The 288358-nt window shown below is 38.4% G+C and overlaps 1 protein-coding gene and 1 long non-coding RNA gene across 5 annotated transcripts; one reads left to right on the forward strand and one right to left on the reverse strand.

Moving 5' to 3' along the window:
* Positions 1 to 62004: 62004 nt before the first annotated feature.
* On the reverse strand, positions 62005 to 212539 carry LOC131480759 (uncharacterized). Its single transcript, XR_009245788.1, has 3 exons — positions 212421 to 212539; positions 195167 to 195295; positions 62005 to 62178 (listed from the first exon to the last, which is right to left on the reverse strand). It is a non-coding gene; the product is annotated as an uncharacterized LOC131480759 (long non-coding RNA).
* Positions 212540 to 212667: 128 nt separating this feature from the next.
* MAD2L1 (mitotic arrest deficient 2 like 1) lies at positions 212668 to 224052 on the forward strand. Of its 4 annotated transcripts, none has more exons than XM_058666687.1 (6): positions 212668 to 212869; positions 214038 to 214184; positions 215912 to 216032; positions 216119 to 216222; positions 216621 to 216751; positions 223718 to 224052. In XM_058666687.1, the coding sequence occupies exons 1-6, from the start codon at positions 212797 to 212799 to the stop codon at positions 223778 to 223780; spliced, it is 639 nt and encodes a 212-aa protein (XP_058522670.1). In that variant the 5' UTR covers positions 212668 to 212796; the 3' UTR covers positions 223781 to 224052. The 4 variants fall into 4 exon arrangements, with proteins under 4 accessions (XP_058522670.1, XP_058522672.1, XP_058522669.1 ...); XM_058666689.1 differs by having other exon boundaries at positions 216621 to 216814; positions 223718 to 223738; XM_058666686.1 differs by lacking the exon at positions 223718 to 224052 and adding an exon at positions 223122 to 223202.
* The last annotated feature ends 64306 nt before the right edge of the window (positions 224053 to 288358 follow it).

Consider the following 288358-nt stretch of genomic DNA (forward strand, 5'->3'; position numbering starts at 1 on the left):
CAGGTAAGTAACCTTGTGGTTCTTATTCATAGTATTTTTAGAAAGTCACTTGTAATCACCAGGGGAATTTTTCCTGTTTGCCCTCATGTTAAACATATGTGTGTTTAAGATTTTCAGATTTTTCACCCTTAGGTATCTGAAACCAGCCCTATCATTTCACGTTTCTCCATTTCCTAATTCCATTTTGTGCTTCCTTTGCTTGCTATGTGTCTTATGGTTTTGAGTTATTTCTAGCTTAAATGTTTCTAGCATTTCAAAACTTTAAACAAACTGATAAAATCTGAACGAGCCTAATACAAATGAAGAACATTTCATGCTATAAGGAATCTGTATAATTGTGGATTCTGACACCTTACACGTTGCTTTGTTAGTGGATGGCCATCAAGATACAGATCTCCATCAATCTATTAGAATTTAGAATAGAACTGGGTTTCACTCACTCCAGTTTGAAGGAAAATGCTGCTCCCTCCAGTGATGTTTCAGGAAGTGAAGTGTTAATGAGAGGGCTGCCTTTGGGAAAGATACTGCCTGCTTCACATTAGGGTAAAGCTATACCAAAATAAGGAGACAGTGCCACAATGGGAAGATCTGTTTGTTTTAAAACAGTGTTTGGCAAATCTGAAGGACTTAATACCTTTCCGGTGGCAATCCCAGCTGCTCTCCTGGGGCAGAAGCAGGAAACTTAGTCACAAAGACCTGGTATTACTAAGAAAAAAAAGATGATAGCCCCACACAGACGGGAGGATGACAGAAGAAATTAAATAGACCAAGAGGAGAAAGAAGACACTGCAAGGAATGGGATTTTCAGGTGCCCATATGAGTTTCTATCTGTAAGGACAGAAATTTGAATCAAAAACAAATGGGAAGCAGGGAGGCAATAGACATTTAAATGTTTATGTAAATATTTCTACATTGTTTTTCCCAATGCATATATAATCATTAGATTATTTTTCTTTTTGGTCATTGAAGGAATAAAATTAAGAACACATCAGTGACTATATGATTGATTTTATGTTTATTATTGTATAACAGAAGCATCTTTTCTTCTATGGAAAACCAACAAAAATTAATTTGGTTTTCAAGATTTATAACGCATGGCCAGTGCTGTGGGCTTGCAGATAAAGCTATTGCCAGCTGTGCCTGCTTCCCGTATGACTGTGGATCCAAGTTCTGGAAATCCCACTCTCAATCCAGCTTCCTGCAAATGTGCCTGGGAAAGAAGTAGAAGATGGCCTAACTGCTTGGACCCCTGAACTCGTGTGGGTTATTTGGAGGAAGCTCCTGCTCCCCCATCCCAACTTGGGATGGTCCAAGCTCCAAGCATTAAGGACATTCAGGGAGTGAACCAAGGTATGAAGATCTCTCACTCCTTATCTCTGTCTTTCAAATAAATAACTTGGTCTTTTAAAAAGATAAATAGCAATGCTAGAGTAACTCTGTGTTGCTTAGAAACTCAAACAGAATAGATTGTCTATATTAAATGTGTGCCAGTTAGGTTATGGTATTCCCAATATGTCATGAAGTCATAATAATTATAGAAACTTTTTCTAATACTATATTGTCCATTTGTAGTTATTTGTTATACATTTTAAAAAGCCCTCACTAAAAAGGTATTTGTTTTTCATATTAAGTATTTAGAATTTATTTTATGAAAGTTTTGAACCAAAATCATCAGTAATATTATTTTCCTCTGTGTAAGTGAAGAAAGTCAAAAGGAATACTTTAAGTTATTATAGGGAAAACAATTACATTTACCCACTCTGTGTTTTCCACTCAGTTTTGAAATTTCTTCAAGGTTGATTTTTTCACAGATATTCTGAAATAACTGGTCATCTTATTATGTTTTAGAGGAACATGAAAAACAAGATGAGGTAGAGGAGAGCAAAGCTAGTAGGACAAGGAGAAGGAAGGAGGGTGAGAAGGCAAGTAAAAACAAGAAAAACGACTAGTGTACATTGAATTCTTTGACTAAGGCATGGTATCAAACACTATGCATGTGTTGTGTCATTTAATCTTCACAGCCTGGTAAGATCACTAGGGTTATTATCTCAATTTAAATGTTGAAAAACAAGACACAGAGAGGTAACTTTTCCAAGATCACAGTGAATAGGTTAGCTAAAATTTCATCCTAATCTATCCCAATCCAGAGTTTCCGCTCTGAACTACTACGGTACACTAGAAAGTAAGAACAAAAACAAAACAAACAAACAAAACCTTTAACTGAGTTTGCAGTGTTTGAGATGTCATTTTACTATTTCATTAATTTCATTATTTGACATATTCTTTGCCTAATTTATTAGCCAAAACTATTGAAAGCATTGAGAAATAATTCATAATCTGCTTCCACTTGCCAGTTTTACTGCAGAGTGCACTCATTTGGAACAAAAACACATCACAATGACTGGTCAGAGTAACTGAAGTTCTCTATGGCCCAGTGAATCATATGATTACTGTGCACAGGACATAAACTTCTTGTAATTAACAACTAACTTTATGATACACCTGTGCTCCTGAGCTACCACTAATTGAGTTACATGCTAACCAAAATCACTTTCAATCTTGTTCATGTACTTTTCCTAATATAATTATTAAATTTAATTGGATAGTATGCAAAAATATTTACAAGAAAAATATGACTTTTTTCTGTGAAACTTAGGTTAAGCAGATTGGAAAGAATCAACATGAATCCTAAAAAAAGAAAACTATCAAATTTAGTTTGAGTACTATTGCTAAAAAGTCATGCTAAAAATAATTTTAAAAGAGAAAAATCATGACTTAAATTGTTGCAAATCTTCCTTCCTCTAATTTTTAAGCTATGTTTTTAGAGAAAAAGCAATTCTAGCTCTTTTACCTGGCCTACATGTTTTACTAATGAAAAAGATAACCTTTATAAGTATGATTTTAAACAGTAATTTATTAATTATTCACCTCTCCTAAGTGCCTACAAATTAATAGAGCCTGAATTTTCAGCTTACAATACAGTTTTTTTTAAACTCTTTTTTTTTATTATTGCAAAGTCAGATATACAGAGAGGAGAGAGACAGAGAGGAAGATCTTCTGTCCGATGATTCATTCCCCAAGTGAGCGCAATGGTCGGTGCTGCGCCGATCCAAAGCCAGGAACCAGGAACCTCTTCCGGGTCTCCCACATGGGTGCAGGGTCTCAAGGCTTTGGGCCATCCTCGACTGCTTTCCCAGGCCACAAGCAGGGAGCTGGATGGGAAGTGGAGCTGCCGGGACCAGAACCGGCGTCCATAGGGATCCTGGCACGTTCAAGGCGAGGACTTTGGCCGCTAGGCCATTGGGCCGGGCCCTACAATATAGTTTTCAGCCAAAGTTAATGTAACACAATGTGATTTATACACTCTTAATGTGTTTCTTAAATAAAACATTTTTAAAGCTTTATTAATTTCTTTTGGAAAGGCAGATTAGGTTTACAGACAGAAGGAGATATATAGAGAAAAGTATTCTAACCACTCAATTACTCCCCATGTGGCTGCAATGCCTAAGCTGAGCTGATCTGAAGCCAGAATCCAGGAGATTTTTCTGGGTCTCCCATGTGAGTACAGGGACCTAAAGCTTTGGGCCATTCTCTACTGCTTTGCTAGGCCACAAGCAGAACTCCTTGTCTAGTTGAGTTTTCTTCACAGCTTTAACTCCTTATAAATAATAGCAGTGGTTTGCTCATTTGGCTATAATAACTAAAACCTCCTCTGATGAATCAGTAAATGTTATCAGTGTTTTATATACACAAAACATTTAATTCTAAAATAACCTTGTGACAAGCACAAGTATTCCATTTTACTGAAGTTAAAATGGTTACTCATAGACAGCTCGGCTCACTCCAACAAATCTGAATCCAAGCCCTGCTCCACACTGGAGAGTTACCCAAAATAAGTGTTTCCTTCACCAAAAATTGTATCAGCAGCAAGAATTCACAGTATCTGTAGAACAGATGGATGATTCAGGAGGTGAACGTGTGGTATGCAGGAATTAAAATATATAAAGTATTAAAACTGCATCAGCAGCATGCCAGAAAATCCAAACGAGCAAAACTTTCCAGACCGGGATAAGGGTAATTAGTTAAAAGCAACAAGGGGATAAACTTTGTTCTGAACTTTTAAAATCATTTTAATTATCCTGATCTATAAGAAGTTTCATGTAATAACTTCTTCCACTATCAGTTAATATCTCTAATCCTTTATGATCCTTTTTGATAAAATGAGCATTCCAAGGTCTTGAGTAGAAAGTTTTGGCAGCACTGCCTTCGTTTATTTTGTATTATAAAAGGGAGCAAAGCCGACCTGAAAATCCTGACAGGCATAGAGGGTAATCTTGTGACTGTGTCAGAGACCTGTGTGAATGATGAAAATGCCAGCAGAGATGCTGCTGGTAAGCAGAGCTAAGCCACAGCATGCTCTGTTCGGGGATGCTGTTCTTCGGAGGAGGTATATGCTTTCTGTTCAGAATTACTGGGCCTGGCTTACGAGCCCAATTTGGAGGACAAAATAAAGGACAAAAAAAAAGTGTTGGAATAAAGTGAAGCTGTAAACTTTGAAGTTATGGAAATGGTTTTAAAAAAAACCCAAAGACGCGTTTTCTTTTTGAAGATTTATTTGCAAGGTGAAGTTACAGAGAGAGAAGGACAGATGGTGACAGTGAGAGAGAGAGATTTTCTATGTGCTGGTTCACTCTCCAAAAAGCCTCAACACCTGGGGTTGGACCAAGCTGAAGCAAGGAGCCTGGAGCTTCATTCAGGTTGCTCATGTGAGTGCAAAGCTATTTCACAGTGCTTGCAAAGAGCTGGATTGGAAGTGGAGCAGCAGAACTCCAACAGATATCCTTGTAGAATGTTGGCATTGCAGGCAGAAGTTAATGCACTGTACCACTGCATGGGATCCTAAGTGTGACATCTTTTGAACTGTGATTCTTAAACCACGGGATCTCAAATTTCTTGAAAAGTCCTAAATTGTTTTGGGGAGTCATTATCTTTGGAGAATTGATAGAAGTTAGGGTTTATATCAATTTGGGGTTATGTTAGCATTATTTTTATTAGAAAACTATAAAATTATAGTCTATATGGGACAGAAATTGATCAACTTTTGAAAATCAGAGTTTCAAAGACAAAAGTCAGAGGGGGAATTAAAAATTCTCTCTCATGTGGCCTCGGCAGAAGTCCAAAGGGTCAAATTCAGACACCACTATATTAGTAGGCAACACTCAGCAATCATTTTTCAATATTAAAAAGCTTATGAGGCACAAAGATTACCACTTATTTAATGTTCCATGTACTTTTCAATTTTTATCTGTACTTTGAATACAAAAGTTAAATTTTGCATAACATATATAAAATATAATTATCTGTAGCATTGACAGCCAAAACTAGCATTATAAGTTCTTCAAACTTTTCTTATCACCTGAATTTAATTAGACAAAATTGACCAAGGAAAAACTGTGCTTATCTAAAACACACAGGGTGGCTTGATACGTGTATAGATTGAAATGATTACCAAAATCAAACTTATTAACATGTCTGTCACCTCAAGTGTCTACTGTGTATGTTAAAAATCCTTAAGATTTTCTTTCTCAGCATATTTAAATTTAGATTAATAACTAGAGTCACAAGGATGTATTTAAGGATCGCATAAATAATTCTAAGACATTTATTTCTTTGAAAGGCAGTTGCAAAAATAGAGACGAGTGAGCGAGAGAGAGAGAATGGGTCCTGGACTGGGCCACATCAAATCCGGGAGTCAAGAGCTACCATGGGGGAGCAGGGTCCCATACTTAGGCTGTCTTCTGGTAATATTCTAGGTCCTTTAGAAGGGAACTGGATCCCAAGTGGAATAGCAAGGACAGATACCCTTAAGGGATGTCAAAATTGCAGATGATGGCTTTACCTGATACGCCACAAAACCCGCCCTGAATTATCGTTGTAGCTGGAAGTATTTAGCTTTTGTCGAAATTCTGTACGTTTTCTCCACCCTCTCACTCCCTATAAACCCCCATTTTCCTCTCTGTGTCTTTAAGTTGGAGTTCTTTTTAGATTTCATCTATAAGTGAGGTCATGTATAATCTGCCTTTCCATGTCTGACTTATGTAGCACAATATCCACCAGATTCATTAGGTTGTCACAAATGGCAAGATTTTTTTCATTTTTAAAGATGGTAACAGGGCCCGGCCCAATGGCCTAGCGGCTAGGATCCCCCACTTGGACGCGCCAGGATCCCCTATGGGCTGCTGTTCTAATCCCGGCAGCTCCACTTCCCATCCAGCTCCCTGCTTGTGGCCTGGGAAAGCAGTTGAGGACGGCCCAAAGCCTTGGGACCCTGCACCCATGTGGGAGACCTGGTGAAAGTTCCTGGCTCCTGGCTTTAAATCGGCACAGCACCGGCCATTGTGCTCACTTGGGGAGTGAACCATAGGATGGAAGATCTTTCTTTCTGTCTCTCCTCCTCTTTATATATCTAACTTTGCAATAAAAATAAATAAATCTTTTTTAAAAAAAAGATGGATAACAGTACACTGTTTAATGTGTTGTTTCCTTATCTTGAGAATTGGGAAGGATGCTACAATGAACATGAGTGTGTAGGCATTTCAGGACGATATTCATTAAGGTGGGATTTATTTATCCTTTATAAGTTCCAGTTTCCCTATAAAAAGCTACAGTGTTTTTCAAATTTGATGTAAAATAGCCACATATGTTTCTCATTTTATAATGGCATTTTCTAATTCTGAAATAAATTATTTAGCTGTTATAAATAGAATCCATCATATTTTAAACTGAACATATCATTATCTATAAAGTAAAGCTTGCTTATACATTAGATATCAGAGATTTAACTGTTAACTCCCAATTGTTCACTTGCTCATTATAGGAATACACTGATATAGACTTAAGTCAGTTTTGTGGGGGGCCAAGTATTGTCCTCAGCACTTTGTCTGGCTTGGCCAGAGGTTTGGGTCTGAACTATTATACCTTTGCCATTCATTGGAGAGAACTTGCTTTGAGTATCCCACTGGTTTATCAGCGAAAAAGCAGGGCAAACAGGAATCCAACAAAATCAAGTTAAGCCAAAACAGTCCGGAATTAGCAGCACTTAGGACCGTTTTCAGCCCTGTGAGTGAAAAATAAATACATACTGCATTTAATTGCCAATGCTTTGTTATCCAGTTTCATTTTGGCAATAGCTTGCAGATATAGTACAGCTCTTTCCTGCAAAACAACTTTCTGGAGAATCAGGCACTTTTCTGCAGATCCAATTCTTTCTGGATGTAATATGTTTAGACATACCTTACTGTTACTTTATTGAATCAGGAAACCACAAAAATTTGGAAAATGTATTTGTAATATCTTCTAATGATGAGTAAAAAAAATGAGTTAACATCATCCATGAACTCTGCAGTCTATAGTTTAGTAGTATGTTACTTAACAAATAAACAAATCTCAAACAAATTAACTGTATTTTTTTCCAGCAAATTTCAGGCCTATCCCCACATGAAAGCCAAAAATAATTTTTCTTTTCTGCCCTCACTTCCTCTTTTATGCTCTGAAAATAAGAAGGGAATGAGTCAATGGCTCCAAATCACATACTCTTCAGGTTAAAGAAATAATTTAAGAGCCAAAATAAGATCTGTCATTTGGTATCAAACTAAGTCTTGATTGGTATTCCACCAAAACTTTAGGATTCATTGCTCCATAAAGTTAGGTTAGAATTCTAAAACAGTCATTTGTGGTGAGACTGGCATTCTCCAACATGCCGTCACTTTTCATTTTTGAAATTCAGCCCTTTTGCTTTATGAGCCTCAGAAATATGAAAGAGCCTTGTTTGGAGTAGCATCAGTGAATAAATGGGAGAGGAAAACAATCAGTATATAGGATGCATTACAGAAATTAAATTTTTCAAAGAGGACACATAAAATAAATAAATTTTTCACTCCTGTGAAATCAAATTCATAGATCCTAAATTCAAATGTTGCAGTAGTCTCTTAAACAAAAAAGATTCATTTTATTTATTTGAAAATCAAAGCTACATAAAGGGAGGGGTGGAGAGAGTAACAGAAATCTTCCATCTACTGGGTCACTCCCTAAATGGCTAGAATGGCAAGAACTGGGCTAAGCCAAAGCCAAGAGCCTGGAGCTTCTTCCAGGCCTGCTCTGTGAGTAGAGAAACCAAGTGTTATTGCCATCCTCTGCTACTAACCCAGGAGCATTAGCAGGGAGCGGGATTAGAAACAGAACAGACACTGGGCTGGCATGATGACTCAAAAGGCTAATCTTGCTGGCATCCCTAACAGGTGTCAGTTTGTGTCCTGGCTGCTCCAATTTTGATTCAGCTCCCTGCTTGTGGCCCAGGAAACCAGAGGAGGATGATCCAGGTTCTTGGGACCCTGCACCTGTGTGAAAGACCTGGAGCAGTCTCCTGGCTCCTAACTTCAGATCAGCTCAGCTCTGGTCATGGCTGCCATTTGGGGAACGAACCAGTGAATGGAAGATCTTTCTCTCTGTGTCTCTTTCTCTCTCTCCATTTCAAGTGAAAATAAGTAAATCTTTAAAAATAATAATAAAAGAGGCAGAGCAGATGGGACTCAGCCAAGCACCAATATTGGGATACCAGTTCTACAGATGGTAGCTTAACCTCACATGCTGCAATTCCTGCCCCCCACTAGTCATTGCATACATAAGCTCAGTAAAATTCTCCAGCAAGTATTATGTATTTTTATATTTGTAGAAAGTTAAATCTCATCGTGAATAATTTTAATCATTGTCTCATTTTAAAACCTTAAGAACCCATTTCAGACTCTGAGGATACTTGCAAGACAGTTTGCCAAATGGAGTAAACACTTTTTACTAACAAAGATGGAAAAATGAAGACTTAATCACTACAAGCTACATGCTTCTTTTCTGTAAACACCTGTATTTTAAAAACAGGTTAGCAATTTTTCATGTTCCCTATCAGCGTAGTGCTTTCCTGTGATTTGATAGGTTAAACAATACTAGGAGCTATTGTGACAGCATTAAAAAAACTTTCCCCCAAAATATTCTATGTACATAGCTAGAATTCTTCCAAGAATTCCTTGCAAGAGGGGATATCCTATTGAAGAAACTTTAGGCTTTAACGGATTTCATGTATATTTATCTCGATTCAGATATTGGAATCATTACAAAACTGCTTCAAACTGAGTTTCCTTCTGCAGAAAGAAACAAATGAAAATATTTTGTCTCAGTTACTTCTATTTAAATAAAGGGAAAAGTGAGAGTGAGAGCGAAAATGTGAGTGAGAAAGCAAGAGTGCATGCGCACCAGAGATCTTATATTCCAGTTAGGGTTTCCAGCCCCAACTTGCTGCAATAACCAGTGCTGAGCCAGGTGAAAGTGAAGAGCCAAGAACTCTCATCAGGTCTGCCATGTTGTGGCAGAGACGCAACTCCACGAACCACTACTGCTGCCTCCCAAGGTGCACATTACCGGGGGTTGGAATTGACCCTCTTTCCCAGGCTGTAGTAATCCCATGTGGCATCCTCACTGAGAGGGCAGTCAACAAGGTTTGCGGAGCACCCTCTAAACTGAACATACTGTCCTAGGCTCTAGGCACAGAGTAGGTAGGGCTCAGAGCAAACATATACAGCCCTGGCTGTCCTGAGAACACATCATCTGGTAATGAAGGTAGCCAATGAAAAACTCAAAAGATATCACACTGGTTATCACAAAGAATGCATGGATCCCTTAAGGAAACAGCAAGGACAACCGTGGGAACAAATCCTAGCTTTGCCCAGATTCAGTGTGCCCAAGCCCTAAATAGTTAAATTGAATATTGGTGGCTTTCCCATTCTTGAAATAATTGTTAAGGTATGCTTTGTCTTTTTCTTTGTAGTTGTTAATTAGTTTATCTATATACAAGGTTAATCCATTAAGTCCCAAGTGTTCAATACTGCAAATATGTCAGACATATTTATTTCTCAGACATATTTATTACTCAATTTAAGCTTATATAGGTCTGTTTACATACAGGACAGTGGGACATGATGGGTTAAAGTTGAAAGCACTAAGACTTGTTGCCTTGGAGAAATCATTCCAGGGAATGATTTCTTTCCCAGGATGCTTGATGTCTCTTTCATTAGAAGTCTACAGATGTTGTCCAGGTTAAAATTGATTTCACCCTCTTTGAAAACAGAATATTCATGCTTTTGGTGACTGGCCAAAAGTATGTTATTTATTTGAAATAGCATATGCATAAAAGTGTGTTAACTTTATCCCATGATGCTAATAACTGAAGCACCAACTTTTATAAAAATAGTGCATTGTAGTTTTTCAAACAACTTAATTATTTTTCCTAGTCATAGAGTTGATGAGGGTTGGCTTTATTTTCTCACACCTTTTGAAGCTCACCCAAGGAAGGACAATACTTTGAAATGTTATCTCATGATTGTTTATTCCTGGTAATTCTTGCTGCCCTAAAGTTCTCAATCTACTAATATGAGGCATCCTTAGCTGCGGAAGAAGCCAAAGGCCAGCTAACAGCAAACATGATGAAGTTCAGGTTTTGACTTTTAAGGCTCTCTGTCTGCAAAGATCACACTTAGAAGAATCCAGTCTTTTTTCCAAAACGACAGAAACTTCTAAATTAAAATTACATACAGTCTTTTAAATAGAAACAAGCATAGATTGCCATCTAAGGAACACATTTTTTTAATCCCACAGGAAAGAAGAACAATATGTGACCCAGGAACACTTCACAGATGACAGAAAGGACAGTACTCTATCAGATGGACAGAAGATTCCCAGTAACATTGTATGTGTGCAAAGAAACACACACACACACACACACACACACACACACACACACACACACCCCTTACTGCACTCAGATTCCCAAATCCCAAGATACAGTCAGCAGGGGTGCTTGTTAGAAGCCCCAGGTTGACAGCTCAGAGCAAGGTCAGGCGGCAAATGCAGCTGAGTCTTACAAGTTCAGTCAACACCAGCAGTGGCCAGAGGGGACCACCACCAGCTGAGTGACACAGTCAGGCTTCCCTAGGGCCATCACTGGGAACCAAACTATCCCAGAAGAAAGAACATGAGTTACACCAGACATGAACTTTGCAGTGGGGATTGCTGAAAACATGCACTTGCCCCAGGAACACATTAGGATCATCTCTTAGGATAAGTATCTTTTCCGAACTAAAAAAAAAAAAAAATGTTAGCCCAGCCTGTTAGTGTTAACTGCAGTTAAGTCCTTACGTGCAACTAATTTTCCGCAGCCAAGTCCTCCTTTCATGATTAGCTTACCACAAGCCAAAATACCAGATGCAACAAGGTACTTAGGAGGTCCTTTATTCCAGCAGGGCAGGAACAGGAGTCGGGGTGGAGGGGGAGAGAACGAGAAGGGAAAACATCTCCTGCCAGGATGGCAGGATGGGGGCTGCCAGGGAAGGGGAAGGGGCAAGATGGAGGCGAAGCAGAGAAGAGCCAGCTGAACCTGGAAGGTGTGTGGGATGTGGGGAATTGGTTGGGAGGGGCTGTGGGTGGGCACCAAGGGATTGGTGACTGAGATTATCAGAGCCACAGATGATTGGTAAGTGGGCGGGGACTGGTGGAGAAGCCTCGAGAGATTAGTGGGTGGGGTTCTCAGGTATGATACCATGAAGTTCCATCTCATTGGTGAACAATCCGAACCATGTGAATTTCACAAGCTGCGGGAAAGAGGAAGCAGGTATCTAAAACAGTGCAGCGCCCAGAATGGCTGAGGCCTCCAGGGCTGATGTTTGAGTCACTCCTCACACAGTAAGATCAGGCCTCAAGAACAGGGCAGGTGAATTGGGGCAGGAAGATTAGATTAGACTAAATGTTTTCGCCTAAACAACAACAACAAAAAAACTGGCTAGAAATTAGCAGAGACTTGGATGCAAGATGTGGCCCTCTCCTATTGTTTGAAGAAGACTGAACTCATATACCAAAACACATTGAACTTCTGTTTGTGCAAGTTGCAGGGCATACACCTATACCTACTACCAGTAAGGCACTGACTGCTTGTTGCTGTGCTTAATCAAGATGAAGCATGCTTGCGATAACATGGAAATGTCTGTTGGAAAAGAGCACCAATTCACCTACACTTGTTTCCAGCAGTCAATGCTGGCTCTGTAAAGAGGTTTTTCCCTCTGCTATTCATGAATACATCCTGGTTATCCAGAACACTGCTCAAAGCACAATGTGGTGCTCAACATTATCTAATAAAGAAGCAAAATGTAAAATTATTTCTCATGGTTCTCTGTCAGAGACTCCTTGAAGGATTTCAAGGATTCTAGTTTTTAAACTTTTTATACTGGTTCCCTTGATGCTTTCTGAATATAATCTGAATAAGCAGTTGGATCCAAAAAAAAAAAAGGCTAAATTGGGAAGAGATTGTTTTCAATTCCAAAAAATTATCATTGTGATTCATCCAAAATTAAACATTAACTAGCAAACTTTTTTGGTACATTAAAAATGTATTGCTTTTCACATAAATTTCTAAGACTGTATTTGTTACTCCATAAAAGCTGAGCTAAGAAGCCTCACCAGAAGCTCAACTTATATTCAATCTCTGAACTGAAAAAATGAAAATATTACCATAATATCCTGGTAGCTGAAATACTTAAAATTAACATTTTAGAACTCAGAAAGACGCTTGAAGGTCAAACATGTGTAATTCTATGAGTAAACAAGTCTAATTTTCAGAGGCATAAAATTTCTAACTGAAATCCTCATCTATGCTCTGTCTTACAATTACATGAAGTTTTATTTCCATTACAATGCCAGTTTCCTACCTTCTCTTGCTACTCCCACAGAGAGTTCCTTAAGCCTTTTCAAGTATCACGAATAAATTCAATGTAGTTGTCTGGGACTTTTTCCAGTTAAAGAACAATGAAACATTAGCTTTTAATTTTTATATTAGAAAGTTGATTTTGGAAGGGGCCTGTTTGAGAAACACTGGTAGTAATTGCCTGCTATGTGAAGTTGTGAAGGATCAGTACCCACAATTGCAATTCACTTAAAAGCAAAGCTCCAGGAGCCCACAAAATGCTTTCTGTCTATTGCCAAACATAAACTCTGCCATCTGGAAAGAACTGTTCCTTCCACTGGAAAAGACAGATACTAAAACTGAGTGGCCTCTTCTGTGTTTGTTTTGGGGATGGTTTAGTCATTGGGCCGTAAGTGGAATCATTCCCCTTTTCAACTTAGTGGTGTAGAGATACAGCTATCTTAATCTATACAACTGAAACATCTTGCAAGTGCTCTCAAAAAATCGCAATTGCTACAAAAAGGACTTATCTCTTGCTCCTAAAAAATTGTTGCAGATTAACTGCATTTTTTTCCCTTCTTCATTCCACAAATCATGTTGAAGAAGGAGATACTATGTAGTTTTCCAATTATCATGATGCAGGGAAAAGAAGAGGCAAATGTGTCACATTAACTCTTTTTTTTTATTATTATTTTTTAAGATTTATTTATTTTATTACAAAGTCAGATATACAGAGAGGAGGAGAGACAGAGAGGAAGATCTTCCGTCCGATGATTCACTCCCCAAGTGAGCCACAACGGGCCGGTGCTGCGCCGATCCGAAGCCAGGAACCTGGAACCTCTTCCGGGTCTCCCACAGAGGTGCAGGGTCCCAAAGCTTTGGGCCGTCCTCGACTGCTTTCCCAGGCCACAAGCAGGGAGCTGGATGGGAAGTGGAGCTGCTGGGATTAGAACTGGCGCCCATATGAGATCCCAGGGCTTTCAAGGCGAGGGCTTATGGTCGAAAGTGAGGCACAGAACTTCATTATGTTTTTGTTGGCCAAGAGAAGAACCATGGCCAAATTTGATGTCAGTCAGATGATACTCTCCTCCTGACAGGATTACCAAGTATCAGGGAGTAACACTGCAACTTACCTTAAAAATTTCCTGTACAAGTGTTACTAAAATAATGGTCTAATTTTTAACAAATAAAGATACCATTTTATTTCATACTCAACTGTAATGATGATAATATATCTATCGTGCGTGCTTATAGTCTGAAAAGATTAATAATGGCCATTCGAAATGAGTCATTTCATATAAATTCAAGAGCTTTGTATATGATTATCTGTTTTTAAGATGAGTACAGAGACATTTGATGAAGCTAATGTAAGTAAAATCGTAAGCTGGCCTAGTGGCTAATTCCTTGCTTTGCATGTACTAGCACCCCATATAGGCATCAGTTCATGTTCCAGCTGCTCCATTTGCCTTCCAGTTCACTGCTTGTGCTATGAGAAAATGTGGGGGATGGCCTAAAGCCTTGAGACCCTGCACCTGCATGGGAGACCTGGAGGAAGCTCTTGGCTCCTGGAATAAGAGTGGCTCATTTCTGGGCACTGCAGCCACTTGGAGAGTGAACCAACAAATGGAAGATTTTTGTTTCTGTATCTCCTTCTCTCTATGAATTTGCCTTGTCAATAGAAACAAATAAGTCTTTATATCAAAAATGAAAATTAAATAAATAAATTTTTTAAAAAAATTCTGTGTTATAGAGATAATAAGTGATGGGGTAGAGTTGATTCAAATCCTTTTTAAATTGTCTTATGCACAGAGTAACACCTTCTTGGTTTATAGATGAACTTGAACCTATGCTTAAAATTCCTTTATTATTTGTTTCTTTTTCTCTATGTAGTTTGGACCATCTCAACCTACTGCTGCAGAAGTCCCTTGAGTAAAACATCTATCTAAAATCCACAAACAAGCAGCACACTTGAGAAAAAGATGAAAAGGACAAAGCAAAAGCCTGCATTGAGGTCAGTAAGAATGGTATTTTGTGAGGGAAGAGCCACCCACACACATCCCAAAGGGGTCTGGAGCAATGAGTTATTTAGCTTTGAACAATGGAAACTCAGTTTTGAAATGCAAGGTCTGAACCCTCAAAACTTAGTAGAGCAAATTTTATTATTGCAAGAATTTTTAGTATGATCAATTGAGCAAGAGATGGGAGGTGGCATGTCTTGGTACTATTCTGACTTACCAAACTAATTTTATTCTAACTATAGAAAGCCTATTGACAACTACTAATGCCACCATACCAATAAGCTAAATTCTCTTTGTCACCTTGAAGAGCCCCCAAGAGGTATGTGACTAGAGCCATCATCTGTGTTCTCACAGTGACGGTTCTTCCCAGGTCACCAAAATCCTATGTTGTTGCCTTATATTTGTTCTAAATTCAGCTGTGGTTTATTGCAGTTAAGTAATTGATCTGTATTTATTGTACACAATGACAGATTAGCTGACCAAAGATGAACAAGAGAAAGTCTCCTTCTTAAAAAGTATTTTGATCATGGAATCTGAGCAAGATTAGTAAAGGACATTCTTACAGAACTTGGGAAGGTGTAGGAACCGAAGAACCAAGAGAATAGCATTTCTAGAAAATGTAGTTTCATACACTGTTTGCAAGAGAAGTTTAGCACACTGTTTCAAATATCCTTGATCTTGGGCCCAGCAGCGTGGCCTAGCGGCTAAAGACCTCGCCTTGAAAGCCCCGGGATCCCATATGGGCGCCGGTTCTAATCCCGGCAGCTCCACTTCCCATCCAGCTCCCTGCTTGTGGCCTGGGAAAGCAGTTGAGGACGGCCCAAAGCTTTGGGACTCTGCACCCGCATGGGAGACTCGGAAGAGGTTCCAGGTTCCCTGCTTCGGATCGGCGCGGCTCACTTGGGGAGTGAAACATCGGATGGAAGATCTTCCTCCCTGTCTCTCCTCCTCTCTGTATATCCGGCTTTCCAATAATAATAATAAAATCTTTAAAAAAACAAAAATAAAAAAAAACCAAATATCTTTGATCCATGGGTCCATATCTTGCAACTATTAGACTATTAGCTAATGGCTCAGAGTATAAAATATACCTTGTCTCTTAGAAAACTCCCTCTTAAGGAGTTGTCTAACAGATAGAAAAATAACTCATTCTGATAAGGTCAAGCTTTCTAGGTGATGTAGGACATCATTAGACCAACAAAGCTTATGGATTTAAGTCCATCGCATCACTTCTTTTTCTGTAAAATAAGCTCCATTTTCCATTGTAATGTATCATATATCAACACAGAACAAGATATCAGAAAATGCAAATAATTCAATGCTGGGAGAATCATCACAGAGGAAAGTCTGTGTTAAAATGTGTCTGTACCAATGAAGATAGTTGTCTATACTCTCCAGACAGGAATGAAAAAAAGACATTATCAAAATTTTACAGGAATTTGCCTGAGCAGGGCAAGATACTTCACCTTCAGGATTTCTGCATTGATTATCAAGGGCAGTGTGTGCCCTCATCTGAGAAGGTGACCTTCATTGTAGCAGGGAAGTTTAAGTTATTGAACTCATATATTCTTCCCCATGACAATTGCCTCATTTTCTGGGAACCCATCAATCACACACTGAGGTAGTTAGGGACAGAAGCAGACTATGTCTAAATGTCAGTCATCCTTTAGCCCTGTTCTTCGTAGCCTCTCCTACAGTGGTTTCCTTGAAGAGTGCTCCCATGCAAATACTCTCATTCTCTGCCTACCTTAACTTGTCATCCATACATCTCTTTTGCAGACTCATCTGTGAATCTCTTATTTATTCCAGTGGCATTAAGTTCCAATCAGCTAGTGATCAGCCTTGAATACACGTAGATGTCTATCTGTAGTTAGAGCAGAGAAGTACTATCCAAAGTACTTCTCTTTGGGGAGATTTACCTTTCCCCATGGGTTTTTTTTTTTTTTTTTCAGAGCCAAAAAGCAATCTGTGTTAAGCTTGTAACAACATGTACTGAATCATCTGCAAAAGGGCTCTCTTCTTCCATCTTTGCTTAACTGATCATAATGAATTATGAGGAGTCCTTAGCTGTAGATTGAAGAAAATGTGGTACTGTCTTAGATGCAGGCACGATGGAGGTCTGAATTATCTAGATTATACACAACACCTGCACAAACCATATTATTTCTCCATAAACTTTATTACATTCAATCCATGATAGGTAATACGTATTTGAGTTTCATTATCACTGGTCCCCATGATTAATTATTTATTCTCTACAAGAATCCAGTAGCAAAATAAGAGTCATTTTTTCAGCAGAAATTTGACACCAAGTAGATTTCCTCCACAGTCCTGTGATTGTCATTTGGGCTCACTGGAAACCTCTAACAGCCCGTTGATCTATTGCAGACACCCATGCATCATTCTGTGACCTCAGTGGCAAAGCGGCTTTCCCTCCAGCAGAGCTGCCTCTTGCCCTGGGCCTCAGTCAAAATGTGCAGCTTTATGCATCACTGTGTCAATGGATTTAAATAGCATTTTCAAATATGGCATGTGGCGTCTCGAAAATGTAAAGAGGTCAACATTGTACTTCTTTCATACAGATGAGTGTTTCCAGGTACACACCAGCTTGTCTTTCACATTGAAGAGGCTGCCTTAACATGCTGCAGACCAGAGGCTCTAGAGGTTTTAAGATTGTTTTTCTTACATATCCATTCTAGACACACACACACACACACACACAAAGTGAGAAAGAGAGAGATTTCATATCCTGATCCCTTTCCCATATTCCTTCTAGCCAGGAGCAGAAAATTCATCCCAACTTTCCCTATAGGATGGCAGGGGACCCAGCTACTTCAGTCATCACCAGTGCATTTCCAATATCCACATTAGCAGGATCCTTGAATTGGAAACTTGAGTGAGAAATTTCTTCCAGGCACTACATATAGGACACGGATTTTTCCACTAGTGGCTTAACTGCTGAATTAAACTCTGGTCTCACCCTCAGAGCTTTCATTCTGCAGAGACTGAATAAACATATTAAGCAGAGGTTTGATGGGAATCCACAACTTTCAGCTGCCACTCACCTTGTCCATTCATCCACAAGTGTAATATTGCTTTTTATTTGTAATTTTGTTTATGTGAAATAGATTAATGAGATTAAACTTTCATATACTATAATCTTCACTCCTGGGACCACTGGGTGAGCAGTTACCACTCTATTACATTACACTTGAACTGTATATTCTCTCCACTGGATCTCCTGCAAAATGAGTGGTAGTCACTCTCAGTGATTTTTAGTAGCCTAAGTCTCTACTCTGATTGTTGAGCTACAATGGCATTTTGAGTCCAGAGATTTGAGTAAATTCAATATCTTAATATGCTGAGTATATCTCTTTTGCCTAGTATAAAAAGAGTATGTAAATGGTCACAAATGTCATTTGGAAAAAATAAAGAGGGAGATCCAGGGTAAGTTTTGTTAAATTTATTGGAGAGAGAGAGAAATATGTGGGGATGGAGATTTTAGAAATCAAGCACACGTGCCCTTTGGTCCGCTTCCCAGATTCCCACATTATCTGGGACCAGGTCAAGCTAGGAGCTGGAAACTCAATCCATATCTCCAATAGGAGTGATGGGGACCATTACTTGAGCTACCACCACTTCTCCCAATGGTCTGTTAATAGTAAAAAGTGAGAATTTGGAGCCATAACTTGGTATTGAACCAAAATACTCCTACATGGTATTTAGGCACTGTAGCACCTTAACTGCCCAGCCAAGTACCCACACCAGAAGGAATATTCAAAGTACAAACTTGTAATTGCATTGAAGCTAACCCATCATTGTTAATATTTTTTTAATTTATTTATTATTTTTAATTCATTAATTACATTGTATTATGTAACACAGTTACATAGGTACTTGGATTCTCCCCACACCTCCCCAAACCCTCCCACCATGGTGGATTCCTCCACCTTGTTGCATAACCACAGTTCAAGTTCAGTTGAGGTTCCCCCATTGCAAGCATATACCAAACATAGAGTCCAGCATCTTATTGTTCAGTCAAGTTCAAACGCTTCTTAGGTATACCCTCTCTGGTCTGAAGACAGAGCCAGCAGAGTATCATCCCGATCAATTAAAAGCTCCAGCATACCATCAGCAAAAATTTACATCATTATGGAATTAATTGACATAGTAATGAGTAACCGATATGGTAAAAGTAAATGTGAGGAATTTTAAATCTGTGAACAAACTCAGGTCAGGAGATAAGATGAAAAACTATGTACTTCATTATTGTACTTACGTCAGGTCTCTGTTACCAGCAGCTAGGGTTTCCTTTTAGAATAGACCTATCAAGCAATATTCAGTGGATTGCTTATATATATGAATTCTAGGGAGTTGATACTAACCTCTCCAAACAGTCACACAAGGAAATTTCTCAATGATACTGGAACAATTTTTAGCTGTTTGTAACAAGAATCAACCCAAGTTTGGGCAATTGCTTCATAATGTACCTTGAATTTCAGATCTTTAAACAATTCTGAATGAAATTAAAAGTCAGTAAAAGTTGTGTAGGTAAACGGCTTCCATGATGGAGCTTCCAAAGAGGAAAATCTACCCTGTCGCTCAATTGATAAAGACTTGTCCTGCCAGATATCATTATTTGCCCATGGGAACCTTTGTTTCCCTTCGGGTAGGAGGGAGGGGTAGAAATAGACATCTTCTAGCTAAAATTCTAGTAAAATCTATACCCATTTCTGAGAATTATCTTCAGATAATGTTGTGGGAAAACTTAACAATTTTTGTTTAAAGTGATATATTCTTCATCAAGATTCTAACATTGAATCTTAGTGCGACTCCTTTGAAATCAAAATCAAAATTAGTAAAATAAAATATCCTGAAGGAGGAGGAGGCGGCTTCTCACAAAATGAAAAGGAAGTGTAAAGATTGTACGTGAGAGCGAAATTGTAAGTGCTCATGGAATTACTGGGAGTAGGTGAGGCATACTTATTTAGAGAATGAATAGGCATTGGCTTATAACAATATGAATTTAGGGATAAAACATGAATGATTGACACATTTTCCTTGGTGAAATGACCTTACAAAACTTAATAAACAAAGTAAAAACAACTCTTTTCTGTTTTGCTTTGCTTGAACTTTTGATCTGTAAATTCTTTGAAACTGAGATCAAACCCTAATTTTTTCTGCTTTATACTGATGCGCCCTGCACTCCTTCCACATTTCCACCCATCTCCCACTATTTCTCAACATGAGTCCTCCACTCCTGCAACCAGGTCTACCTCTTATTTGCCAAACACATCAGATTCATTTCCATCCCCAATCCTTTGTTCTTACTGTTTCTCTGAACTGGAACATCCTTCCTCTCCCCAGCTCTGCTTATTATCACAATTACACCCACACTTCAGCTTTCTTCAGTCCCTGTGGACTGCATCCAGAGTCTCCACACTCTTAGTTCCTGGAACTCTACAATGTTTTCCCTTCAGCCTACTTCTAAACACATTTACTGCTATCACTGTCCCATTTCAAGTTAACACATTTTTGGTAACTAATTTTGTGTTTCAAATGTACAAAAACCATAAAAGGCAACTAAAAGAAACACAAATTTCTTCCTCTGTTAAATTGTTGTCTTGCAAAATAATATACAAGTTTATACTGAAATTTTTTTAGAGAGCATGAAAAATATTCTATTCTGTTAATGCAGATTCATCTCTGTAATCACTCACAGTTGGAAATGGTTCCACACTCCTTGCCCGTCATGACATTGAGAGATTCAGTGAGCCTCAGTTTTTCCTTCAGAAGTTTGTGCTTCACCTGTGTCCATCTTTCTCATCACACAGGAACACCACAGAAGAAGGATGCTGTACTCATCTCAGGGTATCATAACAGGAGACACACTGTTAAGCTCATGCCTGTTTTCAAGACCAGAAAATCATCATTCTTCCATTTGCAAGTTACATGCTATTAGAAGATAAATTCATCAAAAGCATTAACAATTTATATATTTATATACACCATATGTACAAACTATTTTAATGTGAAGTCACCATAAAAGTTACTAATGAATGAGTTTATTTTCTACTAAGTCTTCAAAATCTGGTGTGAATTTTATACTTACATCACATCTCAAATGAGCTAACCAGATTTCATGTCAGTAGTCATATGTGACTAGCAGTTACCATATTTTTCTCTAAAACATAAACAAATATTCTTTAGAGAAACTCTTTTTAAAAAAGTTTTATTTATTTTTCTTCAAAAAGCTTTGAACAATACTCTGTTGTGTCCCCAGGCCACAAACAGGAAGCTGGATGGGAAGTGGAGCAGCTGGGACACAAACAGTTTCCCGTATGGCATCCCAGCACCTAAAAGTGGAGGATTAGCCAATTGACTTATCATGGTCGAAAATTTCTAAGCTTTTAGTGTTTGATGAATAAATTTTGTAAAACCCTTCAGGATTCGTAAATATGCCATAACTCATTCAGCAAACCATGAAATTGAAGTTGATCAAAAAAGTGAAACCTTTGACAAAATATTTGTGTGTGTGCGCGCACTGCATCATGAAATCAAATAGAGGATCAATGATGACTGTATAAAGTTCCTATTATTCTTTGTCAATACCTTCATTATTTCTGTACCATCTCCTAACTAATCCCATCTCTATTTTAAAAATTCTACTTATTTATTTGAAAAACAGAAAAACAGATTGAAAGAAAAAACAATCTTACATCTGCTGTTTCACTGTCCCAAATGGTTGTAACAGCTGGGACTGGGCCAGGCAGATCCAAGGGCATCATCTAGGTCCCTCCCATTACAAGCCTTCCCAGGCATATCAGTAAGGAGCTGGATCTGGGTTAGAGCAGCAGCAGGAACTTGAACCAGTGCCTGGATGTTGAAGACAATGATTTAATCAGAAGTGCCTCAATTCTGTAACCCTATTTCTGTTTTAAGAAAGCAAAAAGATTCAATATTATATACATTTATTTAAATTCATTGTTCAGAAACCAGTGGTTTTAACTTCCTGGAGGTTTATGTACTAGTAATTATGTAGATGATTAATTCGCATAGTGGAGTAGATATTCAGCCTAGTGTTAGGATGCACACACATGCTAACTGGAGTTTTTTACTTTGATTCCAATCCCTGGCTCCTCAGCTCAGCTTCCTGACAATGTCAACCCTGAAGATAGAAGGTGATGGTTAAAGCACATGGAGTACTCGCACTGAGTTTTCAGACTGTGCATATAGTCACTGAAAATTTACTTGAATGAATCCCAACTTGGAAGCAATCCGCACTAGCATCAATAGGTCAAAGGATAAATTACTGCCAATCCATAAAGAATGCTACCCAATAACTAAAAATAGTGACCTACTTGCAGTATGACTGAATTTCTGAAGAATTATGCTGAATGAAAAATGCCAGGCCCCTCTAACAAGGGTTCATACTACACTTAATTAATATAACTGTCTAGACAGTCCAATCCAATCCAATCTATGGTGGTTATCTTGGATCAGGGATTGTCAGGGAGAATGGAAAAGTTGGGAGGCACAGAAGGGTAGGATTACAAAAGGGCAAGAGAGCACGTTTGAGAAGGCTGGGAATGATCAGAATTTTTATTTTGGTGATGACTTCTCAAAGGATTTATACAACATAACATTCATACGATGAGAAAAAAATGTTTCATTTCATTCTTAAATAAACACAACTACTATGTATAGTTGTCAGGGACCACAAATATTTTAAACTTTGAAATCAAAGTAGGTCTCAAACACTGTTATTTCCCATTGCACAATCACACTGATATTAGTACACTACTTGCTTTTATTAAATGCCAAAAATCCAAATATCAAAAAAATGTAGCTCAGACAATCTCAAATTTGCAGTTGGCATGATCTCCAAGAAATGTCTCTACACTTTTTTTCAAGCATATGAACAATCCCAAGGTACCCTTGGCCAGTTCAGCACACCACCCTGGGTTGCTTAGCTACAACAGGAGGGCTATGATCCTGACTACTAAATTAAAAGACAAAACTGGGGCCAGTGTTGCAGTACAGTGTGTAAAGCCACCGCTCAAAAAACGGACATCCATTATCGGAGTGACAGTTCAGGTTAAGTTAGGACACTCTTCCAATCAAGCTACTTGCTAATGCATCTGAGAAGGCAAAGGAATATAGAACAAATACTTGGGCCCTTGCCAGCTGACTTTGTCCTGGACAAGTCTTGGCTACTGCAGCCATTTGGCAAACAAACCAATGAATAGAAGAGCTCTCTCCTCTCTGTGTGTGTGTGTCTGTCTCTCTCTGTCTCTCTCTCTCTTTTTCTTCAACCCTGCTCCCTCATATTAGTCTGTCTTTCAAGTAAAAAAGAAAAGCTTTGGCTGAGTTAAAAAAAGAAAAAAAACCCCACAGTTTGGGGCTTTCCCCTTAGTTTCACAAGGAAGTTGGATAAAAAAAATCTAGAAGTAACAAAGTGCAGAGGAACTGACGCTCATTGGCTAAACCAGCTTTGCTGGATGATATTTAACTCAGTGGTCCCCTTTCTGTCTCCAGTGATGCTGCACATGCCAGAGCTAATCTGTTTTCTTGGGAACTCATGGCAGGTGCAGGAAAGAGAGGTCTTGCATCTGCGCTCTCTTCTTTCTGAATGTTGTACTTCTGGGTATACCATAGGAGATAGTGAAGAACACATTTTACAGTCCTGAGAAGAGATTGTATCCAGTGTAAGCATTCATTTCCAGCTTTCAGCAACCTTATTTTTCTAGATAATAGATCCAGAAGCAAAAAAACTATGAGTGAAAGTTTTATTGGAGGTTTACTATGAGAGAAACAAAAGTGAAGGGCTGCTCACTCTATCTAGACTCCCCCCCTTCAAATATGGCTCACTTCCTCATTTATTTTGGTTCTTTATTCAAATATCCCAGGTCTTCTGAGATACCCTGTGAGCAACAGCCCTCCACTATCATTCCTTCATCAAACTATCATTGTTTTATATAAATTTTGTGTGCCTTTTTGGTAACACAGATATAGAGATTTACATACAGAAATAAAAAATATGGCGCCTTGTTATTTGTGTTCCTGTGCCTTAAGATAAACATAGTTCATTCTTATCCTGTCCTACTCAGTCTCCCATCTTCAGTTATTAGAACAGGGTGTAGAACACAATAGGGACTCAGCAAATTAAAAGCCTGACCAAAAAACAAACTGCCACTAAAAGCTGAAAGAATAATGCATTTATTTTCAGACAGCCAACATCCAAGCAACAGCATTTCACATGCACATTGTCTATGGACACCCTTTTGAAAAATGTAGGCAGTGCTATAATGTACGTTATTCGGCTTCCCAACTGACGCAGAGATTTAAACCTCAAAGTCTGATGTTAACAGTTAATAGATTGTTAATGTTCATGGGTTAAAGGCAGATGCTTGTTCCAAATATGGTGTCTGAGAGGTGAGCCCAGTGAGAGGACTTTAGGTCATTGGAAGCATGTCCATGGGAAGTCCTCCTTGTTAGAAAATTGGTTATATGAAGTTGAGTTCACCGGGCCCGGCAGCGTGGCCTAGCGGCTAAAGTCCTTCCCTTGAAAGTCCCAGGATCCCATATGGGCGCCGGTTCTAATCCCGGCAGCTCCACTTCCCATCCAGCTCCCTGCTGGTGGCCTGGGAAAGCAGTCAAGGATGGCCCAATGCCTTGGGACCCTGCACCCGCATGGGAGACCCGGAAGAGGTTCCTGGTTCCCGGCTTCGGATCAGCGCGCATAGGCCCGTTGCAGCTCACTTGGGGAGTGAATCATCGGACGGAAGATCTTCCTCTCTGTCTCTCCTCCTCTGTGTATATCTGGCTGTAATAAAATGAATAAATCTTTAAAAAAAAAAATAAAGTTGAATTCACCTAGCCATTTCCTCTCTGGTTCCTGATGGGACCCTCCCTCCACTATCAATCATCATCCACCATATTCATCAGACACCAGGCATAGTGGCCTGATCTTGGTCCTTGGACTTTGAACCTTTGAAGTCATGAACAAAACTAAACCTTCTCCTTTAAAGGTTAACTGCTCACAGTTATTTCAGGTGCAGTAGGGAAGGCTGAGAGAGAGTAGAATGAGAAATAGGAGACAGACCAAAGAAACAGTGTACTTGATCTGAAAGGTAAAAAGAGGAAGTCCACGGCAGCAGCTCCACTCTGGCAGGCAGTAGCCAGCTGAGAGGGGAAGAGGGCAGGCTGCAGGAGAACCCTCGCCAGGGGGGAAGAAACTGTAACCAAAAGACAAAACTTGACAAATGTCTGGGAAAACTACTTGGGGCAACAGGAAAATAAGTGGTAGTAGCTGAGCAAAACGCAGCAACAGACACAAAAGAAACTGAAACAATATTAAGTGAGAGAAATATTTAACTCCAGCAATGAAGTAGCAAAAAAGACTAACAAAATAATAGTCTGGTTCCATAGTGAATGACATTTAGCCCGTCAAATCCCAGTAGTTACAGTGGAAGTCCATGGGAATACTGAAGAGGTGGGAGAAGAGCAGGTGATGGGAAAGTGGTTCCCAAGTACCTATCAGTATCCAAAGGCAATTTCTACAACGTTTCAATCAGGAATTGTGGCATATGATTCCTAATAAAATAGCGGAAGAAGGAAATAAAAATGGAAAGTGCCGGCATCAGGGGACCTGGTTAAACTTTGAAGTATCCATTTTTAATACCTTGATAAAAAGGATCATTTTCAAAGCATATAATATTAAGAAAGATCAATTTATGGGGAATCTCTCAGAAGGTAGCTGTGAAAACTTAGTATCAAGTTTATCAGAATCGCTGAGATAAATGCTAAGAACAAAATCCTATTAGAATGTAGGGTTTGAATGCTTCTCCATTCAAAGAAATGCTAAATGTTTAATGTATTTACACCAGGTAAGTATATATCAAAACATCACACAATGTCTCATAAACATATAGTTTGAAAATGGTGCCAAGATAAATAAAATATTTCCAATGAAGCCTGCTTGTAAATAAACAGTAAAAAGAAATACTGGAAATACGGCTTGCACAATTACTGAGAGGGCTGATAATTTAAAGCAGAGAGTAGAAAGAGAACCTTGCCTTGTTTGTAGTTCTACCAGTTCACAGTTCTAAAAAGGAGAGCTAAGGGAGCATTTTATCATGCTGAAATAGGAAATTTCTAATCCATTTATCCTAAATATGCCTACTTAGCATGATGCTCTATTTTTCCACACTGTATTAAAGCCTATATTCTACAAATATTTTTTTCTGGACATATTTTACTGTATATTGCATGAACATACTAAAAGATGACAAAAATCATTTGTCGAATTTTATAGAATTTGGATATCTACCAAATTTTAGCCTCTAAAAAAATCTACTTAGAAATTTCAGGGGTCAGCATTGTGGCAGAACTGGTTAAATACCACCTGTGGTATTTGCCTCCCATGTGGGTGCCTGCTGCTCCATTTCTGATCCATCTCCATGCTAATGTCCCTGGGAAGAGAGCAGAGCACAGCTCAAGCACTTGGATCGCTTCCACTTATATGAGAAACTTGGATGAAGTTCTTTGCTTTGATCTGACCCAGATCAGTCCTGATCGTTGCTCACATCTGGGGAAAGTTCTCTCTCTTTCTATCTATCTACCTATCTATCTATCTTTGTTATATAAGTATGTGTGTGCATGTAAGTGTGTTCCTTCCTCTCTGTAACTCTTGTCATTAAAACAAACAATAGGTTAAATACCACATGTTTGCCTTAATTTAAGATGATATGATGTTATGTATAAAATGTTATGTTTTGAATGTTATATGTTGTGTATAAACTAAAATTGAAGTATAGGTGAGGTGGTCACAGAAGGTGGCTGGGAACCCGCATTTACTTTTAACATATTGGTTACTCATTACTATGTCAATTAATTCCATAATGATGTAAATTTTTGCTGATGGTATGTTGGAGCTTTCAATTGACTGGGATGATACTCTGCTGGCTCTGTCTTCAGACCAGAGAGGGTATACCTAAGAAGCCGTTGAACTTGACGGGACAATAAGATGCTGGACTCTATGTTTGGTATACGCTTGCAATGGGGAAATCTCAACTGAACTTGAGCTGTGGTTATGCAACAAGGTGGAGGAATCCACCATGGTGGGAGGGTTTGGGGAGGGGTGGGGAGAACCCAAGTATCTATGTAACTGTGTCACATAATACAATGTAATTACTGAAGTTAAATAATAAATAATTAAAAAAAATAATAAAAAAAAATAAAACAAACAATAAATCACTTAAAAAGATTCTTCAATATGCCCTGATGAATAGATAATCCCAGTATATATTGCAAAACATATGATACAGAATCCTCACTCTGGTTTCTCTTTAGAGCGCATATCTTTTGCCTGATTCAGAATCCTCAACTCCTAGGTAAATTAAACTAAAATTATCAAATCTAAATTTCCCGGTTTTTCATTTTCCTTAAAAATATAACAGCTGTGCACACGACAGACAGACACACACACACACACACACACACACACTGATCTGATCGGTTGATAAATGCCTCAGACACAACTCAAACATCAAGTTCTTTTGAAAAGTTTTTCAATTCTTTGTGGTATAGTCATTTTGAATATCCTAATTCTGTAACTATTTTGCACTTGGTCTTTAACATTTAAATGAAATGTAGCACACAGTATACTATTGTACTCATCAATGATTATTCTGGAAATTATTCTGGCTCTTATTTGCTATATCTATTTTGAAATCCTCCAGTGCATACAATATAGAAATAGAAATATTCTAATGAGTAGGAGGAATAGTATTGCCTTCCTGATAATTATCTTCACTTTCATTGTTATTTAGTAACTAACAATTGGAGATTATAGCTCCTACATCTGAAAAAGTAAGTAATTTCAATTATTCATTTTAGAGTATTGTCAACACAGCCTAATTCAAACTTGTGATACAAGCTTTTACAGGCCTTCGTTAACACTTCCCAGTCTTCAGGAAGACTTCGATAAATTTACAAGTTTAACATCATAGAAAGAATTTTCCTCATTAGGCTTTTGCCTAAACTTGTCTGGCCTTCAGCAGGGTTCAAATCCAGTTAAACTCTTATTTCACATAAGCAGCTGTTATCTACTTTTTTGCACATATTTGCCTCAACTATAATAACACAGCAATCAAAATTTGCATAACAATAGATTCCTTTCCCAGAACTAGAAGTGTTTTCTAGCCAAATGCAGATTAAATTGGCTAAGTAATAAAGCTTTTCAAATTGCTGTACCCTTCTCCAATAATGAAGTACAATTCCCAGAAACAACTAAAAACCAAGTTGTTCTTCAACTTATATGTGCTTTATGTTTTATTGAAACACAGTATGAGGCCTTGAAAACATCTGCAGAGTGAAAGCGGAATCAACAATGATCCAGCTGTGACCTCACTACTCAGTAATTGTACTTTGAGCAGACTCCTCTGCTTGTCTCCTAACTGCATTTTTGTCATGCAGAGCATTAATCTTTGATCAAATCTACCTGTTAAAACATGAAGATGGGGATGTGGTCTGGGGCGTTTTTCACCAATGATCATTGCCAGAAACTTCAGCTCTATAGTCACTGGCTGGAAATAGCTTTGTAGGATGCAAGTGCTCAGAATTAATATTGTGGTACCGCTGAATTGAAAAGAAATCACAAAATCCCAGGTAATGCAGAGGAGACAGAGAAGGAGTTCTGAGTTACCACAACGTGCTGCTTTGCTTCAGTGACTTGATTACATGGGAGAAGGTAAAGTATGCCCCTTTGTCATTTCCATTGCAAAACTGAAAAGGGTAACGCTCTTGCAGGTTGAAACCATCAGGCTGGGTCAGACCCTTCCACAACAGGTCAAAGTGCAGTAAAGTGGCCTATGATGTTAAACACCCTATAAGTCTCGGCTCATTTCTGGCTATTACCAAGTCCGAAGCTCTCTTGGGATATGTCACTTGTGAAGCTTCACAGGATGAGAAAGTCTACCCCAGAGTATTCTGTTTATAAAATGTTATTCACATCTAATCATCTTAGGAGATGAAACCACAGCAGTGTTGAAAATTACCTATTAATTGTTAGTCCTTGGAGAAAATATGAGACAATTGTTTTTGAAAGCTTGAACAGCTTCATAAAATAAAAAATTATACTCCCCCATGTGAGTCAGCATCTAGTTATTAATTATGCAGTTAGAAATTACTAATTTGCAAGCAGTAAAAAAATAAATAAGTCCTTTATCAAGAAATAGTACCATTTTTACAATATTTAATCGAGCTGATTCTATTGACTTTGGATTTTTTTTCAAATCAAAATCTGTTTTCCCAAAGTATATAAGCAGTTGAGCAACCTGCTTTGCTCTCCCTGTTCAACTTAAGGGTTGATTTCTTTTATACATACAGTAGTTGAGACTGCAATTAACATTTAAAACTTCCGCATTAATAGTTCATTAAGTTTTTCTAACAACTCCACTTCAGTTGTAGAGATATGATTCTGTATAAATAAGTTTTCAAATAGGCAGCAAGGAGTAATTTTGGAAGCAACTATTAAAAAGAATCAGATGACTAAATTCTAGTATGTCTATAGTTAAGCCAACAGTCTGGCACCCAAGAAATGAAGGGGGGGAAAGGGTTCCTATCTACCTAAAGTAACTATATATTCACTTTAATAGGTGCCCCTTGTAAACTTACACATCATCACAAGGTAGTTATTTAACTTTTCCTAGAGCTTAGATCTCCTTAGTGAATTAAGTCAAGCAAACTGTAGTAATTAAAGAGCAGCTTGATTGCTACTGACACAAAGCATTAAAAGCATAAAATCAAGAAACCTAAATGTGTCACACCAGTGTTAGTCTCTTATCAGCTAACAATCATAGCATAACAACTGGTGGTAGTTAGTATTTTTCACTCTTCTTGATGATCTGAGTCTCTATTTATAGGACTTTCCATAGGGACCTTCACTTTGCTACTTTCCCATTGGGAACCCTGCAGGGTTTCTTTAATCCCCTCTGCTATGGACAACACAGCGTGGCATCCCTGCAGGCTGTAATCTGATCCAGGTTGCACTCTGCACTCCTTACTATCTACCCCACCATGTTAACCTGAAGATATCTTCATTGCCAGTTCTATGTGTTGAGAAACCCTGTTCGTCATTGTCCTTCATTCCTCGGCATTTGTCAAACAAAAGAGAAAGTTTAAGTTTTTGCTCTTTTCTCCACATGCCCATCAATCCATTCTGAAGAGTCAAGTTACTTACCTAACTGGAAAACCCAGAATCTAGAGAGCGGCCAACGTTTGCATCTTCTGTCCTTTCCTGTTGCTATTGAATTAATGGAGCTTGCTCTGCTTCCTCAGACCAGAAAGGCTGTGATTTGATTATGAAAAATTCAGTTCTTACATGTGTCTTAGAATGTCTCATTAGTTCTCTTCCCTAAGCCATACAGCCTTTGTAGGAATAATGTAAAGTCTTTTTTTATGTCTGACTTCTCTGTTTGGTAATAAACTTGTACTTTTTAGTAAAGTGAGAGATATATTTAAATGTCATTTTAAGTTCAAACGTTAGGTTTTATCAACATCATATGCTGGCTAATCTGTTTACTCACTAATCATTATAGTCACCATTGCTTAGCTGTTCCTGTCTCATTCATTCCTCAAATAATGTCCTTACCATGCCTATCTGACAAAACTAAGTGGTGCAAGTGATTGGCGTTAATGTTCAACCAGCTATCAAAACTAGAGGTCACAGTACTGGCCTTGGCCCCACTCCAACCTTCCCCCACTTAAGCACCCTTCACCAGTCCTGCCAGTATCAACCAGCTCCATCTTAATCAGATCCATCACCCCCATCATTGGACCACTGAAGTAGGATCTCTTACTACTTCCCTAACAGATCTCCCTACTTTCACACTTACATGTTGCCTGCAAACACTCTCAAATTTTCATCCAAAATAACCTTCCAAAGTGTAAATTTGATAGCAGCCAGAATCAAGATATACTTTCTTTAAAAGACAAAGACCCATTTCCTTGTACAGGCAGTGACTGCTACTGTGTCTCCTTTGGCTTTCTGCAGGACAATTGAGCTTTGATTCTTACAAAGTTGCTGAGATGGGATATGTTCTGTATTCACAAGGTTTTTAATCTGCTTTACTCAAGACCTAGGAAAATATTTTTTCCTTTTATGTATTTAGTTGAGTATATCTCAGCTATGATTTGATATTTCCCTTAATGATTACTGTGAATTATCTGTATCCCAAAACATAACCCCCACAAGGACAGAAGGTGACACTGATTTTGTTCATGCAATGGAGTCCTGATAGATAACAGTTGCTCAACAAATATTTTTCATGTGATGCAAAAAGGCAGAGATGGATGGATAATTGCCTAGAGTAGTTGCAGGTTTGAATTCAAGTTTCCCCTGGCCTGTTGGCTGATTTTCAAAACAATTCAAATGACTAAGGCCTGTCTTCTTCAACACTGAGGATGGTGTGGTCACAGCATCTCTTGCAAACACATTTCCTAGACAGATCAAGAAAGGAGCAGTTGTTGGTGAAAACAAATGAAGCTATGGGAAATAAAATGATGTTCTAAGAAAAGCAGATGAATTCATTTAGCTACAGTCTTCTTTTCAAGTTAATACGTTTCTTAAGAGTCAATATACAATGCTTTGTTTAGTTAAAAATGGACAGGAATAAAATAAAGATCTTTGTCTTCACAGGGACTCCAATGTACAGTTGGAAAAATAAAATGAGAGAGTAAGCAATCTCTCATCCATTGCTGGTGGGTTAAATTGGCACAAAACTTTCAGAAAAAAGTCCTGACAATATCTACTTAAGCGGAAGACTTTTGTACCCTTTCATTATGCTGTGGCTTGATATCTACAAAATCGTACAAATTTTCTCTTAGAAAAACATGTATAAGAATGTTCATAGAAGCATTTAAAAATCCAGAAAACCACCAGATTGCCTGTGAAGGGTTGAATAAATAAATTGTGCTATATTTATATGATCAAACATTTTAGAGCAATGAACATGAGAAAATTAAGTAAGTCAAATGTAAGAAGTTATTGAGTTTTATATATAAACTTCAAAAAGAGCAAAGTTTATACATGGTATGAACAGTAAGGATTATTAAATATTCTTGGTGGATTGGTGACTGAAAGGCACATATAAAGAGAAGAGATTCCTGGTTATTCCAGCTCTTTAGACTTTGGGTGTTGGATTCACAGGTTGGATTCATTTTGTAAAAAAAAAATGAATTAATCTTGGATAATTTATGACTTGTGAATGTTGTTAAGTATAATTGAAAACTCAGTATTTTTTCTATTCATCTCCTGTGTTTCTTCCTCAATTTCTATCACTTGTGCTTTTCTGGAAAATAGTCAATTTTGTATAGATTTTCAAATGTAATGGCATAAAACTGCTTGCATCATTATTATGTTTAAATCTTGGCGTATATAAATATTCTTTTTCACTTTCACTAGTGCTTAGTTCTTATTGTTTTCTTGCAGTTGAAAGGACTTAGTCTACTTCATCTTTTCAAAGAGTGGTGAGGATTTCATAAGCCATGTTATAATCTCCAGTTAACAAGACATCACAGACAGGTTGAGTGACTTGCCAGAGGTTATACGGGTAATCTGAGCCTGCTCTCTTCACCATGGAACACACTGCCACACACAATGAGCATACATGCTGTAACACCACTAACGACACATGAAATTATATACACACAGATTTATGTAGAGATAAACTCTGAAGTTATACAGGATTCACATGCAGTAAGAGCATGGGATTGATGGGAGATAAAAGACCACATGCAGATTAACATTCCCAGGAATATGTTTTCTAATTATGAACAAAACATAAAGGATCTTCACAAAGTTCACAGAATCTGTGTATTATTAAATAAGTCACGTGTGTCAATTTCATGTTTTGTCCCTAAAACTTTCTTGGTTTTCTTTCCATGAGTTTTTGAAGTAGCTTCATATTTTCCAATCCATAGGATTGAATTCCTTCAAAAACATGAAAATACATGAAATACAAAAAGGCCAAACCATTCTCTGGTGATGCTGCTCTTGGTTTCTTGTTAGCACATTGCTCCAAGAGCAACTGAGTTCACAGACCTAGACTTTCTCAAGCTGGAAACTTCTTCACGTTCTTCCCCAGAAACCATTTTAGAATGGCAAAACCACATCTCTGCTACTAGAGAACGGCTTTGCTTTGCATTCTTGTATATAGAAAGTGTATTTGGCTGGCTTCTGAATGTTTTCCCTTCCATGCTTAAGAACAAAGACTTTGGAGTCAGGCAGCCAGACACAGTTAGGTTGGGTGAGGGTAAGAGCAGAAACTTGTAATCAACAGGTGGCATCATTCATTCCAGCAGCATCTTTCCTCTTAACTAAATAGAAACTTTCTTAAGGGTTTGGGTTTATGTGTTTCGCATTGAAATATCTAATAACCCCTTTCCTTGTACATACCACAAAGTTTATTACAGTTTAAGAAAATAATATATCAGAAAATGTTCTGAGCAAAATACATTATCTTTGTGGAACATGATAGAACCTCATGAAAAGCAATATCTGAATAAATGTTTATTGAGGATTGCCAGCATAATGATTTCAAGTGGTTATTAAGTGCCTTTGAATTTTTAGCATGATTTTAGATATATATTTTTTTAATCCTAAAGTTGTGGAATTCTAAGGGCTACACATCTCCCTGAGGCTAAAGAATCATATACAAGGCTTTCTCTTGATTGATCGCAGGTGATAAAGAAAAAGCATTAAAATAATGAGGAAATAAAATCTTGCAAAGTTGTCACTGTGATATATAAATTTATTTAATATGTTTTTAATTTATATGAACCACCGACACTGAAGTTGTTCAAATAATTTCCCCAAGTTTTAGCATATCCAGGAAACAAAGAGGAGCAAAAGTAAATTATCTCTGGAGGAAGTCTAATTTATCCTGGACTTTGCAAAACACACAAAGATTTCTTTAGAAGTTCACAAATAACTTCATTAAAACAAAGATACTAGAAGGAAAAATAGCACCAACATGTGTAAATACATCAGCTATTAAACATCATTGCTTCTAGGCCTTTTGGCTAAGATCAAGTGTATTTAAAACATCAGACAAAATATTAAAAACAATTATGCTAACATAGTGGAGTGCGTAACAAATAAAACTATCCAAAGAGAATGAGAAACTATGCAACAGCTTGAAAAATCATTAAATCAATTGTAGAATGAATATTATAAGAAGTAAGACTTGGAACCTGTCACTCACATTTGAGTACATAAGACAAAATTGGTAAAGATCATGAATTACTACAAAGGCAACAAATGTTAGTCTTACAAGATCTCACTGCTAAGCCTTCAGTGCAGGCCTTCCGGAGAACAGAACTGGTAAAATGCTACACATTTCAATTCTTGAAGATAAATACAAAACCCTTGGCAGAGACAAGCTGAGAAAGGAACAACTGGAGAAGATCATTCGCAAGCATTTGTGTTAAGCTTCTAAGTCAACTACTGAAAAACTGAATCCTGCTAAACACAAGATTATCAAAACACCTAGAAGCATATTTCAGCACTGCTAGAAGTATTGAACACTGTAAAATCCGACCATACAGGGACTTGGAAGAGGAACTGAGACTGCAAATACAAAACAAACTGGAAATAAAAGCCAACATCCTAGATATCCAAGTTATCTAATAATAAACTACATCAAATTCATTTGGTTTACTATTTAAAGCTTTCCTTTGATACCAGGAACATAATGGGGACACTACTGTCGCCATTTTCAGTCATCATTGTGCTGGTAGTCCTACCCAAAAAGGTAAAATGAGAAAGTATGTAATGATGGTACCAACAGAGTGCTAACTGTTGAGAATTAGTACTTGAACAATTCATTCTACGTAAGTAAATTGGATATCTATACAGCTACACACACAGAAATCTCCTTTCCACAGATCAGCTTTGTTTTATAATTTTAGGAGAAAGTAACTTTTGGGGTAAAGAAAACTTCTTAAATATAACACAATGCAAACATTATACAAGGGAGTCATTTGTGGTTTAGCAAATGAAATGCGGCTTGGGATGTCCACATATTATATCTGATCCAGTGTTTGAGTACTGGTTCTGCTTTCACTCTAGTTTCTCACTGATTTGCACCCTGAAAGACAGATGATGGCTTACATAGTTAAGTCCCTACCACAACATGGGAGACATCAGTGGAGTTCTAGGCCTCTTGAAACAACCAGCATGGTATAAACAGGGTTGGAGCAGGAGGTGATGTGCCATTGAGAAAATAAGAAATGAGACAGACACGAGATAAAGACTACAACAGAGGGTTATCAGACCTTCTCTAATGAAGGTCAACCTAGAAGGCTAGCTGTCGCAGTATTTTATTGAGATGTTCGGAGAATGAAATTACAGAAATTGATATGGCGCAAATTTCGATAGCTCCATCCACATTGAGATTAACCAGCCAATGCTTGATATTCAGGAAGCAAGAGTGCGGCCCAAGAAATCAGTCTGTGACTGTCTCAAGAGTGTCTTGGGACCCTTTGCAGCAGGCCTCAACCATGATCTTGGACTTTTGTCCACGCATGGACTGTAGCCTACAGAGTGTGAGCTTGGCTCTGCAGCAAGCAGTCAGTGAATTCCAGGCTACAGACACAGTCTTCCCTGCTCTGCATGTCAAGTCACACTGTTACTTATTTTTTTATGATTTATTTATTTTTATTGAAAGCCAGATTTACAGAGAGAAGGAGAGACAGAGAGGAAGATCTTCCCAAGTAGCTGTAATGCCCAGAGCTGCACTGATCCAAAACCAGGAGTCAGGAGCCTCTTCCGGGTCTCCCACTCAGATGCAGGGTCCTAACTCTGGGCTGACCTTGACTGCTATCCCAGGCCAGGTAGGAAGCTGGATGGGAAGTGGAGCAATTAGGGTATGGACCAGTGCCCATATCGGATCCCAGAGCATGCAAGGTGAGAACTTCAGCCACTAGGCTACCGCGCTGGGCCCCATGTGGTTATTTTTCACAAACTGCCTACAGCACTTCCAGCTTTGGCATGGCCCAGTCTAGACATATGGTAGACATCTGAAGAATAAACCAAGGGATGAAAGGGCTTGCTCTCTCTATGTCTCATAATTTTATTGGAAAGTCAAACTTACAAAGAGAAGGAGAGACAGAGAAAGATCTCCCAGCCACTGGTTCCCTTTCCACAAGCAACTGCAATGGCCAGAGCTGAGCTGATCCAAAGCCAGGAACAAGGAGCTTCCTCCATGTCTCCCATGCAGACGTAGGATTCCAAGGATTTGAGCCACTCTCTACTGCTCTCCCAGGCCATAAGCAGAGAGCAGCCAGGACATGAATCGGCACCCATATGGACTAAGCAGTTGCAAAGGATTTAGCCGCTGAGCCATCATGCCGGGCCTCCCTACATATCTCTTGCCCTTTCTGTTGCTCTTTGAAATCAATCAATCAATCAATGTATAATAATGTAGATATATTAGAGTATATCAATTTTTAAAGCTTTCAGCTATTAAGAGCTTCTGGAAACTTACGTTTCCTTCAACACCATGAAAAGGCAAACAATAACTTAGAGAAAATATTGAGAAAACACATATTTTAAAAAACTAGTAATACAGAATTGTAGTAATCAACAAGTATATGAACATTAAAAATAAAATTTTAGTTAATTGTAGATGACAATTCATACATAAAAAATGAACAGTAAATTTATAAAAAATGTTAACTTCATTAGCAACTAAGAAAATTTGAAACTACAATGTGATGCCTCTCTCTTTTAAAAATATTTATTTACTTATTTTTATTGGAAAGTCCGATTTACAGAGAGGAGACACAGAGAGAAATATCTGTCCGCTGGTTCATTCCCTAAGTGGCCTCAATAGCTGAGCTGAGCTGATCTGAAACCAGGAGCCAGGAACTTCTTCCAGGCCTCCTATACGGTTGCAAGGTTCCAAGGCTTTGGGCCATTTTTGACTGATTCCAGCCCACAAGCAGAAAGCTAGATGGGAAGTGGAGCAGTCAGAAAACAAATTTCTGCCCAAATGGGATCCTGGCACATGTAAGGTGAGGATCTAGCCACTACGCTATCGCACCAGGTACATATCTCTAATTCATTATTTTGGCAAATAATTCTAAATCAACAATTCCCAGTGCTGGTAAAGGTGCAGGACACTTTGAAATTATTCACCTACAAGAGCAATGATTAATCAATTACACATTTTCAATTGGTGTCTGCATCTATGCAAAGCAAAATAGAATACATTATGAATTTTAATAGCATTCACAGAAGTAAATTTATGATAGCAAGTACATCCAAGCAAAAATCAGGCAACAATGAAAAGCATATTCAATAGAAATATAATTGTGTGGGTGAGGGGTAACATGATGAAGTCTAGTTAGTGACCAATTTGGCGTAGGAAGTCAAAAGGAGTTTTAGGAGTTACCCACTTCGTAAGAGTTGTGTGAGGATTATGCAATCAGAATCAAGATTTCATGAGAACTGGGTCAGTTAATTTCCATTCTCTATATTATTTCTTGAATCTGTAAGAATATAAGATGCTTTTTGTGTGCTTAACAAATATGTATTGGTTAGCTGAATAAATATATGCCTTTTGTTAACTATAATGCAATACACATCAGGGCACTTGTGTTATCACTGACTTTAGCTTATATGATTATGTGGAAGATAATAAACTGCAGGATTCATGAGACAGGATTGAAATTTTAAAGTTAACCTGGCATTTTTACCAAAAGAAATCCAAATTTTTGTTCTGAAATTTGTGATGATTTCAATGATATTTAAATTGCTACATGAGGATAAACCATGATATCTAACTTCAGTTGAGCATCAGTGAGGGGCAAAGGCAAAAAACAACAGGTTGAAAATTGGATTTGGTCAAATCTGCAAGCTCTAATATGTAAGGGTTTTTTTTTTAATTTGCTGTTGTTTGTTTTGTTTTGTTTTTAATTGGTTCACAAGTTGGAAGTTTGTGAAATGTGGTTAACATGGAAGTAATTGAGAGTGTTTGTGAACTCAGATGCCCCTCTGCCCATATGTCTCCAGTTAGGAAAAGGCATCAGATGAATTAAATGTTCATTGTATTTGAAGTGTGGGATGAGGCTGTAGTACAGTTGCCAGTTTTCTGACTCTTTGGCTACATTATCCAATTGTCCTGCAGAGATGTTTGTCTATTGTATGTGAAAAATATGGATTTGCATGTCCATTACAGCAAAGTCATATAATCCACACTATATATTGCTCCCGGCTGTGTTTAATGGACTCTATCCAATGAGTAAAGTCTCGAAGTTACAAACAATATTCAAAGAACACTTTTATCTCAATCAGATACTATGCTTTGTTCATGTTACCCAGATATTTCTGTGTGTGTGTGTGTATAATATGTTCCAGATCTCCAATAAGAAAGATTTGTTTAGAGGAGGAATTACATGTTTTGAAGGCCAAGGTTATTATTTTATTTTATTACCTATTTACTTGTCACATCTGTGAAATTATGTACAAATGAAATGTTGGATACACCTCAAAATTCCCTGAAAGAAACTTGTGGAGAAAACATGTTTTATTCTGGCTTGGGCAGTAAACGCCAATATTTCACTGAATTCCCCTCATGTTCATCTGACCAACTAAAGTGTGAATTAATTTGGCCTCCTTGAAATGTTTAAGTGACAATGTGATGAAAGACCAGCGATTCCTTTTATCTTCAGAGGACTGCTTTAACTAAGAAACTGACAGTCGAAGTATCATGCCACAGTTGCGTTCTAACTGATTTTTTTAAAAAATATGTACTTATTTATTTGAAAGACATGGTTACAGAGAGAGAGAGAGAGAGAAGAGAAGAGAAGAGAAGAGAAGAGAAGAGAAGAGAAGAGAAGAGAAGAGAAGAGAAGAGAAGAGAAGAGAAGAGAAGAGAAGAGAAGAGAAGAGAGCCAGGGAAAGAGAAAGAGATTTTTCTATCTGCCGGTTCACTCCCCAGATGGCTGCATCGGCTGGAGCTGAGCCAAGCTGAAGCCAAGAGCCAGGGTCATCATGTGTTTTCCTCTTGGGTGAAAGGACCCAAGAACTTGGATTATTTTCTGGCTTTCGGATGACATTACCAGTCAGCTGGTTTGCAAGTGGAGCACAAGGGGCACAATCCAGTGCCCATATGGTATGCTGCCATCATGGGTAGTGGTTTTACGCACTTTGGCACTTCATTGAAATATGTTTTTGAGCTTCGTATGTTCAACATAGTACAAAAGAAAACCCTATTAGTTTCATGTAACCAAAAACTGATGTACATAAATGCATTTTACAAATTTCAATAGTGTTAGTAAGTTACGATATATGGCATATTACCATCTCTGCTTTTTCGATATTCTGTTAGCTTCTCAGAAAATTATGCTTTCCTTTAAAAAAAATTACCAAAAATTCAGGTTCATTTTTGTTACAAAGCAAATAAGTGAGTAAACTTCCATGCCGTGTGAATGGTGACACTAATTAAAATGTTCAATATTTCATCAAAAATTTAAATGACACATTTACAAATATTTCATATTCAGTTAAATTTAATTTATTAGGAATATGTATGAGATCAAATATTTATTAAATTTATTAAATTTATTAAATGTCTAACATTTTTATCAATAATTTAGTGTTCTAAATGCCTGCAACTTTATTCTATTCAGATCAAGCTTGGGAGTGGTTGAACCAATTTTATTTTCTTTTTGGCAAGTTGTTCTCAAAATCTCCAATCCATCCTAGTATTTATTAGATGCACGAGCAATTCAATTTTTTTAAATAGCAGAGATATGCCAAACTGCTGAGATTGTTTTTAAAACCAGAGTTTCTGAGGCTGACTTTGTGGAGCAGCAAGTTAATTCACTTCTTGCCATGCTGCCATCTCAGGTTGGAGTTCTGGTTCAAGTTTTGGCTGCTTCACTTACAATTCAGCTTCATTATAACATGCCTAGGTAGCCAGATGATGTTGGACCCCTGCCACAAATGTGTGAGAATATGATGGAGTTTTAGGTTCCTGGCTTCAGTCTGGTCCAGCTCTGGCTGTTGTACCTATTTGGATAATGAATTAGCACACAAATGATCTTTCTCTCTCTTTTTTTCTCTGTCCATCTCTTCCTCTCTGTGCTACTCTGCCTTTTAAATAAATAAATCCTTATAAAGTAAGAACAAGATTTTCTAGCTGCAGACTATTTCTAGACTTAGGTCTGGTGTAACATATTCAACCTGTTAGTCAACACTAGACACCAGCTTGCCCTCCATCCTCAATATGCCTGTGCAGCTTTCTTTTCCATATTTTTTGAGTTAACAGTTCTATGACTTATTTGAATCTTATTTAATATAGTCCATTCATTTCAAATGAAACCACCAGGTAAAATGGGTTCTGGGTTAGTGTCAAGAAGCTGTAACTGAATTAGTGTCATAGCTACAGACAGATGTGGCTCAACAATAGCAATTTGGACAAAAGAAATAAGGAGTTAAACTGACAAATACTACCTTGATTCAGCCCCTGAAGAGTCTGAATAAATCCAGACTTCATTACATTTACCAGACTTCTTTCTGTAAATCTAAGTTGCAGTATATCAAGAATTTCCATGCCACTGTTTGGGAAGACACATTTTTCTGTTGTTTAAGAAATCAACTGGAGGACTTTTTTTGTTATAACATACAAGAAAAAAACGAACCGTTTGATATTAGTAAGTGGAACCATATTATTTGGAAGAGAATGACATAAAATATTATTTTCAATATGTTTGAGTATTTGAATTTTTGGTAAAAAATCAGTAGCTATCTACTATTATGAAACAGTAAAATAAAAACCAAAACATCAACCAAAAACCATAACCTACATACCTCCAGCATCCATCAATGTGTGTATATTTCGGGAGAGTGAGCAGCAAAGTATTTTGGTGAACTTGATACTGTGATTATGTCCAAGGGCACATGCTGATAAATCAGTAAGGGTTCGTTTGATGGAAACATCATAAAAGCCTTTCTTTAGACTACCAGTGGAAGATGTAAAGAACATCTTGATTTTTAACCCAACACAGATGGCATCTTATCCCTTGGGGTTGCCCAGACTGAGAACTCAGTAAGTCCTGAGGCAATGGAAACACGAGGAATGGAGGAAGAGAGTCAACTCCATTTCTCAGAGTCCTGGGGTCCCTGATATGATAGTGCCAAAGACTAATGAAGATGTCATTGCTAAAGGTTACTTGATAACAATAAACATGATAATGAAAAGATCCAAAGTCAAAAGAATTATACCAAAAGACATGAGTCAAAATGATGTAAATTTGGAAATTCAGAGGAATATTTACAAGCACATTATTATCTATTGTGAATCTCATTAACAACATACTTTTTTATTGTCAGCTTCCCCAAGAGTACAAGGCATACTTTTTAGTATGCAATTAACTCTTACAAATTATTTCATTTATTGTACAGGTAGAGTGACAGAGCAAGATGTTCTATATGTTGATTCATTTCTCAGTGGCTGATGCTGTGCCAAACCCAAGCCAAGATCCAGGAATTCCATCTGGGTCTGCTATATGGGTTTCAGGGCCCCAAGGACTGGGGCCATATTCTACTACTTTTCCATGTGCATTAGTCAGGCACTGAATTTGAAGGAAAGCAGTTGGGATTTGTCCCTCATCACAGGATACCCAGCATCAAATGCGGCAGAGGCTTAATTTCCTGTGCTACATGCTGGCCTGGCAATTAGTTCTTACATTTAAAAATTTGGAATGATTTCACAGGAAAGAAATGAAACCAGGCTGCCTCAAACGGTTCATAAATGCTACACAGGGAAAAGGAACCCAAACACTAGAAGAAAAAAAAAGATAATTTTTAAAATTTAAAATTCAACCTAATTTCAGCAGTAGTAGGCAAACTCACAGCAAAAATTAGTAAAGTTGCATCACAGAACTTCTGAATCTATTATTCCAAAGACAATAATAAAATTCTCCTTTGGTGAATTTTAAGAAAGGACAAATATTTTAGCATGACAAAATATACCTACAAAATCATATTAAGAGATACTTGAAGTATGAATATTTTTCTTATTCACAAATATTATTCAGATATATTTAGGCAAAGAATTTTGCATGAAAAAATAAGCACAATGTATAAATCAGGAGAGAAAATTTTATATTTTATTAATAGCAGCGGCCGATGCACCAGCAGAAATTATTTCTCCTAGATACATAGCTAATGATCCAAATCAAGTTCATATGTTTTTCTGATTAAAATCACGCTTTTCCCACTGCAGACAACATTGAAGTAACAGTTGAGTCTTGTCTCATTGTGAGTGTTTGTGTATAAATCAAAAGAATAGGGATTCTTTCTTTTATGTTCTTCATCACCAATATTTTCTCCTCTGACACATCAATATTCACATTATAAACAAAGCAAGTAAGTGTTTAAATCAACTGTGAAACACTGTTAACTTAGGAATTAATACAGTCTCCATATTATCACATCATATTTTAAATTTCTCAAATCTCAACCTCATGTTATGTATTGCATGGATTAAAATACTTTGAAAAACAGAATACATAGCCTCAAATCCATCTATCAAAAGAACATGTTTTATCCATAGCCAAAATTATTTGTATTTCTTGTTGGTTCTGTATATTTTTGGTATATCAGACTTTCCCAGACAAAATAAAAGCCAAGGCAATTTTTCCCCAAGATTCAAGGGAGTTAGCCTTACTAAAAAACAGAAGCTGATACGAGAACAAATGCAAACATCTTTCCATCAGTAACACTGCAATCATTTCATACCTAAGAATCTAAACACTGAGGACTCTGGCTGGTGTTGAGTGCAGATTCAAGTCAGCAAGGCGAAAATGCTCCTCAGAGTCTATGCAATGACAGTGGGAGCAACTGAACACTTAAGAAAACCACTCTGAGTGCTTGCCCAACACAAAGGTCTTATAGAATCAGGCACTAATATTGTAAATTGTTTGTGCTGCCTAACTTTGGTGTTTATCCTCAATCCTAAAACCACTACAAACTCACATATCCAAACTAGGAAATATCACCTCCTCTTGTTGGAAGGAAACTTTCCCTCTTTGATTTCATGGCATCTGCTCTGCAGAGCAATGATGCTGCTTTTTAAGCACCCTTCTTCACCAGCAGATTACATGCCGGGGAATTTGAACAAACACTAGAGCAGATCAGGGCACCACACTCACTTGAATTGTCCCTTAGCTTTTCAGGCCGTTCGAGTGCCTTTGAAAGGAGTAGGAATAAAGTTTCTGCTGATTAAGCAGAGGTTTTGACATGGGAATAGGTTTGTCAATTGTTTGGGAGTCCCGCTGCCTAGACTATACCTTTTAACATGTAAATGTGTGCCACAAATACTGCCCAACACAACAGGATAAAAATGATTGAGACAGTCACAAATAATAAGCAATGCTTATATATATATATATGTTTATATACGAACATATATGTGTGTGTGCATGTATATGTTATTTATAATGTGCTCGTTCTAGTCTTCTCTCTTTCTCTCTCTCTCTCTGTCTCTCAACTTCAAACCAATAAAAAAGCTTTCAAAATGGGGACTGGGAAATGCTGTTATTTTTTTTAACCCATCAAGTTACAAACATTTACAAGCAGACTTTTCATTTCACAATCAATTGCAAATTATGACTGCAAGCATTATACCCATTATACCCCAGCATTTAAAAGATGTTTGTACGAATAACTAAAGCTCAAGTCTAGGGAGACATCTAAAGGAAAACAGACTCATATCTAAAGGAAAATAACATATATGAGGGTGCTGGAAATACTTCTTGGAACAATAAAATTTAAAAATTAGTTGATTTGTGAACATAAATTTTTAATATTTATACCCAGTGCTGTAGCCTAGTGGCCAGGATCCCTTATGGGCACCGGTTTGTGTCCCAGAGGCCCCACTTCTACTTCCAATCCAGCTCCCTGCTTGTGGTCTGGGAAAGCAGTCAAGAATGGGCCAAAGCCTTGGGACCCTGTAACAAAATGGGAGACCCCGAAGAGGCTCCTGGCTCCTGGTTTTTGATCAGCTCAGCTCCAGCCATTGTGGCCACTTGGGGAGTGAATCAACAGGTGGAAGGTGGAAGATCATTCTCTCTGTTCCTCCTCTTCTCTGTATATCTGACTTTCCATTAAAAATAAAATAAATCTTTTACAAATTTGTAATATTCATCTATCAATAATCTTGTAGAAGTTGATGGAAATGCATATTATGGGGAAAAAAAGTATGGATTTCAAAAATTTTCACACCAAAATAAATATACCTTTTTAATTTCATTTCCATAAACTCTTCTGAATATCTGTATTCAAGTATATTGTTCTCTTCATTGCTTCATCTTATCAAGGAATTACATCATATTGCATGGAAATCAAACTGATAGAATAATATGTTCACTAAAGCAATGCTGGATCCTTTAAGTAGTAAACTCTGAGGTCTCAGAAGCTTCCTAAAAGGATGCGTTTCTTGGTCATGTCACCCCCACCGTCTAGGTTTTTCTGACCAATAAGAATTTATGATGATCTTTCAGGCATTAAATCTTCATTCATCATCTGGCTATGTCCTTCTATCTCTTCAGACACTGAATGGCAAAAGACACAGAGAAGACACATTTGCTTCTTGTCCACAGATCACTTCCACTCACCATTCTATAGACAATAGAGTATTCCTCTGGACAACTGCTCTGCAGCAACAAATGTACACAAGTGGTATAGAAATGTGAATCTGTAGGTGGAAAACTTGCAGCTCCCCAGTAAAATTAACATATGCATAAAAATGCATTAGTTATGAGATTAAAGATTTCATTTCTCAATATCCATTGAGTTCAAGGCATGACTAAAAATTATCATACAGTAAAAAAGATAATTCAAACAGGAATGTGATGAATAGTTTTTTTTTTTTTTTTTTTTGTCGGGGTGGCTGGGTGCCAGTGACATCATACCACACATGTATAAGGTTTATTAAGGAGTCTTAATTAACCAAGCTTGGTAATAACAGGGCCCACAACAAATAACAAACACAAGTCCATATAGCAATCCAGTCAATCGTAACCCCAAGAGGAACAAATGGTCATTATCTTAAAGTCCAAACTGAAGATCTATGTTCCAACTTCTCCAGAAATATAAGTTATCCTAAGAGACATGCAATGAATAACCTGGACACACTAATAAAGCCGCAGATATTCACCTCTCCCTGGATTCTCTGCCCATATTTCACCTCTACTAGACCTCACCTCTCCTAGAACTCCCGATAGTACACAAATTAGAGATACAAAACATCTTAGCATTGATATTTTCCCTGTTGTGCCCAAGCAGTGAACACAGGGTGAGAAACACAGACACAGGGGCCATGCTCAGGGGATATCTGTCCTCAGAGTCGGCCCCAGAATCAAGATGGCAGAATAGGGTAAGGACATGGTTAAACAGACAGAAAAACATGTAATCAGGACGAAGCAGAGAGGACATATTCTAGCAAATAGAAAAGGACAGAACAACAGTAGAGGGGTCCCTGGAGACTGACAGACACAGGAAAGCAACAGACACAACGGTGTGGTGTTGCAGTGACTGATACTCCAGTGGCATTCAGCTAACAGCGATATGAACTCCACCAGCAGCCTCAACTCCACCAGCCACCAGGTGGGAAGGGACTTTGACTGGGAGCTTGGGAGATGAGCCCAGACAAAGAACTGTCCATCCTGCTGGTCCATTTGATTTGACCAAGAAGAGACAGAACAGCAGATCCCAGAAGGACAGTGCGAGAACAGGGCAGATTTCACAGCTCAGTCAGACCCCTAGAGCTGAATTGGGTGCCATTTTGCATAAGGAGGCAAAGGTAAGGGAAAGGGCTGAGCATACGCTGAGCTGGGAGAGAACTCATTTTTGACTCAGTGAGCTGCATCAACGTGGCATTCTACAACTTCCACCCAAGACAGGTCTGGGTAGCCCTGAGACCTGACGGCCAGCAGATCAAGAACTCTAGGGCCCCGCGGCGTGGCCTAGCGGCTAAAGTCCTCGCCTTGAACGTGCCAGGATCCCATATGGGCGCCGGTTCTAATCCCAGCAGCTCCACTTCCCATCCAGCTCCCTGCTTGCGTCCTGGGAAAGCAGTCGAGGACGGCCCAAAGCCTTGGGACCCTGCACCTGCGTGCAAGACCCAGAAGAGGTTCCTGGTCCCTGCTTCAGATTGGCGCGTACCGGCCCGTTGCGGCTCACTTGGGGAGTGAAACATCGGATGGAAGATCTTCCTCTCTGTCTCTCCTCCTCTCTATATATCCGGCTTTCCAATAATAATAAAATCTTTTAAAAAAAGAAAAAAGAACTCTAGTAGTGGTACGTCATGTGCCATTTTGTACACTGTGGCAAAAGCTTTAGGACTGCAGGGGATAATAGTGAATTGTGCATGTGCTGAGCTCGTGAGAAGCCTGGAGGTCCTTGGATTGCACTGGTCCCACAGGAAAATAATACTGACTGTGGCATCATTAGGGTCAAAATAGGTCTGGTGTGGCACCCAGACCTAACATCCAGCAGGTTCCGAGAAGATCAGTGCCACCAACAACCTAGTTAGATAGGACGCCTGGTGTCTCTCTAATCCTGGGATCTGCTCCACCTGGAAGTAGGAGAAAGGTTGCAGAGACAATGGTGCAACCTCAGCACAGTATCACAGGAGGTGGAGAGTGGTGAGCCAGGAGCTGGAGCTGTGGAGATCATGGCGGGAATCTCATATAAGAACCCAGACCTGGAACTCACTGGAAGTTGTGGCACAATTGGCTGCAAGCAAAGAGTTCTGTACCGCTGCATTAAGTAAAATTGCATTGTAGACCTGTGGGTGACACAGCTTAGAAACCTGTCCCAAAGAGAAGACTCTGCTAACCAGAAGTACAATGACCAAGAACAAAAGAAGAGACAAAAGCACAATGAATATTAATGAAAACTCCCCTGCAAAAGAGCAAAACCCTGTGCCAACCTCAGAATTAACTGAGGAAGACATCGAGAAAATGGGAGACACAGAATTCAGAAAACTCATTTTAAAGCTTCTGACCAACAATGAGAAGCACATACAAGAGTTAAAAGAATTTAAGGAAGCAATAAAGCAAATCAAGGCTGATACATCAGAAATGAAGAACACAGTAGAGCAAATTAAAAGTACAATGTAGAGTCTCCAAAATAGAATGAAGCAAGCAGAAGAAAGAATCTCAGAACTGGAAGATATTTCCTGTCATCAGGGGGAAGCAAACAAAAAGCTGGAAGCAGAGCTGGATCAGGCCAAAAAACGTATTCAAGAATTAAAAGACACTATTAAGAGGCCTAATATAAGAGCTATGGGAGTCCCAGAAGGTGCAGAAAGAGAAGCTGAGTTTGCAAATGTATTTAATGAAATAATAAAGGAAAATTTCCCTAATCTGGAGAAAGAATTGGAAACAAGATCCAGGAGGGGCATAGAACTCCCTACAGGTTTGATCAAAAGCAATCTTCACCAAGACACATGATCAACAAGCTCTCTTCAGTTGAACATAAGGAAAAGATCCTGAAATGTGCACGTGAAAAAAATCAATTGACATATAATGGAATGCCAATTAAACTCACAGGAGATCTCTCACAGGAAACTCTCCAGCCAAGAAGAGAATGGAGTGACATATTCCAGATTCTAAAAGAAAAAATTGTCAGCCTAGGATAACATATCCAGCAAAGCTTTCTTTTGTCTTTGAAAATGGAATAAAATTCTTCCACAGTAAAGAAAAGTCAAAAGAATTTGCCTCTGCCAAACCTGCCCTACAAATGATACTTTAAGATATTCTCTTGACAGAGAAGAGGAATAGCACCCAACAAAACCAAAGGCAAATGGGAAGAACATCTCAGGAAAATGACAACAGAAGACTAAACCAATGAACAACCCATTCCTAAAATGACAGGACCAAAGTACCATCCATACATATTAAACTCTGAATGTAAATGGCTTATGCTAAATCAAACATCATAGATTACTAGACTGGATTAAAAAACAAAACCCGTCTATTGTTTGTCTAGAAGAGACACACTTCACCAACAAAAAGCAGCGGAAATTATATCACATGGGTTTTGTTGTTTTCGGTTAGTTTCATCTCTTCAAAACATTTTCTTCTGATTAAAACATTCAATGACTAGTAGATCATAGAGTAGCATCATTTTCTTCAAGAAGGCTCTTGATTTTCATTTCTTCAGCTCCACGTTAGTCATTTAGTAGCATGTTACTTAACTTCATGGTGTTTTTAATTTCTTTTTTCTCCCTGATGTTGATTTTATTTTGTGGTTTTTCATTTAAGGGGATGTATAGTAGCTGTGTAATGGAGACTGTCATATCTAGTAACATGTCATTTAACTTTACGGCATGGTAAATTTCTATTTTTCTTTCTATTTTTCTATTTTTCTTTCTATCACTCCATTTCTGTGAAATGGAGACTAACATCCAGATGTGAGGATACAATGTAGTATGCATTTCTACTTCCAGACAAACATGGACTTGCAATGAAACTGTTCACTATATCTTGACAATAGGATGCTGGACTCTCTGCCATTGTCCATGCCTGCAATGATGGACATATGACTGTGTATGAAGAACTATATTTTAGTAATGATATGGAGGAACTAGGTTGGGGGGGAGGGAATTGGAGAGGGGATAAGGGAAATGCCAGGAGCCTATGGAATGGTATCATAAAATGATAACAATAATAATAAAATGTAAAAAAAAAAAAAAACAGAGTCTGCCCATGGGAAGCCAGATAGCAAGCAGGTACTGGGGAGGCCAAGAGTCAGAGTGTTGGATCCAGAGAAGCACACAACCAAGAGAGCAAATCCTTCCCTATTATGAGCCTTTATAGGGACTTGTAAGGGGAGTGGCTACACAATGCAATACCGCCCCCTCCCAGGTTCCAGGTGGGCATCACAGGTGGGCAGGAGGGAACACTGAGGTGGTGGTGGGAAGCAGCTTCTAAACTCATGACCCTGAACTAGTTGCCTACCTCGCTACAGTCAATAGCAGTAAGTATAAGACCTCATATTAACAGCTGTATTTATTCCAATACAACATTGGATATCACTATTCTTTAAAATTCATGAGTCAAATTAATATTTAGTTAATATCATCCCCTTCGCTGTTTCAATGGCTTCTCTATTTCATACGCAAGTAAAACAGGCCACATGTTGTTTGTAAATTAATTGGTGATGTTGTTACTTTAATGATGATTATAGGAAGTACTTGTTTGGGTAGGGTTCATCATGTGCCAAACTGTACTTTTAATCCTCACTACAATTCCTGAATACAGAAATCATTATGTTCTTTCATTTAGTAAATTAAATCTGATTTACCAACATAATATAATCAGTAAAGGCCAGAGTTGGGACTTAAATTCAAGTTTGGCTCCAGAGCCCAAGTATTTAACCACTGCACTTACTCTGTACTTTAAATACAACAACACTTCTTTTAATTGATTAATAGGTTCCATCACAAAATCTTGTTGTGTGTGGTATAGACAGCTAGGAAGTATGATAAGATATAATTTACAGGTACAATTTTTAGATTTGACATCGTATTATCTTATATTAAGGTAAACATGATATCTGACCTTTTGAGATTGGCCCATTTCCCCTAGTATAATGGTTTCTAATTTAAATACACCAAAACTTTAAAACTACTCCTTTCCTAGAAGAGCCCAATCCAATGAAAATAGTGAAGATAAGATTTTTACACTTCAGGTATCTGCACCTTCCTAATATTTCCTACATGTCAAAAGTTTTCTACCTCTCTCTTTTAATAAAACCCCATTCTTCCATCCCAAATCTTATAATTAACTGAGGAGTGCATGCCACTATAAAAGATGTTATTACAGGTTTGTATCAAGGACAGAAATGAATGTGGAAATGATATGAGTGATATTCTATGGATATAAAGAAGATACCTATTTTCTGGAACTTAAAATGAAAATGGAAATACTTTCAAGACTGTTCCATTAACAACTTCTTCTTTTTACAGATTTTAAAAATCATAATTGTTGGCTACAGTTTGCCAACATCCACCACAGTACATTTTACCTCAATGTAGGAATAAAAGGAAGATCCATTCAATCTGTTACCATTCTCTCCAATACTGAATTGAGCATATGGTGAATGATATAAGACAAGAAAAGGAAATAACACAAATGTAGATGAAGAGAGAAGTTAATGCCATTATAATTTAATTATTTCTATATGATTTTCTATGTAGAAATTGCAAAAGTACTCTGGAAACCATAATTAACAACACATTTAGCAAGATTTTTAACAATGTCAACAAATTAAAATCAGTTTCATCTATGCATATGTGTAACTAAAATGGGAAATATATTATTTAACAGATAAACTCTGACATGAATTAAAAAAAAACACAGCTAGTGAAATATAACCAGAATTTCGCTTTGAATATCAGAAATGTTAAGATAGCAAAGACGATTTAATTAAATAGAAAGATATATACTCTTGGACTAAAATTTTCAATAAGATAGAATGTCAGTTACACTCCAAATGAGATATAAGTTCAGGTTAATCACAAAAAAATCCAGCTTCATGTAAAATTGACAAATTGATGCTCCAATGCAAAATCATAAACCTGTTTAAGAAAAATTCTTAAAGGATTTATTTTATCAGTTTCAAGTGCTATTATAAGCCACTTTAGTTTTTTTTACATGGTTTGTGTGAAAGAGAAAGAAAGAAAGAAAAAAAGAAAGAGAAAGGAGGAAAGAGAGAGAAAGAAGGAAAGAGAGAGGAACAGAGAGTTCAGAAAGGACCCTACCAATAGGAAATGGTAGGTCTGCCTTGTGTCAACAAACAAAATGGAATGTTGTCTCTTAGCTTTCCTTTCCTGCATATTTTCAGGCCACAGTGAGCCACAAGAGATATTCTGTGTGAGATTTGCCATCCAGAGATGAACCTGCAGACACAGTCTCAAGGCACTAGCACAACTCCAGGCACTGCTACTCATTGGATAGCTCCTGTGTTGGTATGGTGCAACAGCAGGCCATTTGCTCCAGCACTTCGTTTGACTTCTCTGTCCGAAGGGCCAGAAACAGGTTAGCCGCACTGGAAGAGTATTCTTGTCCTCTGCACATCACCTACCACTGAAGGTACGATCTGAATGGCAGTAAGAGCCCAGTCTGCACCTGAATTCCTGCCATGGGCTCTAGCTGTTCCCAACAGGATCCAAGCTCCTTTTCTATTCCTTTCTTCTTGGCCACGTTTTCTCCCAGTGTGACTGCCTGGGATCAGAAGCAACAGTCTCATATAAACTGTTCAGCTGTTCCCCACCATGGAGCAAGGGCATGTTCAAAGAATAAACCTCCAAACTAATGTTTATCTTCTAGTGACTGAACTTATTGGATTCAATCCTCAATGATGTTCCATGATCTATGAAAATATGTATACACAAGACTTTAACTTAATAATAGTAATAATGCATACAAATGAAACTAATATCTTACGATTTCACTATTGTTTCCAGTCCTTTTCTATATTCATATGGAAAACAGTTGTCTTTCTACTTTTTGCTTGTTGATCATGGTGGTGTGTTAAGCCTTTAACTATAATGCACAGAATTAAAACTATGGCATGTTGTCGCAAAAATAAAGGAAAAGGAAAAGAAAGAAAGGAAGGGATGGATGAAACACTGGAGAGGAAGAAAAGAAGTAAGAAAGAAGAGAAAAGGGAGAATGGAGAGGAAGAGAGAGAAATACAGTTACTTTCTCAGAATTACACCTATGATAATACAAGAAATCTGCTTTCTTTACACTAATTTTAAGAAAGAAGAAGAAAATGCAGTACACATACACACTGAAATATTGGCCATAAGACAATGAAATTTGAAATCTTCGATAATGTCAATGGAACTGAATCCATTATGTCACAGGAAATAAAGCAAGCACAGGAAGCCAAATATCACATCAATTAATTTAAATGTGAAATATAAAAACAGGGGAAGAATCAAGATAGGGTAAGCAGAATAGGGCAAGGACACATTTAAACAGACAGAGAATCATTACCCAGAGTGAAGTAGAGAGGACACATTCCAAGAAATAGGAGAAGACAGTGATGTCAGAGGGGCACCTGGAGTCTAAGGTACACGGGAAAGCAGTGGAGACAAAGGTGTGGCCTTGCAGTGTCCAGATACCTCAGTGGCACCCAGCGAGTGCCAAACTGAGCTCCACCAGTGGCTGGAGCTCCACCAGCAGCCAAGTAGGAATGGGAGTTCACTGGAACTCAAGAGGTAAACACAGGCAAATAACTGCCCATCCTGGTGATTTATTTGATTTCATCAGGAACAGAGATACAACAGCGGACCCCAAACAGGTGATGCAAGAAATGGGTGGATTTTACACTCCAGACCCCCCACCAGAGCAGCACTGGGTGCCATTCTGTACAGGGAATCAAAGGCTGTGGGACGAGACTGCACATGCGCTAAGCTGGGAACAAACTCATTTCTGACTCAGTGCATTGCTACAATGTGGCATTCTACAGATTCCACCCAAAATAGGTCCAGGTAGCCCCCAGGCCAAGGGAACATCAGATCCACAACTCCATCAGTGGCATACTAGGCACCATTTTGTACATTGTTGCAAAAACTGGGACTGGAGGGACAACAGTGACCTGCACGTGTGCTGATCTGGGAGTGAATTCACTTCCAGCTCAGTACATTACACTATTTCCACAGGGAAAACAATAATGACTTTGGCATCCTACAGGCCAAAATAGGTCCAGCTGACCTCAGAACCCTCAGCAGGTTCTCGCAAGATCAACAGTCCAACAATCTAGTTACTTAGAGCACCTGGTGTCTCCCAATTCCAGGAAACTGCTTGAAGAGTCCAGACCTGAAACTTATTGGAAGGAGTGGCACAAGTGACTGCAAATAAAGAACCTGGTACCAAACGCAACAACTAAAACTGAACTGTAGACCTGTGGGTGACAAAGATTAGAAACCTATAGAAGGAGAAGAATCTGCTAACCAAAGGAACAATGACCAAGAACAAAGAGACAGAGGCACAATGAATAATACTGAAGACTCCCTTGCAAAGGTTCAAAAGCCTTTGGCAACCTAAGAATTAACTAAGGAATACATGAAGGAAATGGGGGGTAAAGAAATTTAAAAACTTGTTTTAAGCTTCTTATCAGCAAAAAGAAGCACATGCAGGAATTTAAGGATATATCACACAGGAAACAGCAACAGTGAAATAAATCAAGCAGAATCATTAGAAACAAAAGACACAATGGAGCAAATTAAAATTCAGTGGAAAGACTCAATAATATAATAAATGAGACAGAAGAAAGAATCTCAGAATCGGAAAATATTTCTTGCCACAATGGTGAAACAATCAAAAAGCTGGAAGAGGAACTGAGTTAAAAGGACAAATATAAGAGTTATGGGAGTTCCATAAGGTGTAGAAAGAACAGCTTATTTTAAAAAATGTATTTAATGAAATAATAAAGGAAAAGCTCTCTAATCTGAAGAACTGGGAAGCAGAGTATAGGGTTGACCAAAAATGATCTTCACCAAAACATAGAATAATCATGCTCCCTTCAGTTGAACATAAGGGAAAGATTCTTAAATGTGCACGTGAAAAAGTTAATTGACATACAGAAGAATGGCAATCCAACTCACAGCTGATTTCTCACAGGAAACTCTACAGACCAGAAGAGAATGCAGCAACATATTTCAGATTCTAAAAGCAAAAAAAAATTGTCGGCCCAGAATAACATATACAGTACAGCTTTCCTTTGTTTTCGAAAATGAAATAAAATTCTTCCAGAGTCAAAACAACAAACAAACAAACTCAAAGAATATGCCTCTTCCAGACCTGCCCTACAAATGATACTTACAGATATTTTTTTGACAGAGAAAAGGAATAGCACCCATCAAAACAAACAGCAAATGTGAAAAACATTCCAGTAAAACAACAGAAGACTGAATCAATGAACAAAATGAACAACCCATTGCTAAAATGAAAAGACCAAATTACCACCTATTCATATCAACCCTGAATATAAATGGCTTAAATTCATTAACCAAACATCATAGATGAGTGGACTGGCTCAAAAAAAAACCCTATAAAAATCTATATGTTGTCTACAGGAGACACAATCATCAACAAAGATCAGCAGAAATGATATCTCATGGATTTTGGTGTTTTGCTTTTTATTCAATTTTTTAAGTTTTTTTTTTCTCATATTAAATTCTTCCCTGATAATAGCATCATTTTCTTCAAGAAGGTTCTTGATTTTCTTTTGCATTTCTTCAATAACACATTAGTCATTGAGTGGCATGTTATTTAACTTCATGACATTTTAATTTTCTATTTTTCTTCCTGTTGTGCTTTTTGCATTGTGGCTTTTCACTTAGGGGACTTACAGTATTTGTATAATCAGACTGTCATATCCAGATGTTAGGATATTATGCAATATGCATCTCTACTTTCAGATCAAAGATGAACTCCCAATGAAACTGTTTACTATATCTTTTTTTAAATTTCTTTTATTTTTAAAAATCATTATTACATGGTTGATCAGGGTGGGTAAGATCAACATTTAGGGAAAACTGGGTGAATTCGTTGCTTTCAAATTTGGCATTTATTCTTCTTGTTCCTGGGGGAAGAGGAGAAACAAAGCGGAAAGCCACTCATGACTTTCACACATATGTACACATTGAGACTCTGGGTTGATATGAGGTGGTGGTTCCTTATCCTTGGGTGCTGGGATGTTTACTATATCTTGACAATAGGATGCTGGACTCTCTGCCATTGTCCATGTCCACAATGATGGACATATGACTGTTTATGAAGAATTAAACTATTGTAATTATATAGGGAAAATCTGTGTGAGGGATTGGGTAAGGGAAATTTCAGAATCTATGGAACTGTATCCTAAAATAGTAATAATAATTTTAAAATGGAATAAGCAAATATTTTTAAAAATTAAAAAAGAAAGAAATATAAAAACAGGTATTCTCAAATAGCTAAAAACATCATTGTGGTCATCAGAAATTTGGTGGAGATGTAGGGAGCTTGATGAACACTAGTCTCATTGAAAAATATTACAATTATAGCTAGAAATGAATAGAAAGTTTTGTTTCTTTTGCACAAGGTGAAGATAGATAATATTCATTTACTGCATTTTTCTCTACAAAGAAACTAAAAGATAGGGTTTAGGTATGCCTCCATAAAAAAAACTAAAAATGCTTGAAAAACATAAATTAAAAATGTAAATAAAAGAATAAATGAACATGTTGACCCTAACTGGACAATTCCATGCATGTAATGAAATGTCACAGAATACCCTAACAATATGCACAACTTTATAAGTCTTAATTTTTATTAAAAATAAAAAGCATGAATTTGAGGGAGACACACTGAGACCAAATTATCTTTCAAATTCTCATGTGTTTTAATAAAAGATCTTTTCACTATATTCATTTTAAGGTATGACATTTCTGGCTCTCTATACCATCTTTCACAAAATCAATATAAAATAGAACAAGAATATTTACATTAAAATCAATGCTAGGGCCCAGTGGCATGGCCTAACAGCTAAAGTCCTTGTCTTTACCGCGCCTCGGGATCCCATATAGGCACCGGTTCTAGTCCCGGCAGCTCCACTTCCCATCCGGCTCCCTGCCTGTGGCCTGGGAAAGCAGTCCAAGACGGCCCAAGCTTTGGGACCTTGCATCTGCGTGGGAGACCCGGAAGAGGTTCCTGGTTCCTGGCTTCGGATCGACGCAGCACCGGCCGTTGTGGCTCACTTGGGGAGTGAATCATCGGACGGAAGATTTTCCTCTCTGTCTCTCCTCCTCTCTGTATATCTGACTTTGTAATAAAAATAAATAAATCTTTTAAAAAATGCTAAATTTGGAATCCCTGGCTTCAATATTCAGTACAGGTAAACACAGTATTACTGTTTAAAACAATATCGTAGTAATCACAGCAAATACTTAAAATAAAAAAAAGCAACAACAAAAAACCACTTTTTACCAAAAAAAATGGTGACATCTAGTACATTTTCACAGTTGTTTAATTTTTTGTTAATCTTTGAGAGTTATCCAAGAAACAAATATATATTACATATCTCATGATGAAAAATTGTTGGAACTCAATTCAAAGTAGCTGGATCAGCTTGAGCTAAATCATCGCACAGCACATCAGCCCTCTAAGAAACTTTGGAAATTAATGAAAACTAAGAATGGCAACAATATTTTAGATTCAAGGATTTGAAAAGTTCATTTGAAGTTTTAAGAAAGTTTTGAGCCAAGTTTCTTTAAAAATGTGTTCAAACATTTTCATTCCTGAACTGTACTGAATCTTTTAAAAGTACAGCCATCATTCAAATGAAAAGTAAATTTCCCCTAAAAAGTCCTGTTTCCTTCATCTGTCTTTGCACTTATTTAGCCACATATTGGTCTCCTTTCAAAATGTAAGATACTGTGTTTAAAAATAGACAGAAAGAGATAAAGAAAGCATAAAACTCTCCTTAAAGTAGCTCACTGTGTAAGAAGACTGACACTATACCAAAGAGTAATTAGTTGAAAATAAAAATATAATTCATTGCATGGCATGACCTACGTTATATTTTCTTGTGAGTAAAATTACTATACTAGCTAAAATTCATTGGGTGCTTAATGTACGTCAGACAATGAAACTGAGATTCTATTAGATTAAACAAAATATCCAGGTCTTCTAGTCTTCCAAAACAGTTTGTGCACGTCCAGAGTTGTCATTCTAGATTTTCACCCTGAACTCACCTCAAGAAACACAGAAAAAAGGAATGTGATGGCTGAAAATAATCCTTTTAGAATATATCTCAGGATGAGAATCACAGTGTCATGTTTACTATATAAAACTAAGATGCGGGTATTTACCCTTCATATTTCCATTTAGCTGTTAGAAGATTATTTCATCTGTATTATCACTGCTGAGATTTATGTACCAGTTCTAAGCATTAAATGACCAACTTATTTCAACTTATTCCTTTGAAAGGAAAAGAAAAAAGTTCATTGTGTCTTGGCTTGTGCAATGAGACTGTCTTCTGTTTAAGGCACTCAGAACTGTGGGTGTGCACAATGGTCTCCTGGCAGCTCGAGGTCACGCATGTGGGTAAGTGGGATTGTTCCCGTTCAACTTTAGCCCACCCACTTCCATTCTGGGTCCTCGGGTGCTTCCATTTACAAGGTTGAATACCCACCAACAGAGCCTCATTATCGAAGATGCAGACCTTCACAAGGGGGCATGGGTCACATTAGCTCCATTGTTCCGCCCGTTTTCTAAAACACTCAGTCTCTTTCAATTTTCCTGTCTTTCTCCTTGGCATGCCCTCCTTTTCCTTCTGCAAACCCACCCCTTTCTCCCTTGATGTGCTTTCCCTATTATACTACTTTCCCTGCAATACGAAACTTCACAAATAGGCAGAGTAAAATTTCAGCAGTTGTTTGAGATGGATATGAGGCAGTGCCAATCATATGGGAAATTAGCCACTGCAACCTGCTCAGAGAAATACAGCCGTCCATGCCTGTCCCTTGGCCAGTTTGAACAACCTTGTTCAAATGCCCAGGTCAAGGAGAGACAACTACTGAGGAACACCCATAGGACTTCTCACCAGCTCGTGGGAGATCTTCATAGACAAGTGTGGTACATGAAGTTGGTACTGTATGAAGATGCTATTATAATAGCACCTAACGTATCCATATTCTACACATGGCTTCCTGCTGGTACATGGAGGGAACTGGCAGTTAAGCTAATTTGAAGATAGTGTTGTCAATGACAATAATCCACACACAGTTTATTCCCTATCCAGAATGTTCCCACTTCACTTTGACTCAAATGTGAATATGTATTTATCATAATCTTTTATGACAGTAACAACGGTATTGCCGCTCTCTAGGTATGGCAGTCTGTGTTTCTTGTCCTACAACTGAACATCAGGAACAGTGGTTATCACCAGGAAAATCAGCAAGTCACCTTTGAGAAAAAGTCTCCAGTAGTAGAGACATGCGATAAACATGCTTTAAGAAAATTCATGGTTCCAGCGCAATGGCCTAGTGACTAAATCGCTGCCTTGCATGCTCCATATGGGTGCTAGTTCATGTGCTAGCTATTTCACTTCCCATCTAGCTCCCTGCATGTGGCCTGGGAAAGTGATAGAGAATGGCCCAAAGTGTTGGGATCCTGTGCCCATGTGGGAGACAAGAGGAAGCTCCTGGCTCCTGGCTTCAGGTCAGCTGGGGCTGTGGCAGGCACTTATTGAGTGAACCAGCAGACATAAGATCTTTCTTTCTCTCCTTCTCTTTGTGAATCTGCCTTTCTAATGAAATAATTAAAAAAAAAGATTACATTCAAGCATGACCATGATGTCATCTATGTTCCTTTGTGCCAGCATGCCCACACTAAAGTCGAAAATCCTGAAAGAGCAGGACACTGCATGGGTAAGAAAATAGATCCAGATATCACAGCCAGTGACGTACATCTGAGATGTAGAAAAGAACTAGACACACATTCTAGTACAATTACTTCTGTGTACTCAGTCACCATCTACTCCTGCATTACTGTTGAGTACTCCTTATGACTTGAATTTAAAGAGCAGAGAATAAAAAGAAATTATTGAAGATGAATAAAAAGTATACTTATAATTTTCATATGTAGTTTTATTGGCTCCTTTACATTGTTAATTGCTGTTCAGTGATTTTCCTAAAGAATAGGATTATATTAATACAAATCATCCAAATCCTCTGCTAATTCTTTCAAAGAAAAGGAGATAAAACATTTTTGAATATTCTTTAAAATACAGAATGAAATGCAAATGAAGATCTCCCTGTGTAATTTTCTCCCATTCCTCAGTTTATAGTCTAAGTGTCCAATATAATTTGGCATGTTTATATTCAAAATAAATATTTTTTTTAAAGATTTATTTATTTTATTACAAAGTCAGATATACAGAGAGGAGAGACAGAGAGGAAGATCTTCCGTCCGATGATTCACTCCCCAAGTGAGCCGCAACGGCTGATGCGCGCCAATCCAAAGCCGGGAACCTGGAACCTCTTCCAGGTCTCCCACGCGGGTGCAGGGTCCCAAAGCCTTGGGCTGTCCTCGACTGCTTTCCCAGGCCACAAGCAGGGAGCTGGATGGGAAGTGGAGCTGCTGGGATTAGAACCGGCGCCCATATGGGATCCCGGTGCATTCAAGGCGAGGTCTTTAGCCGCTAGGCCACGCTGCCAGGCCCTCAAAATAAATATTTGAAATGACTTTCAAAAGTGCTAATTAGCATCAGCAAATAGTCTTTATTAAGAAATCATTTGAAAAACAATATCACAATGTTCTCTTCATGTAACACTTTTTGAGTTGGTACTGAATAACTGAAAGCAAAATCAGAATATACTGATCCAGAGAGAGCCCCTAGGCCATCACAGTGCTTGGGGTGATTGCAGCATTTATAATTAGACATTGAGCTCAAGAGTGAGTTGTTTTCTTTTCTCTTCTTTTCTTTCATCAGTTAGTGTCCATCAAATGGCAAACTTGATAACATTAATGCTTTCTGCTTCTCACTAAAACCAAGTAATAATTTCTTCTATTCTTCTATGCACATTTACTATATCAGCAAAGTTTATACATTTTGATATGATTTTTTTTCCTAAATCAGAATCTCCCCATTTTTGATATTGCATCGCCATGCTTGAGTACAGTAATAATAATAATAATAATAATAATAATAATAATGTGCTGTCACTCTGTTTTCTTTTCAGGTCTTTTCTACTCCTTTTGAAATTAGTTACAGCGTGCTTTGCATAGCCTGGTAGCCAGCCTGACCTAATTTAATTACCATGACTTGTGAGGTTTGAAGATAAATGCTTTTATTCAGTTTGTCTACTTTGTGTATGTTTTCTTCCCTTTCATACCACTCTATATTTTCACATTGAAAACTCTTGTTATTTCTTTCCTTGCTGGGCTGGCTAACAGAGTAGGATTCTTAGTGGTGTCTATATTCACAAGTTTTCTTTGATGCCACATTTGCTTTTTCCCTCTTTTGCCGTATCTGTTTGTGTGCTGGGAATTGTGGGCTTTTGTGGGACCCAGACTAAACATTCTTTGACTTGAACCACATGGCATCACTGCTGTATGTTTCTCTGTGTGGGCCCAACTGCTCTAATGTAGAAACAGAAGAGGAAATAAAGGAGCTTGAAAGAAGCAAGGCAGAGACTTGGGGCTTAGAAAACACTGCATTTAGAAATTCCAGTTCACAGAATGTGCTAGCAGGCCCAGGAAAAGATTAGACATTCACTTAAGCTATTTAAAATGAAAACTCTATTTCTGGCATTCCAGATTCACTGCAAGCCTTGTAAAGGAAATGCATACCATTTTACTGGGGCTTTCAGAAGGAGGCAGGCAGAAGAATTTTTCCCAGTGAAAAAGATTGTGCTCTCTGGCTACTGAGCTATGTGCTCTAAGAAAATGAACATCATCGTTAACAGGGGCAGTGGTCTTGCAAGGGACTATTTGGATTGATTGGAGTTAGTCTATTGGCCTCCTCAAGCTCACTTAATATGGACCATCAGAGGGGGCCCTTTTATTCTTTGTAGAAAGGAACATATGATGAATACTTACAGGAAGTAAAACAAAGTGTAAAATAAGATCTGAGTATTGAACAGACCCGGCCTTGATACAGGTGTTGTGTAGCCCTTTGCCTGCTCCTGCGGAACCCCGTCTTTAAATAGTTTCCCACAGCATGGTTCCTTTGCAAATTGTCCCACAGTAAATCTGAATGGGGCCCATTCTGCCACATGAACTACCATCTGAAATGGTACAAAAACTGCTGTTCCACAAAACAGACCATTCTATTAGAATAGAAAAAAAATAGAAAATTCAAGAACGCTGTTTTCTTTCACGAACTTTGGTTTGTTTCAGCACATGAAAAGAGATTTTTATCTTGCAAATGAAGCAAAAAAAGAAAGTTGCGAAGATATCATTTAGAAAAAAAGTTGTTTGAACTGTACGTATAATAATGTACCTTAAACAAACAGAGGGAGGCTTTTTATGAACGTCAAAAGCCAAAACTCCGCAGATTAGCAGCGAAACAGTGCTATGCCTTGGATTCTCACAAGGCATGAAAATTGCCAAGAAAACCATTTCCTGCCACACCTATTCTACCAAATTAATTACTATGCTTAGGATACAAACATTTCATTTGGGGAGGAGCTTTCTAGAATCCTAAGTAGTCAGTGGTTAATGCTGAGCACTTTCACTCTCTGCCTGCTATGAGCTATACTTTCTTTGTTCACTGTCTTCAAGGAAAGCATTTGAGAACTTAATTTCCAAGTTAATAATGTTGATGTCAATAACAGGAAATGGAAGTCAATAATGTTCCCAGCAAAGGCACAGCCAGCTAGTGTTGCTTCAAACACTGGAATACTCAAGGAAGAAGAACGATACAGATTCTAATCATCACCGAAACAAGTTCATATTTTGATTATGGCTATATAAATTTCAAGCTGTATATAGTTTGAAATGAAAATATGTGATTTTCCTTTTTTAATGCTCTGTTCATGGTAACATAGTTTTTTTTTAAATTTAGGATTTATTTATTTGAAAAGTAGGATGACTGAAATTGGGGGAGGGATAGAGAGATTTTTCACACACTGGTTCATTCCTCAAATGGCTACAACATCCAGAATTGGGCCAGGATGAAGCCAGGAACGTAGAACTCAATTTGAATCTCCCACAGGACTGGCACAGACCCAAGGACTTGAGCCATCATTTACTGTCTTTCCTGTACATAAGCAGGGAGCTGGAAAGGAATCAGAGCACCGAGATTTGAACTAGCACTCTGATATGGGATGCTGGAAGTGACAGCTTAACCCATTGAGTCACAACACCAGCCCCAAACATGTATGATTTTTTTCAATGATGATTACTAATCAGTTCCAATTCAACATATAATTTGTGCAAACCTTAAATACTAGTAGATAGTATTTCATTAATTCCTCCAGTTTACAACCAGCCCCAGAATGTTCACTTGCAAGCATATTTTATGAAAATATATCAAGACATATTTGGCCAAGCAATTAAGGCACATAGCCTTGGAATGCCTGCATTCTATTCCTGGCTCTAATTCCTAACTCCACTTTCCTACTAAGAAGATCCTGGGAAGCAGCAGTGATGATTTGGGTTGTTGGATTCCTGCTTCCCTCATGGATACCAGGAGTGAATCCCACGTTGCCAGCTTTAGCCTCAAATATTGCAGCCACACTGGAAGGGAGTAAGCATGTGGCAGTTTCTCTGTCTCTCTCTGTCTCTCTCTCTCTCTTGCTCTGAAACAAATAAGTAAAAATTTGGAAAAATATAAAATGGGTAAAACGATAAAAAAGATAAAATGGAAAAAAATGTGTACCCTGTTATCACTAACAGTGCAAGGAAGAAAAATAAACAGAATAACACTAGGAGATACCTGAATATTACCAAAACATATAAAAAGGAAACTGCAGCTATCTCAAACCTCTGCTGAAATTTATATGAAATACCACATATTGAAAATTAAGATAATTAGTGAACAAAGATATTAAAGGAATTTTTAGCTATTGCATACTAAAATATAATTGAAAGGCAATGCAGTTAAATATGCAATAATAATTTGGAGATAAATAGCCCAAATAGTGGAATAAAATTTTAAAGAAACCCCCAAATAGAGTTAGCACTCTACAAAATTCAGTTTGTAAGCATGGGGTAAAATTTTAAATAGCAGAAAAATAGATCACCAAATAAATGATGTTGGGATAGCGGATCTTTGAGGTAAAGGGGTGGTGAGTGGAATCCTACTCACTCTCAGAAAAAAGCAATTGCAGGTGAATAAAGAACTGAAAGTTTAAGGAAAGTAGCTCATGAAGTACAAGAAATATGTACATTTACAAAAATAATACTGTCACAGGAAATACTTTACAAACAAGACTAAAAACTGCAATAATGACCAATATTGCTACATTTCATCATGTAATAAGGAAATACTTAAAATGTACACACTTGAACCAATAAACTAAAAACACATTTTTAAATCCTTTATTATACAGTAGGTAGCTATAGTTACTATCATTGCATTGCATATTTCTCTCTGAAATAGGAAATTTAGAAGATTACATTTTGGGTGTTTTGATGTGTTTGAGAAGATAAGTACCTTTGATTGACATCACACTGCATGCACATCCTACCTCATAAATATGTATAATTAATATGTATGTCAAAATTTTCTAAACAAAAAAATTCATGAACAAAATGTTAGCAAAAAATGACAAATTAATAGATGATTTGATATTTGAGCTACGTAAGAGCACTGATATAGAAAAATATATGGATTCTAAAAAAATTGAAGGAAAAATATATAGTCGATTCTATTTATGTAAATAACAATAATAATAATAACAAATGATAACCTCAAGCTTTGAGCTAACGAATTACTGGCACCACATTATTGAATCATCACAAGAAATGCAGTGAATGATCATACGCTATTACCTCCATCTTGCAGGTAAGATACTGAGGCTCAAACTAATACAGTTCAAGAGCAACAGAGCTGTATCATGATTTGTCTGACTCCTAAATCTGTACTCTTAGTTGCTATTCTGTAACATTTTCCATAAATAAATATCATATCTGATACACTTTTCCTCAATGTGAGCTCTAAAATCAACATCACAGGCGTGTCACTGGAATTTAGAAGAAATGCAAAATCTATGCGCTGACCCCAACCCAAACCAATCAGAATTTATTTTTCAATAAGATTCTCAGGAGTTCTTACACTCATTAAAAAAGAATAAGCACTATTCTAACACATGCTTGCAAACATACGTAACTCTATAACAAACATTTAAGACAATCAAAACAAAATATGAAAACACTTTTCACTGGTGTAGATGAGCAGATTGCTGAGAGGCAACAACGCCACGGGTAATACTGGAAGAAGGAGCAACAGAAGAGCCACTTGTGCATATGCAATTTGAACTATTTATAGAGATCTTGAGAACTGATGATAACAAAATTTAAGATGTATTTGAGCTTTTTTTTCTGAGTTTATATTAATTGGACAGTCTGAAAAGCTGTGTTCCTGCTCTGACAAGCTACCACAAAATCAGAGCTTAACACTGCAGTTTTATTTTTTAAAACTTCTCAAGTTGGAAGAACTAAAATGATTTTAAAGAACTGAAATCAAGGCTTCCTTTCCTTTGACCTTCCAGAAAATAGAAATTTTTTTGTGTGACTCGTGACTGACTCTCCTACTCTCTGGCTCTCTCTTCCTTCCTCCCCCTTCTCACATATCTTAAATCCCACTGCTCATGCACACTCTTGTGATTACCCTGGCCCAAAAGGATAATCCACACAATCTCCTCATATCAAGATCATTAACTTTATCACATCTGCAAAGTGTCTTCTGCCATATTAAGTAACGCTTATAGCTTCTAGAGATTACAAAGTGGAACTCTTTGGAGGCCCATTTTTCTGTCCACTACACACTGAGTTAAAAATCAAAGTGTTGTTTAAACAGTAAACAACTGAAAATGACACAAATGTCTATTCATGTAGGATATTGTGGTATTTCCTTGAAATTTAATTCTATGTGGCTCATAAACAACCATGATAAATATCTCTACCAAGGAAAACAGTCTATGCTTTGATGTTTGCGGAAGGGAGCTATGTTGGTTACAAAACAGTTCACACAGAGAGATATGGGGCTAGAGGAGCTAACAAGGAGACAAAAAGAAACAAGAAAATAAAACTGGAAGTTTAACCAATATCCATTCCCTAATAGAGGAATATGTAATGGTTTTTATTTTCCTTTTGTACATGATTACATTACTGATTTGTTTCAATAATGCCATCAACTAAAATTGACAAATTTTCACTTATCATACACAATTCATTAAACATGGAAATATTCAGGTTAGTTTTTTTTTTTCAAGACTCATCCTTGCCTTTTAAAGTGTTCAGTATGACCTTTAAGTGGTCAAGGGGTGACTGAGGAGGCCCTGTGTTTAGCTTTCATTTCAGGATCAGATTACATCTGTGTCTTCTGCCTGGGAACTCATATGCAATATAAATAATTTTAAGAGGTATAAAATACACTGAAAGAATTAGATTAATATGTAAAAGACTCAGAATGAGATACGAATGTCCCAAATCCCAAATTGAGTTTTTACTGAACTGACTCAGTTTCTTTAATAATTTCATTCATTGGAGGCCAAAAGAAAGGTTTTGAGGCTCAGTTGTTGAAGACATCACAAAGCACGTTACTGAGATGTGCTGTGCAGAACTCTTTTGGGTATTGGCCCAGAAACAGGAACAGCAAGGGAAGCAGTATGGAGGCACGGTTCATCCTAAAGCTCTGGAGTCTAATTTTCTAGGTTTGAATCTTTCCTGTGATGGATAATAGCTGTGTGAATTTCAGCAATCCCATAACCACTATTGTTCCTGATTTCCTCATTTGTAAAATTCAGCTGCTATTAGTATGCATCTCATGGGATTCATTTATATATCAAGTGAGATATTGTGAAGTGCTGAGCCAGGAGGTTGGCCTACAGAAAGGTACACCTTTCTAATATTATGAAGTGCAAGTGGGAGTCACGTCTTCCTTTATCATTTGTCATGCCTACACCACATCTTGAAAACAGTGGTGCCATCCCTGAGCGTTACTAAAATGTGTAATTGAACAGGCTTTTGATTTCATTGAAATCCCCAAGTTGTTTATATGCAATAAATTCTCTACCTAAAATTGATATTCTCCTGCTCTATCAAAACCCTCTTGTGGTAAAGAAGTCGTATTCATAAGGGAGAGGCAAAGTATTTTTGTTTTAGGCCAATGAGAGCAATATCTCAACTCCCAATACCATCTACCCAGAGACTTCTTGAGGCGCAAATGCCAGCAGGCAAAGAATAGCTAACTTTTGGCTTGAAGAAATAAAAGTATTAATATAATTTGCCAATTTAGTTATAGACTTCTCATAGTCTTTAGGCACAAATGCCTTTATAAGATGTATTTGAAAAGTTTAAGGGGAAATGAATATTATGAAAAACTATACATGGATTTCAAAAAATTTCCATTTTGATTACTTTTATTTTAATCTCATCCTCAAAACTCCATGATTCAATCACCAAATATATATTAAACGTGTCAAGCAAACATTTAACAATGTTCTATTATTTGAGTTCAGTGTTTTAACTATGAAAGAAGCAAAGAATGGGCCCGGCGGCGTGGCCTAGCGGCTAAAGTCCTCGCCTTGAACGCGCCGGGATCCCATATGGGCGCCGGTTCTAATCCCGGCTGCTCCACTTCCCATCCAGCTCCCTGCTTGTGGCCTGGGGAAAGCAGTCGAGGACGGCCCAATGCATTGGGACCCTGCACCCGTGCGGGAGACCCGGAGGAGGTTCCAGGTTCCTGGCTTTGGATTGGCGCGCACCGGTCTGTTGCGGCACACTTGGGGAGTGAATCATCAGATGGAAGATCTTCCTCTCTGTCTCTCCTCCTCTCTGTATATCTGACTTTGTAATAAAAATAATTAAATCTTTAAAAAAAAAAAAAAGAAAGAAGCAAAGAAGCAAAGAAACTTTATTCATAAATTCTAGGCATATGTGTCCAAATGCTTAACCTCAGAAACAAAATCATCATGTGAGACGCTGGAGCATGTGAGGCAATTCAGAGAGACGTAGATGCGCTCACTGCTGTCTTCAAAGTCCTTTTATGCATCTTCATTTTGGATGTCTTCAAATACTAAACAATTTCAAACATGAATAATAAAATCTGTAACTTCCTATGATAACTATAATCATGACAGCGTTATATGTCTTTCAGACAATAAAATTCGATTTTTCATCATCTTATGTGTAAAATATTTAAGCGATGGATAGATATAGCAACAAATAGTGAAAAGTAATTTTATTTTGTCCTACATGGTTTATTAAAGTAATTATATATCAATGAGTATAGAATCTTCAAGTAGATTCCTTTGTCAATAATACTGAGCCAACTTTGGGTGGCATTAATATTAGCTACTAAGGATGAAACTCCTCTTTTTTACTTTTGATATTTGAGATGACATTTTTAAAATTTGTATTGTAGTCAATGGTGTCATGCCCACTAGAGAAAGAGTCCAGAAATAAAAAATAAAAAGACGGACCCAATGAGGTAACACAGCAGCTATTTGCCCACACTAATATCCCATACGGGCACCCGTTCTTGTCCTAGCTGCTCCACTCCCCATCCTGCTTCCTATTTGTGGCCTGGAAAAGAATAGAGGGTGGCCCAAACACTTGGGATCTGCACCTACATGGGAGACCCAGAAGAGGCTCCGGGCTCCTGGCTTCAGTATAGCTCAGTTCCAGCCATTGCAGCCACTTGGTGAGTGAATTAGTGGACAGAGGATCTTTTTTTTTTTTTTAAGATTTATTTATTTTTTTAACTGCAAAATCAGATATACAGAAAGGAGGAGAGACAGGAAGCTCTGCCGACCACTGATCTAAATGGCTGCAATGGCTAGAGCTGAGCCCATCCAAAGCCAGGAGCCCTGAGTCTCTTCCGGGTTTCCCACTCAGGTGCAGGATCCCAAAGCTATGGGCCTTCCTTGACTACTTTTCCAGGCAACAAGCAGGGAGTTGGATGGGAAGCAGGGCCGCTGGGATTAAAACTGGCACCCATATGGGATCCCAGCATTTGCAAGGACTTCAGCTGCTATGCTATTACACTGGGCCTGGAGTCTCTCCTTCTCTCTAAATCTGCCTTTACAAGAAAAATAAATAAATCTTTAAAATAAAAATATAAAGACCATATTTCAAGAGAAATATAGATAAAATCTATACACAACCAATGTTGAACTTCCTCATAAAAGCAAATGTCAAAATATTGGCAGATCATTAAAATTAAGTTGCTTTGATTTGCAATTCCCTACTGGCTAGTGATGTTGAACACTTTTTTCATACATTTGCTGCCTCTTTGTATTTCTTCCTCTGAGAACCGTCTGTTGAAGTCTTTTGCCCATTTTTCAAATGGAATTCTTGCGTTTTGGTAATTGAGTCTTTTAAGTTGCCTATGTATTTTGGAGATTATCAGAAAGACGATTTGCAAGTCATTTCCCATTTTACTGGAACTTTCTTCTCACTACTGATTGCTTCATTTGCTGTACGAAAGCTTTTGAGTTTTATATAGCCCCATTTGTTCAGTTTTGCTTTTGTTGCCTGTATTTTAGGGGTTGCATTCAAGAAGTCATCCCATACACAGTTTTTAGAATATTTGCCCTGTGTTTTCTTTCAGGAATTGCATAATCTTGGTTCTTAAATTTAGGTCTGTGATCCATCCTGAGTTGATTATTGTATATGGTGAGAGGTATGGATATAACTTTATGTTTTTACATGTACTCATTTGGTTTTACCAGCACCATTTGTGAAAGAGACTGTCCTTACTGCACTGTATAGTCTGAGCACTTTTGTAAAAAATGAGTTTGCTATATGTATGGGAGTTAATTTCTGGGCTCTCTATTCCATTCATTGATCTATGTGTGATTTTTATATTAGTACCATGCTGTTTTAATTATTATCACCTTACAATATGTTTTGAATGTAGGTATTGTGAGACCTCTAGATTAAATGTTCTTAGTAAGAATCATTTTTTATGCAACTTCTAAGATTTCAATGAATTTTTAGATTGATGTTTGAAAAAATTAAATCAAAACCACAATGAGCCATCACCATCACCTCACTCCTGTCAGAATCGGTAAAATTCAAAATACAGAGCATAACAAACACTGCCAGGATGTGGACAAATGGGAACATTTATGCACTATTGGCAGGGATATTAATTAGTTTAGCCACTAAGGATAAAGGGTAAAGATTTCTTTAAAAAAAATTACAACTATACTTGCCAAATGGTTCAGCAACTCTTCTACCGGGTATACCCAAAATACTTGGACACAAAGAATTAAAGAAATGCTTGCACTCCTTTGTTTATAACAGCACTATTCACAACAGCCAAAATTTGTAATCAAGCAAGTTGTCCAAATCAGATGGATAAACATACTATACACATACACACAGCATGAAAAAGAATGAAGTTCTACCAACTGAACCAAAATGGATGCAACTGGAGGATGTTATGATGAGTGAAGTAAGCTGGGCCCAGAAAGACAAACACCACACGTTCTCTCATATGTATGAACTAAATTTTAACAAACAAACAAAAAGAAATGTCTATTTATATTACTATTGCTACATGTACAGTTTTATAAAACTTTGTTTTATATCTTTTTCAAATAAATGGTTAAGAATGCAAAAATACTACAGTTTCATGATGTATGATTACTTTAAAGTTTACTGCAAGTGAAGGATATGGTCATTTTATTCACATTGTTTATAGCCATTGTTTATATTCCCGCTAAACTGTGGCTTTTTGCTTTTTCACTAACAGAACCTCTTATTCAATAAAGTATTAAACCTTTTTAATGTCACGTAGATTTTTTTTATAGATTATCTCAAGAAAACTGGAAAAAGAGACAAAGGGAGAAGGAAGAAGAGTGGGAGTGAGAAAGAAAGGACATGTCAGTGTGTTCTTAGAACTGTATCTACAAACGGCATTGAATCTTTCAAAAACTCACTTAAATATTTTGAAAAATAGTGCCTGCCCCACAGCCTAGTGGCTAAAGTCCTTGCTTTACAAGCACTGAGTTTCATAGTGGCGCTGGTTTGTGTCCGAGCATCCCCATTTCCCATCCTGCTTCCTGCTTGTGGCCTGGGAAAGCAGTAGAGGATGACTCAAAGCCTTGGGAGCCTGCAACCACATGGGAGACCTGGAAGAGGCTCCGGGCTTCTGGCTTCAGATGGGCTCAATTCTGGCCATTGCAGCTGCTTTGGGAGTGAATCAGCAGATGGAAGCTCTTCTTCTCTGTCTCTCCTCCTCTCTGTATATGTAACTTTCCAATTAAAAAAAAAAACTTTACGGCCCGGCAGCGTGGCCTAGCGAGTAAGGTCCTAGCCTCGAAAGCCCCGGGATCCCATATGGGCGCAGGTTCTAAACCTGGCAGCTCCACTTCCCATCCAGCTCCCTGCTTGTGGCCTGGGAAAGCAGTCGAGGATGGTCCAAAGCTTTGGGACTCTGCACCCGCGTGGGAGACCCGGAAGAGGTTCCTGGTCCCAGCATCGGATTGGCGCGTACTGGCCCGTTGTTGCGGCTCACTTGGGGAGTGAAACATCGGATGGAAGATCTTCCTCTCTGTCTCTCCTCCTCTCTGTATATCCGGCTTTCCAATAATAATAATAAAATCTTAAAAAAAACACAAAACTTTACAAAATTAAAAAATAAAAAGCTATACCCATACATAATCCTTAATTTATTTTCACATTTAGTGAAAACCTGAGAAATACTGTATTTGCAGAAAATCTGATTTACATAGGCATTTCTTTCTCTTTTATCATTTTAAAATTTTAGTTCTTTTACATCATGGAAAACACACATTTGTCTGTCTCCAGCTTATTTCACTAACACAATGTCCTCCAGTTGCAACCCTTATGTAAATTATTACAGCTGAATAATATTCTGCTGTGTGTATATACATATGCATATGTTTGTATGTATGTTGCATTATCTTTATCCACTCATCTTTTCTTGTTTGTTTTGTTTTAATTCTTTATTTTTCATGATCCTTAGGCTCTGGGATTTCCCATTCATCTTACAATGGGTACCTTGATTGATTCCATAATTTAGTTTATGTGAACAGTACTGCTATACAACTAGTACAGCAGGTATATCTGATGCAGTGGGTGCAGGTCTTATGGGTATTTCCCAGTTGTAGGACTGTCGAATTATACAGCAATTCTGTAACTAGGTTTTTAAGAAATCACCGTTCTGTTTGCACAATAGCTGCATTAATTCACATTCTAGCCAGGTTCAGCAGGCCCCCCTCTCTCTACATCCTGTCTACCAGTTGCTGTTCTCCGTCTTTTGAATAATACCACATTGAAAGGGTTGAGGTTTGACCTCACTGTGGTTTCAATTTGCATTTTCCTGAGGTTAGTGATGTGTAATACTGTTTCATATATTCACTAACCACTCACTGCTCTTCTTTTGAGAACTATTTATTAATCTCCATTTCTAAGTTGGACAGTTTTGTTGTTGATGTTAAATTTTGACTAGTTGGGCCCGGCGGCGTGACCTAGTGAGTAAGGTCCTCGCCTCGAAAGCCCCGGGATCCCATATGGGCGCCGGTTCTAAACCCGGCAGCTCCACTTCCCATCCAGTTCCCTGCTTGTGGCCTGGGAAAGCAGTTGAGGACAGCCCAATGCATTGGGACCCTGCACCCGTGTGGGAGACCTGGAAGAGGTTCCAGGTTCCTGGCTTTGGATCGGCGCGTACTGGCCCTTTGCGGCTCACTTGGGGAGTGAAACATCGGATGGAAGATCTTCCTCTCTGTCTCTCCTCTGTGTATATCTGGCTGTAATAAAATGAATAAATCTTAAAAAAATTTTTTTGACTAGTTAATATATTCTGGATATTAACCCTTGTAAATATTTTTTCCCCTTTCTGTTGGATGTCTCTTCACTCTACTGATTGTTTCCTTTAACGTGCATACATGTCTCGATTATATAATCTAATTTGTGAATTTCCTTTTAAATTAACACATTATATGCAGTAAATAGAAAATTTTCAACTTCCAAAAATATGAGATTTTTTCTTGTGTGACAATTTTTGCAAATGTGTAAATTATATACAAAACTTAAGTATTGTTGCAAACTGCTTTAATCACATTCATTAAAATTTATATCCCTTAAAACAAATTGATATGATTTATGTTGCACAAATTCCGAAAAATATAAATAGTAATGAGAGTTAGGTTTCCACCACAGCCTTTAATTGAAGAAAGGAGTAAGAACTTTTAAAAACATCCTAAGTAAAAAGTTGTGCATTTTGAAATCATTAAAAAAGGAAAGTATCCTGTTAAATCCAGTACAGCATTTTTTTATTAGCAAAGAGGAGTAGAGACAAAGAGAAAGGGAGCCGATCTGAAGCCAGGAGCCCTGAGCCTCTTCAGGGTCTCCCACTCATGTTCAGGGTCCCAGGCTTTGGGCCGCCCTTGGCTACTTTCACAGACCGCCTGCAGGGAGCAGGGTGGGAAGTGGGGCAGCCAGGATTGGAACCGTCTCTCATAATCGATTCTAGCACATGCAAGGCAAGGACTTTAGCCGCTAGGCTACAGTGCCGGGCACACAGGATGTATTTTTAAAAAGAGAAAAACAAATTGAAACTTTAATTAAGCATTTTGTGATGCCATATGAAATATTTGGGTAGTTTACAAATTAAAAAAAAAAAGAAGAAGGGAAGGCTGCCAGAGGGACTGAATTTGATCTCTGGTGACTTATTTCTCCAAAAGATCTGTAAGATACTGTCCCCTGCGTCACATATTCTCTTCCTACCAACTTGTCCTTGGTCCATACACTCTCCCCAACTACTCAAGCGCCAAGTGTTTGCAACAACTTTGCAATGGAAGCAAATGTCAAAATATTTTTAATTAAAATTATATAATTTGGCTGAATTTAGAGTTCTAACTAAAATCGCCTTAAGAGGTGAATTCAAATTATTGCTAACCAAAAAGTGCATGTTTATTGTTGTAGTTACTGTTTGAATTTAAAAACATATGAATAAAAATTATATGCATTTAGGTGCCTGGAGTGGTAGCTTGGCGGCTAAAGTCCTCGCCTTGGAAGTGCCGAGATCCCATTTGGGCACTGGTTCTAATCCCAGTGGCCCCACTTCCCATCCAGCTCCCTGCTTGTGGACTGGGAAAGCAGTCGAGGATGGCCCAAAGCCTTGGTATCCTGCACCCACATGGGAGACCTGGAGGAGGCTCCTGGCTCCTGGCTTCAGATCAGCGAGCTCTGGCTGTTGTGGTCATTTGGGGAGTGAATCATCGGACAGAAGATCTTCATCTTTGTCTATCCTCCTCTCTGTATATGTGACTTTGTGATAAAAATAAAATAAATTTTTCAAAAAAATACGCATTTATCATTACTTATGAAAATCAGCTACCATTTGGACTTGCGTTATAGCACAACACTTTAACCACTACTTATGACAATGGCATCCAGTAACTGAAATTCTTGTGACTGGAATCCTGGCTGTTCTACTTGTGATCCACCCTCCTGCTGACAGATCAGGGAGGCAGCAGACAATGGCCCAAGCACTTAGTCCCCTGTCACCCATGTGGGAGATTCAGATGAGGTTGTTAAGCCCAGGCTTCAAACTGATCCACTGTGACCATTTGAGAGTGAAACTGTTATCTCTCTCTCTCTCTCTGTGTGTGTGTGTGTGTCTATTGTGTAAAAATTCCTCTCCATCTCTCTCTGAATCTCTCTTTCAAATAAATGAATTTTCTTTAAAAATCTACCACTGAAAATAACACTAAACATTGTCATGGCTTAATCTGATCCCCTACAATGCCTCGCCTAACATCACATTTTAATTAAAACATCCATTAATCTCATTAATTGCATAACACAACTTTCCTCTAAAGTATAAGCTAGAGAAACAATATTTTCACTTATATTGTCACTGTGAACATAAATTTCACATACAGGTAACATTTCTGACAAAAAAAACTATGTCAATGAAAAACAGATGTTATCTTGAATCCTCTTAAGTATTATAATGAGTTTGCCATTTAATTGTGTGAGAGGATATTTAGGTAGGTTTAATACCTGAAGTGTTCCTAAGTGCTTTTAAATGTGGATCACAGATTCACAAAGGGCTTTCAGTGAAGCAGGTGCATTCCAGATTGTTTTCTTGTTTTATTTTTTGAAGATGGTCTGTTGTTCTTTGATCTTGCTCTGACACCTGCAACAACCTACTTGTCTCTTCTAAAGGGGTCCCTGTAGGATCTGAGGCCATGTGGATAAAACTAAAATGAAAATCATGCAATTGAAACTATTCTTCACAACTTCTCCCAAGATATACAGATACTCACATAAACATTTGGACTTGATTTTCAAAGGGTTTAATTTGGCTTTCTAATCTCACATCACTCTTAGCACGGATTTTCTCAAACTGATCACAAAATGAAAGATGCCTAAACGCGGCAATTTTGTGCTGTAAAATTAGCAGTTTGGCGGCACATGATTATTTCCCATTCACTACAGTCTAATATTTCCCTACTTCTTTGACAAATTTCCAGCAAATAACTTTTTATTCTTTCTAAGCTGCTTTTCTGAAGGATTATATGGCTCACAAATATGAATGATCAGGTGATGTTACATTTGTTCAATATTTCCTTGCTAAAGGTATGCAGGCAGGGTCAGGGTGTATTCTTCAAGGATCTAGCTAAAAATCATGGAATTAGTTTTCCTCTGTTTCTAAGTAATAAGTGTTCTGTTAGCAGTAATGCAGGAAAAGGTGGTCTTGCACTGAAGGCAATGAATCCAGCAAAGGAAAAAAACATTACATTCTATTTCTGACAGTTTTTAAAAATGATAATAATTTGTCCAATCCATACAACTAATTCCATAGATATGAATAAAAAGCAAAAATGGATCCATGTTTCATGCAAAATGTAACTTCAATTTATACTTTTATAGAAGAAGCAAAGATTTTTTTTCTACATGAATGCACCATAAAACAACTTTACAAATTTTTAAAAAGTAAAAATTTTCAGCATTATTTTCCTTTAAAAATAATTTGAGGGATAAAACAAAATTTCCAAAATAATGTGTCTCTGCTTTTTCGGCTATAATTCTATATACATACTGATGGCAATCAACACATTGCAACAGTAATTTATAAATAAGTTATAAATAAACCCTAAATAGAAGGAACCCCTAAGAAAAAAAATAGTTTGTCCTTATCCCCCCACATGATCCTCTTTGCTCCCAAATCAGGTTAGCATCTTTTGAACCATTTCCAAAAAACACTCAAAACAATTCTGTTATCTGTGGTTGTGGTTATTTTTTATCAGGACACTATCTCTGATACAGCTAGGACCAGTAGGATATTTAGGGTTAAATTAGAATATCTCCTGCTTTCTTGCAATTTGATGGAATGATAGAGGTCAAAAGCTGGCTTCACCAGGGGGACAGAAGTCATGAGATCGAAATAAACAAAGGAAGTTTATTTGCAAGTAGGACTATTTAAAACACATGTCAATAATATGTTCAAAGGATTTCTACAGGGCTCCAAAGATAAACACACAAGTTTTTGTCTTGAAAAGCTTCACTTACCTGAAGTTTTACAGGCAAATACATAACATAGCTCCGTAGGGGAAAAAAAAAGAAATAGAGAGAAAATAATTATGGTATTTTATTCATTTACTGCTTTTAAAACTTTTTATGCATTTAATCACAAGGACAGCTGTTGTCTCTATAACCCCAGGCACTACTCCAACCAGGAGTGGGAGATAGGCTGTACAGGAAATGGTGTGGCCATAGCAGGGGGTCACAGGAAGTGGAGAAAGGTGAGCCAGAAGCTGGGGCCATGGAGACCAAGGCGGAAGACTAGCACAAGAACCTGGGACTGAAACTCACTAGAGGCAGTGGCACAAGGGACTGCAAACAAATGGGTCTAAACACAATCCATAAAATTGACCTGTAGACCTGTGGGCCACACAGCTTAGAAATCTGCCCTAGGGAGAATAATCTGTGAACCAGAAATGCATTGACCAAGAGAAAAAGAGACAGAGGCACAATGAATATTAATAAAGAGTTCCCTGTGAAGGAGTAAAAGCCTCTGCCAATCTCAGAGTTAACTGAGAAAGACACCGAGAAAATGGGGGACAAAGAATTTTTAAAAGCTTGTTATAAATTTTTTTTTAATCAACAAAGAAAAACACATACAGGATTTCAAGGAACGTAAGGAATATGGCACACAAGAAATGACCTGAGGAAGCAGTAGTGGATGGCGGAAGTTCTTGGGTTTCTACACCCACATGGGAGATCAGGACAAGCTCCAGAGTCCTGGCTTTGAACTGGCCCAGCACTGGGATGCCTTGACCATTTTGGCAATGAACCAGCAGATGGAAGACCTCTCCCTCTGTCTCTTCTTTTCCCTCTGTAACTGCCTTTCAAATGAAAATTTAAAAAATCAAAAGAGGCTACTCAATGTGAATATCTATTAACAGAGTTAAAAAAAAAAAAACCATTAACAGAACCTTTATACAATAAGGGGTATAGCATTTATGCCTTAAGCAACAAAACACAATCACAAAGGCTATGTCACTCGAAATCTCATCAAGTAATGCCTGCAAATTTTGCAAATTTGCCTTAAAGGTAAAGGTGTGATTATACACACAGGAGTTTTCAGGAGATCACTGAGCTGTAAGAAGTCTAATTCTAAGCATACAGTATTCAAATTCTGGAAATTTAATTATAGTGTAAGAATCTTAATGGTAACCAAGAAAAAATGATCTGTAATTTATAGGGAGCAATAACTCAAATAATTTTGTGTTTGTCTATGGAAATTATGGAGGCAAGGAAAAAGTGGGGCAAAATTTTAGGGTGCTGGAAAAAAGAGAATGTTCAACCAAAATTCTGTAATCCACAAAATCATCCTTAAGGAGCATCCTTCAAAAGTTTGTAATAACCAGAGCTGGACTAGGCCCATGAAAAAAATAAATAAATAAAATAAGGCACCCAGCTGAGGCATGGAATACAGTATTACTGACAGACCATAGGATGTGGAGCTTAAAGAGTATCTCTGACTTGGTGAAATTATACCAACTTGTTACATACAGTGCTGTAATTAGCAAAGACAGAACACAAGCAGATTTTGGAGGTAGGCCATAGTCCTGAAAATGTGGTTTTATAGGAGAAGGAAATACAGTTATAAATTTGAAAATTACTCCTACTTGGTCCATGTATTTTTACATTAAAAGTCCTCTGTAATTCATGTTTTCAAGCTTTTAAATTTAAGGTGCATATTAATGTTGGGATTCTATATATGCTTTTTTTCCTGATTTGTCTTACAATGAAAAGTTTTTTTATATAATCTACTGTGAGGGTAGATTTGTAGCTATAGGGAGCCGAAAGAGAAAAACAATAAAGGATTGGATCTTGGATCTCAGATTGTGAGAGAAGGCTCAGGACTAACAGGAAGTCATGGAGGAGTGCAAGTGCCCAACTACTCCTGGTTCCACCTTTCTAAACTCATTTCTTTCTGAACCACTATTCATCAACCAGCATGGAAAATCCCAAACCAGGTACCAACTCACTCATGTTCCCCCAACACCTTTTTTTTTTAACAGTAAAAGTTCAAAGTAAGTTGCAAGGTAAAAGTTTATGAAATAGTTGTGCTATAATGCTCCTTTTTCCACCTCCACTTGATTCCCTGGCACACTACCTTGGACTTGATGCTACTTTACAGTGTAGGACAAGATGAGTTGTGGTATCATTGCTCCAAGGGGACATCACACCTGAGTCAATCCCCAATACATACTTAGTTCTCCTCAAAGAATTATGATTTCCGCATTTATACATTCTGCCTTTCCATGTCTGTTGAATTATTTACTGGGCTTTACATTTCTTTATATTTGCTCGTTTTAAGGCTCACTCCCTACCGATTACTGGGTTATCCTTATTTCCTTAGGTAAATACCTTGAAATACGAGTTAGTTAAGGTTCAGTGGTTAATCGCCCAATGTATAACTTTCAGTCATCTTTGCAAAAAAAAAAAAAAAAGTAAAAATTCCTATGGATTTTTGTGCCACTCAGCCAAGAACAAAAGTGATGCACATGAGACGGTGTGTTCTGTGACACGTGTGCAGCAGGATTCTATATAAAACCAAAGGGCAAAGAAAGAGTCCAAAGTGGAGGGCAAGCAAAAGATGGGAGATATAGGGCCCGGCGGCATGGCCTAGTGGCTAAAGTCCTCGCCTTGAAAGCCCCGGGATCCCATATGGGCGCCGGTTCTAATCCCAGCAGCTCCACTTCCCATCCAGCTCCCTGCTTGTGGTCTGGGAAAGCAGTTGAGGACGGCCCAATGCATTGGGACCCTGCACCCGTGTGGGGGGCCCGGAAGAGGTTCCAGGTTCCCAGCATCAGATCGGCGCGCACCGGCCCGTTGCGGCTCACTTGGGGAGTGAATCATTGGACGGAAGATCTTCCTCTCTGTCTCTCCTCCTCTGTGTATATCTGGCTGTAATAAAATGAATAAATCTTTGAAAAAAAAAGATGGGAGATATAGCAAGCTGTGGTTATCCTTGAGATATTTAAGAAGGAAACTAATACTTGAGGTGAAAAATCATATGCAGTGTGGCTGAATTCAAGAAATTCTCCTATGGTTAAAGAATTTCAGAAGATGAATTAAATCTTTATAATAATGTCTAAAAATAGTTGGCTTTAAACTACCAAGGATTATTTTTCAAAGTTCATAATGTAGGCTAAACTTAGCCATCCAGAATTGAGTTTTTGCCTGATGGCATAATTAAAATGTCAACCAAAAATGGATATAATTCAATTATAGTCATGTCCTATGCAATTAAAATGCTTCACAGCAAAATGAACAACTTCTTCTTCTCCTCTCTTCTCTTTCTCCTCTTCCTTTATTATTATAAATATTGGAAAATGTTTTATTAGTTAAGGGATACGATATCAGATTTGACTGAGGTGTAATCATGTCACCTTAATTCTCATAAATCAAATAAAGAACTTAGAAAGTAAAGGTTTGAAAACATTTTAGAATTTTCAGCCTGGAGGAAAATAGATAAATGTATATTCTACAGTTTTAGCAATCAGGATAGCAATTATCCTCCTCCCCTTAGTGAGTGAGTAGGAACATTTGGGAGACTCCAGGAGTCTAATGTCTATAAAATGGCCTTTTAAGTTTAATAGCAGATGTGTAGTGTTGCTCAGCTCATTTTCATTTTCACTAAGTAGAGAACATGGCAATGTCACACAATAGCAAACCTGTCTCTCCTTTTAATTAGCACATATATTTATATTATTGGCCAAAGAGGCATATGAGTTAAAAATATGTATATCAGAGTTTCATCTCTGAGATAATGGAGAAAATAAACCCTTCATTTCCATCGTATTTTCCACAGAGGCAGGGCGTTTACATCAGATAACTTCAGCCGTGCAGGAAACCATAATAGAGTGCAGAGCTGGAGTTCTAAACCAGGTACTCTGATATGAGATGTGGAAATCTTAAAACACTGTATCAAACAAATATGTGGTTTTCTTGCTTTAAAAGCCCAGCGCGGTAGCCAAGTGGCTAAAGTACTTCCTTTGCATGTGCCAGGATCCCATATCAGTGCCAGTTCCTACCCCGGCTGCTCTACTTCCCATCCAGCTCCTTGCTCCTGAGTGACCAGAGTAAGCAGTACAGGATGGCCCAGAGCTTTGGGATCCTGCATCCACATGGGAGACCTGAAAGAAGCGCCTGGCTTTGGAACGGCTCAGCTCCAGCTATTGTAATCACTTGGGGAGTAAATCAGCAGATGGAAAAATCTTTCCCTCTATTTCTCTTTCTCTCTGAATATCTGCTTTTCAATAAAAATAAAATTTTAAAGAAAAAAGTGAATTTGAATTTCAGTTGGATACATAATCATTCAATGAGAACCATCAATACTTGTCTGCAGCCAGATATGACCATATCAATAATTTCTGCTCAATACAATATGAGCCAATGTTGTACATATCCTTTTCAGGTCCAGCCCTTAAAAAGAATGGATATGCGCTGCACTCACTTTTTATAACATACACACAAAAGTTAATAAAAGATTGGGAGCATTCACATGTGTGTATTGAGACGGGAGTTGTACACAGAAAATGAAAGAGTTAACGTACCAATCTGTGAAGTTTAGCTGTTTTCTGAAACAGTAAACATCTTTGTCATACTGAATTTTTTGTTTGAATTTTTTTTACTAGAGCCACAGACTTATCCAATATTGTGAGAGATGACAGATAAAATCTTTCAAGTGTTCATTCAATTGTTCTGTGCTGAAAAGATGACACGGTTGGTTTTCACCTAATCCTAGGATTAGAGGAATTACGAAAACATTGCTTAATTATTTTTTGGAATCTAATGCAATACCTTATAATTTCTACAAGGTAATTAGAATTTTTAAAAATTTCTGGAACTTTTGTTTTTCACTGCTTTTTAATTTATTGCCCCAGGTGCTAGATACATTTTTTTTAAGCTAAAGGCATTTCATGTTTCTCAGTTCTGGAAATTGTCCTTTCATTCTTTTTCAAAAAGATTTTATTTTTATTCAAAAGGAAAACTTACAGACAGAAGCAGAGACATAAACAAGTTCTCTGTCTGCTGGTTCACTCCCCAAGTGGGTGTAACAGTTGGAGCTGAGCCCATCCGAAGCCAGGTGCCAGGAGCTTCTTCCATGCCTCCCACATGGATCCAGGTTTCCACAGCTTTGGGCTGTCTTTACTGCTTTCCCAAGCCACAAGCAGGGAGCTTCATGGGAAGTGGAAGCAACCAGGATGTGAATTAGCACCAATATGGGATCCTGGGGCATGCAAGGTGAGGAATTAACAACTGGGCCACTGCACTGGGCCACTCAACGTTTCTTTTAGTAAACCCTACTTTTTCCCTATCTTTGTTCTTTGTTTCTGAGTCTTCAGAATGAGTCCTTTTTGCTTCCTGCAGTTTCTCTCACAGTTCTATTTATCTTTCCCTACACTTCTGAGCTTAGTCAGCAGTAAACATTTTGAAAAACAGCATATAAGAACTATAAAAGGAATACAATTAATTTTACTTTCTTTTTGTTTAGTGAGTTTATTTTACAACGAATACCAGTATTTTCCAGATTTATTGCTTTTAGTTTCTGATAGGTTAGGATATTTCATATCAAGAGACCGATCTTTAAATTGGTAGATTGTAAGTAAAGCAGATTGCCCTCCATTACGTGAGAGAGTTTCATCCAATCAGTTGACAGACTGAATAGATCAAAAACTGACCTGACCTCACCAGCGCAATAGGGGGAATTCTTCCAAAGATAACTTCTGCACTTAAACTGCAATCACATCTCTTTCCTGAGCCTGTGGCTTCCCAAGCTTCAGACTTCAATGTCAGATACTGGATTTTCCATTACTATATGAACCAACTCCTCAACATAAATCTTTCTGTATGAATATACACCTATCTTTCTCTATAACTACATATTGTGATGATTTAGTTACTCCGGAGTTCTCTAATATAACCTTAAACTCATCAACATCAATAAAATGATGAAATTATCATAAATTGACAATACTGATAGCATTTAGTGAGCATATATGGTGTAATTAGCACCGTTATTAACTGTGTGTGTTAATTCACTTATCACTTACATAAGAGCTTATAATTGTTTTCCTTACACAAATATGGTAAGCAGAATGAAAATGTTAAAGATATTCTCCAGGACCACTGTCTACTTTTTGTGATCCCCTGCTATGGCCACATCACTGTTTGTACAGCCTATTTCCCATTCCTGATTTGAGCAGTGCCTGGGATTATGGAGACTCCAGCTGTCCTAAATCACCAGATTCCAGTGGTGCTGGTCTTGCCAAAACCTGCTGGATGTTTTGTCTGAGGGCCACCTGGATCTATTTTGGGTGGAATCCATAGGATGTCAAGTCAATACTGTTTTCCCTGTAGGAAAAGGCAATGCGCTGAGCCAGAAGTGCATTCACTCCAGGCTTAATGCTTACATAGCTCACTTTTCCCCTCCAGTCCCACAGGTTTTGCCCCAGTACACAAACTGGTACTTGACATGGTGGCACTGGTACGGTTCTGGGTCTGCTGGACGCTAGGTCTGGGAGGCACTTGGACCTATTTTGGGTTGAACCTGTAGGATGCTAGGCCAGCACTGTTTTCCCTGTGGGATGAGTGCAATGCATTGAGCTGTGAGTTCACTCCTGGCTTAGCAAAGGCATAGCTCGCTGTTGTCCCAGTCCCACAGCCTGTGTCCCAATATAAAAAAATAGTGTCCAATGAAGCACTGGTGAGGGTCTGGACCATGAAATCCACTGTTTTCTTGCAATGTCCACCTGGGGTCTGCTGCTCTGAATCTGCTCATGTTCAGATCAAAAAATAAAAACCAAAATACACACACACACACACACACACACACACAAATAAGGGCCTGGTGCAGTAGCCTAGCAGCTGAAGTTCTTGCCTTGCATGCACCAAGATCCCATATGGGTGCCAGTTCTAATCCCGGTAGCTCCACTATCCATCCAGCTCCCTGCTTCTATCCTGAACCAGTCGGTGATGGCCCAAAGCCTTGACACCCTGAACCTGCATGGGAGACCTGGAAGAAGCTCCTGGCTCCTGGCTTCAGATTGGCTCAGCTCAGGCCATTGAGGGCCTTTGCAAGAAAATCTTTTTTGCTGTCTCTCCTTCTCTATGTAGATCTGACTTTCCAATAAAAACAAATAAATCTTTTTTAAAAAAGCTCATCCTGCTCATTTTATTTATTTATTTATTTATTCATTCATTCATTTATTTATTTTATTGGAAAGTCAGATATACAGAGAGGAGGAGAAAAAGAGAGGAAGATCTTCCATCTGTTGATTCACTATACAAGCGGCCACAAGGGCGGAGCTGCATGAACCAAAGCCAGGAACCAAGAGCTTCCTTCCAGTCTCCCACGTGAGTGCAGGGTCCAAAGGCTTTGCGCCATCTTTGAGTGATCTCCCAGGACACAAGCAGGATACTGAATGGGAAGTAGAGCAGCCGGGTCATGAACTAGGACCCATATGGAATGCCAGCTGATGCAAGGCAAGCCTTTTAGCCACTAAGCTTCTGTGCCGTGCCCAGAGTGGGCAAGTCTTTGCCTGGGCCTACCTCTTGAACTTCCGGGAAACTCTTCCTTCCCACCTGGCTGCCAGTGGAGCCCTAACCACTGGAGGAGCCCCAAACACCACTCACTGACCATTGCTGGGGTATCTGGTCACTGCAGTACTCCTCCATGGTCTCTACCACTTCCCCATAGCCATGGGTCTGTCCTCTCTTATGTCCTGGAATCAACTCTGTGTACTCCACCCTGGCTAATGATTCTCCATCAGTTTAAACCTGTCCTCACCCTATGCTGTCATCTTGCCCTATTCTGGCATGTTGATAAGAAATTGCATCTTAAAGTCATGGATAAAATTCTATTTCTAAAGTTCTTTACAATCATTTCATTTGTTCACATCAGGAACAACACAAAATTACATCTGTTTCATATTTTAAACTTATTATCTATTTGTTTACTTTAATTTTTATATACTCAGATTCTTCAGTCTTTCATTACCTACGAATTTTAACTCCATGATTAACAAAATTTTTATTAACATCTAACAGAAGAATCAAACAATATTTTCCTTTTAGGTTTGAATTGATTTTAATGATTACTCTTTCGGCAATCCATCTTCAGTTTATCCCATATGTGAAGCCAGGGATGGATCCAATTATAAATCTTTAATCAACCCAATTTTTCCAATGTCACTTAAGTAGTATGTATTTCCTTCTGAGTTGAAATATTACACTCATAAAAAAACTGAATTTCTATACAAACTTCAAAAGACTTTGGAAGTTTCTGTTGTGCACTATTAATTTAGCTGTTTATTTCTGTGACAGTATTATAGTGAACTTAACAACATGCAAGCTTTTAAATTACATCAGGCATGGGTAAAACCCATCTCGCTCATTCCACTTTTCTAAGATTTCTTTGGAAAACTTTTTTTTTTGGTAATTTTCTTGCAAAATGGATTGAAATTGAATTAGTAATAACCAGGAGTAAGGTTGTACCATGTGCAAGCTAGTTTTGGAGTAGAATTGTGCATTAATTTATGTTTTATCCTTCTTGTGTTTTCTAGTTAAGATTTTCTTAAGTCTGTAATTAGCCAGAACTCAAAGCAATATGTTCTTAAAGTAAGGAAAAAGCTGAAAGCATTTTCCTTCAGATCTGGAACAAGAGAACATTTTAGACACTCCTATTCAAAATAGCAATGAGGGTTTAGGCAAGAACAATTAGGCAGGAGAAAGAAAGAAGGGGCATCACAATTGGAACAGAGGAAGTAAACTTATGCACATTGGTAAATGGCATGTGTTGAACATGGAAAAACCTAAACACTTCACCAAACAATTGTTAGAAGTGACAAACCAATGTAGTAAAGTTGCAAGACATACAAAAGCAAGCAATAGATTTTAAATGCTAATGGTGAACTCACTGACAGATACATTATGTGTAAAAAATATATTCAAGACAGCCACAAAGAAGCCACACAAATATTTAGGAATAAATTTAGCCAAAAAGTGGAAGATTTCTACAATAAAAATTATCAAACATTGATGAAAGAAGTCAGCAAAGAAACAGAGAGAAAATGGAAATACATTCTTTGTTCATGGTTTGGAAGAATCAATATCATTAAAATGTCTGAACCACCTAAAGCCATCTACATATTCAATGCATTCCCAATCAAACTACTACTACATTTCTTACAAAATTGGAAAACACAATACTAAAAATCATACTGAATCATAACATACCTGTAATAGTGTCAAAGTAATTCTAAATAAGAAAATTCGAGCTGGGGGTATCACAATGCCTGACTTTAAAGCATACAATAAAGCTACAGAATTAAAACAGTAAGGATACTAATCTCTTCAACAAATGGTGCTGGCATGAATATATATATATATATATATATATATATATATATATATATATATATGTATATATATATATACACACACACACTTCATAATTGTATATTTGCATTAAATGATATACACACTTCTCATAATCAAAAATCAACTTAAGATGGATCAAAGACCTAAATTTAAGACCTGAGACAAGAAGCTGCTGGAAGAAAATGTAGGGGAAACACTCCAAGACTTTGGCATAGAGAATGACTTCTTGGGTAAAACTCCCAAAGCACAGGCAACAAAAACAAAATTAATGAGATGTGCCTGCATCAAACTTAGAGGCTTTTGCATAGCAAAACAATAAATGTAGTGAAGAGACATCCAATTTAATGGGAAAAATATTCACAAGCTACCTATCAAAGGAATATAATATCTTGACTATATCAGCCACTTAAAAACACTCAACAACAAAATCAAGTCAGTTAAGATGCAGGGAAAGGATCTCAAAAGAGAGTTTTCAAAAGAATGAATAAAAATATCCATCAAAGGAAAGGAAAAAAATGGTCAGCATCATTAGCCATCAGAGACTACAAGAAAAAATCCACACCTTTCAGAAAGGTTAAAATCCATTCTGAGAGAGTAACAAACCCTCACAAGGATGGGAAGTAAGGAGAAAACTATACAGTGTTGGTGAGAACGTAAATTTATGCAACCACTTTGGAAAACAGTGTGAAGATTTCTCTAAAAACTCTAAATAGACTCACCATTTGATCCAGCAACCCCACTACCCAGAAGACATGAACACAGTGTATCAGAGATACCTGCAGCACCATGCTTATAGCAGCACTGTTCAAAATAACCAAAATTTGAAATCAATCAAGGTGTTCATCATCAGATGAATGGATAAAGAATTTGTGGTAAATATATACATGATGGAATATTGCATCCATGAAAAACAATGAACAACATATGCAACTAAAGGGCATCATGTTTAGTGAAATAAGCCAGACCCAGAAAGACAAATACCACATGGGTTCTCCCTGTTCTCCCTTATATGTGAAAGCTAAAATTTTAAAAACAAACAAAAAATAAGAAATGCTTGTATAGATCAGTATTGCTGCAAAGATAGTTTTGTAAAATCTTGTTTTGTACCTTTGTAAACCAGTAGTTAAGAATGTTATACTACTATAGATTTTATGATCTATGATTACTTTAAACTTTACTGTACATGGGCAAAACAGTCATTTTTCTATTCAGTTATTATTTATAACTGGTTTTTGTTTTCCCATTAAGTGAAGATGTATTTGTTTTGTAATTTTTAAACTTATTTGGCGAAGCAGTCAGATTTTTCATTATTGTAATGTGAATTTAAATTGTTATCTCAAAAACTAAAAGAAAGGGAAAGAGGGAGATAGGAAGGAGAAAGTTGGAAGGAAGAAAGGATGAAAGGAATATCCATATGTTCTTCAAATTTTATTTATAAAATTATAGTAGAATCTACTAAACACCAAATAAAATTTTTTAAATCATTAACAAAAAAATAAGAGATTCTTTCTCACAAACTAAGAATGCTAGATTCCAGAACTATCACAATCACACGGAAGAAACTCTCGGGGTATGCTCCACATTGGGACCATGGTTTGATACAAGAAGGCTGTTCCCCATCCCCAGGTACAGAACGGTTGGGAGGCTGGGTATAGCTTCTCCCCTGATCCCCTCTCTCCTCCCAGAAACAGTTTGAAAAAATAGAAAATTTGGAAACAATGATCACACCCACTTTACCCTAATTCTAGATCCTTCCCACCATGATCAACTTTGTAGACATCATCTAAAATAAAATAGTTTTTAAAAAAGAATTTCAGAAATTTCCACCTGCTATTTTTAGTTCCAAAATATTAAAAATATTCCTTAATTCTCTGACATTCTCTTTGTTGTCTCCAAAAAAACCCCAATCATTAAGACTTCAAACTACATCTGAGAAATGAGCACAGAATTCCAACAAACTTGCTAATGCACTATGTTACAATCAAACTCTTTCCTCTGCTCCCAGCACCCTGACCGTTATTTCTCTGTTATTTATCTGGAAACACTAGACCCTAGAGAAAACAAATTTCTTTGTTTCCAGGGCTGTGTACTGAACCCCTAATTGCATATGAAGAGAAACAACCAACCATGATGGCATTTGTATTTCAAACCTCAACTTCTCTTGTAAGCTATGTGACACAGGCTATGTGACATCTGTAGCTGGATTACAATAGACATCTCAATGCAACATGTGTACAACTAAGCTCCATGCAGTTCTCCCCACATGCTATACTCTCATTAGCTCACGTTTAAATTAGTTTGTTTTTTTTTATTTTATCCTTGTGTATTTTAAATGCCCCCAATAAATTTGCTGGTTCTCTGGCATACCCTGCTTTAAATGTGTTGGCAGAGCTGTTGTGTAAAGCGATTGGATCATTTCATGACCTGAAATCTTGGCATCATTTTCTGCTGAGGCTTGCTGTCTCCTTATGTGCTTGAGCATATTTGTATACCACTCATTACCTTAAGCCAGAGTTACACAGGAAGGCAAACCAGCTGGATATCATGGGATACTGGCCGATCTTGTCTTGTTAGTGGTTTCTAATCTTTCATCTTTAGAAAATTATAATGTATCCATTGCATCTCTCTATCTACTCCAATTAATTCATCTGTAATTAGATTAACAATTTATTCTTCTTGTGGTATTTATATGGGGGAGAGATGGTGTGTGGGGTAAATGCAGAGAGCAGAGGGAGAGGTGGAGGAGCAAGCCTTTTACCTACAATGTTGTATAATGGAAAATAATAATAACAACAAAAATACAAGAATAAAAAGAAAGCAACAAATACAACCTCACATAATAATCATGTGTTATAAATCATATGGCAACTGAGCCTTTGAGCATGGTAGAAAAATACAAGAGCAAATGTTTATACGATCTTAGGGAGAACTTCCCAAAAGCAAGATTGTCAAGGGAAAATATGGTATTACTACATAAAATTTTAACATTAGGTAGTCAAAAAATACAAAATAAATGTTACAGATGGATACCAAAATGAAAAAAGTGTTTTAATTTATTTATTGTATAAAATATTTATACAGGATTCAAAAGCTGCTTTATAAAAAAAAGTCCTCAAGTAAGAAACAATAGACATTCTCCCAGTAGTAAATAAGTAAATCATAAGGAAGAATAAATTTAAAAATTAATAAATGTAATAGCAAAATTTAACATAAGCAATAAGGCTCATTTTAATGAATAAATGCTGATTAGTATTCTTATACTATCATACCATTTGTGAGCGGAATATTTCTTTGTTAACACTAATATCGGTAACTAGGATAAAAAGGTGATTTTTTAGTATTATTGAGTAAATTGCATTAATATTATTAAAAACTTGTAAAATGCTGTTTTGTTTTTAATCCGCCAATTTTATATTTACAAATTTATTCAGGGAAAATAAAGAAAAATTATCTATATTCATTTTATCATAAATTTTTAAACTTGACATAAAATAAATAATTGTCAAATTAAATTTACTAGACTCATGCATCAATGTAGTAATGTTGGTTGGAAATGAACTTTTATTACTACTGGATGTTTTTATTAGCTGTTATGATTTAGAAATGTCTAGGATACAGAGCAATACTGACAATTTATTTTCATATGTACTCATACATGATTGGTTTTAATGGTAGGATACAGTTGGGTAGTGGGGAACTGAACAGAGATTTAATAGCAAATCAAAATGAGCCATGACTACCTGCATGGATCTACTCCATCACCTTGACCTTTCACCTCTCCATGATATTGCAGACTGTGTTTCTAGATCCGTGCACAAGAGAGTTCACAGCAATGTAGTTCCTCAGCCCCACTGGAATGTAAGGGATTTTTAAAGAGTGATGCACAGGGACACTGCAGTGGAAGTACACAAAGTGTGAATAGGACACAGTCCTGCACCATGAAGTCCTGCACAGTCCGTTCAAGCAGTAATTACCAGTGTGAGCTGCATTCCACATAACCTTGAGCCGGGGACACATGATGATGATGTATACTTGCTTTATGCTTCTTACAGCATATAAAACAAAACCACATTATTTAGCTGAACAAACTTGTGTGACAAAACTCTGAAGAAAAACAAGGAAACAATTATCACATAAGAAAGGTGGTTCTGGAAAGAGAAGGGCTGCAGCTTTCAGAGTACTAGTAATACTCTGTCCTGACCTGGCTAAGGAGGTTAGCTTGTGCATTCCTGTCTTCATCCTTCATTAACTCATGCATTCACACTTTCATTCTCTATTTTTGCCACAAAACAAGTTTTAGTGCTTATTTATATAATGGGAACAGTTTCCAAGTATTTTGTATATACAGTTTCTACAGTGTAATATATCCTACCTGCCCCTCGCCTTCCCTTGCTTCCTCCTCCTCCTTCCTTTCTTGCTTTTAACTTTTATAATGACTTACCTTCTATGTACTTGACAGTCACAAGCTTAGCTCCCATTCCCTCACTAAATAAAGAATTCAGCAAGTATTAACTAGAAAAATTGCTATTCCTCAGGAGAGTATAGATAAGACCTATAAACACTAAACAAATCTCCACATACCAACCTCATTCAAGTACATTGCATTTTTTGGTACTCTATAAAATAGTTATAACAAACATAGGATAATATATACTTGTCTTTTGGGGATTGGATTATTTCACTAAAAACGATGATCTCATGTGTACAAGACTGAGGTTGGCTCAGATACAGCCAATACATTGCTGTTCATTGTATGTTACCCAATGTCAGACATTCATTCTGTTATAGAGACCCAGCACAAACAGGACAGGTGAAGAAGGTACAGTTTGATCCCCAACACATGCCATTCCACTCTGAGCCACTGTTTATCTGCCCCATTTGTCTCATGTTGTAGAGAATATACCAGAGTTTTCCCAACCATGAGATACATTTTGCCATGCTATCACTCCTCTTCACCCTCTTGATATTGGGACTAAGTTGAAGCATTCACAAAGCACTTGGCCAAGCCTACACAGCATCATATTTGCCCATATGTGGTTTCACTATGAAATTAGTGGTACCGATAGAAAATGATTGAAGTAACTAACCCAAGCGAGTCTTAAAGGAATAGTAAGCAGATAACAAAATAAAATGAAATCAGGAATGTTCTTTAAAGCAGTGTGTTAAAACTTCTATGAGTTTTAGATAAAGCAATAAGTGAAGAGACAGATCATTGTGTCAGAATAGACAATTTCTTTATTGGATTAGGCACAAAAAATGAGAGGTATCAATTTGAGAATAAAGAAAACAAACAAACAAAAAAACAGGGCCCAGTGGGATACCCTAGAAGCTAAAGTCCTCATCTGGAATACACCAGGATTCCATATGGGCGCAGGTTCTAACCCAGGCCGTCCTGCTTCCCATCCAGCTCCCTGCTTGTGGCCTGGGAAAGCAGTTGAGGATGGCCCAAAACCTTCAAAACCTTGGGACCCTGAACCCATGAGGGAGACCCAGAAGAGGCTCCTGGCTCCAGATTGGCTCTGCTCCAGCCTTTGTGGCCATGTGGGGAGTGAACCATTGGATGGAAGATCTTCCTCTCTGTATATCTGCCTTTCCAATAAAAAGAAATAAAACTTTTAATAAAAGATTAAGCACCATCTTTACATGTAAAGTATTTTTTACAATTGCTCTATATTAAACGTGCTTATGAATACAACAAACAATATTTTAAAATTGTTTTCTAACCTCTAGATATGCAAGAAATAGCAAAGGGATACTGATAACCATGAGACAGTCTGAAATGATAATTATTGATAAAACAGATTCTAGACTATCTAAATACTGTAAGCAATAGTTCACAATTAAGTAGAAAAAGTGGTTTTTTTTAAAAGATTTATTTATTTTTTATTACAAAGTCAGATATACAGAGAGGAGGAGAGACAGAGGGAAAGATCTTCCGTCCGATGATTCACTCCCCAAGTGACCTCAATGGCCAATGCTGCGCCGATCCAAAGCCGGGAACCAGGAACCTCTTCCAGGTCTCCCATGCGGGTGCAGTGTCCCAATGCATTGGGCCATCCTCGACTGCTTTCCCAGGCCACAAGCAGGGAGCTGGATGGGAAGTGGAGCTGCCGGGATAAGAACCAGCGCCCATATGGGATCCCGGGGCATTCAAGGTGAGGACTTTAGCCACTAGGCCATGTCGCCAGGCCCAGTAGAAAATATATGAAAAGAATAAATAACATATTATTTTGCATCACAAATTTTGCCGTAATTTAAATTGAGAATAAGCAGTATTACTGCTCCAATAAATGAAGAATTAAATTAAGCTATGTCTGGAAATTATGCTTATGCGTGTGTTCGAATTTTTATTTTTGGATTTATTAAATAAACCTTACTGAATACTTTGAAGAATTTTTTAAATGGAAAATACTAAAAACTTGAAATTACTGCTTTTTGTACGTATGTGTCCTACTTCTTTCTCTGTTGTCCATTACTTAGTGAGCAATTGTGTATCTGATTTTATTATCTTTTCTAATTTCAAAATGCTTAGTCTCTTTTATACGTATACATTGTTATGAAAAGATAAAATTGTCCAATCTTAAAATTAGGCAGACATGCTTTCCTTAGTGTTAGCCTTGCTTTGGTCTTGAGGTTAGCCCACCCTCTTGGATAGAGCGATCATGAAAGGTAGAAGGAGTAGTGAGGGGTGCAATGCTGAGAAGTCTGAGCTATTCAGGATCAGACAATGTTCCTTTTCAAGGCAATGACCCTTCCTGATTTATTAGCTTTTCCTTGTGGATGTATCCATGTGGGAAAACACTGCCAAAGCTCATTTGTCTTTTTCTGCCTATACCCATATGTCATGGCATTGAGGCACTTTGTTCTGCAAAAGTATTTTTAAAAGGTGACAAGCCTTTCCCTATGGAACATTTAAATAATAATAAAAACCATTTCTAATTAGCATCTGGAGCAACTCATAAAAATATGTGGGAATGTAACACTGCACTGCATAGCCCCTAAAATACAGTGGATTTATGTTTCTTGGTTACATACATCTCCATTTGACCTTAGCTCTGGTATATTTAGGTTATTTTTCCTTAAGAATATCCTACTCTTTCTTTGCCAGGCTAGATATTCTGTTACGAAAAACTCTGAAGGACCATATTTTATACTTTTCAGTACTACAAGTGTTAACCAATATAATATATAATTAAAGACATGCTAATTTTAGTTCTCAAAATACACAATTCAGAACATAGGAAAAAAGAATAGTTAGGTTTTTATTATTATTATTACTACCCAAAGATTTAAGGTAATGTATGACTACATCTATAGATAACATTCAGAATATTTTAATTGAGCAAAATAAAACAAGAGTAAATGATCTACTCCATTCATTTGAGAAACATGAAAGATTCAAGAAGCACACAGCAGAAAATTCAGTATGGACAATGCTAGATCTTCTTGGTTTTCCCACCATGATAGTCTTCTAAATGGGTAAATCTGAAGCTGTTTATCAAGTTGAGAATGACCAAATTCAGAAAAAATAATCTTCAATATGATGATCTCATAAAAAGCTTACTCAAGGGCCCGGCGGCGTGGCCTAGCGGCTAAAGTCCTCACCTTGAACGACCTGGGATCCCATATGGGCGGGCGCTGCTTCTAATCCCGGCTGCTCCACTTCCCATCCAGCTCCCTGCCTGTGGCCTGGGAAGGCAGTCGTGACGGCCCAAGGCTTTGGGACCCTGCACCTGTGTGGGAGACCTGGAAGAGGTTCCTGGTTCCTGGCTTCGGATCGGCGCAGCACCGGCCCATTGCGACTCACTTGAGGAGTGAATGATCGGAGGGAAGATCTTCCTCACTGTCTCTCCTCCTCTCTGTATATCTGACTTTGTAATAAAAATAAATCTTTAAAAAAAAAGCTTACTCAAATATTTGCTTTGTCTTTGTACATGAGATTTCTTATTTTTTAATTCATTTATTTTATTATTTGATGCTACAATCCCATAGGCTATCATTTTCCTTTATTTTCTCCCCGAATCTCCCTCCCATACAGATTTCTCCCATATCATGACAATATTATCATTCTTTATAAACAGTCCTAAGTCCATTATTCTGCTATTTAAGTGCATCTTGAGATTGTAGGTAAGGAGAATGGCAGAGAGTCCAGCATCCTATTGTCAAGATATACTTAACAGTTTCATTCAGATCCCATCTTTGATTTGGAAGTAGAGATGCATACTGCATTGTATTGTCTCTTCTCAAAATGCTAGTCTCTAGTATACAGTTACTATACATCCTATTAAATATCCAAAATCAACAACATGAGAGACATACAAAATTTACAATGTGAAGCTAAATAACATGTTAATGAATAACCAATGTGTCACTGAAGAAATAAAAAAATCAAAACCTTCTTGAAGAAAATGATGCTACTGTGTGATCTATGAGTCAGTGAGGAAATTAATAAGAGGAAAAAAACTGTTTTGAATGAGTAAATATAAAACAAAATCCATGCAATGTTGTGCAAACAGTACTGAAAGGGCTATTGATCTTAGATTTTGCATGAAAGTTGTCATATATATCAGAAAGAACATACGATATTTGTACTTTTGGGATTGACTTATTTCACTGAGCATAATGGTTTCTAGTTGGGGCCATTTGGTTCCAAATGATAGAATTTCATTCTTTTTAATAGCTGAGTAGTAGTAGTCCATGGAGTGGATGTACCACAGTTTCTTTATCTACTCCTCTTTTTTTTAATGTTAGGCAGTGTTTCATTGTACTACGGTCACACCTATTTATCTATGGTGGCTTCATCACAAAATTGAATAGTCAGGGCAGAAACACTGTGTTCTCTTTCTCTGGTTCCTATTACTCCCAGGCCCCAGTTCATCACTAGCTTGCCTGGGCCTTATCCAGGAGTAACTTCCACCATAACTTACTCAAGTAAACTATTGGTGACAGTATCAGTCCAGGTTTCAGATTGACAGGATCCCCACTTTTCACCTTGAGCAGTCATGAAAAAAATAAAGAACCATTCTCAAAGAAAGATTTCGAGATTACAATAGAAGATAAGTTAATGAAATATTGACTAAAGCATTTTCTTTTGATACACCACCAAAAAGTAGGGTGGGAAAGGTAATGGTATTAAGAAAGTTGGTTCAGAAATTTAATGCCTTCTGACATTTATGCTTCCTCCACATGTAACATTTCCTTTAAAGCATAATCAAACTTTTAATATTCTTTATTTGTGTATGAGAATGAAAGAATAATGAAAAGGTTGATTCACTCCAAGGGGAGGGTCTTATCACTTCAACAGCAACTTTAAACACCTAAACAACCTGATGAAGTCTCATAAAAGATAACACAATATTATTTGAAGTCTTTCTTGTCCTAATGTGCAAAAATTGCTCTTCAAAAACAACTCACTCAAAGTCTAAGTGTGGTTTGCTGTCAGTTAGGAATGCACTCAGCTCCTGAAAGGCTAGCTGTCTGAAAGGCTGATATTCAGCTGTGGAGCTATTTCTCCCAGGCTGTTCTTCAGCCTTACTGCTACTTATAATCACTCACTAAAAGATGTCTTTTCTAGCAAAATATCATAGCATTAACTCAAATGCATGTCAGTATAATTAAGTTTCAGATTTTCTATCATATCACAGATAAAGTTTGAGTAAATTTTCATTAAATTTGGAATCTAAGCAATTTGGAGGACTGGTGGGGTGGTGGTCACTGCGGGAGAAAGAGAGCAGTCATTCTCCAGAGCAGCTACGGCTGAGTTGAGCAAAAAAGCTTAGAAACTTCTTGGACAGAGTCTTCACCCGATTCTCACAGTGAAACTCCAGGGGAGACATTTTGCTTTCCAGCGAGACTGCATCTCACCTCAGCTACTATGTGGGAGTGCACTGGCAGGCAAACCCAGCAGACATTTATTTAACAAAAATTAAGAATTTTCATAATATTGTCAAGGCCAGTAAGACTTCAATATGCTCAAAAGATATTCTGTATCAATATTCAGGTACACGTATCTGTCATGATTGTTACCTAATTTACCTCTTTTAACAGGTATCTGGGTTGTTTCCATGTCTTTGCTATTGTAGATTATGCTTCTGTAAATATAGGATTACTGATCCCTTTCTCACATGCAGACTTCAATTCCTTTGGATATATTCCCAGAAGTGGGATAGCTGGTCATATGGCAGGTCTATTTTCAGTTCTCTTAGCACTCGCTATATTGACTTCAATAGTGGTTGTACTAGCCTACACTTCCACCAACAATGAAGAAGGGTACCTTTATCCCCACATTCATGCCAGCAGGTGTTGTTAGTAGAGTTCTAAATGTAGGCCAATCTCACTGGAGTTAGGTGGAACCTCAATGTGGTTTTAATTTGTATTTCCCTGATGGCCAAGAGGACTGAGAATTTTTTCATAGGTCTACCAGCCATTTGAATTTGTTATTTTGAAAGACATCTGTTCATTTCCTTTGTCCCACCTGTCACAGGGTTGTTTGTTCTGCAGCTGTTGAGTTTCTGAAGCTCTTTATAAATCCTGGATGTTAGTCCCCTATTGGTTGTGTAATGTGCATAGATTTTCTCCTGTTCCACTGGTTGCTTCTTCATATGCTCTCATAAAAACTAACTCAAATGTTTGCAAGGAAGGAAGGGAGGGAGGGAGGGAGGGAGGAAGGAAGGAAGGAAAAGTAAGAGAAAGAAAGAAAGAAAGAAAGAAAGAAAGAAAGAAAGAAAGAAAGAAAGAAAGAAAGAAAGAAAGAAAGAAAGAAAGAAAGACAAAAGAAAGACAAAAGAGTCGGAGACAGCCAATATCATGGCATAGTAGGCAAAACTTCCATCTGCAGCATGGACATTCCATATGACCTGCTTGTGTTTGGCCTGCTCCACTTCTGATCTAGCTCCTTGTGTTTAGTCTGGGAAACAAGTACACTCAAGTTTTTGGACCCATTCACCCACGTTAGAGACCCAAACCAAGCTCCTGGCTTCTGGCTTCAGTTCAGCTCCACCCTAGCCATTGTGGCCATTTGGGAAGTGAACCAGACAATGGAAAACCTTTGTCTCTCCAACTCTCTGTAAATTTGCCTATCAAATAAAAAGGTTTTTTAAAAGTCTTAAAATAAAGAACGTTCTTTGTTCCATATTTTTCCCCACTGGCAAACATCTTACAGCCCAAACATAGACAAGGGTCCTGTTATATATCGCCTAATGAGGCTTTACTTATTCTTCTCAAGAGAATACAGATAATGACCCCTTTAGGAAGTCTTCCCAAGCTCCACAATTAACTACCTTCATACAATCCAGACTTCTACCTACTCAAATTGTGCTGTAATTTGGATTTCATATTTCAGGCTTTACTATATTACAATATGAGCTTCCAACTACATAAGAAATATGCCATTTATTTTTCTTTTGATCGTGCCAGCATTATGATACTCACTATACCAAGTAAATTATAATATATATACATATATATATATATGCTTATTGGTAATTTCTTTGAAGGATTACTGTGCTTTTTTCACATGGCATTTTTTCTTCTACAAAATGTTCAATATAAATGAATCTATCTCCATCTTCCAGGTTTTAGAAAATAAGCTCTCTATTCTTTTGTGCTGCAAATACTCATAATTTTAGCCACCTAGGAGGATTATTTTAATACCTTCACTTGGTAATTATACATTAGTGATCCAGGCAATTTCAAGCAGAGATATATTTAAGTTTATTGCTCCCTTTATTATGTTGTCAAATTATTTCCAGTGTTTCAAAATGAAATAAAATACATTTTTGATATTCTAAAGGCTTCAAAAAATTAAATAATCTTTAGAATGTTAATACCGTTCTTGAGATATACAGATACATAGCTAAATTATCTTTGTGTTGATCCTATAACTTGCTTTCCTGTTTATTTTGATTCTTAGTTCTATAATGATGTGTGTATGTGTATGTGTGTGTGTGTGTGTGTGTGTGTGTGCGTCCATATGCCTTAGAAACTTTTGCATTGATGATCTCATCTGCAAATAAATGCAATTTAACTTGTTTGTTTTCTAAAGGATAAAGAATCAGGGTTAACAAAACCTCAGCAAAATATTTCATACAACTCGGGTTTTATAATTTAAAGACTGAAAGACTTTAGGAAAGACTTTTGTAACTTAGGAAAGTTACAAAAGAGAACCACAATAATAGTAGACAACAAACATTAAAACTGATATAAAGATGGGAATTGTACAATATTTGCTTTTTCCAATGAATATAGGACTCAGAACTCAAGGAAAATTATTTTAGATGTCCATAAACCGCCAAGAAGGTTATGGAGGTTCAGGTGTTCAGCATTTTGCTCATTATCATACCTTTAAAAATATCAAAGAGTATTTCTTACATTTATAATTATATGAAAATAAATACTTAACTAGAGAAACTGCTTGTCACTAAGACATTTTACTGAAAGAGGGTCTCAAATACCTGTCCCAAGAGAGCATTAGAAACAAGGTAGCAACAGCTCAGCTTGGAACAGGTCAGGTAAACTCCCGATTTAGTGGTGACCTCTACATCTGCCTTCCGTTCCACAGTGCCTAAGATTAATTCAAACTGTTGTCTAAAACAAAAATATTGCTGCTAAAAGGAAGCAAGATCTAGCAAGCAACAGGGTTGATTTTTACTTTGGGAACTAGTAAAGCCCATAAATACACACCTTGTTACATTATCTCATCCATTAGTTCTCTTATGACATTTTTCCTGATTCTAAATCATCTTTCCTTTTCTCCTTTTTAATAAGTATCTCCTTTGAGAAAATGCAAGAAAAATTAAAGTATCATAACATGAATTCCCATAAAATGCTATAATCTAATGATGATATAATTCAGAATAGATGGAATATCTTAACCACACATTGGCCTAAGTTCACAGATACTGTTCCTGGAAAATATCATTATTAGCCAAAGAACTCAAAAGTTTCACCAAATTTGAAACTGCAACTCAGTGGCAATTCAGTGCAGAACAATGACGCTTACTGTTGAATAAGCTTCATTGAATATTTTGAAATTGTTGATACTTGTTTTGAATTAAATAAGTCAGCTCACGTAATTCAGTTGACAAGCTGATTATTTCAAGCACTAATCATTATACAAGATCATTCAACAAAATAAATATGTTAAGATAAATACTACTCAGGTGTGAAATGGAAAATTTCTGTTGGACTACCTACAGCTTTTTCATTTAGAAATCTTATCTGGTCTTTCCTATAAGCATTAAACAATAAGCTATTTCTTGATAAATCATTTAAAAAGAAGTAAAATAAAGAGAAAATAAATAATGTTATGAGGACTAGATATAAGTATGAAAATATTATCTAAAAATTAAATCAACTGGGAAAAAATAGTTTTCATAAATATATAACTTATGCTCATTATGATATTAGTTTTCAAATTTCAAATGACCAGGTGTTACTTTTACTTTTCTCATTTCCAGATGCCTAATAATACGAGCAGAGACACATATTTATCGAAACAGTAATAAACACACCTATCAATGTTATCTGTATATTTTTACTTTATATGTAGAATGGATTGAGTTTTTAACTTTAGCTGAAAAAAATCCTTCGAGAAAGCACTGTAGGTTTTCCCATCAGGATGAATAAAGCCAAGTGTAAAAACATTAGGCAGTGAATACAGTTTAAGATATTTTCTCAGTAAAATATACAAAGTTAAATGAAACTTAAAAATTAAGATATTCTGAATTAAAATTCTGAGAAAGCAATATTAAAATGTACTAAGTTCACTAAATATTTAACATTTTTAAAATATAAATCACAGTATTATAATCTTCCCCATAAGACAAATAATCTTGAGAGATAATGTTATTTACCTTCTGTTTATAAAAAATATATATTCTGTGTTTTACTCTGCACATAAAAGTCCTCTGCCAGAGTAAGAGGCTGGATGATAATCTCTCACTTCTTGTAAATTCATATATTGATGGGGCTCTTTCTTATTTATAGAGAATATTTGTACTTCTTCTATCCAAATGGAATCAGATTTCTATTACACTTGATCAAGAGCTGCTCACAAATGCTTTCTGTGAGGACAGGAGTACCTCAGAGTATATTTGCAAAGTATATACCCCACATCTGCCCTTGCCAGCACCTCTCAAACTCAACTCACAAAGTTATTTGTTAATATTTAAATCTCCAAAACCTCGGCGATGAATGGGACACTAAATGAAACCAGAGAAAGGCAATGTTGAATACATCTCCATATGTTTTAGCCACTCACTTTTATGCTAAAGTTTGGGCACTCTGTTCAACAGTCTTTTTAACTTCTAATCTTTGTTACATATATTTTGTATCATATGTTCAAGAAAAATTCTCTTCTGTCTGTTCTAAATCACTGTACCATATTTCATGCATTCTTTTGCACCATTTTTACTCCCAATACCTTAATAAATCCACCTTCATTCTCCTATAGAAATACTTCAATCAGTATTTTTTTTACAGCAGAGGAGGACATGATACCCAGTCTTCACTAAGCCAGAAATAAGCAAAACCCATATTCAAACATGGCTCAAATGCACAGCCAAACCAGAGGGAGAAAGAGAGCTAGAAGACTTTGGGATGGGAGGACAGAGGAAGGAGAAAGAGTGACGAAGAGAGAAAATTAGGAAAGTTGGAAGGAGGGGAAGGGAGGTAGGAAGGAAGGAGTCGGGAAGGAGGAAAGGAAGAAAGAAAGAAAGAAGTTGGGAAAGGGAAGGAAGGAAAGGAGAGAAAGAAGGAAATAAAAGGATAGAAGGAAGGAAGGAGGAAAGGAAAAAAGAAGGAAGAATGGAAGGGAGGAAAGAAGGAAGGAAGGGATGAGGAAACAACAGAAGAAAGAAAAGGAGAGAAGGAAAGAAGGAATAAAAGGAGAAAAATAAGTAAGTTGGGAAGGAGAGAAGAAAAGGAGAGAAAGAAGGATGGGAGGAAGGAAAGAAGTGACTGGGGAGGTAAGGAAGGAAAGCAGGGAGAGGAAAAATGAAGGAAGACAAATAAGGAAGTTAGGAAGGAGGGAACAAAGGAAAAAAGAGAAGGAGAGAAGGAAGGAAGTTAAGAAGGAAACAAGGAAGGAACAAACTGAGGATGGAAGGAAGGGAAGAGCAAAGTGAGAAAAAGGATGAAGTTAGTAAAAAGGTGGTTAAGAAGGAGGGAGGGAATCAAGGAGGGAAGAATGGAAGAAGGGATGGATTAAAGCAAAAGAGAGGGAGGGAAAGAGGGAAGAACGCTAGGAAGAAGCAGCTGGGATGAAAGGAGGAGAGAAGGAAGGAAAGCACATTTGTGTTTAAAATGTTCTCATTTTATTTGATATTGTATGTGCAAAGGCTGCCATTAAATCAAAGATTTAAGGATAAAATTCCTTTATAAAATTAAGCAAAGAGATATTATATAAAACTATACCAAGCTACTTAATAAATAGCAACAATGAAACCTACCATTAAACTCGTTGGACACTTTATAAGAAGCCACAAGACTGGATATAATTCTATACAGAACTCTTATGTATTTCCTGTCTAGTTGAATACTGCACACCCAATTTGTGTAAAATTACAAGTTCTTCCCAGTTTCCTCAAATCCCAGCTTTCTGCAAATTTTTCAAACATTGTAGCCCCCAGGGATGCAAAAGCCTCCTTGTTCTTTGACTTTCTCCTGACCTTCCAGTCTCAACTTACACATGCAGGCCTGCAACAGGCAGGGAACAAATGTCATTCACAATAAGCTGTTCCCTCAACTGGCATTTGCAAATTGAGCCTTCTGATTTACTCGTAGAAAGGAAGAATTTGTTCTTGATTTTGCTTTCATTGTTTGCTTTTTTTGACAGATTTCTGGTCCTCATCTTTCATTAAACATTTTTTCTAACCTTAGGCTAAGAAAGCAAGGATAAACATAATTAGGATAAGGAGCATAAAAACAAGATTCCTAAAATTCAGAATAGTGTTTTTCAAACTATAGATAACTTCAATAAGGATTACCTGGAATCTTCATGAGAATCCAGATTCCTGGGTCAGTTTTCATACCTACTGAATTCTTTCTTACAAAGATGAGATGGATATCACTCTCACTGGACAGTGCAAACTACCTCCTGAGAATGACTACCAAATTAATATTTACATAAGATAGGCATGTCCCACTAATTCCTTTCCTAAAGGAAAGATTTGTTTTTATTGGCAAGGCAGATTTACAGAGAGGAAGAGGAAAGATCTTCCATCTGCTAATTCACTCCGTGAGTGGACACAAGCTGAGGCTGGAGCCAATACGAAACCAGAAGACCTCTGGGTCTCCCACGTGAGTGCAGGGTCCCAAGGCTTTGGGTCGTCCTCAACTGCTTTCCCACGCCACAAGCAGGGAGGTGGATGGGAAGTAGAGCAGCCAGGACATGAAACAGCATCCATATGGAATCCCGCTGATGCAAGGTGAAGATTTAGTCACTGGGCTGTCATGCCGGGGCGGGGGGGGGGGGGGAGTCACTTTTGACTAAAGAATGGTATCATTGACATCTCTCAGCACCTCTGATCTCAACCTGTAAATAGAAATTACAATAATGACAACAAAGGCTATCAAAGCATTATACATGATTTCTTGTCCCTTAAACAGCATTCTGAAAAATGCCTCTCTGGTTACAACCCCATGTTCTTTTCTTTAAAATAATAACTTTCAAAATAACTTCAATTAAAAATACACACACACACACACACACACACACACACACACACACACACAGTTGGCTAATCCTCCACCTTCAAGTGCTGGCATTCCATACGGGCACTGGTTTGTGCCCTGGTTGTCCTATTCCCAATCCAACTTCCTGCTTATAGCTTGCAATAGCAGTGTGAGATGACATAAGTCCTTGGGAGCCTGCACACTTGTGAGAGATCTAGTGCAGATTTCTGGCTCCTGTCTTTGGATCTGCTCAACTCTAGCCATTATAGCCATTTGGGGAGTGAATCAGTAGATGGAAGATCTATGTCTCTCTTTTTCTTTCTAAATCTGCCTTACAAATAAAAATAAATAAAACTTTAAAATACATACATACCTACATACATACATATATTGAGTCCTTTATCATTTAAACTACAATAGATTGTTTCAAAGAACTTCTCTTTTTTTAAACAAAGTTACAATCTTTTTTATTGTATCATCTGTTGTACCATCTGTTAGAGGCTGGTACAATTGTTCAATTGGCTAACACTACAGTTAAAAGTGCTAGCAACCCATTTGAGATTCAGTTTGGGTCCAGTTTGCTCCACTCTCAATCTAGCTGCCTGCCTATGACCTGAGAAAGCAGTGAAGGATGGCCCATGTCCATGACTTCCTGTAGCCATGTTAAGAGACCTGGTGGAAGCTCCTGGCTCTTGGCTTCAGATTGGCTCAGATATGGCCATTATGGCCATTATGGCCATTTGATGACTAAACCAGCAGATTAAAGATCTCTGCCTCTTCTCTCTGTCAACCTGCCTTTCCAATAAAAATAGTCTTAGAAAAAACAATGTAGGAGGATTTGTTGAATTGTTTGACTTCCTGCTATAATAGTCTTTTAAAAAGACTAAAACAGATGAATTTAGATGAATCTCTTAATTTAAGGGAAGAAAGGATTGAAAACTTCAGACAAATTAAGCTTAACAGAGTTTTTTTCAGCAAGGAACTATTAATGAATTGGATGGCATCTAGAACCAGAAAAAATTAGGAAGGTTATTTTCAGCAATTTGTGTAGGTGCTTTATACTTCTAGATAAGAGTGATTACAGGACAGGCATGTTAACATTTGCCTTATTTGGACATGGTGAGTTGCAGCACTTGTTTTATATGTACATGATCTATTTGGCTAAAACTTGGTTGTTGTGGCAGACTGAGACAGATATTTCTTAAAAGAATATCCCATTAGTCATGTTGCAGGGTTTTTTTTTTAAGTATGCAAGCTGTTTTGTTGTTTACTACCCAGGAACCCAAATCACAAAGGCAATATCGGGTACAATTTAACACACCTGGACAGAAATAGGAGGAATATATTTGGATTGGATAGCTTGCACAATAATGTTCCCAACTGCAAAAGGGTTTTCTTTTTTTCCCTCTGTTATCAAAACCTAATTAACAGAAGATTTAATTTAGATATACATAAAAGATATACCTAGTCTGATTTTTAATTTTTTTATATTTACTTTTCTACTTGCATTTTCTACTTCTCTTTCTTTTTCCCTTATTTTTAAGGGAGAAAATGAGACATAGTTTTCCAAAATTTCTAACTCTTGTATTTGGAATTTCCAAAAGTTTTACTTCCTGTTTCATTGGTCATGATTTAATTTCATCTATTCAGAACTAGATTTATGAATAAAAGATCTTTTTATGCATCTGAAGATAATCACATATTTTAAAAGGGGGATATTTTACTTTGCTACATGCCTGTTCTGTGTTTATTCTACTTAGTCGTCTGCACTAATTGTACAAAAAGTTCAAAAAGTCAAACTTAACTGTAAGTTTGCTTTGGTGTATAAAAATTCTAAAGTCGTGTATGGTTTCTTCAGGAAATTCAGTTTCACAAAAACACAAATGATTCCTCTCTGTTTTGATTGAAATTTTCTTTGAATGTGTGATTATTTTTGGCTGCCTAATTATACTAAAAAATAAGGCATTAAAAGTATATACCTAGGGCCCCGCATGATAGCTTAACGGTTACAATCCTCGCCTTGAACATGTCGGGGTCCAATATGGGTGCCAGTTCTAATCCCGGCAGCTCCACTTCCCATCCAGCTCCCTGCTTGTGGCCTGGGAAAGCAATTGAGGACAGCCCAAAGTCTTGCGACCTTGCACCCACATGGGAGACCTGGAAGAGGCTCATGGTTTCGGATTGGCTCAGCTCCAGCCATTGCGACCACTTGGGGAGTGAACCATCATATGGAAGATCTTCCTCTCTGTCTCTCCTCCTCTGTATATCTGCCTTCCCAATTAAAATAAATAAATATTAAAAGAAAAAAAGTGTATACCTAGCCCAGTGAGTAAGGTAGCTGCAATCCACATCAATTAGACCTGAGATTTACTACCTGCCTTTGCTCCTGACTCCAGCTTCCTGCCAATGCAGAACATGGAAGCAGCTGTGATTGACGGGATAATTGGAATCCTTCCACCTATGTTGGGGGAAGACTTTTACTCACTCTTAGCTCTAGCTATAGCCATATTTCTCTTTCTCTCTTTTTCTTAACAGCCACATAAAAAAATATTTATTTACAGAGTATTGTATGATCTTTTGCTACATGTATACGTTGTATAATGTCCAATCATTATAAATGGATCTATCTCTTTCAACACTAACATTTATTTTACTTTACACTCTCACATATTTTTTACATTTATTTGAAAGGCAGAGTTACAGATAGTGAGAAAGAGATAGAAATCTCCTGTCGGCTGCCTCACTCCCCAAGTGGCCACACAGCTGAAGACAGGAATCAGGAACTCTGAGAGGTCTTCCTATGGGAGGCAGGGCCCAAACACTGGAACCATCTTATGCTGCCTGCTACAGCATGGTAGAAGGGATCCTGATTGGAGGTAGAGCAGTCTGCATTCCCACCAGAGCTGATAAGGAACTCAGGAACTTACCTAACCTGCTTTACAGTCAATGCCAACCCCTGTGATTAAGTTCTGATTTTGTAATTATTTAATTGCAACCAATATAAGAAACGTTCATTCTCAGTACGACAAAAATACCCACATATGCCTAGACGAATATTTCACATAATGCAGGTTCTCTGTAAATATTTGCCCATATGAATAATGCAATCAAGTAGATAGATGGCAAGCCCAAAACAATGCAATCATGCCCTATCAATATTTACAAGATTTCATACATTGCTCTATGGATCTATGTACAATGTTAGCACTGTTAACTTTTCTTGCTATAAATCCTCCTTAGATTTAGTTTAGAACAACTATTGGGTTTTAAACTCTATTACTAGATTTGTTCTTTCCTAAAAATCAACCACCAGAGAAAATTAGCCCTAAGTCGTCTGAATTGCTCAATTCAATTTTTCCACTTTTATGTGCCCTTGAGCTTTTTATCTACAACTCCCCAAAGAACCTTATTTTAATGATCTCTAAGAAGTCAAAAACAGGCTATGATGACCATTTCAAGTATTTTAGTATGATTATTTCAGGTATTTTATAATGGTGAATTAATTCTCATCTTAAAAAAATATACAAAAGCTATGTTATCTTTTTCTTTTTGTTTTTGTCTCATTCTCACTCTCTCTTTTTTAATTATTCCAGATGATTTACATAGTCGATCAGGGTGGGAAGGATCTGAGGTTAGGGAGAAATGGGTATGATCCTTGTTTCCAGACTTTCTATTACTTCTTCCCATTTTTGGCAGGGGACGGAGCTGATAAGGGGATAGTCAATATCCAGCCTCACAACCATCCCAATACCTGAGGATGGGGAAAGGCCACCCGATATCAACCCAGGGACACAATGTGGCACATGCTTTGAAGGTTCTGCCCAAGTGGATGTGATAGTTCCAAAATGTTGCCGACTCGCTGATCTGTGAATAAAGAATCCCTTTCAGAATCCATTGGCTGACACAGTCCACCTTATTGTCTCCATTTACCCAGATATTTGCTGTCATTGTTTTCCTGGGGTAGTAGTTCATATGTTCCGTTCTCCATTCTCTGCTATGGTACCAGATACCTGCTGTAGGCCACAACAGGCTACCATCTCCTCCATGTGCACCTTGGTCTGTGATCCAGCACTCCATCCTCTACACTGAGGGGGACCAGTTCTCCTACTGACCCATGCCCCTGAGTCAAGCAACCTGGGCCAAGCCAAACTCCCCCCTCACTCCCGAGGCTCATGGACCAAGAACCCACCATACAGGTGGGCTCAACGACCTGGGTGGGAGACTCAGGAACCTCTGGGCCGCCCACCCCGGGGGCTCATGGATCCAGCACCCAAAGGCTGGCCCAAGGACTTGGGCCAGGAGACCCAGACCCCGCTAAAATCCCCACTCCTAGGGCTCATGGATCTGACAGCTACGATGAAGGCCAGGAGACCCAGGCCCCATCAGACCCTCACCGGTGGGGCTCATGGATCTGATACCCAACACACTTCATGGGCCCTAAGACATGGGCCAGAAAACTCAGGGCCCTTCAGACCCCTTACTCCTGGGGCTCACAAATCCAGCACCTACAAACAGGCGAGCCCTGCAAAAATCTATGTTTTCCATAATTGGGAAGGGAAACCAAGTTTGCTCCAGTATGAATTAGGAATTCATATCAACACATCAGACAATTAACAACCTCCCATTTTTTCTATCAGATTTGGTAAAATGTAAGAGAGAATAAATCATTAGTTTTGAAATTACCTCACTAAAGAAAGCAATTTTCCTACAGTGAGGCTTTTGAATGACCAGATGTTTGCTACTTTATGAAATGAGTATATAAAACAGATCTATAAAAGAAATATATGATCTTGTGTGTTGGCCAAAGCTATTTTTCACTTGATTTCTATTTATTATCATTTACTAAAGAGGGAAAGGATGAACAAGAAATAAATTTGGTCAAAGAAGTCTCTATAAGCCACTTACCTTGTGTTGAATTGCAGAACTATTTTTTAGCTAAGGGAAATATATCTATGGTGATTATTTTCCGAAATTTTCTTGAATTATACAGTAACATTTCTTAGATTTTTTATCTGAACACATCTTTGCATAACTTCAATATAATTCTGAAGTTCATACTTGGCCCATTTTATTAGCACATGATAATACTATTCTTTTGTGGGACAGAAATCAGGAATCTATTATAAGACAAACACTTCATAAATATAAATACATAGTAGGCTCCCTTAGGATACATACTTCATTGAAACTTCATATTATAATAATGTAAATCATATCTTGGTAAGCTTGTAGGTAAGCAGCCTTTAATCAGATAAAAAAGAGCAAATACTTCATTTGAGGGTTGTTCTTGTGCTATGGACATATCTACATAACACTCATGGCTTGGTGTATGAATACATACCCATGAAGCAACAAAAGATCACTGAAGTAGATTTCTTTGCTTAGCCTTGAAATTTTGCACAACATATAACTAACCATCATAACCAAAAAAAAGAGAGAGAAACTGCATGTGATTTGTGAATTTTATGCTATATTTTAATAGAAACACGTTCTGGAGTTCACTGAAGACTTGCAAGCCACTTCCTCACTTTTCCTTGCCATCTGACATTACAAAGGAAAGATAAAGTGGAGATAAAAGAAATTACATGAACTGAGAGCTCAAAGAACAGTTTCAAATGATGTCGACTTTCAAGGAAGAAGAAATATTATGTTTATGTAGATTTTCTTGACAAAGTACTAAAATTCCAAGAACATAACACTTGGGCAAGTGTTCTGTCATTGTACACTTGCAATGTACAGAAATTGCAATTTACAGAAATGTAGTGCATGTTGAAAAACTAATTAATTTAACATCACTGCATCTATCCCCCAGAAAACTCAGGTCTCTCGCTGTTTGAATAGAATAATTAAAGGAAAAAATGTCCCCCAGGAGAAATTTTGCTTTTGTTTCTATAAAACATTTAAATGAAATAATTTGTAACCTGGGAAAAAAATGAAGTGCAAACTCTTTCCATCTGTTTATACAGTAAGGAAAGCAGGTGACCTCATCCTCACTCCAATAGTGACTAGCTCTTTTGTTCTGGCTTCTTCAGTCTGAAGGTTTACTCATCTATCAATAGCTTCACACATCAGGCCTCACTAAGGCTTGTTCCACAAGGTAAGCAAGTCATGGATGTTGCCCAAAGTTGTGGACAATTAGGCAGCTTGGTGGTATGTTCAGCTGCAGCTCAAAGAAGAAAGAGAATTTACTTCCAAAGAAAAACTCTATCTCCAAATCTATACTTCCAAGGTTGGCATGTCACTCCTAATCAATCAGTTGTTAAGGATAATGGAATATTTTCTTAGCCTTTATTCTATAAGAGGCTAGAAACTGTATATCACTTGAGGAAGCCAGAAATTATCACACATCTTCAACCTCACTTCTGCATGTAAAATCACCCATCACAGGTGGCTAGAGTCTTTTTAATTACATAACTCACATGTTGGGAAGAAGGTAATTCATCCCTTTAAGTTAGAAATTGTTTCAATAAATTAAAGATAACTTCATAAAAACTCTGACATGTTCAAATCCTTTTTCTCCAGGTTCCATGAATTGCAGAACTTTTTGAAGCAGTGCCTTTAACAAAATTGTAATGGCTTATGACCTTGAAACCTTTGATTTACTTTTTAGATTGTATTGTAAGTAAAATTTACACAAAAGAAACCCACCATCCACATTGGGAATGACTGGGCAGAGAAAATTAAAAAAGGTTTCAACAGGATTTTAAAAATTTACTCTGTATGTTTCAAAACATGAAATGCATTTTTAAATTGAAAAACATTCCTATTCGACACTATCAATCACTGCAGATGAATGGTATTGACTTTTCAAAAGATAACACTAGGTTGGCAATATTTTGGTCTTTTCAAAAATTTTGCTGTTCATGTAGAAAGATGTGAGACCTCTGACCGATAACTCAATGCTGCAGTTTTGTTCAAAGCATAATTTCTGAGAAAAAAAAATGTGGTGTTTTTTGATGCTGCTCCTTCCTCATGGCTGAATTATAAGAAAAGCTACCTTGAAACTCCATAATCTATACGCTGCTCTTTCATCATGGTTTGGACATGAAATAAGTTTTGAGATCTTCGAAGAACTGTACAAAAAACATCATATGTCTGACATTTCATGCTCAGTAGACCATGTCTTCTATTTTTCTGTTAAATTTGGTAACATTTTTATCTATGGGGCATCTTACTCAGGAAATCACATGGTTTTGCTGTGGGTCAGAGAAGAAAGGCTCCAATTAATGAAAGTAGGAAACAAAATACAAGTCAATGCTGACCAAATGTAATTATTTTTCCTGATAGTTTAAGAATAGTTGTAAGACATGTTCACCTCTGAAGATAAATCTGAAAAGTCTTGAGAACTTAAAACTTTCAGCTCTTCTTGGGAGACATCGCAGAGAAGCTAGCATATTCCAAGTATTACTATTTCACTGGATGACTTAATTTTAAATTCTAGTCTCCCAGGTAGCATTTTTCCAAGGGGTTTTCCTATGGACTCTGGAGTCGTGCCCTCCCACCATGTGCTCAGTGCACAACCATTTCAGAAGGGTGCCTGCTATGGTAGGCACAGCTCTGCTAGGCAGACAATGCAATATACTAGCTGAAGGAACACTTGGGATTCCAGTCTCTTTTCATTCATTCACAGGGAGAAGAGAGTGCAGTTGTGATTCACTGCCTTCAGGATAGCTGTGATAACGATACCCCCCCCCCAAAAAAAAAAACATACTGCCCAATTTCAACTTGCAAGTTTTAAACATAAATTTTGAAAGCACAGAATGGAGCAGTTATTTTAATGAAAAGTTTGTGAATCTCAAAAGGCCAGATGTGGAAGCCATCAAAGCATAAAAGTTAATGGCAAAAGTATTAGAGCATGTTTGGAAGACTTTACAAAAGGTTCATGAGAGTGTAACGGGTGGAAACATGAATGGATGCCACCAGGGGTAGACACTACACATGACATTTTGCCTTGATGAGATGGAATCCTCTAGGATTTACATACCAACTGGTAGAAAGGGAAGAGGGAAAATCCTGAACATCTCAACACTGAACATCAAGTCCTACAGAAGGAAGTTTTAGATTTTAGAAGACCTACTTATGGAGACTATTGGTTGCCTGAAATTGAAAGTTTTATACATTTGAGGCCTAAAACTCCATGAATGCTTCATATACAAACGATTAAGGAAGATCCACTAGTGTGAAACTAGATATAGGAAGCAGTTCTATAAGCACCAAGAAAATAGAGGTAAGAAAGAGAAATAAAATCATGGTTTTGATTTTTGTAAACCCTTTCTCTATTTAACACATCAATATTTACACATGTCCTCAATTTCTGTTTTAATCAACAAATGTCCATGTTTTAAGGAAAGGCAAATTTACAAAGAGAAGAAGAGACTGAGAGAATGAATCTTCAATCTACTTGACCACTCTCCAAATGGCTGCAATGGCTGGAGCTGAGCTGATCAGAAGCCAGGAGCCTCTTCCTGGTCTTACATGAGGCTTTAGTGTACCAAGGTCTTTGGCCATCCTCACTGCTTTCCCAGGCCACAAGCAGGGAGTTAGATGGGAAATGGAGCATCAAGGACAGAAACCAATGTCCATACAAGATACAAGTGCTTGCAGGTAGAAAATTAGTCAACTTAGCCATGGCACCTTCCCAAAACGTCCATTTTATGAGCTGGAAAAGGAGAGTTGATTGATAATCTGAAGGAAATTGTTTATTCTGTGAGTTAGACAGCCTTGCTCTTTCCAAAACCATCTCTAACAATCGCCTGCAAGGGGCAGTATCCACAGTGTGCACTGCCCACTGACTTGCTGCAATAATGACATGGAGTGTGGTACACACTTATTAAATGTTTTTTGTGAAGTCCAAACAAACTTTTTTGACCTTTGCCTGCACAGTGCTGTCCCAGCTGTTTTTCCTGCCAAAAAGATAGTTTGAGAAGTTGGTCATGGCACTAATGTTGTGGAATTGCTAGTCAACCCATCACCAGCAACTCTGGCATCCCATATGGTGGATGGTTCATGTCGTCATGGTTTTACTTCTAATTCAGTTCCCTGCCAGTGTACCTGGGAAAGTAGCAGAAGTTAACCCAAGTTCCTGCTGCCTGCACCAATTTGGAAGATTTGTAAGCTCCTGATTCCTGGATTTAGCCTAGTATAGCCCTGGCTGTTGCAACTCTTACGGAGTAGACCAGCAAGTGTTAAGATACTCTCTCTGTATTTCAAATAAGTCAATTAACTTTTTAAGTGAAAAGATTAATTATTGGTGAGTGTGGATACCCTTTGTCTTTAAGTGGGTAATCTGTCTTCTCTTTGAAGGACATCTTGATTGGTATGACTCATCTCCTTGTTCCTCAGTCAGTATATTCCACCCATCACAGGTCATGAACTCTCTTTAAATATCAATGCCTAAAAACTGAAGAGGACTGAATAGATCAACCTACTTTTGCAAACCAACAAATACAGTAGCCCACCTGAAAGTACGTTCAACTGATAACTATTTTCTTTCTCACTCTTACCTTCCCAAAATAAACCTGCTAGTCTCTGGTGTCGCATTTGAGACCCTCCATTGTACCAAACTGGCCTCCTAAAACGTGTTAATTAATAGCCACCTCCATGTTTGTTATCACACTTCATGTATTACTGATGATTTTTGGCATTTAGATAAACAATTTCATTCAACTCAGAATTAAGTTTAACAATGAGCAGTTAGCATATGCAAAGAAGGTACAAAATAAGGAGATGTCATCCCTGTTCCAGAGAGGTTTCACCGCTCAGGAAGGGTAGCAGGTTTGTGAAGAAAAATTGCTCCATGCTTGCCCTAAGTATTTTAAGTATTGTAAGTGAAATTTTGCCCCTTCCCCCACAAAAATACTTCCTGAAGACAGAGAAACAGCTAAAGTTCTAGCCTGTCATCCCTACAAATATGACGTCATTTGGAAATAGTGTCTTTAGCAATGCAATTAAATTAGGACGAAATCATTAAGTAGAACCCTCATCCAACACAGCCAACATGGCTAATAACCTCAAAAAGAGGGAAGTTTGAACACAGGCACCTTAAGGGGAATGCCAAAGCAGAGACCCATGAAGATGAGAGAACCAAGTGGAGACAGAGGTTGCAATTAACAATCACAAGTCAAGGAACATTTGCTAATACCAGAAGCTGGAAGAGCCTAGAGTGGACCTTCCCTATAAACAAAATAACCCTGGTAGCACATTGATACTAGGTTTCTAGACTACAGAACAGTGAGGGAAAAAAAAATAAGGTACTCAGTGAGTGATGCTTTGTATGGCAGCCCAAGGAACAGTACTGTAGTTGTGTCCAGCATTTTGACATTGTACGTTAGCCCTAACCTCCAACACCAGCATTCCATATGGGTGCCAGTTTGAGTCCTGGCTGCTCCACTTCTGATCCAACTCCCTAGCAATGCACCTGGGAGAGCAGTGGAAGATAGCCCAAGCCCCTTGCTCCCTGCATCCATGTGGGAAACCCAGAAGAAATTCCTGGCCCCTGGCTTATGGCTCCTGACTTTGACCTGGCCTATCCCTGGCTATTGCAATCATTTGAGAAATGAATCAACAGATTATCTCTCTTTGTATGTAATTTTTCTTTCAAAAAATAATTCTTTTTTAAAAATAGAGAAAGAGTAATTTTATTTATTTTTAAAGTAAATTTCATATTTAATTTTGTTGATAAGATGTGTTAATTTTTTCCCATGATACAGTTGAATATAGGGATTTTCCCATCCCCCTTCTTTTCCTTCTTCCATAGTTTCTCCCATATTATCTCAGTTGCATAGGCCTTTAATAAAAGTTACGAGATTAACATTTTGCTATTTAAGTGTATCATGGCACTGCAGTTAAGAAGAATAATTTTATACCATGGGTTATACATTTTTGTAGGTCTTAGACCTACAAAATGGAGAATTCTCTGGGTTCTAGAAGTGATATAAAAACTGTGAGAAAGTCTTATAATCAGAAAGTTTAAAATGCTTGCTGGATCAGACACAAAGCATGGACCAGCAAGAACTATACAATTTACATGTCTGGAAATGATTAGGTAAAAAGCATTCTAGATTAAAGAAAGAGCGTGTGTCACTGTATGGATGCTTGGCTCCACAGAGGTGAGTATACAGTGATAACAGAAAAAGACAATTGTGCAGGGAAGCAAAAAGAAAGTTTGGGATTATATGGTGGCTTAAGAGGAATAGAACACTAGGTTGCAGATTAATAAATCATTGAAGGCTCTGAAAATTAAGTGATTACACCAGGCTTCTGTTTTAGAAAAAAAAAACCTATTTCCTTTGTGATAAAAGTGATTGAAAAGGAGAGAGATTTGAGACAAAGAAACCAGTTAGTAAGCTATTACAATAGTCAAGGATATGGGTAATAGGAATTTAATAAATAATTATAATAATAGTTGAAATGGAATTAAATATGAGGGGGGAATAATATCATAAAGGTAAAATGGATGTCATTGGGTCTCTAAGACTTCAACGTTAAGTTATATAGAGAAGGGCCCGGTGTGATAGTGTAGAGGTTAAAGTCCCCACCTTGCACGCCCGGGATCCCATATGGGTTCTGGTTTTAATCCCAGCGGCCCTCCTTCCCATCCAGCTCCCTGCTTGTGGCCTGGGAAAGCAGTCGAGGACGGCCCAAGGACTGGGGACCCTGCACCTGTGTGGGAGACCCGGAAGAGGCTCCTGGCTTCGGACTGGCTCAGCCCTAGCAGTTGTGGCCACTTGGGGAGTGAACCATCCAATGTAAGATCTTCCTCTCTGTCTCTCCTCCTCTCTGTATATCTGCCTTTCCAATAAAAAAATGAATAAATCTTTTTAAAAAGTTACATAGAGAGTTTACACATTTCATCTCTTGTCATACCAATGTGTAAGAAAAGAAATCATAAAATATCTGGGACACACAACAATAAGTTTGTGCGTTAACTCACAGTTGTGCTGTGAGTCAGCTGGACTAGTCAGCTACCTGGGCTGAACCAGAGGAGAAGAAAATTCATTCAGGAATTTGCTGATCGTGGCTGGGTTCTAAAATATGTGTGTAGTACCATTTGGGGAAAGTTTGTTGCCTAGATTCTTCATATCCTCTCATTGTCTAGTGGATTGGTACATTCTTACAGTAGAGGCAAGCAAGCAGGAGCACGATCAGAACAGCACAGAATGTTTCAAGATCTATGTCGCATTATATTTGATCTTACTGCTCAAAGAAAATCATGGAACAAAGATCAGGGGTAGAGTGGCAGACAACTGCAAATCTCAGAGCAGGGACTAGGTTAAACCATCAGTCTGGATGTCCACATCACATATCAGACTGCGGGTTGAAATTTTAGCTGTTCTGCTTCCAATCCAGCTCCCTGCTGATGTGTCTGAGAAGTGGCAGATTACTGCTCAAGTACTTGATTCATTGTCGCACTCTAGGGAGATGCAAAAGAAGTTCCTAGTTCCTGATGCAGACCTTACGCTGCCTTGATTCTTTTGCCTCTTGGAAAATGAACCAAGAAATGGAACATCGGCCTTAATGTCTCTCTCTCTCTGTCATTCTGCCTTTGAAATGAATCAATCAATAAACTAATCAATACATCTTTTAAAAATATCACAAGGCAAGAACTGGAAATATAGGAGAGACATTATTTAAGGTAGGTGATTCAATCTGTTGAACATAGGCATGAAAGAAAAGAAAAAAAGAAAGAAAGAAAGAGAGAGGGGGGAGGGAAGAGGAGGGAAGGGAAGGGATATTTGATGAGCACTAAATGCTGGAAAGACTTAGGATTCAATGAATGAAGAAAAAGGTTGGCCTTGACATGAGATATTTTGACAGCATGAACAGATGGATTGCAAAACTGTCTTAGAAAATCAAACATGTTAATTAGTTAGAATTATACTTTTGATCCTTGGTTTGCTTTTTGCTGTTTCAATGTATTTAAGATACAGAATACACATCAAATGAGACTTTCACCAGAATGATGAAGATTGAAAAAGAACTATATAACACATCCTGACAGCATATTGTTGTTTTTGTTGTTGTTTGGTTTGTTTGTTTTTTAATTTTTTTAAAGATTTATTTATTTTTATTAGAAAGGTGGATTTAGAGAGAGAAGGAAGACAGAGAGAAAGGTCTTCCATCTGCTAGTTCACTCTCCAAGTGGCCACAACAGCCAGACTGAGCTGATCTGAAGCCAAGAGCCAGGAGCTTCTCTGGGTGTTACATTTAGGTGCAGGGTCCCCAGATTTCCAGATTTTGGGCCATCCTTGACTGCTTTCCCAGGTCACAAGCAGGAAGTTGAATGAGAAGTGGAGCAGTCTGGATACGAACAGGCACTCTTATGGGATTCTGGTGTGTGCAAAGCGAGGACTTTAGCCACTGGACTACCACTGGATCCTGTTTTAAATTTTTAAAGGAAGGATTGCAATTAAAGGAAGAAGTGGTGAATTTTGGTCTAAGAATATTATATGCATCATCAAGTACAGTTCCTTAACACAAAACAAAGCAGCTGGATGTTAAACACTAAATTCTGTATTATTTCAGTGATATGAGTAATATTTTGTAATTTCACACAAATCTATCTATAATAGCACACAATTCTCCTTATACAGTAATATTTTAAATAGGGAATTATTTAAATTATGGAATGGCAGTTTGTACAGAAGCTGTCAAGATGTTCAGTTTGTACACTGGTTGTCAAGATGTTGCCTTGGATGTCTGCATCCCATATTTGTTTTATCCTCCAAATTTAATAGCCAGTGGAAGATATTTATAAAATACATCAAGTTTTCTAAGTAAATATACATAGTCTAAAGTAAATAGAAGAAAATTCCAGCCTTTTAGAGCTCTATACCAAATTTCATGAAGTACAAGTCAGTAATTTCTTTGCTTGACATATTTGAACAGTTATTTCTTGACGTGACATTTGGAACATAAGTATATCCATGTTCCGTGTATTGAACATTGCTGATAACTACTTGAAATAGCCTGTCTTGAACAATAAAATTGATTTAGCACATGAACTGTCAAGATGTCAGATTTATGTGTTTAAAAAAAAACCATATATAAGGGAAAAAGATAAATTCAATTACCACCATCAAGGAAAAGAGTACCAGGTGAATGGGACATTGTACTTTCACTGCTTCTGTATGTTAGAATAGAGTTCCTATTAGTATTAAGAGTGTGCTGTCCGAGGGCCACAGAATAAGAGAAAGTTGAATAGAAACTGAAATTGTCTTTAAGCTTTTTTATATTTGCCCAACAATGTAAACAGGCAGACAGGCTTGCGCTGGCTCACTATTGAAAGGCACCTAGCACTAACTGGTGCTTGTCAAGTACCAACTAGGAGGAAAATCAGATCAATAAATGAATACAAAACCCCATATACTCTGACCTAAACATTATGTTATTGTTTTCTACTGAAAGATTGGAGAATTATGAAGAATAAGTAAATTGCAGAAAGTAGAGGCTTATTTTTGTCTAATATTTATCCTAGTGATATTCTACAAAAGAAGCTAAAACAAAAAATTTGCAAAGATAATTAGTCCTATAGAAAGAACAAAAAACATAATTTTAAGTGAAACTACCAATGGAAATGGAAAACTTAATAATATATAGGGAAAAGTGATCCATGAACCTTTAGTTTTCAAAATTAAAGCAACTAATTATGACAATAAGCTGTTTTAGTTAATATTCTTACAGTTTATGCTACCATTAAAAATTATGCAACAATTATTAGAACAAATCAAGAATGAATGAAGTGGTCATGCACATATGAAAGAAATTTTTCATAAGGAAATTGAACAGTACATTCTTTCATTCAAGCTTTAATTTTATAGATTAATTCCCTAGATGCAGAGGTTCATTTTGTTTTTCAGACTGCTCTCTTAGTCTTACAATTCAAAAATCAGTGCCTTTTCAAACCCATCACACTAACATTACATTGCTTTTCTTCTCTATATTTTCATTCTCTCATATTATACTGTGGAGAAATTTAGGCAGTTTTACCAGGTTACTTCATAAACTTTGAATTTTTATATTTTCACTTTTTAATCAAACCAAATAGATTGGTGGATATCAGAAGCATCTCACCACCTTCAAGGCACTTTATAAAGATAAAGGTGTTGAATTTATGAAAATTAATCAATTAATTTGAAAGACAGAGAGATAAAGAGAGAGAGAATTTTCCATCTGTTGGTTCACAACCCAAACACCAGAGCAGGGTCAAACTAAAGCCAGAAATTTAGAATCAGTCTGAGTCTCCCACATGGGTGCTAAGGGCCCAAGTAACTGGGTCATCACCTGCTGCTTTCCAGGGTAAGCACTAGCAGAAACGTAGAATTGAAAGCTGAGCTGGAACTTGAACTAGCCACTCAAACCTAGGCACTCAAATATGCGATGCGGGATCCACGTGCTGCCTTAACCTCTGTGCCAAATGCCCACCACAGCAGGATGCTGATTGATGCCACTGCTCTAACAAAAGAAGAAATATTTGAATTTTATGGTATTCAGTAACTAATGGAAATCTTTGTATTTTGATTATTCAGGTATCTCAACACAGCATAATGATTTATCTTCAGAAGACCAGTACAATAGATGGCTGAACCTGTTTTGAGTATTTATTTAGGATGGAAATTGGTTCCACTGAATGAAGTACTGTGTTCCAAATAGTACAAATGAAACTTTTCTGAGAAATATTATTTTTTAAGTCATCTAGAAAATCCTGTCTGCTTCCAACAGCCTCACTCCAACATACAACTCTAAGTTCTATTACCCAATTATACCTTAGACTCTAGATTCACCTATTCAGTTAGTCTTCTATGAAAAGCCTCCTTTTTTCCAATTAGAATACGTTTAGAAGCCAGGAAAACAAAAATGAGTTAAACAAAAATGATATTTCTCCATTGGACTCTGAAAATAAAACCTTTCCTACCAATCTTCAGTACTGCTTCTTTTCCTGAAGATTTGAAAGTGAACTGATAAATACATGTTCATTGACACTATGTTTTGGGGACAAATAAAAGTCAATATATATATATTTCTGCTGACTATGCAAAATTATATGCATCAACTTCCTCCTCTCTACCATAGTTTTAAAATGGCAGATTAACTGTTAAAAGTTAGGAATTTACACCCTTCACATATCTAAAGCGACCTTCTATTATTTACATGCTTATATATCATGCCTTAATTCATAATATCCACAACAAATATAGTTTGTAAGATGACTGAAATAACATTTCCCCTTCCTCATGTAACTTACCTGTTAAGGTAACATACAGAGAAAGACTATGTTAGAAAGACTCCAGTTTGTTATTTATTTAAACTATATGAACTGTAATCCTGGCAGCCAGGATGTAGCTGTGTGATAATTCTATTTTTAGAAAGGGAAGAAAAACTTCAGTATTAGTGTTGCAGGGCAGAATGGCCAAAATAATGAAATTGACAAAAATTGCAAATTTTTAGAGACAAGTCTCAGAAATGTGTTTGAGGTTTTGTGATTTCATTCATTTCGGCAACTAAATTGGCTCTCTCTGAGAACTTCATTTTTTTTAAAATATTCACCTTTAATAAAAACATGTGTTGATAAAGTACATGAAACTAAGTAAGATGTCTGAATTGATACTGAATCCAAGATTTACAGAGTATTTGTCTTAAAGCCAATAATTTTTAAAAGGTGGTTTTATTTCTGTCACTTATGGTAGCCAGGAATAAAAAAAAAATGTAATAAAAGACATTATTTCAAACCAAAGACAAATAAAACATTGAGATGTCATCTATCTTACTTAGTGATTCTAGTTACAGAAGACTAAGAAAATTCTAGGGAGAGCTATTCTTCAGAAAAAGAGAACTACAAATGATGACATTTTTCTGGAAAAGAAAGAATGACATGCCATTATTTCTTATGTTTGAAATATAGCTAGAAGTAAATTTTAAACTGCCATACATTTGATGCCCTTGAAACATAAAAGTTTAGCCATCACTTTTCCAGTCTTGCATCTAACAAGAAAATATGTTCTTTATTTTGAAGTTTTGTAGAACTTCATCGCTGTCTAGAAAATAAGAAGTCTAGGGAGACAGAATGAGCTAATGTGGCACAGTAAAATGGGGTTTAAGATATGAGGTCTGGTGCAAATTTGTCAATGATCAATATTTTAACCTTGGCAAGGTCATTTAATCTTTCTATATTTGACTAAAACTGATATTTTTTCAAAAATCTCATTTAGCCAAGTCATCACTTAATTGGAATACTAAGTACAAATCAAACCAACAATAATTTTGTAAGCACATAGTATTGAAAAGATCATCTATAAGTGTAATTATCCATCCATCACCACCCTACATGATGGTATCAATTAGCACATTTGAAAATGAACTGTCAGTAACCTAGGAAAAAATAAAAAAGAGTACACTCCTTTGGGTTTTTCAGCATCCAAAAGTGTTCAGGAACAATTTTAATTAAGAAATACCAGAAATGAGTTGCCCCAAAGCAAACAATGTCATATCAGCAGAGAGATCAAAGCAAAGCACACGCTTGTATTTCTTCCTAAATCTATATTGAATCTTCACCATTAGACAGAACTTCCAAGCTCAGACTCCTATTTCCTTCTCCACCTTACCCAAGAGGGGCTTATGTCTCGGGGATACGGGCTGTGAGAGATTTTGTTTCTTAAAATGGGGGAGGGCATCAGAACTACATTTTCAATATTAAGAAGACAAGAGGTAGGAACAAGAAGCAATTCTGAATTTCTGATTCAGGTGTCCTAAATAAGACAAGACACAGAAATAAAAAGACAGAATTCCAAGAATTTAAAAATAATCTTCCATGCCCTATGTCTGGTTTCTCTTCCCCAAATTCTGTAACATTTGGAGCAGTCTTAGAATTTTATTTTTCTACTCTCAAACAATATTGCTATTTTGAGTTACAGCAGATGATTCATATGATGACAAGAGACCACTGCTGAATGTTTATATATGCTGAAAGGAAAAACATTAGGTCTCCAGACAACAACGGATCAACTACTTCTGATGATCAGCACATATTTATTGAACATCTGTCAGATGCCCAAGTTAAGTTTTGACTCTACTAAGGAAAGATATGATATATTTAACTCTCTTCCTTAAAATGCTTCACCAAATTCAAGAAAAATGTTGAAAATATAATACACACAGAGGCAATGGGCTGGCAGCACTCGCGTCACCTAAGGCTTGCTGGAAATTAAGACAGCTAGATAACCCTCTGCCTGCGATGTTGGCATCTCATAAGGGTACCTATTAAAGTCCAGGATGTCCCACTTTTGATCCAGCTCCCTGCTGTAATACACCTGAGGAACCAGCACCCAAAGACTGGTGCTTGGGCTCCCATCAGCCTTGTGGGAGATCCAGGTGACATTCCAGGCTCCTGGCTTCAGCCTGGCCCAGCCCTGAACATTGCAACCATTTGGGGAGTGAATTAACAAATGGAAGATTGATATCTCTCTCTCTCTCACTCTGCCTTTCAAAAAATTGAATGAGTCTTTTTCAAAAAGTGAAGAATACTAGGATCCATCCTAGGCCTACTGAATTGGATTCTGATTCTTAAGTGGACCCCTGAGCAATTCAAATGCACATAAGTCATAAGAAGCATTGTCAGATCTCTGTCACACAGTTATAAATGGCCACTGGCCCATCTTCATGCCTCAACTATGACTGTGCAAGTTCATGAGAGACAAGAATTCATTTAAATGGGTCGTGTCTAAAAAGCTAAAAACACATTAGGCAATCTTAGCAAAAGAGGTTTTCCATTTTTAAATGTCACTGCAGTACAAAAAAGGGGTTTAGTTAGTTTACTATTTGTAAGCTTCCAAATGATTAAAAAAAAAAGCTCTGTTACAGAGGGAAAAAAACATATAAAGTATAAAACATGTTTTCATAACTTACGAGCCTAAGGCAGCAACTCCAGACAACTCAACTCTATTTAGTAAGCGTTTTCTGATTTGATTATTAAGATTCTTATATCTTTATTCTGTGGATGGCATATCTCTAGCACATATCAACTGAAAGAGACACATTAGTGGAGGGGGGGGATTATACCTCAAGAACATTTCAATATCTATGTTAGTACAAAAACATATCAAGCTAAATTTCACAAGACTAACAATGAAATTTAAGTACAAAACAAATCTTAGAAGTCATTTTGGTATAAGAATTATTTGAGGCCAATGGCAGAATTTTGTCCTCAATAAACTTAAACGTTAAAATGGTGACTGACATTGGTATAAAATGTACTACACTCACTTTGTATCACTGGACCATGAGGGAAATACCTAAAAACTCTTAATGACACTGAATTGCTCCTCACGGTACTGATTATAGTCTGTACTATAGAGCACAGTTAGGTCAAAGTGTAATTATTACCCATTATCATCATATTTCTCTTCTTACATATCCATTCTTTATTGGTTTGGATCCCTTAAAGAATCAGTGACATTCCTTGAAGCTAAAATAGATTAATTTACATTAATGTATTAGACTTTGGTTAGCTAATGGAAAATGATTCTATACAGGTTCCTGAATTGTATTACCCTTTACAACTTTTTCACATGACCCTTTACTCTTATTTTGATTTTACCATGAGTGGTGTGAAACACAGTTCGACAGAACAAAAGTATGCTTGCTTTCTTCTTTCCGACCTTCTTAAACTGAAATTAGAATTTCACAAAGGAACAAACCCAAATGGCAAATAAACATATGAAAAAATGCTCAAGTTCCCTGGCAATAAGGGAAATCCAAATTAAAACATCAATGAGGTACCACCTGACGCCAGTAAGAGTGGCCCACATGAAAAACACCAACAAAGCTTGTTGGCGAGGTTGCGGGGAAAAGGGAACCCTATTACACTGCTGGTGGGGCTGCAGATTGGTACAGCCTCTATGGAAATCAGTATGGAGAACACTCAAACAACTCAAAATCAACATACCGTATGATCCAGCAATAGCACTCCTAGGAATATATCCAGAACACCTGTTCTATGAGAAACCAACACGCATCCCTATGTTCATAGCAGCACAATCAGTAATTGCCAAAACATGGAAGCAACCAAAATGCCCATCAACAGAGGATTGGATAAGAAATCTATGGTTCATCTACTCCATGGAATACTACTCAGCTATTAAAAAAAGCAAAATGCAGTTCTTTGTGGCCAAATGGGCCAAACTGGAAACCATAATGCTAAGGGAAATGAGCCAATCCCAGAAGGCTAGATACCACATGTTTGCCTTAATTTAAGAGGATATGATGTTATGTAAAACTTGTTATTTTATGAATATTATGTTATATGTTATGCATAAACTAAAATTGAAATGTCAATGAGGTGGTCTCAGAATGTGGTTGAGAACCCGCATTTATTTTTAACATATTGGTTACTCATTGCTATGTCAATTAATTCCATAACGATGTAAATTTTTGCTGATGGTATATTGGAAGGGTCTCCCTAAGAAACCGTTGAACTAGGCTGGACAGTAAGATGCTGGACTCTATGTTTGGTATATGCTTGCAGTGAGGGAATCTCAACTGAACTTAACCTGTGGTCATGTAACAAAGTGGAACAATCCACCATGGAGGGAGGTTGTGGTGAGAGGTGGGGGAAATCCTAGTACCTATGAAACTAATACAATGTAATTAATGAGTAAAAAAAATACAATGTAAAAAATAAAATAAAATAAAATAATAATAAACTCAAATTAGAATTTAAGAAAATCACATTTTCTTTATGACATTCTTTAGAACTTTAATTTCCAATTCCCAATAGCAATTAAATCTTACCAGTCATTGTGACAAGGAAAATACAACAATAATCCTAGGTGCAACCTAAAATACACACTATTCCCATTAGATCTGCATTAACAGGAATATAAACTTTGCAAGAACACTGCAAAGGGGGCCCGGCAGCGTGGCCCAGCGGCTAAAGTCCTCGCCTTGAATGTGCCAGGATCCCATATGGGCACTGGTTCTAATCCCGGCAGCCCCACTTCCCATCCAGCTCCCTGCTTGTGGCCTGGGAAAGCAGTTGATGACGGCCCAAGCTTTGGGACTCTGCACCCATGTGGGAGACCCATAAGAGGTTCCTGGTTCCCGGATTTGGATCCGCACAGCACCAGACATTGCGCGCACTTGGGGAGTGAATCATCGGATGGAAGATCTTCCTCTCTGTCTCTTTCCCTCTCTGTATTACTGACTTTGTAATAAAAATAAATAAATCTTTAAAAAAAAAAAACACTGCAAAGGCATTCGCTCCTGTCTGAAGGATTTTTCTTATTTAATGTGATGCTGTAAGCACAACATCAGAAACTGAAAAAGGAAGGACATAAATAACAAATGCCTTCCCAGACCTGAACTTTTTTGATGCTGTTATTATTCCATGTGGATTTCTTGGTTGATTGTTTTTATCTTAAAGATGAGAGATAGAGATCTTCCACTGCTGACTTATTCTCATATGGCTGTAACAATTGAGTCAAGGTCAGATCAAGCCAAGAGTCAGAAACTCCATTCTCATCTCAGACACGGGAGCTGGAGGTCCCAGTTGCTGGGACATCATGAGCTGCCTTCCCTGGGACATTAAGAGGTAGCTATCAGAATCAGAGCCACTGAAACTCCAACGACAATATGGGATGCCATTGTCACAAGTAAGTGCTTGCTTAGACCCTGTTTTTTTAATGACCACTACCTCTAAAGATTAGGTGTTTCTAAAATGCAAATACTATACAAAAAGTAGAAATATGTAAGCATATATATAGGGAGAAATATGAAATACATAAAAAGAATTTATATGAAGGTACTTTAAGAAGTTCATGGAAAGTGTTTATCATTAAAAAAGAGGCACTGAGGGAGAATCAAGATGGCGGAATAGGGTAAGGACACGTTTAAACGGACGGAGAAACATCAGCCAGTGTGAAGCAAAGAGGACACATTCCAGGAAACAGGAGAGGACAAAACAACAGCAGAGGGGTACTGGAGACTGACAGACACAGGAAAACAGCAGACAGAACGGTGTGGTGTTGCAGTGACTGACACTCCAGTGGCATTCACCTAACGGCCATCTGAACTGCAACAGCAGCTGGAACTTTACTAGTCACCAGGTGGGAAGGGACTATCACTGGGAGCTTGGGAGGTGAACCCAAAGAACTGTCCATTCTGCTGGTCCGTTTGATTTGACCAGGAAGAGACAGAGGAGCAGGTCCCAGAAGGACAGTGCGAGAACAGGGTAGATTTCACAGCTCAGTCAGACCCCTGGAGCTAAATAAGGCGCCATTTTGCATAAGGAGGCAAAGGCAAGGGAAAGGACTGAGCATACGCTGAGCTGGGAGTGAACTCATTCTTGAATCAGTGAGCTGCATCAACATGGCATTTTACAACTTCCACCCAAGACAGGTCTGGGTAGCTCTCAGACCTGACAACCAGCAGATCAAGAACTCTAGTAGTGGTACGTCAGGTGCCATTTTGTACACTGTGGCAAAAGTTTTAGGACTGCAGGGGACAACAGTGAACTGCACATGCACTGAGCTCATGAGAACTCACTGAAGTCCATGAATTGCACTGGTCCCACAGGAAAATAATACTGACTGTGGCATCATTAGGGTCAAAATAGGTCTGTGTTCCACCCACACCTAACATCCAACAGGTTCTGAGAAGATCAGCACCACCAACAACCTAGCTAGATAGGATGCCTGGTGTCTCTCTAATCCTGGGATCTGCTCCACCTGGAAGTAGGAGAAAGGTTGCAGAGACAATGGTGCAACCTCAGCACAGTATCACAGGAGGTGGAGAGTGGTGAGCCAGGAGCTGGGGCTCTGGAGACCATGGTGAAAATCTAACATAAGAACCCAGATCTGGAACTCGCTGGAGGTTGTGGCACAATTGGCTGCAAACAAAGAGTTCTGTACCAACTGCAATAAGTAAAATTGCATTGTAGACCTGTGGGTGACACAGCTTAGAAACCTGTCCCAAAGAGAAGACTCTGCTAACCAGAAGTACAATGACCAAGAGCAAAAGAAGAGACAAAGGAACAATGAATATTACCAAAAACTCCCCTGCAAAGAAGTAAAACCCTGTGCCAACCTCAGGGTTAACTGAGGAAGACATCGAGATAATGGGAGACACAGAATTCATAACACTCATTTTAAAGCTTCTGATCAACAATGAGAAGCACATACAAGAGTTCAAAGAATTTAAGGAATACTTTACACAAGCAATAGCAGCAATAAAGCAAATCAAGGCTGACATATCAGAAATGAAGAACACAGTAGAGCAAATTAAAAGTACAGTGGAGAGTCTCCAAAATAGAATGTAGCAAGCAGAAGAGGAATAGCACCCAGCAAAACCAAAGGCAACTTTGAAGAAGATCCCAATAAAATGACAACAGAAGACTAAACCAATGAACAATCCATTCCTAAAATGACAGCACCAAAGTGCCACCCATACATATTTTTTTAAAGATTTATTTATTTTTATTACAAAGTCAGTAATACAGAGAGGAGGAGAGACAGAGAGGAAGATCTTCCGTCCGATGATTCACTCCCCAAGTGAGCCGCAACGGGCCGGTACGCGCCGATCCAAAGCCGGGAACCAGGAACCTCTTCCAGGTCTCCCACACAGGTGCAGGGTCCCAAAGCTTGGGCTGTCTTCAACTGCTATCCCAGGCCACAAGCAGGGAGCTGGATGGGAAGTGGAGCTGCCAAGATAAGAACCGGCGCCCATATGGGATCCTGGCACATTCAAGGCGAGGACTTTAGCCGCTAGGCCACGCTGCCGGGCCCAGTACCACCCATACATATTAAGCCAGAATGTGAATGGCTTAAGCTAAATCAAACTTCATAGATCAGTAGACTGGATTTAAAAACAAACTCATCTATTTTTTGTCTAGAAGACACATTTCACCAACAAAAATCAGTGGAAACTATATCGCATGGGTTTTGATGTTTTCTGTTAGTTTCATCTCCTCAAAACACTTTCTTCTGATTAAATTCTTCAATGATTCATAGATCATACAGTAGCATCATTTTTTGCAAGAAGGTTCTTGATTTTCATTTGTTCAGCTACACGTAGTCATTTAGTAGCATGTTATTTAACTTCTTGGTGTTGTTAATTTCTTTTTTCTTCCTAATGTTGATAAGGGGATGTATAGTAGCTGTGTAATGGAGACTGTCATATCTAGTAACATGTTATTTAACTTCATGGCATTTAAATTTTCTATTTTTCTTTCTATTGTTGATTTTGTATTATGACTTCATTTGAGGGGAAGTACAGCAGCTATGAAATTGAGACTAACATATCCAGATGTGAGGATACAATGTAATATGCATTTCAACTTCCAGACAAAGATGGACTTACAATGAAACTGTTTACTTTATCTTGACAATAGGATGCTGGACTCTCTGCCATTGTCCATGCCCACAATGACTGACATATGACTGTGTATGAAGAACTATGCTTTAGTAATGATATAGAGGAACTAGGTGGGGGGGTGGAGATTGGGGCTGGGATAAGAGAAATGCCAGGACCTTTGGAACAGCATCATAAAATGATAATAATAATAATGATAAAATATAACATGTGAAAAAAAAGGATGCACCTTTTTCAATTGGTTAAACCAAAATAAACACATCTACTAATTTCACTTTCCCACACATTTCTGAAGTATCTTCATTAATATTTCAATCACTGAGCTAAGCCACAGAGGTCAATGTTGTGGCATAATGCAATGGGCAAAGCTATCACCTACATTGTCAGCATCCCAATATTGGTGCCAATTCATGTCCCAACTGCTCCACTTCCTATGCAGCTCCCTGCCAATGATCTGAGAAAAGCAGAAAATAAGATCCAGATGCTGGGATTCCTGATACTCATATTGGAAACCTAGAGAAGCTCCTGGCTTTTGGCCCAGTCCCAACCATTGCAACCAACTGGTGGACTGCAGCTCTGAATTTCTAATATAGATAGATAGATAGATAGATAGATAGATAGATAGATAGATAAAATTTTTTTCATAAAAAAAGATTTAAGTTCAGAATTTGAAGTTCTGATTTGTCATAAAATTTAATTAGATACAAAGATATTCCTCCTAAAAATAATATATTTAATATAAAAATGTAACTTGGATTTTACAGCTTTTGTACAGATCTTATAACTGGAGAAACAAACAAAAAAAAAGAATTGAAAAATGAATGAAGCAGGCCCAGCAGTTTGGCCTAGCGGTTAAAGTTTTCTCCTTGCATGTGCCAGGAACTCATATAGGAGCCAGTTTATGTCCCAACAGATCCACTTCCCATACAGCTCCCTGTTAGAGACCTAGGAAAGCTGTCCACGACAGTCCAAAAGCTTAGGACCTGCACCCATGTGGAAGACCAAAAGAAGCTCCTGGCTCCTAGCTTGGTATCACCTTAGCTCGGGCCATTATGGCCACTTGGGGAGTGAATCAAGTACTCTCTACCCTCAAATACTTACAACATAATCCTAACTCCATATGCATAGTTGTGTTTAATTGCAAAATAAACTGTTTCAGTATTTTGCTGTATGCATGAAAGAATTGACACCTAAGGTTTTCAGTATGAACTGGCCAGATTTGTGGGACAAGCTTATGTGACTTAAGGAAGTGTTAAGACCTAGGCAAGGAAAATTTAAGTCAATAATTCAGTGATTTTTCTAAGTTTAATACTCAAGTGAATAAACTGTGAATGTCAATATGAGGATGACGGAATTTTAAAAATCAGAAAAGTATGCCGGGAACTAGTGTAAAAGCCCTCTAGAATGAGTCTAAAGTCAGGAAAAGAACTAGGACTGTAGATTCTATATTATCATTTTTCTGTTGTCTAGTGTCTATTCAGAAATCATAGCCAAGGATTGTTCAAATGCAAGTTTTTGTGAGTAAAAATGTGAATCATCATGTAATGCCTACATATTTGCTGAAGTAGAGCCATGCCACTGAAGATTTCTATCATGATGGATAAGGAGAATGGCATCCTGAAGACGGTGAACCTCTTTCTGGAACCCCAAGTCTGACTTATTTTTAAAGAATTCACAGTAAATTCTCTGCAAAATTATCACTTGGGAGCAAACAAAATTTTAGTAATATTATTCATTTGGTTAACTGTCATGTGTGCATACAATTCTGATATGTGAGAAAGAAGCAATGGGTATAATACCACATTGCTTTACAGCGTGGGATGTGAGGAAATCTTCACTAGAAAACAAACTAGAAGGTATTATGTCCTTTACAACTCAGTCAATTTCACTGAACACTGAGTTTATGCTCAGAGAACTGAACTTGTGAGAAGTACTAGGCATTATGTTAAGGCCTGTAAGAAATAGAGATATAACAAGACAAATAGGACACAATCTAATATTCAAGAATGAATGTCATCAATTCCACCCCACACAAAAAGTGCCATGAGTAAGATTTCTTACTTAAAAATCATAAAGCATGAGAGAGATTCACAGACCCAAACTTCACCTCTCCCTTCTACTGCTCCACTCCCTAAATGTCCCCAGAAGCCAGGGCTGGACCATGTCAAAGCCAGGAAACAGAAGCTCCATCTGGATCTGCCATGAGGCCGTCAGGACCCAAATACTTCTCCCTCCAATATGCACATCAGCAGGAAGATGGGACTCTGAAACAGAGGCAGGACTTGAATCTAAATATCCCTATACAGGATGTGAGCCACTAAGAGTGTATCAGAACCACTGCTCCCATCACCTGCTTTGTGATGTGAGAAAGATTTAAGTAGGGAGTAGATAATTAATGTAAAGAACAAGAGGATATATATTGAATGTTAGCACTAAGCAGTAAATACCTAAATATTTGGGGTTTTACTTTATTTTATTATTCTCCATGATATGATTTTGTAGGTATACTGATTCCTCCTTCCACTTCCCCTTCCTCCTTCCTCATCCCCCTCCAGCACATGCACTAATATTACACTGTTACTACCCCATATTATTACAATAGTATAGTACTTCAGCAACAGTCAAAATCCAACATTCTGCTATTTAAGTTTATTAGGACACTGCATGTATAGACAATGGCAGAAAATCTAGTACCACATTGTCAAGGTAGATTTAACAGTTTAATTGATATTTATAAGAAAAGTTAAAAGGAAGTTTATAAAGCCCTGGCAATTTTGCTTATATGTTATCTATTTCATTTCAATCATACCTACCTCACGAAGAAATTATACTAAGAATTTTTCACCCTCCGTAAGAGCAAAAAAAAAAATAGCGGTCATTGATATCATTGACTTTGAATCTTACAAAGTATAAGGTTAAGGGGGTGATATGAGGGTTCCACTGACTAATCCTTCACCTGCAAGCATCTGCACTCAATATGGGTGCTGAGTTGTGTCCCAGCTGCTCCACTCCCTATTTAGTTTCATACTTATGGGCTTGAAAAGCAGAAGAGGATGGCCCAAAACCTTAGGACCCTGCACCCATATGGGAGACCTGGAAGAAGCTCCAGGCTCCTGGCTTCAGATGAATTCATCTCCAGTTGTTACAGACATTAGGGAAGTGAACCAGTGGATGGAAGACCTCTCTCTCTCTCTCTGATTCTCCTTTCTCTCTCTGTAAAATCTGTCTTTAGAATGAAAATAAGTAAATCTTTTTTTAAAAAAAAGAAATGTTTCCCAATATCATTTTTTTTTTCATGACCAATAAAGAAAAGTCACAAGTGCAAATGAAATTTCATGAAGCTATTAAAAGTGAATTTTCTTTTCCTGCGTTAAAATTTATCCTATGCATGTGTAATTTTTCTTTGGCCAAGTTCTTTGACCAATAATAATGGTTACACTTATTAAGTCCTGACCATATGCTAAAAAGATTCAATATATTTAATTATCACACTCCTTCATGTGCAGCATGTTTCTACCCTTCATTTTATGGATATGAAGATTTAAGCATATAAATTTCAGCAACCTACCCATAGCAAAATCAGACAAGTAAAATTAAACATGCATACTCTATCTTTTTGTTAAATATTTATCTTTGGGATCATCTCAGATGAAGTTTCTTTGGAGATCCCTCCAACTGAACTGCTGATCTCAGAACCCCAACCATGAAGAGACTATGTCAGCCTGTGGATTCTGAATAGGTTTCTTCGCAATTGGAACGGCGAGATTGGCAGCAATTCGAACTGTTGAACTATCAAAACTGCTTGAGGAGGAATCTTGGAGCATGCCTCACATCGGGGACCTGGGATGGGTGGGAGGCTGTGTGGGGCTTCTCCCTTTGTTTCTCCCCTGATCCCAGATATGGGGAAAAAATAATATTAGTGTGGAAACAATGGTATTACCCACTTTCCTGTAGCCCTTGGCCCTTTGTACCCTATCAACTAAGTAAGATTCTTTAAAAAAATAAATTTAAAAATATTTATCTTATTTTATTGGAAAGACAGATGTACAGAGAAAAGGAGATACAGAGAGAAAGATCCTCCATCCACTAGTTCATTCCCCAAAAAACTGCAACAGCCAGAGCTGAGCTGAGCTGAAGCCAGGAGCCAGGAGCCTCTTCCAGGTCTCCCACGCGGGTGCAGGGTCCCAAGGCTTTGGGCCGTCCCCTATTGCCTTTCCAGGCCACAAGCAGGGAGCTGGATGGGAAGTGGAGCCACTAGAATACAAACCAGCGTCCACATGGGATCCTGGTGGATGCAAAGCGAGGCATTAGCCACTAAGCCTACATGCTGGGCCCCAAAATTACATACTCTTAAAACTAAGCCTAATATCTTTACTCCTATAGCCCAAAGACTATTTTAAAGGTTAGACTTGTCAAAGCCTCATATTTCTCTTTCATATGTTTAGCATTCATTTATAATACAGCCAGAGTGCCATGTAATGGCTGGGGCAAGGGAAATCTGTCTTCTGTTCTTTACCTTGAGCACTTCAAACCTTTGAATGTCTCTGAAATAAGCGCAATAAATCACTGCCTCTCCTGTCCTAATTCATTGCATTTTTACGAAAAAATGTAAAAATGACAGGAAAGGTTTTGCATGTTACAAAGGTCACAGAAATATAAATGGTGCTTTATCTAATGCTCAATTTTTATTATACTTCTCTGTCATATCCAGGGACAAAGTTATGGACAGTTCACAAATGAGGAAAACTGGTTCAATAATACCAAAGGGATTCTTCAATGACCAAAGAATGAATCAAAGCAGGCAGCTCAGCTGGACCCTGATAATATGATTCCCTCCCAGGGCCACCATCCTGATTTTGTGCAGTTGGAAATTTGGGTGGAATTTTACATTCACAATATTTACATCTGAAATAGAACTGAGGCCTGAAAACCCATGACCTAATTTACAAGTCTACATTTTGGATGAATAACTTGATAAAAATGACAGTCTACACTATTGAATCATGGGTGCTGTTTATCCATTAAACAAGGTGCCACCAGTCACCACCCTGCAAGTTTTCACATGCTACCAGGATGACCTGTTTTTTCAGGTCACTCTACCAAGTGGGAATGGATTTGAAGCTTCATGTTAATTCAATAATTTTCTTCTCTACTGAAACTAACAACAAGGGCACCACTTGGCATGCTTTTGACTTAGCATCTAGAACAGCTCTTATGAATAGTAAAAAGATCATTTTCTCATCACTTTTTAGAAATAGTTTCTTTGATGGATACTGTTCCAGCCGCAGTGATTTACACATTGGGTCCACAGCACAGAGAACTGGACCACTTGTGAAATCTGATTAGTTAGATGAAGGAATAGAGTGTGTTCCTCTAGCATGTCCTTGGACTACATGAGAAATAAGGACAAGAACATTATGTGCAGTAAAGTTAAACATATCTGTATTTTAATTCTGTCACATTTTAAATTTTTCATGCAAGAATTTAATAAGAAATAATGAAAATATTTGTTAAATATGCTTGTCATATTCCTTGAAAAGCTTCATTTCTGAGGGCGGGGGGGGGGGAGATTCCCAGTTCCAACGAAACTGTATCACATAATACAATGTAATCAATGAATAAAAAAAAAAGAAGAAAAAAAGAAAAGCTTCATTTCTATTTCTTCTTGGCAATATCAATTTTCTTCACTGTACATAAAATCTAATTAATGTTTCTCTCAGCGGACTTTGGGTTCCATCACAAAATATTACTAAACATAACATTGGGTAGTAGCAGTGAGGGTTATAGGTTTATTTCCTTTACTTGTAGCAAAGTCATGGAGAGACTAGCCAAGAAGCTGGACATGCCCAGCTCTTTAGTAACTTGCAGAACCATTTTGAAGAGTCTTTTAAGCCTGATGAATCTGATTCTGGGAGCTTGAATATGGGAGGATAGGCTGACAACTTAGACTTATTCCACTTCAGTGTCTTCTGTGAACCTGACATACTGAAGAATCTAAAATGTAAACAGCACACATTGGGGACATAGTGATAGGCTTATTTTTCTCAGGGAAATACGGTAAACATGCAGAATAGATGGAATAAGCAAAGAATAGAGACCTTGGGAATGAGAATGGATAACCTTCATATTAGTTGTCAGGGTTGCTATGACAAAATGCCATAGACCAATTTGCTTGCACAGTTGAAATTTATTTATCCAAAGATCTAGATATTAGAATCCAAGATCAAGGTATCATTAAAAATGGTTTCGGGTAAGACTTCACGACCAGACTTGAAGATGGCCAACCCATTACTGTGTCTTCACGTGACTGGTTCTCCAGGCATGAGGAAAGAGAAAGATGACAGAGAATGTGTCTCAGAGTCTCTTCCTGTTCTTGAAGGACAACAGCGGTATCACATTATGGCATCCACTTCATGACCTCTTTTAAATTGAACTAACTCCCTAACGATCCTGTACCCAAATGCCCGCATATTGAGGGGATAGAGCTTTAACATCTGGATTTTGAGACATAATCCACTCATATCAGCTCTCTATCAGCTCCATCATGCAAAGCTAAATGACTCAAATGAAATATTCAACCTGTGTATCTCATTTTCCTGAAGGAGCAAATGATAATCATATATTCTTCAGAAAGAGCTTGAGAGCACTGAATAACACAAAAAATTAACTAGGAGTGCTGAGAACATTAAGTCAATGAAGTTGAAAAAGTTATCAGTATCTCTATACTGGAATTGTCAAAAACAAAAGCCAATGAAGCTGAAATAGGGACACAGAATATTAGTTAGAAATATTGCTTTGTTTTATTGCAAAGACCTGAGTTCAAATCTTATTTTTTATTCACTTCTTACTCGAATTTATGCAAGTTTTAAAAGCCCTTATAAAAATCAACTTTCTCACTTTACAAGTGAAAATAATAACATGATTTCCCCTGGTACAGGTAGTATATTAGCTTAGTGGATAATTGGTAACTTAAAAAATATTATTTACCATTGACAAAACCTTAAATGACTTATAGAAACTTAGATCACCAGGAATGGATGAGTGTTTTTCAGGGTAGGGTGAAGGGAGAAATGAAACAGAAAGGATATCACGGTATTACGTTGCGCAGGAAAAACAATGCAGTTGAAAAGATACCCAGATATTATCGCAAAATAAGTCACTGTCACTGATATAACACAATGATATTTTCGTCACTGCATTTGCTGATTTTTGACTAACATAATCCCAAAACAATCAAATAGCTCTAAGTCAATCCGTGGGTCTTCCTGGGATTGACTCCTCACCTGGGGGGGACCTGCCTGTGCTCCACATCTTTCATATTTCTTGGGCCAGCATTCTAACTAGACCATATACTTCTCAAAAGAATGACAGCGTACACTTAAACAAGTTCAGCAACCTAAGTGCATCTCAGATTTCACCTCTGTCATTTCGGCTAAAATTCTATCAGCAAAGTAAGTCACTTAGACAAACAGAATATCAAAGGGTAGAAAAGGAGTGGGAAGGAGTGTTTTGCTTTTTTTTTTAATCTAATATAGCACAATAGCAAATGCAAAGTTTTATCTTGAGAGAAAATGAGAAAATTCTGAAGTATTCCTGAACCTAGGAAAAGAATGGCATCATGTGCTTCAAAGACATTATCTTGGGCATGTTTACTGGAAAGACAGAAAGAAGAAAGGCAAAAGACTGCTTAAAAGGCTGAAAATTTCAGCCAATTTGGAGTGTTCAGAATGAGCTAAATGTGTGGAAATACAGTAATCATATTTCAAAGAGACACACAATTCCTTTTAAGCCATGAAATCACAAAACTAGAAAATTCCACATAAATTGGGGGAAAATAAGCTGTTCACAGAGTAATAGATAGGCTATCTGTGGCCGTATTATCATCCTAATACTTTGTGGCATAAAATAATACTTAGTATCCCATACAGTGTCTGCAAAATAGAAACTCAACAACAATTCAACACAGTGCGTCTGGTCAAAATTCCTAAATTCCTGTGTGATGCCAGCAAGATGCCCACTGGGGCTGTCATCTGAAGAATTAGCTAAAGCCAGAAGATACTCTCAGGCTCACTCATGCACATGGCCTGCAAGCTGATTGGGACTATGACTCGGAAGTCTTAGCTCTTCTCCACGCGGGTGTCTACAGGACTGTTTAGCCTCACAATATTAGACTCATTTTCTTCCAGAGAGAGAGAGACACACACACAAAAGTAAAACAAGTTAGAAGCGGTAGCATCCTTTATGACCTAACTGCAGAAGTCACCTCTAGTCACTTCTGCCTCACTTCATCCCTGAAAAGAGGAGAGTCAAATATCTACTGGAAGTCTTTGAAAGCCAAAACAGGAAAATCATCTACAGTGTAATAGATTTAAATGAACAAGTTTGCAGTAAATATGGAAACAAATGGAAGTAGCACTAAGCTGAGTGATTAAAAGAGAACAAGGATAAAATCTTCATTTTTGGCATTACTTTCAAAGAGAAAGTAGGTGAATATTTAAAGGTGTGGAAAAATATTAAAGGAATTTAGAAAGAAAACAACAGCATTATTTGTACTATTTGAGTGGAGGTGGAAGTAAGGGGAGATATCGAAAAGAAAATAAGAAAGCCTAAAAGAGTTCTACAATAGATCATAGTGCGGTGGGAAAATAAGTTTAAGAAAAAAGTGACAAAAACAAATTTTGAAGAAAAATACTACTAAAACTGACATTTGTCATTATGGTATTGTCACATGATGCTTTTAAATGTCCAATAGTGGGTTAAAGTAGTCACAAGAAAACATATACTTCTCTAAAGTTGTATAATTAACTAACAATGTTTGAGTAAGTATTCAGCTTTGCAGTTGAGATGTCCAAAATCCACACAGGAAAACCAGGGTCCAATTCCTGCCGCATTTCCAGCTAATTCAGATTCCGGGAGACAGCAATGAAGACCTGACTTACGGAGATTCTTGTTACCAACATGAGAGACCTAGAAGGAGTTCCTGGTTCATGCCTTTCTCTGTTTTCCATTCCCAGCTGTTCTAGGCATTCGGGGCATGAACCAGGGTTGGGAACTCTGTTTGACTCCTTTCCTCTCAAGTGAATAAATATAAATCACAAGGCTAGCAATACCGATGAAATGTTCTCTAATAATTTTCCTCAGGAAGAAACATTATTGAACAAAAAAAAAAAATTCAGATTCTTTTCTCCACATAAAATTTCAATAAGATCCTGAAAGATTTCCTCTGACAAAGGCCCCATTTCAAACATAAGGAGTCACAGCCCACACAGGACCTAGTGAGGTAGGAAATGACATCATCACGTACAATTCTCCATCTCCGTGGCCAGTTCCCAAATCACTCTTACCTATTTAGTCTAGGGTATCCTTAAGTAAAAGAATATTTTATATCTTTTTTTTTTTCTCCAGGCAAAGGGTTCTAAAAATGTTACATAAGGGTTTTATTTTCCTTTGGATCTTCAAATGGGGGAAGCAAGAGGACCAGCCCAAACCCATGAAACCCAGGATGACATGCACCAATATTCTAAAAACGCTGCTTCTCCACAAAGTGGCCTTGTGGTGTGTCTGTCTGGGTTCTGCACAGGTTCAAACACTTCATTTAAAACATAATAAAACTATGGCGAATGGAACTCAGTGACCCCATTTCACAGTTTTCCAAAGCACACACACACACAAAAAGAATGGAGGGCATTGAAAAGTGAGTCCCAACTTTTATGGGTTTTCTTTCCCCAGACCTCAGACAACAGCATTGTCATGAAGCAGTAGTATTCCTAAAGGGGCGCCTGGGCATTGATATGCAAATGTGGGCGACAAACATCCCATTTGGCCTTAGAATTCCTATGTCTAGCACTGTCACACAAATAGTTTTTGAATCTGAGCAGTTTATTCAGGACCAGAAATATGTGTTTCACCCTGTGAACAAATTCCGTTTGCTCACAGAGTTCACAAGCAGTAAAAATGTAAGGTGGAGTGAGAAAGAGCCCCTGTTTGATGTGATGCTCCTCGAAGCAAAGATGCTTTTAAACAGGACAGATTTATAAGCACAGCCCAAGATCTTAATGCACATGGAGCCCCCCAGATGCTAGAGACTTATTTGTTATTGTCTGGTTTTAATCTAAACTAGGTTACCTCTGTTGAGATCATTTGCTTTTAAACAGAGAAAGGTAAAAGCAATTTTAGTTCACATACTTATCACATAAAAAGCAGAATAATGCATGCTAATAGATTAGTGATGAAGGAAGAATATTAGTTTTTCAGATGTCTCGGGGGAAATGGAATTAAGGGTAGGTGTTTTCCAGTCCCCAACCCCATCCCCCATCTCTTGCTGTCTAGTTGAAAATGATATAAAAATTTACCTTTGGAAACAAAATCAGCTAATTTTAAAACAGTTTGAATGAAAGTATTCCAGCCACCAGAAATCTGTTCAGACTGCACAAACTGGGTATGTTAAACCCCTCCTTCCCAAAGCTATTTCCGGTGCCTCTCAACCTTTGCTACATCTTTCTGGCTGCCTCAATTCTATGTAACTGCTTTTCTGTAACCGACACCTACACTAAGCTCTCACCATGTCTTAGCATTAAACGTATGCAGAAGAGAATAGGGCAGATTTTAGGAAGTTTTTTAATTATTACTATTATGAGTTCATTCCTGATTCTTTAAAACGCTCGATCCATGATCATGTGTCCATGTTTATATAAAAAAAATCAAAGATGAAAAACTTACATTCCTAAGGAAAATGTAAAAAGCAGTATTCCTGCATGGATGAGTATGACAGAGTATATCAAAGCAGAGTAGAGATTAAACTTCATGAAACTGCCTATTACCAATACATTCTTCTTTGAATGACTCTGAAATAATGAAGAAAATCTGAAGTCTATAACTACTTGATGCACCCTGGTGACCATGCAGACCCACGATGTATTTTAAGCTTAATTTTCAATAAGAGACTGCGTGGTTCCTGGTCCTACCCTGAAGCACTCTCTCCTGTTTTCATTTCTTCTCTCCTTTATTTGCTCCGGAGAGGAGCACCCGACAGAGTAATGGAAACAGATGACTCAGTCAGGGTGGATCAAGAGTGGATCAAGACTCTTAGCTCTTAAAAAGTCTTGCTAGGCCACTCAGTTAAGATCAGGTGTTTCTATTTCTTTCTTAAAACATAATTATTACATTAATGAATTAGAAAGTCAACACAGTCCTGCAGTTCTGCTTAAGACTTTACTTATCTAGGGCCCGGCGGTGTGGCCTAGTGGCTAAAGTCCTCACCTTGAAAGCCCCAGGATCCCATATGGGTGCCGGTTCTAATCCCGGCAGCTCCACTTCCCATCCAGCTCCCTGCTTGTGGCCTGGGAAAGCAGTCGAGGACGGCCCAAGGCTTTGGGACACACTGCACCCTCGTGGGAGACCTGGAAGAGGTTCCAGGTTCCCGGCTTTGGATCGGCGCGTACCGGCCCGTTGCGGCTCACTTGGGGAGTGAATCATCGGATGGAAGATCTTCCTCTCTGTCTCTCCTCTCTGTATATCCGGCTTTCCAATAATAATAATAAAATCTTTAAAAAAAAAAAAAAGACTTTACTTATCTAGTCTTCATTACATCACTTAATCAAAAGCATGATTGCATGGGGGGGGTGGAAGAAATGCACATTTCTTTTTGTCCAAATAGAAGCTTCTTCGAGAATTTGTTGAATCTCTTAAGTAGAGGTGCTATAATTAATTTAAGCACAGATAAATCCTGTTCATGTGCTTCCTCAAATCATTGCCTTGATCCTACTGAATAAAGGGAGAAGAGTTGCTATACTACACTAACATAATACTAACATTTCTGCTGATATAGTAGGAAATCCAGTTCCCTTTTATATATGATATTAATTTTAATCAGCTTATAATATTCATTTAGTTTGGAAAAGAGAGAAAAAGAAAGAATAAGCATATCATATTTAATAGCTACAAATAGCTAATAGCTAGGGCATTACTCTTAAAACAGTAAAAATAAATGATAGTACAGGGACTAGAAAAACATGAAAGAAAAACAAAGGATACCTACAGAAATTGTGAGTAAACATTTATTCCTTTTGGATTCTGAGAGAAAAAACTGTTGATCACTCCTTTGGTAAAAGAAATATAGCAATATTCAAGAAAGAGGAAGTTGTGATGATGAATCAAAATTTAATTTGCGAAGAAAAGTTTTTGAATGTTAGTTTTCTTTCAAGTTAAATTCCAGAAGAATTGATTGTCCTTGCTAGTTTTCCTTCATTTTCAACAACATGGAGGCCATGTTTCCTTTCGAAGCTGTTGCAAGCTGGTGAACCATTAACATTTAACAAAGACAAGGCACATCTTAGAGGGAAAAAAGAAGAAATTGAATGACCTTTATTGTTTTTTGTGATTATTTTTAATGAAACTTCAGGGAAGACATATCCAAAAAGCTTTCTAGGGCATGACCTGAACTTAGATGACCATTGTTTTGTGCTGAAATAATTTTCCTGGATTGCTTTTATTCATAGATGGCTTGTCACTTTCTAGCGCCACTGCATTGAGTTACAAACTCAGAAATGGCAAAACTGTTCAAAGTATACATATTTTTCTTCATTTTGTATTTAACTATATGTATCAGAATATTTGCATCATTTCTCTTGGACGTTCAAGACCATCTGCCTAGTTTTAAATGTCTAGTATGCATTATCTTTCTTCTTCAAATCCTGGTTTTGTTTGAGACATTGGTGCCATCTGGCGGACACACAAAAAGTAAAGATTTGTAACTACTGTTCCTTACCTGAGAGGTCCAATTAAATGTAGCACTTGTTCCTTAAAATTTAACATCTGGACTCATCATTTTCAATATATCCAGAAATAACCAAAGCCCTGCCTTAATTGCATATCCCAGGAAACCCAGTGAAAAGTCTTTGGGGGAATATTCACTGTTACAAATACAGTTTGCAATTATATTGAGCATTCATCAAAACTTATACTGAATATATGTGTAAGTCAAAAGGATATATGACCAGCTGTCAAAATGCTTGGAGTCCTAAGGGTTGACAGGTTGAAATAAATCATCACAATGAAATTTAAATGTTGCAAAAGAATTATTTGGGGGGCCTAGCTCAGTAATCTAAACTCAGTAAGGCTAAACTCCTTGCCTTGCATGCACCAAGATCCCATATGGGTGCCAGTTCTAATCCCAGCCAAGCCACTTCCCACCTAGCTCCTTGCTGTGGTCTAGGAAAACAGTAACGGACGGCCCAAAGCCTTGGGACCTGCACCTGTTTGGGAGACCTGAAAGAACTGGTTCCTGGCTTCAGAGCAGCTTAGCCCTGGCCATTCTGGCTGTTTGGGGAGTGAACCAGCAGAAGGAAGAGCTTTCTCTTTCCAATACAAAATAAATGAACCTTTTTCTTTAAAAAATGGTAATTTCCTCATTCAAACATGTGAAAATTGCTATAAGGACATACTTTCTTTAAGAATAAAATGTAAGGACATCTTTTCTTTAAGAATAACATGTAGAATATTAGTTCAGGGGGAGGTTTAAGACAACTGCCTGTATTGTAATCAAACAAAAACTGACTAAAAATTGAATCTCTTATTGAAAGCATGTTAGCTAGTACCAAAGATGAAACAAGAACCCAAATCAACCAATGCTTTTTTCATGGTTTCCTTTCTACACAATGACTTATTACTATACATGTAAGTGAAGGTAAAATGTTAAAATAAATGAAAGCGTATGTCATGAAGATAATATACAAAGATAAACAGTAACTGGAAAGTATTTCAGTATCTTCTCAATTTTTTAACTCTTACACTTATTTTGTATTCCTGGGTTTGATGTGTGTCCTCAACCACCACACCGAGACTGCATCTCAAGGTTTCACAGAACATATGCTGAGTGGATGTACAAATGAATGAATGAGTACATGCATGAAATAATGAATTCTGGACTTATTTAATTTCTCCTGAGAAGGGGCCTATTAAGTACAGCTAATTTCTGAAGAAAAGGCTGATGTATGTGAACAAAATTTCATAGATTGATCAAATATTTAAAACTTGCTGTTATTTTTCATGTACACATGCAATCTGGATAATTTGGTTATAATTAACATGAATTTCAATTATACTTCTAATACATCTAAAATATTGAAGGTTAACACTGCCTTAATAGACTTTATGAAAAGTATTCTTCCCATTTTTGTCTACAACAAGAATAAATATTAATTTGATGCAAACAAAAGGGAAAGAAATTTTAAGAAAAGTGTCATAAATTAATTGTTTCCAACGGTAGGCATTGTTGTCATTGCAAAGCATACATTAACTCATTCAATCTAAAAGATATTGCTATTTCTATTTTAGAGAAGAACACGCTGAAATGAGAGAAATTTAATTGTCCAGGATTACAAAGCTGGCACAGAATCAGTGGGTGTTCAGAATCCGAGGTCCTACCCACTGCGTGAGTCTTAAGCTTTCCCAACAACACCTTCAGGAGTTCCTGAGACTCCCTCATGGATTCGCCAACAAACATAATACTTTCACAAGATGCACGAACTGTTTACCGTTCTTTAACTCTTATTCTCTCACAGGTGTATAGCAGAATTTTCCTAAGGCATTCAAAAATACAATACAGAAATAAATACGGTCAGCTGCAGTCTATTAAGCAAAACATTAGAGATTTGCAAAAAAAGTAACAGTATTAATTTCTTGAAGAGAACTTTTCAAAATGCATGTGTTATTAAAAAAGCAATGCATGAATTTCAGAATTTCACTGCATCAAAATAGCCTTATCATTTAATTCTGCTTTTCATGAGGCTTTTGAAGTACTCTTGTGGGATAGATTTATTATTGCTATCTGTAAAAGTTCAAGTGAATACAACAAAGTAGTTTGAATAAATTAATAGGTGTCAATTTTATTCTCTAGGTGAGTACCTAATTCACAGAAACAAAAGACTTTGTTGAGCCCTTCAAAAATTTCTAAAAATGCAAAAGCGTCTAGAAATGAAAACGTTTGAATGCTCCTATACTACATACATGTAGAATGGATACAAGTGCTTTACAAGCTGAGTGTTGTAGTCACATTCATACCAGCTTACAATAAAATGTGTGCCTCCGAAATTACAAATCACGGATGCCATGAATTTTCAGGAGTATTTCTGCAATAGTCAACATTCAAAATGATAAGAATTACAATTTCATAGGTCCATCCTCATCCAGATTAAAACTCAGTCATGCAAAAGCCATCAATGGGACCAAAGGAAAACAGGATTCCAATGACAAGATGTATTCATTAATTTCAGGTCATGAATGCCCAACCAAGGTTATATGCTGTAGAAAATCAAGAAACATTTTGAACACCAAATAGTGCTAAACAGAATGAATAAACTGAACAGCAATAATTGGACGTACAAATATTTATGACAGGGTAGAATATAGAAGAAAGATAGCTAACCAAGTGGAATAAAAAGTATTACGAGACAGTAGGGCACATTGCACTAAATAAAATAATAAAGAAAAGTGAACAAGAAAACACCAGAAATTATTTTTAAATTCTTTAGGGTAAAAAAGATCATTGTGGAGAACATGGAATTAATTTTCTGCCAAAATGCATGAGACTTACTATGGTGAAATTGACTACATTTCAGTTAAGTAATCTGGCTAAATTGCAAATTAAATTATTATTGATTTAGACCTTAAAATACTTACAGATTTTCATCTGCTTTTAAGGCAGCAAGACACCAGAGAAAAATAGAAATGGAGAGAGAGATCTGTTGGTTCATTCCTGAAATGCCTGTGAGAGTCAAGACGGGTCCAGGACAAAGCCAGGAACTGGGAACCCAATTCAGTTCTGTCATGTGAGTGGCAGGAACCCAAGTCCTTCCAGCCATTACATTCATTCTGGGGTATGTATTAGTAGGTAGCTGGAATCAGAAGTGGAACTAGAACTCAAACTCAGGCATTCCAAGCATCATCTAATCTACTATATCAAATCTCTTCCCCTAGAGTAAAATTATTGATCAATGAGAATGATGAGAATGAACACACAATGGAATAAGCCAGAAATAGAATTACATCACATCTCTCTGACGATAATGTAAAGGACTGTGCTCCACAGAAGTACTGGGTGGAACAGATATCCAATGGAAGGTGGAGATGCTCCTTGATTTACAATGCTATTACATTCAGTAAATTTATTACAAATTGGAAACACTGTAAACTGAAGATGTATTTTGATACATCTAACCCAACATCATAATTCAGCAATGGTTTGTATTTCCCGCCTGTGAGTGTCATGGCCTGGGAGCTGTGCTTGTTACCATCCAACATCATCAAGAAAACAAATCTCCACCTCAAATTCAGAATCAAGGACAAGTTCTATTGAGTGCTTATCACCTTTTCACCATTGTAAAGTGAAAAAAAAAATAAAGGTTAAGCTGAATCATCAAATGTGAAGACTTTCTGTATGGTAATCACCTTTCAAAACATCCGAGGTCAAACTTAATTATGCCATCTGTTACCCTCCTTATCAATAAAATAGACATATAGACATATTTTGAACATTTTCTATCTCTTCTTGCACATTTTCTTGGTAAAGATCAATTTGTCCATTAATAAAAGTTTGAGTCCAAAATACTGTTCAAAAATGGATACTTTTGATGAAAGAAAAGTTTAAATCCTACCCATAACCATGACTTCATGAAAACCTAAGATTTATTCTTCTGTATCCCAGAGGCTAGGAAATAATAAGCAGAATGGCATTTTATGGTCTCAAATCAACAGCAATGACACATTTAAAAACTTAAAAATTTATACTAGGAATCTCTTTATAAATTTTAAAGTTTTTAAATGTGTCATCGCTGTCCATTTTGGAATTGTCATTCCTTGGTTGAACTTTATACAAAATCTCCAAAAATTCAAGAAAGTAACATTTTCTTAGGATTAGATCTTGTATAATTATAAATACAAATGTTTTATGGAATCTGAAGAAAATGTTACTTTCTTGAATTTTTGGAGATTTTGTATAAAGTTCAACCAAGGAATGACAATTCCAAAATGGTGGAAGCTACAGAGGTTTGCAATTTGTTGATGGGTATGATCTAAAAGGTGTAATATATATCCTGAAATTTATCTACACAAAAATCACAAAAGAATTTATTAAAATAAACAAAATCAGACAACGCTGGTTATGGAATCAAGATCTGTGGTTTTCCTTTCCTAAAACTGACACAAATATGTTAAAAGATAATCTCCTTTGAAAGGATTTTCTAGATTTACATACTATCTTATAATGAAAAGAGGTAAGGATATTGTATACATAGACATAAACAACGATTCTGCTTATACATAAATACATATGTTCCGTAAACATTTTTAAATAGATATCTATTTAGGTGAATATGTCATAGGCTTTGAAAAAAATCCTTTAAAATTGGCCTTTCCCATAATGAAATACAGTAGAAGGGGGGATCATTTTACAAGCATTTTATTGTTACCACCTTTCAGCACATTTGAAGAGAAATAGCCAGTTAACTCCACAGCACTCTCAGGCTGAGATAAGCAACACTGAGTTCCTACAATAGAAGCGGCAATACTTACTATGCTTGTCAGTTTTTAACCTAAGAACAAATTAATTGTTAGGAAGATCAACAACAGCAGTACTAAAGCCTTTCCCCCAAAGACATACATACTTAAACATTCTGAAATCAACTGCTTAACATCAACTACTTCAGAAAAAAAAAAAAAAGGATGACTATTAGATTAAGCTGGTGATCCTGTGGCATTAATCCGATGATGGATATATCTCACAATGAAAAAAATAAGAAGAAAACTCACTTGTTTCCTGCAGGCACCAAAGGCAAAAGTTGAATATTTAACTTTGTCCTTGGCATTAACAACTGTTTAATAACCACACAATATTTACAACAGCAAAAAATGTATTCCAGTTTTATTTACATTGCAAAAAGCATTTCCATATTTCTGTAAAACATCTTCAAGAAAAAAATCAGGCTAGTTCAGAAAGATTCTATAAACTCCAAAGCCTTCTTTACTGAAATTGTTTTCTTCTACGAATTTTACTTCCTTTTTTCTTTTTAAGAATTTTTTTATTTATTTGAATGGCAGAGTTACAAGGGTCTTTTCACATTTCTCTCTCTTCTTCTCTAGCTTTTTAGTCTTAACAAATTCAACATATATATTTGTTTGTTTGAAAGATTTATAGAGAGTACAGGAAAGACAGAGAGTGAGAGCCTTTCCATCTGCTGATTCACCCCCCAAGTGGCCTGGTCAAGGTCAGGATAAAGCCAGGAGTCACTACCTTCATCCAGTCATCCCACGTGGATCCAGGAAACCAAACACTTGCATCATCCTCAGCTGATTTCCCAAGTGTGGAGCTTATCAAGGAGCTTAATCAGGAGTAGATTAGCAGGAATCAAACCATATGGGATGCTAGAGATACAAGTAGTGGTAACCCACTATGCCACAAAGCCAGACCCATGGTAACATATTTTAAATTTTTGTTAAATTCAAGGGCTTAATGGATCACCAAATATATGTTAAACAACTAAAAGAGTTAAAAAAAAAAAAGAAAGAGACAGTATAACACAGTGAGAATGTGAGCAAGGGCTATAACGTACTCAGTGGAGAGATGACCGTTTCACAGATACACACTATTTTCTTAAAAATCATTTAAACTTAGTAGTATAACATTCTTAACCATTGGTTTCACAATGGCATGAAACAAAATCTCATAGAACTACGTTTCCAGCAATACACAAACACATATAGGCCATTTAAAAATAATTTTTATAAACTCTCATGTATAACAAAGAACACACAGTATTCCACCTGGCTGACTTTATCCACCTCCAGTTATACCACTCCCCAGGCAGCTACAACGGCCAGAGCTGCACTGATCCGAAGCCAGGAGCCCAGAGCCTCTTTTGGGTCTCCCACACAGGTACAGGGTCCCAAGGCACTGGGCTGTCCTTGACTGCTTTTTCAGGCCACAAGCAGAGAGCTGAATGGGAAGTGGGGCCACTGGGATTAGAACCTTCACCCATATGGGATCCCACTGCGTGTAAGGAAAGGACCAGCTGCACCAGGTCCTCATTGTTGTTTTTGTTGTGTCGAAGCTTCATAGTATGTATAAGCTCATTTTTCTGTTTTTATTTTTCTTTCTTGCTTTTCTTTCGATGCATTTGGGATCTCATGCAAGCAACCCTTGCTTAACTTGAAGTGTTTTTTCTCAAAGTCTTTCATATTTCCAAGTCTTTCCTTTAGATATTCCATCAATTTGATTTGATTTATGTATAGGATAATGGGTAAGGTGTCTTATTTCAATCTTCTGTGTATAGTTATCCAGTTTTCTCAGCACTCCTTGCTAAAGAAGCTGTATTTTCTGCAGTATCTGATTTGGCTTCTCTGTCAAAGATCCTTTGGCAATGTATCGTATCTCTATTCCTGTTCATTGTTCTGTCTGCAGCCACCATCATGCTGCTCTGACTGCAATAGCTCTGGTTTATATTTTGACCTCAAATGCAATCCTGCCGGGCTTGTTGTTTGTTCACTATTATCTGTCACTAAATTATATTCCACTGTGTTATAAAAATGGATGAATAGGGATCTCATTGATAAAATGAGTTCTTGTCTTTTGGGTATATATACCCAGTAGTAGGGCTGTGTATAAAAGTTTCGTTTTCTCCACATCCTCACCAGGATTTGTTCTCTGTCTTTTGGATAATAATCACTCTTGAAATTATCTTTTTAGAAGTTTTTTTTTTTTAAAGATTTATTTTATTTTTATTACAAAGTCAGATATACTGAGAGGAGGAGAGATAGAGAGGAAGTGGAGCTGCCGGGATTAGAACCAGCAGCCATATGGGATCAAGGCAAGGACCTTAGCCACTAGGCCACGCTGCCAAGCCCAAAATTATCTTTTTAGAAGTTTTATACAATATGCTTGCAATGGGGGAATCTCAACTGAACTTGAACTGTGGTTATGCAACAAGGTGGAGGAATCCACCATGGTGGGAGAGTTTGGGGAGGGGTGGGGAGAATCCAAGTACCTATGCAACTGTGTCACATAATACAATGTAATTAATGAATTAAAAATAATAAATAAATAAAAAAGAAGTTTTATACGTAATAGAAGCATTCTCTATTTAAATTTTAGGATTATAAAATTTAGAATTACTTCACAACTTTTGAATTATATTTCATTCTATTTCTAGACAGTACAAATGTTGGGCCTGACATGGTAGTCTAGCGGCTAAAGTCCTTGCTTTGCATGCGTCAGGATCCCATATAGGTGCTGGTTCATATCCCAGCTGCTCCACTTCCCTTGTAGCTCCCTGCTTGTGGCCTGGGAGAGCAGTAGAGGATGGCTCAAAGCCTTGGGACCCTGCACCTGCATGGGATATCCAGAAGAAGCTCCTGGCTCCTGGCTCCTGGCTCCTGGCTCCTGGCTCCCGATTTCAGATAAGCTCAGCTCTGGCCACTGTGGTCACTTGAGGGGTGAGCCAGTAAATGGAAGATCTTTCTGTGTCTGCTTCTTTCTGTAAATCTTTGCAACTAAAAACAAACAAATCTGTACAGAAAAAAAGGACCGTATAAATGCTAACATTTTGATTTTAGTTTTTGTAAGTTCTCTATATCATAAGCTTTCATGTGAATTCCATGTGGAGTTTAGCAAAATGGAGATTCTTGGAATTCAAAACCCGGATCTGTATACCTACAACTGTATTTACTCCAATTGTAAAACAAAATGGAATAGCTGTATCTACACAAATAAATTCTATTGTTTCTATCTTATTATTTGATAGGAAGAAAGAAAGAGAACCTGAGAGAAACAGAGATTGAGAGTGAGAGCAAGAGGAAGAAAAGACCTACTCCCCCAAAATGCTCACAATGGCTTCTAGCTGGAGTTGAGCTAAGAAAACAGAACTCTATCCAGATTCCCTACATGAATAGCAAGGACTCAATTAGTTGAGCCACCAGATCTGCCTCCCAACTTCTACATTTGCAAGGAGCTGGAATCAGTGTCGAGTGCCAGTCACCAAGCCTAGGCACTCTCAAATGGAATATGTATTCCAATGTATGTTTGGACTACTAGGTAGAACTCATATCCCTTCATTTTGTGCGGTTTTTTTGTTTTGTTTTACTTTGTTTATATGAAAAGCACAATTACAGAGAGACAGGAAGAAAGAGATCTTTCTTTGGCTGGTTCACTCCCCCAAATGGCTGGAAATGACAGTAGCTGAGTCAATCTGAAGCCAGGAAGCCAGGAGACTCTTCTGGGTTTCCCACAAGGGATGAAGAGTACCAGGACATAGGCCATCTTCCACTACTTTGCCAGATCATTATTAGGGAGCTGTATTGAAAGTGGAGCAGCTGGGACATGAACCAGTGCTCATATGGGACGCCAAAGCCATGGTAGAGACAGTCTACCAAGTCATGGCATTGGTCTTAATTTGCTTTTAATAGCATGTATCAACTGGCTTCCATTCTTTGTCATATCTTGGAAAGCATCAAAATACAAAACTAAAATAGGCAGTCTATGCTCTTTGGAAATTAGTAACAAAAAATATTTAAAACTTCCAGTTAAACATAAGTTTAAATATTTACACCACCATTATGTCTTAGAGCATATATATTCTACTTTCCACACTGAACTGTATGATATTTCTTCCTGAATAAACATCCCATTTGAGCAGGGATAATTTTGTAGTATGATATTTTTTAATATTGCAGCTAACATTGTAAGTAATTAATAAAAATATGAACCAAAGAGACTTTTTACATAATGTTCATTGTGTACAAGATTTAGTTCTAAGTACTTTAAAATAATGAAGTGAATCTTCAAAACATTCTTGTTGAGTGGGTAACGTTATTGCCCTTACTGACTATGTGGAAACTCAGTCCAGGAACACACAGCTCACAAGTTGCACAGCTGTGATCTAAGTCTTGAATCTACCCAGTAAACATCATACACCTAAGCTTGGTCAAGATGGTCTCTGGGGAAGAAAAAAAGAGAGAGAAAGAGAGATGGTACCCTAAAAAAATATGTGAGCTAGTATCCTAAAAGAATAGTATTCTTGACACTTTCCCCACTATAAAATACTAAAATTATCACTAACAACTTATCAAATACTTTTGTCTTTCAAAGGGATGAAAATGGCTGCCTTCAAACAAGCAAAGGGCCAGGTCTGTTGCAGACTGAGGTGACTCAATATCCATATTTGTAAGTTGTCATTTACTACCATCTGGATCGAGCATCAGCAAGTCGAGGACTCCTGCCTTTCGCCTGGATGCTGAGGCTCCCACTTATCTCTGCTTTATGATGAATGACTTGTTATTCCACAAGTCCACACAGCATTGGCAGCTGGTGTATAAGTCAGCACTTAAAATTAGATTTGAAGGTAACCAGGAAGGCGGCAGTCTGGAGGTCAGACATTCTGTTCTTGGGAAGTATTTGACAGAGAATAGAAAAATGTTTTCTCATCTACTGTTGAAGTATCCTTTGAGGACAGAAACTGAATCAACCATTGGTCTTCTTTCAAAATGTATTTCAATCAGCCCCTATCCCGAGGCAAGTGGGGGGGGAGGGAGGGAGGACGGTGCAGCCATATAGAGCTGTACAATACCATGGCTCCATTACAGATTTAAAATGGTATCATACTAACTGCATGGGACAAAAAATACACACTGACTTTGATTTAAAAGTAAGACCAATTAAAGTTACAAGAATTAGAGTTTCACTGCCATAATAATATCACTGTCCCTAAAGTCAACATAAATATGTTTAGTCAAAAAACTGAAAAGCAGAATAAATCTTATGTCATTAAGATATTTTTCAGTGAAGTGATGAATAAATTTGAAGCAGGAAACATATTTTTCTTCTTTCCTTCCTGTTCAGTAAGTGGAAAGCCATTATAAATAACCCAAAGAAAGGGGGGAAAAGCTGTAAAAATCAAAGGCTAAACTTGTCAAATCATTTAGGCAACTTGCTAGAGAAATAAATATATTAAATAAGTGTCTGTCAATGGGCAGCATAAGAGTAGCAACTGAGCAGTTGAGGCACAAAACTTGTAGTAAGCAAATTTGTGGTTCTGATTGAATCAATAAGGAAAATACACATGTGATTCTGGAGGCAGCAGAGTATAGAAGAAAACATGGGTTTTGGAACAACGAGTGAGATGAAGCAATAACCATTTATTAAGCATTTGTGATGCACTGGCACAAGTGTTCTATAAATTTAAACACTGTGTATTCAGTGTGGGAATATACATACTTACATAACATTTGTAAATAATACACATACACGTTAAACACATCTCTATATGTAAATACTATATATGGGATGCAAATTTATATTTATGTCTATGTATGTATATACAAACACACATGCATACATACACAGATATAGACATATATATATATACATTACATATACCTTCAAAGCTCAACATTCACATGGATTAGGAAAAATCAGTTAATTACTTCAACTTTTAATTTCTCCTAGTAAATGAATGACAATATCCACATATGATATATATCATAATATCAACTACACAACAATTTTAAGATTTATTTACTTTATTTATTAAAATTTATTTATTGGAAAGTCGGATTTACAGAAAGAAGGAGAGACAGAAAGAAAGATCTTCCATCTGCTGGTTCACTCCTCAAGTGGCCGCAATGGACAGAGCTAAGCTGATCTGAAGCCAGCAACCAGGAGCTTCTTCCGGGTCTACCCCCAGGGTGCCGCACTGGTCCATCCTCAGCTGCTTTTCTGAATACAACAGGGAGCTGATGGGAAGTGGCACAACCGGGACGCGAAACGGCATTGATATGGAATCCCACGGCACAAGAGGTGACAAATTTAGCTGCTAGGCTACCATGCCATGTCCAAAAGATATTTTTAAGTGGGGTAAAGCATCAAAAATGTACTTAACATACTGTCTAGAACAAAATAGCACTCGATGAAATCATAATCTCTATCATGCAAATACTTGGTATATAATGTGCAACAAACACCATTTTAAGTACTTTACAAATATTAGTATTTATTTTTATATATTTGAAATACAGAGTGACAGAGGCTCTATAACTCCCACAACAGACAGGTTTTGGCTATGCCAAAGCCAGGAGCCAGAAATTCCATCCTGATCTCCACATGGGCAATAGGGATCCAAGTCTTGAGCCATTAACTACTGCCTCTCATGTACACAGTAGCAGGAAGCTGGATCTGAAGTAGAGCAAACAAACAGACCTGTGAATATGTCCCAAGTGCTAAAACAGACCTGTAAGTACATCCCAAGTGCTAATCTCTGCCCTAACACTACTTTCTGAATCTTCATGAAAATCGTTGGATCATCCACTCTTATGATTCATCCTCCTGAGAGGTTAAAAGAGTTGCCTAAGGTCACACAAACAATAAAACCAAACTTAAAAGCCAAGCAATTGCATTCCAGAATTTGCAATATTTAACCATTATGCTAAACTTTCAGAACTGATCCTAAACTAACAAAAAGCAATTTTTTAAAATTTTCCTTTAAATTATTTAAAATAAACTGTTCAGTTAGACAAATTTTCAAAACCATTGTAAACCATATTGGATGGTTACATACATTTTCCATATAATCAAATGTTCAAAGAGATAAACAATATATAGAAAATGAATGGCCCCATCAAGTTAACAAGGAGAGTATCATTGAAAAAAACTATTACCAAGGAGTGAGATGACCTTAGGAAAGCAATGCATCACTTCAGGTTAATAACTGTGAATCTGCATAGATGAGAAAGGCAAAGGAATCGGATGTTCCTGGAATCCAGAAAGAGCAAGTCATGTGGAAGTAGACCTCCTGGAGAAAATTATTTAATCAGAAGAGGTCGCCAACTCAAAGTTACAGATGGAGGAAGGCAGAGAATGTACCCTTGGACTGTGCATTTGCCCGGAGTGTCTCCTACCAGGTACCTCATTATCATCCATGCAGGCCAGCCTGCTGGTACAGAAACAGAAATGGGCAGGCCAGCCTACTGGTACAGAAGGAGAAGATGGGCAGGGTGGTTTTTCTAGACTTTCCAAATACTAACAATTCAAGAAGCAAACAAAATTGTTTCACCGTCTTACTGGACATCATCTTTAAGTTTTCTGTTTCATGGTCTTGCCTTATAAAGTAAGTTACATAGTCCTCTCATACTCTCTTTTGGATTAGTTCTAAAACAGTAGAATGGGGGCCCGGCGGCATGGCCTAGCAGCTAAAGTTCTCGCCTTAAACGCGCTAGGATCCCATATGGGAGCCGGTTCTAATTCCGGAAGCTCCACTTCCCATCCAGCTCTCCGCTTGTGGCCTGAGAAGCAGTTGAGGACGGCCCAAAGCCTTGGGACCCTGCACCCATGTGAGAGACCTGGTGGAAGTTCCAGGCTCCTGGCTCCAGATTGACGCAGCACCGGCCGTTGCAGCCACTTGGGGAGTGAATCATTGGATGGAAGATCTTCTTCTCTATCTCTCCTCTCTCCTCTCTCTCTCTCTCTCTCTCGCTCTCTCTCCATATATATATATATATATATATATACACACACACACATATATATATGACTTTCTAATAAAAATAAACAAATGTTTAAAAAAATAAAATAGTAGAATGTTTGAGAATGACAAAGATATACAATACTTGGTTCTGCTTTGGTGCTCACAGTGTTCTGTTTTCCTCTGAAAGTTTCAGTGTGACTGAAAATTTAACACTTTAGGTGTTAAATGAAAAAGATTTTTTAGGAAGGAAGGAAGAAAAGAAGGGAAGAAGGAAGGAAGGAAGGGAGGAAGGAAGGAAGGAAAGAAGGAAAGAAGGAAGACAAAAATTGAGTAACATGGATTTTTAGAAAGTAATATAAATGGAGTAACATGGAATTAAAAAAAGCTAAACAGATTTCTGAATTGAATGATTTTTTCAGATGCATTGCAAAAATCAGACTGAAATAGAAAATAAAGTATATATATTATTAATCAGACCAAACAACCTTTATTTATTCCCTAGAAGTATTCTTATGCCTACTGGAAAGAAAAACATTCTTTTGAGAAATAGTTTTCCTTTTTTGTTGGATGGTCTCACTACTCTACTATTTACAGAAAATACACCCTCATTGTTAATCTTGTCAACAAAGAAGTGCTCTTCTGGTCACTAGGTGGTCAGTGGCATTCAGGATGGCCAGGGCAGATCCCTGCTGTCATGAACATGATCTGGACTTTGTTTTTATGGCTCCGTCTTGTTTGGTTGGGAGAGGCTGTCTTTCCTTATCACTGTCACACATCACTGTCCTTCCCTGGTTGCCACTAACCCCACATACTTGTTTTCTAGCAAGTTTTTTGTTTTGTTTTGTTTTGTTTTGCCCCAAAACCTCTAATTTTCTCTTTGAAATTTTACCTGTGCTTGGAAAATCAGATAACTGAGAATATAAGAATAATAAGATAAGAAGCTATTCTCTCTCTTTTATTTTTTAATAAAACAAAACAGCTGCTCAGGCATTTCTTGCCTCCTTCTTCAAGGAAGATTGTCCCATAAAGAGTGTACTTTTGCCAGAAAGATCCCTCTAGTTCAAGAAGATGATTTTGCAGGATATTGGAGCAAAGAATAGTTGCTCTCTAACATGCAGACTACCACCCAGCCCCAGCACTGTGCCCTCTTGCTCTGCGGCCCTTGCAAGCTTCAGTTTCCTCTCTGGAGAGAGATGCAAATAATCCTGCTTACTTACTGAGTTATTACATGGATTAGATCAGACAATGAAGCCCCAATTTACAGAAATTGCCAAGTTCAATTACGATTTCCACAACGCTTATTACATGACAAGCACACAATACAATACACAGTAACAAAAATAAGTTATAGGCCAAATGACATGACAGCTTTCTCAATTTCTTGATGTAAGGCATCACAGGCCTTTTTATTGTGTTCTCAGCACAGTTAAACCTTGGGCCCAAGCAGGCTTACACAGTATCCTAAGATGCAAGCTGAAAGGATTTCTAAAGATCAGATATTGGGGTCAAGCAGATACAGTGACCCAGATATTGCAAACTTCAGAAGAGAGCAAAGCCTCCCTTTGACCTCACGTACGTGACAGGAGATAAAAACTGGAGAGTAAACAAAGGCAAAGGCAGTCACAGTGTCACCTCATTCAGGAGGAAGGGTCAGGAGGAGGGGCTTTGCAGGACTAGGGGGTTGGGGAAGGGAGGATAACATCCTCAGGAAGGGGAGACAAGCCTTCCAGGATGTAGGGAAAGCATGAGACATTGAGCCAAGGTATATCTCATGGGAGACAGGCCAAGACCTTGACGACCCCTGGCATGCACAGCTTCTCATCCAGAGAAGCAGTGTCCCATGGAAGCCCATCTGTATTATCACTCAGCAAAATGGACACAGCCTAAGCTGTACAGCTTTGTGGGGTCCCATTGAACCTTGCCTGGGTCCAGAGCCTTTCTGTAATTGTCCAAAAACAGCTGGTTTTAATTGCCTCACAGCCTGTGAGAGACCTGGTTGGGGTTCCTGCCCTAACCTGGCTGCTGCAGACAGTTTATGAAAGATTCATTCATATTCTCTCTCCCTCTCCTCTCTCTGTCTCTGTCTTTCTCTCTCTCTCCTTCTCTCTTTCTGCCCACCCTCCACACTCTGACTCTTACTCATTTTCTCATTCAAAATATATATATGTATGTCTGTCTGGTTAACTTTCAAATAAAAATAAATCTTTAAAAATATAAAACATGAAATAAAAGAAGAAAAAGAAAATATTATAAACAAGAAAAACATTAACTGCTAAATGTGAGCTGAAAGCATATAGACACCTACAAACAAATTCATAATATAAGAATTCATCTGCATTTTTTAAAATTTTTATTTTTTATGATATAGTTCCATAGGCTCAGGGATTTCCCCTTCCACACACCTCATATCCCCTCCCTGTACTGTTTCTCCCATGTTATTACAATAGTATAGTCATTTATCAAAACTTTACATTTTTATACATAAGAAACTAAAACAAGTTCAGTGTCTTGTTCAAGGCCACCAAATCAGCCAACAGAAATAGTGAAAACAATTAAATACTGCATTTATACTATATGCCAAGTAATTTCAAATAATTTTATCCATAATTATTTATAATATCAAGTATAGTTGTTCCAAGACCCTTGTGAATACCAAAATGGCAAATGCTGAGGTCTCTTCTGTATAGCAGTGTGCTATTTTCATGTAAACTACACATATATTTCTTGTGTACTTAACATCATTTGTACATTACTTCTCTTCCCTCAAACAATGTAAATGTTAAAAGGATGCTGCTGTACTGTATTATTCAGGGAATAATGGCAGCAAAAAAAACACTATTGTTTAGCATATTTTCTGAATATTTTCCATCTGCAGATGAAGAATTTGAGGATACAGAGACTGTACTGTATATAATAGCTATAATAATAACCAAGTAATTATATATCTATATCTATCTATCTATATATATATACACACACACACACATACATACATACAGAATCTTTTGTAAATCAGACTGTCTCTGGAAAGCAGGCCTGACTTTATTCCCAATGTACATATAAGTAAACCAAGGTGGGGAATATTAAGTGACTTAGCCAACATCACATTCACTGAGTGATAGAATTGGGGTGTGCCCCAGAGCCTGTGTTCTTAGTCACATCCTTTCCATCCTCCATCACAACATTGGAGATTATGTGCTGCAGGAACAGCAAAGATGCACTGTATAATTAACCAAAAGTGATGGTTTCTTCTCTGCTGTATCTGCATTAGTCATCTGCAATGTTTGTAATTCAGTATTTTTTTAAAATACACTAATGGGTAATAATGATAGACACACAGGAAGTCTATAAATATTTTTTTAGATTGGGTTGGAAACACAAGTGAAAATTGCACAGTGTATCTGAATCATTATTTTTCTAATACATTAATTAATTTTAGGTAATCACTATTTCCATAATTTTCTGCCAAAATCTTTAAAACCTCTAATGAAAAACTGTTACCATTTGAAAACTTATTCTATAAACTAGCAGCTAGCTGTGTAGGGAGGGGGGTGTGTGTGTGTGTATAAGGTTTACCTAGCCTAATGTCTCATTGGCCTTATTATTTCTCTTACATGACTTTTAATGAACAAATCAAAAGGAGTTGATTATTTCTCTTTTTAATAATTCTCTTTACATGTAAACATGGTTAGTAACAATTGTGTAGCCTTCACTTTCAGAGGCAATCATAGGTTGACAAACTATAGTTTCCAGAGTAGTGAGTTCAGAAAGTTCAAGGTTGATGTTAAGAGCTTTAGTAAAAAATATATTCAGAAAGACAATATAATAATGTAAATAATTCTTAGATGGACTATGGTATTTATAAGAAATATGCCATCAACTCTTTGTGGTTCAGTGCTTTTACCTTCTGTAAAATGAAGATGAAATACTGTATATAATATCCTAAATTATATTTTTATTCAAATTTTTTTGCCAACTTGAAACAACATACGTTTATTATCACATTTTTCACCAGTCAGGATGAGCCCTCATCTCAAGTGCTGATGAGCGATAGGTTACTGGCACACTTAAGTTACTTAAGATTTTAGGATTAATGTCCTCATTTTCCTGCCAGCTGTTGAATGATCATGCATACCTCTCTATAGGCCGATCACAGAGAAACTATCTTACACATTATTAAAAATCATTCATTTCAGAACAAGAGAGACTCGATCAGGATGAATACTCTCTCTCTTTTGCAGTCAGAACATCTTCTGTCTTCCCTTCCACCTACCACTTGCAGCTTACTGTCCTTCATCCCTGACTCAGAACTCTGATGGCCCCAATTTCTTTCTTCTCTGGGGAAATCCTCCTCTTTATGACTCTGTTCTGTCATAGAAAGCCCTTGACCTTTTCTTGTGGAGTGACCAACAGGCTCAGGATTCAAGTCTAACTCTCCCCGAACTGACTTCCTTCACACACATTCCTAGCACCTTTCCTCGCCTGGGCCTTTCTCAATGTTTCACCTTCTAAACAGGTGCCCGTTCATGTGCAATAGTGAAAAATTTCTGCTAGCAAGGCAAGTCTGCTCTGCAACTAATTAAGATATATATGTGGTTTATCATATTAACAATCATCAAAAAACAATCTCTTTTTTGTTGACCTTTGAATATTCTGAACAATTAATCACAGTTGAACAAACAGATGACACCCACAGGTACACAAATCAGGAAAAAAAATGTTTATCATAAACTAAGTTCCAACAATGTGTGATAACAATGAATGTTGCAATATACATAGTATCTCCTTTTTATTGGAAAGTTAAATATACATAGAGGGGGAGAGACAGAGAGGAAGATCTTCCATCTGCTGATTTGCACCCCAAGTGGCCACAACAGCCAGAGCTGAGCCAATTCAAAGTCAGGAGCCAGGAGCCTCTTCCCACACAGGTGCAGGATCCCAACGCCTTGGGCCATCCTCCACTGCTTCCCCAGGCCACAAACAGGGAGCTGGATGGGAAGCAGGGCCACCAGGATTAGAATTGGCAACCATATGGGATTCCAGTGCATTCAAGGTAAGGACTTTAGCCACTAGTCTACCACGCCAAGCCCTATAGTATCTCTTTTATCTTTGCAGTAGATGGTAAATTAGATGTTCTTATTATTCTTCTTTTAGATGTGGAAATTGAGCCTTTGAGAAATTAAGAAACTAATCCTAGGCATTGAGCTGGTAGAGACAATGGAACTAGTAGCTAAATTGTATCTATTAATACCCCAAAATTCAGTCCAGTGTATTGGCTCAGTGGCTTAATCCTCACCTTGCACACCTGGGATCCCATATGGAATCCAGTTCATGTCCTGGATACTCTACTTCTCATCCAACTCCCTGCTTGTGGCCTGGGAAATCAGTAGAAGATGGCCAAAAATCTTGGGGTCTTGAACCTGTACGAGAGACCCAGAAGAGGCTCCTGGCTCCTGGCTTCGGATTGACTCAACTCTGAGATGTGCAGCCACTTGGTCTAGGAACCAGCTGATGGAAGATCTTTCTGCATCTCCTTCTTTCTCTGTAAATCTGCCTTTCCAATAAAAATAAATGAATCTAAAAAAAAATACAGTCTGGTCTCTTCCCCAAATGTTGTGGGGGCAATTGGATTGTAGCCTGCGAACGTAAGAAACAAAGACATCTGTCACATTATAGAAAAAATCAGCTCCAGATGGATCAAGCACCTAAATCTGCACACAGAAACCATCAAACTATTAGAGGAAAACATAGGAAGCACTCTCCATGATACAGGAATGGGGAAAGACTTCTCAGAAAAGACATCAGAAGCACAGATAATCAAAGCCAAAACAAACAAATGGGACTACATCAAGCTGAGAAGCTTCAGTACAGCAAAGCAAAGAATTAACAAACTGAAGAAGCAACCAATGGAATGGGAGAAAATCATTGCACACTACACAACTGATAGGTGACTGATATCCAGGATTTATAAAGAACTTCAGAAACTCAGGGATAGGGAAAAAAAGTGAAGAAATGGGCAGAGGAAATGAATAGACACTTTTCAAAAGAACACATTTCAATGGGTAATTTCCAAATATATATATATATATATATACTTTAACATTTAGTACTTCTCTTTTCAGGGCCTTTTTAGCCTTTTTTCTCTTACAAAGCTTGAAGAAATATTTTTGCCTGAGACAGAAACCAAAATTTCACTAAGTACTGCCAGAACAGATAGATGCTTTTTTACTGAACCATTGAAATATATATATTCAAAGAATTTTTAAAAAGAAAAATCTACATATTTCCTTTTAGAAAAAAATTTTTATAACCATGGTAATATTTTCTTGTAGGAATCATTAACATTATGGTGTATGGGGATCTCACTGTTCAAGGAGTTGCAAAGCAAGAATCCCCCACATGAGTACCACTTTTGAGTTCTGCGCTAGTAACTTCTGGGCCAACTCCAAACTAATGTGTCTGGGAAAGCAATGGATGATAAAAGTACTTGGGATTGTGCTGTACGCATGGATGGCCTCAATGAGTCCCACACTCCTGGCTTTGGCCTGGTATAGGTCCAGATCCTGGGATGTGAACCAATAGAGAGGAGATTCATCCTCTCTCTCCCTCTGTCTATCTCTTGCTCACTTTCTTATTCTGTCTTTCAAATAAGTAAACATATCCTCAAAGAATAAGAAATTATGATATCTGTTCCTCCAAGGCAAAAACCATTATCATTTTTATTATTTTCAACTCTGGTTATTATAATTATGGTGTAATTTTCTGAAATAAAACATTTTTATTCTCTTTTTCAAAAAAGAGGAATGGTTTGAACTATTGTCTTAGTAAAATACATTATTTGATGATATCAAATGAGGATTGAAACTGATGTGAAATGAGAATTTTCAAGAGTACTTAACAGATTTCTAAAACTTGCAATATAATGGATATCACAAAATACACTTTTAGAAATACAAAAAAATATCAGAACAGAAGATGATCAATTTTTGGAAACACAGAGATTGATAAAATTACAGATGATTATCTGTTTTTCTTTATTGAACCTAAATATGTATTTATTTCTGATTAGCTATCCACTGTTTTGTTAAATCCCACCTTAATTTCTATTGATTACTTCTTTTTCTGATGTAATCTGAGTAGAAAAGCCAGAAATATTAAAGGGAACTAAACAGACAACCACTTGTCATCATTAATTCTAGGCAGTTTTCCATGGCATTCTGTCAAGTGAACTTCCTGTACGTCATACTATAGTTCATTAAGGACTAGTCTTAGGAATGTTAGTCTCAACTCATCTAACACTTAATGTCAATTAATATGTGGAGGACAGCCCTTGTGACAATAACTTTCTATTTTAACCCTTGGAAATAATAATCTGTTAATGCCTGTCACTAATTTGTCAGGCAGATGACGTGTTTTCCTTTCTGAATCATTCCACAATTTCTTACGAATCATGATTCATGCTAAACCTAACTTAACTGTCTCAAATAAATATTTATATCTGATTTATACATTAAAATGTGAATTAGAAAGATTGGACAATATTTTTAATCTCCTGCACTATGACTTAATTATTTTTATGTAACTCCTCTATTCTTGACTCGTGCTGGGGTCCGTGCAGTAGGTGTGGATGACACAAAGGTGTGAAGAGAACAGCTCCCCTGTTTGGCAGGGCCAGAGAAGCTTCCAGCTGTTTGGCAGGGCCTGGCGGATTTCTCTCTGACCACCTTGATGCAGTCTCACCCTCTTTTTGCATGGACACTCAACCACCTCACTAATAATTCTGTAATCTACTGAGGCATTGTTGTTTGCCCCTGTGAGGTGGCTTCTGTAACTGATATGAGCTGATAATGTCTTGGTGAGTGGGTCTTTGACAATTTACACACAGGAGCATGATTAAGCCCATGCCATTTCTGGACACCTTTTTGGGTTCCTACCCGTTGCCCTGGAATCTGGCCCAGACAGACACCTTCTGGGAAATGGCTTGATAAGCATCTTACAAACTAATGGAAGTGATGGGAGTATAAGCTGAAACCACTACGGCAAAAACTATAGTTACTGTGACTCTAAAGGTTAGCTAGTCCTTGCACCTCTTTAGAGAATAGAAAATGTAGCTGTTTTAGCTGTTGTAATACTTTTTTAACCAGAGGATTTATAGGGTGATTTTATTATTGTCACAGAGATATGCTTTTGATTATTGTTTGATTGTTTATGGGGTTATAGAGCCTGTAATTGTAGGGAGAATTAATATTTGAAACTTTTATCTTGGATTTTTACGTTTTTTTTTTCCCCTTGTAACATATTTCTCCCATTAAATGATGAGCAAGTTGTGGAAATAGAAATGTAGTAAGAATGTATTACTGATTAGTAGGTAATTGTATGTGCCTTGGCCTTGGAGTCCTGGCTGTCACCCAATGTCTAATACTGAAGAATGAATAATGGCTTGCTTTGAAGAAAATGATATTGGTAACTTACAGAATTATCTTTAAGAGCACCTGGTTGACCATGAAGTAAAAAATAAATAATCAAGCATCTGTGCAAACCTACTTAGTCATGAAGTAAAAATAGAACAATCAAACCATTGTGCAGAGGCTTGTAATGTGTCTGAGTAAATAAAAAGGACAGCTTCTTCTTGAGCTGTTACAAAAGGGCACCAAGTGACAGTGTCTGTGTCTTTTCTTTTTGCCGACACCACACACCCTTCTCGAACTCCGAACTTGGCTGCAGCTGGCCTCTGGCAGACTGGATTAATTGCTAATTGTTAGGTCATCTATAAACTCTGCTTAAATGTGATGTTGCCTACATACACAAGTATATAGTATCCTCCTTTCATATCATGGGTCGACTTGCCCTGACTTTCTTAAAGTGTGCCTAACTTTTCCTTAGTTTAAACCTATGTTTTCCAATATGTCCAAGTTGGTTAAATTTGATAAGTAAAACAGATCTATACTCCTTTTGTGAAACTGTAATGTGCAACAGTATATCAAAAGTACCAATGATTTCAAAATGAAAGAAATCTTTAAAAGAAAAGTTCATAATCCTACAAAAGCAATGGTTCTTGAAGTACTTTCTGATGCATTGCCTTCATATGGAACTGGAAGATCATTATATTGATTCTGTCACAGAAGAAGTGGATCTACTGCTCAATAAGATAAACTAAATCACTAGTCTTAATTTCTTTACTAGGAAACCTCCCAGTAAGCTAAAATGCAGCCTGATTATATTGTATTGACTATAGATTACTTCATTCTGCTCAATCTACAAACTAGAAACAAATCATTATGATCTGAATTGAAAGCTTCTAAAAACATACTTTAGTTTATATAAGTGTATACATTATACAAGGCAACCTTGGAAAATGATCTAATTAGCTTAACATTCTCAAGAGAAAGCAATAGAACATTTTATCATTAAGTATCTTAACAAATGTATATTATGTAACACAATAACTGAAATAGCAGCACTTAATAAACTTCATCTAATAGTATTACTTAAATGGACTGATTCCTGCAAATTAGCAATGAGTAAAAAAAATATTTTCAGCCCATACTTCTTCCAAAACTCAATCATGACATGCCGAACAGTATGATGTCAACGCCAACTTCACATTGGCTAAGTAAATTTGGGCAATTGAGGAGTGAACCAAAAGATATCTCTTTCTCTCTCTCTCTCTTTCCCTCCCCACATCTCTCTTCTGTAAATAAACAGAAATATGAAAACTTTTAAGAATTGTTTTTAAGTTTGTAAATGAAGGCTGAATTCATGAAAATAAACCAACAAATATCCAAAGCAAGTGAAATCTTAACATGAGAAAGCAACCTCTGAAACCCTATATTTACAACAGCACAGTCTACAATATTGAAGGCATGGAAACAACACACATACCCATCAAAAGAGGAATGGATAAATAAGCTGTGGTATATCTACTCCATGGAATACTATACACCTATCAAAAAGGGTAAAATTTTACCATTTGCAACAAAATGGTCCCAACTAAAGATCACTATGCTCAGTGAAATAAACCAATCCCAAAGCGACAACTATCAGATAATCTCTCTGATATAAGGCAACATTCATGCAAAATACAAAACAAACATTGTAAGTAAATATGTATATTCACATACACTTACAGATAAACTGTATAATGGAGAGTAGCATACCACAAAGTGAGGATACATTGCAGTATTCATCTCTACTTCTGAACAAAAGGACTCCCAATGAAACTATTAAATATGCCTTGACAATATGACACTGGATTTTGTACCACTGCTATTACCTACTGTGCCATGAGACACTTAAATAGCAGAATGTTGAACTTGTGACAGTTGTTGAAGAACTATACTACTGTAACAATATGGGGGAAAATGGTGCTGGGTCAGAGATTAGGGAGAGAGGAAAGGGAGGTAGGGGTGATCATATTCCTTCAAAAACATATCATGGAAAATAATAACAATAAAAATACACAAAATGTAAATATTACATTGCTGTATCAGTCTTGCTGCATAACAATCCAAAAGTCTCAGAGACTCACTAAATACACAATTTTTGTTCACTTGACATCCTGGTGGATCAGGGTCAACTGCCTGCCTCTGGTTGTCTCTATGCCATTTGTCTCCTCATTGCAGCACACAAATTAAAGAAGCTGCCTGCTTATTATTATTTCTATTAATATAAAGAAACAGCCCTTTATGAGACATTCTCATAAATAATTGCGGGAGAGGGGAGAAAAGCAACAGGCCTAAGGTATACAACAAGGCTGTATTTAAATCTATTGCTAAAATGTGGCATATAATACTGGCCACAGCTTTGTACATGGGAAGCCGCGTCCATTCTTTCCCCAGGAGCAAGCAGGTTGCAGGACAATCAGCAATGATAAACAAATACTACTGCTTGTAAGGAAAATGGCGTAATTGTGATACATTCAACATAGGTTCAATTTCTTGGTTGCTGATACACACTTTACACACTCACACATGGAACCCAGTCATTTCTGTGCAGAAGACATCCTAAAATTTCAGCTTATCTAAGCACCACCTTTGAAGTTCATGAACTTAACTCTGGGAAACTCAAATAGCTCCTCCTTATATGCACACATATATGACCTAAATACACAACTTTTCTTCTCCAGCATAAAATGGTGGAGGAGAACTACAGAAAACATGATCATTCTCATTTGAACATGAGAATCAACGCAAATACACAGAACTCTAGAAGGTGGTAACTCTCAAATTCCAGTGAGCAAGCAAGAAGACGCTGGGGATAGGGTAAAGCACTTGACAGTCTTTGATTAGGGGTCTGCAAGATCACTTCCCAGAGAATATTCTCCAAGTTCACTGGCTCCAGTCACTTCCTTCAAGTTCTTCATGCTGCTTAGCAAAATCAGAAGATAAAATTACAGAACAATCCCATCTTCAGACAAGCAACTTTTGCAGTTTGTTTGTTATCAACAGAAAGTTGAAGGCTCACAAGACTCTTTAAGCAATAAAAAGCCAGCAGTGTTTTGAGATTAATACTCTTAACATTTTAATCATTCCTTTAAAATGTTTTTCAAAATCTACTTTGCTTCATGTATTATTAATCACAGTACTGCTTTGCAATCAATTTCTACTTCTAAATTTAAGTAAATACAGCTTATCAAGCTTCAGAAAATGATTCCTTTGATTTACATTTTCTCTGACATTTGTACAATGAAATGATTTACTGAGAGACATCTTGATCGAATCAAAATATTTTCTGCATAGGTCACTAAATTTGGACTTTCCCCTAAACTGAATGTTAATTAGAGTCTTATTTCCTCTTGTGGTTCAAAACATTTACCTCTTAGCCATTCATACTTGGGATTCAGTTTGGTTTTCCAACTCTGCTAGTCTTAAGAGTTCTAACATTCTTTATTTTCCTTTTCTTCCTCTAGGCGAAGCAAGCCATGTCTTTTTGAACTCATTTTTCTTCTTTTTGACTATCAAATTCAGTTTCTAACTATCAATTCACATTAGTAACACCTCAAACCATCTTAAGATTTAAGTATATTATATACATATTTGCCTTCCAAGTAGTATCACGTATTGTTCTACCAAACATTATCCAACTACATCACTGGTTCCCCAGCCTCTCTGCTAGTTGTCTGGCATCCAAAATCAGCGTCACATATGCTAATGTTTTGTTATGATTATACTCCACATGTAAAGGTCAAATTCTGCATCATTCAACTTTGTTTGGCGGAGTCCAGCTCCAGCCTGGGTTTCGGAACTCGGGAAGGGTGCGTGGATGAGGCGCAGAAAGAAAGAGACGGACCACTAGGATTCCATGATGATAGTGGACGATGCAGTAAAGCTGTCCGCTTTATTTATACAGAACCAGTCAAACTCTGGCTCAGACTTTCCATGTCATGGTCAAGTGGGTGTTTCTAAGGACAACCATGCCATCTGCTTTATCCAAAAACAACAGAAATTCCTGCTGCAATCCTTGTCCTACAACCTAATCTTGTATCACAAAGAAAAGGAGAACCTAAAGATTAAGGAAAGGATGAAACCCTAAATACAGGTTCCTTGGTTAGCATAAGGTCAATGGGGACAGCCAAAACAGTAGGAATAATAGAAGGCCCTTTTGTAAGACATTATTATTGACATTAACCTCCAAGCTCACATTGTGTAAAAAGCCAGTCTCACAATAGCAAAAATGCCTGGACAGATTAGAATTCTTCCGCAGGGTGGTCCGTTATCCATGCAAAGGAAGGTGGAGCTGCATCCAGGCGGCTGTAGATATCCGCCAGGCCCTGCCTCAGCGGGAGGTTCCTTGTGGCCCTGCCAGCAGTGGAACAATGTCTTCACACCCTCGTGTCCCCCACATCCACTGCACGGACTCCAACATTTGCTATATAACAACTGTAGAGCTTACAAAAACAAACATCTTTTGTTTGTGTTTTATAAAGGCAGTTATTAGATGACTATAACCACAGTGGGTGGCTCAAGATTACAGGTTTTAAGTGATACAACCCAATTCAAAGTATAAAAGGAAAAGGAAGAAGCTGAACTAAACCTCAGAATTTTTATTAATGCTTCTAACAGCATGTGGTTAATGAAAACTTTGTGGATAATTTCAAAGTTATGGTGGAACAAAGGAACACCCTCTATAATAGAAAGTGGAGTTATGCCATGACAATGGGTGAGGAGGTATAAGTTACTCACTAAGAAAGGAAGTTATGTAGAATTGTGAAGAGTAACACTACCCCAAAAGCAAAAGGTTTAGCAATTTCTTCAAACCCTGTATGATGAAAACGTCTCCAAGAAAAACAGCAAAAATGAGACAGTATTTGTGCCACATTTTCAGAAAATAAACTAGTTTATTAAAATTGAAAACAGCCTATTATTTAAAACACATTAGGTCTTGTATTAAATTTCTACCATTAACAGGTGCTGTTCAAGAAGTTTTTTTTTTTTTAAGATTTTTGTTTTTATTATTGGAAAGGCAAATTTTCACAGAAAAGAAAAGATAGAAAGATCTTCAGTCTCCTGGTTCACTCCCCAAGTGATCACAACCACCAATGCTGAGCCGATCCAAAGCCACGGGCCAGGAGCTTCTTCCTGGTTTCCCATGCGAGTGTGGGTCCCAAAGTTTTGAGCCAATCTCTACTGCTTTCCCAGGCCACAGGCAGGGTGCTGGAAGGGAAGTGGAACAGCCAGGACACAACCTGGTGCCTGTATGGGATCACAGGCATGCAAGGCAACAATTTAGCCACTAGGCTACAGTGCTGGGCCAGGAAGCTATGTTTTATTCCTGCGATATAATAAGCATCTATAACTGTTGACTGAAAATTGTTGAGTTGTCTAACAGCTGCAGGACCTTGGGACACTCTTTAAATGATCCCAACCCTCTATGTACTCTGAACCAAGCAACGTAGTTGCATAGCCCTCATTCAATACCCTCTCTTTTCTTAAACCAAGAATCAACCCAAGTACTGATGTGATCAACTTTCTATAAGATTTAAGGTGAAATTGCCTGTAGCTTTTCAAGGGGTGCTGAATTAAAAAGAGGGGGATTTGTTTTACTTAAAATTCAGAGTAAGATAGAGGTAGGTGGCACAGGGAGAAATCTTCCATCTGCTGCTTCACTCCCCCAAATGGCTGCAGTGGCCAGGACTGAACTATCCACAGCCAGCAGCCAGGAGTTTCTTGCAAGTATCCTGCCTGGTGCAGAGAGTGGGATCAGAAGTGCAGCAGCCAGGACTCAGTCTGGTCCTATATGGGATACAAACACCACAGCTGGAGGATATGTCACTGCATAGACCCCGAAGAGTGTTAGATTTTTTTTTATTAATTATTTTGCATTATGTGACAGTTTCATAGGCTCTGGGAATCCCCCCACCCCTCCCCTCTCCTCTCTCCCTCCCCTCCCCCCCTGGTGGATTCCTCCACCTTGATGCAGTATTACAGTTCAAATTCAATCAAGATTCTTTCCTTGCAAACGTATACCAAGCATAGAGTCCAGCTACTTATTGTCCAGATGGGTTGAACAGTTTCTTGGGGAGATCATTTCTGGTCCGAAGTTAGAGCTGGTAGAATATCATCCCAGTCAATTAAGAGTCCCAATATAACATAAACAGCAATTTGCAATATTATGGAATTGACATGGTTTTGAGTAACCAGTATGTTAAAAAAAAAAAAAGCAAGTCCTAACCACAACCTATGATTAGCTCATTGACATTTCAATTTTAGTTTATATACAGGACCGGCTGCTATATACCTTAAAATGGCTATAAGGTACCATTCAGCTGTCTCGTGTCTATTTCATTTTAGTATTTAGCCATTTGTTGTGTTGAAGTATAATTTTGCTGATCTTGGCAGATTTTAGGATAATCTAGACTGGCTTGTAACTCTAACAAGACATTTGTCAACAATTAAGGTGCAGAACATTTGGGGGGCGGGTGTGCAGGAAAATCCCCAACACCATGGTGAGGAGTAACTAATCTTTGTGTCCGACCCAGTGAGACATGAGCCAATCCATGCCAGCTCTTTCCTGTCAGATTTCAAGCTCTACTTTCTGTTGTTTGTCTATTTATTTTAGGTTTTTTTAGTTTGTATGCTTGTTTGCTGTGAGGGGGTTTTCCAAGCGATCCCGATGGTCATTGCGAGGGAGGGCGGGGGTCCAGAGGTGGAGCCAGGCTCGGACCAGAGAAAGCTCTCCTCCCTGGTCCCAAAGGACATTTATTGTTCTTCCGTTTCTGCGGACCGCTCAGGGCTTCTGGTTGTCTTTCCGATGACGTTGGTTTCTGCACGGTAGTGTTTGGACTTCTTCCATCCCCTGCAGAAGCTCCGGTTGGGGGTGGGTGACCTCAGAGTACTCGGCCTCTGAGGGCATCCAATTCCCTGTGGCCTCCTTGGCAGTTGGGATATAGTCCTTGTTGCTCGTATTAACAGTTTGTGGTGAAGGTCTGGGAGTCTTTGTGGTTGGGATCCAAGCTTCCTCCTTGTCACCTGCAGAAATATTTCTATCCTAGAAGGATTTTACTGTAGGAAAGATTCAGCTATCAGTGAGAGACAGAGTGCTACATCTTCTACATTTCAGAGTTCTGCCCTATCATGTTTGCACCAAAATACTCTTTCTGTCTAAAAGACATTGTAAATTTCTTCTCCTTGGAATCCTCTCTCCCACACAACACACTTTCTCAAGGAGTTAATTCCTAGTTAACCGATACACTTCAGCTCAAGAAAGCTTCCTGATCCTGTAGGTTAGCTTAGGATCTTCCCATACAGATTTTTAAAGAAAAAAAAAAGTACTTCTTCTTTTACCATTGAGGATATTTGAACCTTATAAATTATTCCTATAATTAGTTCATGATAATTTTAGTACCATAGAGACCATATATAACTTTACAACTACACAGTTGCGCTAGTACTATCACGTCATATATACAACATAAGCATGTGCTGAAAATATGTTTGCATGACTGAACACACAGGCAGGAACGTTGAGGTCTCATTACATAATTACTCTTTTTAAAAACTGCAGCAAATTCCTATATAGCCTGTTGAAGGAGTAAAGAAAGTGTTCAAGTTCCTAAGTGCTTTTTTACTTCCCCTCGGAATTTGGCAAGCGAGTCTTGACGGCCTCTGCCTGTGGACCTGGCCTTAGATGTCTGTTTCCTGATGTCTTCAGCACTTCATGACCACCCACGCCCAACTTCATCCTTAGAAATTCCTCCATATTATTTTAACTCACAATGCTTCTCTGTGTGTGCACATGCACGTGTGTGGGTTCTTTATAACTACATCCTGCTGCAAATAATAGCAAGTGTATTTTTTTGGGGGGGTTGTTTAGTTCACAACCTAGGAGGTACTGAAAATGATGTCATTCCCTAATGACCTCATTCATGATAGAAATGTGAAGTAGATTATAACAACAAAAGTATTACTGGGAGAACTTCCAAATACATTTGGCAAGCATAGAGCCTATATTTTTAAAAATGATTACACATATCTTTAGTATAATGGACCAGGATTTTATGTCAAATCAGTGCAAAGGTAAACATAGAAGACAATAAACATAAATGATTGGGGAACACTCAAAGAAAGAGAAAATTTCAAATTTTATTTGAGTTATAAGGGTTTTATATGAGTATCATAAGCATGCATTATTATCATACTGAATTATGCTTCTGAAACTTAAATTGTTATATTTTCCAAAAATTTCAATAAATTACTTCCAGATAATGTAATTTTTTTAATCTATTTTTTTATTGCAAAGTCAGACATACAGAGAGGAGGAGAGACAGAGAGGAAGATCTTCCATCCGATGATTCACTCCCCAAGTGACTGCAATGGCCACAGCTGAGCCGATCTGAAGCCAGGAGCCAGGAACTTTCTCCAGGTCTCCCACGTGGGTACAGGATCCCAAAGCTTTGGACCACCCTCATCTGCTTTCCTAGGCCACAAGCAAGAAACTGGATGGGAAGCAGGGCTGCTGGAATTGAAACCGACACCCATATGGGATCCTGGTTCATTCAAGGCAAGGACTTTAGCCTCTAGGTTACGGCACCGGGCCCTACTTCCAGATGATGTAATTTTTAATCAGCTGACTTAAGTTATAAGTAATACTGCTTTTGAAAAACACAGTTTTAAAAATATAACTCAGGCCCGGCATGACAGGCTAGCAGCTAAAGTCCTCACCTTGCACATGCCCCAGAATCCCATATGGGTGCCAGTTCTAATTCTGGAGGACCCACTTCCCATCCTCCTCCCTGCTTGTGGCCTGGATGGCCCAAAGTCTTGGGACCTTGCATTCACGTGGGAGACCTGGTAGAGGCTCTGGGATCCTGGCGTCGGTTTGGCACAGATCTGGCCGTTGCGGCCACTTGAGGAGTGAATAAGTAGATAGATTATCTTTTTCTCTGTTTCTCCTCCTCGTATATCTGACTTTCCAATAAAAATAAAATAAATCTTTAAAAAAAAAACAATTCAGTGGTTATAATTTTGACATGCTTTTCCTCAGACTAAACTTCATAGAAAATTAACATGATACAAAATGTGATAGTTGTAATTCTTGAAGCAAGGATTTGTCTGCACATATACATTTTCAATTCACTTTACCTTTAATGATAAATGTCGAATTTCCAAACAGACCTAGGAATTTTAATAACCATATGCCAAAATATTTTAAAGTGATTTTCCTTTATTTAATTTCTAAGCAAAAAATATGATACAGTTTATTTTCACATTATTACTTCTCAAAACAATGTAAGAAAAACAATTAGGTTTCCTACATCAAAATCATTGACACCATCTCTTTTTATCCAGCTTATGAAACTTGATCTCTTACCTACCACATTTCTCAAAGGTTTACTGTTCCCAGCAAGTAGTTAAGATTTCACCTGGCTTTTTCCAGGTCCCTCCCTCTTCACTGAGAATAAAGGAAAAAAGTCCTCCATTCTATCTATCATCCCTGGTCTTGGGGGTGTCTTGCCAGTAGGGCCCAAAACCACTGAGGGAGTGAGCCTGCGGTGTTCAGCAGCAAGAACAACCACAGATAGCCTGATCGAGCATGTTCGCTTATTGTAATACAAGCATAAACTTACATAGACTAACAAAGGGAAAGACAGAAGGGCATCTCCTGACAGTCCTCCAACAACGGCACTGTGATTGGCTAAGATGCATGTCTATCACTTCACACCCTTCAATCATGTCATAGGTCACATACAACACTCAAGGCTGCCAGGTTGGCTGTGGGTCACATATACCAGGTGGCCTGTCAGGTAACATGAGCCTCAACTGACTTTTCAGACTTGCTTTTTAAGGAAGTCCCAGCACAGCTCATCCAAGCACAGAGAAGACAGACCAGGGTGCAGTTCACTGCTCTCACCTGTGTGATCCGTGAACAGACCAGGTTGAGGTCCCGGTTAGTCAAAAACATTGTCAGGGAGTTCCCCCAGAGACACATTGTGTCCCATGTCTGTCATCCCCACATGGGCTAAGCAGACAGAGATCCAGGGGTGACTGCCCATACTACAGGTTAGAAGCATTGCATCCAATCACTTTTCTCCAAAATCTTGCTTCTTATCCTAAATCTGTGGTTGATTTATCCTAAATGTTTTATAATTTTGAGTATTTTACAGAGCTTGAAACAATCACAAATACTTATTTTAGTTGCATCATTTGAAAGTGGCGATTCAATTTGTCTAAGTTTACTTTGGGATAAAATGTATATTATCTCAGGGCACTTGCCAAAATTCCAGCCTAAAATTGTTTTTATACAAGTGTAGCAGAACAACTAAAAGTTAGCTCCCTGAGAACCTAACTAACACTTTGTTTTTCACCGTGGCACAAGAAATGCCTCTCTCTGTTCTCAGAGAGGTTATAGTAAACTATGAATGGCAGTTCACTAGGGGATATACGGTGGAAGGGGGATCAGAGAATTCTCATTTCCTACATCTAGATTTATCATGTCTATACTTTCTGAGTTCACGTCCAGACACATACTTTTATAATTAGAAACACAATCAAGGTTTAAATTATAGGTAAAACATGTCGCAAAAACTGTAAAAGGGGGCTAGCACTGTGGTTAAGCCACTGCTTGGGACACTGGGATTCAGCATGTACAAGTGTGAGCATTGGCACTGATCTGTTTCTGATCCAGCTCCCTGCTATGCACCTGGGAAAGCAGTGAATCATGACCCAAGTGTTTGGATTCCAGCCACCCAAATTAGGAAACCAAGATGGAGATCCTGGCTCCTGGATTCAGTGTGCACCAGCCATAGTCGTGTGGCTCTTTGGCTCTTTGCAGAGTGAACCAGCAAACAGATCTCTCTCTGTCTTTGTCTCTGTCTCTGTCTGTCAGTTGCAATGATTGTAAATAAAACTGAAGTTGTTAGTAAGTGGCTACATGAATGTGCCCTGCTCCCCTCACTGTGAAGCTTCACCTATCCACATAACCAAGTGGACAAACAACATCCAAGTTTGACAAATCCCTTAAAGCCATCCTTGTGTGCTTCTCTTTTTTTTTTTTTTTTGCAACTATCTGACCTTTTATTTATTCATTTATTTTTGTCTAATAGTAAATTTCTTTCATTATTAATAATGTTTATATAGTTAAGAAGGATGCTTTCCCTTGTGGATCACCAATTATGGCAGGGAGCTTCAGGGAATGGGGCAAAGTGGAGTCTGCCTACTGTTTTTCTAGGCATGGATATCCCCTTCCATTTCTTAAGGAAGGTTCCACTTTTCTCTTTGAAATTTGCTTCTTGCTTCATTCCCAGCTATATTAATTTAATCCTGTTCACCCAGTATTTATGTACTGAAGTTCTAACCTCCCACAGGATTACACTGGATATGTGGTGTTTGACGAGGCCCCTGGAATTACATTAGGTCATTAGGCTAGAACTTTGATCAAATGCAACTGGCAACACTACAAAGCGATTTCCAGAGCTGTCCCTCTTTCTGTGTGGACACAGAAAATGATATCTGACAAGCCATGAAGAGGGAGCTTACCAGAAATGATCAACTTGGGTCTTAATTTTGAATTATTCTGCCTTTAGAATTGTGAGACAATGAACTACTGCCATTTTGGCCACTGAGTCTGTGGTTATTTGTTACACTGTTCCAACTAGACTAAAGGGTATACCCATTTCACCTAACAACAAAGCTTAGCTTTGACTTTAGAAGGTTACTTGTGTAGGTGAATATTCCCTCATGCTTTTTAAATCATCCCTGTCAAACACTACCTTAAATATGAACTTCTAATACACTCTTCAGTCTCTATATAGCCCAGACTATATTTTTAACATCTGTCTTCAGGAGTCCATTGTTGTGGCACAGTAAGTTAAGTCACATTTCATTTCAGAGTCCTGGTATAAGCCCGTATTGCTCTGATTCTGATCCAGCGCCATGCTTACTTGGGAAAGCAGCAGATGGCAGCCCTGGTTCCTGGCTTTGACTGAGCTCAGCCTTGGCTACTGTCAGAATTTGGGGAGTGAATTAGCAGATGGAAAATCAATCAATCAATCAATTGACCAATCAATAAATCTCTCTGCTCTCTCTTTTTTCTTTCTCTCAGATGCTAAATAAATATATTTTAAACTATTTGTAAAAGCATTTCCTCAGCCATTTTCCCTAGTTCTTTCATATCTAAAGCAAGAACACCCAAACACAATCCCTTTTTTTCTTCATAACTCTTAAAGGGACATTCATGAAGCCAGCATGGAAGAATTGAAATAAAACACTGAAATAATGTTGTACTGTTTCCTGGTGGATGACTGTCTTCCCACAGAGAACACCATGTTGCTAGAGGCCAGTGAACATCCTGCAGGTGAAACATCCAATGTAAAACGACCTTCATGGAAAGAACTTAGAAATCTGTGCCACTGACATTTCTTAGGCTCATACAAATCCTGATAGAAACCAGTCTTTAAAGCAATCTTAGTGCATAGTTTGGTGAACAATCAAGAGATCTTAGGCCTGTAGCATTCCAGGTAATAATTAGGCTTTACAAAGAAAAGCACTGCTCTAAAAAAATCAATTGACAACATCTGGAATTCACAGGCTGCATTTTATTTTACCAGAAGAAAATAATTCTAGACATAATAATGATGAAAGTGGTTCAGAACAGGAGGCTTTAAAGGGAATGCCTGTACCATGCTCAGCTTTGAGACCTCCGTCTAGTCAGCTGAATGCAGGTATGTGCCACGTGTTCTGCTGTCCTAACCTCGTGTAATGTGGTAAAACAAGGTTGATTAGGAGAGGCATCCAAGTGTTCTCCAAGGATTGCAAGGAAACTGCAGATGGACATTCATACTAGCCATTGGATTTGGCAAGCTGTCAGTTTAATCAAATTACAATTATCTCATCCACACTGATTTCCCAAATTGATGACTGAAGCCTGTTAGCACACACATAGAAGCACACATGGTGTCCATGGTACTTCTTATTGGGAGCCTGCATACCTTCCTGCACCACTAGAAGAGGGAAAAGCAAGTCAGTTTTCATCCAAAGATAACAATGTGAGGAAACTTGTAAGATTAGAAATGGAGATGAACTAGAGCTCGATACTGAGCACTTCCGACCCAGCTTCCTGCTAACATTCCTGAGAAAGCAGTGCAAGATGACCTCAATACTACTCATAATCATAAAGAGAGGAGAACTAACACAGAAGTAGCAAAGATTAAAAGTACATAGAAATGCGAGGCAAAATGTTTGACTGTGAATATAATAGACCAGGTTTGGGGTTTGGGGTTTCAGGTTTTTGAGTGGCAATCAAAAATTGTGAATTGCCGTTTTTCCAACTCATAGCTGTAAAACTGGTTGTCTTCAGCAGCAAACCCCTTTCCCGTGTCTTCATGCACACACCCAGGCATGCATGCATAAGTTTATCCACACTTCGGGCATCAGCAAGGTGTGCAGATCCTTACCTTCCTGCTCCTTCCTAACAGATATTCTGGAGTGCTACAAGGGTACAGATCTGAAGAGCACATTCCAGTTCATCAGTCATCAAAAACATTACAGAGATCATGAAGTGAGAAATATGTTCATTGGACATTAATTGGAAAAACAGCCATTCTACTCATTCCCTGAGCATAAGAAATGATCAGCTCTTAGAGGCGGAGTACAGCATAAGGAAGTAATCAGAGAGGCAGGCAAAAAATTACGTATCAAGATGTTCACAGAAATATTATTTAAAATTACAAAACAAGCAAAAAATTGAACTAAATCTAAATACCCCAAAATAAGGATGGTCAAATAACATGGATTATTAACCTGACAATAAATATTATCCTTTTGGAATATATTCAGTTAAATGGAAAAACACATACAATGTACTGCAAAGTTGGAAAACATACATAGCTATATATGCAGTATGCCTTAATTCATACTGTCAACATGTCAAAAGTGTTATGTTCAAAATGAGCTGGGATTTGTGAAAAACACTTAGGACAATGCAGAATACTTTTTCATCATGCAATGAGGAGAGAAAAAAAACAGAATAAATGGATTCTACCGCTTTGGGAAGATAGAAATTTGCTGACATGAGAATTCACTGTCCTTTAGCAAGGAGAACAGTCTTTGAATCCACTTTTGCTCCAAACGGTAAAGAAAAGTTGGCTTTGTTTGTTATCTGTTAATGTCTGTGACACCTGGCACACCTGCTCCTAGTAATATCTCAATTATAATTGTAAAGAGCAAAGAAGAAATAAGTCAAGGAATGAATATATACTAATATATCACCAAGCATTTAAAATTATTCAGTGACATCTCAATTTGGTGAAGAAATTTGTAGTTGTGACCTTGAAATATTTGTAGATAAGTTTTGGAAAGTCAGTTGGTCTTGAATGCTTTCTAAAGTGGGTAAAAGCTTCTCAACATAACTGCATATCTTAGAAATGGAAGACTGCTACATTTTATATTTCGCAAGAAATTTTTACGGCAAATTTTTGTACACATGATTTGTAAGAAAGGAATGTGGTATTTCATGGCAAAGTAATTTCCTATCTTTCATACTAGAACTCAGTGGGAAACAAATGCAAACTTGAGCCCTAGCCTCTTCTGATAACAACCTTTTATTATTTGGTTAAGGTACTTGTTGAAGTGGCAGAGAATATCTGGAATTTTCAAACAGGTAAGGGGAAAAGTCATGGCAGTATGGTTACAAGAATGATTTGTAACCTGTGTGCTGAACATAATAGACACCGAAGAGGTAGGACAGCTCTTATAGGCAAGCTAATACATCATTAAAGGCAAAAGTACATATCCTTTTTAAGGAGGTAGTAAGAAAAACAAAAAGTAGCCAAAGGCATAACTGTTAGGCCTAATAGTTTATGTCAAGATTTCCAATGTGGATGGTCCAAACAGCAATTATGCCATGACTACAAAGAGGAGAGAAAGATATCAGGATGAAGTGTTGCTTAATTCGATTATTGGTGAGAACATGCTTGAACTATCACTAAATGTTATAGAATCTGGAAGAACTAAAAATACAAAGTTGAAGGTCCAGTGCAAAGGCTCAGTGGTTAAATCCTTACCTTGCATGGATCCCATATGCATGCTGGTTTGTGTCCTGGCTGCTCCACTTCCCATCCAGCTCCCTGCTTGTAGTAGGGAAAGCAGTCAAGAATGGCCCAAAGCATTGGGACACTGCACCCATGTGGAAGACACAGAAGCAGCTCTGGGCACTGGATTGGAACAACCCTGGTGGTTGTGGCTATTTGGGGAAAGAACCAGTGGATGAAGATCTCTCTGTCTCTTCCTCTCTCTGTAAATCTGCCTTTCCTACGAAAATAAATAAATTTTAAACACACACAAAGTTAAAAACCCTGAACCTGGAGTGCCTATGGAATCTGGGAGGCAGAATCCTACAATGTATTTAGAGTCATGAGATCACAGCCTCAAGAAAATGGGCATTCACTCAGTCCTAAAGGCAGGCCACTCCCACTGACTACATCCTCATACCACACTGTCCACTGCAGACCAGCTCCCTGCTTGTGGCCTGGGAAAGCAGTCGAGGACGGCCCAATGCATTGGGACCCTGCACCCGCGTGGGAGGACCTGGAAGAGGTTCCAGGTTCCCGGCTTTGGATTGGCGTGCATCGGCCCGTTGCGGCTCACTTGGGGAGTGAATCATCGGATGGAAGATCTTTCTCTCTGTCTCTCCTCCTCTGTGTATATCCGGCTGTAATAAAATGAATAAATCTTAAAAAAAAAAAAAGAATTGTAATATAATTTTAAAAATTGAAGCATATTTTAATCTCACCCAAATTCAGTGTCCAAATGTTCTCAAGTGAGAATTATGAATGCACATGCTTTACCACACAATATTGCTTTCTTCACAGCCCAGAAGTTGCTGACACTGCACTTCCTCTGTAATTTCATTCCCAGCTGCTGGTACTCATTGATGAACATGGAAAAGCAAGGCAACACACAATCTGGTTCTAGACATGGCAAAATGCACTTTCAAAAAGAGTATTTAATATGTGATATACCTAAGAGCTAGGTGAAAGTGAAAAGAAATAGAGAAGACAGATCTAGTTCCTAGGCACCTAGGAATTTACTCTTCATTTGAGCTTTAAAAATCTCAACTACAAAAGAGAGTTTATTCAATCTAAGGAATTGGTGTTAGCGTCATTATGAGCAGTGGCAAAAGCAGCAATTTATAGATATGTATTCAATGCTGGCATCTCTAATGGATTCCTTGGGCTATTTGTAGATGTTTATGCCAATATCGTGTTGTTATAATTATGATGGCTCTATACAATGCCTTAAATCCTGCTACTGAGATGCCTACATCTCTGCTCTTTTGGTCACAGCCGTCTCTGGTGCTTCCATTGAATTTTAGGATTTTTTTTACACTTGATCTCAGCCAAAAGGGCAACCAGTGATAGGATTTTTTAAAGATTTATTTATTTTTATTGGAAAGTCAGATTTACAGAGAGAAAGAAAGACAGAGAGAAAGGTCTTTCATCCACTGGTTCACTCCCCAAGTGACCACAACAACTGGAGCTGAGCAGATCTGAAGCCAGGAGCCAGGAGCTTCTTCCAGGTCTCCCATGTGGGTACAGGTCCTCAGGCTTTGGGCCGTCCTCGACTGCTTTCCCAGGCCACAAGCAGGAGCTGGTTGGAAAGTGGGGCAGCTGGGTCACAATCCAGCACACATATGGGCTCCTGGTACATGCAAGCTGAGGACTTAGCCACTAGGCTACCACACCAGGACATCTGCTGTTTTTTTTTATTTGAACTATGTTTCTGTGGAGTGACTGGGTTTTCACTGTGCTACATGTGGTCAGCATACTATCATCTGTACTAAAGTGTGGAGTGAGCGTCCAAGGTGACACCCAGGATGGGCATTTTTTTTTTTAGGTCTGTGAGGAATGTAATTGGTATTTTGAGGGGGCTTGTGTGGGATCTATGAATCACTTTGAATAGTATGAACATTTTGATAAAATTAATTCTGCCTCTCCATGAAGATAAGAGGTCTTTCCATTTTGGGGTGTCTTTAATTTCTTTTACTGGTTTTGTAATTTTCATTGAAGATATCTTTCACAACCTTTCTCAAAAGTATTCCAAGGTTTGTGGGCTACAACCATGAATTAAATTGCTTTTATGATTTACTTATCAAAGACATTGTTACTGGTATACAGAAATGTTGCTAAGGAGCAGGTATTTGCACAATTGTTTAGTCATGTCTTGGATGCCTATACCCAATACCTGAGTGCTGCTGATTCAAGTTCCAACTTCTCTGCTTATGATTCAGTTTCCTCCTAGCATATATCCTGAGAAGCAACAGATGATGTGCAAAGTAATCAGATCATAGCTATAATTGCAGGGATACTGACAGTTCTGGGTTCCTGGCCTTGCTTGGCCCAGCCTGGCCAATGGCTGTTTCAGGTATTTGGGGAATAAAGCAGTACAAGGCCTTGCTCGCTCTCTCTCAAATAAAATGAAAATAAATTTAAAATGCTAAATGCTATGACTCTCATGTGCTAGTTGTGTTATCTGCAACTAAACTGAATTTATTTGTCAGTTCTCCAATCTTATGCTTTAGTCTTAGATTCTTCTATATAGAAAATCTCATTATCTGCAAACAGGGATAACATAACTTCTTCCTTTCCTATTGGTATGCCTTTCATTTACTTTTCCTGCCAAATCATCTGGCTAAAACTTACAGTGTTATATGAAATAGCATCAATTAGAGTCTGCAATCAATTCTCAGAAGAGGCACCAAGAACACTTGTAGGAATAGGAGAGACTATTCAGTAAGTTTCACTGGGAATTTTACATACCCACAGGCTGAACATTGAAGCTGGAACCCTACCTCTTATCCCACACAAAAGTCAACTCAAAATTGATTTAAAAAATAGACATAAGGCAAGACATTATAAACTTCCAAGAAGAAAACAAAGAGGAAGTACTTCAGGACATTGGTATTGGCAACTACTTTTTGGATAAGACTCCAAAAACACAGTCAACAAAAGCAAAATTAGAAAAGGGGATTATATCCTTCAGAGCTGAGTCGATCTGAAGTCAGGAACATTGAGTTTCTCATCTGGATTCCTGGGCCCAAGAACTGGATTTTCTGCAGTTTTGCATGCCACATGCAGCAAGCTGGATCAGAAGTGGAGCATCTGGGAAATGAACCCATGTTCATATGGAATTCTGACACTGCAAGCAGAAGCATAGCCTAGTACACTGTAGCTCCAGCCCTTCACACAGATTTAAAATACTTGGTCTGAATTTAAAACAGTGACTAATGGAGACAAGAAATGGTGAGGGAAGGAGTGACAAAGAGAGGTTGGATAAAGTGCATCAAAACACAGTCCAATGAATAAATTCTAAAGTTCAAAATACAGCTAAGTGAAGACAATTCACACCATCACATTCTATACTACACAAAGAACCAGAAGAGAGGAGCCAATGGGCATCAAATAAAGAAAAGATCAAGAAATAGAAAAAAAATTGCTAAATTTGATCAGTTTATATTATATAATTTGCTAGAATATTTTCTTGTATTGAAGAAAATACACAAATATTACATGTTAATAAAATTTTTAAGAAAAAGTAAAATCTGATAATTATTTGTAATAGTTACATGTCAGTGATTATCACTACTTTCATTCCATTTCCACACTCCAGTGTTTTAAAAAAACATTCATTTTTTTTCCCAAAGTTACAAATAAATCTAGAAGAGCTGTCATATTTTTATTTCAAATTTATACGCTGTTTTCTAGAAATTCAGCTGAAGTTTTCTGACACTGTAAACACTGAGCCAAGCACACACTCTTGACATAAACATCCTAGGAATTAAACTCCAGACATGATAACATAACTCAAGGTAATGCTTTGCTCTCTTTCGGAAGTTTATACTCAAACCAGAGAAAATCAACTAAAAGATAAATCTAAACAAAGACTTGAATACATTGTATACATAGAAGTTTTACTTCTTTGTTTTGTTTTCATAGCAGTAATAAATTAGACTGCCTTTATATTTCCTAACTTATCAAGAATTCCACAAAGGGGAAAGAAAACACAGAGGTACTTAATTGTTTTCAAGAATTTACATGTGAAGTATTTTCAAATGTTAATTTTTGATCCATGAGCCACTTAGATAATCACATGTATTTGCAGCTAGATTTTGAGGTAGGGAAAAAACAAATCAAAAAATAATGTGCTTTGCCAGATTCCTCACAGATATATAAATGTACTTTAAAAAGTTCACGGAAACATGAAGTTAAAGATAAACTTATTTTTTGTGTAAAAAATTTTTAATCTCCACAAAATTTGTATTAATATGTACTTTCCATGACCATCTAAAACCTGTATTTATTGTTTCTTTAAAATGAGTTGTTATTATCAATTTTTGAGTAAAAGAGAGAAATTTCTTTCAAAAATAATTTGTAATGACTATGGATCAACTAAAAACAAAACTACAGGCTCAGCGTGGTGGCCTAGCAGCTAAAGTCCTCATCTTGTGCACACCGGGATCCCATGTAAGTGCCGGTACGTGTCCTGGTGGCCCCACTTCCCAACTAGATCCCTGCCTGTGGCCTGGGAAAGCAGTCAAGGACAGCCCAAAGCCTTGGGATTTTGCACCCGTGTGAAAGACCTAGAAAAAGCTCCAGGCTCCTGGCTTCAGATCAGTTCTACTGCAGCCATCTTGGCCTCATGGGGAGTAAATCATTGTCTCTCCTCTTCTCTATATATCTGACTTACAAATAAAATAAATCTTAAAAGAAGTAAAAAATAAAGCTACAGTAATGTGTACCTTTACTTTAAAAAAGGAAATAGCCAAAGATGATATTCAAAGCATTAAGTAATTATAGGACACAAGCACCTGTTCATCAGAATAGGACAGGCAGGGTTGTCACTGGCCGAATAATCAGTGTTATCAACTCTATGCCAATCCAGCAGTCACTGCATGAAATGTTTCACAAAATTGCTCTGAATCCTAATTTGAAAAGTAAGTAAATGAATCATTTCAGTTATTTATAATTAGCTTCCTTTATCACTAGTTTTGTTTTTATTTCCTGGAATTTGCTATGGGGAATAAAACCCTATTTTTATTTGTTTAGAAAAAGTAGTCTATTTTTTGCACTGATGGACTAAAGAGTGACTGAGATATGGCAGCAACTGAATTACTAAAAGTGAGAGAAGGCTCTGACAGAGGGAGAAAAAGAAACTTAGAAGGAAATGACAGCTAAATAGGAAACTGGCCAATGAGCAATTCCTAGAGGTCAACATTGCCAAATGCCTTATCAAAGTCACTCTTTGGATTTCGGTTGTGTTTTTGCTCTTCCTGCCACTAAAGGCTGTGTTCACCACCAAACTCAACACACAAAGATAACCCCGTGAGAAATAAAGCTTTGGACAACTGTAAAACCATGTCTAGACCTAGCATATAGGTTAGAAGCAGAATGGGAAAAGGACAATCTCCAGGAAAATAACAACTGAGGAATGAGAAAGCCACAGCTAAAGCAGTTTAAATTAGTTTGGAATCATCCAACATCCTGCCAAAAAGCGACAGAAATATTCAGCTAGGTGTATGCTATTGATAATATTTTAAATTAATTTTAAATTTCAGTTGGATATCCACATCTCCCACATCCCACACACAAACAGATAAAAATGTAATATCAGAAAGCTAGAGTCCTTGGACATGTTTACTTCATTACATAACAATGCCCATCATTAGTTTTTTTACTTCTCATTGTCAAAAACTCTGAAATACTATTTCAGATAAGCAAGGATTTATAGTCTATTTTGTGTATATATTGTTTTCCTTAGTTTCATTACTTTAGAGATACATATTTCTAAATAATTCATATATTTGATTCAATGTTCATACTATGCTTCATAATTTTAAAACAGCACATGTTTCCCTCAAATAAACTATAAAACCTCCTTGCTTATCCTGTAAGATAGAGCCAAACCAATGTTAATGTCATCCCAATACATGGTCAGAAAGTCATGCATTTATGGGCCATTGTGATGGAAATACAAAAAAGTTCTTGATGTCACTTAAACTTAATCCTACATATGGGTCTTAACTGACACTGAAGCCAGATTTCATTGAATGTTTATATAGGAGATGCTTGGAAGTGGGCCAACTCTTCAAAGCCCACCTGCGTCAAATCAGACCTGGGGGACTGGTGTAGTGGTAGGAATTATAGGTTGTATATTTAGACACACAATAGACATAAAAATTCCTAGAATATTGCTAGTTTGAATATTTGAGTGAAGTTAGACAAAACAAAAAGCTGAAGAACATTATAAATATCCATGTCAGATCATAAACCTTGATTTTGTGAAGTAATACATTTGTGAATAAAATATCCTCAAACACAAGGATTAGATAAAACAAATAAGAACAGATATTACATGGAATGAAGTAAAAGAGAGATAGACCTAAAAATAACGTTCATCAGTGCTGATTTAGAATACAGGTTACAGATACCCTCAGGCAAAAAAAAGAAGTAGATTTAATTCCTTACTTGTCTACTACCAACTTTTCACCCGTGAGAAAGTGATCCACAATCATTTAAAATCATTTGGTTTTTCAATGGTTTTGCTATCCACTTTTTGAAGATTATAAATGGTAAATGATAAATCAAAAATTTTCAATTTAATAAAAACTGTACCAATAAAGTTTTTCCTAGATTATATATATATGTATATATGTGTGTATGTATATATATATATATATGCAAAAACATTTTGAAAATCAGGTATTAACTATATTGGGATGTTGAAAGAGTGACAATGAACCAGAATTGGTGACTTAACTTTGACACCTAGTTTTAAGGGAAAAGAAGCATAGTAAATGCTTGAACAGTGTTCTATATCATTGCTAATTCTTTAACTGGATCTACAAAAGTGGGGAACAATCAGTACACGGGCTACAAGGTCACTTGGTCTGGCCCTGACATGACAATCACAAGCTGGACTCAAAAATCAATGAAGCTGTAATTCTTAAGTTGATACTTTTGCATGAACAGCAAAGGATATTATAAATAGTATCTTATAAATATCCAAAAGGCCACAACCCTGGTGTTATCATTGGACATCAGATTATTTGTTACTCAAAGTGTAATCGTTTGGTAATAACATTTGGCATCAGACTATTTGTTGCTTAGAATAAATTGAATATAAATTGGCTGGCTAGTCATTTGATTGCTTGCTTTCCCCATCAAAATCATTGATAGATTGATCAATTGGTTGATTGACTCATTGATTAATTTGAGAGACAGGAAATACACAGAGAGACAGAGATCCCAACCACTCATTAGTTCATTCACCAAATGCCTACAATGGTGGGACTAGGCTGAGTTGAAGCCAGAAACCAGGATTTCAAGCTAAGTTTCACATTTGCTTTTCAGGAACACAATTACTTGAGCAATCACCACTGCCTCCCACAGTTTGTGTTAGCAGAAATTTGGGATCAGAAGCAGGGCCCAGGCTAGAAGCTGAATACAGACCTTTTTATCTGGAACATGGACATGTCATTTAACATCTTTTTTTTTTTTTAGATTTTTTTTTTATTATTGGAAAGCTGGATATACAGAGAGGAGGAGAGACAGAGAGGAAGATCTTCCATCCGATGATTCACTCCCTAAGTGAGCCGCAATGGGCCGGTGTGCCGATCCAAAGCCGGGAATCAGGAAATTCCTCCGGGTCTCCCACGAGGGTGCAGGGTCCCAAAGCCTTGGGCCGTCCTCGACTGCTTTCCCAGGCCACATGCAGGGAGCTGGATGGGAAGTGGAGCTGCCGGGATTAGAACCGGCGCCCATATGGGATCCCGGGGCGTTCAAGGCGAGGACTTTAGCTGCTAGGCCACGCCGCCGGGCCCAAATTATGTCATTTTTAAAAGATGATTGAACGGTAACACAAGAAGTCTGTGTAGCTTATATAAGATCATATAGCTTATAACAAAACAAAACTTTTTGGAACCCTTATGTTTCTGCTTTGAGCTCCAATTTTCTCAACTATTGTTTTATTTTGGCCACAGGTCACAACTGTCTTCCAATAAATATGCCAGGTATCATTTTTGCTAAGGTCCTGCCAGGAGATGGGCATTTATTCTAGTCTCCAGCAAGTAAGATGTTAAATGATGGGCCCGGCGGCGTGGCCTAGCGGCTAAAGTCCTCGCCCATCCAGCTCCCTGCTTGTGGCCTGGGAAAGCAGTCGAGGACGGCCTAAGGCTTTGGGACCCTGCACCCGCGTGGGAGACCTGGAGGAGTTTCCTGGTTCCCGGCTTTGGATCGGCGTGCATCGGCCCGTTGCGGCTCACTTGGGGAGTGAATCATCGGATGGAAGATCTTCCTCTCTGTCTCTCCTCCTCTCTGTATATCCAGCTTTCCAATAATAATAAAATCTTTTAAAAAAAAAGAAAATAATACATAATATCAATAAACTGAGAACTGGGTTTTCAAAAAAATAAAATCAATACTCCATTGGCCAACTAGCCAAGAGAGAAAGAGAGAGAACCCAAATCAATAAAATCAGAGATAGAAAGGGAAATACAGTCAATGCAGGGAATACAAGGGAATATATAGAAAAATATAGTCACCATTCCTTTGGTATCTTGATTCATTTTGATATTTTGATCACTAAGTAAATGTATCTATGGTCATGCCGACATAAAATAATCATCCATAGATTTAAAAAAGATACAACACAGAACGGTATGCCAATATCCCTGATGAACATAGATGCACATATTCTCAATAAAATACCAGCTAATGAATTCATCAACAAATCAGAAAGATCATTCACCCAGGCCAAGTGGGATTTGTGCCTGGCAAGCATGGATGGCTCAACTCACAAATCAATAACTGTGACAAACCACTTTAGCAAGCTAAAGAATAAAAAGCATGATTATCTCCACAGATGCAGAAAAAGCATTTGATAAAACACAACATTCTTTCATGATACAAGTCTTAAGTTTAGACGGAACATTTCTGATCACAATGAAGACAATATATGAAAAAGCCATGGTCAGTATCATATTAAATGGGGAAGAGTGGGAAGCCTTTCCACTAAGACTTGGAACCAAAAAAATATGCCAATTCTAACCACTGCTAATCAGTTAATATGGTCCTGAAAATTCAAGCCAGAACCAAGATATACAAATTGCAAAGGACAAAGTCAAGCTCTCCCTGGTTGCTGATAACATGATTCCTTATACAAAGGAACCAAAAGACTGTACTAAGGAAAGAACTTACTGTGGCTCATACGAGTGGCAAAGTTACAGGATATACAATTAGTACACAAAATTCAATAGCCTTTATATACACAATTTCATGGCTGAGGAAGAACTGGAAACAAAGAACAATCACATTCATAACAGCTATATAAAAAACCATACATACACATACCTAATACATATAACCAAAGAAGGATGTGAGGTATCTCTACAAGGAAAATTGTAAAACCTTAAAGAAAGAAATTGAGGACAACACCAAAACATGGAAGAATCTTCCATGTTCATGTATTAATAGAATTGTTACAATCAAAATCTCTATTCTACAAATGCAATTTACACACTCATTACAATCTCTGTGAAAATACATGACATTTTTCTCAAACTGAAAAAAAAAATTATGCTAAAACTCATATGGAAATATAAGAGACCCCAAATAGTTAAAGCAGTCTTAAACAAAAACAAAATTGAAGGCATCACAATACCTCACTTCAAGACATACTACTGCAGAGTTGTAATCAAGACATCCTGCTCCCAGGGTAAAAACAGACATAAAGATAATTGGAACAGAATTAAAATCCCAGAAATGAACCCACAAATCTGCAGCCAACTAATTCTTGTAAAAACAAACTGAAATCAATACAGGGAGAAAGGAAAGTCTCTCCAACAAATGGTCCCATGATATTGGACATTTGTGCACAGAAGCATGAGTTGAGAGCCTACCTTATACCTTAGAAAAACCAATGCTAAATTAATCAAGGATAAATTTGTGACTAATACATTCAATCTAGTAGAGGAAAACACTGGGGGAGTCTGCAGGACATAGGCATAGGCAAATATTGGAAAATACCCCAGAATCACACCCAATTGAGGCAAAAATCAGCAGATGGAATTACATCAAGCTAAGAGTCATATGCACTGAAAAGCAAATTCTCAACAAAGTGAAGATGGAGTGTGGGGAGCCATGCAGTTGGGTCGGATGGCATGGGTGTGTGATGAGCACCGCTCCTCGGTTAGCAAGGCTACCAGGAGTTTCTGGCTGCGAGGCAAGGCCCGGCAGAATGTCTCTGGTCACCTCACTGCTGCCTCACTCCATTGTATGGACACTCAATCACCTCTCTGATGTTTCATAGAATTCTTCTGAGGGTGTTGTTGTTTCTGCTAATGTGAAGTGATCCCTGTAACTGGAATGACACTTCAAATTGATCAATCATGTTATGATAAAAACATCTTTAGCGACGTAAGGCTAAGATACACAGCTAAAAGTATACAATAGTACAATTGAGCCCACAATGTCTCCAAACATCCTGTTATGTGCCCACGTTTGTCCTGAAGCTTGCCCTGGTATAAGTAATGTTTTCCTTAAGAAATGGCTTCATAATATCTTGGAATAGATGGCAATCACGGAGGTACAAAGAGTTTGTTTACCATGCACCTCGGACTGTTACAACACATGATATGATGCATTTTAGTTTCTCAACACAGAAAGCAAAAGCATATGGGGCATCTTCTAAATGGAAACAAATGTGAAACCCTCAAAATGGCTTAAAATCTCTATCTTATATTGGCACTTATATTTAGGGAAAGAAAACAGTTTATAAAGATAAAAGGAAGTTTCTTGCAAAGGCCCTCTGTTTGTAGATTGGCTGAGCTGCCTTGATCCCTTTCACTGCCCTTTAACAAAAGAACAAAAACAATTGAATCAGCACTAGGTGAAGGTGCAGGTATTTAATGCATGATTTGATTATAAGATTTAGCAAAGAATCTATGTCATATGCTTTTATAAAATCCTTTCATTTATGATCTTTTAATTCTGTACTCTTAATACTTTAAGCAATATTAGTTAGTTTGTGTTTAGTAAAAATTGATTTTGAGTGTAAGTAAACCACTTGTCGCTATGTAACTGCATGTACTGCCAACCGTGGAGTTCCTGGCTTCAGCCAGGTGACTGTAGGTTTCAATGAGTAATGGTTTGTTGAAAATGTTTTCTTTAGGATTGTTTTTTGTATTCTCTTAACCATGAAGTAAAAATGAAACAACTGGATATTGCGCAAAAGCTTGTGATGATTTGTGTATAAAGAAGCCAACTTTTCTGAGTTGTCCATTATGAGCAACAAGCCATAGTGGTCCATGTCTTATCTCTTCTTCTTATCGTCTCATCGATCCACGCATCCTTTGCAAGCTCTGTCAGCCGGAGCTGGTCTCCGACAATGGAGCCAACAGAATGATAGAAAATATTTGCAAACTATCCAGCTGCTAATACAAAGCATCTATAAACAGCTCAAGAAACTTAAGAACAGCAAAACAATATACTTAAGAAATAAGTATGTGGGCTCACCCACGTTGAACAGCAATCTCTGTTGGCATGTGCAAGAATGGAGGCTGGGAATAGGCCTTGTTGGGAGCTAAGAGAATGCTCTGGCTGGAATTCTACCTGAAATTCCTACTGATGCACACAAGAGCCAGAATCAGGGCAAGCTACTGAACTGAAAATGGCTGCAATCTCCCTCAACATGGTGTGGACTGGGTCTGGAGAGGGCCACAAAGGCTAGACTCCAGCACCCACTGGTATTCATGAGAGTCAGGGTGTAGGTGTAGAAAGGGCTGGGCTAGGTCTTGGCTCCCACTGAACCATGTGAGAGCTGTCTGAGCACAGATCAGACATGCCTGGGCTACAACACCCAACAGTAAGAATCAGAAAGAGTATGGAGCAATTGGGCAGAGAAACCATTCCTTTGTCAGGTTGCAGTCCCTACAGGAAAGCACAAGAACCAAGGCAAGGAGCAGCCCAAATCAGACCACTTTACAGTACCCAGCAACGTACACATGAGTCACGTCAAGGGGTGGGCCAGGCTGTGCCATTTTATAACATCCACTGGCAGATCTGAGAAGCAGGATGGGTACAGGAGGGGCAGGGGTCGGGCTGCAGCACCAGCCAGTTCTTACTTTAGCTGGGACTAATGGGCTGACAGGTCAAGGCTAGGTTGTAGCAACAGCTGGCACAAGCTGGAACTGGAGGCACATTGGATCAAATTAGAATGAAGCACCAGCTGGTAATGCAGAGGAGAGATGAACCATGCCAGTCTGGGGAAGGTGGATGCCGGGTCCATGAGCCCCAGACACCAGAGGGGCCCTTATGCCCATCTTTGAGATGGGTGTTCCAGGTCCCAAGTCACATGGCATGGGGCCTTAGGCCCGCCTGCATGGTGGGTGCCAGATGCGTGAGCACCAGGGGTGGGGATTCCAGCTTGGTTGTGAGTCCCCTGGTCTATGTACTAGGGTCTACCTGAATGGTGGGGGCTGGATCCGTGAGCCCCAGGGCTGGGGATTCCAGATTGGTTCTGGGTCTCCTGGTCCAGGTCCTTGGGCCCACCTGCACAGTGGATGTCAGGTCCGTGAGCCCTAGGGGTTGTGGGTCCAGCTTGGCCCATGTGGCCTGGCTCAGGTCCATGAGCCCACATAGGAGAACTAGGCCTCCTCAATGTAAAGGATGAACTGCTAGATGACAGATCATGGTACACATGGAGGACATGGTAGCCCACTGGAGCCTGCAGAGGACATCTGGTACCATAGCAAAGAATGGAGAACAGAACATATGGACAACTACCCCAGTCAAATGATGACAGCAAATAACTGGGCAAGTGGAGAAAATAAGGTGGAGTGTGTCAGTCAATGGACATTGGAAAGGATTCCTTTAGATTGGCAAGACTGACAGCATTTCAGAACTATTGCATCCACCTAGGCAGAACCCTTGGAGCATGCACCACATTGTGACCCTGGGTTGATTCTCCCCCCACAGAAATGGGAAGAAGTAATAGAAAGTCTGGAAACAAGGATCATACCCACTTCTCCATAACCCTAGATCCTTCCTACCCTGATCGACTATGTAAACATCATCTAAAGTAATAATAATAATAACAATAATAATAAAAGAAATAGGTAAAGGACATAAACAGGCATTTTTTAAAGACTGAAATTCTAATGGCCAACTGGTATATGAAAAAATGCTAAGGTTAACTAACCATCAGGAAAATACAACTTAAAATCACAATGAGGCTCCATCTCACCATAATTATGTTGACCGCAATATAGAAATCAGAAATTAATAAGCACTGATAAGAATGTGGTAGTTTTTGTACTTCAATCCACTGTTGCTGGGAATGTAAGCTGGTTCAACAATTATGGAAGCCAGTATGGTCTTGAAAACAAACCTGCTTTATGATAAGCCATCCCCCTCATGGGAAGCTATCCAAATTGTAATCAACACATAAAAGAGTTATCTATATCTCGGTTTACAGCAGTTCAACTCACAATAGTTAACATATGAAATCAACCCAGATGCCCATCAACAGATGATGGATTAAAAATGTGGGATATATACACGATGAAATACTACTTAGTTATAAAAAAAACAACAACAACATTAAATTGTGCCTTTTCAACTCAAAGGTTAAACTGGAAACCATTATGCTTAATGAAATAAGCTAGGCTCAAAAAGCAAATATCATCTGTTTCCCCTAATGTATGATATCTAATACAGAGTACACAAGGAACAATGTATAGGAGTATGACTGACATCCTGGGATTTGATTATTTGTACAGTCTTTGAACTCCTGAGGAACTGTAAAACAGAAACTAAGAGTTACCAATGATACTCTCAACTGAACTATGGAACCTTATATAAAATTCATTAGCTTTTTTACTAATGTCCTTTGTTCTGGGCCAGCACCCATCCAGGATACTACATTGCAAGTAGAACTCTCGTCTCCTCAGTCATCCAAGAAGAATTGTTTATAGTTCCTTAGAATTTCTGTCTTCCAGTTTTGAAAAGTATTGGTCAGCTATTCATTTCCATAACTTTCAGAACCACTGGTCTAAATCTGTAGTCCAATATTCCTTTCTGTTAGAAGTTGTCTACTCCAGGAGCAGTAACAAAAGTATTATAGACTGCATGGCTTATGAAAGGAGAAAAGTCTGTTTCTCACAGTTATTGAGCTGGAAAGTCCTAGACTGAAACTCCAGCAGACTCTGTGCCATATGGGGTCCATTTTTCTCAAAGTCAGCTATATATCCATAAAACCTCTTCTAGCCAGAGACGAGGAATTTCTCCAAAGGGGTCTTCTTTGTAATGACCTCAAGGCTCTGCTCTCATAGCGTAATCACCTTCCAAAGGTGATACCTTCTAATATCACCACCTAAGGGGGTCTGTGGATTAGGGTGGGAAACGTAAACATTTAGTCCATTGCAATGAATCATTCTATGTTGCTTTTATCATTTTTGCTTGTGATTTCATCATTTTTAATTTTATTTCACATAAACTGTTTTAAGAGCACAGTGATACTTTCTGCTCTACCCTCCCTCATTCCCAATCCCTCCTCCTTGCTTTCATACTTTTAATAATGACATACTTTCAATTCACTTTAGAAAAAAAAAGCTTAACCTTCCACTAAACAAAGAATTCAAGAAGTAGCAATTACAAAAACCACTGTTATTCAGGAGCATGGACAAGGACTATAAACAATAATCAAATTTCAAAGTGTCAATTTCACTTGTATACATTAGAATTGTCATACTCTGTATGTCAGTTACCACAAATCAGGGAAAGCATGGTATTTGCCCCTTGGGGATTGGCTTACTCCACTAAGAAAAACAAATTAATCTTTAGAGTACATTGTAGGTGTCAGTGTACAAGCCTTACTTTTCTCAAATTTGTTGTACAAAGTTTATAGCTCTGTCAGATTTATTGCTACAGACATTTTTAAAATTCTATTGTAAATGGTTTTTCTTTCATGTCCATTTCCAACTGTTCACTATTAGCACATAGAAATACAATTGTTCTGTATCTTGAAAACTTGTAAAACTCACCTAATTTTTGTAGGCTTCAGTAAATTCCATTTGATTTTCTACAGAAACAATATTACCATACTTGAATATACTGTTTTATGTCTTCCTTTATACTCTATATATTTTTTGCTATTATTTCTCTTTGTTGGCCTGCCTGAAATCTGCATTATGGTATAGAAGTGGTATAGGTAGGCAATATTAAGGAAGATTTTTCTGCTCCCAGTTTTTTGCAAAATATTGTTAGAGACAGGAGATAGTGAGCTGAGTCCCAGAGGAGATAATCAGGAAAAAGTGACCAAAACAGGTAAGAAATTCAAGCTTAAGGTGCAGAGCAACATGCCTGGAACAAACTGCCTTGCTAGTCAAAACAACTTGAGACACTGAAAACAAAACAGGATGTGGTTATACCTGGATCCACATGGTTCTAGATGCTGATTGCCCAGCTACAAGACTCAGCGATTAAATGAAATGTTTGCAAAACCGTGCACAAACGTACTCATATCCTGAAGTATATAAACCCCTAGGTACCTTCATATTAATAGTCTCCAATTCAGGCTCCCCACCCTGTGGTATCTTTCTTTTTATCTTTAGATACCATGTGGTATCTTTCTTTTGCTTCAGTAAATTTTTCTGCCCTTCCTTGCCCATATTCCTTATTCTTCATGGTCGCAACACATGAACCCAAGTAATTAGAACCACAGACTCCTGCATCGTTTCTTCGCAGACACTTGCAGCAAATTAAGTGCAAATAGATACTAGTATTTTTCAAATGCTCTTTCTGGATATGTTGGCCTGATCATGATGTGATAATCTATCAGTTTTTTGTCATGATGTTATTAGTTTTGTAATTTTCCCAAAATTTTGGTAATAATACTATCATCTGTGTTTACAATGGGGACTAAATTACAGTTTCTACAATATATAATCTTTCATCTTTTTTATTGGAAAATCAGATATACAGAGAGGAGGAGAGACAGAGAGGAAGATTTTCTGTCCCATGTCTCCCCAAGCGGCTGCAATGGCCAGAGCTGAGCTGATCCAAGGCCAGGAGCCTGGAGCCTCTTCCTGGTCTCCCACAGGGGTGCAGGCTCCCAAGGCTTTGGGCCTTCCTCCGCTGCTTTCCCAGGCCGCAAGCAGGGAGCTGGATGGGAAGCGGGGTCACTGGGATTAGAACTGGCGCCCATATGGGATCCCGGCTTGTGCAAGGCGAGGACTTTAGCCACTAGACTACTACATTGGGCCCTAAACCTTCATCTTTGTTGTTGTTCTGGTATCATACACATTTGGAAAATATTCCCTCCTCAGGTTTCAGGATATTTCACATAAAATCAGTATTATTTCTTTAAATGTTTGGCAGAATTCATTAGTAAATACAAAGTCAATTACTTCAATAAGCTGAATAGTTAACGGGCTTTCACGTTATTTAGTTCTTGTCTTTCGAGGAATCTGTCCATATTATGTGTCTTATTTATTAGAATAAATTTAGCCATAATATCATTTGCTTTTCTCACTCCTAATATTTACTTACTTGAAAGGCATAGTGGCAGACCAAAGAGGCAACAGAAAGGAGAGAGAGAAAGAGAGGAAGAGAGAAAAACTCCCTGTCTTCTGGGGATAATGTCACAACAGTCAAGGCTGCAGCAGTAAAGCCAGAAATCAAGAACTCCATAGCGTCTTCCACAACAGATAATAGGGGATCAAGTCCTCTGCTGCCTTTCCAGTTCTTTTAGCAGACAGCTGTATTGACAAAAAGAACAGCCAATACTCAAACCAGCACTTCAACGCGGGATACCAACACAGCAAGCAGGGGTTTAACCCACTGTTCCACAATGCCAACATAGCAAAATGTGTATTTTTTTAATTTCCTTACTAGTCTTATTAACAATTAAACAATTTTATTGACATTTTCAAATGATCAATCCTGGGCTGCATTGATTTTTCCCAGCATCTGTCTTTTCTATTTCATAGATTTCTGCTGTCATTTTTACCAAACTTGGGGTGAATTTGCCCCTTTATTGGTTTCTTGCAGTTAAAGCTTAAATCACTGAGGACCCCTCTTCATTCTTAAAATACATATTTAATATCATAACTTTCTCTGTACTTACTGCTTAGTGGCTTATTATACATATTAAATGCTCTGCTTTGGTTTCATTAAATGTCATTGCCTCCTCATGATCATAGGGAGTTGCAGTGCTCTGCCACCTGGGGAAAGGCTATGCCATCTAGATATTGGGAGATGTTGTCCAGCAGACTTGGCAGGCTAGGTGAGGCATCCAATCAGAGAGACTACGGGAAACCTAGCTGCAGTCCCTACCCAGTAGTTTCAGCCTAACCTAGCCCTTCCTCAGACATGGTCGTTTGTGGAGTGAACCCATGGATAGACGCTCTCTTTCTCTTTCTGTCTCTCCCTATTTTTCTGTTACTCTATGTTTCAAATAAATTTCTTATTTTTTTAAAGAGAAAATATAAAATCGAATAGTTCTTTTTTTAAAGGCTATTAAAGACTTTTCAGGGCCCGGCGGTGTGGTCTAGTGGTTAAAGTCCTCTCCTTGAACGCGCCGGGATCCCACACGGGCGCCGGTTCTTATCCCGAAGGCTCCACTTCCCATCCAGCTCCCTGCTTGTGGCCTGGAAAAGCAGTTGATGACAGCCCAAAGCTTTGGGACCCTGAACCCGTGTGGGAGACCCGGAAGAGGTTCCTGGTTCCCGGCATCGGATGAGTGCAGCACTGGTCGTTGCAGTCACTTGGGGAGTGAACCATCGGACGGAAGATCTTCCTCTGTGTCTCTCCTCTCTGTATATCTGACTTTGTAAAAATCAATAAATAAATCTTAAAAAAAAAAGACTTTACAGAAGAGGATGGATATATAGTAAGTCTTTGCCACCTTCCACTTCACCTTCTCTGCTTCTCTAAAGCAGTATCAACTCGAAGCTGTGAGCAGCAGTTTGGTTCCTGTAAAACTGATAACTTGGTGCTGACAGGTTAGCTCAACCGTATAGTCTCCTTTGTCACAACCAAACACAGGTCCAGTGAACTAATCTGGAGCCTGGAGCCATTAATAGCCATTGTCTGTTGGCCAAACCTATCAGAGTGAGTTGGTGGGTCCAGATAGCCTTGTCTAGAATCCCACGCCCTGTATCAACCATATCCAACTCTATGCACAACCACCCTAGAGATCACCAAGACAGAACAGTTTCTTCACCCTGTTCTCTACTCATGATAAACCCTTTTTCCTACTAGTCACATGGGCCAGCTTTCCAAAGCTCAGTTTCATTTGCCGTGTTTTCCTGAATTACAATCACACCAGTCCCAGACTATCTCAAATCCATAATCATTCAAATTTAACAAGACAACCAACTTGCATTTTAAAAAATCCCTAATACCTTATGATTATGTACTAAATCTGAACAACTTGCTCCAAATTTAAGTTTCTCAAGTCTTTCCTTATTCAACTACCAATCAGTACCCGAGCTGGATGTTCACTTAGCTGTCCTCTACCCTGCTCCTCCCCAAATTCTCCTGACATCTTATCATGTGGCCTTTACCTGACCCCACAGATCTTAACTAGACATAGCCAAATGCTTACCTTCTCATAGCAAGATTATATTTTTTCTAGACCCAATTTAAATCCTATCTTTGAAAGTGACTGGTGTAGGAGTACAAACACTGAGCTGATGCAGGACACAATGAGAGAGAATAGGAGCTCAGTGAGATGAAAATCCCACAAAGAAGGGTATAGTCAAGCAGTAGATGCAAAGGTTTTCAGACAGACAAGTAAAATCATTTTCTTACCCTTTGTCCAAGAGCTTTTTCTCCTTTAATACCAAACAGAAGATAGCTTCTAGTACAATCAAATGCCTTTTTTAATTGGTGATGGCAAGATCAGCAGCAGTGCAAATGAAAATGGCATAGAAACATAGCCTATTACTTGTAAAAGTGTAAATGAATGCCCTGTGGGTTTCGTGCTTTTTATTTTTTAATTGCATGAAGATGGACAAGGAAATGTTCCCATAAAATTGTCACATCTCAGGGAAAAGTGTTGATGCTATGTAAATTAAAAATTGAAAGTACATTTAACTGAAATCAACACCACCAGTTTTATACAAGGAAAAGCACAATTTATCAGCCCTGAGACTGTGGCCCTCTGACCTGCTGGTGGGTAGACAAAGTTCCAACTTAGCCATGTCTGGAAATAAGCTCACGTGTTGTTACCACATAAGCAGATCTCTAATTGCCTTCAAAAAGTGTTTTTCTGTTCAGGAAACTGGGGATGCATCCACGATCAAACTTTTCTCTACTTGAGAAAATCTCCTAACATTAAATATTTCTGTGAAAATGGAAGTTAACTGCACATGTGCCCGATGAAGAAATATTTTATAACAGCTTGAAATGAACTTTAATTTTTTTCGGCTGCAGATTTTCAATTAAGTGATATATTTAATCTTTCTTCTATGTTATTTAAGTGTTTAAAAGAGGAGCTCTTAAATACATTTTCTTCTCATTATCAACTTCAGGCAAAAACGTTTTAAAACCATGTTATGCTCTAAGAACATAGTTAAACGTAATGACAAAGAGGAGGATTGTACTCATGCAATTGGTTACATAAAGTTGTGAATGACAAATAAAAACAAGAATCAGTATTTCTGGTAGCTCTTTTGTAGCCCATCTGAGCATGCAAGTCTCAACCAAAGTCCAGAAATCCTTAATAATTTTAAAGCAGGAATTTTCAATAGTTTACCAGAAAGGGACTCATGGTTAAGCAAACTGACCAAATCTAGGTGAATAATGGCATTTATTCTACCTAACCTTAGACTGCTAGAGCAAGCTCTTGATGGGCAGCTATAGATCAGCTGGCACAAATAATCATCTTTGTTCTTCTGTTTTAAACATAATTTAAGAATCTGTTGGGGACTAACTTTCAAAATCAGACCTCAAAAGACACAAGTTGTGTTTGATGCTCAAATTCTTATGAAAGTTTGTCATATTAGGGATTCAAATTCATATTTCATCAAGATAATGATAATCAAATGAACAAATAAAAAGGAAGGGGTCTCTTTTCATAAACAGAATATATTATATTCTTAAGTTAGAAAAAATAATGCTGAAGTAAGTCACCCTAGAGTCCAAGAAAGCAACTAACAGGTTTCTTTTGTAACATTTGGATTCTAGAAATCAAGTATTTTTTTTTAGAATTAAGCAAGAATAAAAGAGGTTTAAAACTATGCTCAATTATTTCAGTAGAATAAAAGCAATTTGTATACCCTAAGAAAGGAAAACAGGAATACTAAAATAGAAAAACAAAACAAAACTAAGACCAAAAAAAGGAAGAAAAATATGAGATGTTAAATGACAGAAGAGACACAGGAAAACAGGAAGTGAGATTCCAAATACATAAAGCTCAAAAGGAATGCACCACAATATCATAGCTACTACCCTTAGTGAGTTTAGAGAAAGGAAATAATTATTCAGATGTTATCAGATTAGAAATTGAGATCTGAACCTGGCACATTGGCTCAGTTGCTAAAGCCTTACCTTGCATGAGCCAGTGTCCCTGTTGCTCCACTTCCTTTCCAGTTCCCTGATTGTGGCCTGGGAAACAAACAGGTTGGCCCAAAGCCTTGAGACCCAGCACCTACCTGGGGACCACGAAGAAGCTACTGGCTCCTGCTTTTGGATAGGTTCAGTTCCAGGTGTTGCAGCTATTTGTGGAGTAAACCAGCAGACTGAAGATCTTTGTCTCTCCTCCTCTCCATAAATCTGCCTTTCCAATAAAAATAAATAAATCTTTAAAAAAGTGAGATTTATGATTTAAATACAAAGTCACCTAACAAAGAGTGGCAAAATGCTTAACAGCAGATTAAAGTGAAGACCTAATGCAGAATGAGATCCAGTGCACAATGGAGAATCCTGTGCTGGACAGACCTACCAGTGCTGTTTGTACTGAGAAGTGTACCAAATGGATTCACAAAGGTGGGCATTAATAGAACACTTTACCAAGATCACTGTATGATACTTCGGTAACACAGCTACTGTAAGAAGAATTCAGTTATAATCTGTCTTGACAAACAGACTCATGAAATCCCTGAAATTGAGATTCTAAGAAAGTACAGGGAAGATAAGGTTATACAGAAATTAATATTATAACTATTAGATATTACTAATAGGATGATTACTACTGTTATTGAAACCTCTATAAAAATGTTATCATGAAAGAAAATAACAGATTCAGGCTGGTTCTATTTGGTTGAAGAAAGAGTAGGATTTCGGGCCCAGCAGCGTGGTCTAGCGGCTAAAGTCCTCGCCTTGAAAGCCCCGGGATCCCATATGGGCGCCGGTTCTAATCCCAGCAGCTCCACTTCCCATCCAGCTCCCTGCTTGTGGCCTGGGAAAGCAGGAGAGGACAGCCCAATGCTTTGGGACCCTGCACCCTCGTGGGAGACCTGGAAGAGGTTCCTGGTCCCGGCATCGGTTTGGCGCGTACCGGCCCGTTGCGGCTCACTTGGGGAGTGAAACATCGGATGGAAGATCTTCCTCTCTGTCTCTCCTCCTCTCTGTATATCCGGCTTTTCAGTAATAATAAAATCTTTAAAAAAAAAAAAAAAAAAAAAGAAAAGAAAGAGTAGGATTTGTATAATATTTCCCAGCCAAGAACTCATTTTAAATCTCCTAGTAATTAAAGATTCAGAAAAGAGAATCAAATAATTAGCATAAGAAAAATATTTAGATCCAAAAGACGAAAAATCAGATTCAACAAACAGCACTATTGCTGCTTGAAATAAAATAAATAAAGAATGAACGCATCAAGTTACCTTGTTGAAAACTCAATTCTCCTTAAACTGGTATATGAAAATAGAAATCAAATCAAATAGGCATCCTGTACTACTCAAGCTCTGACACATTTAAAAACAGTAGAAACACAGTGTTTTGAATAGCGCGGCCTTTATTCATTTTCTGTTGCTGGACAGAATACTGGAGACTGGGTGAGTAAAGGAAAGAAGTTTCTTCGCCTCAGTGTTGTGGAGAGTGAGAAATCCCAGCTCAGTGGGTCACTTCTAATGAAGGCTCTGTGTTGCATTTTCCGTAACGTGGTGGAAAAGCCTGTGCAATAGGGACAGACCAAAGGCAAGGAGACCATGATTTAAACCATGGCTGAAATGGAAACACTCACGTGGTGGCAACTGGAAGGAGACATAGCCCCGATAGATTGGAGTGAAAGCAAAGATGACAGCAGCACCAAAGCAGAGAGAGCTCTGTGTGCTGGGAGGCATAGCTCAACACGGGGAGAACGGATTCAGTGATGGGTTTAGTCACGGGCCTATCAGATTGGGATGTATATACATCCAGTTAAAATGGACAGGGACTTCTTGGAAGATTCAGAACCACAGTCTGAGGAGGAGAGTGGGATTGCAGATACATATTTGAGAATCAGAGAGAGACTGTGGCTAATTTAGAGAGTTTGTAAACAGAGAAAAACAGTGACGAGCTAGACAAACCTTCACGAATAATTTAAGGAATTAGAAATTTAAACAGAAGTACCACAAAATATGACAGAAATGGAACAATCAGCAAAATAGTAAAAAACAACCAAGATTTAGGCTAGAAACCACCTTTATGTGATCAGCATGGTAGCTACAGCTACCACCTGTGATGTCAGAACTCCTGGCTGCTCGACTTCCAATCCAGCTCCCCACTAATGGCCTGGGAAAAGCAGCAAAAGATGGTCCAAACGTTTAGGCTCCTGCTGCCCACATGGGAGATGCAGATGAAGCTTAAGGCTGGCCCAACACATTGGTTGTTGTAGCCATTGTAGAATAAAGTAGCAGACAGAAGATCTCTGTTGTCTCTTCCTCTTTCTGTAATTATTTCAAATAAATAAATCTTTTATAGAAAAAGAAAAATAAGAGACGAAACCAATTTTAAGGGTAGAGAATCGAAAAATTTTAAAGGTACACGAAGATATTCTGGGGAATCTAAATTACATACATTACATCAACTCTCTTCATTTTAATTTATCCATATACTCAGCAACTATTGAAGTTGAGTGCCAAACACTTTTGTTAGGTCCCAGACATAAAATATTAAACAAAGCAGGCGCAGACCCTTCCATCTTGGAGACTACAATATAGTAAGGAAGGCAGACATGCAACAACTGACTGAGCAAGTAAATAATTATGCCTTCAATGCACTCAATGAGGGGAGGGTCACAGTGCCAGCGACAGGGCACAAGGGACTCTGATCTATTACAGAGAGTGATAGAGTGATGAACAGTTACACGGGAATACTCCGTGTACCAAATGGCTACATCCTGACATCACTGTTTCTGTCATTCAAGAGAAAAGGTCCAGAGCCTATGAGACAGTGTCACATAATGCAATGCAATCAATAAAAAAAAAATTTAAAAAAAAGAGAAAAGGTCCAGCCAGAATTAAATTTTAAAACAAAAAAAAAAGATTTTAAAGAGCTTTCATAATCAACTATTTCTGGAAATATTCTGTGCAACTGTTTACATAGAAGGAGACATCATCAAAAGCAATGCATGGCACATTCTAAATTATTTTTAATAATGTTTGACATAAATGAGTGTTATAAAATGCAATGTATATTTTGGCTCCATTGTCTGGACTAAAAATTTCTTACTAAAACAAATATTTTGCTTTGAAAAATCAATATTCTGATTCTCAGGGCTCAATTAAATGTTTGTTTAGAAATTACATTCTTTTACTTACAGGAAGGACAAAGAATCAGAATTGAACAAAAATTGTTGATCAAATCATGGATGTCTCCCATGCTGCTCTTACACTAAAAAGATGAAAAGCAAAACATTCAAGAGCTAATATATTTAATAAATGAAAAACTTTGGATTCAATTTATTTAAAAATTTAAGGTCAGAGATTTATGCAGTACTTAAATATTTTAAAAAGTAATTCTGATGAATTACTGTTAAAATATCCTCAAAATCTGCTCAAGGATTACTGTACTATTTGGAATATTAAATTTATTTTTATGTAATAAGAGTTTGATTCTTTTTAGAACACTGAGAAAAAGCCAGATTTAAATATCTTAAACGTAGGGCCTGGCACAATAGCACACCAGGATCTCACATGGGAGCCGGTTCTAATCCCGGCGACCCGGCTTCCCATCCAGCTCCCTGCTTGTGGCCTGGGAAAGCAGTTGAGAATGGCCCAAGGCCTTGGGACCCTGAACCCGCTTGGGAGACCCAGAACAGCTCCTGGCTCCTGGCTTCAGATTGGCTCAGCTCCAGCCATTGCGGCCACTTGCAGAGCGAATCATCAGACAGAAGATCTTCTTCTCTGTCTCTCCTCCTCTCTGTATATCCGCCTTTCCAATAAAAAATAAATAAATCTTCAAAAATAAATGAATAAAATAAATATCTTAAAAATATATTTACATTGCCACAGATTTTACAGGATGCTAATCTCTAACAAGTAGTCTTTATTACTTGTTGAGATTTGATATAATAACAAAAGGAAATTTCCACAAACATCTGAAAAAGTTATTTAAAAAATACTGTTTTTCTACCATATATTTGCATGAAGCTGGATTTTCTTCATATACATTAACCAAAATATCATATTCCAGCAATAAAATGCAGAATCCAATTGATAACATTTTGATTGTGCAATGTTTTCTGATAAAAATGAATTAAGTCCTTATGTGACTACATAAATTATTTAATACTGTTTCAGGAATCGCTGATTATAAAAATCACATGTTGAAAAATGATTAACTAAAATAATTCCAGGGGTTTAGTAATTATAATATATTTTAATTGTTGCATCATTTTTATATATCTTAAATCAGTTATGAGCAAAATAAGCTCAATTTATAGCTATAACAATATACATTGTTCAGAAATTTTATTTCTTGAATTCAGAATCGTCTTGTACAACATACACACTTATTAATGATATGAATATGAACTGAAAAAGGTAGCAGATGTAAAAAGATATTTATACTCTAATATAAAGTTTTCCAAACAGGAACTATGTGGAAAAATAATTTGTCTTTGTATTTTCAATTTATATAATGTAAATCTAATGATTGTTATTATCATGAACATACTTTACAAATATGAAGAGTACCTATGAAAAACACATGCATTTTGGATTTCTCAATTTTATCAAAAAATCACAATTTAACTCAAGCGGCGGTAAAGAATCTGGACTTCAAATAATTCCATTTGCATGCGGATAGTTCTCCCCGGCTGTGCGGAGTCCCCATCAAGTTCATTTCAAGATGGATATATGCAGAATTTACTTAAGTTCACAAAGTGCGTGCAAAAAAACCATCTACAGAAGCTTTTTATAAGGTTTAAAAGAGTTCTAATCACCCATGCCAACTGCACTCTCTGCTCACACAAAACTGCTTTTGAAAACAACCATTCATTTGCTAAAACAAGGCATCTGCTGTTAAGGAGATTGATTATCTTGGGGCCTGACCTAATTGGGAGATTAGATATGGTTCTCTACTCTAGGTGGCATGGTTTATTGAGAGAAAAACAAAATGAGATTTCTTAAAAGGAGCAAAATTCTTTTGGACTCCAATGCACTTTCATTTAATCTTCTTTAAATAGAAACAAACAGTACTGCAACCATCAGGCTGATGAAAATACTGTTAGGAGTTACAAATTTATTAAAGTCACTAAATCACTTCTTTGGTCACATATCCCTACTCATTCTTATCACATAAGCCAAACATAACTAAACAAGTTGCTTTCTCCGTAGCATTCCTTTGGGTTAAGATGACTATATGACAGACACACACACATTCACACACATCTGGCCTTTTGCAGATGGAATCATTTCAGTGTTTTGTATTACCAGTTTAGGTACCATATTCCCGCCCCCCCCAACCACAGACATCACCTCATGGCTGTGGCTAATTGCATTTCTCCTGTTAGCCTTTGACAACCAGACCTTTGTTAATGCTATTCACCAATATATCAGACTCAGGTCATCCATCCAAGACATGACAAAAGATCCATATGCTCATGGAAATTGCACTCTGCAAAAGTTCTGCCCTCTTCCTCCTTGCAGATACGGATTCATGACCTCCTCCCATTTTTATTCCCTCCCTTTGTTTTCACTTCATCTGTCATGCTTGCGAAAAGGGGCTATTCATAGGCTGTAAGAAACACTATGCTTTGTTTACATAATAAATCAAATAATCAAGTTAATTTTGAAGTTCTGTTTTGAAGATTCTGTAGAATCTAAAAATGGCTTATTCTGGTTGAATTTCAAAATGGACCCATTTTTTAGAATAAAGATTGATTTCAATTCATTTATTTCACTCATTTTTGACCTGTGGAGATGAAACTAAATCTGTCTTCTTTCTCTGAATGAAAAGGAAGAAACAATTTTTATATATGTATGTCCAGGCAGAAGTAAAGGACTGAATCATTTATTAGATATCTCATGTATAATCAGTAAGTCAATTTTATTGCTTGATGCTTTTTTACCACCTTTGGTATAATTTGCATAAAGCATTAACTGCTCAGAATTTCTACTTGCTAGAATCTAATGCAACTTTCAATCTATTTTAAGTTACTTAGGAACCACATAAAGTCCTCTTAAAGGAAGGTTATTATAGATTCAAACAGTATAGGAAAACATACTACATATGTGTAGATACATCTATATTCCAGACTCAACATTTCTAATCATCTTTCATAGCTTCTGTATTTTCACCTTATACCTTTTGACATAACACTATTTTTTAACAGTAAGTCAATACAAGAGAAAGCAAAAGTAGATAGCTTATATAAAACTATTTTATTCAGATAGAAACCTAAGGCAGTATTTTTGGTGTTTCAATGAAAGCATAAAGATCAAACTACCACATATAATTTTGTGACTTTATAAAGACTTTCAAACATAACTGAACGAGAGTCTGATAAAATGTTAAGAAGCTAAAAGGCCTAACAAGTACTACTATATTTATCTTCTACTTACAAAATACAACCAAATTAAATTGAAACTGGTCATTTGTTATAGTACCTAAAAAAGAAGAAATCCTGAATCTATATAATAGGATGGCATAAAACATTACTAGCCATTAAATACTAGTAAATGCTAAGTGATGTATCAGTAACATTAGGAATTGACTGACAAAGGCCATCAGTTTACCGGAATGCTCCATGATGAAATAAATTATAGTGGGCGGGTCCACTCTGAATAGTCAGAATAGAGGGCAAGAAAGCTCAGACAAAAAAGAGTAATGAAGACAGACTCAATAACTCCGAGAGAAGGGAACAGCAGCTAAAGAGAACAAGCAAACCTTGGAGGATTTAAAGGGCTGTTAGTCAAAGGCAGCAGAAGATGGGGGAAGGTGGGAAACTGAAGAATCTATGATAATGAGGCAAAACCAGGGTGAGTTTCCTAGAAATAAGAGCTCTCTGGAATTTAAATAGTGATAAGAATGAAGTATTGTTTCTTTAGTCCTCGACTGTTACTATACCTTTCCAATATGTACCTCATGTCTGCTGCAAAAAATGTTACTAAAACACTATTTTACTTCTACTGTTCTCAACTTCAAAAACCTCTAGTATCTAACAATTCCTGGGAAACGTCCAAAGTTTTAGGCGGCCACACAAGGCTCTTCAGAAACAGAGGCCAAGATGAGATCAGATTACATGAAGATTCTGTCCCAGTGAACAGAGAGCTACTTTAGTGCTTTTTTTTCCCCCACTGATTTTAAATTCTGTGCCTGCCATGTCTTCCCTATATGTCTACATATAAAAAGGCTTTTTTCTGCTTTCTCTTTATCACTTGAACTGGATGTCGTATCTCTAAGAAATCCTTCCTGACACTCACATTACTTTCCAAAAATCTAAGTACTGTCCAACAGTTACATTGCCCAAGAAATATTCCTACAAGGGTTCTTTTAATTTCTTTTTGCAACAACTGTATTTTCTATGTTCTCATGTCTTGTTGGGTGCCGCTGCATGTACCGACTCACCAGCTGGATTCACCTGGCAAAGAAAGTCTCTTCTCCCTCTCAAGCCTACAGCTTCACACTTCTTCCTCATTTTCTATCTCCACTCGATGGGTGTCTCTAGCAAGGCTTATTCTCTGGGTCCTCAACACTGCCTCTATTCATAACCTCAAATGTCAAACACCTTTCCAAACTTCAGCATCAGTTTTTACATTTCTTCTGGCGCTTTCCTCCAGATAACCTTAAAGTAAAATTCCCAAGACCCAACAACTGCTTATGTTGCTTCCCCACTGTCCATTTCTCTCACATATCTTACGTATCTACTTCCTCTTTCCTCTTTTCCAAATGCTTTACAAGACCTCAGTCTCCCACCAAGTGACTCAAATTACTGCCCCAGTTCCCAAAAAGTATCTTACGTGCAAAGCAAATTACTTTTCTCATGTCAGTATTATTTATGCTGAACTGAGCACCAATAAATACTTTCCTACCTAAAGCAATTCTCTCTCATTATTTGCCTCCTATTTTTCCAAGTTTCCTTTACTGCCTCTTCTTCCTCTGTTTTTTAAAGATTTATTTATTTAGTTATTCATTTTTATTGGAAGACATATATAGAGTGAAGCAGATACACAGAGAAAGAGCTTCCATTTGCTGGTTCACTCCCCATGTGACTGAAATGGCTTAAGCTGAACCAATCCAAAGCCAGAAGCCAGGAGCTTCTTCAGGCCTCCCACACAAGTGCAGGGTCCCAAGGCTTTGGGCCATCCTCTACTGCTTTCCCAGGCCACAGGCAGGGAGCTGAATGGGAAGTGGAATAGCAGGAATTAGAACTGGCACCCATGTGGGACCCCAGTGCATGCAAGGCAAAGACTTTAGCCATATAGGGCTTTTGCTAATAGGACTCTATTGCACCAGGCCCCTTCCACTATTTTGTATAATTACTTATTAGGCCCAGATCTCTCCCCGGATGCTTTCTTTTTGGCTGGTATCATTTACAATTCTTCAGATCGAACCAAAGTGATACATGAATGAATGGATAGATAAATAAGAAAGTAGATAGATAGGGAAATTATTACAGGGATTGACTTGAATGATTATGGAGACTAGAAAGTCCCATGGTGGGCCATTAGCAAATGGAGACCCAGGGGTCCCAGTGACATGGCTTGGCCCAAATCTGAAAGCCTTAGAACCAGGGAGATCAACAGTGGTAGTATGATTCTCAGCCTAAGGTCAAAGGCTGTAGAATCCAGGGAATCACTGGTGTAAGACCCCACGTGTAAAGAGCAGAGATTAGAGTTCTGATAACCAAGGTTAAGAAGAAAAGAGCACCTCAGTTTCATGAGAGTAAGCAAAAATTCATCAATAATAGAGTTGAAAGGAACTGAATAGCTGTCAACTGAGAATTGGAACAAGGAAAATAGGCCAACAGGGTGAAGGAAACAGAAGTAGAATCCAAAGTGAACTATCAGCTCCTCCAGCTAAGAGTGAAAAGCCAAGGGTGGTATTCTGACTAGGGCTACAAAACAAGATACTTTTTAAATTGTGAATTAAACAGATGTTCCAGACAAAGGATATAATGATGGTTGAAATCCAGCCTGCTGGTTTGACTTTCTGGCTCTGCATACCCTCTTGCCAAAAATGAAAGAGAATACTCAGTACAATAGCAAACTACAAAGACAGAGCTGAGAAGCCTTTTGAAAATAACCTCCATATGTCTTTGACTGAAGTTGAGCCGCATACATGAACATGATAGCTAAATTTGTGACACTGGATTAATTTTCAGTGAAAGGATTTTAGTGTGTGTGATGTATAATTACTGGTGTCAATTTAAGGATTATCTGGTAAAGCATTACTTCTGGGTATGTGAGATTCATATATGAATTAGTTGGAATGCTAAAGATTTAGCCTGAGTGTAGGTTGGTACCATCCAATTGTATAAGGATAGCAACTACAACGGTGAAAATAATTTAACAATATACCAAGACTGGGCCTGGCATGGATAGCCAAATGCCAAATCCTCCTCGCCTTGCATCTGCCAAGATCCCATATGGGTGCCAGTTCATATCCTGCTGCTCCACTTCCAATCCTGCTTGTGGTCTTGGAAACAGTAGAAGTTAGCACAAAGCCTTGGGACCCTGCACCCATGTGGGAGACCAGGAGGAAAATCCTGGCTCCTGACTTCAGATTGTCTCAGCTTTAGCCACAGTGGCCATTTGGGGAGTAAACCAGCAGATGGAATTTCTTTATCTGTCTCTCCTTCTCTCTGTAAATCTGCCTTTCCAATAAAGATAAATCTTTTTATGATTATAAAATATTTAAGAAAAAACATTGTACCAAGACTTTGCTAGAATTATCATGTGGAATACAAAAATATTTCCTGACAAGCACTATTGTTACCTCCATTTTCCACATGAAGGAAGAATCCTTACATAATTTTATGTAATCAAACATGCATAAAGAAATTGTTTGGGGGTACAGCAAAGAGCGTAACAACTTTGACTTAAATTTCTTACTTAATCCAACAAAGTCATCCCACTCCTGGGAATTTACTCAGGAATTTACCCTGGGAATTTCAAAAGAAATAAAATCAACATACGCAAGAGCTACCTGTACCCCTTTGTTTACTGCAGTACAATTCACAATAATTAAAATACAGAATCAACCCTGGTGTCCATCAACCAGAAGCTACATGCTTAGTGAAGGAAGCCAGTCTCAAACAGACAAATATTGTGCTTTCTCTCATAGCGGCAGATCATACGGAATGACTGCTTACAAGTGTTTTCCAGTGTTAGATATTATTTATACATGAACAACAAATTGAGACAAATAATGTATTTTCATATACGTGTACTCATCACTAATGTAATACACTAGTTTTGATATGATCTTTGAGAGAAAAAAAAGAAAGGTTCATATTTCCAGAGTCCTTCCAATACACTCCCCTTCAGCTCCAGCTTCCCAGGAGACTGGGCAAATTTGTCAAGGGCACAGGGGCTTAAAATCTGCCCTGATTCTCACTCCTGATCTTGCCTAAGATAATTAGTCATTCCAAGAGTAAGAACGTACACCTCCACAAGTTCTTTAAATATGGAACTTGTGAGTTCTAGTAGTATTTCTGGTTGTTCCTGAAAGTCACATATACATATCTATGACTTCAGCGGAGACTTTCTCAGATCATGTAAGAGTCTTAATACTCTCAAAATAAGAGTAGTTCAACATTCATGAATCAATATAAAATTCCAAATGCAAAAGTAATCTAATCTTATTAGTATATTTTAATTTATATAAATTAATTTATATAAATTCATAACCAAATCTTAAATAGCTTCAAAATCCTGGGAATGCATTTAAACAATCCAAATGCTAGACTCTGTTGTTCTCATACTAGAGCCTACAGGAATACTGGGAGCATACTAATTAAATAAACTTAATTTCGAGTTTTTTAATTATAACACAAGATAATAAATATCTGTGCTGCATCACCTGAAAGACTAAAGTGAAGCCATCTATTTCACTACACAAAGTTAGCTATGTATTTACAACTGTATTAGGACAAAGCTGTTTATTTTTAAATTCACTTAATCCCCAAATTCAAAATAAAAACTCTGGAATTCAATAAGCTGGTTTTGTGGTTGGTTGAAGTAAAAAAGGATTATGTACCTTATACAACAACTAAAAACACTGTCAGTTTCAATTTACAAGTGTAAGACTCTAGCATAAATAATGGAATTAATGTGCACGGCTGATGACTGATCCAGGACCTGATAAATATGACTTGACCGCTGCATTGTTTAAATGAGCAATAAACACAAGGCAAACTATAATAAAGCCATTCCAGTTGAGAAAAAATAATAGGAAAAAATAAATAAATTGCAAGTGATTTTTCATATTGTCAACGCTTTTTTCCCGCCAATGTATTGTGAAATTGTATTAGCAAATATTTTAGAAAGATCTGAATATATAGCCCAATTATTTTAAGAATGAAACTCTTAGAAAACTGTAGTTCTTAGTTATATGTTGCATGAACTTTAGATATGTTCTCAGTATATTCATGTTCACACATAATAAAAGTTTAAAAGGACACCAGTGTGAAATATATCATGATTCAACACTGCATTCTGAAGTGGTCCATATGCATGACTATCTTGGAAGCTACTACATGCCTTTCCTGACATTTCACAATACACTGAAGTGCTCATTTGTGCATGGCAGCAGGTCTTCTAGGTATAGAGCAGGTAAACAGCGCCATCCTCTGGCAGGTGGAATTTTTTGTAAATTTGAACAGCTTTTAACTGTCACTTTCAGGACAAAATATATGTATAGATTATTGTGTCAAACTCTTTGGCCTAAAGTCAGTTAATGTTTTGAACATGAAAATCACAGTATTTTTCAGCATGCCTTCAAGTCCCATAATTTAAAGGGAGACTGAGTCAGAAACTTTTTACATTAAATCTTAATTAAAAATTAATTTAATGCCACTTGAGGCGTCAATTTTCAAGGCTACAATGTTATTTAAGTGATTGACTTCATTCCAAAATTCCATTTCAGTCTAACTTTGAAAATTTTATCACTCAAGTGAAATATAAGCCTTCCTGGGTCACCCTTTTATTAACATGGGCTTTACTAATCTTGCACTTCAGATTTTCTTCAGTAAAAAAAGTTAGCTATGTTTTCCCTGCCTAACGTTTTCCTCTAAATAATATACATTAAAAGTATTTCACTGATTTCTTGTGAAGGAAAGCAAACTAACTAACAACACAACAACAACAAATGTTAAGAATCATTCTGTAAATCTAAGTGTGCTTCTTATAAAATAGGGCCAGTGTCACCAAAGGACCAAACTTGATGGGAAAGAAGTACAAGTAAAGCTTCTAGAACCCTGACTTCTACTGTGATAATAAGAACTCAAGCAAACTAAGCCTGCAAATGTTTCCTACCGCAGTGGAAACCAGTACCACTCGGTAATGCAGACTTCCCGGCCCCGCCTTATCTGTATTATCATTTCATTCTTATTCCATATTAGTCACAGATTCAATTATTGCTTCAAAATGTCTTTATGGGATATATTCCTTCTTTCAATTTGTGACTCACTTTGTCCAAACTCTCCACTTCCTGGACCTGCATACTAAAGAGTGTTCAAAGCATTTCGGTGGCTGTTTAAAAACCTGTCTTTCCCAAAATTCTGCCTTGCCCACCAGTACTATCTAAGAGAAAAGGAACATGAATCAAACAGGTCATGTTAAATGTCCTGGTAACCACATTTTAAAATGCTAAACAAACCAACAAACAAAAATAAAGGGAGATCATTTAATAATAGATTTCATTTATTTAGTACAGGCAAAAAGGTAAATGTTCAATCAATTAGCAGCATATTAATGTAGTGGTTTACATTCATTTTTCACCTTAAGTCTTTAAAATTTGCTGTTTTACATTTGCAGCATATAAATGTGTGTATATATACACACACATATTTTAGACTATTATATGTGAAGTGCTAAGGACTGACTTAATGATTCTCAAATTAAATTAAATCAGCCCTGGAGAAGGTAAAACAAGAGGCAGGAATTTGGAAAGTACCCAAGTAATTCTTCCCCACACTCAGGTTTGAAGATGGCTATGCAAGAGTAGCCTGTGCACAATGCACTGACAACCATCCTGGGTTCCTGAGAGACTGGGAATTGCTGGCACCCTCACTTTTTCATGCAGAGGAAAAGCACTGAACTTTTCATCCTGGCTGCCAACTGTATACGTGTACTGATAGTTAGCTAATCATACGCTCATCATAATAAAACTACCATGGCTGACACTCCTACTGCCATCATGCATCCTGTAAGATTTAGAAACAAAACAAAAAGACAAGGAAGTGTGTAGTACTCAAACCCTGGCCCAAATTCAGCTCAACCTCAGACACTGGCCTCAGTGTCACCAGATCACACAAAGGAAAGGTCTGGAAGCCTTGACTGCTGCTCACTCTTGGGCCTGTCCACACTCCCTCTCCAGGTGTGTGCTCTCAGCCTGCATGCAACTCAGTCAGACTCTTCCACTGACCTTTATCTATGTCTCAACCCAGAATTCTGTCTTTTGTCAATTCTTGTCTCTGATACAGATAGCCAATGATACCTCAACTCAGCAGTCCCACAGCAGTGCCTCTTCTTCAAATAGCTCTGGTGGATACTTAAAACTCCCAAAAGGTGGCCTCACTTACCCATTCAATGCTTTCCAACTAGAAAACAGTTTAGGTTTTTATCCATGAAATCTTAGTAGGTAAATATTCAAGTTACCATTCAGGCGATGAATATTTGTACAGAAATCAGTAAGTGCCAGGATGAATCTTACAACTTTCAAAAAAAAAAAAAAAAAGAAAGAAAGAAAGAAATAGAGGTCACCAGGAATAATAGCCTATGACCACAAAACCAAAATGTATGTCAACCTGAAACACAGGTTGTAATCACAAACACAATACCTAAGCTTTATCACCTTGATAGCATCATTTAGTGAAATTAAGCAGTAGAAAAAAAAAAAACAGCTTAAACAAATGTCTGCCTCAAACATCTCTGAGGCTGCAATTGTGGTGCAGTGGGGAAAGCTGCTACCATTCCAGATGGGCTCCAGTTCATACGCTGAATGTTCAACTTCTTATCCACCTTCCTGCTCATGGCCTGGCAGTGAAAAGCAGTGAAGGAGGCCATAGTGCTTGGGTCCGTGCCACCTATGTGGGAGACCAGGAAGCTCCTGCCTCCTGGCTTCAGCGTGGACACGCTCCAGCATTTGTGTCTGGAGGTAAACTAATAGATGGAAGATTTCTCTCTCTCTCTCTCTCTCTCTCTCTCTCTCTCTCTCAGCTGATCTGAAGCCGGGAGCAAGGAGCTTCCTCCAGGTTTCCAATGTGAGTTCAAGGGGCCCAAGGACTTGAGCCATACTCTTCTGCCCTCCAAGCCATAAGCAGGGAGCTGGATGAAAAGTGGAGTGGCTGGGACACCAGCCAGCACCCATCCTAGATGCCAGTGCTGGCACGCTGAGGATTAGCCTGTTGAGCTAGTAGGCCCTGGGTCCCTTCTCCTCCTGAAGGATAGCACCTTTCATTGCTTCCATCCTGTGTTAGCCTCTCCTTTGTTTTTCTTTTAAAATATTTACATCCAGGTCTAGAGAGAGAGAGAGAGAGAGAGAGAGAGAGAGATGGGGCTTCCATCTGCTGCTCACTCCCAAATGGCCACAACAGCCAGGACTGGGCAAGGCTGAAGCCAGAAGCCAGGACCTTCTTCTAGGTCTCCCACATGAGTGCCAGGGGTACAAGCACTGTATCATCTTCTAATGTTAATTCCAGTCCACAAGCAGACGGCTGGATCGAAAGTGGAGCATTTTGGATTCAAACTGGCGCTCACTTGGGTTGCTGCGGTCATAACCCTAACCTGTTACACCACTGTGTCAGTAATCCTTTACTTTTTTTAAGGGTAAGTATTTAAATAAAAACAATCAGAAATTCCTTAAAAGGCATAGATCATTCCTTCTAAGCATTATTTCTTATCTCTTCCCAAAGAGGAGTACAGCTATTTGACAAATTCTTTATACACAAAAACTACACACATTTTGCTAGCCTTTTAAAATTCAGAACCCTGGGAACAAGTGCCACATGGTGTCCCTGGGTTGATACTGGGTGGCCTTTCCCCATCCTCAGGTACTGGGATGCTTGGGAGGCTGGGTATAGCCTATCCCTTTTCACCTTCCTCCTCCCAGAAATGGGAAGAAGAAATAGAAAGTTTGGAAACAATGATCACACTCATTTCTCCCTAACCCTAGATCCTTCCCACCCTGATCAACTATGTAAACATCATTTAAAATTTGTTTTTTTAAATCTAGGATCTCCAAGTAATCCTAAGAACTATTTGCATTTTTTGATAACTTACAAACTATATTACCACAAGACCCAAGAAATGTTTTCCTCAAATGCTGAGTGTTAACAATGAAGTTCCTTACAAAGGGAAGCAATTTTTACACTGGCAAAGGTGGAAGAGATGAAGAGCATCGAAGTTTCTCTCTCCTCAGGGTCACTGTGTCAAATATCACTGTTCCTAGCATCTAATACAGCATCTCTACACCAGCACACACAGCTCACAATCAAGGCTATCAAGAAAAGATTTTACTAAGTTATGTCAGTCTGTCACCTGATATATTACCTACTATGTTCATGCTTTAAACTGCAGATGGATCAAAAATCTGACAAACAGTATTATGCTAAGATGGATGCCCAACTTGCACAACACTAAAGGGCTCACCTAACACAATCTCCCCCTTGAGTTCCAGCAGAACCTAAACATATTGGGAGGGTAACACTTCCAGGATCAGGCTCATCTAAAGCGAGATGATCTGCCCTAGTCCGGGCAGCTCTTGCAAGGGACTGTCTGCCTAAAAGCATAGACAAGAAGCTTGAGAAGACCTGGCAAGGCCCCAAAATCGGCCTCTATCCAAGAGCTGACAAGACACAAGCCCCACAGGGGACCTCAAAGCGACACCCACAACGAAATCAGTTCTGCCAACCCACAACAAGAGTTCGGCAGGGGACCCCCAAGCACCAGATGAGATCTGACCTGTAGACTTTCAATCTCATCCTTGTGTGACATCCACCTAGGCCATGCTCAGTACCTAGAACTGAGTTCCAAATGGCTGTTGTTTCTCAGCCACTCACTCGGTACCCCGTAACCAAGTGACAGAAAACTAATACACTCAAGTCTTTCTCACGCGATTAAATAACTGCGTGCATAGGTCTGGTAGATACAAACGTTTTTCAGACCCTCATTTTACTAATTATCTTCCCAGGTGCATTAAGAAACCTTCTACAGGGCCCAGTGGCGTGGCCTAGCAGCTAAAGTCCTTGCCTTGAACGCCCTGGGATCCCACATAGGCACCAGTTCTAATCCCAGCAGCACCACTTCCCATCCAGCTCCCTGCTCATGGCCTGGGAAAGCAGTCAAGGATGGCCCAAAGCTTTGGGATCCTGCACCCACGTGGGAGACCCGGAAGAGGCTCCAGGTTCCCGGCTTCGGATCGGAGCGCACCGGCCGTTGCAGTCACCTGGGGAGTGAATCATGGGACGGAAGATCTTCCTCTCTGTCTCTCCTCCTCTCTGCATATCTGACTTTGTAATAAAATAAATAAATCTTAAAAAAAAGAATACTTCTACAATTCACATCAAATTACTCATGCGCTATCTCCTTAATAACTTCTCATCCTAATATAAAAAGGTGCATGCCCACAATGAAGGAATCATGACTGGTTATGAACTATATTACTTTAACAAGGTGGAGGAATTCAATATGGGGGGAGGGCTTGGGGGGAATCCCAGAGCCTATGAAACTGTGTCATAAAATGAAATTAAAAAAAAAAAAGATAAAATGCCTTACATTAAAAGTGACATTTAAAAGGAAGTCAGTTCAAATCTTCTAGAAAAATTGGGAAATAATTTTTACTCCAATAAATTGTATGAGACATAACAAACAAACAAAAAAGTCTTGGAATTTGCCAGTGGATACTTGCTGAGTAAGTCTTAAGTGGCACTGGGCCTCTTCTTGTGAGGTCACCTTATTCCTGGTCAGAAATGGACATGATGGACAGAACGAAAGCAGCCTGGACCAGGTCCCAGACTCCTTGCTCGGGACAGGGAGGTGGGCAGATGTGGACAGGGGGAGGAAATGCGGATGCAGCTTGTCTGTTTATAACTCGGTTTCTCTGGAAAAGCCGCGTTCCCACATACAAACCAGGCCCTCTTTAACTTTCTTGGCAGCCCATATACATTTCCTTTAAGAATCCCCCCAAGCAGCCACTGCGGTCACTTCAGGTGCAGCTGCCAGGCGGCTCACCACAGTCTGACGGTTACTTTCGAAACTTAGGGATTGGGGCTATAAACTGGGTCGCTCAAGCCGCAGGCCTAGGAAACTTACCATGAAACCTGAGACCTGCCACCTTCTTTCCTCGACCAAAGGAGTACCCAGTGAACCTACGACACCTGACAACACCCCACAATCGCTCACTGACGGGAGCCCTGCGACCGTGGTCCCCAACTGCGCCTGCGCAAAGCGGCCGCGCCGGCGGGGGCGGAGAGGTGCCCGTGGGGGCGGGGCTCGCGGCGTAGGGACGGTCCTCGTGGCGTGGGGGCGGGACCTCCTGGCGTGGGGCGGGGCCTAGGGACCGCGGCGTTACGCAAGGGCGTGGCGGCGCGCTGCGTCGTTACATTTGAAACGGGTGGCGGGAAGTGCCGTGGGGGTCGCTGGCGTCTTGGTCGGCGGAGCCGGAGCGCGCGCCTGCACCCGTGGGGCCATGGCGAGACAGGCGGCCCGGGAGCAGGGCATCACCCTGCGCGGGAGCGCGGAGATCGTGGCCGAGTTCTTCTGTAAGTGGTGTTGGCGCCCGGCGGAGCGGTGGGCGGGCAGAGGCCTGGTGGCGCCGTGCGCCCTAGAAGCCTGTGTCGCAGCAGGCCTTCCCGCGGGCCCGGGGACGAGCCAAAGGCGGGCGGCCGCCAGGGTCGCCTTGCGCGCGGTGTGAGGTGGGGAGGCCTGGGTGTTGCCGAGGCCTGCCTCGGGGTGTAGGCGCTAGTGGAGCGGAACGCTGCTGGAGTGTGCTGGCGTGTCTCCCCCCCCCGCCGCCTGCTCTAGCCCCCGCTTCCCAGAGGCTTGGGACACGGAACGAGCGAGGTGGACCCCGGGGGGGGGAGAGTGTGTGTGTGTGTGTGTGTGTGTGTGCACGCGCGTGTGGTAAACCCCGGTGTGTGTCTGTGTGGGGGTGTGCCTGGCGAGCCCCAGTGTGTTTATGCGTATAGTAAACCCGTGTGTGTGTGTGTGGGGGGGGGGTGTCTGCCTAGACTGCAGTCTCTAGGCCAGGTGTGGAAGCTATCCCTTCTCATAGAACCTCCGAAGTCTTGGAAGGAGGAATGAAGGAAAATGACGCGGAGGCTTGCCTGCTGCATAGGGCCAAAGAGTCATTTTGGCTTCTTCCAAGCCGGTAATCTGAATTTGGCCTTGTATTAGGGAACCGTAAAGCTTGCTAGTGGTAGGTTAAGACAGTTTGTCATTTTTCTTTTATTCCAGGTATCTCTTTTGATTGGAAATTGCATCTTACAGATTTTTTTTTCTTTTTAATATTTATTTATGTGAAAGGCAGAGCTGCATAGAGAGGTGCTCCATGTGCAAGTTGACTCCCCAAGTAGCAGCAGCAACAGCTTGGTGTGGGCCAGGCTGAAGCCGGAAGCCCGGAATCTCACCTGACTTCCCAGCCTGCGGCAAGGGCTCCAGCACTGGTTCTAACACTGCCTTCCTGTGGTACCTGAACCCCGTCTCTGAAATGAGATGCGTTGCCAGCAGCGAGTTTTACATACTGCACCACAGGGCAGGCCTGAACTTAAGAATTTTGGATGGCACTTTAATCACTTTGTTTTCCACAAGACATGCAGGGTGTGGGTATCATTTTTAGTTTTGTAACAGTAATGAAACTATACTCCCATCTAAACGCACTTTCCCGCTGGTATAACGGGATAATGACTTATTCATTGCTTTTGCTTTCAGCATTTGGCATCAACAGCATTTTATATCAGCGTGGCATTTATCCATCTGAAACCTTCACGCGAGTGCAGAAATACGGACTGACCTTGCTTGTAACTACGGACCCCGAGCTCCTAAAATACCTGAATAATGTGGTGGAACAACTGAAAGGTATTTAGGCACCGGAAACCATTTCAGTGCGGCAGACAGTCCAGAGTCTGCCTTTTCCAACATGTCAAGTGGTCATTTCTCAGCTTCCTGTATCAAAGCGCTCATTAAAAACTACCTTCTCCAGTATACGGATTCTCAACTGGCAGGAAGCAGATAGTGTGAAAACGGAACGAAATCCCATCCATCCTCTACTGCATTTTACGTGGGAGGGGTTTTTAGTTTTGGAGACCTGAAGTGTCCTTAACAGTTCACATCAATTCCCTTTGAAATGGCATTGGCAGGGAATGCAGCCAGTGAAGCAGTGTAGAATTATACATGGTTATGAGGGTGTTTATCATGTGTTTAAGAAAATGTACAGTATATGTTCTTATATGGTATGCTTTCTGTAACTGGAATCTAAGTTTGTTAGATTAATATCAAAGGAAATAAAAGCGAATGCTATTGGGGAACCAAACTTCAAAAAAAGAAAGATTACCGAATAGAATAACCGGTAGAGTTTTCTTATTTTTCAGCTATTTTCATTTGTTTTGTTAGAAATAGTCCCAAGCCTTTTCTTTCTGAATACTTTTTTTTTAGCTCAAGAAATTGCTGTATTACCTGATGGGTCCAAATTTATTCTTTGTCTTCTTGTTTTTGTTTGTTTTGTTTCCCTGTTTTCTTAAACTTACTTCCTGTACTCCTGTTACTTTCTCTGAGATTCTCATTTCTAATTTCTCTGTTGTGGGATGGTTCTTTTCATTTGGTCTTCCATGCTACCAGAAATTGCTACAGTAGGCATATTTTTCTTTGGTGAGTGAGGGTTTTTAAATGCAAAAATCTCTTTTTCTCCCAGAATTTTTTGTTTTATTTCAGTTGTAGCTTCAATGTTTATAATTTTCATGGTATTTTTATTAACTTTGTTTTTAAGATGGCCTGTTAATGGCCATCTGAACTTTGTTTAACATGTTTTCTCTTTCAAATTGTGTTATCCTGTAGGTAATCTCATATCTCCCTGCCACTCATACCTACACAATGGAATCTTTTCAGTACTTGTACAGGTTCATTGTCCAGATTGATGAGCAGAGGAAAATTGGGTGTCCTCTCCTACTACTCCTCTCTGCTACAAGATTTTCCAACTCTGGTGTTAACTGCATTTGGGGCTAAGTTTGGTGGGGGGTTGTTGTTTTTCTTGTTGTTTTTGAGACATGCGTATTATAGGACATTTAACAGTGCTGTCACTCAGCTTGGACCTATCATATGGAACAAATCCTCTGCATCAGTCAGAAATATCTGAACATATTACCAGATATACTCCATGGCTAAAATTGCCCTTGATTGAGGATTTTTTATCCCGGTAGGTTATTTTTGTCAGAATACCAAGATGAGACGTTCCTACTCAGATGCAAATGGAGAACATATGAATTATAACAGCCCACCTCTCTGAATTGGAACAAAGTTGAGGGTCAGGGCCAAATCACTCGCCCTCAGCCATTTGACCTGGAACCACTAGGATAAATGTGCTGGGAAAGTGAGCCTTACTGATAACCCTGTTTTTTTTTGGTGGGTGGGCACAGGGGAGTAGGGGTTGTCTCCTTGGAAACCACACCAATGACTTCATATATCTATAGTATCCTGTTTACTGAGAGAAGATGTAAAGTAACAGTTTTTTGCAGAGAAATAAAAGGGAGACCTGAGGAGAAAATTGGCTTTGCAATGCAATCGACTACAAAAATTACACTCTGTTACAGAATGGTTGTACAAATGCTCAGTTCAGAAACTGGTGGTCGTCATCTCAAATATTGAAAGTGGTGAGGTCCTGGAAAGATGGCAGTTTGATATCGAATGTGACAAGACTGCAAAAGAAGATAGGTAAGTAGGAATTAAGTTATTTCCACTTTGAAAATATCTTTTTAAATGAAAAAAAACTAAAATGAGTTGATTTGGTTCTCTGATAGTGCTCCCAGAGAAAAGTCTCAGAAAGTTATCCAGGATGAAATCCGTTCAGTGATCAGACAGATTACAGCTACGGTGACATTTCTGCCGCTACTGGAAGTTTCATGTAAGTATTACTATAAATTATCATTGACTTAAATGGACTGCTTTAAAAATCAGCCCTATAGTCAACGTTTTCCAAGTTGTGAGGCATGTAGTGTAAATGGAAAGAGAAGCCTTAGGATACACAAGGAATGTAGTTGCTTTCTGGAAAATTTGAAAGTGTTGAAAACAAAAAAGTTGTATTCCATAACAACCTACTCATGCACAGTTGATACAATTCCACAATTGTTTTTATTTTCTGTGTGTTATTTTATATAAGACTAGCTGCAATTATATCTTTCCTTGTAGTCTAGTCTATTTCTCAAATATTTACCTGTATTTTATAGATACATTATTCTGGGCACTGGAATAGAACCAAGATGTTAAATTAAAATCCTTAAGTGATTTTTATCTCCAATTTAGGTTCATTTGATCTACTGATTTATACTGACAAAGATTTGGTTGTTCCTGAAAAATGGGAAGAGTCTGGACCACAATTTATTACCAACTCGGAAGAAGTCCGTCTCCGATCATTTACTACAACTATCCACAAAGTAAACAGCATGGTGGCCTACAAAATTCCTGTCAATGACTGATGATGAGTTGAGGAAACTAATGTAATTCCCAGATGTGGTTTTTCTTGAAATGAAGTCAACTGTAATTAATAAGTTTGATTTCATTGGTTAAGTTTTAGATGAACAAAAGCAGCTTTATACTTTACTGAGCTGTGCAAAACTGTCCCACTTGGGGGTGTCTGTCTTACCATAAGGTTAATATTAATTGCACATCATGAAAAAGGAAACAGCAGATTTCATCAGCATTGTAATGTCTGTTCAAAGTAGTAATTGCAGATAGGAAAATCTGTGTTACAAAGCTAAATACCTACATAAATCAGACATTTGGGTCAAGTAGCTTGACTCAGAATCTAGATAGGAAAATACACATTAATATAAAATACAGAAAAAGAAGTCTGAATGTTCAGATTCTTTGTTTAGATCCTGAAAGTAACTAATAATTCCAAAGCAATGAAAATGTTGCTTTATTGGATCCTCTTATCGTTTATGTCATTGTATAGTTCTGTATCAAAAAAGATTTCTAATTATTTTAATTTATGTAAGTTGAACCCATGAAGCAATGAGCATCTCTACTGTTTCATTTCCTGTGATGCAAAACTCTTAAAATGTTTTTATGTTTTATAAAATCAAGTCTTACATGACACAGATGAAATAAAGTTAAATTTGTATGTTTTCATTTTGTGTTGAAACAGTTTGATACTGGTATAATGTTACTACAACTTAATGGCTGTTGGAATGAATTCAGTGCTAATACAGCAAATCATGTCTTATAGGGCCTCGTTCTGGCTGATCGAAGGCATAGTTTTTATTTGGGTCTTGAAACCATGTTTATTCCTTTGCCCTCATTGATTCTGTCATTATAGGTACTCTATCTTCTTGGCAACTATTTTTTCAAAAATTAAGGCAAATTTCTAAATGCCTTATCTAATCCTTATTCTAAAGGATGTAACCTAGTCTGTCCATTCAGAAATAAAAATACTGGGTGGCTGAAAGTCCTGGCATCTGAATTGTGACATCTTACAAGATGGGAAGATATGTGAGAAAAGATCATGAAATTCATTTAATAAGGTGGTTTGTGTCTTGTGTTCCACCTGGATGAGAACCTCTCTGATCAATTTGTAAATGGTTCTGTTAACACTAAAAGACAGTGTCTCCATTCTTAGTGCTGGACCACGAGATGCCAGTATGTGTTGATGGGCATAGTAAGAAGATGCCAGTATGTGTTGATGGGCATAGTGCTGTTATGGAACTCCATTTTAGGTTGAAGCCTCTTTAATTTGAGGTTCAGGAGGCCAGAAAGCGTCATTCAGAACTGATTTTTTTTTCCTGAAGAAGAGAAGTAGCTATGCATAAATGGAAATGATGTTTAATTAGATAGACTTGGAAGTCTGTGTGTCCAAAAAACATCAGATGAAATGTATAGTCAGCACTTACTGGTTTAATTAGATAGACTTGGAAGTCTGTGTGTCCAAAAAACATCAGATAAAATGTATAGTCAGCACTTACTGGTTTTGGACTAAAGTCTCTAGAGTTTGGAATTGCATTAGAGAAGGAAAGCAGAAATACAAGCTTAGTAAAAATATGGAGATAAGGAGCCTGGTCCTATTTAAATAAAGTATGTTTGAAAATACAGTAGCAGTTGCTTCAAAAAATGGAATATCCCTTTTCTGAATAATGGTCATAAGAATAAGTCTTCCCACACATTGCCAGTACAAACATTGTCACACATTACTGGTAACACTGAAAAATTAGTCATTTTTGCCTTCATTTACTAAGTTAATCCTAATATGGATATTTTTGTCATTTATTGTGGTTCTAAGACTAGGAAATGCACATCTAGAAGTTGATGTGGTTTTAAAGTACCAGCTCTGCATCAGTTCTCTGAAAACAGCAAGATCTGCTGCTGAACTGCCAGAGCGGCTCAGGAAAGGCTGACCAAGTGTGGTGGGCCTCTGGGCCCAGCCTGCCCTCTGACTCAGTTTTGCTTACCACAGGTAGAGGAGTGAATCCTTATTCCAGTTGTGCCAATCATGTGTGAGAGTCCAGAAGGGACTGCACCATTCCAGGTTTTCAAGGTTACTGTCCGAGTGTGCTCAGAGAATTCGGCCTCCCTGGGAATGCTTAAGCAGAGGAACAACACCCGCCTGTGTGAGCCCCTAGCTAGAATCTTAAGGCTTCACTTTAAAACTTTGGCACAGCCATTTTTCCAGCTCTCCAATGATCACAAAAATTCTTAATGACAGCTAAACTTCTGTGGGATTTCAGAGATTTTAGTTGTCCCTCCTATCCTCGAAAAATTGGTTTCAAGACTCCCATACAGGTGCTTTGCACACGCTGGGATCCCATATGGGCCCTAGTCCCCATCCAGCTTCCTGCTAGTGGCCTGGGAAGGCAGTCAAGGAGGGTCCAGTGCCTTGGTACCCTGCACCTGCGTGGGAGACCCTGAAGAGGCGTCTGGCTCCTGGCTTTGGATTGACTCAGCTCCAGCCGTTGCAGCCGCTTGGGGGCTGAACCAGCAGGTGGAGAATCTTCCTCCCTGTCTCTCCTCTCTGTATATCCAACTTTCCATCAAAAAATAAACCTTTTTAAAAATGGTATGATGTTTATCATTTAACCTGCTCGTATTTACTTTCCGTCGTCTCTGGGTTACTTGTAGTCTCTAATGCAGTATAAATTCTAGATGAAAAGCCATAATACTGTATCATTCAGAGATAATGAGAAGGGAGAAAGTTTGTGTTCAGTGTAGATATATTTGTTTTATATATACGTTTCTGGGCTGCTGTTGATAGTGTCCAGGCATACAGACTGCAGAGAGAGTGACTGTACTCTGCCAACTGACATGCAGGGAGAGGCATGTGAAAGTCTGATGAAAGTCATCTAACAACCAGGAGTTGGACACTTATTTGTAAAACTAAGAGTTGCTTTTGCAAGTATGTTGTGCCTTGTACCTACTGAAAGAAGTCTTCATAGCTTGAGAGTGGCCACTGGTAATAGAAAATCATGGTTATAAACAACTTTTACTAACAAATACCAGTGAACTGGATTTGACCTGAGGGTTGGTAGTTCACCAGCCCGATTATAGACCCAACTTCACTCTGGTTACAAATATTGAAAAGCCTCCCTCCCTGAGAACATTTGATTTTGTGAAACTTAAGGCTCATTCTTCATTGTAGTCTCTGTCCACAGCATCTGGTTGGATGCTTCTCCCCATTTTAATTAAGTATTCTCTGAAACACAGCTGGCAAGTTCTTTGAGGCAACATCCGGGGAAATTTGGGAGATTCTTTGGAATTTAGTGACAAACTCGGGACAGCACAAAGGATCAATGCTTGTTTGTAAAACTTTTTTTTTTTTAAACTATATAAACATTAGCTTGGTGAATAAATGTTTTGATTACCAGAATAATCTGAAGTTTCTTATATTCAATATCCTGCATATTTTAGAATATAGACTCGAAAGTTATAAACACAATGAAATTGTTATCAGATATTTTTTGGTTAGTGTGTAAATTTTTCTTAAATTTACTGCACACAAAAGAGCAGCTCTAAGATACTACATGGTAACTTACGTATTTTCCACCAGATGTCGCTAATGCTGCATGTTCAAATTAAGATTAATTTTTTAAAATTCAGCTTTTTTTAAAAAGAAAAAGGATGTTAACATGGGGATTTCTGTGTACTAAAATATTAAGATATTAAAACTGTTGATTGCTGCGTATTTTACATAAATCAAGTATGAATTTGTAAATAGTTGTGGAATATAATTATCTGACCACTCAAAAAAAGTGGGCCGGGTGCAATAGTGTAGCGGTTCAGGTCCTCGCCTTAAACGCACCAGGATCCCATATGGGCGCCAGTTCTAATCCCGAAAGCCCTGCTTCCCATCCAGCTCCCTGCCTGTGGCCTGGGCTTTGGGATCCTGCACCCGCATGAGAGAACCAGAGGAGGCTCCTGGCTTCGGATCGGTGCAGCACTGACCACTGCGGTCACTTGGGCAGTGAAACATCGGACAGAAGATCTCCTCTGTCTCTCCTCTCTGTATACCCGCCTTTCCAATAAAAAATAAGTTAAAAATCTTTTTCTTAAAAAAATTAAATTAAGCAATCCCAGTTATTCAAAGTCTTTGAGGAATTTATTTTTTTGACCTGTATATAATAATTTATAAATAATTTATAAATACAGTGTATGAAGCTGTATTTCAAGTTTATTTTAAATGATTGTATTTCATCTTATTATTTGTATTTTACAAAATCAGATCTTTGGAGATTTTTCCATTTTGTATAATTATAACTATAAAAGTCCTATGTTTTCACTGTTGCTTCTTTTAAAAAAATTATCCAAAGATCTAGTTGAACAAGAGGCTTCATCTCTGTTAGGGCTGACAGTCTGGCAAAAGCATTGTAGATCTAGCAATAAGACTTTTAGAAAGGGTCAAGAGAAAAATATCAGTGACCCTGTTTTAATGATGTTACCTATTTTTGTAGTCTACAATATATTTTCATTTTTTTGTACAAAGTCTGTTTGCATCCATTTATTTGCATTATTTTGCTGTACAAGTTTTACATTAGCTCAAAATCTCCATTGCCTTGCAATTTATCTGTGAAAGGCCTCTAAGACCTCTATTTAATGCAAGGGAAGGATACTAAAGCCTCTATTCCACTGTGTCTCTGCATCTCAGAGACTAGTAGACGTAGGAGGGTACTGTGGCTCCAGCAGACCCAAACTTCCTGCAAGATTTATTGCATCAAACAAATCTCATCCAAGTTGAAATGAGAGCCTATAATCACAAGATTTGAGCATCAAGTTGTATTAACTTAAAACATTATTGTAGGAGCCGGCATGGTGGCCTAGCAGCTAAAGTCCTCGCCTTGACCGCCCCGGGATCCCATATGGGCGCCGGTTCTAATCCCAGCAGCTCCATTTGCCATCCAGCTCCCTGCTTGTGGCCTGGGAAAGCAGTCGAGGACGGCCCAAGGACTTAGGACCCTGCACCTGCATGGGAGACCTGAAAGAAAGTTTCTGGCTCCTAACTTCTGATGGGTGCATACCGGCTGTTGTGGTCACTTGGGGAGTGAATCATCGGACGGAAGATCTTTCTCTCTGTCTCTCCTACTCTCTGTATATCTGACTTTGCGATAAAAATAAATCTTTAAAAAAACCCATCATTGTAAACTAAGTGTTTGTGAGCACATGCTATTTTGCTGTGTAACAGTATTGTTTTCCTTTTATGATTGCAATCAAGTGTGATGGCAGATTCAGCAGGAAGCCTCCAGCACCTTTTTATAACATTAGGGTTGGAGCAGAAACCTGGAGAGTGAAGTGTCGAACTTTTCTCCCAGAGCTTACCCGTTTGTTCTTCCCTCTGCACATGGCAGTGTGTGTCCTACTGACCTTGTGTGAGTGGATTTGAAATAGTAAGGTGATACATGTTACAAATTTCCTGGCAATTATGTATGCAATTTAATCTACATTCAGAAATACATTTAGCAGATATTTGAACAGATTGCTACAAATCAAAGATTTCTACACTGACTTAGGAAAAACATATAGGTATTAGTTCAAGGGTTGGTCAGATATGGGAAAATCATGCAAGAAGCTTGGAAGCAGTGTCATAGCGTACTGTTCTCAATGAGCAATGGGAATCCATCCCTAGTGGACTGTTTCTGCTAGTGGGGAGTCTGCTTGCACCCAGGCCTGGTGTCTTCTCCCTTTTCTGAAGTCAAGGTCTTTCTTCTACACTAAGTCCCTGTAGAGCTCCTCGTGGGCATTTTGCTGATAGTCCACAAAAGATTCTAGCAACATAAGTCACACAAGGTTCCGTGTAGAACCCTAAGCTGAGAATTCCCTCCATGTCCTATGCCTTGTCACTAATTATGTTTAATCTTATTGTTGAAAGCAGCTCACCAGACTCTGAGTGCAATGACTGGGCCAATAGCATAAAATCATTCCACTGTAGAACCATAGAAACAACTACCTTTTCAACTTTTCACAAATTACATTCCCTTAAGAAGGAAAAAGCCCATAGAACTCAGTGCAAGTATCTTTATTCTGTTTTTTAATACAAGTGGAAAGGTAGGAGGCTCCTGGATACCTGGATTATTATGACTGCAGCTGTATCCTGCTTTATCCTTCATTTGAATGGACATAGCATCTTTAGCCTTCAAAGTTCTCCAAGCGATTAGTGGGAAGTGCAAGTATAGTAATCTCTTTGGACATGGTTGTTGTCAGCCAAACAGTGTAGTATGTGATACCACTATACTCAGCAAAACACTGAGTGGATTGTAGTCAGCTAGGAACTGAGCATAACTGGAATGGAGCCCACGGAAGGCCATCCTGTTGCACTAATACTAGTGTTTCATACTCTCAGAACTTCAGTGCATGATTGTGGCTAGTCTAGGGAGAAAAGCTCCACTCTGAAGTTCCTCCAAGGAGCACTCTCCAGGTGTGTCTCCAGTCTTGTTCGAAACCCCAAGGAAAGAAGGATTGATGATGACCCTACTCCCTCAGTAATATTAACTTAATGATAGAGTTTATTCATTCTTTTTTTTTTTTTTTTTTTTTTTTTTAAAGATTTATTCATTTTTATTACAGCCAGATATACACAGAGGAGGAGAGACAGAGAGGAAGATCTTCCATCCGATGATCCACTCCCCAAGTGAGCTGCAACGGGCCGATGCGCGCCGATCCGAAGCCGGGAACCTGGAACCTCTTCCGGGTCTCCCACGCGGGTGCAGTGTCCCAATGCATTGGGCCGTCCTCGACTGCTTTCCCAGGCCACAAGCAGGGAGCTGGATGGGAAGTGGAGCTGCCGGGATTAGAACCGGCGCCCATATGGGATCCCGGGGCTTTCAAGGCGAGGACTTTAGCCGCTAGACCACGCCACCGGGCCCGAGTTTATTCATTCTTATCATCATACCTTTTAATCATTGACTTTCATTTCCTTCTAGGCAGGTCAAGTTTGTCTCAGCTTGCCAGAACTGACCAGGGTCAAGATAAATTCTCAAGAATGAAGATAACCCCAACATTTTGCAAAATATTAAGGCAATCCTAGATATCATGGATCAAAGTAATCAAAAGTTCGCATTCCAAAAATTTGGACATGGAAAACATAAAGCAAGAATACCATAAACAAGCTCCAGGAAACCCACATCTCAGGCAGAATTACCTTTTGTGGCCCTCCTTTACATTTTACGGAGTCAGTAGGGCCTCACCATCAGTATGAGAGTTGCTGTAGCCAAGGTGAAGTGATGGGCAAGGCATATGGAGAAAGAGCCAAGTGCCAAGGAAGCTGGCTTTTTTTTTTGCTTGCTTTTAAACTTTCATGGAATAAAAAGGAATACAGATACACATGTCAGACGTATCAAACAGTAAATTCTAATTTCCCCTCTCCGATTCTTAACTTCTAATTCAGTTTCAGACCTTACAACATCTTTTGCTTTGTTGGTGATTATTGGCATAATTCTAAGCATATTTCATACTCCCACTTCTTTGAATTTAGATAATGCCTTAGTCTGTCCTGTGCTGCTAAAACACAAACCATCACACTAGGTAGTTTATAGACAGCAGACATTCACTGTGGCTCATTATTCTGGAAGCTGAGTTGTCCAAGATTGTAGGGCGACATATGGTGAAAACTTTCTTAAGTTCATAGAATGAAAGAATGTGGAAAGGTAGGACAAGACAGGTCTGCGTGTGGGATTATAGCAACCTCATCCCAGGGATAACGAACTCAGTCCTGAGATACAGGCGTTAAACTGCCCTTGAAAACAGAATCATCATGACCAACACAGCTCTGATACACAGCAATTCCCAACACTTGCACTGGGGGTTGAGTTTCTAGTACACGATCTTCCGGTGACACATTAAACCATAGGAGGGAGTAGCTACTGAAAGAGGAGGCACTGGGTTGTATTTCTCTAACTACTTAGTTGTAACATTTCCAAACCATATCATTTTTGGTTTTTGGTGAGTATTATGATTTGAAAGAGTATGTTTAAACTCTATAATTTGTTACATCCATTTTAGTATATGTTGATTCTCTTGCTATATAAAAGAAGAGAGCCTTTGCATTTAACATTGTCCTCCGTATCTCTTTCCTACTTTAATATCCCCCTTTCCTGGGAAATGTAATTTAGTCAGAATCTGTCTCTAAGTGATTTTCTTCCATATTTTGTTTATGTGTTGACCCTCTCAATTTGAATAATATTTCCTTTATTTCATTTACTAAATTACCCTTTATGGGCCAAAAAGTATGAATCTGCCCTACCAGTTGAGGAAAACATGTAATTTTATGACATTAAAACATATGCATCCCTGGACTCTATGTATGGTATATTCTTGCAATGAGGAAATCCCAGCGGAACTTGAGCTGTGGCTATGCATCAGGATGGAGGAATCCACTGGAGGGAGAGAGGGTTTGGGGTGAAGAGGGGAGAATCCCAGTACCTATGAAATTGTGTCGCATAATGCATTGTAATTAATGGGAAAAAATAATAAAAAAATTTAAAAAAACCTGATGCATCCCAATTATTAAGTCAAATTGGATCCTTAAATGCATCTTCAAGCTCTCTATTAATTTTCTTATTCAGTCAATGATAATGTTGATTTTGCATGAAATAAAGCAAAAAAAAACCCAACATTCTGTTTTCCAGTGTTCTTGAATAATAGTCACTTGCTCTTGTTTTTTTCTGAACTCTGAAGTTGTTAACTTTAAAAAGGTATTTTTTCTTCCTTTTTAATTGGGCATTCAATTTTTTGCTGCTGGTCTATCCTAAATTTTGTGAGTTCTTCTTTTATTTATATGAGTGATGAGAAAGGCTTAGCAATGCTGACAGCATGGTTTTCCACTGTGGCATTAAAGTATTCCCTAATCATAAAATAACAGATTATTTGTCCTATATACGTTAACGATACAAATACTATTTCAGGGTTCCTTTGACTATTTTTATTATTTTTATCATTTTTCTATCATTTTTTACAGTTATTACAAATGTTTCAACTATTTCATCAAGCTATAATTTACTCTGGTTAGTCTTCCAGCACTCCCTTAAATGTGGTGTGCTCATCTCACTCAAGACATGAAACAAGGAACTGAAGGTGAAACAAAACTTCACCTTTTGGTCAGCAGAGGGCAGAAGAGGGCAGTGCAGCAAGTATCTGCCACCAGGATTCCCTCACTAGCTGAAGGCAAATGTCAGTTACTGCATGAAAGGGGCCAGAGTAGTAGAATCAGGAGGAAAGTTTAGAGTAACGGATAGCCTAGTGGCTAAAGTCCTCACCTTGAATCCACCACAATCCCGTATGGGCACGGGTTTGTATTCCAACTGCTCCACTTCCCATCCAGCTCCCTGCTTGTGTTCTGGGAAAGCAGCCGAGAGTCACCCAAAGCCTTGGGACCCCGCACCCATGTGGGACCAGGAAGAAGCCTCTGGCTCCTGGCTTTGGATCGGAGCACCTCTGTCTGTTGTGACCAGTTGGGGAGTGAACCAGCAAATGGGCTTTGTGCCTTGCTGAGGAAAAACAACTAACCGTGGGCAAAGACGCTCCTAAAAAGCTGAGAGGCAAAATGCCATCATATGCATTCTTTGTCTAAACTTGCCAGGAATAACACAATAAGAATCACACTGATGCTTTTGCAACATCTCAGAATTTTCTAAGTTCTCAGAAGGGTGGAAGTCTGTGTCTGCTAAAAAGAAGGGATCATTTGAAGACAAGACAAAGACACTATGAAAGCTAATTGAAGCCTGTATCCTTCCTGAAGGGCAAACAGAAAGTTCAAGGATCTCAGTGCACCCAAGAGGCCTCCTTCGGCCTCTTCCTTGTTCTGCTTGAGTATCATCCAGAAATCAGAATGTTTCGGCCCATCCACTGGTGATGTTGCAAACAAACTGGGAGCTATAGAATCGCAGTGTTGCAGAGAAGCAGCCTGATGAAAAGAAGGCTGCCAATGCTGAAAAAGAGATTGCCACATGCTGAGTTCAAAGAAAGCCTTTGCGCAACGGAAAGGGACTCCTCAGGGCTGAAAGAGGCAGAGAAAGAAGACAGGGAAAATGCGGGAAATGAAGATTCATTATGAGGAAAAAGATGAAGGTGATGATGATGAATAAGCTGGTTCCATTGCAGTGTGAGGCTGTGTGAGATTTCTTTTTAATTACAAGCAGTACATTATATTCTTTTGCTAACACACTACCTAATGTGTTTTTAGTTAGCCCTGTCCTAATGGCATATTTTGTGTGTGTGATAAAACATGGCTTTTCAAAATTTATTTTTTAAAGGCAAAGAGACAGAGATCTTTCATCCTCTGATTCACTATCCAAATGCCCACCATAGTAGGTGCTGAAGCAAGCCAGAGCCAGGAGCTAGGAATGCAATCCAGGAACACAGTTACTGAATCTATCACCTGCAGTTTCCTAGGGTATGTGTTAGCAGAAAGCTGGACTCCGGAGCAGAGCTCCAACTCAAACCCAGCCACTCCAAAAACTAGTGTGGCCCACCTTAATTCTATGCAAAATTTTCACTCCTGTTTATCTTATTTCAAAGCAGAGTCTGCTCTGTAAATAGAAAGATTTTGATACTGGCATAGATCCATGAAGAATTTGCAAGAAGGAAAGAGACTATACTTCTCTCACCTCTTTACTGCCATTCTGTTTAATCACCAAATAATATTTACACAAGGGTCACCATTGTGGTGCACTGATTAAGATACTATTTGTAACACACCATTATATGTTAGAGGACTAGTTCTAGTCCCAGGTGCTGCACTACTGATCCTGTGCCCTGCTACTATTCTGTGGAAACAGAGGAGGATAGCCTGAGGACTTGGGCACCTGCACCCACATGGGAGTCCGGGAAAAGCTCCTGGCTCCCAGCTTTGTACCAGCACAGCTCTGGCAGCCGCAGCTATTTGGGGAGTAAACCAGCACGTAAAAGATCTCTCTCCCTGTTCCTCCCTTTCTTTTCTTTATGTAAATCTGCTTTCAAGTAAAATCAATAAGATCTTTAAAAAAAAATAAGAAGTAGAAAAAAGCCACTTTGCAACACGTGGCATTTTTACTTTATGCTGTATCTGTAGAGATTCAGCAACCCTAAGAGAACCGAGGGAGCAAGAGTGTAGAGCCCTTCCGCAACGTCCTCCGCGTTCAAGACACAGCTATTGTCTATCAGGCTGCATCCTCTTTCAGAGTGTTACTAAATAGTCAAATTAAGTTTTAGACATTCCTTTAGTCTCTGAAATTTGCTACCTAAGATAGTAAATTATTTTACAAATTACATTTTAACCGTATCAATTATGACTGGGTTGCCAGAACTGCTGTGTAGCATATTATTATATTTGGTATTTACAAAGAAGTGACCATATAAAATGAAGGTTTGATTCAAAGAATGTGGATGAGTTTTCCAAGACCCATTTTGAAGCTGGTATGAGGAACAGGAATGGAGCTCTGAACTCCGGAAGTCACAAGCCAACCCTCTTGTGCTCCCAGGGATCGTGCCTTCCAGGCTACTGCTCCGAACAGGCACCAATCATGTCTCAATCATGTTGCACACACTGAGAGTGCAGGAGAGACACTCAGCACCCTCTCCACACCTCATTCCACCAAATCTTCACCAATCATTTGAAACTTGAGACAACTAAGTATTTCAAAGTTGTTAATTTGCCATATGTTATGATGTAACTTGACTTAAGGAAAATGTTATCGAAGCTTATCAAGAAGATAAACATGCTTGCACTGATTTCTGCCTGTCTTCCTTTCCATGACATTTTTTATTTTTCCTAAAGGTCCTCAGGTTCTAATGCTTAATGTCTTCTTCATTTTGAAAGAAAATTGGGAATATGTGGCATCATTCATAAGAGGGTGAGCCAGACACTTTCTTCTTTAATGAATGAGAAATGTGGACGTTGAGTCTAGAATGTTCTGAGGATATGTTTGTGGCATTGGAGACAATGTCTGATGCCTAGTGTTACAGTCATTTCCCCATCACTATTCGTCTACAACTTTTAAAAACATTCCCTACAGAGGAATAAGGAGAAATGGTGTCCACATGCATACGGACAACGGAGCGCAAAGTGGGAGAGTTACTGTCCTGATGAACCAGACCTTGAGAAGAAGTCGAAGTGGGCAGAGAGTGGGGTGGAAGAGGGCGTTGCGGCTGCTAGAAATAGAAAGTGTGACTGCCTTTGCTGGGAACTTGTTATTCTAATATATTAAACATATACTTACCATATGACTTAGCCTCTCAACTCCTGGGTATAGATACAAGAAAAAAGAAAACATAAATCCTATGAATGTTCATGCAGAAATGTTTCTAGGAGCATTGTTTAGAAAAAATGGTGACAACACACCGAATCTTCAATGAAAATGTTAATGAGTTGACATTTTGATGAAATGACAGCCAAAATATTTAGGGTCTGGGGATCAGGGAGAATGAAGAATGACTGTTTAATGAGTACTGGATTTTATTTTGGGGTAATGAATATATTCTGGAATGAGACAGTGTAGATTGAAGCACAATGTGGTCTCTTTCACTTTGTATGTCGTTTCCCATAACTTTTTTGAGAGCTAGTGATAAGTTTGTGCTTGGCTGAGCTTTGAACGTCCACTTTGAATATTAAATGCTTCAGGGATGTAGCAGAAAGAATTTGAATCATTAGAAGTTGAACAGTAGATAACTGACTTTTATCAGAGGATTGCAGTTAGGAAGGGTAAGTTTTCTAGATTCTCATTTAACATGCTAAATTTTTATACACCCAGATACTACAATACTGTGTAGGATTTTGTTTGTTTCCCCCCAAAAGGTACTCTTTTCTGATCCAAAAATGTTCCATCTCAATGTCAATCTCTTTAGTGTTGTTTAATCTGAATATTAATGTTTTCAACATTATGAACTGCACATCAAGCTACAAAAGTGCTCAGGTTTAATTAGCTCCTTTATAATTATGGAAAGTGAAGCTTAAAGCAGTTATTTGACTTTCTTGTCATAACATAGTTTGCACCACATAGTTGCAATCAAGTATTTGAATTGCAAATCAGCTTTACTTTCACTGTAAGACCTACACTCCACCAGTGTGATTTGTTATTTGAGAGCAGGACACATCCCAAACCCAGTTACAGAGGAGGCCCAGTGTGCCTTCCTGTGCTCAGCAGCAGCCACTTCCTCTGCAGTGACAGTGTTCATATGCTACCATCAATATTTTGTGTAATGTTATGTTTATGTTCTTTCTCCCTTTTTTTCTAACTGCAATTCTTTAAAGACAAAAAAAAATAGCCCCTTTTCTTGAAAGAAATGTTACAAATATACAGGTATTAAAACCTTCTATTTCGATTAAAAAAAGAAGAGTAAACCTCTGCAAAGCATTGTTCCTCGATGATTCCCTCTTCCTTAATAAATATATTTTTGGACTAGCCTCAAATAATTTCATCTTTAGAATGTAAACAATGGGGCCCCATGTCATGGCCTAGTGGCTTAAGTCCTCACCTTGAACACGCCAGGATCCCATATGGGTACCGGTTCCAATCCAAGCTGCTCCACTTGCCATCCAACTCCCTGCTTGTGGCCTGGGGAAAGCAGTTGAGGATGGACCAAAGCCTTGGAACCCTGCACCTGCATGGGAGACCCAGAAGAGCTCCTGGCTCCTGGCTTCAGATAGGCGCAGCACTGGCCATTGCGGTCACTTGGGGAGTGTGTCATCAGACGGAAGGTCTTCCTCTCTGTCTCTCCTCCTCTCTGTATATCTGACTTTGCAATAAAAATAAATAAATCTTAAAAAAAAGAATGTAAACAATGTTCTTTCACTTACATGCGCGTTCTGTTTATTTGTAGGATGTACTACTTGCACTTCTTTTTTTCTTTCCAACCTATGGCTCGGTGCTAACATTGTTCTCAAAGCATGTTAAATTCCCTTCAATGTAGGTTTTTCTGCAGAGGGAGTGTTAAAGTAGCTGCTACCTCTTGCCCTGGAGCCTGAAGAAATGCCACTCCCTATAATACAAACAGGAATACTGTGAGTTTACATGCTGTTCAAATCTCCAGTCACAGAGCAACATGTCACGGTTGTGTCACATCTCATTTTCCTGAAATATTTTTGTGTATTTTTCAAATTCACATTTTTCATATTGCTGACTCTATCCACATGCCTCTAAAAGTAGAAAAGTATGTGGAAATTATTAGCAACATGGATGGATTTGAAAGGATTTGGTAAGCGATACACATATTTCTGTTATTGTTGAATTTGGTTGGACACATGAAGAATGAGAGGTAGAGCTAGAGACAAAAAGATGAAGGATGTAAAAAATGTAAGTGGGAGGAAGGGAGGATAGCAGGCAAGAGGGAAGAGAGGAAAACAGGCTTTGAGAAAGTACCATGTGGGAAGATGTAATTTCAGGTGTATAGGTACGTCTTTGTATATATGAGTAAATGATAGGCGATAAAAAGTACTGATCCTCTCAATGAGATTTTTCATTTTTCTTTCACTATCTTCAAGACTTTTTCGGTTTTTGGCATTCAGAACTTTGACCGTAATGCATCAAAACGTTATATTTGGCATTCCTTTAACATTTTGAATTTGTAAGTTCGTATCTTGGCTAAATGAGAATTCCAAACATTGTTACTTCGAAGGTATGCTTTTTCGCTTCTGCATTCTGTCTTCTCAAATTCTGTGGTTCCCCTTACACATCATGTTAAATCTTTTGAGAACATCTATAGATTTCCAACCTCTTAGCGTTTTTTTAAATCATATTCTTCTCCTTCTTAGATTGGATACTTTCTATTATTTTATTTTCAAAGTCAGTGATTCTTTTATTTGTTGTATCAGGTATAATATTTCTCCCAATCGAGAAAAATCTTGTCTTTTAAATAATTTTCTGGTGTCATAGTTTTATTTTAAAGCAATTTATGTAATTTGCTGCGATTGCTTTTATTTTGGTTTATTAGGGATAAATTTCCTTTAATTCATTGAGTATATTTACAATAGCTGCATTTTGTGTTATAATTTTAATACTTAGATTAGATCATCTAGAGGTGATGTTCAACTTTTGGGAACTGGTCACATTTTTTTGTTCTTCATGTAACAGTTAATGCTATCTCATCTGGAGAAAAATACCGTTTCCGTTTTTCCATGCTAGTTGATATATATTTTTTAGTTACTTTCTTACAAAGAGCTCCCTCTAAAAGAATTTAATCTACAATAGGCGCAAGAACAGAATGAAATACACATACCCTTATAATTATTTTGAATTTACTGAGTTCCATATATCATGAAAACCCCATTATCTTACAAACCAAATGAATTTAAAAATAAGTATTTGCTTTTTCAGATTTTCTTTTTTGGCATACAGTTTTAGAGTTAGTTCCATGGAAGGGTTTTCAGACATCTGCAAAAGTAGTAGAAGCGCTATTTCCAATTACATTGAGGTTGCATCCCAGTGTTGGCATCTTCTGAGACATTGTAACATGAAGGAGTCCCTGAGATCCCTGGGCTGGGAGACTTGAGTCTCACTTCTTGAGTTCAAATCAGTTTTTCACAATTCTCAGGGTCAATGAACTTCAAGTGTCTTTGTTTTAGGAAAGTCAGTTAACAGCTTTTAAGGCCACATGTCATGTCATGTCACATCATGTCATACAGATTGTCACAACGGAGCAAAATGAAATGAATTATAAAACAGTGTTTAACTTCATTTTTAGTAACAATTTTAAGGCTTGTGGATGTCTGCTTCAGATATTACTTATCAGAGGATGTAGATCGTTATAGATTTATGTGATAAAGTCATCATGGACAGTACATATTGTAGGTTACATGTTATGTTTTTAATGCCTTTTATATTTCAGGCAGTTCAATATCATCCTATGATTCTATGTATACCTTTTCATTTATTTTCTGCAGGTTGTCTTCCTATTATTTTGTAGTACTCTGTCAATATTAGGGAAGATAGAACTGCTTCAGATTCATTCTTTGCTGGCAGAATTGGGAAAGATCATAAACCTCTAAAATTCTAATTTTCCCTCCTAGATTCTTGGCCTCATTAATTAAAAAAAAAATGAAAATAAGTGTAATTTCTGACAAAGAAAAAGTGCACCCTGTATAGTTTAAAAAACAAAAATTTCTATCATAACCTGTTTCCTATTCCTTTTTGTTAGAAAAGAGTATGAAATGCAGAGAAATAAAGTTGCACGTTGAAGCACAACCCAGACAAGGAGAGAGCCCATCTCCTCTTTTCAGAACTATCTCCTTGATCATGAGAAGAGCTTCACAGTGTGGAGGCCCAGCCCCTGGGCCCTATCTAAATGTGTATTCCTTCTCTTTCTGGCCGAAACTGTTCTATTTTATTAGAAATATTAGAAATATTTATTAGAAATATTCACTTTCCTGCATTTTCTTTTCCTGACTTCATGACATATAAAGGAATGGAAGGAATTTATTGTTAAGGTTTTTTGCTCTCCTTGTGCTATAACTTGTCACTACTAAAAACATAAACATATCGTTTGGGATATGGATAATAATTTGATAATTATTACATAATCATTTTCTTTAAAATGCCAAAATCAAAATCTAGAACTATAGCAGCAACAAATTCAGACACGATGAATGATGTTGTCTGCAATCTAGTATCATTGCTGGTAATAATTGTATATCACCTGCCAATCAATTTTCATTTATAGCCAACTTTGAATGCTGAGATTCATATGTTTGAGAAATATATGATATATATGCACATACATTGTATTTTTTATAATATAATACTCATTGTCAGCTAAATATCAAAGACATATAGACATTTATGGGCTGGTATTGTGGCAAACCAGTAAAGTTGCTGCATCGGCATCCTATATGAGTGCTGATTTGTGTCCCAGCTGGTCTGCTTCCAGTCCAGCTCCCTGCCAGTGTCCTGAGAAAAGCATTGGAGGTTTGCCCAAAAGTTTGCGCCTCTGTTCTCCACATAGGAGACCAGATGAAGTTCCTGGCCATTGTGGCTATCTGGGGAGTGCACCAATTAATGGAATATCTCAATCTCTCTTTTTATCTATCAATCTCTCTATCTCTCTCTGCCCCTCTCTCTGTTTGTCTTAACTCTTTCAAATAAATAAGTAAGTAAATACAAAAAAGACATAGATATTTAGGAATTGAAGACAGTACAGGAGTATTGTGCTTATTTTAATTCCAAGTTTCATACAAACTAAAAATCATAGCATAGTAAAATTTGAATACAATTTTCATGTTGTTGTAAGGTTTTTTCTTAATACAGAGAGGAAGATCTTCCGTCTGATGAATCACTCCCCAAGCAACCGCAATGGCCAGAGCTGTGCCGATCCGAAGCCAGGAGGCACTTCTGGGTCTCCCACACAGGTGCATCCTTGACTGCTTTCCCAGGCCACAGGCAGGGAGCTGGATGGGAAGCAGGGCTGCTGGGATTAAAACTGGTGCCCATATGGGATCCTGACACATGCAAGGCGAGGACTTTGGCTGTTAGGCTACCGTGCCAGGCCCAGGTTTTTAATAAGAAAATTTTAGCCTTCTCCATTGAAATTTTCTGTGTGGATTTCCTAGTCCAGTTCCTTCTCTCCTGCACTTACACACCAATTATCATTCAATACTAAATTTTAATATGAAGAAATAAAAAGGATGTATTTTGTTTTAATGTTTTAATAAATATTTGTGAAGGAGGAAAGAAAGAAAGCCCGTATATAGACACACATAGAAAGAGAGAATTCCTGTCAACTTCTTCAATTTTCAAACATACACAGTGACCTTGGCTGGGTTGCAACAGAAGCCAGGAGTACAACCCAGGTCCCTCTTGTGGGTGATCAAAACTGAATTACTTGGGCCATCACAAGTGCTTCCCAGGATATGCACTATCAGAACACTCATGTGAAGTGCATGCAGCCAGGGAACTCAACTCAAAAATTATGGTAATTATGAGTATCTTAAATGCTAGGCAAAATGCCTCTTCCTTATAAATTTTGACCTAAAGAAACACCATGTTAGAAGCCATATCCCCTGGATGCTGGTCCTAAGAATGTGATAGTTGATACCTTAAATTAGTAAAATAAGGCGGTACAATTTGAATGAGAACATGGAGTTGGAAATATACTATATATATATATTTATTTATATATATATTTTTATATATAACATCTATCTATCTATGTAGATAGATAGATAGATAGATAGATAGATAGATAGATAGATAGATATTCGTTTGAGAGACAGAAACATAGAGAAGAGACAGAGAGAGGAGAACCACAGTGTCCAACTGTGGCTTCTCTTTCTAAGTTCCCACAGCATGCCAGGGACTGAGACCTAGATCCAGAAACTTTATCTCATTGTCCCCTGTGAGTGGAGGAGCTGGTTATGTGAGCGCTCACTGCCACCTCCAAGGGTGTGTGCGGAGTCAAAAGCAGGAATCATGCATGGAACCAAGACCTGACTGTGTGGGTGTCCTAACTGATGTCTTAAATAGTTGCCTGAACCCCATCGCAATACTATTTTTACACATTTTGCTTTCGAGTGGGTCTCTACTCCTTTATGTTTTGATCAGTCAGTTTGGATTGTCACAGTTATTTTGTGGGAAGGTCGGGCATGTTTGAGGATAAGGCTGCAGGAGAGGTAAATGTAATGTCACCCAACTGAGAACTTGCATTAAAACAAGACACATTGGGATTGTCAGCAACTGAAGAAGTCTTTTGTATAACATGTCTTCTTATATAAAATTTTTTAAATTTTCTAAAAACACAAATATTACTTTGTACTGTGATGTGAGTCCCAGGATTTTTACTTAAATATTATCTTAATGATCTGTATAATGAAAATTTTTAAAACCCCACTCATTGAGCATTAGGCAAGCAGAAAAGCAGTTATTTCCGTGATGATGAAATTTAATAATGCATTTACAGAAAATTGAACTGAGCAAAGGAGTCACCTCTGCATTGATTTCTAACCTGTATGATGTGTGCACCCTAACTAAGAAATCTTCAGAGAGAGTAAGTGATTATAGTAGTGGTATTGAGAAAATTGATTTAAAATAAGATGAAGTTTATTTAGTTATAGCATTTTCAGAAATGAAAGAATTTCTTCTTCCTCTCTGTCTCTCCTCCTCTCTGTATATCCGCCTTTCCAATAAAAATAAATAAATTTTAAAAAGGGGGGGCCCTGCGCGATAGCATAGTGGTTTAAGTCCTCGCCTTGCACGCATCGGGATCCCATATGAGCGAAGGTTCTAATCCTGGCAGCCCTGCTTCCTGTCTAGCTCCCTGTTTGTGGCCTGGGAAAGCAGTCGAGGATGGCCCAAAAATCTTGGGATCCTGCACCCACATGGGAGAACAGGAGGAGGTTCCTGGCTCCTGGCTTTGGATGGGTGCAGCTGCCGTTGCAGTTGCTTGGCAAGTGAGTCATCGGCCAGAAGATCTTCCTCTCTATCTCTCCTCCTCTCTGTGTTTCAATAAAAATAAAAGAATAAATCTTTAAAAGAAAAGTCAACCTTTAAAGATTTTGCAGTCTGCATCTTGACAGTACAATGTGAAGTAACTGCACAGTCATTCTAGACTGGAAGTGAATGTGTGATCAAGACCACATTGAGTTTGCCACTGAGCTGTCCATAAGCAGAGATCCAAAGCAAATACCACTGAATGTCCTTGTTTGGGACATGTTGTGATTTCTCCAACAAGTACCGTCAACCAACTCTGCAGCACAGGGAAATCAGAGGGAAGACACACACTCCGAATTCTTAAGTGTAGTGTTGTATCTGTCTTCCAGCGATGGACTTGGTGCATAGAGCCAATAATAACACACGTGGACTCTCACTGATGGTCGAAAGCCGAAGTTTATTAGTGGAATCAGACCTTAAACACTGAGGGTCATATAGGATAAGGGAGGAGGTATTGAGCTGATTAATAAAACCCATCAACTGTTTCTATACTTTTGTTTGGAACTCTTTTGTTTTGTATATTCCACCAAGTGTTCTCCTTCACATGCTGTCCACTCAGCTGTTCTCATACGAATGATATTCATTTAGCTATAGGAATGGCACCCACTCAGTTGTTTTCATACAGACACTATCCTATCAATTGTAACCCTGTGCTCGCTGACTTTCTAGGGTCACAGTGTCCCTTTATATAGTACACACCAGCCAATGTACTCTTGAACCCTTTCACGTTACCACTGTCATAGTTTTCAGGATATTTGGAGACAGACTCTACATCACACAGAACTTTTCTGATGTCTTAATTTTGTAATCACTCTCAAGAGAACTGTTTTCCCAAAATATTTGCAGGGTTTTCCTTATTTGCAGTCCAAGCTTCCCATTATTTCCAGAATAAGTGGTTTTATGGCCTGAAAAATGACCATGGGCCCGGTCATTTGGGCGTGGCCTAGCGGCTAAAGTCCTCGCCTTGAATGCCCCAGGATCCCATATAGGCACCGGTTCTAATCCCGGCTGCTCCACTTCCTATCCAGTTCCCTGCTTGTGGCCTGGGAAAGCAGTCGAGGATGGCCCAAAGCTTTGGGACCCTGCGCCCACGTGGGAGAACTGGAGGAAGTTCCTGGTTCCTGGCTTTGGGCCAGCGCAGCACCGGCCATTGTGCTCACTTGGGGAGTGAATCATTGGATGTAAGGTCGTCCTCTCTATCTCTCCTCCTCTCTGTATATCTGACTTTGTAATAAAATAAAATAAATCTTTTTAAAAAATGACCATGAAGGACCTTAAACTAAGATGACCACTTATAATAATGCATTTAGATCATTTGTCTTTTGTTGAAACTATTTTCCAAGCATGATTATGAAAACTCATCCTTCTAACATCTCTGTGATTTTGCCTGTGCTTCTGGGATCTTTCCCAAAAAGACATTGCCTGTGCCTATGTCTTACAAAGTGCTACCAATGCTCTCCTCCGATAATTTGACAATATCAGGTAGTAGATTTATATCGTTGATCTATTTAGAGTTGATTTTAGTATATGGCGTAAGGGTGGGATCTTATTTCACACTTCTGCACATGTAGATCCAATTTTCTCAGAACAATATTTGAAAGAGACTATTTTTTTTCTACCTGAATTGATTTTGGTTCACTTGCTAATAATTAATTAGCTGCAGATGTGTGAATTAACTTGTGGAATTTCTATTCTGTTCCTTTGGTCTTCATGTCTGTTGTGCCAGCCAGACTATCTTGATTACCACTGCCCTGTAGAATGTCTTGAGGTCTGGTATTGTGATTACTCCAGCTTTGATTTTGTTGTTTAGTATTGGTCCAGCTATTCACAGTCTCTTGTCTTTCCATTTCAATTTCAGCATAATTCTTTTTAGATCAGAGACAGGTCATTGGTATTTTAGTTGTGATAGCCTTGAATCTGTAAATTGTTCTTGGTAGTATGGAAATTTTGATGCTAATAGTTAATCAATAAAAATAGATTTTTCCCTGTTTTGCTGTCTTTTATTTCTTTCTTTAATGTTTTGGAGTTTTCATCATATCAATCCTTGGTTAAATTTGTTCTAAGGTATTTAAATTTTTTGCAGTTACTATGCATGGGACCTATCTCTGAAGTTCTTTTTCAGCCCTGGAATTATTTGTGTATACAAAGGCGATTGAATTTTGTGTATTGTTTTTACTTCCAGTAGCATTACCAAACTCACTTAAGAGTTCCAAATCTCTTAGTAGAATCTTTTGGTTCCGCTACATACAGAATCATGTTTTCTGCAAACAGGAATAGCTGGATTTTTTCCTTTTCTACTTGTATCCCTTGATTTCTTTTTCTTTTTCTTTTCCAGTGGTTCCAGGACTAAGGATTGAATGGCACTGGTTCTTAACGGAAATGCCTACAACATTTTCCTGTTCAATATGATGCTGGCATTTGGCTTTTAACGTATTGCTTCAATTGTTTTTGAAGAATTTTTCTTCTATATCCAGTTTGCATAAGGTTTTTACATAAAGTGATGTCATACTATAGCAAAAGTTTTCTCTGCATTTACTCAATCATATGCTTTATTCTTTAGGTTGTTGATGTGATGTGCCACACTTATTGATTTGCATTTGTTGAACCATCACTGCACACGAAGGGTAAATCCCACTTGATCTGATCAAACAATCCTTCTAATTGTTGTTGGCTTTGATTAGCTAGTATTTTGTTGAAGATTTTTGCATCTGTCTACATCAGAGATATTTCTGTATAGTACCTTTTGCTCTGTCTTTTTCTGGTTTTGGAATTAAGATGGTACTAGCCTCAAAGGAATTTGGGAGGGTTCCCTCCCTTGCCATAAAGCAAGCTTCAACAAGTTGAAACAATTGAAATCATACCATATATCTTTTCTGATCACCATGAAATAAAGCTGGAAATCAACTGAAGAAACTCAAGAAAATATGCAGACATGGAGACTGAAGAGCATGCTGCTGAATGAAGCATGGGGCATCAAAAGGGGAACCAAAACAAATATAATTATGTCTTGTTGGTGAGTGCAAACGCCAGCACAGCACAACAGAACGTAACAAATATAGCAAAAGCAGTGTTAAAACAACGAAAAAAGATACATAAAAATCAGTGAATTGAAGAACTGGCTTTATGAAAAATAAACAAAATCAATTGATCATGGGCCCAACTAACTAAAAAAAAGTATCGGGGGAGGGAGAATTATTTAAGAAAATATTAAGATACATTATCAAGACATGGCTCAGTGATCAGTAGAAACTTAGAATTCATCTGTTCTTTATGTATGACCTTCTCACTGAAAAACACTTTTTTATCATTCACTTTTTGGGAGTTTTTGGGTACTTAAAAACAGTTCTGGATCCCTTGGTCAGTGTCACCTAGCAAGCCCATAATAATCCAGAATAGCAAGTGAGCTAAACGGAGTCATGTTATCCCTCAGCTGCTTGCAGTTGGCAGCATTCCACAGTGACAGGGGCAGAAAATGGCTAAGGAAGGATGTGCCAGGAAAAACAGATCCTTTAACATGACATAGTTGGCAGTGATTTGGCAACCAGAACGCTGCCCAAGAGGAAGTATCAGTGGTAGGTGACTTATGGGGAAAGTACGTAATTATGAAACAGCTTGATTTGAATGCCAAATAATTTTTAGTCTTTTAAATGAGATCTGACACAAGAATCCACGATTATATTTGACATCAGGAAACCTGTGTCGATGTAGATTATATTTGACATCAGGAAAGCTGTGTATCTACATGTAAAGTGCTGAATATTGCAATGTAATGGGCTGTGAGTGGAATGTTGTAGGTTCTGCAGAACTTATTCCTCCAAAACAATTACAAAATATTTCAATTTTTATATTTTAATGTCAGTAGTTAATGGAATAAGTATGAGAACTTGTTCTATCTATGGTATCCAAAAGGTGAGTCTGGTAGGAGGGTTTGGGTCTCATTCACTTAGAGAATGGTTCTTGAATTCAAGTTCTGCCTTCCTGCTCTCTCTGCTTGCTGGTTTACCACATGATCTTTCCTGTGCACCTGCCATGATGAGCTTTGAGCAGATACTCCACTACTCTACAGTATTTTAGTTAAAATGATAAGAAGCAAACTAAGGCAAACCCCAAGCATTCTTTGGCCACCCTTTTTTTCTTCCTTCAGTTCAGAACAACAAAAGCAATTGAAGAGAGAAATAAAAAGATGTTTTAATTTTATGTCCTAGGCAACATTATATCTATTTTAAGTCTGAAATTCAGGGACCAAATCTTAAGAGCCAGTACACACTTTAGTCACTACTCAGAAGCAGGAGTTTGTTCTCTGTCTATGGGTGGGGGGGATTTTAAACAACAACTTGAGATCAGTGAGTCACTTCTTTTCCATTGAAAAGTCAGAATACCAGATTAACAATTCCATAGTGAACAAAAAAAAAATCTTTTGTCTGTTAAAAATACGCCTGGACTTTGTAGTTAGACAAACTAAGATTCAATTCTTATTCTCCTCATTGAGAGCTGTGTAAGATTGAGCAATATCCCCAAAAGATTTCCTTATCTTAGCAATCATGGGTTTGATAATGATCAAAGGAGAAGGGTGACACTACCTGAATGACCAGGCAGTATGGACAGACACACAGAAGTCCAGACACATTGCTCTGCCTCTGCCATGTGAATACTTGGCTATTATTTCATCCCCAATTCTCAAATGTAAAAACAGGTTAATGATGTCGGCAACGCCCGCGTCGCGGCATACCCCAAGCCCAGCGGAGTGGAGGGACTAGGGTTACAAAAAAGACAACAAGCAGTGGGTCATTCTTGTAAAGAGAATGCTGTTTATTCAAAGTTGGCCTGCCTCTTTTATAGTCTGCCTAGTTCTTCCCAGTATTTTCCCAATGCTCAAGCAACTCCTAAGCTCCCCTGGGGGCATCTTAAAAAAGAGGAAGCAGGGAAGAGGGAACTTGCTGTCAAGCCAGGGGTTAAATGTATCAGGCCAAGATTGCCTGTTCTGTTATCCCTAGAGAAACAAGCTAAGCTGTGGAGTTAACCCTTGGGAGATCGGGCCCTGCATAATGATACAGATCGTCCTAATGAATCCACAATATTGCAAGCTGGATCTCAACTCTTCACCCAAATCCACCCACAGAACAAGGCAGAAGTGACGCAGGGAATTTCAAAAGGAGAGAAAGTGAGTAGGCAAGCAATTATCTCTGTTCATTTGCTTCATCTCTTGCCAAAGAACACAGCTTCCCAAGCTGAAGACACACAAGGAATGAGTTTCCCAGTTGTTATTCATTGGATGCTATAAGAATTTTAGGATGGGAATATGCATCCTTACTTCAAATGTCTATAAAGGTTAACTAAAAGTTGTATCTTTAAAAATGTAACCATTGGTATAAAAATGTTAACAGCTAAACTAACCAAACATTACAATGTAAATCAGTTCATTCAGAGTTAGGATCATTTTAAAAGATCTGTGTCCCAACATTCTTGAAATTGTCATCATTTCTAAGAAAAAAGCAGTTCATATATATATATTTATATCAACCCTGAATTTTTCTTAGGATTTTAAATTTTCCATTTTTTTGTTAGCCCCAGCATTTGTATATTAAATGTTCTTTTATAGCTGGACCAAACGTAGCAAAACACTGCATTCTGCATTTTTCTGTTACACATTTCTCTCATTACAAACTCCCTTAGCTCATTTGCAAAAGATTTCACTTCCCTTGTGGGAGACTATGATGAATTGGAACAATTACCATGAAGCTTCAGGTACCCTGAATAATTTAACTGCCTCTGATGACAGACAAGAACGTTGCTGCTGTCACAGGAGATGCTAGGCAGCACCTGTCCTGCAGCACTAGGCCTGTCCCAACGGCAATCATGCAAACCCACGAACCGTCTTTTTCTCCTTCATAAGGCTGGCTCATGGTTCTGAACAGAAACGATAAGATGAGGTCCGTGACCTCAAAAGGTAGCTTGTGCAAATTTTACAACAACATTGAAAACATTACACTATATGATGAAGTAAGTAGAAACTTTTTTTTCAAATAGAAGTTTAACTTTCACCCTTACCTGTGGGTGTTCTTTACAAAAAAAAAAATGGATAAATGGAATAAAAGCATACTATTGAAAAGGCGAATAAACACAGTAATGTTTCCATCCACTGGTTCCCTCACCCAAGTGACTGTAACATTCAGTGCTCAGTGGAGGATAGAAGCACAAAATTTAATCCAGGTCTTCCATGCAAGAGGCAAGAAGTTGATACATTTTCTGCTTGCTATCTCTCTATCTTTCGTTCAATTGTTCCTGAGACACCACAGTTTTCTAAAACCGAAACAATTTGAAATGAGCCGGAATCGGCTAAATGATATAGTACAGAAGCCAAATTCCACAGGCAGGCCTGGCAGTTGAAAAAACTCGGACAGTTTTCCAAGTTGTAGTAGTCACACTAAATCCTCTCTTTTCTAGGAAATATGATCCTTGCTTTTCAGGCCTTGAAGTGAATGGATGAGACTCACTTATATTATAAAGGACAATCTCAAATTCTACTTATTTAACTGTTCTAAAAATTCCCTCTGCAACATGGCTTCTCAACCTTTTGGCTAAGATCAAGTGTAAAAATTCTCTGTGCAGCATAATTTGTTGTTTTTACCTAAATGATTGGACATCATGGCCTAGCCAATTTGACATGTCAATTCACTGTCAAATTGCTTGAGTGCACATTCAGCTGCTTTTCCTAATTATTGTCCGTAGTCAGTTCTGCTCAGTTTTGGTCTATTTCACCCCTCAAGGGTCTGCAATTTTCTACAGACCTGAAACCCCCATAAATGACTTGTCTTTTGAAGTTTTCTATGAATGACATGCTATCTAGACTTTTGACCAGTTACTAGGATAGATTTGTGTGTCTCAGCCTATCTTGACAGAAACGTCTAACATAACATAGGAAGAGAAAGAAGTGAGAGGAAGTCAGTACTACTTACTGGGCTCTGAGTTGATAGTATTATGGATGGAGATTCACTACTGCTACAAGAAAAAAATTTCTGAAGTTCTTTAGTCAGAGTATTGGCCAGATATGTATGTCAATTCTGATAGAGCTCCAGCAGTATTAGATCCAGACTGGTTCAAATTTCTATATTTGGAATCTCAGTGGGAATTTCCATAGTTTTGTTTAGAGCAGAATTAAAACTTGTGACACCAAGATCAAAGTTTCAAAACATCATTTGCCTATGCAAGTGCAAATGCTGCATGACTGGGTACAAAAAACATGGCTAACTATTGGTATGCTTTATGAACCCTTGCAGGCTGTTTTCAATTTTCTCTCTAGAGCCATGATAATAATAAAGTATAAACTGTAGCCCTAATTGTAGAGTTTGAAAAGCAGCAAATTGTCATATCCACCTTTGATTCTCCTCCAAATAACAGCATGGACAAAATGTTATTGTTTTACAGGCATGAAACTGGGGATTACAAATTCATATTTCCCTTCCTAAATTTTAATATGAAATTTGGGGATGGAAACTAGACCACAGTGATTTCCCCTACCTCATCTCCTCTGTGAACTATTTGTAATTCCTGTGCAAGCAAACATAAATCATCATGTTTCTAGAGTAAATTATGGACCAATAATCCTGATCTGATTGTTTTAGAGGTAACAGTTATTATGCAAAGGCACTATTACAATATTACATTGAAAGTTTCTTGTTGTGATTTGCTAGAAAAAACACTGATTTGGACTGTAAGTAACACCGGGGCATGCATTTGACCCAGCAGTTCAGAAGCCAGCTAGGATGCCTGCCTGCATGTCATAGCTGAGTTTGCTCCATGGCTCTCTGGCTCCAGCTTGCTACTAATGTGACCCTGGCAGACAACAATGATAGTTCGAGTTATCAGATGCCTGCTACAGGGCTTAGGGGAGTGAACCAGTAGATGAGAGCACACTTTTCTCTCTTCCTCTCTCCTGGTGTATGTGTCTCCCTTGCTCTGCCATACAAAACACTGAGAGTTAAACAAGAAAATGGTATTTCAGTGTAATAATATAAGAAATAATTTTTTTAGCCTGGTAATTACTTTGAAAACATAATTAAAGTCAGACTGATCTTGATCTTTGGGAGACAAAGAGTGGAAGACACTCATTTGTGGAATTCGGAGCATCAGTTTGGTCTTTGCCCATCTCCTACAGATCTTGTTAGGTTTTTTTTGGTATTATCTCTTTTTTGGTGTTAGCTCTTCTCAGTTTGCCACCACAAACCTGAAACACCAGACACAGAAAGTCACGCAGGAGGCTTTTTAATCCAGCAGGAAAGATGGCTGGGGGTTAAGAGTGGAGGCAAAGAGAGTGAGGAAGAGAACGAGAGAGAGAAAGAGAGAGAGAGAGAGAGAGAAACCTATTTTCATGACAAGAGGGCAGATATTGGCAGATAGAGTCATGGGCAGACCATGAGGGATTAGTGGATAGAACTTTTGGGGCCACAAGGGATTGGTAGGTGCAGTAGTAGGTGAAGACTAGGGGTGGAACCTCAAGGGTTTGGTGGATAGGGTCATCAGGTACAGTGCCATGAGGTTACATCAAATTGGTGGGAACAGGGTTACTAGGTTACATCAGATTGGCAGACAACCAACTTTGAACCTAAAGGGTGTGGAAGGTGTAGATACAAACTGGGGGAAGGAGGACAAGACCTAGGGGAAACAAGTATTCTAAATGGTGCTGCGTCCAAAATGGTGGGGTCTTATCAATCTTCGGGGCTGATACTTGAGCCTCTCCTTACAGGTCCAAAGATAGATCATGATCTGAGAATAAAAAGAGCAAGGAGAGCAAAAAATGACCCTTACAATCTTTTCTAACTGGCTGTCTTGTGCCAACTAGATTCCTTTTAATTGGTTCTTTGAGTCTTTGAATTTTCCTATTTGTCCATTGAAATTATGTTGAACAGGGCCAAGTAAGAGCAACAAAACTCAAACTATCACAGAAAACTAGATTGCCTATGTGATGTAGGACTTGAAAAAGAGCCCCCCCCCCACCTTTTTTGCCCCCTGGCCCTTCCTATAATGCCTCAGATCAGTTCATTTATTTTTCAAAACCAAATAGTAGATCTTTGGTGCCTCAAAATTTGTTTCTCTTTAGCTGTGTAAACCCATCCTTTGTGTCAAGTATAAAATCATGTCATTTCTTCTTGATTTCCCATCTTTCATCATTTACACTCCAATCTTTGAGGTCTGCCCCATTCAGGGAATCTTGCTACTTGTTGAATTTGGCAATAGGTATCTGAGCAGTCTCAGATAAGTTTCTAGATTGGGTTCATTTAAAAGAAGTATATTATTTTCTAGATGGCAAGTTTTGTCTTGAGTATATTTTACTTCTCTTTATTTTTTTTAACTTGTAGAAAGTTGACAACTTTCACATACCTCACAATACAGATTTAGGAGATGATTGGATTTCCCTATGGGTCTATGATGCATTAATTACTTTCTTTTATAAAATTCTTAATTACAATCTATAATTACATTATTAATAATAAACACCCTGACTTAATCCCATGCATAAAAATGGAAATGAGATCATAGAGCTGTAGCCCAGGTTTTCAGGGCTCAATAACAGAAATGTATTTGTGCTTGTGAAAGTAGAAAGTGGGGTATATCCCTTTTTATATAATTGCAAGAAAAAGTTCCAGGGGTTTGGCAAACATGACCTACCAAATCCCCAGCCATTTAAAAATAAGCAGCGTAACTGCCCTCGGAAGGCTAACCCATCTTTACGAGGGTGCAGGTAGTGCTTTACCAGGCTATAATGCTGTTGAGAATCTGTCATCCTTTAATAAACTTAGGAATGAAGAGACTGTTTCTCCTCTTCAATTCTTCATGCTGACACTTGTTTATAGATAGTATTAGAGTAAATTCATGGGTTCAGAAGCTTGGGCTTTCTGTGGGGCCTCTTGTCAAGTCTCTGATACTTTCCACAGCAAACTTTCCAAGGCAGCGGCTCATGCATCAAAGGGCACCTGATGCTTTCTGAGTGAGGAGAGGCTGTCTGGTGTGGGTCACACTCACAGGATGCCCTCACAAGCACAGGGCAAGGTGCAAATTCTGACCCTCCCATTTAGTTGCAGCAACGGCTCACTTTGTTTAAGCCTCAGTGCTTTCTGCTGCGAGCTGAAGGGAAACACAGAGGAGTCACTGAAATAAAGCAAGAGAATGCACAGTGAGGTATCTGGCCTGAGCTAAGCCCTCAACTGGCCTTAGCTGCTCATTGTGAAGCACTGTGTTCTCCGTTCTCTCCTCTGGGCTCTGCCTTGCCTTGGTACTTCCGGCCAGCTCCGCATGGGAACATGGGATTTTGAGCTCTTTTCTTGGCAACCTCAGCTCTCTGCCTCTCCTTTTTCCTTTTCCCTCTCTTTCTCCTCAGTCACTTGAAGTTCAACACTGGTCCTGGGTGGCACAGCTCCATCTCCTTCCACAGTAATGTCTGAGAGAAAGCCTGCGTTAGATCTCCAACAGGGACTGCTCAATTTCTGCCAACTAAGGAATGTGACTCTTCCCCAGCCCCATGTGGCCTAGGTCTGGAGCACCCGTCTTGTTTGCCCTTCCTCTCTTGATCCAGAGAGCTCTTGGGCAAGGGATTGGGATAGCTTTTAATACAATGCTTATCTTATACTTCTTACAGCCATTGAGTGTAGCTGCTGGAAACTTGTACATTTTGTCTCTGACCAATATTATGTCAGACATTTTTTCAAACAAAATGCATTTTAAATGTTTGAATTTGGCCTGTGTTCTTTGTACTTAACTTTTTCTTTATAACAATCTTTATGGAAAAGAGGATATTTGAGTCGTGAAAAAAAGCATCTAAGATCCTTAGACTTGCTCATGTCTAAAATGCAATGTTTTCATTTTTGGGACACCTACCTGGCAGAATACCTATTCCTAAATTGCAGACCTCCACATGGGCATGTGCATGGAGTGTGCAGGGGGCGTCAGGACACAGGTGTAGAACGAACAGACAGGAGATAGGAATTCACAGCCAAATAAGACTTACTATCAGTGAGAAAAATAAGTCCACAGAGGGTGGCTGGCTGCCTGTGTGGATGCTGTTGAACACACGGCTGGGGCCCAGTCCTTCAGCAGGCTGGCTTTTACAGGTTGGAGTCTTAGAGGTATTCCTAGGGGTGAGAGAATTCCAAGAAAATGGAGGCGTGCATGGGACCAGACCAGCTTTTCCCGGGCATTTCAGACTGGGTAGGTCTTGCTCCCTGGGGTTAAGGAAATGCAGAGATTTGGATGGGGGAGGCAGGTTAGATTTGTTTCTTGAGGTGCAGTGTAATAATCCTTGGTGGAAGATTCTCCGTTTACTATCCCGAGAGCAAAAGGCACAAACTTGCTCCCTTCAGGGGGTCCCTCCTACTACTTTAACCTGCTCTTTTCATAGTTATATTTCTGAGCACTTTTCTGGATCTACAGATTCTGGAACTCTTCTATTAAAAACACAAACAAACCAATAAAAACACTCTTTTCAGAGTAGTTTAATTGAAAGAGTTGCAGAGAGAGAAAGAGAGAAAGAGAAACAAGAAGAGGCCGATAGAGAGAAAGAGATCTTCCATCCACTGGCGCATTCTCCAGATGGCCAAAGCAGCCAGGGCTGGGCCAGACAAAACTAGAAGCCAAGAGCTTCATCTAGGTCTCCCATGTGACAGAGGCCTCAACGCTTAAGCCTTCTCCCATTTTCAAGGCCATCGCAGGGAACTGGATTGGAAATGGAGCAACCAGGACTCAAACCAGTGCACATATGGCATACAGGATGCTGGAGATCTAAGTGGCAACTTTACCCATTAACACCATAATAACACTGGTGCCTTATAATTGTCTTCAATTTACAAAACAGAAATTGTGATGTGGTGATTCAGAGTTCCCACACACCCTGATTCTGTTTCCCCCGTTAACATTGCATATTGGTTCATTAATCTCACAGTTAATGAGCCAACTTTTTAAATCCAAACTCCTTTCATCCCTTGCATCCCTCCTAGGCTCTAATAATAAACATTCTGTCTTCAAGCTGGGTGGTTATTTTTAGTTTTAGCCTCCGCGTATAAGGAATCGCACTTGCTATTTGTCTTTATGTATCTGTCTTATGTTATCCAACATATCCAATCCATTTTGCTGTAAATTGCAGAATTACATTCGTTTTGTATATGCTCTCATTCTGAGGTCTTTCTGAGGCTGGATTGCTCTAGTCACCCTTGGAGGTCCCCCAAATCTAATGTCCTAGGTTTCAGTTTCCTCTTATTAAAGAAAATACAAGTACCTATCCATTATGTGCAATCCAGACTGTTAGTAAATTATTGTAAATTATTTTAAAGATATTACATGTCTTAACTCTGTGAGGCTTTTATGTGTACCTAAGCACCTTAAATAGCTGCCTAGGATGCTAGTGGAATATTTTTTATTATAGCAGCCATGCAAATTGTTTTTATAGCCAAAAGGTAGTTTTCACTAGCTCTTAAAAATGTAAATTTAAAAATAGCTTTCATTCAATGAATGACCCAAAGGAATGAGATCTATTACATACAAGCACTTGCATGCACACACACAGTGTTTTCTAGTGTTAGGTTCACTGAATCATTTATCAAAATGTTTAAAGCTTTTGAATGAAAATAGTAGGAATTTCTTGTGATACTTAACTAGTGAACAATACAGGTTACCTTTGAAATTCAAGGTTGAATCATTTCATTAAGCAACAGATTTAAAACATTTGATGGTCTGAGCATTCATAGTTGTCATTTTGTTGTTTTTAATATTATAGATGGAATGGAATTTAGCCCAGATAATTTTCTCAGTTGCTTCATTTGCAAATTTATGTGGGAATATTCAGCCTGCTCTAAGAAGAGGTCATGAAAGCTCCCTTTCACCTTCTATAAAATCCGCACAGGTAGTAGAGACTCTCTAACTCACCTGAACAACTTTCTGTGTTTATGATATGTATGTCCTTTGCTACTTACAACAAAATCAAAGGTTCCTTATTTCTGAGGGAGCTTTGGTTCCTTAAAGGTGTCTTACCCTCTGCTTAAGTCTATGCAGAAAAAGTATGCCATCATTAGAATCAGTAGGTGACTAAGCTACAATTGTTCATTGTTCTAAGGTACCTATCCTACCTGCTTGATCATGTGATCACACTCCTCGGTTAATGTTTGCAATATTCTCAAGGTCACTGACTATTACAAAACTAAAATGTAAATGAATAGATGAACATATTCAAGATGTATTTTAAACTAAATAATCCTTTTTAAAGTTCATAAAGGGAAAATATTTTTTGTGGAGTTTTGGGGCATATTTTGTATCTCATAATTAGCTCAATATCATCATAAATAATTGTAAACAGAGTTTTGAAATCAGGGCCATGAGTTCAACTTTGGCGGCTCGGGTGACAGCAGCCCTCTGTAGTGGTGACAACCCGCTTGCGAGAGTACCCAAGCCAGGTCGGACCCAATGCCCAGGACTCAGCCCATGGGCACTGTCACCACAAGGTGAGAGAATCCTAGGCTTTGGGCACCAGGCTTTGCTTGCTGGCTGCCCTGCGGTGAGCTCTAGGGTTTTTAGGGTATGTAGTTGCTGCCTAGGACATCCAGGGCTAAGGCTAGTGTGAGTGTAGGTGAGGGATGAATTCTGTGTGATTCCTAGCAATGTGGTCATGGAACTTGTTTGCAAACTTGGGGACTGAGATCTGAGGGTTTGGAGGGGAGAGTCCATAAGCTCAAGTTGGGCCAGACTGATTCACCAACCCATATGGGAATCCTGAGATGGGCTGTTAGCGTAGCGCATCACTAACTGCCACACACCAGTCCACACCAAAGCTATGGCTGGGGGTGTGACTGGCAGGATTAGGGACTAGTACCTAAGTGGCGGAACAGGGGATGGGTCACACTTCTCAGAGTCAGGAAACTAACCAACATGCGGGAGAACCAGGGGTAGATTCTCTGGGGCAAGTGTGGGCCCAACCCTGTGGAAATACAAGTCTGCTGGTTAGCACACGAGCTGGGGTGGTGATGGGTTGAGCTAGATGTGACCATGGAACCTGTCGTCACTTACAGGTAAAGGAACCGATAACAGTCTGGGCAGGTCAAAGCAGCAGCACCCAAATGTGCATCCTAAAACAGGATGTGGGGTGGGCTGAGCTGCAACTTGAAGGGGGTGGACTGGGCAGAGCCGAGCAAACCTTAACTCACAAGGAAAAACAGAAATCAGGATGAAGCACAGGTCATGCCGAGCTAGGCTCTTACACCAACTAGTCTGCGTGAGCGAGGGACACTAGCTCACAGCATCTAAGGCAAAGGTGAAGACAGGTGAAGGGCTATGCCAAGCGGAGTCAGAGCAACCACTGGCATGGCATTATCTATGGTTGGGAACAGGCCCAATTGGGGAGCTAAGAAGACACCCTAACTGGTCTGGGGTTCCCACTGGTGAGAGCAGGGGCTGGAGTAGGGGCTGCGTTCTGGTCTGCATGTAGGATGGACTAGACTAGGTCTCTGCCCCTACTGAGCCATGTGTGAGCAGTGTCTGGGTATGGACGAGCCTTGGCTGGCCAGAAAAATCCAACAGTAAGAACCAGAATGGGGTGAAGGCCAGTTAGGAAAGGCCACTGCTCCTGCTAGGACAGGAAATGGACTATGTAGGGCTGGCTCATGGACCCACCAATATGCACGAGATCTGGCATTGGGAGAGGTTCTGATGGAGGAGCCTGGGTAACTCTTCTGGTAGGACACAGTCCTTGCAGGTGAGTGCAAGAACAACAATAGGGAGCAGACTAGGCCAGGCCAAAAACAGGTGCCCACCAGAATACATTTGACATTGGTCTGTGGCAGAGCAGGCTGAAGCAGTTCACATCACCTGCTGGTGAATCCAAGCACCAGAACAGAGTGTGGTTGGGCCAGGTATGGTCGCAACACATACCAGTGCACATTACAACTGGGAATGGGTGCCTGCTGGGCTGGGTTGGGCTATAACCCTCACCAGTGTCAGCTGGAATTGGAAGTGGGCCAAGCCGGGCCAGGCTACACACCCACTGGCAAATGCCAAGGTGAGGTGGGCCGTACCAGTCTGGGCCACAGTGCCCTGTGAGCACACGTGAGAACCGGGGAGAGAGGGGGCAAAGCCAGTAGGAGGAATGTGGAGAGCTCCCCTGCTGGACAGCCACTCCCACTGGAGAGTGTGAGCTGGGATGGGGGCAGACTATACAAGGCAGGGCTACAACAACTGTGGGCCTCATGTGAGTTAGACCGGGAAAAGCCAGGCTGGGCTAACTGTTCCTAGTGGTCCAAACATAAATTAGAGTGGGTGAGGGTTGGTTGGGCTATGTGGCAGCATCAGCTGGCAGAGGCTGGCTCTGGGGGCTGGTTCTGTCAAGTTAAACCGCAGAACCACCTGAAGAGTGTATAATCAGGGAGTGGGCGTGGCATAGTAGGGAAATAGTGGGCGCCTCCCTCTTGGGTTATCACTCCCACTGGAGAGCACGAAAAACCAGGACAGGGATAGGGGTGGCTAGACAGAAAGGCACCCGCCAGTATATGTGTGGGCTGGATAGTCGGGCAGGTTGGGTTGAACTAGGCTTCAATGTGCATCGACATGTACGAGAGCTAAATGGGATGTGGGACAGACTCAACAAGTCTGCGGTACATAGTGGCAAGCATGGCAACCAGAGTAGAGGGCAGGTCTGGTGGGGGTTATGAGGAGTCTCCCCAACTAGGCTGCAGTTCCCACTGGTTTGTGTGAGGGCTGAGTGTGAAGTGGGCAGGATTGGGCTGGACTGCAACACCCATTGGCTCCAGTGGAAGACAGGACTGGACACAGAAATGACCCAGCAATTGTAACCACCAACATATGCATAAGCTGATTGCGGCGATGGACTGTGCTGGGCCCTGTACTGGCAAGCACACACAAGAATCAGGTCTGGGTTCACCAAAGTTTTTCTGGGGATCCCTCCAACTGAATTGCTGATCTCAGAACCCCAACTATGAAGAAACTGTCAGCCAGTGCATTCTGAATAGATTTCATCGTGCTTGGAGTGGTGAGATTGGTAGCAATTCAGAACTGTTGAACTATCAAAACTGCTTGAGCAGGACCCTTGCAACATGCCCCACATCGGGGACCTGGGATGAGTGGGAGTCTGGTTGCGGCTTTTCCCTTTATCTCTTTCCTACCCTGGACACAGAAAAAAATAATAATAATATTAATGTGGAAACACTGGTCTTACCCACTTTCCTGTAGTCCTTGACCCATTGTGCCCTAATCAACTATGCAAAGATTACCAAAATAAAAGAATTAAAAAAAAAAAAGGAATCAAAGCCATTCCTCCTTTACTAGTTTGAACTACAAACAAGTAAATATATTTTGGAGATTAATTTTTCTTGGCAGAATGATCTCACGTAATGTTACTGTGATTAAGGGAAATAATGAAGAAATTTCTAGATAACAGATACCCATTCTATCCAAACAGGAGGTTTTATTACCCTCCATTCTGGCGTTGGTTTCTGATACAGCTAATCATAGCCATTTGGTCTTATCAGCAAAAGTAGTTCTAATTTGTTCTTGTGTTTACTGAAAATGACAAAAGTGGGAATCCAGGAGCTGACAATGACGCATAACAAGTTAAGCCATTGCCTGTGATGCTGGCATCTAAAGTGGTCACCAGTTTCAGTCCCAGCTGTTTCACTTTCAATCCAGCTCTCTACTAATGTGCCTCAGAAATTAGTGGAGGTTGGGCCCAGCGTGGTGGCCTAGCGACTAAAGTCCTCACCTTGAATGCGTCAGGATCCCATATGGGCGCCAGTTCATGTCCCGAAGGCTCCACTTCCCATCCAAGTTCCCTGTTGTGGCCTGGGAAAGCAATCGAGGACGGCCCCAATGCCTTGAGATCCTGCACCCATGTGGGAGACCTGGAGGAAGTTCCTGGTTCCCGGCTTCGGATCGGCACAGCACTGGCTGTTGTGCTCACTTGGGGAGTGAATCATCGGATGGAAGATCTTCCTCTCTCTCTCTCCTCCTCTCTGTATATCTGACTTTGTAATAAAAATAAATAAATCTTAAAAAAAAAAAAAAACGAAAAGAAATTAGTGGCAGCTGGCCCGAGAGCTTCTGGTTGCCAGCTTCAGGCTGGCCCAGCCCTTGCCACTGCAGCCAGTTGAGGACTGTAGCAGCAGATGAGAAATCTCTCCCTCCATCCCACCCCCATCCCAATCTCCCCCTCTCTATGTTGCTCTTCCTTTCAAATAAATAGTTACAATAAAACTAGAGGCCAAACATGGAGTCTTCTATAAAACAGACCCAATTCAGACTTCCATGGCAAGTATTGTTTTAGGTACTGTTAAATAGTAATGCCTCAAGAATGGACTCATTGCTTTAGGCTTCTGCTTAAGGTGGTCTCACAAAACTGTGAGGATTCATTAGGCAAACAGGCCAATATTGTCAGGAATAATTTCAAAATTAGACTAATTCTTTTTTTTTTTTTTAAAGATTTTATTATTATTGGAAAGCCGGATATATTGAGAGGAAGAGAGACAGAGAGGAAGATCTTCCGTCCGATATTTCACTCCCCAAGTGAGCCGCAACAGGCCGGTACGCGCCAATCCGATGCTGGGAACCAGGAACCTCTTCCGGGCCCCCCACACGGGTGCAGGGTCCCAAAGCTTTGGGCCGTCCTCAACTGCTTTCCCAGGCCACAAGCAGGGAGCTGGATGGAAAGTGGAGCTGGCGGGACTGGAACCGGCGCCCATATGGGATCCCGGGGCTTTCAAGGTGAGGACTTTAGCCGCTAGGCCACGCCGTCGGGCCCCAAAATTAGACTAATTCTTGAAAGCAAATACCTCAATACTGCTCTGTAACTCTACTATGCTTCTGATTTCTCTCCTCTCTTTCCTTGATAGGTCCACTTCCTTGAAGCAAGGGAAGATCATTTCCTTCTTACTAAAGACTACCAAAACCTCATCTCCTTGGTCGTCTCCCATAAACCACTTCAATAGCTTCTAATCTAGTGTCTGTCTTTCTTACTCGCAATACATTCATGAAATTAAATAACCAAATGGATGATGTTAATAACTCATGGATTATCTGAATGTCATGTCATCCTAGTCTCACATTCTTATAGCTGTACACTATTCATTATTGCTCCCAATTATTTTATCAGCACCAGTTTGTTAAACAAACAATTCAAATCATATCACCTCATAGCATCAATTCTATATAATGATAGTTTCTTATAGAATGTTAACTGTGAACTCTTTGGGACAGCTGTTGGTCCTTTCACAGTTGTTAGTCCTTTCTTCAGAATAAGTTTGCTACAATAAGCCAAAATACCAGAATCAGCAAGGTACCTAGGAAGTCCTTTATTCCAGCAGGGTAGGGGTGGGAGCAGAGGCAGAGGAAGGAAGAGAGAAGAAGACAAAGGAAGGTCTGTTGTCAAGGTGGCAGGAGGGAGCTGCAAGAAAAAAAGAGGGGAGAGGGTACAAGACAAAGGACAATGGGGGAAGGGTCACTCAGGAGAAGGGGCAGCATGCACAGCCAGAGAGACAAATGCACGCCAGAGTGTGCTTTTGTGTGCATGTGTGTGTGGCTGGGAGCGGCATCATGGGCCATGGGGGATGGTGGATAGGATTGTCAGAGCCATAGGGGATTGGTGGGTGGGTGGGGATTAGGAAGAGGACCACAAGGTATTGGTGGGTGGGTAGGTACTGCACTGTGAGGTTATAGTGCATCGGTGGGAACAAGATCACAAAGTCATAGCATATTGGCAGGCAGTAAAATTTGAACCTGAAAGGTGCGTGAATCTTAAGAAAGCCAATCTATGGAAAGCTGATATTTAAAATAGTATTGAGTCCAAAATGGTGGGAAGCTTCAGAGCTGTGTTCGAGCCACTCCTTACATTAACCTTACCAATTTACCACCATCGCAAGCCCTCCTCCTATCCACACTTCCCACACACTGTTACCACTAGCAATCACATATTGGCCCTTACACACACACATACAAGGTTTCTCTTCCTTATTCTCCACTGTACTGAAAAACCCAAACTCAGATAAAAATGAGCCCTGCTTGAATTTAAGAGATTAAATTTAGCCAGAAGTAATTACAGTCTGTACCTGAGCAGCTAGCTTGTCAACCCTGAAACATTAGTGTTTAATCCTGCCTGGCAATACTCCTCTGTTCTCTAGCTGAATTCCCATCCTACGCTTCAGGAAGCCTGTTTTACACCTGATTTTCTCTCAGTCAAGCACATAATAATGCATATGAATTACTGGATGAATGAAGGAATAATTCTCAGTTTTTCATTTGTTTGTATTCTGGCCTGACAGTTAAAGCATCTTCCAATTTTACAGGCTATATTGAAGAAGAGTGACAGATTCTCTCTTGCAAATTCCTGAAAAGTCACAAGCTTGTCTCTGAGTCTGTGACCCAAAGGGAAATGTGATGATTAGTTGACATACCCTTGGTCAGGTCCTTGAGCCTGGAGGACTGAGTGTGTTGTGCCGAGTGAAGGGATAAATATCCACTATAATATACATTAAGAGCTATACAAGCCAAATAATTTGAGGTCAGTGAGCTCAGTTGTAAGTGGCATCAAACACTCAGGTTATTTCTGCCAATCCATATATTTTTATGACCATAGGATGTTCTAATTTCTTATATAAAAATGAATTTTTCCATTCTACCCTTCCCTTAGTATTTAGGGTATAGAGCCCTATTTCAAAAGTGTTATACATTTGAGGAGTAGTTAAGAGGTTATTTAGTTTCTGAAACACCTGTTCTTTTTAAATATTTGTTTGAGAGGCAGAATTACAGAGAAAGAAGTCTTCCTATCACTGGTTCACTCCCCAGATGATCCACTGACCAGGTCTGGGCCAGACAAAAGCTAGGAGCCTGGTACTCCAGCTGGATTTCCCATGTGGATGGCAAAGGTCCAGGTACTTGAGGTGCCTTCCACTGTTTTGCCAGGCACATTAACAGAGGACCAGTGGGAAGTGGAGCACTCAGGACTGGAACAAGTACTCACATGAAATGCCCGCTTCATGGATGGTGGCTTAATCTGCAATGCCGCACCAACTATGGATTCTGAATAAAAGAACCAAAGCTACCAATGATCTTTGTTCCTGGCTGTAAAATCAGCTTTAATCTTAGCTCTATAAGTTAAATTTACCAGATTCTGTATGATAAATATGAGCTGAATCATAATAATGATTTTCATATATTCTTTCATAGAAATTCCCACTAAACCAAAAGAGATTGATTTTGGTGTCCTCCAAAATACAATTACAAGTTTTCGGCAAAAACATGTATATGTTCCCTAATAGGTTAAAATTACACTTTGATAATCCACTTAAATCCTGAGCAAAGTTTAAGAATTGGACATCACACACACATCATTTTGAGGTTAATAGTCTAAAAAATTTTTTTCAAGATTTGTTTTTCTGAATTTTTTTCTTGACAGTTAAATTTTAGCTTGTGAGTGCTAGCAAAATATATGTTGTACATATAGTTATGTTAAGTTTAGGTGCCCAAGAAATAACATAAATATTTATATCTATTTGAGTTAATGTTATTATGTTTTTCAATTCTAAGTTGTGTCAGATTGTTAGTCTTTGCCTCATAGCAATATGGTGGAATATGTGTGTGCCTGCCTCTGTGTGTGTGTGTGTGTGTTAAATTCTTACCAGAAGATATGATATATATACACACTTATATAAACATGCATATTTGCATATACATACTGTTGTGTTTTTCTATAAGTTGTAGGTATTTATGCAACAAGTGCTATGTGAAATGCTCATCTTACATTAAGCATCATTCTGTCCTTTATGGATGTAGTCATGGGCAAAAATAGATAAAAATCCTTTCTCTTCTGGAGCTTACAATCGTCATAGACAAACAATAATAGTAGAGAATACATTAATTATATAGTTATATAGGATGTGACAGTTTTATCAAATTCCTGAGCCAGAAAAGGTAACCAGAACTGCAAGAAGCTAGCAGAGGCTAACGGGTAAGTCATAGCCAGACAGGTGAGAGGTGTGCAAATACCAGTGGAAAAAGCATCCCGGGAAAAGGCAAGGTCAGGGCCCGACGCCAGAGAAGAGCAGCCCTGGAGGCTCAGGAAGCCACCTAGAGGTCAAAACGGCTGGAGTGGAGTCGGCAGAAGGCCTTAGGTGATTACAAAAGCAGAGAACATGCGATCTGAAGGAAAAAGGAAACTGGATGTAAATGTTGGGCAGTACAAATTCCTTGAGTACTGAGATTTTAAATGCATAGAAAGCCTCTTCCAGCCCTGTCCATCATGGCCATTTGGAGAGTTTCCCTCTATCTCCTTCACTCCCACCTTCCAAATAAATAATAACTAAGTAAGTAGCTTGGGAGGTGACAAACAGGATGAATTTTTGTTTGTTTTTGAGAAGTCCAGAGACGGTAAGATTTCAGAGAAGTGGAAGGACTCTGATCAGAGGGAATTGCATGATGGAATACTGCTCCCTCTAGTGGACTCAGAAACACGTTGCTGTGGATGAAGATGTGATACTGGGCATCCACCGTATCACTAAGTTTCTGTTCAGAATACTTATTGAGATTTCTCGAAGTGGGATCATTTCAGACCCTCTGTATCAAAAAGTCTATCTTAACTAAACACCCAATATTCTCCTCTGGGATTTCCCTGCTCACAAAATGATGTGGTAATTTATAGTTTGTAGAGGTGCAATGGAAGGCATCAGACCATCCTTCCTTAGAGAGAAAGGGAAGTAGTAGATAGTTTAATGGAGTATCATAACACTAACAGCACATTTAATAAAAGGAAACTTTAAAGGGTTAACTTTTCCAAATCTGCTCCCTAAGATGCATCCCAAATTAAGTGCCATAAGCATTGTTGTCAATCAAGTGCAGAATTTGTTTTTCTTGATTAGATTTTTCGTGCCACCTACCTTCTTTAATGTCATATATATGAAAAGAAGAAATTTCTAAAATTTGTTAGACTTAATAGTGACATCATGAGTGTTAATTTGTATGCATATTCGATATTCCAACAAGAGAAATTTGTTTTAGAGAACAGCTATTTTTAAGTTTCTAAAATTGGAATAGAGCAATTCTTTAAAAACCCCATTTGCTTATATTAAATGCAAAATAATAGAGAGACATCTTCCATGGACTGGTTCACTCTCAAAATGCCTTCAACAGCAGGGACTTGCCCTGACACTCCAACCAGATCACCCAAATGGCTCACAGGGATGCAGGTACTTGAGCCAACATCTGCTGTACACTTTCGGTAGCAGAAGGCTGAATCCAGGACCCAGGACTTCTGATATGCATTCATGCATCTTTACCACTGTCAAGTACCCAGCCTGAAGACTGCTTTGTAGCCGTCTTCCTCCTTACAACGTGACTGTATTATAGCATTCACCTTTCATGATTCACTAGATCACACCACATCGCTCTCAGATTTCAACATTCATCCTTTCCAATTTTGTTCTTTTCTTAATTTATGATCATTTAGCAGAATATGATGATTTTCCTTTCGATGATTTCTCCGTCATCTTCTTGGCCTTCCCTTCGTTAGTGATCTTATGCTCCGCTTTTCCAGGAACTCATTCTGCTTGTCATTTTCTGTGCCTTGTCATCACCCCAAAAGCCACACCAACCATACTTTCAGTTCCTTTCTCTGTCATTCTGACTGCTGTTTCCTCGCTTTTCCAACTCATTTTGTCTAATTCCATCTACAAAAATCTGAAACTGTTTAGTTAATCCAACTATCATCTTGTCATTCACTTAAAATACCCTTTATTCCTTCCTTATCAGGTTTAAATTCCATTGCCAATCATTGTAATTGTTCCCTTGATAGTCTTATCTGTTTCTTGTTCCACTGCAGTAAGTTGGCAAAACACTCTGATTAAATGCAATTTTTCCACTCCATACATGGATCCATGCTGTTCAATGAGGTTAGAGAAAATACATCTCTGCCCTGATTGTTTCAACTCCATGACCTCAGGCAAATAATAGACACTTCAGAATTCACAAATCTACAAACCCACTCTCCAGAAGGAACCATGCACTTTCTCTCCTTTCTTCTTAGAACTCTAAGATTTCCTCTTTGATGACTACTTACCGACTACTTATTTACAGAAACCTGGAAGTGATACCCTCAATCTCTACCTACCTATTATTAAAGTACAATGGTTCTTGGAATACTCACTAAAGACATGGATTTTAAAATCTGGCCCCAAGGTCTTTGATTTAGTAGATTTGGGGCTAGGACACATGGATGTTCATTTCTAAAATCTTCCCAGATAATGCTATTTTTGTTATTATGGGGATTACATGTCAGAACCACTGGTAAAAACGAAATAAAAAACTGCAATAATTTTCAGGCTTTTGAGTACAATGGATTAAGTTAATTTTCTTTTCTTTTTTTTTTAAACTTTATGGTGACAAAAAAAGCAGTGTATATTCATTGGAAGATATCCTTAAAATATTGAGTTTAGGACTTTTCCAGGCTAGTAATATGTAATATGATAATCTCTTGCAAAATTTAGGAGGATCATGAAAACCGATCATCTACAATGAACTATTGTTTTGAACTACACTATTTAGTAGGTCACATGTTTCAAAGACATTTTCAATTTGTGATGCTTTCAACTTAATGACGAGTTTCTTGGGATATAACTTCATCATAAATCCAGGAAGAAAATCTAATCATGTTTAATCTAAAGCTAATAACCCATCTAATAATCTTCTCACTTGGGTACCGAACATTCAGTCCACTGTTGGACACTCCAGGACACCATTCTCCTCTCATTTCCCATCATTAACTTTCAATTCTCTATTGCAGGGATGGAGAATGTCTGGCTTGTGGATCACATAAGGGTTGTGAGGTTGCCAAGGCAACCACAGGCAGAACTCTAAGTAAATCTATATCAGGATAATTTTTAAGTTGATAATTTTGCGTGAATGGCAAATGAAGTAATAATATTCAAATGGCCCTTGGCAAAAAACACTGTTCTCCATCATTGCTGTACTAGTTGATCCCACAAGTACTTTGTATTATTGTAGAAAATACCGCCTCTTTTCATCAGAGATGATTGCACAATCCCATCCAATACACACATGCACACCCAGACTTCACGTCTGGCTGTGTGGCCTGTTTTGACGATGAGCTACAGGCAGACCTGTTTTGTAGTACTTCCAAGCAGAAACCTCAGCTCCCACTATGAGAATCCGCCATGTTCTCTTTCCCTGTCATGAGTTGAGCAATTGCCCACATAGAAACTTCCGTTAGATCTCTGAGTACAACAAGCACTACACAGGTATAACAAATTCAGAAATGAACAAGAAATAGAAGATTATTGCAGTGTAAATAATTTCTGAAGTATAGTTTATTCTACATTATCTGATAAAGTTACCTGTAGCATATAAATCTCCCAGCCTCATTTCTTCCCAGAAACCACCATTTCCTAGTTATTTTGTCATTCTGGTTGCTTAGTAGAAACTTGGATAATATATATTTCTATTGTATGCTAGATTCAGTTTATTGAGATATCCTGTTGTTGGTATCTTTAACATATAGTAAGAACTTGACCACTTAACATTGCAGTGGAACTATGGCCTGCAACACAGCATGCCTTGATTACATTGCTGAGATAACCTGTGTATTCTCTGTGTCTGTGTTCACTTCTGTTCTGAACACAGCTGCCCAAATGATCCATTCGATCTTGCTATTTTTCTCTAAACAGTGTTCAACAGCATTTTATTCAATTGGGTTGTCTTTTGTTATTGCATTTTTTTTTCCTCTTTTAGAAAAATTTTATTTTTTATTTTTTTTAATTGTTTATTATTTAACTTCAGTAATTACATTGTATTATGTGACATAATTACATAGATACTTGGGTTCTCCCCACCCCTCCCCAAACCCCCCCACCATGGTGGATTCCTCCACCTAGTTGCATAACCACAGCTCAAGTTCAGTTGAGATTCCCCCATTGCAAGCATATACCAAACATAGAGTCCAGCATCTTATTGTCCAGTCAAGTTCAACAGCTTCTTAGATATACCCTCTCTGGTCTGAAGACAGAGCCAGCAGAGTATCATCCCAGTCAACTGAAAGCTCCAACATACCATCAGCAAAAATTTACATCATTATGGAATTAATTGACATAGTAATGAGTAACCAATATGTTAAAAGTAAATGCGAGTTCCCAGTCACCTTCTGTGACCACCTCACCTATACTTCAATTTTAGTTTATACACAACATATAACATTCAAAACATAACATGTTCTACATAACATCATCATGCTAAGGGAAATGAGCCAATCCCAAAAGGTTAAATACCACATGTTTGCCTTAATTTAAGATGATATGATGTTATTGCATTTTAAGAGTTCTTTATGGGTGTGACACGATAGCCTAGTGGATAAATCCTTTTCTTACATGCACCAAGACCCGTTACAGGAGCCAGTTCATGTCCCAGCTGTTTCTCTTTCCATTTAGCTCCCTGCTTGAAGCCTGGGAAAGCCTTGGAACCCTGCACCCTGCAGGAGACTCAGAAGCTTCTGGCTCCTGGCTTTGGATTGGCTCAGCTCCAGCCGTTGCAACCATTTGAGAAGTGAGCCAGAAGACAGAAGATCTTTCTCTTTATATCTCCTTCTCTTTATATATCTGCCTTTCTAATAAGAAATATTTTTCAGAAAGAGTTTTTTGTGTACCCTAAAGATTCTTATCAAATATATGATTCCACTAGGCTTTTTTTCACTTTCTCTGAGGTACATGTTTTTATTTTTAGAAGGTCATACATATAAAGTCTTAGTACTTTGGGCCTTTGGTGTTATATTTAGGAAAACTTTGCTTAATTTAACTCCATGCATATTTAGCCTTTACTTTCTTCTAAGAATGTTATGCTTACAGCTTTCCGTTTAGAGCTATGATCCATTTGTATGAATTTCTTTGATGCTGCAGGTAATGATTTCAGCTGCATTTGTTTGCACATGGATGTCTAGTAGTCCCTACATCATTTGCTGTAAAGATTATTCCTTCCCCACTTAATTACAGGGGCATTATTGTCCATAGTCAATTGACTATAAATGGAATAGTTTACTATCAAATAGTCATATGAATTTTAAGAACAATTTATTGAGTTATGCATCTTACTTTTTGTTAGTTGATAGTTTTGTAACTCAGAAACATTAATGAACTTGACTCTTCTTACATTTCCTACCTTTAAATTATGTTGAGAAATTTCATATATCCTAAGACACTAAAAATATTAGACCTTTTTTAAAATTAGGAAAGGACGTAATCTTCAATCCATGCCTTTAGGTTAGAGCTGTCCTTCACGGGCCAGCATTGCGATGCAGTGGGTTAGGCTGTCACGTTCCATACGCCTTCTGGTCAGTTGCTCACTTTTTTTTTTTTTTTTGGTTTAGAAATAGTTTATTCTTTCCCAGTTACTCTTATTTGCTGGTTAGTTTGGGCCTAAGGGAAAAAAATCATTGCTTTATCACATACAGATGTGAAGATAAGCATCTCTACTTACAAATCAAAGATGGACTTCCAATGGAACTGTTGAGTGTATCTTAATAATAGGATGCTAGACTTTGCCGTTGTCCATGCCCACAATGTTAGGATATACTTCAATAACAGAATGATGGACTTATGACTGATTGTGAAGGATCATACTGTTGTCATGATATGTGGGGAATCAGTGGAGGAATGGGGTTTGGTGAGGGGAGAAGGGAAATCCCAGAACCTATGAGACTGTATCACAAAAATAAATAAATAATTTTTTCACACATGCAAAAACATAAAAAAATACAAACAAGAATAAAAATTTTATTTAAAATGATTTGTTATTTTTATTATTGTTTTTTGATACAGTTTAGTTGGCACTGGGGTCCCCCTTTGCCCTCCCCCAAGTTCTCTCCCCTCTCCTCTGTTCTCCCTTCCAGTCTCACAATGGGTGTCTGTCGTGAATTTTCCCAACTCCATCATAGTGATGTTGGACGTCTTCCAACCAAGTAGGAGACTGTCAGTCTTTTCATTGTGAGTCCATTCTTGTATCCCAGGGCACTACTGAAGGTCCAATGAGGACTAGACCTTTGTTATTTATGGGCAATAACAAAAAACAGTGATAAAAGGGACATTGACCATCTCATGTAATTATAAACAATCAGCCTCTTATGGATGGTTGAGTAATGAATTACATCACAAGTTTTTATTACAAAAGGTACAGGTAAGTATGAAGTGACATGAGGCAAGATTCCTATGTAATATCCCTAGATTTGACATCATATTATCTTATAGTAGAGCAAACTTATGATATCTGACTTTTTGGGATTGACTCATTTCCCTTAGCATAATGGTCTCTAGTTTGGCCCATTTGGTCACAAGGCATTATATTTCATTTTTTAATAGTCAAGTAGTATTCCATAGTTAGATGCTCAAGTTCTTTGGCAATAAAGAAAATTGAAGTAAAAACAACACTGAGGTTGCACCTAATGCCAGAAAGAATTGCCCACATACAGAAAACCACCAACAACACCTGCTGGCAAGGGTACAGAGAAAAAGGAACCCTATTGTACTACTGAGAGGAATGCAGGCTGGTGCAACTATGGAAGTCAGTATGGATAACGCTTAGATAATTAAAAATCCACCTGCCATATGATCCAGCAATAGCACTCCTAGAAATATCCCCCAAAGACTTGTTACACAAGAAAGCAACATGCACAGTGCATGTTCAGTGCAGCACAATCAACAATCACAAGAACACGGAAGCAACCTAAATGCCCTCTAACAGAGTTTTGGATAAAAAACTGGTTCATCTGCTGCACTTCTAATCTGGCTCCTTACTAACATGCCAGGGAAATCAGCAGATGTCTTCAGTGCTTGGGCCCTGCCATCCACGTGGGAGACTCAGATGGTATTCTAGGCTCATTGGCATGTGATAATTAATGAAAGATCTCTCTCTCTCTCTCTCTTTCTCTCTCTGTGTGTAAAACTCTGCCTTCAAATTAAAGTTTTTTTTTTTTTTTAAATAATCCTTCATGTGGAAGTACTAGCTTTCATCATCCTCTAAAGGGCTTCTTTGAAAACGACAGTGTATTTTTGAAAAGTGTGTTTTAGGGAGCTAAAGACACAACTGTAAATGGGACACTCATTTTTTAGTTTAAGAATGACTATTAAAATATAACTTTCAGTTGGTACACACTGAGTATAGAAGTTAACAGAGATGCTTGAGAAGGTACCATTTCAATGGAAAGTTGAACAGTGAGGAAACAGCATTCCTTGTAAAAACATGGACAAAGTGTATCTTTAGCAGAAGGAAATGCAATTATGAGCCCCTAAAACAGGACCACATTTGTGATGTTGCAAGGAAAGCATGGAATTTTATACAGCTAAAATAAAGTAATGAGGCAAATCAATTCATTAAAAAAGTTAAAGATCACATCACGTAGGGATGTTTTACCAAGATCAGAAGCAAGAAGTATATTCTACATTTTCTTAGATATGATTTAGCCAGATGAGTGACATGAAGTAGTTTAACAAGACCACACAGGCTGTTGCGAGGGGAACAGATCACAGGGAGCCAAGCATATAGAAGCAGGGAGGTGTCTAGTTCATATGAGAAAGGATTATGAATTGAACCTAGTGTGAGCTTAGGCAAATGGTAAGATGTGACATGACTCAATATCTATCTTTAATATAGAACTACCATGATTTACTAATTAATTCAGTGTAGAGTTTGAGAAAAATAAGTTAATGGTACACATAGGGCTAACTGAACCACTAGAAGAACGGAGATATCATTTCCAAGGCAGCAAAGGCTTGTCAAACTTTGTCAAGTTTGCATGGAGACAAAATTAAAAGTTTTATTGCAGATATCTTAATTTTGAATAGACATCTATAAATGAAGTCATAACCTCGCAACATCCAATTGGACTGACTTGTATGTAGCTGAAGATTTATAGAGTGTGTTTTCCCTAAAGACCAATTGAAGTAGCTCTTTAAGACGTGAACATAAAAATTTTAATGTGAGGACTGGGAGGAAGATTTTAATTAGGGACAGGGCTGATAAATTTTCCTGGTGACGACAACTCAGACATTGTTGAATTTCTTTATGAGGATGATGAAAAGAATAAAGGAGTGTGCTTTTAAAAAAAGGCATCGTTATGATTACTCAAGGCAATGAACTGTTAAGTACAAGCTTAATTATGACCTCTGCTCATCATCCTGATATTTAATAATGCAGCAGATGCACTTTCCTGGCTCTGTCAATTGCCTGGTCCGTCAGTTGACTGAGCACTCCCTGCCAAATGTGTGGCTGTCTCCCATCTCCAGGGGAGATAAATGGTTTGTTCACATCTAGCCCCAGGCGAGCACCAACTCATTTTCTTTTCAATGTGTTTTGCTCCCTGGGACAGGTTCCACTAGAAATTGCACTGAAAAACTTGCTTGCCTACTTACTACACTCTAGGTCATAAAAACAAGAAAAAAACAAAAAACCCCTCTCATCTCTGACTGTTCTTTTGATAAATGGTTCAGATCCGTTGCACCACAACATGATGGTGTTAACATGGGGCCTATCTGGATGCTTCAGTAGCTGTAAGAGTCAATGAGCAAGAACACGGTGCAGGGACCCAGCAGAGGCGCCCTGTGACAGCAGTGCAGCTCTGCAGCCACACACCCATGTTCTTCTCTCACACATTTCTCATTCAGGTAAATCCAGAATTGCAATTTTGAAAAAGAACGCAAGTGGTTACTATGGAGAGTGTTTTAATTCTTTCCAATGGAAATATATAGATAACATTTTAAATTCTAAACCAGCTTTCACTAACAAAGAATACAACCTTCCATTCTTTGAAATGTTAAATATTATGTTTTATAATATACTAAATAAATTTTCATTAATCACTTATTATTTTACATAATATTCTCTCTTCAAAAAATGTTTTTAAATTTCGGATCTTTCTGTCAGTTGAATCAAACTTCAGCTATTGTTTTATGCTCAACATTGTTTTATTTTGGATTTTAACAGGAAGATTTATACCTTACTGTTGACAAAACAGCAGGCTTACAAAGCAGTGTGAGTTTTTTTGCCTAACCATTCAGACTCTTTTTACATATAACTGCAAAACTTGAAGATCAGTTTTCAGTATTGCACTGACATATATGGCCTAAGTAACATACACAATGAGTTTTATCTTTCATCATAATAAACCTTTTTTCTTCAGTAGTCTCGCAGTCTCTCTCTCTCTCTCCCTCTCTCTCTCTCCACTCTCTCTCTCTTTCTCTCTCTCTCTCTCTCTCTCTCTCTCTCTCTCTCACACACACACACACATCCATAACTTGAAAAGTGAGATTGGCTGAGCTCCTTTGCCATCTGTCTGAGGAAGAAGTCAGTAACTTGATAAGCATTGTCGTATAGATTGACCATCTGCAATCCTGGTAAAAGGATTTAAGTTCTGAGCTCTCAGTGGGAAACATGGTCCCATGCATCTCAGGTCATCCAGTGCTTTATGTTTTACCTATTTTAAAAAACAAATAAAAGCAGAACCTTGGAAAAAAAATTTCAAACTGAGAATAACCCAAGTGAGCACACCAGAGAATCTATTGCGTTACACACAGTTTGGTGCGAAGCCTTTCTGAAAAGCAGGAGATGAGTTGAGAATATCAGTCAATAAACAGGGATTATGAAAAATTACATGTAACAAATACGAAAGATGATTTGGGTACATTTATAGAATTAACATATTTTGACATAGTCTTACATTATTTTAGTTATTTGTAGGTAAAGTAAATCAACATCATTACTTTCAGGAACTCCCCCGAACTAAAACAAGGTTATCTGTGCTGTTACTAAATGGAGCTTTTAATAACACATAACAGATTGTGCTGTAACAGAGTAAAAACACACAATAGTTTCAAGAGGAGTCCTGCAGCAAAGGTCATTTTCTGCAACTTGTGGAGAGAACAGATAGTTTCCTATCACAAATGAACAGTAAAAACTACTTGAATTAAAAAAAAAATTCCACATAATGTATGTGAACATGTCCAGACTAAACAGTATCTCATACTCTGGCCTTTGCACATACCAGTGGGGACCAAAACCCAGACATGATGTCTTCTTTGCTCTCCAACAAATCTTTTCCCTGCCACAGATCATGCATGTGGCAGTGGTTGATCTGATCCAGCTTGGCATAGTCCTTCACCTGTCTTGATTTTTGTCTTTGAATTCTGTAGCCTGGCCTGTCCTGGCCCAGTCACAGCTCTTGCTGCAGGGAGCTGAAACCTGGCCCTTCTCAGTCTGCTGCCATCCCTGGCTCATGCACACCAATAGGTGTGATAGCCTGGTCTGGCATGATCTGTTCTTCAGCCTGGTTCTGCACTTGCTGGTGAGCTAATGTTTGCTTGGCCCTGCCTGGCCTGCCCCCTTTCAAAACTAACCCACACATTTGTTAACAGTTGGAGCTGCCTTGCCCAGCTTGCCTGAACCCCAGGCCTGGACCATGTGCTCACCAGTGGGATCTGTGACCCACTAGGGGAGTTTTCCATGTTCCCCCACTTGGCCCACTCCAAGACCCAGATCTCATGTATGCCCGCATGTGCTAGACCCTTGCCCAGCATAGCCTGCCCCTCCATCTTGGCCTTGCATGAGCTGATGAATGTTGTGGTGCAGCCCACCCCAAACCCTGTGTGGGATGCATATACAGTGTTGCAATCTGTATCTCTCCAGCCTATTCTCAGCTCCTGTACCCATAATTGTGGGCACAACTAGCTCAGCTCATCATCATCCCAACTCTTGAGCTAACCAACAGGACTTGTATTTTCATAGGGCTTGGCCCTTATATCCCCTACAGAATCTATACCCAGACCCGGTTTTCTTATATGCTGGTTAGTATCATGGCCCTGCCTAATATGACCTTTTCCCTGTTCTGACATTCCGTTTGGTACTGGGATCTAGCTCTGCTAAACAGGCCCCGAGCCCTAGCTTTCATGTGGACTGGTGAGTGGTGGTCAGCAATGTCCCATGATAGCAGGCCTAACTCAGGACTCCCATGTGGGCTGGTGCATGAGTCTGACCCATACAGATCTTCTAGTCTGTCCCCTCCAAACCATCATGTCTCAGTCCTCTTGCTTACCTGCAAGTACAGTGGCCCTGTTGTTGGGAGTCTTTCAGGACTCATTACTTAGCTTAATGAATAGTGGCCTTATCCATGGATGCCCCTAGACAGTAATTCCACACCCCAAATATCCCAGAGCTCATTGCTGGGTGGCCAGTAGGCAAATCCCAATGCCATTTAGGGCTATGGCTGCCAGCAAGCTCAGGATTTGCTCCCTACTTGACATTGGTGGAAAACAAGTTAGGATCCTCAGCAGATAGCCTGGCACATCCTGGTGGAGACTCCCCCATCCATAGCCACGTGGCTGGTAGATTCAGACATCTGCACCACTGCCCAGACCTAGGTGTATTCTGCCCAGCAACAGGGTGGTGGTGGGCAGAGCCATAGACCTGAGCATGCTGAGAGATCTACCCACAGCATGATGACTGTGGATGGAGAAAATTCTCTGACCTTCAGCCTGGTCAAGCTCAGGCTTTACCCACCACCTAGCAGCAGTGGATGGGGAGCTAGGATCCCCAGAAGGAAGCCTGGCTGAGTCTGGATGCTCCCAGCCACAGCCGGGAGATTCAGTGGCTGGGAGATTCAGGCATCCGCTACTCTGCCCAGACTTACCTAGACCTCCTCATTCATTATTTTATAAATTTTTTTATAGAGATTGTTTTGGTTACTTTCTTAAATCTATTTTAAATATTTTTATGTGCGTATGGAAAATAGCAATGCGATTTCTTTTAAAAATTTTCATTTCCATTCACCTTATTATTGGTGTGCAAAAAATAATTGTACTTTGTATGTTGAATCTATATCCTTCAAGTTTAGTTAAATAATTTATCAGGTGCAACAGTTTTTTGATAGAGTGCTTAGAATTTCCTACATATAAAATCAGATCATCTACAAAGATCAGCTAATTTACTCCTGTTTTCTATTTGGGTACTCTTTTATTTCCTTCTTTTGCCCAATTTCTCCTGTTTAGACTTCTAGTGCTATATTGAATAGAAGCAGTAAAAGTAGACATCTTTGCTTCGTTTCATGCTTTAGAAGAAATTCATTAACCTTTCTAGGTCAAGAATGATATTAGCTATAAGTTTGACACAGGTAGCCTTTCTTGTGTTAAGATATTTTTCATATGTATATGTATGTGGTATATATATATATATATATATAAGATTTGTTTAAGGGGTCTATCATGAAGGGATGTTTAAATTTTTTCTTCAGAAGTTTGTCTTATTGGGGCCCAGTGGCATGGCCTAGCGGCTAAAGTCCTCACCTTGAAAGCCCCGGGATCCCATATGGGCGCCGGTTCTAATCCCAGCAGCTCCACTTCCCATCCAGCTCCCTGCTTGTGGCCTGGGAAAGCAGTTGAGGACGGCCCAATGCATTGGGACCCTGCACCCGCGTGGGAGACCCAGAAGAGGTTCCTGGTTCCTGGCTTCGGATCGGCACGTACCGGCTGTTGCGGCTCACTTGGGGAGTGAATCATTGGACGGAAGATCTTCCTCTCTGTCTCTCTTCCTCTCTGTATATCTGATTTTCCAATAAAAATAAATAAATCTTAAAAAAAAAACAAGAAGTTTGGCTTATTGATTGAGATGGTTAAATATCTTGTTCCTTATTATGTGCATGTACTGTAGCATGTTTACTACAGCTTACATTAAACCAACCTGGCATACCTGGGGCAAATCGCATCTGGTAATGGTTTATGATTTCTAATAAGCTGTTTCATTTGTTTTTCAAGTAGTGTACTGAGCGCTTTTGATCTATCAGGGATAATGGTTTGCTATTTTTGTTGTGTCCTTGCCTGGTTTTGATATCAGATTATGCCAGAATGATAAAAGGAAGTTAAAAGGGCTCCTCCCTTTCATTATTTTTTGCAATAGTTAGAATTGGTGGGTCCGGCGGCGTGGCCTAGCGGCTAAAGTCCTCACCTTGAAAGCCCCAGGATACCATATGGGCACCGGTTCTAATCCCAGCAGCTCCACTTCCCATCCAGCTCCCTGCTTGTGGCCTGGGAAAGCAGTCGAGGACGGCCCAAGGCTTTGGGACCCTGCACCCACGTGGGAGACCCAGAAGAGGTTCCTGGTTCCTGGCTTCAGATCGGCGCGCACCGGCTGTTGCGGCTCACTTAGGGAGTGAAACATCGGATGGAAGATCTTCCTCTCTGTCTCTCCTCCTCTCTGTATATCCGGCTTTCCAATAATAATAAGTTAAAAAAAAAAAGAATTGGTACTAGTTTCTTTTTAAATATTTTGCAAAATTCAGCAATAAACTTATTGGGTCCTTCTTCTAGCCGGTGACGTTTTCTATGACTTCATGTATCATTTTGTTGATTTCTGCATGAAATTTCTTCATTTCCTCCAGCTTTTCCAATTTGTTGGGATATAATTGATTGTAACTGTCACACTGTCTCTAACGATCCTTCTGTTTTTGGAGTCCAGAGGTCTTTTATTTTTCTTTTACACTTATTACGCCATTGATCATAAGGTTGTGTTCCAGCAGCACAGGCTCCTTCCCATTGCCTCTGATGAAGTGGGTTTCTTTGGGTGGAGAGGGCTTGGCTATCGTCAAACCCAGGTGGCTTCCTCCTTGGCTTCTTTCTTTTTCTGATCATTTTCCTTCGTTCATTTCTGGAAACTGTGTTGGCTTCTAGAATATTTAATATGCTCAACATACACATCTATTTTCTTGGCAAGAATCTTGCCCTTACCTTGTTTGTTTACAACAAAGTCCAATATGGGATGTCAGCATGACAAGCAGCAATGTAACCCATTGCATCACGGCACCACTCCCCACCTTACATGCATCCTGAAGCATCTTACACGGGACTTGTGCAATGACAATGAATTTTCTGAATCCATGCTCGTCTTGCCAGCCCTTTGTTTCTCCTTTATTTATGAAAGACAGCTTTGCTGGGTATGATATTGTTAGTTGGCCTAATTTTCTTTCTTTTCAGAACTTTATGTCTTTCTGTTCCCTGTAGACCTGCAAGGTTTCTGTGGAGAAATCTAAAGTAAATCTATCGGGGATTCCCTTAAATATGATTTGGTCCTATTCTCTTGCTTTCTTTAGAATTCTCTCTTTGCTTTGGACTTTTGACAGTTGCTATTTACACTGCTTTATGTAGTCCAATTTTGAGGTTTTCAACTCTATTTTTAATTGACTTATCAAATTTTTCAGTTACAACATTTCTATTTTTCATGATAATAGGTAATTTTTAAATTTACATCATAAGCTTTCATAACTTCATTGAGTTGCTAATTGTTATAAGTTTTCTTTTTAAAGAAGATTTATTTATTTTTATTGCAAAGTCAGATATACAGAGAAGAGAAGAGACAGAGAGGAAGATCTTCTGTCCGATGAATCACTCCCCAAGTGAGCACAATGGCCAGTGCTGTGCCAATCCGAAGCTGGGAACCAGGAACCTCCTCCAGGTCTCCCACGTGGGTGCAGGGTCCCAAAGTCTTGGGCCGTCCTCTCCTTGACTTCTTTCCCAGGCCATAATCAGGGAGCTGGATGGGAAGTGGAGCTGCTGGGACTAGAACCGGCGCCCACATTGGATCCCAGCATGATCTGCAGGGTGATTACCTCTGGTGACAGGAATTTCCAGCAGTAGCGTGGGTGGCACTGGGGTTATAGACAATAAGGGATGTGTGCCCATACCCAGTATGGGTGAGACCCAATGATAACTAAGACCTCTGGCAGCATCTCAATGGAAGTACCAGAATGTTGAAAATGGTGAACAGAGTCTCCAGATCCACAGGGGCAGCAGTGTCTTGTTGAGAGGTGCACCTTCTGGGGCTCCAGCATGGTGTGTACTGACAATGGTGCTAGTGGTGCTGTTATAGGGGATGACAAAGAAGAGATGATCCCTTAGCACCAGCAGGAGAAAGTGCCTTCAATGGCATGAGCTTGAGGAACAGACTGTGGAAGGTATAACACTGGGCTTCACAGCAGTGAGTACCAGCAGGAGTAGTAGCAGGGCCCATGTACCAGGGGCAAGCATCTTAATTCCTCAGTTCCTTGGAGGCAACATCTCCCGGCTTGTCACACTATTCATAACCTTTATTGCAGAATGTTACATGTGCTTGGATATCGGGGCCATGCTTGTACATCTGAGCAAAGTTGGGTTTGAAATGCTACTGTCTTTTGTGCACATGTAGTAGAATTAGTAGAATTATAAAGTTGGCAGGGACTCTGGGGACGAGATAGGCAGAGGCTTCTGTCTGCTGGGTTAGTGTGGATTCTGACAGTGGCTCTGTTCTTAAGTTGGTGGTATGCTACAGTGGCAGGAAAAGCGAGACCATGTGAGTTTTTTTTTTTCTGAAGCAAAGCTACCATGTGAACTCCAGGCAGGTTATCTTACAGAGCTCCCATTTCTTGCTTGCTGAGCGTCAGTGCCTTCCATCAGCCACTCACTTGAAAATAAAGCCATTCCTCTGTGTGTGTATGTGTGTGTGTGTGTGTAAGAGGTGAGATTTGGGCACCTCCCTGTAACCATTTTGGTCACCATGGTCAGGGATGAAGAAGCTCAGTGCCGGGCACCTATGTTAAGCCATATTGGTTACAATCATCAGTAGCTTTTTGTCTACATGGCATTGTGGCTTATTGTATTTGATGTACAAAGAGCTTTGTGAAAAAATATTGAATGATCATATTCTGCTGCACTAGTGGTACCTGAGAATGAGGACACACATGCAAATATTTGCTCTCCAAGCTTAAATGATCTTGCCACAAAAAATTGCAGCTTCTTATCTAAATGTTTTCAAAAGATCCGGATGAAGTTGTCTTTATGTGGCCTTTTATAACTTAATACATATTCCTGTCCATGCTCTGTTTCTTATGTGTTTGAGTGGATATTTGTTTATCTCCTTTAGATTAGTGGGACCAGACACCTCTTAGGATGCATAACAATAATATTTTCCTAATCTAGGAAACCAATTTTTCATTTCAAGTTTTACCTTAGCATATTTAATAGCAATTGTTGAATTTTTTTTATGACTTCTCATAAAACTTCAGGGCAAGTAAAGTGACTTGTATGAAATACAGAATAAATAATACTCTGCTCTTTCCAGAAATTCTTAATACCACCTTTGTTAAAGCAAGTCAAGGGTCACTAATCATGCAGCTTGGACTCTGATCTCCCCAAAGCATGTCCACCAACTATACTGACAGTAAAAACCAATCCTGCTAAATTTCGTAATTAGTGTAGTCTCACCACAAAGCACCATACTCCACATAAATTGTTGAGGAGTGAGCCAACTGACCATTTGTTTTTCATCACTGCCTTAAATCTTTAAAGTTTAGATTTCAGATGACCAAACAGTACTCCATGTGGAATTATAGGCATTTATGTAACCAGTTCCATTACCTAACAAAAGAAAAACTAAAGCGACAGTTGTCGACCTGTGCCAAATGATCCACGGGTGCTTTAATTTCATTCAATTTACTTGAAGACCACTCAGCTGCTATTTCTCAAGAGTTTCTGGCAAGCACAATTTTTCTGAAGTTTGCAGGGCTCTTAGAATATGTATAATTTTCCTTCAACTTGGAATATGGATTAACTAGCTGGTCAAAGTTAGTCTCTACTACAGCAACATTACACATAAAATATTTTTGTATTCATAATATAATTATCTATGGGTAATATGAAAACACCAAAAATTACAAAGATGTATTCAGCACAGAAACTTAAAATATGAATAGCCTATATAAACAGGTAGGCTAATCCATATGGTGAAAAGGTTAAGTGTTCCATTTTGCCTAGATAACACTCATCAAGATTACCATTGCATAGAATTTGACACTGTGTTTTATAAAGATGACCTCTGCACTTCTCTGGGCTGCATTTTTCTTTCTTCTAGGAGGCAGGAACTTTCTGATACACATTTCCTTCTTCCAACAGTTTCTGCAGGTAAGTACAGAAATAAAAAGGATTGCTCTTCCTCTTCTTCATAAAGGTGTGCTGCTTTTGGAAGTAATTTAAAGAAAATTTTTATTTAGTTTCTTTATCAGGAAGTCAATAAGGGAATTTCTAAAGCTTAAGGGATCTTTCTTCAATGTGCTGGCTTGTGAGTCATTGAGGCACACAAGTGGGGTGATCCATTGGATTAGGCAATGGCAAATCCCTCTAAATAAGGATGTAGTTGTCGCTGAGTTCTGTGAGAGAAATATCAAGCAGAAGCAGAGAACTGGACTCCTCTTTCAACACATTCATCGAAAGGCAGTTATACGTCAGAACATATCAAACAGTTCCAGTTTAGTGGCCCTGGGATTCATTTTTTAAATTTATGAACTTATTCAATAAAATTCATTGAATGCAGAGTCAGAGACAGAGATTCAGAGGGACTTTCCATCTTCTGGTTCACTCCCTAAATTCTCAAAACAGCCTGTTTGAATTGAGGTGCCGGGCCCAGAACTTCTTCTGTATCTCCCTGTTGGGTTGCAGGGAACCAAGTATCTGAGTCATAACCTGTTGCTGCCCAGGGTGTAATTAATAGGAAGATGGACCAAAAGCTAAGCTGAAACTCAAACTAGGAACCTGTGGCATGCCAGAATCATGGGTGGCATCTTAACTCATGCCTCAAATGCCCACCTCTGGAAATTAAAATGTGAAAAGCATGGCTGTTCTTCAAGAGCTCACATCTAAAAACTGCAACGTTTACACATTTTTATCATCACCTTCCTACTCATGTCCTGCTAAAAGAGATTTCAAAAGGCTAATGTTTACCCTGAGTTTAAGAGCATTGGCCCTTCAGATCCATATGACTCTACATTTGTGCAGAATTAGATTTTATGTTGTCTCCACTGCAGTGAAGAAGGGTAAAGAAAAGGTGAGAAATATTTTTTTTCCCAAACTGGATTTTAAGCCAAGTTGGTTCTTTGATCTTACATAGAGGTCTAGATGTTCTCCCAAGGATATGTCAGGTAGGGTGGTCTGTGTTCACACACACTTACTAAGTGTATAGTTGTTCATGTGAATGATTATGTAAAATATAAAGCTCTGCTACATATGAAAACAAATGTAGAAGAGATCCAGCATCTTCAGAACATTTGCACATCACCTTTCAGGTTAATAGCATTTATGATCATTTTGGACCATCACCAAGTAGATTGAGAAAATATTGATGCTAAATGTTAAAGATTATTATAATTTTATAAATAAAGTAACTTGTTAGGAGCTATCTTAAAAATATTTTTCTCCATCCTTTTCTTATTCCCCTATTTTAATTCTGTAGATGTACATTTTTATCAATATAATAATCCAAGAATTACTACAGAAACATATATATAGTGGGATTTTGTTGAAAACAGTTCCTCAGGAATCAATTACTTTCCATAAATATATTGAGAATTTTCTTTGATTTACTAATGTATTTATATTTCATAACTATTGTTGTAATTTTCAGCTTTTACCTTTATCAGAGTGCTTTTACAGAAATAAATCTACCACATCTAGATTTTTCTGTTCAAACTTTTGTGATTTCTGCTATGTACAGCCTTTACTGTTCATTTAAGTTTGTGTGCTTATTTTTATTATTACATTCCTTGTGAATCCTCTTGTATAATTGAGGACTTCCACATTTGTTCAGGTACATCTATTACATTTCTTACCAACTCAAAGATCTACTTTTGTAAAAAAAAAAAAAAAAGGATTACATTTCTGAAATTGGCATCTCTTTTGGAACTAATATGAGTAACTTGATGTAATTGGCATTTCTTTTAGTGGCAACAAATGAAAACAACCTGGTGTGTCAGGATAGTTTGTATTAAATGGAACAGTAACTGAATTTTTCCATCCACTTTTGTTTCATTTGGACACAACTGTTTGGTAGAGAAAAGGAAGTTTAAAGAAGCTGGGGCAAAATGAAGTCAAGATTCAGTCCTTAAATGTAACCTGCTGTGCCTCATTCCCTGTTCTTCACATGCTCAGCTAAGCAGCCAGGAGAGTTTGTTCCCTCTGGCCTTATATGCACTCCGCCACACGTAAGCACAAGGCAGTCAGCTGAAATAATTTGTCGAATACTCAGGCAAATCACTTTTTTTCTAAACTTAGGATTATCATTATTATTTTTTTGTCAAGCAGCTTAAAAAAGTTATTTAGTCCTATTGCAGTGTCAGTCAGAGAACATGAGGTAAGCAAATGCTAATGAAGAAGTTTGTGTTAATAAAAAACTGAGAAATACATAGGTTTTTTTTAAGTTTATTTTATGATACAGTTCTATAGGCTTTGAAACTTCTCATTGATTTCCCTTACATTATTACAATAGCATAGTCCTTCAAAAAACTGTCGTAAGTCAATCATTTTGCTATTATTTTTAAGGTATAAGGCATTATAGAAACCAGTCATTTTCAAAGTCAAAAAACATTGTGTGTATTTATAATATTGAAACTCAGTGAGGAAATACCATGTCTTTTCAACACTGTTTCTAGTGTTCTGGATCTTTTGAGGGTGATTTCCATTCCCAGTATATTGGTACAAAAACTTGCTAAGAGTTTACACTTAATTGCATGTTAGTCTAAGAAAAGTTACATGAGCCATTCATTGTTAACTGGGCTCCACACCAGTTCTTTTATGAAGGAATTCTTTTCTAGAAAGGATGGATAGATGAGAGGGTAATGAAAGTCCAAAACCTGTTTTCCCTGGAGGTAAAAGATAGTGTTTAAATCAGGATCCTCTGAAAGTGATTTGGACTATTTGCAAAGAGTTGTGATGGGATCCTAGTGATAAAAACCAATAGGGTGATACTGACCTGAGTCTTGAGAGAAAGAAGTAGAGCCAAATATGGACAAGGCAACTGAGATATGTTTACAAACTAAAAATTATGAGTGGAAGATGATGGTGATGATGATGGTAAAGAAGAATGATGATTTGACAAATATTTGAGGTAGTGGTTCAGACTGCTAGAATTAGAATAGTAGGCATTTTCTGGGAGGTTACCAGAAGGTAGAAACATGTTCGGGGAAGGAACATCACACATCTCCACCTGGCACTTTGAGATCGGGCCATCCTGTGTGTCCATTCCAAGGCCTATAAAAGCATAGTGAGAATAGCAATCCTGGAGATGAGATGTTGCTGAGCAAAATAGTAGCTTCCATCACCCTAAGGAGAAGAACTTGCTCAACATCCTAGACATTCAGCTGATGTCCTCAAAAGGAGAAAATTGAAGAGTTACACCAAAGTTGTCCTAGATACAGCAAATAAAACTTTAAAGAATGCATATTCACATATATCTCTACTACATCTTAGTAATAATCTTGATTATTAAGTGTTGTATTTGTAAGTCACTATGCCAGGTGCCCTTCACTTAACAACTTTGTGCTACTGACTAAACAATTTTAGGTATCTAGCAAGTGGTAGCACACAAGTTGATTCAGCCAAATTAATTTTGTGGAACTTTTAAATAATTCTTATCTTAATTTTGAGATTTGAAGAAGTTGCATATTTTGTGTAAGGTACTAAATTGCATCTGTACCACAGCTATAGTCACATACCTTAAAATAGCCTAACATAAATATTGTTTTACCATATGAAATTTAAATGCCTTACCAATGGTATAATTCTTTGTGTCCAAATAGCTACACAAATCTTCCTCTGATCTCCACTGGAATTTAGTATTCATGCAAGAGTTTTAATCATGCCCAAACTAAACATATATATACTTCCTAAAATTATAATCCAAAATGGAAGTAAACCACTTTGTTATAAAGTATATTTTGGATACACAAACTACTCAATGATGACAAGTATGTAAAACATATCAAATATTCACTTACTTTCAACCAGAAGTATCCTGAGTGGGGAGTTGTAATTTAAAATCACTAACGTCGTAGTATATTAGTAATTTTGAAAACATGAAAACATCTATGTTGTGACATTCTGTGCTGAAAAGTATTGCTTTACTGCACTCGTTGTGAGAATATAAGCTTCCCATCAAAAATATTAAAAAGCTCTCAAAAAAAAAACCTTTAAAGAAATCCTTTATAGGATCCAGCTGATTCCTATTAAATCGACTTTCCCAAAGTGTAAAGCTCATAGAAAGATGATAAAATGTGAATTCTCAATGACACAGCATCTACAAATTCCCCTCGGGATATCAGAAATCAGTGTATGCATGGAGATACAAAGAAATTGTACATGTAAGCATGAAAAATGACAGATTAAAGAAAAATCTCAGAGATGTCAGGAATACTGAAATTGGCAAATACTATTTTTAAAAGAACTATTCCAAATAGATACAAGGATAAGGTAAAGTTTTTAAAAAGCTACAAAGCTAATCATCAAGAATTAATAAGGAGGAAAAGCTGAGATAACTAAAGGCAGTGTAGTTCAATGTTTCAGCATTCTTCTCTCAGTAACTGCCAGAGAGAGCAAACAGAAAGACAGGAAAAATAAAAAAAGACTCAAATTACTATAATTGAGACTCATAGAGTACAACACACAATATCAAGAGAATGTACTTTTTAAAATCCAATGTGATTGGGCCCGGCGGCATGGCCTAGCAGCTAAAGTTCTCACCTTGAACGCCCCCGGATCCCACATGGGCGCCAGTTCTAATCCCGCCAGCTCCACTTCCCATCCAGCTCCCTGCTTGTGGCCTGGGAAAGCAGTCGAGGACGGCCCAATGCATTGGGACCCTGCCCCCGTGTGCTGGAGACCTGGAAGAGGTTCCTGGCTCCTGGCTTCGGATCGGCGCTCACCGGCCCGTTGCGGCTCACTTGGGGAATCATCGGATGGACGATCTTCCTCTCTGTCTCTCCTCCTTTCTGTATATCTGACTTTGTAATAAAAATAAATAAATCTTCAAAAAAAATCGAATGTGATTTTAAGCAGAACGTATTTTGACAATAAGAGTTTTCCTTCTTTTTTTTTTTTAAAGATTTATTCATTTTATTACAGCCAGATATACACAGAGGAGGAGAGACAGAGAGGAAGATCTTCTGTCCGATGATTCACTCCCTAAGTGAGCGGCAACGGGCTGATGTATGCCAATCCGAAGCCGGGAACCTGGAACCTCTTCCGGGTTTCCCACGCGGGTGCAGGGTCCCAAAGCATTGGGCCGTCCTCAACTGCTTTCCCAGGCCACAAGCAGGGAGCTGGATGGGAAGTGGAGCTGCCGGGATTAGAACTTCAGCTGTTACGCCATGCCGCCGGGCCTGACAATAAGAGTTTTCAAAACATGTGGTAGAGGTCACATTTGTGGCACTGTGCTGGCATTTATGGGCACTAGTTTGAATCCCAGTTACTCCACTTCCAATCCAGCTCCCTGCTCGTGCACCTGGCAAAATGATGAAGGTTGGCCTAAGTGCTTGGGACCTTGCATCCACATAAGATACCTAGACAAATCTCCTGATTCCTGGCTTCAGGCTGGCCCAGCCCCAGCCATTACAACCATCTGAGGTGTAAACCAGTAGATGAAAGACCTCTCTTTGTATCTCGGCCTTTCTCTCTGTATCTCTGCCTTTCAAATAAATAAAATAAGTATGCGTATTCTGGCACATGTATAATGGAAAAACCATACAAACTATGCTCTCAGATAAAAATAAAATATTAAAATTCAACACAAAGCCATTGGGAAAATCCCTAAACATTTGGAAATTGAGCATTACATTTATAAATAATAAGTCTAAAATGAAAGTGTAAAAATAGTTATAAAATGTTATGAGCTGAATGAAAATAAAAGTTCAACAAATAAAATGTGTGTGACAGTGCTGAAGTGTAGTCCATGGGGATATTTATAGTCCTATAAAAATGTTGAAAGAAATGTTTTAAAGTTCAGTTTCAGCTAGCAAATCATGATTGAATTAAATTCAAGAAATAAAAGGAATGAAATAAGTATAAAAGCAACTATTGATGAAATTAGATATAAACAAAGAAAACCAAAGTTGATTCTTTGAACATATTACTAAAATTGAAGACCTGAATGGCCTGGTGAAGAATAAAAGAGAGATAAAAAGACTATTATTAGGAATACAGGAGGGTATTGCTAAGGAGACTGTAGAAATATGTAAGATAATGTGAAAAAATTTCTTCCTAGTTTAGGTGTAGTGGTACAGCGGTCTGAGCCACCATTTGTGATGCACACATCTCTGATTAGAATCCCTGGGGGAGTCCTGCTTCCACTTCTGATGAAGCTTCCTGCTGATGCACATGTTACGAGGTAGCAGATGACAACTCAAGAAGGGTACCCCTGTTACCCACACGGTAGACACAGACAGAGTTCTTGAGTCCTGGTTTGATTCTGTCCCATTCTGGCTGTTGTAGACATTTGAGGAGTGAATTAGTGGGTGAGAGATGGCCTCCTTCTCTCTGTCTCTTACCACCAACAGCTAATGTCTTCCTCTCTTCCTCTTTGATTATTATTGTATCAGTCAAATAAGCAAAATCAAGAAAAATACTTTTCAAAATAAGATTCCTTTATGCCAAATAATTTGACAACTCCAATGAAATGAAAAAGATCTGTTTGGAGAAAAAACATGAATTGCCCAAACAGATGGATATAAAACATATATATAAAATTATAAAATCTGAGTAGTCCAATACCCATTTGAATCTATAGTTTTTGCCACAAACAAAATTCCAAGCCAGTATATATTCTCATGATTTTCACAAGCACTTATGGCAGAAATAATACTGACTCTACAAGTTGTTCCCCACCCCCTTCCCTCCAAAAATAGATGATGGAATAAAGAAGCACTTCCCAAGTCATTTTATATAAGACAAGCATAATCTGGATACAGAAACCAGATCACTATACAAATAATTTTTAACATCTGCTTCCTAAGACTCCTTACAGAATATTGCCTATTTAAATCTAAGATATGGATTAAACAAAACTATTATAGTTAACTGGAGTTAAGACTTTTTCAGCAATAGAAAATCTGATGGTTCAGTTAATCACCCAAATAAAAGAAGGGGAAAAGTACGTGATCATATGGAGAGATGAAGAAAAAATATTTGAAAAAATAGGACTTTGTGAATATCAATAGATTCTGAATATATTTTGATCATTTATTTATAAAAGGTCTACAACTAATACTGCGTTTGATAGTAAACGGTCACCTGCTTTCTAGTTGAAACTGGGAACAAACAATGTCCATTCTCAGCGATTGTAAGGAGCTAGCCATTGTAACAGAGGAAGTACAAAGTAAAAGGATTAGCCAAAAAACCTAAAACTTGTCTATTTACATATAATTGGTTTTATAGACAATCCCAAGAGATCTACAAAACAACTGCTAGAATTAAGTGGATATTGCAATGTCACAAGATGTCAAAATACTCAGGGCGAATACATCAGCTGCTTTTTAAGATTTTAACCACACATGATTAGAAGCTAAAATTTGGAGCAGCCATATATGCTATCAAAATGATAAAATACAACAAAATTAACTGGTAACCACTTAATTAAATATGTGGGAAGCATCCTCATTAAAAACTACAAATCATTGCTTAGAAAAGCTTACAGTGCAGCTGAGCTAACACGGAGATACATCATACTTACGAACTGGAAAACTCAATATTGTTAATGTTATTTGCTTCCCAAACTAATTTGTAGATTTAACAAAACCCCAATTACACTCCCAGTAAGCTTTTTTTTAAAATTTTGTTTGTCTTAAAACTGGTAAACTGATATTACAATCTATTTTGAAAAGAAAAACTTTCAGAAAAACCAGCTTTAAAAACAAAGAGCAAGATCAGAGAAGTTATACTACTTGAGTATAAGGCATACTGCAAGGCTCCAGCAGTATTAGCAGAAGGATAAATTGTTCAAGGAACGACCAGCAATTAAGGTAGTAGATGCACTCATATAACCAGCCAGCTGGGTTTTTAAAAATATTTATTTATTTTTATTGGAAAGGCGGATATACAGAGAGGAGGAGAGACAGAGAGAGGAAGATCTTCCATCCAATGGTTCACGCCCCAAGTGACCGCAACAGCCAGTGCTGCGCCCATCCGAAGCCAGGAGCTCTTCTGGGTCTCCCATGCAGGTGCAGGGTCCCAAGGCTTTGGGGTGTCCTCGACCGCTTTCCCAGGCCACAACAGGGGAGCTGGATGGGAAGCAGGGCTGCCGGGATTAGAACCTGCAACCATGTGGGATCCTGGTGCATGCAAGGCGAGGACCTTAACCACTACGCTATCACGCCAGGTGCAACCAGCCAGTTTTTAACAAAGACATTAAACTATTCAAAGAGGAAAGAATTTCCTTTCAGGGAGTGGTGCTGGGAAACAATATTTAAATAACTTAAACCTCTCTTTCTCACAAGTTAATTTTTTAAAAAGATTTATTTATTTTTATTACAAAGTCAGATACACAGAGAGGAGGAGAGACAGAGAGGAAGATCGTCCATCCGATGATTCACTCCCCAAGTGAGCGCAACGGCCAGTACTGCACCAATCCGAAGCCAGGAACCAGGAACCTCTTCTGGGTCTCCCACACTGGTGCAGGGTCCCAAGCCTTTGGGCCATCCTTGACTGCTTTCCCAGGCCACAAGCAGGGAGCTGGATGGGAAGTGGAGCTGGCGGGATTAGAACTGGCGCCCATATGGGATCCTGGGGCGTTCAAGGCAAGGACTTTAGCTGCTAGGCCACGCCGCCGGGCCCACAAATTAATTTTTAAGAATTATTTATTTTACTTGAAAGCAAGTTACAGAGGAAAAGAGGGAGAGAGAGATCATCCATCCACTGGTTCAATCCCAGATGGACACAATGGCCAAAGCTGAGCTGATCAAAAGCCAAAAGCCAGGCCGGGCATGGCAGCCTAGTGGCTAAATCCTAACCCTGCATCCATCAGGACCCTTTACGGGCACCAGTTGGTATCCTGGCTGCTCCATTTCCATTCAGTTCCCTGCCGGTGGAGTGGGAAAGCAGCAGAGAATGGCCCAAAGCCTTGGGACCCTTTCCCACAAGGGATACCTGGAAGAGGCTCCTGACCCCTGGCTTCTGATTGCCTTAGCTCTAGCCACTGTGGCCACTTGGGGAGTGAGCCAATAGTCAGAAGCTATTTCCTTAGTATCTCCTCTCTGTGTATCTGCCTCTCCGTCCACATACTCCCCCAAAAGAAGAGCCAGAAGCCAGGAGCTTCTTTCAAGTCTCCCAAGGAGGTGCAGGGGCCCCAGGTGCCTGTTGCGTTTCCATTCCCTAAGCAGAGAGCTGCATTCAAAGTGGATCAGCCAGCATGCTGGAGATACAGCTTAAAGATTAACCTGTTATGTTACCATGCTAGTCACTCCTAAATGAATTAAATTTAATTCGTATCTGAAACCTAAAAGCATAATTAAAAATGTTGATATAAATAGGGGAAAAAGAGGAGAAATTCCTTACCAACCTGTGTTAGGAAATCACTTCTTAGACCATAAATAACACTGATCATTAAAAAAGGAAGAAATAATAAGATGAACTTTATTAGAATTAAAAGTACCATTGAGTGGTGCCATTAAGAAAATTTGTAAGCTATACCAAATCTCAGACAGAAGAAAATGTTTGCAAAACAAAAAGCAAACCTAGGACTTGCATCCAGAATCTATAAACCAGTTTTAATTTTGAAAAATTTAATAAAGATTAAAAAGATATTTTACACAGGAAGCTAAAAATGGCCAAAAAGGTCTTAAAAGTTAAGCTTAAAAGCTTAAGAATAGTAATCATCTATATAAATTAAAATTAAAGCAAAAATGCAATGTCACTCACACTAATTAGAATAGCTAAAATATAAAGCAGTGGCAACACTAAATCTTGGTTAAAATGTAAAATAGCCAGAATTCTCACACACTGCTAATGGGAGGTTAAAATGTTACATTTGGGACATAGTTGTGCAATGTCTTGTAATGTTAAACTAATACCTACTGATGTCCCATCAATTCCCCAGATATCTATCCAAGATTAAGGAAAAACATGCATTCACAAATATTTGCACAAAAATGTTCCTAGTAAAGTTACTAACAGGAAATTAATAATTGCAGTTCATACTATTCATTCATATTAAGCCCCAAATGGAAAAATCCAAAATAAATGCCTAATGAAAAGTGAGTAAATGAGTAAACATATCGTGGTCTACTCAGACAATTGAACACTAGTAAAACAAAAGGAAGAAATACATTGATACATGCAACAATGATGAGTCTAAAACACTATATTCAGGAAAATAAAGAAGACATTGTTCCTACTGTATGATTTCTCTCTCTCTCTCTCTCTCTCTCTCTCTCTCTCTGTCTGTCTACCTTTTTCATACACACACCCACACATACACACACACAAACACCTACAACAGTTAAAGCTATTCTGTTGTGTTAAATTTCAGAACAGGAGTTTACTTTTTTCCTGGGGAAGGAGATGAAGTGTGAAGAAACAAGAAGGAACTCTGGTATAAAGGGGAGAGAAGAGCCCCACATGTGATTTTCTCTAGGATCACGATGCTTTGTTGACTAGTGTCACTACCTGCTCACACCAGGCTGTTTGTTTCTGTCAAGACTTTTCTTCTACGATGATACCTATCTCAGTCGGGTTTTATGCATTCTATTGTTTCCAAAAGTTTATGTATTATTTGTATTGGAAAGTCAGATATCCAGAGACAAGGAGAAACAGAGAGAAAGATCTTCCACCTGCTGGTTAATTCCCCACGTGGCCAAAACAGCTGGAACTGAGCAGATCTGAAGCCAGGAGCTGGGAGTTTCTTCTGGGTTTCCCACACAGGTGTAGGGAGGGGCCCAAGGTTTTGGGCCATCCTCCACTGCTTTTCCAGGCCACAAACAGGAAGCTGGATGGGAAGTGAAGCAGCCAAGACATTAACAAGTGCACATATGGAATCCCGGTGCATGCAAGGCAAGAAGTTTAGCCACTAGGCTATTGTGCCAGGCCACTCTGTTAGATATTTTTAAAATAGTTCAGATTTTTCTTGTGAGCTCCACACCTTTACACACCAGAGAAACAATAAATAATTCCTCTTGTTGGCAATCTTCTCAGTGGCGGTGGAGTTAGGGGGTCATTTAGTCGATTTCCTGAGGCATTAAGCTGTGCCCATGCATCCTGCATCTCAGTAACAGACAACACAGTTAATCCAACTCCCTGCATTCCAGACTTTGGGCAGCTCTTTCCAGCTCTGTGCTTTGGTTTGCCTTGTGCCATCCATTTGGAAAAGGATCTCTATTCATGTCTGCCATGTGCATGTGCTGGATGGTGAGTGATGCCTGGCCTTTCCTGTCAAGTTAGAGAATTTTCATTTTCTTTGAACATCATAATCTGGGTGTTTTGTGGAACACCCCAGTGAGTAAACTTAAGTTATGGCATATTTGCCTAATCATTTATACACCGTAACTGTTAGAAGGTCTGGACATTCTTTTTAAAATTTTTATTAATTTTCATTTTATTTGCAGGAGAGAAAGAGACAGAGAAAGAAATAAGGGCGAGAGAAAGAGAGAGATCTTCAATTAGCTAGTTCCCTTTTCAAATATCTGCAACAGCCAGGGATGGAGAAGGCCAGATTCAAATGGTATGAATTCAATCTGGGTCTCCTACATGACTGCCAGGGACCCAAAGGCATTTGCCATCATCTGCTACCTTCCTGAGGTGCACCTAGGACAAGAAGGAGACCCAGAAGTGTAGCTGGAACTCAAACAAGGCACCCCATTAAGATGCCAAGTAGTATCTTAAGCACTGGACCAAATGAAAACAGCATGGGGATTTGATTCCATTTTTAAAAATTCTGCCATCTTCAAGAGTCTAGTAATGGATCCAAGGTATTTGTTGATGAATGCATGGAAAACATGTGAAGAGACAGATACCAATTTATTTTCATCCATTGACAAAATCCGAGAAGAGTCGCAGCATCTGCCTGCTTGGGGTAATCAGTGAGGCAGTGGGGTCACGGTCTCTTGGGAAAGACCTGTTGGCTGCCTCGCAAGGCCCACATAGCCAGGAGGGCCAGGAGGCCATCACTTCAGTCCACTTCAGTTTTTGAGGTCTGGGATCCAGACTCTTAAGAATTTATTCCTGGTTTGAAAAAAAAGCTGCCATTATTTCTTAAGGGATGCTATTCCTATTGTACAGGGAAAATTTGTTACAAGAGGGTCAGTTACTTGTGTTCACTCATTACCAAATATCCTTTCCTTAGGTGAGTGCATGTTAGCAAAATTATATACAGAACATTATTGAAGAAGCAAGAAATCAGAACAAAGGAAGGCAACTGTTTCTTCCGAATGAATAGTTACCCAACTTTGCAAGCATGTATGTAGTGAACAACACATAATCCATTACGTACAAAAGGCAGTTTTTTGGGGTCAGTCTCGAGATATTCTGGGGAAAACAAACAAATATAAAAAGTACTTCTAAATTTTTTTTCTTTAAAAGAGGCAACTCCCCTTTTGCATGATATTCTTTTCTTCAATTCTTTGCTTACAGTTGGATTGCAGTTAAGCTGGGAAGTGTGCATATAAACCATTTGAAACAATTACCAATAAATAATTACCTGAATGATTCAACATGACATTTTGAATGTCTGTTCTCTATTCCAACATGAATGGTATAGTAATGTAGCTGTGTGACCGCGGTCTTATTTTCCTATTTCCATGTTCTTAGGCAAAGAAAAGCCCCCTCATGGTTTGTGATTAGGAGCAAGCATGACATTTTGACTAAATATAGGATCTTTGCAGTACCCATCCAAATATATTCTCAAAATAGTACAATAAATTGTTCTAATTGCCTAAGAGAGTTCATTAAGGATCCTAGTATGCCTAACTCACTTAAAAAAAAAACCCCAAAAACAAAAAAACACAATGCAGTCTTTAATAGGAAGGAGTGGGTATGTGAGGTTGCGAGATTGCTCAGTTTTAATCTTCAGCTTCATGAAGCTCACATCCATCCACTTTATGAAATATCTGACATTAGTGAGCATGTAATTGACACCCTTAGGTCAATTCAAACAAGTTTATTTATTTTGTTATCCACTTATCTGCAAACCTAACAATTACTTAGAGACATGTGTTGTAGTCCACTATGGTTAGAATGGAATATTTGCCATTTTGTCTTTATGTATCTTGAGGCCATTTTGAGAGGGCCATAATAAATTTAATGTTGTTAGATGCTCCTGGAGAATATGACTATAATATTATTATGCCCTTTACTGCCACTAATACATTTTGCCTTAAAGCTCCCAAGCCTGATGCTAATGTACACAGTTTTTTTCTATCATTTGTCATCCTTGTATTTTTCAACTTGTTCTATGCTTTCAGTATTTTGAAAAGAAATGGTACCATTTTCAATTTTTAATACAGTCATAGCACCTTGGTCTCAAAGTATGAATTACTAGTTGTTGTCTGGAGATGTTGAGGATTTCCCAAATCTGTGGTAGTGGTGAATGTGGTCAAAGACCATTCAATAATACAAGATGTTGTCATTCTTGTTCTCCTTTGAGTGCAGTTTCTAGAGGCTAGAGAATGTGTGAGAAAACAATAAACACAGAAGCAGAATGCAAATTCAACCAGACAATAAAATCAGATATCAGAAATTTGTAAAATGCAAAATAATACTTACTCTTTCCAATATTAAAAAGTAATATTTTTATGTTTGGGAGTAATAGTTGCTTTTAGTGAAATAAGCATTCATGTTGACACACAATAAATTTATTAGTTTTAAAAATAATGAATAAATATTTTGAATTGCTTTGTTTTTTCTATACTGGTAAATATGATTAGATGCAAATCTCATGCATACCATCTACTTGGGATACTTGATGATTCTTGAAGTAAAACGTGGTTAGACTTAAAAAAATTTGAGACCCACACATTTAAAATGGGCTTATGTACAGAGTCGGCAATTGACTTAGTGGTTAAAAATGTTGCTGGAATAGCTAAATTCTACACAGGAGTGCCTAAGTTCAAATCCCAGCTCAACTCCTGACTCCAGCTTTCTATCAGTGTGCAGTCTAAGAGGCAACAGACAATGGCTGAAGTACATGTGTTGCTATCACCCACATGGGGACGCAGAGCCAGTTCCTGGCTCCCAGCTCCTGTCTGGTCCTGTCCTGGTTGATAGGATCTCTCTCTCTTTCTCCTTTTTCTTTCCTCTCTCATTTTTTCCACCTCTTCCCTCCAACATA

Source organism: Ochotona princeps, chromosome 7, assembly GCF_030435755.1.
Source record: "Ochotona princeps isolate mOchPri1 chromosome 7, mOchPri1.hap1, whole genome shotgun sequence".
NCBI lineage: Eukaryota > Metazoa > Chordata > Mammalia > Lagomorpha > Ochotonidae > Ochotona > Ochotona princeps.

What these genes read in the sequence shown, in the direction of transcription:
- MAD2L1 (XM_058666686.1), top strand. Translation starts at nt 212,797, where the DNA reads ATGGCGAGACAGGCGGCCCGGGAGCAGGGCATCACCCTGCGCGGGAGC. An exon ending in GATCGTGGCCGAGTTCTTCT is followed by an intron (nt 212,870 to 214,037) that starts GTAAGTGGTGTT and finishes TTTTGCTTTCAG; the next exon opens with CATTTGGCATCAACAGCATT. An exon ending in TTACTACAACTATCCACAAA is followed by an intron (nt 216,752 to 223,121) that starts GTAAACAGCATG and finishes CACTAATACTAG; the next exon opens with TGTTTCATACTCTCAGAACT.